The sequence below is a fragment of the Denticeps clupeoides genome, chromosome 1, assembly GCF_900700375.1.
Source record: "Denticeps clupeoides chromosome 1, fDenClu1.1, whole genome shotgun sequence".
NCBI lineage: Eukaryota > Metazoa > Chordata > Actinopteri > Clupeiformes > Denticipitidae > Denticeps > Denticeps clupeoides.
Genome location: NC_041707.1, coordinates 6,852,428 through 7,136,605, shown reverse-complemented (window position 1 = coordinate 7,136,605; position 284,178 = coordinate 6,852,428). Strand labels below are relative to the sequence as shown.

The following is a 284,178-nucleotide window of genomic DNA, read 5'->3' as shown; positions in this document are numbered from 1 at the left end:
AAATTTTGTCTAAAATAAGCTATTGCCCTTGCTACACAGCTGATTGCTAGGCTCGGAATAACAAAGAGTTGATAAATTAGCAATGCAGATTTTGTAATGGGGTGGTAGTATCCTAGTGGGTAAGACACTCGCCTTTGAACCAGAAGACCCAGGTTCAAATCCCACTTACTACCATTGTGTCCCTGAGAAAGACACTTAACCCTAAGTTGCTCCAGGGCGGGGGGACTGCCCCTGTAACTATTGATTGTAAGTCGCTCTGCTCTGGATAAGGGCATAAATGCTGTCAATGTAATGTAATAATATAGCATTAGCATATAATATAATTAGCATTAGTATATAATATAATTTCTTCTATTATACTTGGACAGGTGTCATGACATCCTGCCGAGAGGCAGTGCAATGCAATTTCACTGAAATCTCGGAATCGTGCCTTCTCTTAAAAATAAATGCTTTACATATCATCCAAAAAATGAGAGCTTCCCGACCACCAATGCAACTCATGCATTAAATTAAAAAAAATGAGAAAAAGAGTGAAACCTTGATATTGCTTGTGCAAAAGATTACATTGCATGCAGCCAAAGTCTGTATCCGGCAAGTATTATCCTGTATGATGGTATCCACGTCATTAAAATGAAGAACGTTGTGAGTTAACTACCTACGTGACTGACGTAAGAAGCATGTAACCGTCAACAGATTTTATCTTTGAAAAACCCCTTGTATCCACCACTTAAAAGATTTGCACTCAGACGTATAATCTTCTCACTATCTTAACTCTTGTAATCTACCCATTATAGGCAGTTTATCATTTGCTCAGCACCTATGATGGCTTTGATGGCCAGCATTGACTCTCAGTATTTCCCTGAATTTTTCAAGGTTGCTTTAAACCAATTTAAAACTCTCCCTGAGCCCATGTGTTTGGCTGAACTCTTGGTTAAGCTACTCTATGTCCCAAATTCAGGAGCAGCTAATCCACTCAAGTAGCTTAGATCCGTTCAACCGATATCACAGAGGCAGATGTTACAGAGCAGAAAGCAAAAGAGGACTTACAAACTCATCAAGATTATTTTTAAGAGGGCCAAAATCTGCATTTTCTCCCACAAAGTTCAACATTTTTCTTGCTCAGTCCATCACAAAACAAACAAAACAGAAGTCAGACGTGTCAACACAGATGTCACCGTGGTCCAAAGCATGGAAGATGGGGTTATATACACTGGGGAGATATAGGGCGAAAACAGGATTATATTTATACTTGGACACGTGTATTTATATATATATATATAGTTATCTTCTGAGCTAGACATAATCACACCAGATGTCAACAAATTAATTATACTGACGCTAAGTAAATTGAATTAAATTAGGATTGAATTAACAGTGTGAATCGATAATCTGATGACAGGGACACTTGCATTACAGCCCCAGATAATCAGGGCAGGCTGGGATCAGCATCCTAGTTGTAATGCTAGAGAGAGAGTGTGCACTGACACCGCATAGGGATTTATAATTAACCATCAGGCCTCATCAGAGTACAGGCGGCCTTAATTAATACAGCCATTTACCGCTTGGTGTTTTGGGAAAGCACTTCCGTTTGGAGGGGAATGATAATGTGTTACGTCCGAACACTCACACGTCCATGTTCTGGAGCTGTTCTTTCTGAAAGGCTTTCATTTTTATATTCGATGTTGTATGGAGGGGAGGCGGCCATTGTTTCTCCTTCCTGGTGCTTGACACGTGCCAGTCAAGATGGAGAACAGACACCCACTCGCCATACTGGAATAAATACAACTCTGTGTGGGCATGTATGTGCGTTTAAATGTCAAGGTGTCCAGAACTCCATCTTGAGCAGATCCGAGAATAATTCAGAGCTGTGATCTCATCTGATGCTTCTCACCCGTTAAAAATGACCACTCAAACACAGCAGTAAAATGGAGGACGAGATTGATTTTATATGACCACCATCTCCCCCGACATGCACTGACCCGACTGTTTAATCTGCTGAGACTGAAACCATTAGGCCAAGGCAGATTAGCAGCCCTGACTGCTGTGGTTTTTATCATCCAAATTAACCGCATCGGTTAAAAATAGGAAACAATCGTATCTGTGTTCTTGTGAAAGAGCAATGAGAATCAGAAATTGCCAATTAGAGCACTAATTAGAATTACCAAGTAGATCTTCAATCACTAAATTGGATCTCATTTATTTACTTGTTAATTATTTGGCTAGGAATGCAATTTACCTCAACAACCAATGGTCCTCCAACTATAAGAAAAGGCTCATCGCAAATGAAAGAAAGTACTACATATGAAAAAAGTGACTTCAGGATCTCATGGATTTGACCTTTCCTCCAGCCACTGGACCAATGAAGAGGTCGTGAGCGAACAGGTCCAGATTTCCGAAGAAATAACCACAAATCCTCACAAGACTCGCAAGGACTGTACAACAATATTTTATATGGCATTGTGCAAATTACGAAAACAGAAGAAAACAAATATGTTATACTACAGTACATGGAGGAATAGTTTTAAACTTTACTGTAGCAAGCTATTCTTCTTTAATTTACAGTATATACATGAATGTTGCGGTGTAAAACAATATCTTAATCATTTCAGGCCAATGCTAAATAAATTGTTCTAATTTCCGTGTGTTGTCATGGCAATGAACTTTGTCCAGAACTTTAGGACTTGGTCATCAGTGATTTGTTCATGTGCGAACACGCTATAAACTAAGTAGCTTGTAAGAAATGTTTACAGGATTGTGACGTTGGCGAAGACACGCTCTCCAGAACCGAGAGTCTTTTAAAATAGAAATTTCTTTGAGCAGGTTAACGCCGCTGGTCGCGATGATGGCAAGTGAAAGATCGGCTGGGGGAAATGAACGGAGAGGCGTGGGCTCAGTCCTCGGTTTTGGGGGGGCGGCCCCTACGGGCTTTGCTCCTCCTCCCTGGGGTCTAGATGCTCGCCGGGCTTCTCCTCTGTCGCCTTCGGCTCCGTCTTTTTGCTCTCGAGTCTGTCACAGGAAAGTGTCCCCAGCACTTTGGCGCTGTGCTCCTGCGCCTTCGCCCTGAGGGCTGCGATGCTGTTCTCTCTCAGTTCCTCTTTGGAAATGGGCGACTTGCTCTCCACCCTCTCCTCTTCCATCTCCGCCTCGTCCACCTTCTGACCGGATGGGGGTGGAGCGCCGTCGGGCTTGCCGTTTGAGGGGGCCACGCCTGCCTCCAATGACTTTTTGTGCATCCCTGCAAGGAATTGTGGGTATTTGGATTTAGAAAAGCAGCTGGTGATTGGAAAGCCATCTTGAACTGAAAACAGCAAGCACAGAAAGCAGTTTAGACACAGCTGTTATTATTACTGGCTTCATTTTTTTACATTTTCGATGAATCGTTATATATTTTAGGAGATATCACAACGTTAAAGCTACAGTAAGTAAAGCCACCCGTCCCCATGTGTCCCTACTGCTTCAGTGGATGTCCTCTTAACGCCGGATTTAATAGCGGACAAACCTGAAGGACATGCATACATGCATTACAGAACAATCCATACTCTGAGTAGTCACAACACCCTACAAATGCATGGAAAGAAGATTCCAGAGGCTAACATTAGTGGATTTAGCGCGTCCATTGTTTCGGTGAAAGTTCAGTTTGCGTAGTACGCGAAACTGCCAAAGTGAGCTGCGGTTGGATTGGAAAGTTCTGGCAGGTCTTGCAGAGCACACTAACAATTCAAATCACATACCCAGAAGCCACGGGGCACATGACTCCATGATGCCGTCCTTGGCGGACTTCAGGATGGATTCTGGCAGGGGTATGGAATGGCGGACCATGGCACCGTAGAGCCCGTACTCTGCCATCACACTGCTGCGGCCCCAGCATTTCTCCCTCTTCCTCCACTTGGCCCTTCGGTTCTGGAACCAAACCTGGAAAAAGGCCCGAATATGAGTTTTAAATGCATAACTGGACTGTTTAATGGGTATGGGGTTTAAAATGTGACATGGACCAACCACCCCAGTGTGCGGAACTGTAAAAACAGCAGGACTCTTGCAGACATTGGACTCTTTGCCTCTGTCTGGGCCCAGATTTTGGAATTGTTCTTTTTCCAAATAAATGTACTCATACTTATCGTTCCTTACAGAACCCACAATCATGTCAAAGCATCGTATAGATCATTACATAACAGCACTGGGAACCCAAATTTGCATCACCACCAAACCCTACAGACCCTGGCATACCATGACCAGCCTCCAATATTAAAAAGTGGTTGAAATAATGATGGTTTTACCACAGAAATAATGTTAGAACAACGTTAAATACCATTGGCTGTAAACAAAAGTACTACGAAATTAACGGTCAGGTGTTGGTCTTATTTTGAACATACATGTTGATGTATGATTATCATGAATTAAATATTCGATATTTATGTGAAATCACCCATGTTCAATTTCATTATTACAACTTTGATCAGGTTACTCAGTCTAGATCATGATGTTGATTCAGTGCTGAATAAATGGGGTGGTGGCCTAGCAGGTAAGGAAGAGGCCCCAAAATCAGAAGGTTGCCGGTTCGAATCCCGAATCCTGCTCCACCAAGGTGCCACCGAACAAAGCATCGTCCCCCCACACTGCTACCCGGGCACCTGTCATAGCTGCCCATTGCTCACCTAGGGTGATGGTTTAAAGCAGAGGGCACATTTCGATGTGTCACCATGTGCTGTGCTGCAGTGTTTCACAATGACATTCACTTCACTTTCATGTTAAATTCGAACAGGTTGCTTAAATCCTTCTATTTAAGCATGCATTTCAACATGTTGGTTGTAGTGTACTAGTCATTTAGTTGTTAACCCACCATTTTATAACGTGACTATTACATATAAGGTAATCTTATGAAATTAAATAAATAATTATCATTATATTACCCTTTGAATCTCTATATTTTACCTTTTAATTATTAATTGTTGTTAATTTCACGAAACAACCATTTTGACCAAATACGAAATGTCTTGCTCCTTGACTCGGGGTGGCGTAGGTGGGGTGTTTAACCCGCGCCCTGGCACCAGGCGTTTAGGCCCCCGCTTGGCCTCCTGTGGTGTGGTGTGGTGGGAGTAAAGGTGTGTGTGTGTGTGTGTGTGTGTGTGTGTGTGTGTGAGACATCAGAAACGTTCAACACCATTTTCATCCCCTGCTTGGTAATTCTGCCGACGATCCTTATTTCATACATGCCGCTTTTCATGAGCAATTGTTTTTTCTATGAGAAATGGAAGTGGGTGGGGTGTGTGGATGGGAGGGGGGGCAGTAGCGACCCCTGGGGCGCACAGGCTGATTGAAAAATAAGTTAATTTCAGGCCCAATCGATGGTGGACAGGCGGGCAAATATCACGGGAAATTAAAGGAGTGGGCCCGGGGGGGAGAGCCGCTATTGACCCACGCTAATCAATTCAGTGCCCCCCCCTCTTCCCACTCTCCCGTCCCGCTCCCCTCTCCAGCAGGGCAACAGGCTCCACTGATTTAACTAATTACACCCGATGAGAAAATTGGATGTTAATTTTGCATCAGGATTGGAGCGCGCCGTTATTTATTTCTTTATTTCTCCCATTTATTAATTATTCTGGAGGGAGGGGGGGTTGAAAGGATGGATGGATGGATGATTAGGTCGTTAGCGCCTCGCTCGCCTCGAATTGTCCCACGTCCGAGCGCTGAAACGGCCGCCCAGGGTCCCCAAGCGGGACACAGTGACGGTCCCACAGACGCGACCCACGGTCACGGACAGGATAAAGATTCCTTCAGTGGCGGAGCCGAGACTTTTATTTCTGTAATTATATCATTACATCGTTACCGCCGCGCATTTTACTGCGTTTGAGTTTATTCCACTTCATGTTAAAATCCATTTTCATGCGCGCATGTCCTGTCGTGTGTGCTGAACGTGGTCGTTTTTGTTATCGTGACACACACGGTGACAGGGTGACCGTCACCCTGGGGGAGCAGTGGCATCGAGGGGACATCGGAGGTTCGAACCCGAAGTCACTGCAACACCAGATTGGTGGTGGAGCGGACGTCGGTCTGTTGATAGCGACCATTTTTACTGGATTCAATTTTATAATTTACAGTGAATCTGTGGACTTGATGCGTGTTTGTCACGAATTAAAAAAGTTATTAGTTATTATTATTTGCTCCATTAGGTTTGACCATTAATCGTAAATCCTTACTAAGAGCTGGTAAAGGTATAGTAATGGTTTGCACTGTTTCAGTAGACTGTACTGTACAAGATGGACCAAGATGGGCAAAATATGGCCGTTAAAATAATGGTCGCCATAAGTATAATTCGGACGTGTTTTATATTTCCATTCCATGAAATCACCTGTATCCTGTCCTCCGGAAGCTCCGTCTTCATCGCCAGCATCTCTCTGGCGTACACGTCGGGGTAATGCGCCTCGTTGAAGGCCTTCTCCAGCTCCTCCAGCTGGTAGGAGGTGAAGATGGTCCTGGAGCAGAGAGAGAGAGAGAGAGAGAAATCCACAATTGTTTATACAATCATATAATAATTTGAAATGATCTTTATCAGAATAAAACGCTACTAGATCGAAAGTAAGAATGAATGATCTCTTAGACCGGCTAACATTGCATCACGGACACTTCATTTTTACACGCGGCCATGTAAATAAATGCGTTTTTTTTCTATTTAATAAACACCGTAAAATGGCAGCAACGACAGAAAAAAAAATTATATTCGTTCTCGGTTTACCTGTGCCGTCTCTTCTTTCGTTTCTTGCTCTGGCTCAGGGAAGACTTGGATAATTTTCTTTCGCTAGAGGACATGTCTTCAGAATCTAAATCCCAGATTTAAAGCGAGAAGAAATAATAATTGCATTTTTCTGCTTTTTCGCCACGACTAAAATATGAATCATTTGCAGCCAAATACATTTGAACAAAAAAGGCTAATTCGTTAGCTCGGAACGAAAAAGAATGTGATCTGAAATACCTGAGCTGGCCGACTGGCCGCCCTCCAGCGGCCCCGCCGCCCTGCTGAGCGGCTGCAGGGTGCCGCCCTGCCGCTCCGCCAGCACCTCCAGGAACGCCGGCTGGCCGTAGAACGGCGGCCCGATGAAGCCCATCCCCACCCCGACGGAGCGGGCGGCCAGCAGGTGCGCCCCGGCGGGCAGGGGCTCCAGCGGGCTCCGCGGGGCGGACGGCGGCTCCTTGTTCAGCCCCAGGATCTCCTGGATCCCGAAGCCCGTGCAGCGGGGCGGGTTCGCCCGCTCGTCCGCGGCGCGGGCGGCTTTGGGCTTGTTCGTCAGCGGGGAGCCGCCTTTCCCCGTCATGGTGCCCCGGGAGGAGGATATTCCGGCTGGTCCCTGCGCGGTCCGCTCCCCTGTGCGCCACAATCCACAGCGCAGTAGCCGCGATCCCCCTAGAAATTCGCCTTTTATCCAACAGGTCCGCGGCGAGCGGGGTCCGAACTCAGCAGCCAATCAGAGCCTCGCAGGCATGACGGGATTCCTGAGCCTTCATTCCGTTTAATCCAGCATCCGGCAAGGAGACCGGGACGTAAGGACGTATTTTACGCATTATAAGATTTGAGACAGATATTGATATTAATAATAATAGTAATCTTGAGATCGAATTAGATTTTTTTTTTCAGTAGATCGAGATCGTGGACGTGGCGAGATGATCGTCTCTAACTGATCTCCAAAAAAAACAAAAAAAAAACAAGACGTAGAAATTTCTATTCTTCTTAAATAAATTATACTTAAATGACCGCGTTGGATACCGAGCCGAGACGAGATAATTATATCCTTGTAATCACGAGATTCCGTCATATTTAATAGATTTTAATTGATGAGAACACTGTAGCGGTCGGACAATGATAAAAAAGCTAAAACATAATTTTATATCCTCTTTATATTAAAAAATCTGTGGAACTGCTGCTTTTTATGCCCGAAAGTCGTTTTTTTTTTTTATTGTAACACGCTGCACGCCGCTTCGTCATCATCATTTAGCATAAGAACTGTCCTGAAGAAAAAAAGCCGAGCGTCCACGGGTGACCGTTAGACCTCAGTAAAAGCGACGTGGCGAGCGCCAACTTGGGGGGGGGGGGGGGGTCGAACCCGCTTCTGACACAGTGACGCTCGTTTCGGCGGATGAAGCCAATCAGATTCATTTAGGACCATTTGCAAGAAGACCTGGACGAATATCAGAGCGACAGGGAATTAATAACGCTTGATGCAAATTTATTGGATGTGCAATAGAATGTATCGTGAATTGTTATTATATGGCTAATTCATTAATTAACTCAACGAAAACCGAAAATGAACACCAAAATCCGAAGCCTGTTTAATATATAGATATAGCTCATTTAAATAATAAATGGAGCTTCAGTTATCACCACTGAGTTTTTTTATTTAATCAGCACTCCCGAAGATATTTCGCAAGAACTTACTTTCATGACAGCATATTCTACAAAACGCCGGCTTGTTTTTTCAAAACAAATGCATGATGGGATATGCTTCTTATCCAGGTTTAAACCCTGGAGGTTAAAATATTTAAATTTTGTTTATTGAAACTGGAGTCTGTTCTATCCTACATTTCTATAAAATTATATAATGATATTTTACAGTGAATCGTTTAAGAAAGCCTTACTGAGAATTTGTAATTTGGCTTCTGGTAGGTGTTCCATCAGTGATCCCACTGTTCCTCAGCAATGTCATTCCGGCTGCAGGTTCTTAAATTTGCTGCTTTTTTTTTTATAACATATGCTGTAGGATTTATGGCATAATGGCTAATATTCAGATACTGGAACGCAGACGGTTCGGTTTACCAGCATAATATTACAATAGCCATTATATTAAAGATAATGATGTATTTTAACTACGCTGGACGAACCATATATGATGTTCTGTTGACCAGGCATTATTTTATACACTAACACAAATATAACGGAATACAAATATATTCGGTCAAAGTTACTTTTTTAAACAATAAATATTACTTTGATTTGCATGCTGAAATGCGGGCGTAGGTCATATTAATGTTAATATTTAGTTTATGTGGATGGTGACCTGCAAAACCGTATTCAACATATTCGCCACTAGAGGAAAGCAGGACTTTCCAGAAACAAATACAGACCACGGCGTCTTGACACTAATTGAACAAATTAGTAAAAACTGTCGGACCCTCCAATATCCAACTAAAACAATAATAAATAAATAAAAAAAAAAGAAAGAAAAAGGCTGAATAAATTCTGACACATTTGGACGATATAGCTAACTTGATCTTATTTTGTGTCTAATCTTGGCTGAAGGTAGAGTCTATTTCACAGTAACGAGATGCTACGTCAGAATTCGCAATAACCAACAACAATAACGAAAATATCAAATAATAATGGCGATTGCACAGATTTAGTGGTGAATAAATTAGCCCGTGAATAGGCCCATGTCGATGAAAGCATATCGACTTTTCTGCCTTGAATCTGCACGTATTTCAATACAGTGTTGCAAATAAAATAAAATAAAAACAACTAAAAAAACTTTCAAAAAATCTCCTGCTTTTATTTCTTGACATATAAAAAATGTTCTAATCAGCTATTAGTGAGTGATGGTGGGATTTGGTTCGTTTAGAGATCGTTCGTGGCACAACTTGGACATCTGGACAGATAATTACTGGGAGATAATTTATGGAAATGAGCCGCGCGCCGGCGCGTGGCTTTTACCGACCCGCCCACGTCACAAGGCCTGGAGAGCGCTGCGAAGTTTAGAAAGAATTCTGAACCTCCTTTATGGCGACCAATGACCTTTCAAAGGTGGCACTTTCAGCTGAAGAACATGAATAAAATAAATAATACAATAATACAATTTTCAGGAGTTGATATTTAATGAGAAGAATGGCTAATCGATTCATCCTGAACATCACCACGCCTGAAGGCCTCCTCGTCGTGGCCACTGGCACCTTCTAAACGTGGCAAAGTGACATTTCACATCAAATCATTAAAAACCCAACCCCTGATTAAGAAGGAGAAAAAAAAGAAGAAGAAGAATAATAATAACAATGTTGCCGCAGCAATTACCTGAGCACCAGTTGAAACTAATTAGAAGCCCATTAAGTGGAAATTTCATTAGGGGTAATGAAGAAATCAATGTTATCAAGATATGCTAATGGCGCCTCAGCCAGCAGGGATAAAGCCATTTATTCGCGGGCAGGGAAGGGATGCTCGCGTCACGACAGCCTGTCAATTACAGACGGGTTGCTGCCCTCTTTCTGCTCGCACTTTCTGCTGCGATCTGCTTTGTTGTTCACTGGGTAGAGGAGGGTCCGCTCTCCCCTGACCGGCTTTTAATAATCCATCTGCATATGAAAATGGCCGCATCCTGATTTGCATGCGCGCAGTGGCGCACTAATAAAGCTGTAGATTAAGGGGAGACTTAGCTCAGTCATTCGTATAGATTGGGGGGGGGGTGTTGGGGCTATCAAAGACAGGGCCAATGGGTGCAGATTAAAAGACAAGCAGCTGTTGCAAAAATGTGTTTTCATTTTATTCTTTGTTTTTTTTGTTTTTTTTTTTTGCCCCCCCATCCGCCTTCCTGTTGGTTTTTACGCTCTGTCGCGTTTAGAATTTTCTTCTTTTCTTTTGGTTTCGTGCAGGCCTGCTGTATCGGGGTTAACGATTCCCTCTTGCAGGGGTTAAAAGATCACTGAAAAATAGCTACATGAATCCGGCCGATCCATTTAATTTGTTTTGCCCATCGACTACGCAATCTGAACGAGGTATCGACAGCACCATAAATTATGTAAGGGGGAATGGCCGTGCCCACCACAGAACGGCAAAGTTGCAGAGAAAAAGCATGCCGCCGCGCCCGCTGGACATCTATTTATCTTTATGAATAGGTAAGGAACTTTCACTGCCAGGGAAGGTCACTGGGTAATGAGCTTTGGGACGGCCTGCGTTACGGGCAGAGCTTTGCATTAGGCCGGCCCCCCGCACAGATTGCTTGACTTTTTTTTTTTTTTAAATACTAAGCAATCTAAATGTCTAAATGAAGGATCACTGCTGCTCCCGTAGCTGTACGTCTGTATTGCTCATGTATTAGAAGTGATGAATAGGCCTTAATGCTCAATTTTGTTTTTTCTTTCCCCTATTGGACTTGTAGTAAATGAAACTGAATGCTTAATTCAACTGATTTAAAACACGGGTAAAAGCGCGTCAGGGTCATATAAAGATCCATGACGGTAGAAGGGAATAACATTGACGGTCTTGTCACAGTGGCACAAGTCAACGGGTGGGATGCATCCTCAGTCTGTCTGGGCTGGACAAACCAAACATTCCTGCAGGTCAAGGTGTCAGTTTGCTCTGTGTGGGGTTGTGTGGCCGCAAAAGGTGCTGACCCCACCAAAAGCTCCTACAATGGGCTTTAGTAAAGTCAGAAGCAGACCATGGAGCAAAGAACGAACGTAGCCCAGTGTGATGAATCACTATTCCAGGGCAAAAATATGGTCAAGTGATACACTATGGGAAGAAGGCAGAAGAACTGAGTGTTAGTAACCTAGTGGGTAACACACTCGCCTATGAACCTGAAGACCCAGGTTCAAACCCCACTTACTACCACTGTGTCCCTGAGCAAGACACTTAACCCTAAGTTGCTCCAGGGAGACTGTCCCTGTAACTACTGATTGTAAGTCGCTCTGGATAAGGGCGTCTGATAAATGCTGTAAATGTAAACTGGGGCAGGGGTGGCCTAGTGGATAAGGAAGCGGTTCGAATCCCGAGCTGCCAAGGTGCCACTGAGCAAAGCACCGTCCCCACACACTGCTCCCCAGGCGCCTGTCACGGCCGCCCACTGCTCACTAAGGGTGACGGGTTCAAAGCAGAAGACACATGTGCTGTGTTGCAGTGTATCACAATGACAATCACTTCACTTTATTCTTCACTGTGGTACTCTGGACAATGATCCTCTACTTGGGCCCTGCATTCATGTGGACTGAAAAAAAAAAGTTATTTGTTTAATGTGTTTTTTTTTTTTTCTCATTCCAGTAGTTAAAAACTACTTTAACATAAGGCTACTGGCAGCAGGTTTGTTTGGTTTATTTACATATATTATTAATAATAATAATAATAATATTATTATATTAGGTATATATTATTAGTTGTGACAGATTTCTTTTAAAGTTGAGCCAGTGTGGATGTTGCTCTGACACCTGCCACCTAGCTAAAGATCCATGTTGTGGCCGACCTGTTAACATTATTTAAAAAAAGTAAATCAGGGCTGTCAAATTGTAGTTATTGTTATTTTTTATTTACAGCATTAAAAGAGATTAATACCGTCACACAGCTGCATTTTGTCTAGTGTACGCTCGCGTGTTAAGGACATGGACGTGACTGCTGTGCAGGGAGCACAAGGGGCGGCAACCAATGGCCAGAGCCGCCTAATCCTCAATAAACACGACCGATCGACTGTGTTCAGGAAAATTTGCATTTTGCAAGCAGAGCGAACTGACCTCCGTCAACATGCCAGCGCAACGCTACCCTCTTGTTCCCACGCTTGTCCCTGTAATAGCACCAAGTGCAGCCAATTGGTTCAATATGAACTAGTTGGTTAAAGTTGAACTTATCCACTGTGAAAAGCGTGTTGCTTGTTGAGACACAGAGATTAAGGCGCTCATCTTGTGCTGAGTCGGAGGGGAACTAAAACAGCCAGCGCAGAGTTTTTCCCCCCGTGAGCACTGCCAAGGGCGTGATGACCCCCCTGATGTAAAGTGAGTTTGCTAGTTCCAGTTTTCTCATGGTGCCTTCACAATGGCCTGTTTGGGAGCTGCCTGCCAGCATTGCTTAATTAGGCGAGGAGTTGATTAATTTGCGCTAATTGACAGCTAATTAAAGGCCTGAGGGCACATCGGATTGACGTTTGTCAGGGCGGCCAGGCTTGGTGGGGTCAGGGCAACGGGTTGTTGACGGCCGAGGACGCTTTTTTCCCCTGGAGGGGAGGCGACCCCCACCTTGAGGAGCACGTCTAGACAGGGCAGGGGTCCCGCTTGACGGGCAGCCACCAGTGCTTTCTCCGTAATGTGGCCATCAGGCCACTTTCTGTGACAGCAGTCAGCTGACCAGTCACCCTCAACGCGTAAGAGCAGTCAAGCAGTCATAGCTTCCATTAGCAACATATGTGGCCCGTCACAGCAGCTCGGCCCCGGATGGGGAACAGGCTCCGGCTTCTGTTGTAGAAAGTCTACAAGTTGAGAACCTGTTGCCCTTATCTTCACACATTAACGGATGAACAACACAAACCTCTTGTTGCATCGAGATGGCAGGGGACAACGTCCCAGACAAGCATTCCAACCATTATGAACCAATACAACCCTTCCCCACCGCCTGATGCCAATTCCGGGATGCTATCTAGGAGGGAGCAACGCTAAAAAAAATAAATAAATAAAAAATCTGCATCTACATCTTGTTGGATGGGTCAAGACCCGTGAAACTGGGGACAAGGGGGCTCCTGTGGTGTGGCTTCAGTGGGTCGGTGGCAGCAGCCTCTTCCATCCGTGTGAATCGTAAAGACAATAAGGGGCTTATTAGGGGGCATCGGAGGGGGAAGCATACCTCTGAGCGGAGGGGAGCAGGAGCAGACGCTCGCCAAGCAGAGGCGAAGCCCCTACGACATCTCCAGCCGAGAACAGTCCTGGCCATTGTCTCACCTAATTACACTGGCCAAAGTTGTCTTTGTTTCCAGTTCAGTGTGCCTGTCTGATTCCCTTTTCCCCCGGAACGCTCTCTCCAATGTCGCTGGAAGTGTGCTAATTAGAAAAGAAATGGTCTTAGCAATTATGTCAGCTCTCATTAACGGGGATGACAATGAGCAATATTATTTTTATGCAATGTTTTGTGTAGGGGGCCTCTCAACTTCCAATACTCATTAAATGGGAAAAATGTCTCTGCAGCGGTGTGGAAGCACTTTCATGTCAGGGACCTTTGCGTGTCCGGATCTAAAGAGGGGGCTACGATGGGAGGCAGTCTATGCAGTGGCACCGGCATGAAGTTATTGCCCTAATTAAAAGTTTGGGACGTTACCTCATCAAAGCTGCCGCTGGAACATTACTCTTCTTGTCTAAGAGGAGCCACGCCCTGGCCACTCATCCAAGTGTCAGTTATGCTCATTGTCTGAGCTCATGCTAAGCTAATTAGGTGAACAATGGACAATGGTGTTTTCAGGAGAGACACGCTGTTGTGGCTGTACTCACAGCATCAGAAAACACGGTTTCCAAAGTTCAACGGTATTCACGTTTGAAAAGTCTTTATTTTTTACAATCTGAAACAGCATAAGAATTAAATATAGAAATTATGCTTCATACAAAGTAAAGTAGCTACTCGATCTTCTTTTACACCAGAGATATTTACACTTACATTCAGACATAAAGACAAAATGTGTCTGTGGTAATGGTTATGTTACATGCTCATATGCAAACAAGCTTATTAATGCATAAAGGATAAGTCACTAGTCTGCTGGCACACAGGATATTTGAGCTGTTGCTCCACTGGACTTCATTTTTTGGGTCTTTCCAAGATGTTCAGGAATTTGCCTCTTGTCATTTCTCTGGCTGGAAAACATAAAAAGATGAAAGACACAAAACCGGGTTTGAAATGGATTATATAGTCAGATTGTACGAGACTTTAACACATAATATCTACATGGAAGTTATGGCTTTGACCTTGGATGAGCATAGAAGAACTGGCAATGGTGGAGCTGATCATCAATGCACGGCGTGCAGTTAACTTGCAAGATGTCAAAGCGGGAAGTAATTTATACAAACATCTGCTCCTTTTTTAATGACCGTAACATCACACATCACAGCAAAGGCTGCAAACGAGAACAACAAATGCTCCTGTTGCAGACGCCTGTCAAAGTTGGAATGCACAAAGAGACACAAATCTGCCTACAGACAATAAAAAAATAACAATATATTCACAACAATATTCTATTTTGGAATGAAAAATATTAAAAACCAATGAACATTGATTAGGGCTGTGCTTTTTTAAAATGATTAAGACACCATTGTACATTTCCGGTATTTATAAAAATTTCCTTTCATGCACGGTTTGGAAAAAAAATTGTGTACAAAAACCTCCCAGCACCTTTTCAAGCATCCAACGTTAAGGTCAGTGCACTTGAAACACCCTTGACAACAACCAAACCAAAAGCAAAAGTTCAAGCCTTTGTGGCTTATTGACTAGTTTCTACAGACTAAACATGATTGAAGTTACATTAGTTTTAAAATTTCGCTTTTTATTGTAACAAATATATAATTTATTTGTTTTGGGGGGAAAAAAAAATCTAAAAATTCACGTCTGGCCCACCATAGTGTATATGTAGAGTAAATTGCTTATTTAAAATACTTTAGCAAATCTTAAAAATGTTTCTAGTCTAATTTTGAGACATCAAGGTCTAGATGTCTAAAATGTCTAATCCAATGGATAAAATTTAAGTTTTTTCAGTTTATTCAGCATTGTTTAAAATCTCTCTGCATTCATTAAATCCCATCAGTTGAAGGTATCAGGTGGTTCTATTTCTGCGCTGCATCAGGAACAGATTCATCAGCAAAATGTCTGCTGTAGTGACTACGGGCCCTTACGGGTACAGTAGCTGCGCTTTGTTTTCTGTAAGAAGATAACGCGCTTGGTCTCCCTGTGCTCATCTGCTAATTTATTTCTGTGTGCTGGTGGCATCAAACCAACAAAAGGAGAGGCTGTTGCTAAAAAAAAAAAAAAAAAAAAAAAAAAAAAAAAAAAAAAACACACACACACACACACACACATCTCTGGGGCAGAATTCCTATTTTGCCTACAAAGAAAGGGGAAAATTCCAACTTTATATGAGACACAAAAACCCCTTCCACTCACATGATAAAGCCACCCTTCCATAATTGTTACTTGAAAAACATCAACTTGACATCAAGCATCAATCCCATTCAACAACTGTCATCAACAGAGGCAGAGCTAGATGTCCTGCTACAGTTTAAACTCCAGTGACAGCGGTACTGTGTGTGTGTGTGTGTGTGTGTGTGTGTGTGTGTGTTTGGGCAGAGTGTGAGGAGGGCAGTTAAGCGGTGAAAGGGTTAGTCGGCTCCTCTGGCCGCGGCTAATGAAAAAGCGGGGCGGATTGTAATTTAGATGAGCCGCCCCGAGCGGAATGATAATGCGGGCCGCCAACAGCACCGGCTTCACCTTGAGGTGTCCATCATCGGGTTAAACATGATGCTAATTGGATTCAGATTGATTAATTTTGCTCTGCGCTGTCTCTTCAAATAACACCAAACAAAATAATCACTCGGCCAAGGCTAGCCCAGCAGAGGCCCGAAAATGGAATGAAACCTTAGGAAAAAATCGCACCGACAGTCAGGGGGGCAACCAAATGAGTTAGAATGACCCGTAATTACTTCTGCACAGATTGCGTTTTCATACCTGCACAAATTACTGATGGGCATCCAAAGGTGCCACAATTGTTAATATGTAGGGTACACCTCAATCTGGGGATGGTGGGAGGACATGAATGAGGAATTTTTACTTGCCTGCTGCTACACAATATCAAAACCACAGTGTAAGAACACTGCACGCCGCAGTTTAAATACATCTTAAAACACATCACAAACAAAGCCCGTGAAATTTTGATCTTTCCAAATTTCGTTACAGGGAATCACTGGAGACACTGCAAGGTCGTGTTGGGTTATCTAAGAGTAATGTAACAACATTAATAGATGTGTAGGTTTATGTACGAGTTTATGAAGGAGTTTCATCATAATAACAACCCATTGCCTTGATCACAGACTCACTGCACCATTTCCACCAAATCTTTGGAAATAAATTGTTTAAAAAAAACCTCCCAGCACCCAACCACGAGAAATGCACTTGACAAGTCTTCAACAATCACAAGTTCAAGCCTTTGTGGTTAATTGACTAGTTTCTACAGACTAAAAATTATTGATTTTTAAATTATTTTTTTTTAAAAATTGCTTTTTATTGTGATAAAAATGTTTGTGGAAAAAAAAACTCAAAATTCACTTCTGGCCCAACATAATATATATGTAGAGTAAATTGCTTATTTAAAATATTAACATGTCATTTTGAGACATTGTCGTTCTTTCAATATAGTCTACTGGACCCTCTGTTTCATTCATTACATTATTTGACGTAATATATTATTAATTATGGATTTATTTCTGAATTAAACGTTTTTAAATGGTTTTAATTAAAAAAGGACAGAGGGATGGTTTTGTTAATACAAATAATGTTAATAACGAGATAATAGGTGGTTATAATGCAGCTGTTTATAGGACACAGATTTTCTCAAGAAAACCTCATTATTTCTTGTGTGAAAGGAGGCATGATCTGCATGTGGCTGCAACACAGAGCACGTCCGAGTCAAGCCAGGACTTCCTAATCCGTCCTCCGCCTTGTGATACGCCTGCTAACAGCTTGTTAAACGGCCCAGTGCTTTCTGGAGGAGCCTACAAACAGAAGGCGGCCCTTATCCCAGATGATTTCCTCTCTCTCACTCGCTCTCTCTCTCTCTTAAATAAAATAAAAAAAGAAAAAGAAAACAGTATGTGGGCCGGGCCAGGCCTGGCTCGGTGGCCTCCCCTGAGAGGTCTGCGCTGGGGAGAACCCCTCTGATCCGCTCATTAATTAGATTTCAATTTATCCTCCATTTCTGTCAGAGCATGAGTGGAATGAATTGCACTGAGGATGTGAGATTAAAAAACGGGGCACCAATGCGCAGCTCCTGCTGCAGCTGGTCCAGCCACCTTCTGCCCACTTTCCACGTGCGCGCACACCCACCCACACACACAAACAGATGGACTGGCAGACTCAAAAACACTCCAACATGCGCACACACACACACACACACACACTTTCCCTCTCCACAGCTCTCGTCCTGCCACAGGCCAAGCAGGATCAATACTGATTAGCGGGAGTTAGAGATTTGTTTAGTTGATTAGAAAGGTCAATTACTAATTCTGCACTTAGTTAATCAGCAACTCACAGCAGCTGACATCCATACTGAACGGCACCTCATGGATCCGTCTTTTCCCTGCGTTTGTTTTATGAGGCGCTCATTAGAAGCGGGTACAGTAGCACGAGGGACGCGACGGGCAGATGGGACCCGACGTGGGCATCCTCATTAATCTCAGCCGGACAATGACGCGGCCCTCGGTCGGGAGAAGCAACCTGTTTTGTTTGTGGTGCTGCGTTTTTGTGTTTGTTTGTGTGTAGAATCTTTGTGGGACGGTGGCTCGGAGCAGGTGCCGGGGCAGCCGTGGCTTTCGTGCTGCCCGTTGCGCGATTCCAGACCAGTAGGCTAATCCGTGACCCGACAGACGTCAGTGCTCTCCCTCTCCCGTCTCTGCGCCGCACTCGGAGCTGATTGCTGCCGCGCTGGATTATTATTCAAACGGATTATCCGCCCGTCCCGCTCCCCCCCCCCCCGTACGGTCCTGTTCAGTGATTTTTGTTTTCTCAAAAACCGAACCACATCATTTATTACGTTGTTTATCAGATTAAAAGAAAATGAAAGGCCACTGAGGGCAAACAAGAGGACCTTAGTGTGGTTTTGGAGGGTGGCTTTGAGGGGTGCGGTCATCCCTCTCTTCATACCGAGGAAGGACCGCGGCTCGCCCCGAGACAAGATGGATCCCTCTTAACCCTCGAGAGAAAATGAGACTCCGGGTTAACCGGGATGCCATCCCCTCGCACTGACGGCGGCGATTCGCTTTCATTAAGAGTCAAGCGCGCTAATCGCACCCCTGTTGCACATCTCAAACGGCCATCCTGCTATTACAGCGAGTAATCTTTATTTAATGGATTTAACATCCATTCTCGCTGCCAAGGCCCCGTGGGAGCGCGTGCGCGCGAACACTTAGCGGACAGGCACGCGTGCGGACGCACACACGCCCCAGACCCACGCCGCCCAGCCCCCTTCTGGCTCCCCGCCCCATCAACTCTTTCACTTCCCCATCAGCACCACCCCCCCCCTCCCCACGCCGGAACACACTCACCTGACACTCATGTTTGTGTTCAAAATTCAATTACCCACTTATTGATACTTCAGAGGGATATTTAAGATGCAGACACCGCGCGTGATTTCCCCAGGGAGCCACTGGTTCCTCTTTATGTCCCAGCCGAGAGCTCCCCCCCCCCATCGAATCATCACTCTCTCTCTCTCACATACACACGCGCACACACACCTGCCACAGCCTATCCCTGTTCAAGAGGTGTCCTTATTAATAGGCAATCAGTCAAAATTCATTCATTAAAAACCCTAAAAGGTTTCACACCAGCACTATGATTAGCTGGGAAAGAAAATCCAATGAATTCCTAATGTATTTATGGAAATTAGGTGTCCTTTCCGATCTGTTCACAGAGCGCTGGCTAGAACACAGGCAGCAGAATGTGTCGGATTCGCTCTCCCGGCTCCTCCGGCTCCTGCTTCACAGTAAACAGCTCACGGTAAACATGTAGATTTCCTACATTTACATTTCCTAACAACTGAGCACACTAACAAGTACATACTAACAGACACTAAAGATGAATCCTACGAATTTACATTAACACTGCTGGCCAATATGCTTTATACATCATGCAATTTCAAAACATTAGATATTTATCACAATATTGTATTGAATATGAATGACACCCCCCCCCCCCAAATATGAAAGACCAAGTCTGATCAAATAATAATTAGGTATAATGATCAATTATGTCAGCGCCTATCTCATGTGTTTATAGGACTGTCATAAGATGTACAAAATAAATGTATTAAATGTAATAAATGCAAAAATATAAATATTTGCATCCCGATAACCATATTTTATCATTATAATGGATGGTTGCGTTTCACATGAAGAGAGTGGCGCTTCTGAATGCTCCACAGGCAGCTTGTGAGCGGAGCTGAGAGGCTCTAATGGAACTCAAACGGCACTGCGTGGTGCATTTAGAGAAGGGGCCTAATCCATCATGATGGCCCCCACCACCACCAAATAATCCTTCGAAAAAGCAGGCTTGGTAGCTCATCAAATTAAAATCTAAGGTTTGCACTAAAAAACAAGCCATGCATTTGTTGCAGCGAATTTCAACACTCAGGTTCAATTTAGGTTATGTTCGGGGTGTGTTATATCTATCATTTCTTATTTTATTTATTTATTTATTTATAACGAAGTTAAAATTATTGGACAGTCAAAAACGTTAAACTAGCATAGCTGCATAAAAAGAAGTCATTAACTAACGCCAGGGGATAAAACACCCTCTCATTGAAAATTGTTAGACATAACTGACGTTGGTGTTAACAAATCAATGGATGTTGTGTCAGACTGTGCAATATGACGCACTTCATTTAACTTGGCTAAATATCGGGTCAATAAAACAATAAGCCAATGTGGGCTGGCACAATTCAGACCGCATGAAATGCAACGACAATGAAAATGTCTGCGAATACCTCATAGGCAGAAATTACTGTCACTTATACTACTATGATGACATTTACACAGGAACACAGTTTTCAGTAACTAAATAACGCCTGATTTTCCATAATTGTTGTTTCCATGAATTACATTAGTAAGATACAATTAACAAGACTGAGGTCGTTTAAAAACACTGTTACAGGATGGAAAAATCATCTTCATTCTTAAAGTACCAAACATTTTTGCCAATTTTGCACATTGGTTAGCTACACTGCAATTACTTGATTTTCGATGTCCACTTACAGAGAAATTATCAATGTATAATTTCAATGGTTGCTATATTTGAAGACAGGGGAAAAAAAAAAAAAAAAAAGCACTTTGAAAACGTTCAAAATTAATTTGCATTTGACCCCCAAACAAATCAGCAAGATTTCAAGATTTCTGGCTCCAAGTTGTGTTTTTAAGAGCTCCTCAACTCGTTATCTGTATAAAAGTCCATAGAAGCAATTAATCAATCCAGATTCCAAACTCTGCACCATGGCCAAGACCGAGGAGCTTTCCAAGGATTTCATGGACAAGATTGTGGACCTACAAAAGTCTGGAATCGGCTACAAGACCATCGCCAAGCAGCTGGGTGAGAAGGTGATAACATTTGGTGCGATTATTTGCAAATGGAAAAACCCTCGATCGGGAGCTCCACGCAAGATCCCACCACGTGGAGTTTCAATGATAATAATACAAGAAACGTCTGACCTCTCTGATTGTGGAAAAAGGGTTTTCCACAAAGTACTAAACATGTGTTTCAAAAGGGAGCAAGTAGAAATTACATTGATGAAGACGCTAATTTATTTAATTTATTTTGAAAAAAAATTCTGGATTTCTTTGTTCTTGCTCGGTCTCTCACTGTTCAAATGAAACTACCGTTGAAATTATAGACTGATCATTTCTTTAAAAGTGAGCAAAATTATTTCCTCCGCTATATGCTCATCCATTTTATTTGTGAACTTCTAGGACTCTTGATAGGCTGCCCTCACGGCATGTGTACAACCTATAAAGAAAGGACGTGTGAAATCAAACGAGAGGGCAGAGAGGTGGAGAGGAGACAGAGGACAGAGGAGGAGAGCAGAGGTGAGACGAGCGAGGAAGAGGAAGTCATTTCCCTCCGTTTGCTCTCTCTCATGATTCCTGCCGCCTCGGAGCTGCACTTCATAACTGCTCTGCCCCGCGGTCAGGGCAGGCTGATGGATTGATGACAGCACATTAGTTCTGGCGAGGAAGCATCAATGCAATCATATTCAGCCGCACAGTGCTCTTAATAGAGCTCAGATTGATCAAGGGAGGGAGTGGCGTTCGGCGAGGATATTAGCGGGTGACCTTCAGACTACGGTCATGATGGCCTGTACCCCACACCCTGCCTCGTTCAGGCCTCTGGATGGTTGTCCAGAGTTTATATATATATATATATTTCTGGATGTTGCTATAACCACCAAAGGGCAAGCAGATTCCACAAAAATAATCATACAGCATACTTGCTTCAATTCAGATATCAGATGTATAATCATGAACGGTGCAGCCAGAAATAGTTAATAGGTTTGGCTTTAATGCGCTACGCCTACAATGAACACATATCTGTAGCATTACACAGAAACTGTATTTTATGCCATGGCACAGAGAAAATCATTATTGAAAAATGATTGCACTCGTCAACAATGTCCCCTGATCTGACACCAGAACAATGCTGTATGTCCCAGGTTGCTCAGAAATGTCGAATATTCATTTCTTATTTCTTCAGATCGACACAGAAATATTTATTCATTCCTATTTTCTTTTTGTTAAATATTTAGCGCACTATTATAATGCCATCTTGTAAAACACCAAAAGGAGTTATTTCACACACTCAGTCTAACAAAAAAAGAAACATATAAATAATCATCAATTCCATAAAATCCTAAGCAACTAATTTGGAAGCGTTTGTGATTATGCATTACAGCACATGAAGCTCGCTAATGAATTCTGATTACGAGGCGACGCCGCTCTTTATCACTTGTAATTTCCTTAACATGTATAGGGCAATTAGGGAGATATATTGGTATTGATAAGGCAACGGATAACGGCCACTGCTTCGAAGTGTCTGACTGAATGTTTTTAAATGTGCCGCACTCTGTCAATCTAATCTCCTTGTTCGCTGATCAACTCTTAATAGCGTGTAATGAGTAATGTTGACAGCACGGGCTGATCTGAAGGTTGACTGTGCACACAGCAGAACAGGGGTGTCAAGCGATTGAATGCAACAGAAGGATTTGCTCAGTAAAATATAGGGTAGAAATGAGTGAATGAACTTCATGTTTTGATGCTTCTGCTTATGGTTAGAAATGGCAAAAATCACCGAGATTATTAGCAGCTATTTTATATAATAGTATATTTACCAACAAAAAAAATGGATGTTAATTGTTTTTGCTTTTAGTGATGCTGATAATAACAAAGGAACCTGTGGAGAGGACAAGTCTAAACCCACAAGTGCTGTTAGACCCGCATGAGCGTGGATGGTATCATCATCTGCGCCCCAGGCCCGTCTCCCAGGACCACTCTCCATTCAATTACCTTCAATAACAGCACTTCTCAGTGTAGCCACTGCTCCCTGGGGACCAGAGGGCCCTGATGACCGCGCTCTGCAGCCCACGACAGGAGTATTCATCATGGGCAGGAGCAGCTGGGTACTGGGGGAGTGGAGGCAGGCACGCGTCAACCCTCCCGGGATAGGACTGATCACTGCGTCATGCAGCTAAAGGAGGTGGGGAGGTGGGGGACCCATGGGGGAAAGGCCTGACAAACGCTTTATCCTAAGACACACCACCCACGGATGTGGGGCAGAAGCCACCATACAGGAAGGGCCTGGTTTAGTGATGCTGCCAAAGAGCAAAACAGCAAATATAAACATTATAAACCCCCAGAGTACTGTGGTAATAATGACTTAATGGGTTTTGATTATGAGTGGGTCCAGCTAATGTGTGTGAAATCCAAGATTTTCCGAAACATTCACGATTAAATATAATATTGTTTTAAAAAGGTTACACAAAAAAATTATGGTTGGTCTTATTAAAAACTGTAAAAAAAAAAAAAAAAAAAAAAAAAAAAAAAAAAAAACTGTGATACTAATTCTTCTTGGTTACCATTGCCCATCAAAATCTGGATATTTATGCAAGTGTGCAGCTTACAAGACACTAAGCTAGAGGCAGCAATTAATTTTCAGTACAACTCTAATAAACCAAGCTAAAAAAATCTCGGATATGCTTCAGCACTGAACATCGCTAATAAACAAACCAAAAAGGATATTTCACAATCCGGGCACATATGCTGAAAGGAAAAATGAGAAGACATCAACAAGCAAAATAACCCCACTTCCACAGGGCCATTTAACCTGCGGAGCGCTCAGAGCCCGGCTAAAGATGGTGGAGGACAACCTTCCCAACGGGGTGAGATTTCACTGCTTGATTGTGATCTTCCCATTAACCAGCTCGGGACTTTAATGGGCGACATGTCTGCAGGCGGGGGAGGGCGGTAAATCTGCGCCGCCTCCGCCGCCGCTAACCCACCCCTCCCTCTACCGCTCCCTGTTGCCAGCTCATTTTAAAGGCGGTGAGGAGTGAAAGAAACATGATGAAAAAGTAACCAAGATTTACAGGGCTCATCCTGACAGGCAGGAAAAGGGGGAAAATTAAACCATGGTGCATTAAAAAGGCACCATTAAGGCCCGGCTCTGAGACGAATAATAATCATCATTTTGCATCACCACGCCATAGAGGGGACAACTCAATGGCATTCTATTGCAGAGGGCATTCAGACAAATCAGGCATTCCTTTCTGTTACAGAGCATGATGTTTGGAGGAAAAAAAAAAAACCGAATTATTATCCTAATGAGTGGATTTAGGGCAATAGTATTAATCAAAATACGGCAAGTTTCTATGAATAAGCTGCTGACCGCCGGCTCTCCTCTTTAATAACTGTTATTCCTTCTGTCTGCAGGAATTTGTTCAACATTTGCAAAAGAATTAATTCACTCTGGTGAAACGCTACTAATTAAAAGGCGAAACTCAAACAAGTGGGAAAAGCAATTGGATTGGACGGCAATGCATTTGTCACAATTCATCGATAGTCACTAGACTGGCACGTATCCTTCATGCCTAAATAGCTGCAGAGAGGCCTGATCCTGTTCTGTAAATACTAGCAGGCTGAGATAAGCAGTATTTTTGGAGCAGCGGTAATCTGCAGCGCTCATAATTCCATAATGTGGGCCATCGGATGCAGGAGCATCGTACACAGAAACGTTGCCACAGCTGCCCCGCTGTCCCCTCCTAAAGTAAGTGGTCAAGTCTATACTGCTGGAAACGGTGAATTTCCTTCTGGGATGAATTAAGTTTCTATCTATCTAAATCAAGAAGACTGAAATAGTTCGCCAGGAGTAGTGTTATGCGAGAGCATAAGTGATGATTGATCATTTAATTTGCTCCTTCCCTGAGCGTGCACACTTATATCATGCTCTCCAGGTAGAATTTTACAAATCTGGGTTTCCTCTGCAATGTCACCAATGGTCTGAGGAACATAATGGCCTTAACATGCTTGTGGGCCACTGTTTCAATAATGGGAACAAGGGAGGCGTCAATTCTGCCCATTTTCTTGAAAATTGTCAGTAGGAAGCCTCTAAATTATCTGCAGACCCTCGACATTAACACATGCTGCTCATCAGAGACTGCTCACCATAAAAGGCCACTCAAAAACAGCACAAGCGTGGGTGGTGGGGGGTGGTAGTGGGAAAAGGGACAATCAACTGAATTACAAGGCACCAGAGAGCATCCAAATATATCCGCATGTCCGATGACCAATTTTTGTTTGGTCTAAAGCCAGCAAATGAAAGGAGAGGCGTACAACAATTTACGGCCAGTTGCACTCAATGGTTTTCCGGCCATGGCTTTTGTGCAGCACAAGCTTTGTTTGTTTGATCACCAGCTAAATACCCATCTTCCTCATGTGAAAAAAATTGGAGCACTTAGCAATGTGAGCTTAATCCACACTCGGAGGATTATGGCAACGGACGCCACAGAGCACACACACACACACACACACACACACACAATAAAAACACGGCCCATGTGCTCTATCGTGATGAGATTTGTATAGTAATTACAGTTAATTAAATACACCATGTATATATATTTATGACAAAAGATTAGCTGCGGGCAAAAATACCTGCACATTTCCAAAGATGAGTTTAGCATTTGATCAGGACAGTTACAGTTTATCTGCTAATGCAATCTACTAAACACACTGCATTACAGGTTAAGTGCCAAGGATCGCATGGGTCAGCACAGAGAGAGTCCTTGAGTAATGGAACCTGTCGATCAAAGACTGTTAAAAAAAAAAAAAAATAAATAAAAAAAAAATCACAGCGTGGACTGGGTTAGAAAGCACGCTTTTAGGCCAGCAGCACCATCTACCGGCCAAAATGTACAATTGCAGCCTAACAGTTTTTGCCTTTGGGTCTGTTGAAGTGTGAACACTTTTTTTCCCTCGTCAGGCAGAACAAATGCAACAAAACGAAGCTGTTCAATCAGTTACGATTAATTTTGATGATCTTAATCATAATTGCTTAAGCAAGAACAAACCTTAAAAATATCATGATTTTTGACACTGGTGTCCTACAGTCATTGACCAAAAGCAGACTAGTAGCCACTGCATGCCATTATGTCACAACTTACAAATGCGAACATTTATTCATGGATTCTGTGACCACAAAAAAAACACGATGATGGTTCTTTAGAAACATAGCAGAATGAGCTCTGAGGAGAGGAACCATTATTTGAAATGTTCATTCTCAGCCAGCCAATCTGAAATTCGAGGTTGGAACTGAATACGGTATAATTAATTTTTTTACTATGAGGAAAAAGGTGCCAAGGCAAACGATGAATAAACTCACACTCCTCCAGGCCTAGTTGGTAGGCCAAGTTTTGCAGCCCCTTCACTTTTTCCATGAGATTAGCTGTGGTCAGACTTCCAAGCTCTGGAACAAAGACAGAGCAGAGTGACTGACTTGTCCGAATTGAGGTGAAACCAGGCCAGAGAACAAGTCAGTCATGTGAAGCCACGACAAACACCTTACCCTTCAGCATTTCGACATCTTCTGACTCCAGTTCTGCCATCCACTTCGGTGGAGAGTTTGTGATCGGCTGAAATGACGAACAGCAAACATATGCTGTTAAGGCGTGTAAACCTATACGCCACCTTTACACACAGCTGTCCTGGTCACTTACATTTTTAAACGATGCTGCAAACTCTGCAACTCCTGGCACTGTTGGCAACATATAAAAAAAATAAATTAAATGAATTAATAAGGTATTTATTTTACTTTTGTATCGAACGGGAAAATGGAAAAGTAGTTGCTTTCAGTAAAGTTGAGGCCCATCTAGCTGTGAAGAAACTTACACTGCTCTGGCCACAGATCTGGCGAAGCCCTGTCCAGCTTCTCAAAACTCAGCAGCGAGGACTCGAAATCATCCGCTTGAAGGAAATGAAGGAAAAAAACGATCAAACAGCAGCAGAAAAAACACCAGGATAATCATGGATCGCTGACAGAAGCGTGAGGTTAGCGTGCATGCTAACCGTAGTTAATCTGACACGTCAACCGGCATTGCGGTACACTTATGCCGGGCATAAATATGACTCCCAAAGAACTAATTAAAAACAATTAACAAATGAGTGGAGGGGGGACATTGCCGGGCATAAATATGACTCCCAAAGAACTAATTAAAAACAATTAACAAATGAGTGGAGGGGGGACATTTTATTTCGGCTACCAGAACTACCAAGTTGGCTAACTAACTAGCTGGGACGAGAGGACACTTGGTGATAAAAGCAGAAAATAACACCATTTGTATATATGAGTACGGGCGACAAGCTTCACAAATCCACAACGTGAAATGGAAAAATAAAATTAACAACAATTCACGCTTTTTTCACGTCGCGTGAACATCGCATTAAACCGCGCTCGTGAATACGTTTTCTTAAAACGAGCTGGTGTCAAATGTCAGAATAAAGCCACAACACAACGTAACACAGAATTAAAATTTACCTCCATTCGGAGACGCCATCTTAACACCTCACCACGTGACGCTCTCCAGCCAATGGCTGGCGGCTGCCGCCCCGCCGGGACTTGGCGCCAGCAGGTGGCGCCATGCTGCGTCATGCACAAAACCCCAATATCATCACAATATTTCACGTTAAAACAAGGCTTTACGAGTAATGCTTTATGAGTAACTTATGTTCACTTATCCCTAACATATTATATAAAATGTCCGTTGTATTTTATCCAAAAGGTTAATTAAAATAACTGTAATTACACTTTCAGTATGTGAAAACACATTTTAGATCATTTTGTAAGCACTAGTAAGCACAAAGGGCTGAGAATATATGCATATACAGTACAGGTCAAATGTTTGGACACACCTTCTCATTCAATGTGTTTTCCTTATTTTCATGATCATTTACATTGGTAGATTTTCACTGAAGGCCTCAAAACTATATATAAACACATGTGGAGTTATGTACTTGACAACAAAAATTAAATAACTGAAAACATGTTTTATATTCTAGTATCTTTAAATTAGCTGCCCTTTGCTCTGATTACTGCTTTGCACACTCTTGGCATTATCTCGACGAGCTTCAAGAGGTCGTCACATGAAATGGTTCTCCAACAGTCTTGAAGGAGTTCCCAGAGGTGTTTAGCACTTGTTGGCCTCTTTGCCTTCACTCTGCGGTCCAGCTCACCCCAAACCATCTGGATTGGGTTCAGGTCCGGTGACTGTGGAGGCCAGGTCTCCACTTTTCGTTAAGAACATAACTCGACATGCCTTCAGTGAGAATCTACCAATGTAAATGGTCATGAAAGTAAAGAAAACACATTTGGCCTGTACTGTATATTTTTAGAAAACATAGATGAGGCACATACATTTTTAAAAAAAATGTATGGCTAGAAATGTATTATAACATAAAACATGTCTAGGTGAGGGGGACACCAAGATATTACAATCAGCAACATTCTAGAAACAAATTTTAATATAAATACTATAAATACATATGATTCACAAATAGTGTTTTATACACTGTTGCAAGGCACTTAGCATTATTGCTTTTTAAAAATCTTTTCACTGAACAGAAAACTCACACACACCACAGTTACGTTTTGACACTAGCATTATCAAACATACCACACAAATAATTTTATCTATTTTTAAGTTTCAAGTTTCTGCTAAAAAGAAAATCTTTCTTTTACCATTTGACCGGTACCCTCTGTTGAAGTCAATTTCATACATTCAATAACACAGACCAAATGAATGCAGGGAATCTATGTTAAGGAAATGTTAGAATATTCTTACAAAAATATCCCATTTACATCTGTACCATGACAAACACTATGAAAACAAGGATTTTCTGAGCTACATTTACAAAAAATATTCAACAGCAAGAGATCTGTAGCTTAGTCTGTAAGCAGCATAGTTGAGGCTAGTGAGCCAGCAAGTAACCATTCAAATTATACTGAAAACATCACATTTACTACTCTGTTCAAAACTCCCAGGAGTCCATCCACCTGAGGTTGGCCATGGAGCTGGACGGGTCATGTGCCAGTGGTCCCCTCATGCCATATGAAAGTGGATGGAAAAGGTAGAAACTGGAAAAAAGCACAAAGAAGAAAAAAAAGCATAACCACGATGTAGGCAAACAAGACCATCTAACAGTTAAATTTTTTTTTACTCTAGTACATCCTTTACCTATAGAGAAAAGCAATCGAAAGCAGGGCACGCCCTCCCCATTTTAAATTTTGAGCTGTGGCCGGGTTGAACAGTAGATCAGAATTCTGCAAGAATGTGTCCAATGTGATGCCTGCAAAGAATCCGCAGTCAATTCAAATTGCATGCTCACACACACACAGCTAACCTACACACACACAGAGCATCATAAACATACTGGTCAGCATGCTGCTGAAGAGCATGGCAGGGAAATAGTGGTGGTAGTACAGGATGCGGCCCATGCTGTAGAAGGGCAGGTAGTGCAGCAGCCAGCCCAGGAACAGCATCCCACCTCCTTGCATTAACACACGGCAGTGTTCTAAGGAGAAAAAAGCTTCTTTGCATGGTGTCCAAGTCATTGTAAACATTTTCAGTTGTGGCCCTAAAACATGATTTCTAAATCTAATGCATTTTAATGCATTTGTGATTTTTTCAGGATTCTTACTGAATGCAATTCTGAAATAGTATACATTTAAAGGCAGAAATATAGGTTGCTCAGTGGCAACCTTCTGATTATGGGGCCGCTTCCTTAACCACTCGGCCACCACTGCCCCTCGGACACAAGTATGGCAGCACAAATGTTAACAACGCAACTGCATATGGCTATACATACATATCTTACAGCAAGTATATTTCTGTCTTTCAACCACATAAAAGAAATGCACGATACTTTTTTTGTTGCATTTGATGTTGTACATTCTTAACATTATACAAAAGTCACCACAAACCTCTTCTCTTCTCATCCAGTTGGAGTCCTCTCTGAAGTGAGACAGATGCAGTGGCTACCATCACAACGTAAAGGCCCAGGCAGACCAGGTTCAGCCACCAAATGACCTACGTAAGTCAGGTTCAAATTTCTTTTGTCTATAAAGTGCTTTGGTAAGAGCTCAGATTAATGGAATAAGCAAGGACTTACAGGATTCCCCAGGAGGTACACCCTGTACTCTGTTTCATTTACTCCAGAAAACCTTAATCCCTAAGGTGACAGAAGTAGCAGTCAGGTGACGTCTACAGACACGTATTTTTCTAAAAAATCCACTATACACACACCTGGTAGTTGATAGGCCAGTGCCAGGGTTTAGAGTTCATTTCGTTGTCTTTGGGCTTCAAGCCGCTATTTCCCTAGGATTTGTATAAAATCCAGATCAAACATTCCCCCCATGCAATTATGCCGAAACAAGACTGGTGAAGAACGTGCACCTTACCCTGATCATGACAATGTGGGACTCCAACAGGATCTCCAAGAAAGAGGGTTTCAGCACAGACAAACTGATGTTGGCCACTAAGGGGTCAAACAAACATTATAAGCAAAAAAAAAAAAAAAACAGTCTTCATATTCATACAAAGATTAGGCTTACATTTTGGATTGATGTGATCCTCTATGTTCCACTGTGAGTTGGGGGTGTCCTTCAAATACGGACTACATGTAACTTCCACCTGCTCCCAGCCCCTACAGCGATAAATATATCAAATGTCCAATGTACTACGGTAGTCTTTTTTTTGAACAGAGGACCTTTGGTGGCACGGTCAAGGTGTTTGGGACATTCCAGTTAATGGTAAAGAGTGGTCCATAATCCCAAAACAACCAGAAAAAGACTACTGAGTAAGAGGCAGCAGATGTTACCATTTTGGCAAAGTCTTGCCAGAAGAATGGAGCACACAATGGCTGGAGAGATGCAGGAAGCGAATCTTACTGCGGAGCACCTTCACCAGATCTCCCTTTCGACCACCACACACCTCCACCTGCCACAGGTCATTGGGGTCTCCTGTGCCATTCTTAAAAGCCAAAAAAAAACAAATCAATGAAACAAGAAATATTAAACATCTATGATTACGGAAATCTAGTTTACTCACAATGCCATATCCAGTGACCTGGAAGTGTTTCTTGGTGAGAGGTGCCTCGTGAAAATGACTGTGGAGGTTGCGCGTGGTCCTGATGGACAACAGAACATAACCGATCATCATAGTCATCTTTGGCTACTGATCTTCGCTGACATACCGCAAGAAACAGTCGGCTCACTCTTTATGCTCCAGTCGAATAATGTCACCATGCCGGACCAGATCAGGGGCTCCAGAATCTAGACAAATTTAGGACAAGGTCAGTTCCACAGATTGGGTACAGTTCCAGCCCCGGGATTTAATTCGCATTCTGCCTCACCTTCGCCGTCGCCCTGTCTTCTTACCACCCACAGGTTGTTGTAGTCCTTGTGATGGTAGGCTGTAACCTGAAAAGAAGGAGAGTGGAGCAGGTTTGCGCTTTGAGCTCCTGCATTCAGGAACACGTTGAAAGTGACACTGACCTGCTGCTGCCGAGCTCCTACGCCCTCTGGGTACAGGTGCCAGTGAGAGTGGAGGTAGCCTCCAGCGATGCGCAGGTTTTTCACAGTTATGACTGAGCCATACGCCAGGTCTGCAGCAGGATCAGAAAGAGCTTCAAAAAGGGGAAATGCTGGGAATATTTACCCTATGATGGCTGCTGAAAATGTATGGGAAGAGTGCTCACATTCTGGCATTGAGGCGTTGTGCAGGTTGTTTCCAATCAAGCGAGACTGGAAAGAGGAACTAAAAAATCCATCTCCTGGCCCGCTGGGTGGACAAAGATTCAGACAATTATCAATCCATATCTCCAACAGAAGAAATCCAATGTATCTCATGGTCTATAATTTGCAGTAGTCGTGGCCTGATAGACTAGAAATCAGGTTCAAATCCTGCCAACTACGTTCTTTGAGGGGCAGTGGTGGCCTAGCGGTTAAGGGAGTAATGTTCATGCCCCAGTAGACAAGAGACTTACCTTCTGTTCAGGACGACAAAGTGGACAGCAAATATTGTAGTGTACAAGAACATGGGCAGCACGATCAAGCCAAAAATCCTGGCCAACAAGTGCCTCCCAAAGTCCACCTAGATGTGTAGCAGAACCACAAGGAAATAAAAAGGAAAAGGCAGGAGGAAAAAAAAAGATATAAGGAAGTAAGCAGAAAGGTACACATGAAAAACAGAGCTAGAATGCATATAAGAGATTATAGAGCAAGCCTTAAATCATACCAGAGAGAGCTGCAGGTCTCCGAGAATTATCCAAAGGTCCCGTGCCGTGTTAAGTCCGATCAGAAGGATAACAAAGAGCCCGACAAACTTCACACCAAGAGCACAAGATAGATTCACCCCTGTTAGAATCAGCCAAAGCCACCAAGATGGGCTGAAGGGACTAGGCATAAAGAAAATTATAAAATGAACATAAGATGATATAACATTTCACAGAACAATCTGATTTATGGGGGCCATGCGGAGGAAAACACACACACCTGCTTATCTGCCTGTTAAACTTGACCATGCTCAGCACGGCAGCCATAATAAAGAACATGAGGATGGGGTCCAGAAGGATGTACTGCGAAATGGTGATGCAGCCGGTGTCTGCAGGATACGATCCAATTCATTCACACAACTGACCATGATTGGGCCAATAAATACACAAAGAGACAGAATTTGTGGAAACAGACAGAAGCTACTGGCAGACATTCTGGTGGATAATGTGACCGCCGCTCCACTCACCGAAGATGATGAGGGCCGCAGAGATGAGTGCCGCTGCTGGAGAGTGCGACAGCTCCAGCACGGTCAGGAAGGCAAAGGGAGGCAGACAGGAACCAAGGGCAGCACACAGCTGCATACAGACAGGGGGGGGGGGTCGAGCACAAGGGTGAGGAATAAACGGACAATGAATAAAATAAGAAAACAGTAAAGGCCGGTGTAGTCTACCCCGCGCATTCCCAGATAATTGTGATGCTCGTATTTGTCTCCAGGCTTGATGAAAGGGAACGTTCCGTCGTAGCCGGTCAGGTAACCAGCCAAGCCGATCAGCATCTGAAAAGACAGAAGGGGTGTTGGAATCACACCGAGAACATGCTTTTGTGAACCAATCAACAAGCAGAAACGAGGTCTTACTTTGCCAAGTGGAGGGTGCACATCAAAAAAGAATGTCCTGTTGATGTAATAGCTGCCCATTTTCCCAAAGTGTGTCTCATCCCAACTAGACAGAAAAAAAATGAATAAATAAAATGAACAGGAAACGCAGTAAGTATCTGCATGTCCAACCATCCAACTCAAGATTCGATACTCAAGAGAGGTTTACTGTCAAGTACAACAGTATACAGTATATTGAAATACTGTTTCACACAGAGCCCCTATAGTGTGATAGTGGAGTAGTGGATGGACTAGCGGTTAAGAAATCAGCCCGTAATCAGAATGTTGCCGGTTCGTATCACTGCCCCCACACTGCTCCCCACACAGCCTGTCATGGCTGCCCACTGCTCACCAAGGGTGATGACTAAAAGCAGAGGACACATTTCGTTGTGTCACCGTGTGCTGTGCTTCAGTGTATCACAATGACAAACACTTCACTTTCCTTAAAAAAAAAAAAAAAGAAAAGAAATAAATGCACACACAACTCACCATATGTGTGGCGGTTCCATGACTTTAAAAAAGCGAGTGGAAAAGGACAATATGACCACGAACATGAGGGCATACGTCTGATTGTGTCGGCCAGTAGACACGCTCGGATTGGAGGGCTTTTTGGCTGGGTTGACAGGGGCGTCTGTATATCCGTTGTCCATGTAAGCTTTACGATTTCGGACCACTGTCCCCCCTCGCCCCCGGACGCTTTGAGCTTTATGCATGTCGCTTCTACGTCGGTTATTTATTTATTTATTTGGTTATTATCGATTAGTGTCATGTTAAACGATGACGCTTTTACGTAAATTAGCCCGCGTAATAGCTGACCTGCCCCCGTCCAGCCTCGCTGCAGATATTCGCGTGAAGCATCGGAAATGGACGGCGTGCGGCGCAAAAAGCACCGACAGGAGGCCTCCTGTCGTGCACTGCAGACTCGAGAAAAAACCCACGACATTCAAGAGCCTTAAAAAAAAACTACACTGCGTCCGATACTACAACGCGTCCCAACATCTTTTCTTCTGCGGGGATGGAAGCCCTAAACTTGAAATGCGCCACCGCCACCTACAGGCGCAGAGGGCACACTGAACTAAAACGCCTTCAGATTCAATGTTCAAGACTGGTTTATTGAAATAATGTTTCACACAGAACCCCCGTAGTGCAATCATAAAAGAAAAATATACATGTATATACACACCAAGCTAAACTACACTGACTAAAACTAAGCTTAAACACTGTACAGGTCTCTATAGGAGAAAAGTACAACTTTTCTGTAAAATACCTGGACGGCATCATGTAGGATGCTTGTAAGTGGACCTGTTGGATATTTCAAACAGGACACACAAGACAGGACAAACATGTGCAAAATGTGTAGGAATGTGCAAAAAGAGCAGAGATGTGCAAAAATCAAGTGCATGAGGCTGGAAGTGTATTTTGGTTGAGTTTAAGAGTGCTCTTGTGATGGCGGTGCATTGACAGCTCTTGCAGTATCTGGCAGTTACAGTCAAGCACATAGTTGGGGTTCTAGTGAACCTGAACTGATTAAGGGCATCTGCCAAACGTAGTGTAATGTAATGCAAAATCAGCTGAGGGGCTCGTACCCAACAAAGGCACATAAAACACCCACCAAAACCATAATTTCCATACTTTTTTGTATTGTGACAGGTTGTTTTCACTGTGTATTACCCTCGTGTAAAGGGTGGTAGTAGCCTAATGGGTAACACATTAGTCTATGAACCAGAAGACCCAGGTTCAAATCCCACTTACTACCATTGTATCTACTCCTGTAACTACTCCTTGAAAATCGCTCTGGATAAGGGTGTCTGAAAAATGCTGTAAATGTAAAGAAATTCTTGAGGGTTTTTTTTCAAATGATCTGAAAATGTAAGTGATTGAGAAAAGTAACTAATAAAAACTGCATTTACAGTGAAATGAAGACAAACACATTAGTAGAAATATTATTTTATTCAAAACGTAGACAATAGACGTCACTTCCACATGAAGAGTTAACGCGCGTCACTTTTGGAGTCCTGGCTTCACAGTCGTATCAAACGTATGTGTTTAAATCGACATAAACACAGAGTGTGATTATATTTTGGAGTAAAAATGCATTCGAGACTGCAGCTGTCTTCATTACACCATAAGAGAAAAATGTTTGCCATTTGTATCTTCAATATGACACGTCAGAGCATAGTTTTGTTCAGATGCAGGTTTCCTGTAAAATGTGATTATCAGCCGTTCATGAACACATCCACAAACACAGCTTTAAGTATTGCATTAACTATTGCTCATATTGGATATAAGCCAGTGGGTGAGTGGGGCAAAAACAAACACACATTTCATGAGGCCGTCAAAGCTGGTGGCTTTTGTTTCAGCGGCATTGTCTGTGAGGATCCAGTGATGCGTGGTTGCGGAGTCGAGTAAAAACCGAGCCACTGTACATCGATGCGGTGGCGCCAGACTCCTGGATTTGAGCTCAGTGCATTTTGCCTTTAGCAACTTTCCAGAAGTGTTCGCCAGGCAGCCGCGACAGCAAGAAGGGTTTTCAAATGCAGCCGGTGTTCTTGGTGTTTTCAAGGATCTCCTCGTAAAGCCAGCTCTGGGTGAACTCCTCAGACTGCTCCATCAACCCGAACAACTGCTTGTACTCCTCTGGGTACACCTGTCCGGTCAGGACGTCCTCAAAAAGCCCCATCTGTCCCAGGACCTTCGTCCCGCTGCCAGGACTCCAGGAGCTGAGGAACGTGCAGCCAAAGCAAATAAGTACACCGGGACAAAGAGAATTTTTAAAACACACGTGTATCCATGAAATAATATTGTCTTGGTGGCTACAATGACAATGAAAGTAAAAAGATATTTTTTAAATTTAAAAACAATTAAAATGTTTAATCGGTGCCAAGCAGTAAAATCTGGATACTTATCCTTCAGTCTACATTCAAGAATGTCACGTGAACACACAGTGAAACGCATACATGCATATGCGCATGGATTATGCAGGACCTTGTCCCAGGACAAAGTTTGAGACATATTTGCATAACGCTGCATTCACCACGGTGCCGTAAAATGCGGTACTCTTCAGATGAAAGGAAGTCAACTCACTCCAGTCGTTCAACCAGCCGGCCTTTCCTCTTAGCAAGACACTGCTTCACCATCATCACCAACGTGCCGGCGTTGCCGGGCGTGATGGTGGAGGTGAAGAAATCCTCACGTGGGGTCATCCGCACCAAGCACAGGTGATCGTTGGGCAGCTGGCAGAAGAACAGATGCCTATTAGGAGTGTTGCATGGAGGCATTAAAATGAACACACACCTCTAGTGGTGTTTACGTCAACAAAATTAATGACGAAATATTAACAGACTTACCGTACTCCTTGGAATGGCCATTCCGCCATGCTTTGAAGTCGTTACAAAGGAGCTCCAAGGTTCCTGCCAAGCACATGAATGCAAAACAAAATGTCAATTTATAGAGCTTGGGTGGAAGCACATTTCAAATCAATTATTTGTTCGTCTGCTCCTTCCTTACCTTGTGCAGCAGCTGGATCTCACAAGCCATCTGCCAAAGAGCGCTGAGGGCCTGGTAGCTCCTATTGTCTCCTGGCCTGGCGACTAGTTTCTGTGGGAAAAGATTCATCATACGACTGTGCGTGAACCGAAAACACCACCTGGCGTTCTGCACAGGGAGCAACTTACAGTGAACTCCTTCTCACTCAGGAACATGATCAGTTCAACGCGGCCGTATCGGAAGATGGAGATCCGCTCGAACAGGGCGTAGACCAGCTTCCAGAGCATGTTCCTCTCATTCCGCTGCGAGAACATCCCTATTACTTTTACAGGAATGCCTGACAAAACAAAAAGTCACCCACTTACTTACAGTCACATACAAAAATATATTTACTCACATCGGCAAAAACAAATAACCTTAAATTTACATATGAGCGAAGACACATTTTGTAAGCTTGAGGACCAATTCGCTCTAACCGTACTCACCTGCTGTCCAAGGAACCTCCGAAATCCCGAGATCGGTGAAGAGCTTCTCGGAGTACATGGCTGGAGGCTTCATGCTGCCATGCCCAATGGGGTCCAGCTTGAAGAAATCGCAGTGCACCACCTCCAACTGGCCCTCAAGCCTGCTCTCCAGAGCCTAGAGCCATAAAGGTGAATTTGGTTCACTGATAATACAACTACTAGATATATTGGAGAATATATACAGGGGCAGCACTCACCTGAAGGTCAGGAAGAAACGCCTTATCGCTCTCCAGAGCAACAACCCTTTGTGCTCCACAGTTCAAGAGTGACCGTGTCAACACGCCAGGGCCTAGAGTGCAACCAAAGGTACATTTTTTTTTTAAAGGCCCCCGGACATTAATTTTTTTTTTTTTATTTTTATTCATGGTGTCAAGATCTCCCCAGGATGCACCGTTTCGGTGTCCGTAGCTTTATCTGCTAATGAGGAGGAGAGAGGTGGGACGAGGAGGAGAGCGGCCTATAGAAGTTCAGGGGGAATTTGAGTAAATGACATCATCATCACCATTCACCAACCACATTGTTTGGCACAGACAGGAAGTCGTCTTGGAGTTTTTCCAGAAAAAAAAAAAAAATTATCCCACTGGTACTTCGTGATCTCATATGGTGGAACTAAAAAAAAACCCAAAAAAACATTTGTGCTAATTTTTACGTCCAATCACTGAGCAACTGCAATGCTATGACAGTCATGGAGTTACTTTTTTAGGGGAAGGGGTGAGAAATGCATGGCAAAAGGGGAGGTAACCTTACTTCTTATGACGAAATAAGAGGACGAATTCCAGATCAGACCTGAACGGCGAAGCAGAATGGCCAAAGCACTCTTTACACCTATCGCCATTTCTAGCCAATGCAGGACCATAGACAGGCTAGGGGAACTCGCATTAATGTTAAATATTCATGTAAGGGGACCTTTAGTACAAGTGAAGCAGTGTGTGGGGATGGTGCTTTGCTCAGTGGCACCTTGGCCGCTCAGGATTCGAACCCACAACCTTCTGATTACGGGTCGGCTTCCTTATCCGCTAGGCCACCACTGCCTCTTTAATATCTGACCAAAATGATTTAACACTGAACACAAAGAAACATGAACTTCACATTTGTACCTGGATTGCACTCAAAAATCACGGCTTTTCCGTCATCAATGTCCCCCGCCAGATGGTCTGTCACTACTCTGGCAAGCGACGGCTCCACGATGAAACGCCTCAGGCCCTTGCAGCTCAGGGCCTTCTGCATGTTCTCCTCCACCTCGCCCAGGTCCAGGAAGTCGTACCGGCAGTGAGGCCGATACTGCGCGGTCAAGGACACCGCCACCGCAGACAGGTTCCGCTGAGCCAGACCCGACGACGGCGAGATCAGCTCCCCTTTCCCCGGCTGGCCCTGAGCTTTCCGGGACCCTGCCGAGAGCGGCTCCAGGGAGGAAGAGCTCGGGGAAGTGACTATCGTCCTGCTGCGAGATGCAGGCTGAAGTCGAGGTGGCCTGGTCCGTGCTGGTCCACACACGGTCCTTAAGGCCACCAGAAAGAACCTACATCCCCCACAGTGTGCCATTTCTCAGTGATTTAATCCACCTTATAAAAAAAAACATACAAAATCAGCAATCCAAAACCACCAGAGTCTATATAATCTAGGTCTGTACATCGCATGTCTATATATCACACGTCTATGTCTGGATATCAATCCAGATGCAGCAGATGTGGGGTTAGAATAAATTTCATAACAACTAAACACAGACACAAACACATATAGAATTATAAGTAAATAAAAGCCACACGAAAACATTTGGGAACTAAGGTTTGCTAAGGTTCCGAGGAGACAATGAACGTCGAGCTGCAGCATGACAGTAGCTAACATTAACATTAGCATTAGCGCGTCCGCTACGCGCCGGGCGCAGGCCGCCGTGACTTAACCCGCGGCGACAATCCGGACGAGCAGAAGGAGGCTGGACGTACCGAACTGTACCGAACCGGCGCCTTGGTGAACGGCGAGGCTGTTCAGGGCATCTTCCTCCCGGGGCGGGCGTGACATTGACCAAGCGTGCTTGTCCTCCGCGTTGTGCAAGTTCCTTTTTGTCCCTCCTACGTCACTTCTCGGCGACAGAACCTGCTGCGCGGAAGGGAGGTAAAGACCGTGAAGTAGCAAGACGGTACACTTGAGCGGTTAGGGTGAACAGGCTGCATTAAAGGCAGACTAAAATAATTACTGTTTTTTTATTAATAGTACGTATATTGTCATGTTTTTCCTTAAAGGCCACATTGAGTTTATTTCCGTGGCTTCTGTGTGGCAAGCTGTAATAACTTTCCCCACACACTGCTCATGGCTGCCCACTGCTCACCAAGGGTGATGGTTAAAAGCAGAGGACACATTTCGTTGTGTTTGTGTTTCACAATGACAGTCACCTCACTTTCCCTTTCTACCACAAGAAACAACTTGCCATTACTGAATAAAAATATAATTCTACTAGTAAACATAAACCACTGTTGCCATCATTCATTTCTTTCCCTCTCTTTATAAACTGCCTATCCAAAAAAGACGCAAAAGACGTCACAGACGCAAATATGTTGTTAGCCTTGATTACGCCATGCATTGGTTGTGGCATTGTTTCAATTAAAAAGTAAAAATGATTGTGAAACACTGCAGCACAGCACATGGTGACATGGTGAAATGTGTCCTCTGTATTTAACCATCACCCTTGGTGAGCAGTGGGCGGCCGTAACAGGCGCCTGGGGAGAAGTGTGTGGGGACGGTGCTTTGCTCAGTAGTACCTTGGCGGATCGGGATTCGAACAACCCTCCATTTCCTGGTGAATCATGTTTACCTGCCAATAACTGGGTGGTAGTATCCTAGTGGGTAACACACTTGCCTATGAACCAGAAGATCCAGGTTCGAATCCCACTTACTACCATTGTGTCCCTGAGCAAGACACTTAACCCTAAATTGCTCCAGGGGGGGACTGTCCCTGTAACTACTGATTGTAAGTCGCTCTGGATAAGGGCTGTAAATGTAAATGTAAACTATACATGAAAGATGTGAGCGAACACACACAAGGGTTTTGATTCCGGTCGATGGTGTCGCGACAGCAATATACAATATATTCTAATATTATACAGAAATATACAAGGATTACAGGAATAATACCTCAACGGGGACATAAAGTGCAGTTGAAATGTGTGTGACAGTTCGGCAGTTTAGGAGGGTTGACAGCAATGGGAAAGAAATTGTTCCCGTGTTGACTGGTCCAAACAAGAAACAAGAAAATAATTAATTCAGATGTTTGACTCCTTCTGTCTTTTTAATTACAAGGGTTGTGGTGATTTGTACTGTCCCCACACACTGCAGCCCAGGCGCCTAAGGGTGATGGCTTAAATGCAGAGGACACAATTTCTGTGCTATGCGCTGCACCATACGCTCTGCTATGCATCACAATGACAAAAACGATCACTCCTACCATTTTCGTTGTGCGATCGTCGGCTTGCCGTAGATAAAGAGTTGACTGTCTTGAATGCCGACAGTCTTGGTGGGTGTCCAGTGCGCATGCGCACAGTTTGCCCGCGCCTGTCACGATGGCGCTGAGAGTCGAGCGCTTTATCGCCCGCGGTAAGGGGAACGGCTTGCGGGCTGTGGGCAGCGCGGCCACCGGGGAGCTCCTGTACACGGGCAGCCCGCTAGCCTGCTGCGTGTCCAAGAACTGTTTGTCATCTGCGTGTCACAATTGTTTCGCAAGGTAGGATAACTCGACAACTGTACTTCTACACACACGTCTGTTGTGCTAATTATCTTAGCGCTTTTCAGTCTCGTTATAACGAATACCGGTACTGAAAACAGTAGGCTCGTCACCAGGGGACGGTTGCTCGTTTTTTAACCCCCCGTTTTGTAGATAACAACATCTCGGTTTCACTTTCGCGTTAACTCGAACCACTCAAAGAGTCCCGAATCCCGCCGGTAGGGGCGTTTCCAAATCACGTCACGGCGTAAACAAACCCACGTGCACCCAGCTACGTCAGTGCGACACGATCGCATCATTTATTGTGTGAAAATATTTCCACCCGTCCGTCTACAGCGTCGTCGTGGGGAGCGATTAAAAGTGAAGCGCAAAGTGCAGGTAGTAGCCTAGTGGTTAACACACTCGCCTGTGAACCAGAAGACCCGGGTTCAAATCCCACTTACTACCATTGTGTCCCTGAGCAGGACACTTAACCCTGAGTGTCTCCATCGGGGGACTGTCCCTAGTAACTACTGACTGTAAGTCGCTCTGGATAAATGCTGTAAATGTAAATGTTCTTTTTTGTCATTGTGAGACACTGCAGCACAGCACACAGTGAAATGTGTCCTCTGCTTTTAACCATCAACCTTGGTGAACAGTGGGCAGCCATGACAGGCACCCGGGTGGCAGTGTGTGGGGACGGTGCCTTGATCAAGGTCCCAAGCAGTGGCACCCAAAGTGGCACCTTGGCAGTTCGGGATTTGAACGACCCTCCATTTCCCGATGAATCCTCAAACACAACGTTATTTAACATGAATTTGCACCTTTATTTCATTTATTAAAACCTGCCCTGCTGTGCATGCCTGTTTATTCGTGTTTTTTTTCCCTAATGAGAACACTAGGTGGCGCACTTCGACTGGTCCCTTCTTTCCAGATTCTCAAATTATTTCAGCATTTTGTGGTTATCAGGTATACCTGTACACTGCGAAGTCATTTGGAAATTAGCATAATTTAGGTTTAAATCACACTTACACGGTTATTTACATTTACAGCGTTTATCAGACCCTGTTACCCAGAGTCAGTAGTTACGGGGACAGTCCCCCTGGACACACTCAGGGTTAAGTTGGGGAACGTGGCGGCCTAGGAAGCGGCCCCGTAATCAGAAGGTTGCCGGTTCGAATCCCGATCCGCCAAGGTGCCACTGATCAACACACTGCTCCCCGGGCACCTGCCATGGCTGCCCACTGCTTACAAAGGGTGATAGTTAAATGCAGAGGACACATTTCACCGTGTCACCGTGTGCTGGGCTGCACTTCTACATAGTGTATTGTTCAGGGACAGTAAGTGGGATTTGGTTCCTATTGTGAACCACTAGGCTAACATCACCCCTTGTCTGAAGGGAAGCATGAAACTTCTAACATTTAGACAGCCACATTTTTAAAAATATAATATAAAAAAAAGATCTTCAGACATACATTGCATATGTGTTTGTTGTATTTTTTTTGGTGCTTTGTTTTGTTCTGTAGCTGCTGCTTTTCAGTCGAGACCGACCTCTATCTGGAGGTGTTATCTGGCGAATGTAGCTGAAATCTCTGGGTCAGCTCAGTAAATCTCCTGGAACTGAAGAGCGTCTGCACTCTGCAGCCTCGGACGGAGAGCATCTGGTTAGAGGGATCCGCTCTCTGCAGGTGTTGCCGGTTTATAAGGGTGTGTGTGTGTGTGTGTGTGTTGGGGCAGTCAGTTAAATCTTATTAGACACGCAGAGCTCTGCAGGTAAAAAAAAAAAGCGCATTCATGATGATTCTAATTTGCTTTTGACATGTAATGTTTGGAATTTGGAGGTGTCTCCTTTATTTTTCTCGGACGTGAATGAAATGTAGGCCGCTGCTCGCGGTGTCGCTGCTCGCCGTGTCGCTCCTCCGTCCCTGCTGAGGTCCGCCACACCACCTGGTTTACGTCTTTTAGCAGGTGGAGTGGGGCGGTTCATCGTGCTTCAGGTATTTCACTTCCCCTCCTTCCTCCTCTCACACACACACACACACACACACACACGCTGGTGGCCTGAGAGAGACCGGTTGCCGTCTGGGTGAGGGGCTCCAGCGGCCTGATGATGATGATGATGATGATCTGGATGCATGTCTGTATGTCTCGGCTTACCTGGGGCAAACGGCAGGGCTCAGCTGTGTGGATACGGTTCGCTCTGAAAACATCTGATTATCTGACCCCTTCCGTAAATTAGATGTAGCGCATTTGAACAAGGACTAACAGGAAATGAGCACAGTCCCCTCTATCTACCAGACATTGGTCGGAGCTGATCATAACCGATCAGTGAAAGTCAGACGTGGCAGATAAGTTTCCCGGGAACATTCTAGAACAATGATAATCTGGAAAATGACATACACTCAGATCAGCGAAAACATCAAAAAACTAACACACAGATTGTCTGATTTCGGTGACACAAGGGTTGGCGATGTTAGGCAGCAAGGGGATGGTCAGTTCTTGAAAATGGTGTGTTGGGAGCAGCAGAAAAGCAGTTCATGGTACTGACATGGCCTTCAAATGTCCAGCCTGGGTGTCTGTGGATGTGCTGGGGAAAAAAAGGCTCACAACTTACATAACAATATTTTATGAGACATACATACAACAAAATATTGTCTGACAAAAATAAAAATGTGTGTGCGTGTGTGTGTGTGTGTGTGTGTGTGTGTGTGTGTGTGTGTATATATATATATATATATATATACACACAAATTTTATTTTTTACATGTATAGGGGTGTTTTTTTTTTTTTTGTCAGACAATATTTTACATACACACATATACAATATCCATGCACACATATACAATATTCATACACGCAAAAACACGCAAACAGGCTCACAATTTACAACTAAAAATAGTTATACAAAAATAATATACAAAAGATCTGCTGCTAACATCCTGCTGTTCACAACGTGGGTGAACACAATACTAGGCTGGTTGCTTGTGCGGTTGGTGTGCACGGTGACTGAGGTATGTCTAATTTCCGACGTTCCTAAACACAGCAGGAGGATGAGTTAATAACTGTACATTTAGCCATAAATCTGGGCTGAATTGTGTGAGACAAAATAGAAATGCTTTGAAATTTTGTGTTTGGTTTCAGAGCAGCACCGGGATTTAGCTTCATTGCCTTGTGCGCTATGGAAGTTGAGCCTAAACATGTTGGTGGGTATGGAAACAGACTCATAATCGGAAGGTCGGGGGTTTGAATCCCGAACCGCCAAGGTGCCACCTTGCTCCCCTTGAGCAGAGTACCATCCCCACACACTGTTACCTAAATTCACAGTTCGTTGTGTGTTTCACAATGACAGTCACTTCAGTTTCAGGGTGTGCGAGGAGAGACGAGATGTCAGGTGACCCTGCCCCCAATTTTGCATGCAGCCTCCTCCAGGTAATGCAACAAATCCCTTAATTATTAGGTCCAATCATGTCTCTTTACGTTTAATGAATGATCTAAATATCTGAAACTTTTTGGGCAGTGGTGGCCTAGTGGTTAAGGAAGCGGCCCTGTGATTAGAAGGTTGCCGGTTCGAATCCCGATCCGCCAAGGTGCCACTGAGGTGCCACCGAGCAAAGGACCGTCCCCACACACTGCTCCCCGGGCGCCTGTCATGGCTGCCCACTGCTCACTCAGGGTGATGGGTTAAATGCAGAGGACAAATGTCACTGTGTGCTGTGCTGCTGTGTATCACATGTGACAATCACTTCACTTTAAAACAATTGCAGATATCAACAACAACAAAAAATTGGTATAACGGGAGACAGTTACTTTCTGATCCAGAAAGTACCTCAGCTTGATATCAAATGTTTTTCACCACGTTCACGACTGTGTTCAAACATGGAAATCATTGTGTAAATGTTGATGAGTAATAATTAGTTGCTTCCTGCTTTGGCAAAATGATAGACTGCAGGCCTACAATAGAAACGTGATGAGGTAATCCCACACAGCACCGCTCACCCTTGAGGGGCATTTTAAAGGAAATTAGGGTTTCATCAAAGGCCAGGGTAATTGCCCATCCCTCTTGTTCCTAATGAGAGCAAATGACTGGGCGGAAAATATCAAGGGCTGGATGGGAGCACCTCCCCATCACAGTGTGGGCCAGATAGCCACAGCTTAACAAGCAAGCAAACAAACCAACAAATAAACACACAATTATGGCAGATCTGCGAAGAGGTTGCTGACGTGGAGCCCCGGGTCTGTCTGATTAGTGGGACTTAAGGGAGGCGCGCGCTGGGGAGAGAGTATTGATTTCCGGATTTAATGATGGGGCTGTAGATGTGCATGCTGAGACTATCACATGCGCACACACACACACACACGGCCAAACAATGGCCCTTTTATATGGCCAATATCACCATGCTGACAAAACAAACCAAAAAGCATCAGTGAATTGATACAGGAAATCAATTTCCAGCATGGAGGCGGTGGTGTGTACTCTTGCATGATGGGGAGGAGAAAGATGAAGAGAAACTGAGCAAAGTGATTAATTGTTGCTGCTCAGAATGGTGACCGACGTCGATCGAGAGTGACGTGGAAGTTGTGTGATTTCCCCACACTGCAGAAAATCAGATCTGAATCCCATTTCTGGCCCCGGACTGAAGAAACGCGATTCCATGTGACCTGTGCTGTTCACACTCATGTTTGCTGACAGGTGTGCCTCTGAGGTGGGGTTGAGGATGGCGGATTCGGGGGTGCGCACACAGGGCACAAGGCAGGCAGGGGAGCTTCAGGGAAAAAAGGTTGGGAACCACTGGTCTAGACCTGCTTTGTACTTTTTGGATGATGGGCTTCGGAAATGGTCCCCTCGAGACCCCAGCATCATACATGAGATCGTGTTACTGGTGGAGTACCGGCAAACTGTAATGAACATTACTGTTGAACAATGAACACTGTTTGGTGCAACCAGGAAGTCGTGTCGGCGTTTTTCCAGAACAAAACAAAAATAACCCACTGTTTCTACAGTTTTAAAGGTCCCCTAAATCACATCAAAGGTCCCCTATTCTAAAAATGTGACTTTGTGAGATGATCTAACATTAATAACTGTTCCCCTAGCCTGTCTATGTGGTTAGAAATGGCGATATGTATAAAGAGGGCTTTGGCCATTTTGCTCCGCCATTCAGAGAGCAGCAGCTCAGACAGTCAGATCTGGAATTTGGCCCCTTATGTTGTCATAAGGGGAGAAGTTACCTCCCACTTCTCATGCTTTCCCACCCCGCCCCTAATTTCTTCCACTGATCATCATGACCTGAAAACGTGTGAAGCATTGCAGTTGCTCGGTGATTGGATGTAAAAATGAGCATGAATGTTTTTTTTTTTTTTTAGTTACGTCATGCGAGACTGAATAACAAGTGGGTTAATAGATGTTTTTTTCTGGATGTGTTGATGCCGTAATTTCTGTGAATGTCCGCTCAACTTATACAGGCCACTCTCCTCCTCGTCCCGCCTCTTTTCTCCTCATTAGCACTTAAACCTGCAGACACAGAGACGGCACGTCCTGGGAAATCTCAATGTGGGACTGGCTGAAAGTGGCTGGAATTCTTCGCCATGGCTGAATTTCAGAAAGAGACCTATGGTCCAGTATTAGGGGATAAGGAGAGAGATATAAAAGCAAAACAACATTTCATAATAGGGAACATTTAAGCTCCAGCAGGCTGTAATTGTTGCTGTATTTGTAGGTTTTTTTTTTTTTTTTTTTTGGACTGGACTGATTGGAATGAAGTCCTCCTCCATTTCCTCCTTCCCTCAGGCGCTCTTGTTGTTTCCGCTCCCCCGGCGCCTGATGCTCTCCTCGGTTTGCCGTTAACACTGATTTGCTGCTGAGGTGGTTTTAATGTAAGACTGTACAGTAAACACGTCTGCCCCCGATTCTTGACAACGGCATTATGCAAAGACAGCTCTGTACAGATCAGAGGGAAATTATTCATACTCTTCCTACTGGCGGACCAATAAACCGTCAGATAGGGAAAGGATGAAAGACTCTGCACTCGCCAAAAAACGAGCGTAGTGAAGCGGAGAAGCAGCGAGGCTGGTCAGGACCTTCATACGTCTCCTTTTATCTCGCTGTGTTGAAAACACGCGATTGTTCGACTGTGTGGCTCCAGCTGATGCTCGCAGTGTTAACGGGTTTTGTTAATGAATGTGGGTTGCAGTTGTTCTGTCTTCTATTCTAATGTTCGGTGACATATCACTTTAATCTGTTATCCCCTTCAAAAGTAAAAAGTTCCAGTGTAACTATATATTACTTTTACTTTCCAGTAATCCATAGATCGCAGAGGGATATAGTACATACCGTACATACTGGGCAGTGGTGGCCTAGCAGTTAAGGAAGCGGCCCCGTAATCAGAAGGTTGCCGGTTCGAATCCCGGCACACCGCTCCCCGTCTGCCTGTCGTGGCGGCCCACTGCTCACCAAGAGTGATGGTTAAAAGCAGATGGCACATTTCGTTGTGTCACAGTGTGCTGTGCTGCAGTGTGTGACAATGACAATCACTTCACTTTCACTTTTTTTTTTTTTTTAATGAAAACTGTGGCCAGTATGTGTAACATTAATACGAGTTCCCCTAGCCTGTCTGTGGTCCTGCATTGGCTAGAAATGGCAAATATGTATAAAGAGTGCTTTGGCCATTCTGCTTCGCCGTTCAGAGAGCGGCAGCTCAGATGGTCGGATCTGGAATTTGGCCCTTTATGTCGTCACAAGGGGAACGGTTACTTCCCGTTTCTCATGCTCTGTCCACCCAGACGATGTAGCCTCCAGACCAGGACCAGCCGACACAGGAGCAGTTCCCGTCCTTCTCCTAAACAGCTTAACTGTTGCATGTATTGCAGCTGCACTTTACGACACTTGTGGTATTATTTCTGTAATCTTTCAATTTTTCTTTATATTATATTTAGCCTATATGGTATACTGTTGTGCTTGAGAGACACCATGTACCAGAATCAAATTCCTTGTTTGTGTTTGCTCACATACTAGGTCAGTAAATGCGATTGCGATTCTGGTTATGAGTCCGCTTCTTTAGCCACTAGGGCACCACTGACAAGGTATTGGTGTTGCAGCTCTTGCATAATTAGTTAATTATAGAAAATATTGATATTTGCTGCACTGATCCATGAATGGATATGCATTGACAGACGTAGCTGTGGTCAGAAGAAGACTTTTGATCTGCAAGCATAACACACTTGCTTGCCAAATTTCAATTGTTCAAACAGCGTTTTTTTTTTTTTTTCTCGTCTGAATCAACTGGTTTGGTGAGGACTTGAGGACAGTAGCATTTCCATTTCCCCCTTGTATGAAATTTTCCATTCCCAAAGCCGTGAAATATGAGTGACGTGCTGCTGGGACAGGGAGGCGGTCTTATTGGATATTCCTTGGCCTGATTTTTGCTAAGTGAAAATGTGGCGTAATGAATCCTCCTCTCCCCCAGGTTAACAGTCAATGTCAGAAACATGTAGCACCTTTAGGGTAAAATGTTTACTTGACCTTAATAAACCTCTTTTTGTTCTTTATGGGACTAAATGGCTGCCAGCAGTGATATGGATTGGATTCATCTTTTGTTTATTTACTTGATAATGACAAAATATAACTCCCACTGTCTGTGTAATAATGTAATTTTTTTTTTTTTTTTTGCTTCGAAAGGTCATGTTTTTTTGTCATTACATTAAAAGCAGAACAGACGCAGACGCGTGGGCAATTTGTGGGTTTCATGCCAGAAATTAAGATAATTCCTGACAGACATGCTCCCTCCTTACTGTGACCTGGCAAACAAAACAACAAAGACAGACGTAAATTACAATTCATGTGAAAAATGATTGAAATGTTCCTGGGGGCTGTAGCTCTGCTCACATAACCAGTTGCATGCAAATGATCCATGTTGCAGTTGAAGAGTTTTATTTGGAAATCACCGCTAGCCAGCACGTCGCAAATACTGTATATTTTTCATCTTTCAACTAGAAGTACACTGATATGCAGTGACAGGAATGCACTACGTCATAGTACCTTATATAGGCTCTTATAGCACAACTGAAGGACCTTTGCATAAGGTCCTGTGCTTGTTCTTTGTGTGTCTGTGTGTGTTGCTGGAGGTAGGAAGGTGGTCCTTTTTTTTTCGGCTAATTAATTCTTGCTGTAAGCCATACCACCAGTAGCACCGCCAGCAGCCCGTTGATAATTACTGGGCTGTATTTTTTTTTGCCGAGCTTCGTCTTGCACGAGTTGGTTTCTCATTTCCAGGATTAGTGGGTAGGGGGACTTGGGACCTCCTCCCTCGCTTTATTTTGTCCTGACAGGTTTGATTTGGTTTAGTGCATGCTTTAATCCCTGATCCTTGGCTAATTTGATCTGTAGTACAGGGAGGGCTGAAAAAGCACACGTTTGAACTTATTCGCCCCCTTCACTTTAATGTATTAAAACATAAAAAAGCTGTCTGGGGGTATCTGCTTTAAGGGTATTGTTATATTTTCTAAATGCTCATTCTCAAACTGTAAAAATGTGTCTTTAATGCAACAGGTTTTCTGTTCTTTTCTTTTTGTGCAAGTCATTAATTTAACAATCAAGTGTGCAAACACGTGTACCGTTGTCTGAATCTCCGTACAAATGGGTGGTGCTGCAGATGTGCAGATCTGTACCCAGATGTTTTCTGACACCTGGTACCTTGTCTCTACCCGGAAATAATGGAGCAGCAGCCCTACCATCAAGCATTCATCATGTCCCACGCACGGCGTGGGAAACTGCAGCCTTCACAGATGATTTTTGCAGGACTGCTTGTAAATTTCAAAATTCCGGCTCAAAGTACAGTACAACTGAAGCTGTGTTGTAGTTGATATGCATTAGATTTATGTTGCATGAAAAGTGCACGTTTGACGATTAAAATTAACCCGTTGTATCAGTGTCCTCTGCAAAGTGCATGAGGCAGAGTCATGACAGAACAGGAAGTTGTATGTATGTTAGTCGGCGCGCTGTATGGTTTGCTCACAAGCAGAAGTTTGTTTTAACGCGCTGCGGGAACATTACGGCTCTTCCCCACACTGATGTAGGATGCCGATTTCACACCGGCTCGGGTAATTATAGCCTCTGCTGCAGCGAGCGGAGGGATAAGTGGGAATTTTGAGCAGGATGAGACGAGAGTTCCAGTAAGAACCTCTGACTCAGGAGCAGGAGGATTGCGGAATGCTGGCTTTGATGAAAATCAGAAAGTTGGGTCTCGTTAGGATTGTCAAAGGAGTTCATGAAATTTCAGTTTGTAACAATAGTGTGTTGTTTTAGGTATGAGTTTCATAATTTCTGTTTGGTGTGTTTATGGGGAAGTATCTGGATTTTGGGAGGTTTTCTTGGCCACTGGAGTGCAGTATTTCCACATGGTAGAACAGACCTGTTTCTGTACTGATGCACCAGAGAGCTTTTATGCAGCATAATGTCCCAGTTTAAAAAATGGAACCATGTATCCAAGGGGGATTCAGTGGGGGAAAAATTTACTGTCTAATAATAATCATAATAATAATGGCAGTCCACCTTTCAAACAAATTATTAGTTGTCTTGTTAGTTGTATAGGTTAAAATATACAAGTCTGCTAATACCAGATAATTCCAGAACATGTGCATGAAAAAAAGCATTATCACAAACAAATCATCTAGTGCTTGATCAGTGACTAATTGACAATTCTGACAATAATTTCTTCAATTACTCAGAGGCTCTTTTATTCGACTGAAAAAAAAAGTCAGACGATGAATTCATATTTGTGAAAGACACACACAATATGGATGGAGTGGATATGTGGCTGTTCGCTTTTGCCTTTTTGTCTATTTGTTCTTTGTTGCATCTCCAAACACCACAGGCTGCTTTCTTGAGGGTGGAAAACATGCAACGGCATCACCAGCTAAACCACAGTCAAATTAATTGTCTACTAATTCGTTTGTTAATTTCCATCCATCATAGGGATAAATGGTCTAGCAGCAAAATAGACAATCAAGTGACCAACTGGCCAAAGTAATTAATTGGCCTCATTGATTGAGGTGTTCGCAGACAAATTGCAGATGCAGAACCTGCAACTGGTCAAACTGTAAGCTTTGTTGGGAAAAAATCTTTTTAAAGACAAAATACAGATCGAAATGGTGTGTGGAAAAAAGGGGCATTAAAGTCAAGACTGTCACATAAGCCGTTATTTCAGCCAGGCAGAACTGGCCGGTCTGTCTGAGGGCTGCCATTGATCACTTGGGCTCTTCAGAAGAGGTGCCACGTAATTCAGGCTGCTGCTCTCCTCAGGGACCGTTGGCTAGAGTGCATCAGCTCCGGTGGGCTCTGACGGGCAGGAGCCGTGATGATTTACTGCAGGAGGCCTGAGAGCCCAGGCCCAGCTGGAATATGTGGAATATGTCCACTATGGGCACTCTGTAGTGACACCTGTAAGCCGTGGGATGGGTTTTATTTATGGAATGTGTGTACAGAAATTGCAGTGAGACTGCATTCACAGAGAAAAAAAAAAATATATATATATATATATACACACACACACACACACACACACACACACACACACACACACACATTTTTTTATACCACATTACACTAAAGAAAGTTCTGCAAGAAAGCATATTTAATGTTCTTATGCCTGGTTATATGAACAATGACCTGTACTATTAATAGTGGGTTATTCATGGGTGGTTGTAGCCTAGTGGGTAACACACTCGCCTATGAACCAGAAGACCCGGGTTCGAATCCTGCTTAAGTCGCTCTGGATAAGGGCGTCTGATAAATGCTGTAAATGTAATAGCATTAATAGCATAGATATTAATATTAAATATTGATACAGCAATATATATTGAGATATTTTACATGGTTATAGTTTATCGATACAGGGACATCAAATATCAATATTTTTCATATACAAATTTGGTCCAATATTCAGTTCTGAGTTATGTTGTTATGGCTGAATTATTAATGTAATGTGATCCAGTTGTATCTTGTATATCATCTCTATTTTTTACATTTTCAGTGAACTGTAGAATATTGCAATATGTACAGTATCACAAAAAATACCCGTATCATGACCCATATGTCATATCATGAGATCCTTGCCATTAAACAACCCTAATTCATAGTATAGCTAACATTTCCACATAGTTGTTGAAAATTAAAGTCGTGAACCCCCGTTCACTGTGTATGTATGCGTTTTGTGTATTAAATGTTGACTTGACTTGTTAGCTCTTTCTTTTGAACTGTGAATGGATTTTGTACTATTACCTTTAGCTCCATTAATGAGAGGTGTTTCATTATCAAATTCATTTCCTGCTAGATGTCAGATGGGTTTCAAATGTATGACTATAATCAATCATACTTTAAATCACATTTCCACAGCAACTGGCGTGTTACATTTACATTTACTCCATTTAAATTTTGTAAATTATTAATTGTGTATGGTTTTGTCCATGTGTGTACTCGTCCCCACTCACTCCAAGCCCTCCTTTACTGGATCACCTGCTTTTTAAAATTTATTAATCATTGTGGTTTCATAATAATATTAGAAGCATATTCACAAAATGACGATTATGCTGCACAGTGAGAACGTTTTATGTGTTTATGGGCCATGGGATTAAAAGGACTAAGGGGACAGTGGGTGGCCTAGCGGCTAAGGAAACGGACCCGTAATCAGAAGGTTGCCACTGAGGTGCCCCTGAGCAAAGCACCGTCCCCACACACTGCTCCCCGGGTGCCTGTCATGGCCGCCCCCTGCTCACTAAGGGTGATGGTTAAAAGCAGAGGACACGTTTTGTTGTCAACGTGCGCTGTGCTGCAGTGTTTCACAGTGACAACCACTTCAATTTAACAAGCTCTGTAATTAATCCTTAATGAATAAAAAGATATAATGAGGCACTATGATCATAGAAATTTCTAGATCATTTGCTGGCTGGGCCAGGTTCTTGTTTTCATTTCTGGGATTTACATTCCTCTGGCTTTGATCTTTAACTGGGTGAAATTTTAAACACCCTGAGATTGTGTATATTCCTATGCAAGTGATTTCTAGATAAATAGGCTTAAGGCAATCTAAATTCTGAATAATTAGGATCAAATATGAATATTAAATATAACAAAGGCAATCAGTGTACCATTATTGCGGACCAACCGCTGATCTGTTTAACTTTAATCAGGTCTCATTTGTCTTGCGGGTCGGTGTAATAGCCGTAGAAATGTTTAATGGGCTTGTTCAGGGACTTTTAACTTTTTCCAATGAATGCAATGAATTGCTCCATGATTAACCGATGGTAATTATCCCGTGGCATATTTTATTCATGTCCTTATCACCGTCTGATATTTTTCTGTTGCCTGTTTAGTAAAATCTTTATTAATCTCGTTCAAAAAAAAAAGTTTGTTTGTAGCTTGTTGTTCACATCGCTTGGTAGTCAGTAGCATTCGTCTGGAATGAAACTGTTCGATTGTTGATATGGGTCATGCTTTTTAATCAAACTGTTTTTTTTAATGGTTGAGCTGTAATGTGAATGTTTAATTTCATTTCACCACACAGTTCCTTAGTGGAGAGTCAGAAAGGAAAGTTGTAGGATTCAAAATTATTTCAAAGATAATTGGAATCTTTGTCCGCTAATGTTTTCTGGCAGTACTAATTGGAGTTTATAACTGAACCATCTTTTTATTTCGTGTGTTTTTTGGTATCTGAATAATAAATATGAATCATAATACTTGCTTGAGTTATGAGTTACCATCACTGCTGCCTTACTTGGCACGTGTGGCAAGGTCCCGCTATAGAAGGCTTCCTTTAACTTTCTGCAAAAATGTGGTGACCCTAGCGGCATGGGGTGACAAATGTTTTTTTTTATGGCCGGAGAACATTGGTCATAACTGATGAGAAGCCAGACTGGTATAAATCACCGCCTCTGCCATCATAAGAGAAGAAGGTAACAGTGAAAATGCTGTAACTGTGCAAAATGCTGGGTCGTGCATTTAAAAGATATTTTATTTCCCAAGTTTTGCATCAATTAAACCATTTCTTATGTGGAGACGGCAGACCCTTCTGATTGTTTTGCTAGGGATGTCCCAGCCTTGCTCACACCCCAGGATAGATTAGATGGTAAAATTAATTAGGATTATATTAATTAGGAATTCATGTGAATTATACATTGCAAGGGATGTATTTTTCTTTTCTCATCTGTCTCAAACATGGCAGGAAAACAGCTGCAATTATTATATTAAAAAGGCGATCTTTGAAGATCTTTAAAGATAAGGTAGTAATCTTGTCAGGACTTGTTAATGGCAAGCTGTTGAAAGCTTGGCTCAAAGTGAACGGACTTTTCATTAGGATGAAGTTCACTCATGACTTTGTTACTCTAATTCTTCATGTCTACCGAAAATAAACACACTGGATGCCTTGAAATCTGCCATCTCTCCAGTGTAAATAAATGAACATTTCCCTGCGTTGGACGTAGCTGAGGGACTGGGATGCGGCGGGGAATTTTTTACTGATCAGAGACTGAATGCCAATCGAATTGGCAGGAGAGAAGGAAACATTTGACTCTTAAATGTTGAATGCTAACTGACAGCTTTGTGTGTGTGTGTGTGTGTGTGTGTGTGAGAGAGAGAGAGAGAGGTTTGGTACAGAGGTTTTGAATATCTATTGAAATATGTTTTCATTGTCAGGACTGAATAGTCTTATTAACTATGAATCTAAAGTTTCTCCAGGCATCAGGCATCTTCAGTAGTTATATAATATATAGACTGTGGTAAACGTGCACTTATACCACTGTTACCTCTGACCTTGCATTTTGACTGGCTAAAAGAAATTTGTGTGATAGTGACTAATTTTGTATATTTCTAACACTTTTTTTTTACAGTTACAATGTCCTGAAATATTGAAGGTAAACTATGGTAGTTTGGTACCATACATGGTCTTAACATGGTGTGAGATATTTCCTTGTTGTCTCAGTGAGTGTTATCAAAAGAATAACACCAAAATGATAAAGTGCTTGCTGACGTATACTCACGATCGTCGGAATGAGAACTTTGTAGATTCATAAACACATTAGAGAGAAATTAAGGGTTAGATTATGGATAACATCATGTTAAATGCTTCAATGCTTCTATTAACGTCTATGCAATTCAACCAATGTGCAATACTGAAGTGTTGTAAATCATAAATCACATGGAAAAAAAAAACATGTGAACTGTCACATCTCCTCTCCTCCATCCTGAAACCACAGGCCTGCAGACCATCACCGTGTTTATCTCCACTCAGCCTGGGGTTAAGAACTGTGTGGTCCTAAAATGATTCATCACGCTCGGCTGACCATTTCCCAGATAACGTGGCAGCAGCACGATCGATGGCGTGATCACTCTCTGCCACACGGGATGGCGGGTGATTCCGTTGGCCCGAGTGATGGAGAGTAGAACGAACACGTTTGGCCTGACGTGACTCAGCAGTTTATTTGACTTCCGTCTGGTCCCTCTTACGACCACAAACTTTGATAAGCACAGACGTGTTGAGAGACTAGGTGAAGAATGTCCAGATGACCGACAACGTAAAAGCCACAATTGGGTGGCCCAGGAGAAAATTAGCACTATTTCTGTCTGCGTGGATCATTAATGTTGTGACAATGATGCCGGAGCGCCTTTTATAGACCCAACAGGTGACTAACAGTCCATCCTACGTGACTTGCGATGACTGCCAATGGCCAGCTGTGTGGCTTCATATGAGTGAGGGAGACGGGCCACATCCGATGTTAATCAGTCTGCTGGCACAACTCGGGCCGTCTGCCCATAAATCTGCCTTTGTTAGAGTTTTCCTTCACAGCTGGGAAATGGCTGAAAATAATACGAAAAAACACCAGACCGCAGGGATCCATCATTAAGCACCTGGACCGTACGTGGCTCATGGTCAGTCTGCAGTGTTAAAGAGATTGTTTTATTCTTATACATAAAATGGAGATGCTGTGAAAACTGTCATGAACTTATGTAACTGGAATCACTTTTCATCTGAGCTTTGTTGGGCAAATGTTTGAACTTATTCACCCTATTCGCATTTTAACGTCTCTAGGATGGATTATAGGCCTTTAATTTGTTTTAAGTACACCTATGGAAGATTAATTGCTTCAGTTCAGTTCAGAAGCCTAATGGACTCTATATCTGACAGTGATTAACCTAGCCTGCACTGAAGCCGTTTACAAGCGGCCCAAGAGGAATAAGTAAAATTCAGGATCCCAGTTACACTGATGTGACCACAGCTTTTTCTTTCTCCAAATTTGAACCTTTAGCTATAAGAGATCTAATTTGACATGAATCGTGTAAATTAGATAGCATTTCAGCTCAGAAGACCTGCAAATCTCCATTGAATTGCATCAGTGGATGAGTTTATGTTTTCAACCAAATAGTCCTTATCAGATAATCTATGCTTCATGTAATAGGATTAAAATGTATAACAGTGAGATTGTTGACTTTTATTGAGATGTAACTGATGGTTCTTAGCTAATCATTAATTTTCAGTAACTGGCACAAAACTGTTCTTTTAAAAATAATGACAGGACTAGATAACACAAATTGTGTAAAAAAAAAAAAAAGTAGTTTATTCAACATAAGTATACCTATTTTATACTAAAACTGAGGAAGTATACTTGTTTACTTGTAAAAATGTAAACTGTGTTTACAGTATATAAAAGGTTAGCTTTTTATATACTGTATTTTATATACTTAAGAAGAAAAGTCTAAGAGTCTAAGTTTTGTTATTTTAGTTTATTTCAATTTGGGTTGGAGATTATCAGTGGTCTAGTTTTTTACTTAAATACATTTTTATTTTAATAGGTAGGGGAATGATCTGGGTGTGATGGCCCATGGTGTGGCTGGCCCAGTAACTTTCCCATCTTTTGTTCTTTTTGGCTGGGATCTCCACCTCCTTTTGTTTTTTTTCTTTACCCTCAAAGTGTGGTTAAGGGGTTGAAAAAAAAGGTTAAACCAGAGGTGATTGGTTGTCCTTATAAAGCATACTTAAAGAATACTTTTATAAACTTAAATATGTTGCAAACAATTCAGTCCAAAGAATTATTAAATTAGTATACTTTCTAGTAAACTAAAAATACATGGTCCGTAGTATACTTGCTATACTTATACTCAAGCATACTTAATAAAATTAACCAAGTATACTGCTTTTTGCTAAGTGATGTTATGCAAATTAGTGGCTGTCTAGTACTACCAGTCAGTCCTGTAAACACATTTCTGATTTGCAATGTGAGATTGTGATTAAAACATTATTACACAGCTGCCAGATCTTGTGGGTCTTCAGCAAATGCCGAACTGAAAAACAGGAAACCATTCTGACGTCCTTGAGACAGACTGAAAAGGACCCTTCATCTAAAACACCACTGGAGAAGTCTGGGGGAAATTTACTTGTGTTGGTGGTGGTGGTGTTTTTTTTCTTCTTTTTTTTTAAATTATTTTTCATGACATTTCATGACTTTTATGACATTTATGTTATTTATTTTGTAAACTGGCCACATACACAAAAATTACAATTCAAAAAAACTGCAAGTAAAATAGCATTTCATAACAAAAAAATTAATTACAAATATTCAAAAAAGGATTGACATGGGGCTGTGGTTAACAAAAAGGACTTTTGCCTCAACCGATTTTAATCCACTTTTATGTAGAACATAACACGAACATCTTTCTAAATTCACAACGGCTTTGTTATTTTCTGATTTATTATCTTGTAGGTGTGTGGTGTCCTCCTGCTCTGTGGTATTACGGTTCTATGCTGTTAGTGCGCTGTTTCTACCAGACTGTCATTCTTATCTCTTCCATTTCCTTATTCTTTTCGCTCCCCCCAGGTCTGACAGCCTGCAGAGATGCTCTCAGTGCAAGATTGCTCGGTACTGTAATGTGCGCTGCCAGGTAAGGACACCCCTTTTTTTTTTTTTTCACAGAATGCCACTGGCAGTGTGATGCCTGTCTCAGAGCCTGTATGATCATAGTATTGAGCTGAAGGACCTAAATTATTATTTTTTTATTAGATCAAATATTCTTACAATGCTACAAAATTGACGCCTGTTCGGATTACAAAAAAAACAAATTTTCATAAAATACAGATTTTTTTTTGGGTTAGGTTAAATGAAGGGTTTCAGGGAGGGTCCAGACACACATATCCAAATTTGTTTAGGTTTGTTCCCAATGCACATGTCTTTGTACATTGTTTGGTCCCTAGATCTCTGTTCTCCTGGGATGTGGTAAATGTCTTGAGCCTCTGCACAGCCTGTTGACTCAACGACTTCCCCTCATCATTCCTGTGCTTCAGTCGAGATGTAGTATCAGCCTTCCAAGCTGCTCGCTGCCTGATAGCACATCAAACTGTGTGTGTGTGTGTGTGTGTATATATATTTTGTTAGTTTCTTTCTGTCGTAGGCATCTTGTGTGTGTGTGTTTACCTTATTCTTATATCGTAGTCCTAATGAAGGATCCCACAATGTTTCAGTTTAACTATGAACATATCTGCGTTTTGTTGATTGTGTGTGTGTGTGTGTGTGTGTGTGAAGGTGAGGGCAGGAGAGAATGAGACACTGATTTGAGGATCAGCAGGGAGGTATGGTAATACTCACATCTGTGGGTGTCCATGTGGAACAGACTGGTGACATGGTTGCTGTTTGGGAGCGCATGACTACTTGAATATATGTGTGTGTGTGCTACTGTGTTGGAGGGTCACAAGATTTCTTGCAAGATTACAAATGACAGGCAGCATCTGTGTTGCGCTGACAACTTGTCACAGGGCTGCACAATTAATCGAATTTTAATCCCGATCACAATTTTGGCTGCCATGATGAAATTAATATGATCGTCAGCGATATTTAAATTTATATTGCCAACCACCAGGGTGCGAACGAAAGCCCAGACGGCCTATAAACACTAGATGTCGAATTTAGCCTCCTAGCATGCGGTAATCCTGTCGTCATATTTGGTCGTGGTTCCAAACTCATTCAACCATGCATCTCTGACTGTACGAGCGAAAATGCCGGACATTTGTGCCGTGTGTGGAACCGGCAACCTTTCAATTGTGTGTCCGCTTCCTTACCTGCTATGCCAGGTGAGGAAGCCTTGTTCACTTGGGGCAGTGGTGGCCTAGCAATTAAGGAAGCGCCCCCAAATTCAGAGGTGCCACTGAACAAAGCACCGTCCCCGCACACTGCTCCCCGGGCGCCTGTCATGGTTGCCCACTGCTCACCAAGGTTGATGGTTAAAAGCAGAGGACACATTCCGTTGTGTCACCATGTGCTGTGCTGCAGTGTATCACAATGACAATCACTTCACTTTCACTTTCTGTTTGTTTAAAATAGAAATAATACATGCTTAATCGTGATTAATTGTGATTACAATATTGATTAAAAAAAAAAAACGTGATTATCATTTTGGCCATAATCATGCAGCCCTAATTTGTCAGCACATCTAGTACAAATGACAGGCAATCAAAATATATTGAATTATTGATTTGTTATTTTATCAAAATATTTACTTATATAAAATACTATTTACAGATTATGACGTGCCATTTGCAGGTGTTTGCATGTGTGTTTATTTACACCAGGAGTACGGTGTGTGATGACACACTTTGGTGGAGCTCTCATTGGACATGGTGTGGAGTCGTGATTTCTCCACTCCCCCTCTGCCACAGTTGAGTGGCCGCTGCCTCCAGCGTGCTATGTGTCTTGACCTTGCCATTCAGACAGCACCCCCTCTTAATCTGACCAGGCGTCAAATCTCAGATGGACATGTGAGGACACAGGTTGCTGTAATGCATTACAGCACTACTTTTCTGTCTTTTTTTTTTTTTATATAGTTCTGCAAATGTCCAATAGCATCCATGTGATATGGGCATGTTTTTCTCATTAGATTACAATAAGTAGGCATAAATAAAACCTTATTGTAACCTTATAAAACCAGTATTCATTATTGTATTAGAAAGCACCTCTAGCTGGAGCTGAATGATTATGTTTTGTGCAAAAAGAGGTTTGAGTTGGTTTACTTATTATACAAGACCTGTAGATATTTGTATTGCCCCCTTTTGCTCTCCAAAGGTCCACAATACATTAAATGGAGGGCAAGCTACATCCATCTTTAGCTTGATCAGACTGTGTTTTTCTATAAAACGTTACTGCTGTGTGTGTATTCTGACCTCTTTATCTTGAAAGTAAACACTACGCTGATAGCGGAAATGATTTAAAACAGCATGGAAATGATGGGCATTCTCAGTGGATACTCCGTTACAGCTGTTCTTTAGGCGTTTTGTCTGTATTTTGTCCTCAATTTAATTGACTCATCCAAAGTGTGCTTGAAAGCGGTTCTTGGCTGCTTTGGAGCTGTTCTCTCATGCGTTATTTCATCCAGAAACAGGCATGGCTGGAGCACAAGAGAGAATGCAAATACTTCAAGAGTCTCCAGCCACGGGTCCCTCCTGACTCCGTCCGTCTAGCTGCTAGAATCATTTTCACGTTGGTAAGTTGCTCTGAAGATCTTGGAAGAATATCAAGTGTTTGTAGCTGCTAGCAGACAAACTGTGTCATCTCAGCATACATTTAAAGCAACAAAGACGGTTCCATTTACGAATCTTTCCTCCTTCTCTTCCTCCTCTGGCAGCTTGGTGGTTCCCATGGTGGAGCGCAGGACCTGTACTCAATAATGCAGCACGAGTCACGTAAGTCCCAGGTCACCGTGTCAAGAGAGATATGTGTGAATGAGCAAGTTGCCCTGAAACTACACATGGTATTTTATCAAGAATCAATATAAAAAAATTCCACTATACATATATACCTATACATACTAAAGTCTATAAACATGCTTCCATAACCTAAAGTCCTCAAGGATCAAGTGGCACTGCTTCTTCATGGTGTTTTTCTACTTTTTCCTCATCTTCTAACCTTTGAAGCCAGTTAGAATCATTATTGATCCAGTGGCACCCATACAATTTATTTGCATTAACATTTACTAATATTGAAGACACCAAATAATTAAAATTGTGGTTCTGATTCCTGAGGTTTTATGGGGTTAAACTTGTTCTGGATTTGACTTTAATGTTAACCCAGCTTGGCCCAGTTTATTTGCTGACTGGCCCAGTTTGAGTGTTGAAATTCAAGTTTAATGAGAAGTGGGTTTGTGCTTTTTTTTTTTTTTTTTTTTGTTATCGATCATGCATCTTGTCATTTTGTAAAATGTTTTTTTTTTTTTTTTTAAATCACTCGACATAATTATAGGGGCTCTTTGAAAAGCTGCCCCTTCTTTTTATTTAAATGACTTACCTTTAAAAATACATCAAACATATTTTGAACACAGCAGCCTTGGCACAAAACCTGATACTTCACCATTAGAGTGGCTGTTGAAATGCCAGTTGCCATTAAGACTACTGTTCTTCCACTTCAATGCAATTTCACATGGAAGAGAAGCATCTTTTAATCTAAGGGCCTGTTTGTAATCATCCATGGCTACATTCAGCACATCCTCGTTTCTTTTCACTTCATTGTTTCTCAGTCACGTTTCTCATGGTTTTCAAATGTACCTATATGTGGAAGAAGGAATACTGCACCCAGGTTTGTGTTTATAAACACTGGTTTCTGGACCAACAGAATGAATAGGGGAGTAACAGTTCATGCTCTGTTTTAATAAAATTGTTGGTGATGTATACAGCAGTAAAATTAATATTAAGAGGGTTTCTTTGGTACATTTCCTGTCCATAAATGCAGGTGCTTGTTTAATTTAATTTCACACTCTATAATCTCTACATTAATCAATTATTGGCCTTCAGATTGAATGATTGCATGTTAACACGTTTCCCTTATTACCTCAGTAACCAAAAGTGAATGTGATTGATTTTGTCATTGTCATACACAGCATAGACACACAGATACATAGATACACAGCACATTTTGTCCTCTGCGTTTAAACCATCACCTTTTGTGAATAACAATTCTGACTCTCTCACATTTCAAACTCTCTACACTCACTATCTAAGAGTATGTGCACACAGCGTGTGCCGGATACACCTATTTAGAGGAAAGACAGTTCAGTGTACTGTGGGACTTGCTTACTGGAAGTGAACCGATGCCGACTCATAAGGACAAGTCACACCCTCCTCTCATCAAACTTCCTCCAATGTGCTGCACTTTGGGTAGTAAACAAATGGCCACAGCGTTCTGGACCATATTTCTCTTTAAACGGAACAAGACGCTGTCAAGCAGGCTGCTCTTGAATGTAGGGAGAGGGAAACACTGATTTATATCTGCCTGCAGCAAGAGGAGATTGATGTGACAGATGAAGTTAGGATATGAAGACAAAGATTCTTTGTTTATTGAATTTGCATGTTGGGCCAGAGGAAGATTGTGTGTGTTTCAGTTCTTATGTACTTACTCTTCTGTCGATCAGCATTTTTATTGTTTAGATGCAGTGTAACTTAATGAAAATATGTTGTTTCTCCTCTCTGATACATCGTCTTAGTTATATAACACTTGCCTTTTTATTCGTATACAGGAATCCAAGTTATAAAATAACTGCTGACTTAGCAATAGGACCAACAGCTTGATCATAGACAAACCTTTTTTTTTGTATTGCAGGTTAGGCTCATCAGAAACTTGAGCCTTTTGAAATAAAGAAACTTTAATCTTTCATGATGTAGATGTTGATAGGTAACAGAACACTATTTTGTTACCTATCACACAGCTTACTTTATCAGACTGTTTTGGCCAGACTGTTAAATGACGTATTCTTGTAAGAACAGTCTAAAAATGGATAATGATTTTTATCAACTCAATTGTCTCTGTCTGACTAGAGGTCTGGTTTGTTCATATTAGTTTTTAAAGTAAATGTTGAATAAACCATTCCTCATTATCAGTGCATTGGCAGAGATTTAAAAGCATTTTTTACTCCCTACGTTCAACCAGTCATGTTGTTTATAGGCATTACATGGTAGGTTGTGTGGTAAATTTCTCTATATGGTTCGCAGGTTAAAAAACACTCATTACCTGAGTAAATCAGAACTGTTATTCAGTGAAATCTGCTTAAAAAAAAGTCATGATTATAGTGATCACCACATAAATGGATTAAAACCTGGAGAGGTGGAATCTGCCCTATACACAATTTGCTTAAATTTAATCTGGAATTCCATGATGGTTCCAACATTTATAGTATTCGGGATATTTTCATTAAAAGTCATTTTTTTAAAAAACTAACAATGTTGCCCTTGTTATGTCAGGGAGTTTGAGGTGTTATGTGGTAAATTGGATGTTTCGCAATACGATGTGCAGGTTAATTAGAAAGCACTCCCACCGCCTCACTCACCTAGCGGAGGTTAATGGCGTTCTGTGCCCTGTGTTCTGCAGACTTGGAGGACATGAGCAAGGAGAAAACTGAAGGCCTGGCCCAGCTCGCCTCCATCCTGCAGCTGTGTGTGGCAGAGGAGGCACGTGATTGGTCCCTGCTGCCACCTGGCCTGGACCCCATCGGCCTCATCGCGCGGGTAGGCCTCATCCCGCCATCCATCCATCCATGCTGAGGGTGATGGGGTGTCTCCTCTGGTCAGTGGGGGTGTCAGAATGAATCTAGGCGCGGTGACTTGTTCGTGTCCCTCAGAGCTCTTGTCCGCGGGCCGAAGCTCCTTAAGCACACACTTGTTTTTCTCTTCCCCCCGTAACTGTCTCCTGACTGTCCCTAGAGGTCAACCAAGGTCGCCAGACCAGCCAGCTGTGCTCCTGATTCTGATTTTTCTATTTGTTGCATGCAGTTATTGGTTTACTGCAGTCTCTGTTCACGTGAAAACAGCTGCTCGCCATTCGCTTGTATACTTTCTCATTTTTCTCCTTTGTAATCATCACCGTCACGAAAGCATACGAGCGTTCGGAACCCGAAGGCACATGTTTATCGCCCCATTCTTCCCATGGCGTAGGTGATCGTGCCCGTGTGAATCGTTTATTTACAGATGTACCCGTCAGATGGTTTGTTAGGATCCCATCGCACCGTGGTTTCTGTTCGTTCATTACTGACCGTCATGCCACTCTTAAGCGGAGGTGTAATTGCTTGCACATTGCCTGAGCTCAGAAATAAATATGTTGCCGTTCTGGGCGCAGCGTGTAAACACCGCGGGGTCTGCACATCTGGGCTGTGCTGCATAAACAACTGTTGCGTGTGAGCAGTGCCACCTGTTACACATAATAAAACAGGGTCCTTAGCCATCTCCCTGGCACGACTTTAATTCCATAACTCATTTAAATAGCTCCGCTCTGGTTGTGGGGACTGGCTGGAAGTGGACGAAAGCACATGCCAGAGAGTTCTGTTTCAAGTACCAGATTCCTGAAGCTGTCGCAATAATAGCGATCACACAGTTACATGGAATGAAAACCTGGAGACAGAATCTGACATAAACAAAAAATGTCTTGAATCAAACACTCATACTGTCAGGAGTTCTGTGGCGGTATAATAAACATAGTGCCTGTGTAGTGTTTGCTAATGGCACATCAGCCCCGTCTTTAGGATTTACAGATGTTTTTCTAGGTATTTCTGTCTCAGAGAGGAGTTGGTGAACTCTGATTGGTGAACTGGTGCATCTGACATTGCACCTCCCGCATATAGTGTTCATTTGGAGTCTTAAATATGACAACATTTGAAAGGAGAAACTATGAAATTTTCTCTTTATGACGTAGACTCATCAGAGGTTATAACAAACTTAAACATCAGCAAATTGCTGTCTTAAATTACTTTATTCATGTAATGCATTTGCAAATGTTAGTGAGATGCTGATCTGCCTCAGAAATAAAGGCAGTGTAAAAAATATCATTATGTTCATCCGTAAGGTGGACACCAGCTTCCATTGTCCTCTCTGTGTCCATTAACACTAGAATAAAAACTTATATGCTCCAGTGCAACAAATCTCAGAATTAGTCCACATTCAGGCCTTTTGGCATCCCAGTAGTTTTCGAGGCTTGTGGAAGCTCTATGGAAGGCTTTTGGTTTAAAACTTTGTGTTTTATAGTCTGGACACACAAAAGGCTGAGTTTAATTAGACGTGTATTCAGTGGACCGGGTGTCTGTGGCAACAGCTGTGAATAGCTCAGATTTTCATTTTCTTTCTCTTCTTCCAAAATCAGAATAAAAAAAATTGCCCAATTTCTTTGATATGTCAATCCGATGCGTTAAATCTCACGAAAATATCACCATTGCCTCTCTGAATTAAAGCTTGTCTACAATAAAGAGTGGAATTGCTTTAACATTGGTGATCTGAAAGTGAAGTGATTGTCATTGTGAAACACTGCAGCACAGCAAAATCTGTCCTCTGCATTTTTACCCATCACCCCTGGTGGGAACATTTACAGCATTTATCAGACGCCCTCATCCAGAGCGACTTACAATCAGTATTTACAGGGACAGTCTCCCTGGAGCAACTTAAGGTTAAGTGTCTTGCTCAGGGACACAATGGTAGTAAGAGGGATTTGAACCCAGGTCTTCTGGTTCACAGGCGAGTGTCTTACCCACTAGGCTACTACACTGCTCTCCATGACACCCGGAGAGCAGTGTGTGGGGACGGTGATTTGCTCACTGGCACCTCGGAATTTGAACCGGCAACTAGGCCACAACTGGCTATAGAGAAGACAGCTGGTGCCACTACAGGCATGGCGGCACTTCAGGCAAGAGTTTCAAGATTGTACAGCCTGCCCTGATTGCAGTTGAGCAGCATCGTCTCGCATTACCTCCTTCAGGGTTATGTTAGGATGAGACTTCTGTCTCGGGCTATGAGATGCTGAGCATGACTCTATTCATGACTCTAGACTGGAGTCAAGGGTCATTAGCGGCCTAACACGTAACGTTGGAGGTTTGAAATGCAAATGCAGCCTTTGGGTTCCTGAGTGACTCATTTAACACTTTTATGTGGGGGCCGGGGTTAGAGTATCATTGTAATCACGCATTTATAGTTATCCATTCATCAAGGTTAAGGAAACAGACCCGTAATTGGAGGGTTGTCGGTTTAAAAGCCAAAGCACCAAGGTGCCACTGAGCAAAATACCATCCCCACACACAGGCCAAGACACACATACATGCAGAAACCACATTTCACTATGTGCATGGTGTGCTGTGCTGTGGTGTGTCTTATGTGACAACCAATCACTTTCAAGTTGTTTCCTTTTATCTTTATTTTATGTTAGCACTCATGATTTCTGACAGATCCAGCATGGATTACTAGTTAGGATATCTGTTAAGACTGAGCAGAAGATGAGATGGAGTGAGTCATGGCACACCTCAATGCGGCATGGGGAGTCTGAAGTGGTCTTCGTTGTGCAATTATTTCCTCTCCAACTCACAGCGCTCCTCTCGCTGTGGCTTAAGTCATCCAGGCCTCGGGGCCGTGCATCAGGAGTAGATTAGGCCTGACCCAGATAGCACCGCAGCGGTTGCTGGCTTGTATCATTAAGATACACTCCTACACGCTCTCTCAGATCGGCAAACGAAAGGAGACTAAAAATTCCTTCTTCACGGGGTCTCCGATTCCAATCATGTCTGTTCTCCGTTGTTGTCCCTGGCTGGTGGAACAACCTACCCTCCTCCACACGACTAGCCGAGACTATCACCACTTTTAAGAAGAAGGTGAAAACCCTCTTATTCCAAAAATATTACAGACAAATTTAACACATACACATGCATACACATTTAACAAACAAATACAAAATGTATAAATACATTATAATTTTTCTTAGTCTAGCACCCAACACTCTCCGAGCATGTTCTTCAATGACAAGTCTAAGCCTTATCAGGGCTCTTAGTTTGTATACTTGATATTCTATAGAAATCGAACGAGAATTGCTGGTGTCTTCCCATTGTAAGTCGCTTTGGATAAAAGCGTCTGCCAAATAAAGTAAAGTAAAGATTAAGGCAGCTGTGAGAACAACGTAGGGATACACAAAATTGGATCAGAATGCATTGTTCTAATGTAGAGATTAATTGAATTTCCTTTTAGCTAGTAGCACCATTGGATGGATGAACGAATGTGTGGTACCTAACAACAACCTTTATTTCTTATATAGCCCATAATCACATACAGTATGTCTCAATGGGCTTTGACAGGCCCTACAGTTGACACCCTTTGCACACAAGGAAAAAAACTCCAGGAAAGAGAAAAAAGAAAGGACGAAACCTTGGGAACGAGTTATACAGAGAGGGACCTCTTTCCATGGTAGAGTGAGCCTGCAATTGGTGTCAGTGCAAGGTTTGTGCAGGGTTGTTGGCAGAGTAGGTTTTAGTCCAGTGTCATGGTGTACATTGCATGTCCATTACAATGCTACTGGTCCATTTGAATATCCCTGAAGCTTTAGTTGTTACCGTGGTGGTGGTGGTGGTTGTGGTGACCCTATGGTACATTTCATTCTGAGTCGACTCATCAGCAGTTCATTGCTAGGGACTAGGATCCCTCTGGCGGTCTCTTCTTATGTGCTGAGTTCTAGCAGTTTGGTTCCAGTTCCATGGAGAGATTCCAACTGATTTCACTCGAATTGATAAAAGTCTGAAATCAGTACTTTAATTGAAAAACTGTCTGTTCAACATGATTGTTAAATTCTTTTGGTTCAGGATGGACACCATGGTTGGCCGCTTGCTTTGCTGCTGTTTATTTTAATAAAAGCAATAAAACACTTTCTGTATTCAAGACCCCAAGTTTTATTGGTTATGAGATTATTTTAAATCTATTTCACTCTTATCCGAATTCTATTTTGTAATTTTGAATTTAAGCAATAAATATGCATTGGAATGTTAAGAAATGTATGTTTTTATATTCAGACTTGTACATTTAATTGTATATATATTACTCAATTCATGTAGAAATAATCAAGAATCAAACCAAATAAAATTTAATCGCTAGATTAATCGTTTAAAAAATAATAGTTTTGTACAGCTCTAGTTCATAGTTGATGTTGTTTCGTGTTTAATGGAGAGTGTGTTTAATGAGGACATTTGTCCTAAACTGCTCTTTGGCTCAGCATGGTACAGAACATTATGTTGAACTTTCTGTTGGACTGTCTGGTATGGCAGTCTGTTGTGTTGGTTTCTGTCTGCTAACCGTCTGTCTGCATAATCTTCTTACCAACGTCCAGATCTGGGTTCATCGAGGAAAAGTGCTTGACTCCTCTGTCTCGTACAGAGACGTGGTGTATTAGAGTAAAATGCATAACGTCATTTCAGGATGCTCTGCTTTACTGCGTTTCATTTATTTCCCTTTTTCTTGGAGAGAGGGCAAGAATTAGTTCTGTTCTCTTTGTAAAGGCGATTCTAACCAACCACAGCTGAGTTCTTGTAAAGCACCTCTAGGTTTATTCTAAGACCTCTTCGTCTGTCAAAATGCGAGGTATTAAATCTCTTTCTCACTCCCTCGTCAGCTCGTCCTGCTCCACCTTTCCTCTGTGTGTCTGCTGTCTAGCACTGTTGGTGGCCAGGAATATGGGCTTTTGCCAAACCAATTTCTGCCCATCAGAAGAGAGGGTCTCTCGAGTGGGTGGTACCGTCTGTCTGCATGATCATTCTGTCACTCACTGCTCTTTTTTTTTTTTTTTTTTTCCCCCCAATGTCTGCCCGCTTTCCCCGGCCCTCGCACAGCAAATTCCCTTATTATGGAGACAAGCAGCCTGGCCCTGAATGCAATGTTGACCTTGCCTCCTAATGAATTCCCACGACTGTTTGTGAGGGCTGCTTGACACTTGTAGGAACCTCCTTGACAATTAGCATTACAAGGGAGCTAAATGGACACTGTGCTCTCTCTGCAAATGACTGGATTAGGTAGAGGAAATATTCATGTGCGGCATCTCCTCTGCACATTAAACGCAGCGAGGTTTTAAAAAGTCCTTTCTTTGGGAAATTTCATCCTGCCCTGTGCATAATGGGCTGTGTTTCTTCAGGGACAGGGAGGAATGATTTCGGGCGTAATGCTATTTATTTATTCGTATAAGGTAAGAATTATCCAGGAGCAGATCTGGAGAAGACATGGAGACGCCAATTAGAGCATGGGGGTCGCAGAATGGGAGGTTTGATTAAAACACCGATCCGGAGGGACTTCCATTCACATTCCTCAGCAGCTGTAATTAGGAAGGTGGTATCCAGGGCTTTCACAGGGTCTCACACAGTGCCGGGTGCTCATGACACAATGTGCATTGCAACGTAGAAAGTTGCATTGTTATGCATAGTAACACATGTGTATATGTTAGTAGTTTATCATGTTTCTTAAATGCATAAATTCAAAACCAAAGCCTTTATAACATCCTTGTTTTTTTATTATATAATGACAGCTAATCTTCTAAGATTAAAAATCAATTTATAAAAGTAAATTATTTAAGAAACCATGGAAAACACCACTGACTTCATGTCACTTGAATGCTATATTATTATAAGTTAAAATAATCTTTTCTTTATTAGTCCCACCCATTAACTCGATTATTATCGACTATTAACATAATATTAATTATATTACTATTAACATTTCCAAAATATTCATATGAACAAATGGAAACTATCTAGAAGGTATCATATATCCTCACATCTCAGTGTTGATGCTGGATGATATTCTGTTTCAGGGCTTCCTTCTCAGCTGCACGCTGCACGCTGGCTGGATGTTTGAGAGGAAAATTGCCTCATGAACCTTAATTCAATCAGACAGTTTTATGAACTCTTTTCATTACCAGTGTTGTATTTCCCCCAGTAACTGTAAAAAATATAAACAGCAGAACTCTACTTTTGAGCCAGTTGATTTGTGACACTCGATGAAGCAAAGGACCCATAGCAAAATGGTGGTAATAATAATAATAAATGTATGGGTACAGAAAAGTGATCATCTATTGTTCATTTAAAGTCTATTGTATTTTTATGCATGTTCCTCCTGTGGCCATATTTAACTTTAGCTGGTGAGATTTTCTGTGGCATTTGTGCCCTGTCACAGCCTCTGCAATTTGGCTGATTCCCTTGTGACACAGATATTATTTTTAGTTTTAATGCTCTCGCTTTTATTTTGTCTCCCATGGCAACTCATTTTCTCGTGCCTGATGCTCAGACCCTGAGCATTTGGTAAATGGCCCATTGATAAACTGGCAAACTGAGGTCCATCTGCAAGTGACAGATTACTCAGGGTGTCCCATATTGATTTAAAATGGGCACATTGTCTGGGAACATCTCTCCCTCGCTCATCCTCTCAGAGGGAGTCGGCAGGATAAACATGAAATAAGCCATCATTCTATAAAAATAAATGTTAGCGGTGGTGTTCAGCAGACAATATGTGTATAAGGACACTAAATGCCCAGTGTTCTGTTGGGAAAACAGGAAGTAGTTCCATGAAATGTGAATGATTAGCACTGTATTGAAATACGTGTATATAAACACTAAACTATGCTAAACTTTAATACTGTATAAGCTCATGCTTATAAGTGGTGCTGTTCACTTGCACTGTACTATTTTCTGCACATCTGAGAAGATGCATTTTATTGTCTATGTTGTTGTACAGTAAGTGGATGTTAACCTTGCGATCAAAAGTCACCAAAAGCAATGCACCAGAGATGGCACCAGGACAGCACAGATGGTGCATTGTATATTGTTCTGTCACCCGTCTAACTGGGCAGTCTTATGGGCAGTCACCAGTGCCCCAGGTTTAGGCCTGGGGCAGTTGAAAGGTCATGAGGTCATGTTAATGTGTTCCGTCAGCCTGCCCTGGCTCGCTGCAGACCCTGTGTTCTGAGCGGATGGCAGATATAGAATCGCCCTGTCATCTCCCTGTCCATCGTCTCCTTGTGGTTTCAGGAACCAGTGGTGACCTTTGTGACCTTGCATTCATTCTTGTACGTATATTTTTTTTTCTCTCCTTGCTTTGGCCACGAGCAGCCGCCTGCTGCTTTATCTGGGAATCCCATTATTGGAAAAGAGACCTGACACTTGATGAAAGCCTTGGGTGAGTGTCTTCTCAATTGGATGAAGGGAATTGCATTGCGTCTTGCCATCGCCATTCACCAAGCAATATCCCTAGACGCTGCTAGGTAGCAAACTCATATCCTGTTATTAGGCCTACTGGTGCTACTTCTCTTTTTCTAGACGTCTCCCTCAGTACGGAGTACCTCTGATGGATTGTACATTAGTAGAGCAGCTCTGTTTTGTTCATACCCAGCAGTGCCAAAATTCGGCTCTGCGGGAGTATGACATGTTCCATGAGCAGTTCCTGTTCTCTGGGAAAAGATTTTGATTTTGGGACAAACACTGTGGTGTCATGGCCATTCTGTTCCATACCAGAGACCTTTAAGACAATGAATATGGTCAATGGCAGTATGCATCATAAATATGAAATGGCATGGAAATATCAGGCCTTTATCCAAAATAAGTAAATGCCATTGACTGTACGATGTCGATGTGTGTGTGTAGAATTCCACATGCACAAACACACCTATAATAACCTATAATAAATATGTACCATGAGTATTTTAAATGTGAATCTACCTTTCCTAAGCCTAAACTAAACTTAATGCTTTCATTACTATAAATGTTTAATTATATGTTTTAATTACTATAAATGTTATTAAAATGTTGAAATATTTTCATGAGAATCTGAGGACATAAGGTCTGTTTAAGTTATAAATACAAAACATTAGTGTATAGAAATGCACACACACAAACACACACTACAACTCATTGACATGAACACACACACACACACACACACACACACACACACACGTCACTACTCCCAAGGGGTGTCTATTATATATATTTCATGACACCAACAGGGGGCAGTGTGTTCTAAGACATTACTAGGCTTTTGTCCACGTCACACCACTAAATGAATTTTACCGCACACATATATCATAATGAATGAGTCGGACTGGGGGTTGTGTTGGAGGGGATGGAGTTGGAGGTATTGTGCATGTAATTGTGAATTACACATTTGAGCTGTCTGTTTTATCCCCCTAACCCCGACTGGGCAGCTGTGGAGCGTCTCTATTGGATGGTGTTTTTCTCCCAGTGCAGGTCCGCTGCAGAGGTTGTGCACAGGCAGGCATACACAGTACCTATTGCCTGTGTGTGTGTGTGTGTGTGTGTGTGTGTGTGTGTGTGTGTGTGTGTGTGTGTGCGCACAATAGGCATGTGGGATTGTACCGTGCATGTTTGGTTGCACTTTTTAGAAAATGTCTTGCATTTAGTTCTCCTGGAGAAACACTAGAGGGTTAATTGTCTTGCTCAGGGACACAATTATAATAAGTGGGATTGCAACCTGTAGTTCAGCTGGTTGATGTTTGAATTTGCTAGCTGTTTATTTGTAGATATGTGCATGGATTATGTGCGTGCACGTGGTAACAACTTTGTATAAAAGTCAGTACACACTCGCTGAGCTGCAGATGTTCTGTGGGCTGGCGCTGTGGTGAGAGGGCGAGGCAGTAAAATGGCCCATTAAGATTCTGAGTGCAGTCTGTAAGAAGCAGCGTGAAGAGCAGAAGAGCCCTGCACGCTGTGCCTCAGGTAAACGTGCGCTGGCTGTCAGAGCAGCCCCGCCCCATCACGATTAAAAATACTCATCATTTATTAATAGTGCTGTCTGCAGATGCTGCCACAATGCGGTATCTGGCCGCGATAGTGAGCTCTACACATCTTTCATACTAAGAAGCTTCATTGTAAACTACACAATGCTATTTAAATAAAACCTCATGCGGCATGCATGTTTCCTCCATGCATTTCATGCATTGTTCCTCCAATTGTTTGTATGCATAGAACATTCATGTAGACAACACATCTCCCTGTGGTTTCCATCTTCTATGCAATATTTTTTTATTCTAATTCAAATAATTTATGTCTGACCTAAACAAAATGTTGGCACATCATGTTTTTAGTTTAATGCTCTATAATTTTAATGTTCTATATTTTAATGGGTTCCTATCATTATTTTCCTTTCATAATCTGTTGTAGGATAACTGATCTGCTGGTTACTAACATTTCTCTTTCTTATTGTTATATTTTCTGTGTTATTTATAGATTTGGTTGGGTTGGGTTTTGCTTGACATAATGTAGTAAGCAGTCACAGTTTGGCTGTGATGTGTCCCCATTACCTGCTGCCACACCACCATGTCGGGCTGCTGGATCACCGCACCACCACTGCAGATGCCACCATTTTTCATTTGTGCGCCGACCGGCTTGTTACCCTGCAATACAAACGGCGGCAGCGCTGTCTGCAACAATAAAAGTCCCCCACCCCCTTGCAGAGAGAGTGTGTGAGCTTTATCTGGTTAGAAATGTAGACTGGTAGGAATATATTGACCAAATCATTCAGGCTATTTTTGCTTTTGCCTTCTGGCTGCAGATTCTGGCCACAGGGGACCCGTTATCAGAAGGTTCCCAGTTCGAATCCCGATTCGCCAAGGTGCCACTGAGCAAAGCACCGTCCCCACACACTGCTTCCCGGGCACCTGTCATGGCTGCCCACTGCTTACCAAGGGTGATGGTTAAATGCAGAGGACACATTTCGTTGTGTCACCGTGCGCTGTGCAGCAGTGTTTCAGAATGACAATCACTTCACTTTCATCTTTCATTCATGTTGATTCAAGACACTTGTGCAAGGGTCACATTAAGATGCTATAGTCATGACTAGAGGTGTGAACCTTCACTGGTCTCCTGATTCGATTGGATTATGATTATCATTGCCTCTAATACCAATGCATACCATAATTATTTTACATTGTCACATGATGTTTTCAAATTCAAGAGTTATGGTCTTGTTCACCGGTGTGGACGCTTTGATTTGCTGTCGGCGTTCAGTCTGCACTCACCAGACACCACAGATGGCAGAAAAGGGCCTGGTTCAGACATCTGTTCAGACCAGTAACAAAGCCGCTTTCAGTCCACCGCACCTGCCTCAGGGCTCAGTGCAAAAATAGGCGTGGTTTTCAAAACTCCCGGTTACATGATAATGTTGTGTTCTCTCAGATATCTGGACACTCAGAGACTAATAAGATCAGCTTTTTTTTTTCTTTTTTCGATTCCCTCTTTTGATTCGATTGGTCATGCTTAAATGTGTCACGTCGCGCAAAGGTCAGAGTTCAACAAATTTCAGCTTTGACCATTGTACATAACATTTACAGCATTTATCAGACACCCTTATCTAGAATGACTTACAATTGGTAGTTACAGGGACAGTCCCCCCCAGAGCAATTGAGGGTTAAGTGTCACTATCGGCAGTACTTTTTGTCGCCGCTAGAAAATCACCAAGCAACATCGTTATGATATAATCCCATTATGTTATGCACTGCATCAGTGCTGAATCATCCTGTATTTAGTATTCTGTATCTAGTATTTGGTGTCATATTAGAAGGCACCACTAGATGGATTGTGAGTGTACGTGATTGTGACAGTGAGTGTGTATACATTTTATATACCCCCATGTTGTGTCTCTAAACATAAAGGAAACTGGTGACTGATCCAGGGTCATGTGGTTCAGTGTCTGAGGTCAATGTAATGCACTGATGTTTTTTTGGTTATTTTAATGTTGGACATGCTGCCCAGTGTTTATTGATTACCTCATGTATGTCTGTTTGTTAGGATGTCAGCTAAAAGCCAAACTGAAACCCTGACCTGAATGTGTGTGATAAATGTGGTAGTCAGCATTTGAGAAATCTAAATGGATGTTGGACCAAAGGGACACCACTTACCTCCAGCGCAAAACCTGGTCCTGAAACCTGCGGCCATAGCGTCCTCTGTCCTCCTTAACTCCACCAGTTCACGTAGGGGGAATCCCCACAAACAAAAGTAAATCAAAAAGGTAAATCCATCCAGACGGCACAAACTAACTGGGAGGAAAAAGTTACATCCAGAGGCCAAACTGGGGAAGATCCACAACCAATGCTTCACCATAAACCAGCCAGCCCCATTAGTTTCCAGCATTTTTTATTGCCCAGCTTGCAGACCTGAAGACCTGGAAGCAAGCTGGTGCCCCCTTGTGGATGGGATGTGATTATGAGCTAATAATGCAGAGCACTTCATCTAGCACTACATTTTCTTCTATCTCACTCTTCATTCTGTCTCACCGGGGCCATGGTGGCCCAGCGGTTAAGGAAGCGGTCCAGTAATCAGAAGGTTGCCTGTTCGAATCCCGAACCTCCAAGGTGCCACTGAGCAAAGCTCCGTCCCCACACACTGCTCCCCGGTCATGGCTGCCCACTGCTCACTAAGGGTGATGGTTAAAAGCAGAGGACACATTTCATTGTGCCACCATGTGCTGTGCTGTGTATCACAATGACAATCACTTCACTTTCAGTTACTCATAGTCCACGCACACATGAAGTTTTATTGCTGCTGATCGCTGCGGTGAACTTCTGCTTTCAGCCTGGAACACAAGCCATCTTTGTTATACTTCCTTCTAAGTGCCTAAATTTGTGTCACATCTGTCGCACTGCACCTCCAGCCAGAGAGGCAGCGATGTTCAGGCTGTCACAGTGATGTCACTTTCAACTAGATTCCCAATCATTTTACCCCCAGCATCTGTCCATCGGGAGACGTAAATGGACACAGAGATGATCAAGGAAGCCATTTAGTTTTTTTCTTTATTTGTAATGTCTTGTATTAAACCCGCAGCCTTGCATTACCTCCTGGGTGCGTTGTTCAATGACGATGTCCCAGAATCCTTCAGCATTATTTAGCAGGTTTACTCATTGGGATGATTCCTGTTTATATGTTACGCAGTTTGCTGTTACATAGGTGTAAAAAATGCATCTTGCTTCACCATCCCCCTAACACCACACTTTTACAGTTACACACTGATGCAGTGTATGCCCAGTTCCATTATTACTCCCCCCCATCCCCCAGTGTGTGTTTGGCTGCACAGTCGCATTTCCTCTCGATGGCAGAGCCCAGCTCACTTCCAACATCCAGCGGTAATAAGATAATTACTGATTTATAGTTGCCTTGGTTTGTTTATGAGGAAGCTGCACTCAGGGCTGGGGGAGTTGAGAATTTTTTGGCAGCGACTGTGGTGTGTAATTCATTATTTTATTCTCTACCAACAGGATAGTATATTCTCAGATATTCATTGTGTATCAAATGTACAGGAACTAACTTACAAATCTGTCTCGTCTACTCATAATATAGAATATGGGGTGGGGTTATGTATTTATTTTAAGTATGATCAGCAGGTATTTCCTATTTTGTATTTGTATGTGAAAACCAGTACCTCAATAGAAGAAGAGAGAGAGAGAGAGAGAGAGAGAGAGAGAGAGAGAGAGAGAGAGATAGCAGTGCTAGGCTCTGATGGTAAGATTTTGTACAGTAATCAAGACCATTGTTGTTTTATTACTTTCAAAGGAGCAATCCTGCAAATCATATAGCAACAGCAGTTACCATTACATCAGGGACATTACATGTTCCACTGCCCTGCTGTTCTATTATTATTTTTATTCCCTCTTTATGGATCAGAACATACCCACACAGTAAGCCCTTCATATAAGACTCAGCGCTAGAAGGGATTGGACTGAGTCTCAATATACTGTTTTCACACATTGCAAACAATGACACAGTGCACAATTCTGTCATTTCCTACTCTATTTTGCATCCCCTCTTTTGTATTTTAGTGAATGTGTCTTTGTTGTTGTACCACTCTGTCCCTTTGCCATCTGTAATTGTGCAATTTCCTTCAGGATCAGTAATGGTTGTATCTGTCTCTGAAAGGAAAAGTGGTGGCGGAATTGAATTGTGCTCTGCTTTCACAGTGAAATTCTAAGTCATATAAAACCAGGGTTCTTAAACTCACAGCCCTCAAGTTCCAGGTAGGAGCCTTCCTCTACCTCTGAGTTGGGTATGAAGCCTGCATGGACAGGCAGAGTCAGGAAGTACCCGGGGGAACAGAAAACAAGGCCTGGACTTGGCCATCACAGAGAATCCTGCAATATTGGAATTACCATGTTACACCACTATTAATCAGTTTTCGGTTAACTGTTTCATTACTACATGAGCGTTTTTGTAGTTTTTTGTAGTTTCATTTTCATGGGTATGGATATTGATCTTATTGTAGAAATCACTTGACTCTGCAATAGCTATCTAAGTAACATTTGTGCTCATGTTGTGAAGTTTGTTCTGGTAGCCGTGGCCATTTGTCTCCAAAGGGCACGGGTGTGAGAGGGTCAGCTCATCCCTCAGCATGTTGAGATAAATTGGCTCAAGTTCAGCATAGAAAGGCCTGACTTTAAGTGCTGATGCAGCAGATGGGAGGAGCTATTGACACTGTCCTTGAGAAAAGTCACCCGGGGATCCTATTTTTACCCCCACCCCCTCGACCCCCAACACCTTTTCACTGCACACGGCAATCACCGTGTCATAAGTAATAGAAATTTTATGGTTTCCTGAGCAAATCATGAATAGTGAAGGATGGGCCCAATCAGATGAATTAAATTATGTGAGACAAAATGTGAGGTAAAAAAAATTGTTCATTACCCTGCCACCATTTCTCGCTGTCGAAAGAAAAGGGCAAGATCGTGCTGCAGAAAACTATAATTGTGTGTGTTATGGCTACTGAAGTAATTGGTACCATAAAAAACAGATTCTGGAGGTTCTCTCGAGGTAACGTCTGAAATGTGATTTTGATTGATTGTATTTTTAGTGTATATTTAGAATGAATTCTGGCTATAATCATGTAAGATGAGTCTTGGGTCTAATATGTATATTTTTAATTTTACTTATGAAGCTATGTGTGTAGCTTTGTTTCTCACCCTTACCTGGCTCTGATTCTGAGTTTTATTACCCCAAAACCAGGACCGGATGGCACAGCAAGGCCATTATGGCAGCCAGGTTTACTGCAGGGTAAACCTCACTGGGCCCATCTAACCTAATACTTTTAATTTGGACAATTACCCGACAAATCACCAGAGAACCTTTTTAGGTTATCGTCTGAGGAATTGTATTTTCCACTACGTCATGTTGGGGTCATTAGCAGGCTGCAAACCCTGACCAATGGTTAACCTTTTCCTGATTTTTCAAAACATTTAGTGATTTATGATTAATGTATTTTATATGTTGTACGTGCAGGATATTGTTACAGACAACTGTCATTGTTGCATGTGGACATTCCTAATCCATACCTTGCAAACAAACAAACAAACAAACAAACAAATAAATAGATAAAATAAAATAGTGCAGCACAGTGCACACAGCAAAATGTGTCCTCTGCATTTAGCCCATCTTAGTGAGCAGTGGGCAGTCATGAAAGGTGCCCGGGGTGCAGTGTGTGGGGACGGTACCTTGCTCAGTGGTACATTGGTGGTTCTGGATTTGAACCGGCAACCTTCCGTTTATGGCTCCAATGCCCAGACCATTTAGCATCTGTACTTTTGGGAAAGTTCCTCCAGAGATCCTGTCTGACTTTGGACCAAGCAACTGCTCCAGTATACAATATACCTTATATTATACAGAGGTCAGCGACTTGTATCAACATATTGAGCATAGAACCTGAGCATGCAGCACACTTCATTAACTTTTATGTGTGTGTTTATTTATTTATTTTAACTATTTCTTTTTCAGTAAATTAAATCAGATGTTTCACTATCCCTCTTCCTGGAGGATCCCTGGCTGGTTCTTTTTATTCCAGCGTTTAGTTCCTGACACATGCATTATGAGTTAATGGATGGTCACCTAATCCTTATTAAGCAACGGTTGGAAGGAAATTATTCAGTCAAGGAGTGGAACCCCTGTCTGAAACGATACTCTAATTACGTTTTCCCTCTCCTGTGCATGCTTTGTGGTGTGACAGTTTAACTGGCCTTTTCTCATCTGACATCTTGTTATGGGGGTTAGGAATGGGATGTACAAGGCTCAGCTCTGATGAAGACACACTGGGAAAAATAGGTCGCTTGTTGCACAGGTCAGGGTGCTCGGGCAAATAAACTGGAAATGCCGAGACACGCAGAGCATACATGACAGCATGCAGATACCATTTACCTCTCTGCTTTATGGTCCTGGATGTTGCTTTTTCCACAGTGCAATTTACTTGCTGCGTGAGATGCAGCCATTTAATTGCGTGCATTTTGTGACATTAAACTCAGTTAACACCCGCCACAGAAGGCGCCGTGTAAAAGCAGCGTTTATCTTGTAGTGCCATGGGGCCTGGGCATTGGCAGGCTTCTTTGTTATCCGTCTTCATGGCACATTTTCTGCATTAATCTTCCCGTCTTAACAGGCAGCATAAAGTCGGGTCTGAAGTCATAAATGGTCATGCAGTCAGTAAAATGCACTTCAGGCACTAAAATGGCCTTAAAGCGATTATTTTCATTAATTATTTACAGACCTTTCTAGGTCTTATTTTACCTAATTATGAGCCTGGAATATAGTGTAGAATTGCCATTATATGTAAGGACATTAAGCATTTGAGTTTGACATCTGAGAGTATATGAGAATTAATTTGAAAAATATAAAAAAATGAAATGTTCAGGGCTTTTTGCTCTAATGGGAATATTTTATCAAATTACAATGTGCATATATTGTCTTTTTTGGTGCACTGAAATAGGAAAAATGTTTCTAGGGTCAGTGGGAACAAGGGTGTCGGAGAAGAAGATGCTGATGGTGCTGTGAGTAAACCAGGGGAGCCAAGATAGTGCAAAAAGGTGTTGTTAATGGCTACCAAATACTTGGGTCTAACAGAGACCAACCTATGGGTGAAGTGTACGTGCACGTACTACCCTTTTCCCACACACTGATTTCACACAGGTAGTGGAATGCTGGGGTGTTCACCAGCCCACACACACCAGAAACTACTAGGGTGCAACTAACATGTATAATGATGACACTTTTAATCGTGCGATTAAAAGAAAAGTGGTTCTTGGAACAAACGCATGTTAGGAACACAACGTATTTCCGTGAAGGGCAGGGCCTGCCTTGGCCATGTTCCAGATCTCCCTGTAAATTTGAAATCACTCATGCTGCAGTCAAACAGAAAGAGTGGTGGTGGTGGTAGTAGTAGCCTAGTGGGTAACACACTCGCCTATGAACCAGAAGACCCAGGTTCAAATACCACTTACTACCATTGTGTCCCTGAGCAAGACACTTAACCCTAAGTTGCTCCAGGGGTTACTGTCCCTGTAACTACCGATTGTAAGTCGCTCTGGGTAGGGGCATCTGATAAATGCTGTAAATGTAAATGTAAGAGGTGAGTAGCCTGGACCGGTCAGATAGACAGAGTGGATGTAAACACTGATTACAGCTTTAATTAAGCCTTAAAAGTTAGACCCGAACTCGACAAGTACAGCTTTTTAAAAGCCAGAACCTGACATTATTGTATCAGCGGATGTCGGACAACATGAATGTAATTACATGCTTTGTGTTTTTCCCACACCTCAGATTTTGCTCTCATAATCTGCAGAAGCTAACCTTAATTTTATCGCCTCAGCTTTCAATTTAGTGCTAATCGAAACACATCACGAGTAAAATGCTGAGTGAAATGCTGAAAAAGCACAATGTATAAAACACATTACATGCAGTGATAAATGTACTGGCCAAGACTTTTTTTTATTAGAAATTAGCAAGATGTCCCCAATAAAGGCGTGGTCCTCCAGGTGGTGACCATAGACCACTTCTCAGTTCCTATGCTTTCTGGCAGATGTTTTGGTCACTTTTGAATGCTGGCGGTGCTTCCACTCTAGTGGTAGCATGAGACGGAGTATACAACCCACACAAGTGGCTCAGGTAGTGCAGCTCAACCAGGATGGCGTGTCTGTCAGTATAGTGTCCAAAGCATGGAGGTGCTACCAGGAGACAGGCAAGTACATCAGGAGATTGTGTGATCTTGTCAACTATGTAAATCTCATCTAGACTCTTCTCCGTCTTGGCCCCTCGGTGGTGGAATGAACTTCCCCTCGAGGTCAGAACAGCTCAGTCAATGAGCACCTTCAAACGACAGCTCAAGACCTCCCTCTTTAAAGAATTTTTAGATTAAATTGTAATTTTCTTGTTGTCGAACTTTGTGTACAGAATCTACAACAGAGTGAATAAAATAGATGTATTCATAGTTGGGGTCCTAGTGAACCGGAATTGATCTCTTCATCGATGGTAACTTGAAAGCACGTTGTAAGTCGCTCTGGATAAGGGCGTCTGCCAAATGCCGTAAATGTAAACTATGTAAAGAACAAAGTATTTATATTTCATTAATTCAGATCTAGGATGTCTTTTTTGTGTAAAACTCAAATAATAATGATTAAAAAGTGAGAGATGCGCTAGAAGATCTTGGGGTGGGTCTCGCTGTAATGAATGTAATGAACCAATGAATGGTCTCCTACAAGCAAAAGTCTACAGATGGATAACAATAATTTATTGCAGCTCAGAGAACAATACAAACATTGTTTCATGAAAATAAGGAAATTCTGCAATAAACAGTTCAGGTAAATCAATATTTGATCAATGTTCTTTGCTACGGTAACACAATTACTTGCAGCTGAGATTAACAGTGGTTTTGTTTCCTCTGGTTTGCACAGTACTGTACCTACCAGAAAAATTTGTTTTTATGTAATGCGATTGAAAATAAAATGCATCACAGTAGGAAGACTGAATAAAAAAAAAAAACACTACATTAGTTCACTGACTATGTGTGCAAAGCTCCGTGAGGCGATCTTGCAGGAGGTCCGGTACTGCAGCTCTGTAACTGATGTGTGATTGTGAAAGTGCAGTGCCTTTAATGGAAATAATAATTGGAGGTGTGGGCGTGTCCATCTGTATAGCAGCACTGAAGGAGCAGTACTCCTGGGTTGGAGGGACACCTGGGTTGTAACTGTAATTGGAGAGCAGAGAGCATAACGGCAGCCTCTTACTCAGGAGTGTGAGCTGTAACAGCTGAATTTATTAGTCTGGCGTCGTAAAAAGGATACAGAATAAATTAAACCAAGTGTGATATTTATTTTTTTATTCACATTTCTTTATTAAAGGAATGTGAATAACTGAAAATAGATAGTGTGAAGATTTGTTGTTATATGGCTATAAAATGTTTTTTGTTCACAACATTGATCATTATGACTGGTTATTTCTGCTGATCTCTGCTTTGAATATGAAATTACAAATGCTGCAGGCTGTTCTAAGAAACCATTTTGGTCCTATTTTCACTGTGAGGTGTAGTGCGACAATGTATACTTTCAGAAGTGTGATAACGGGTCTAAATTTTGCAATTAAAATACTGTGCAGTACTGTGTATACTGTACAATATCTTTATTCTCACTGTCAAGCACCCACTACACTATGAATACTTTTTCAAAAATAATATGCAATAATCTGACGTGCAATAATGTGTAATCCACACACTGTATATAAAACCTTACTAAGTTAGTTATTCTTCCCATAAGTGTATAGTGCTGTTATTTTATAATTTCTGACACATTTGGTTTATTTTGTACTGTCTGCACTGAAGGATCTGCTTTTAATCTCATTGTACATGCGTATAAATCTATTCTATTCTAATATATTCTATACCAACCTGTACTGCACTGCTGCTCCTGTAGATTTTTTTTTTTTTGTATTTCTTCTGTTGGGCTAGACCTGCAACCTTCATGTTCTATTTAATTTCTAAAGCCAAAAAAAAACCAACTAAATACAACAATTACCTACACAGTGAGAAAAAGTACTAACCATAAGAAAGGGTGGGTGGGTGGGTATCAACTCTGCCTACTTTCATGGTTAAATTTTACATGGCAGTACAGATTGTACTGCATGACATCCAATAGTGAAAAGGGCTAGAGTTCCTGTTTCTTCTTCGAACAACCTGTCCCTATACACCCCCAGCCTGAGTTAACCGTTACCAAGGAGACATTAATTAAGATCTAAATGGCTGTTTCTCTCAGTTTTACTGTAGAATTTTAATTATGTAATTGCCATATTGAATACAATAATGAGTTACATTTCAGCTTTACATTTCAGTAGCTGTAACATACAAAACTAAAATGGAATCTTTCTCTAGATTTTCACAATCTAAACATTGATTGATTAAATACAATTTAGCCTCTGCATGGAACCCATAATGAACTTGTAGTGAAATTATTTTGTATTAGAAAAATTCTCGGGGTCAGACAGAGGCAGTGGCGTCATGCAGAACTTTTTTTTTTCTTTTTCATGAAACCAAATCGAAATGACAGTGCTTGTATTATAATTAGCTTAACGACAGCTTAGCTTAATGACTTTAACACCATTGTCGAGCCAGTGTTGCAGACATTTTAACAGACACATAGAGGAAGCCAGTTGTTTAATTAACTTAGTGTTTGTGTGGGCGATGGTGGAAGGCAAACGTACTGAAGGGATTTTAATCCCTTTCGACTGTTTTTTCCCCTCCATCTGCTGTCATGTATTTATTGCAGTGTGTAAAATTTACAATGAAGGAAACCAAAATGGAAATTGGTCACAGCTGTGCCGTTTGGGCTTTTTCTGTATATTTTTCTGTTATTACCAGCCAGTGTATATAATGCACAGTTACACAATTCAGTCACATCATTAATATCACGTGACTCACACTTGTCAATGAGTCCGGTATATTAAGCAGCTGGGCAAGGGACCAGTCTGTTGGATGTGTTGGAAGTACTTGGGTCAGAGCATCTTCACAGGGTTAAGTATGTAGTCCAAGGATGGGAACAACCAGTAGGGGCCCAATGTCTGGTGATGCACATAGTACATACTATCCCATCTGGTCTTATCAAGCAAAAGAGGAGCTATTACAGCACAAAGTCGTAAAAAAAATCTGACATTATTAAAAATATTTGTATAGGGAGCTGTGTAACTACAGAGATCCATGCTCAATAATCTATCACAGGGCTCTTGACTAACTTTTTGCATTGGTGGCACTGGTCCTCCTAAGGTGCACCAAAACCAAAACTTTATAAATCACTGTCCATATAGGCAATATTGTAAATGATCTGATGAACATAAAGTTCTTTATTTGAAGCACAATTCTACAAGAAAGATAACTTACTGAAAATGTGTTGGTGCTTAAAGTGCTTCACTGAGCTGAAAGGAAAAAAATGGATGAAATAAATAACAAGAAAATCTAAATTAAAAGTTCAAGGGCTTGAGCTTGATTATTATCTCGGCCTGATTATCTGTTTGCTGCTGTCTGTTGCTGAAAGGGACACTGGGGCAGTACATGTATCACTGCATATATTGTGTTTTATAGATGCATTGTGATTTTTTTAAGCCTTTAATTTCTATAATTTTTCCAGGGTTCGGGCTCACGTGGTAAATGAGTGGTCAGGTGAGCGTTTTGATTGTGGGGAAAAATGACCACCGCCACAATAATGTCAGGTTCTAATCAGTGTCTGAAGATCTCTGATTGGTTTATAATACGACATGGATGTATAATATGTGTCTGTTGCATGAATAACACCTCCGAACCCCTGAACCCCTGGTCACACCAGTGCGACTCTGATTTCTTTTAGTTATTCCATTAAAAAGTTAGGGCGGCACGTGCGACAATTGTCACTCTCAGACCGGGACGATGGAGTATTGGAAGAAGATGTTTTGGTCCTATGTAACAATTGTTGTGGACCATGCTTACCCATCATTGGTAATAATGTGTCCTAAAGTTCAAGGTGTTGACTTGACCCCCAAATCCCCCTGATTTATATAGTTTAAAAATTATACCTTAATTTTTTTGTGATTTTGACTCATAGGACATTTTTCACACTATATATTATATTTCATTAGTCTGTATTTAACTGACAGTTTTCGAAATTTCAAATATTGTAAAAATGGGAATATTGTTATTTCCTGAGTTGTACTTTTTTATAAACAGATCTCTGGAACGTTGTAATTAAAATGTGTAGATATTATAGAGCAAAATAAAAAAAGGGCCCTGATAAGGTTCCGTAACCGGTCACAAACAGTGCACTAAATATAAAATGGGACTTTGAATACAAAGCCTGTTGTTTGGTAATTTGCCATTATTATTTCGTCTGCACAGTACAAAACTGCAAATCTGTTCCAGCCATTATGTCCACAGCACACCACAGGGGCTTTAAATTCCTGGGCTCCTTGTAAACATACGAAGGCGTGTTTTTGTAGGGGTATTTCTATTATGGAGATGATTAACAATACTTATCTGTCATTTAACAAGCAAAAACCCATGTTTATTATCAGACCTCGTCATGGTTACAGACCTGCCCTTAAGATTTGTGGAACAATGCAAATGGAATATGGCTTCCTTTGGGTCGTCTGATTTCGGTAACAGTATGCATGGTCTTAATGACAAGAGCTTAGCAATGCAAAAATGTGAAAACAATTTATTCTCAAATCACAGCCACAGTTTGCATAGCAGAAGGCGAGTTGCACAATGACTGCATGGCTGTGGCTGGAACTTCTACAGCATCTTTTCTGTATAATTGATGACACGGCTCAGGGATGATTTTCTGTTATTTCTTGCGATGTTGTCACTGTAGATTGGTTTGTTCAGATGCATTTCATTTTTGAAAATTTTTATTAACTATTTACACACTCTGGCTTAGAGGCCCATACCAGTGCTAATATCTGTAAAATGGTGTAACACAACCATCAGTTTGTTACACCATGTTGTGATTATAGTCAATATAATATGGTTGAATGGTAGATGTCAGTCATTTTCACAGCCTGTAATTAATAATGTGTTTGAGCTGCTATCTGAGGATCATTTGCTTTAAAAAGGATCAAGAAGAACTAAGAATGTAAAGCAAAACAAAATGTCAACAAAAGAATCTCTCTTCCATTTGGCACCATCCATTCCTGAATAGAAGTCTAGTTAAATTAAGAATGACCGGCTTTCAAACAAATTTTCTGCTGAAGACAAAGCCCTGTTCTCAGTATAATGACCCAATAATTCCACTCTAATAAAGAGAACATCAAGGTATGAACATTGCCAATTTCTTTTCTTTTTTTTACACTTTTAAACAATTGAATGATGTGATTAATTACTTCTCTGTGATCAGCATGTGCATATGTTCACTGCTAACCTTAATTATAATTTTACCACATTCCAGATTTTCCATCTGGCAGAAGTTTGACAAGTTAAAAACGTATTGAACCGGGAAACGTTTCTTTAAAACAGCACATCAGATGCTACTATTTGCCTAAAGGGAAGACACGGTCAGTTGTAATATGGGTCTGTGATGATGCTGTCCATGAAGAAGATCTACAGTGTGAACACAAATAGCTCATATTGTATGGTATCTTCTGAAATGAATAGTCTATGCATTGCCTTATTTGGGGAAAACTCAGACAGTACTTTAGCGTCTCGAGATCTAATATCCACTCGTTCTCTCCTCAAGGGCCGGAAATTTGATTAAAGCTGAAAGCTGCGGTCTCTGAGGAGATAAGAATAATCAATACTGTATAAATATTTTCACGGTGCAGTTTTCCCGGACCATAGTAATTATTTTGCAGTGTAGGGCAGCATTTCGGCACTGTTTGAGGAAATTCAGCTGTGCTCTGCTGGACAAGCTTGTTAATTCCCACCTCTCCGGGATGTTCACCTGATCCAAAACCACTATCTGCCTGCTGCACCCAGCAACCGCTGTAATGTTCAGCCTCAAGCAGCCTCCATTACATTTGACCTTAATTTTAATTCTCTGCAAGTCATTTGGCACTGGGGTTAAAATTGGGAATATGATATTAAGGATGGCAAAAATCATCACAATTTGAATGCGTGTTCATTTTTTTTTTTTTTTTGAACACATGTTCCCTGAATTGCATACGCCAGTTTGTCACAAAAATTTAAAACCGCCTTTGGTAGCAAAACAGTGGTTTGCTGCATGACTTCAGAAAGGGTTCTGTTGTATCAGGTACCAAGGCCATTGTGAAGGGGCTCCTCCATGGATTGGGCTTGACAGAGAGTTGAGATTGAAAAATCAGCACAGTGAGCTCTTTGTTGAGTTTCTCAAACCATTCTTGAACAATTTTTTGGCCATTTTTGTCCGGTGCAATATTGTGCTGAGGACATTACTGCTTTGTCAGCAACAATCTTTAGGTTGATGGTGAGTAACATCCGCATGAATGTTGGACCCAATTTTTCCCAGGTCCTGCCCTTGTAATTTATTCTTTGAGTCTGAATTAATGTACATTTTTTCGTTGTTGCCTGCTTGCTCCAGCTTCTTCTTTTGGCCCATATGCTTTTGGCAGATATCGATCCACCCCATCTGTTCAGCCCTTTCATGCCAATCCACCTTAACTGGCAAACATATGTTTTCAAGCATGAATCATTTAGTTCAGGGGTTAGGTGGGAGGCTGCACTATTTTGAGTGTCTGCTTTCTGACCCTGTCTGATGTTTCCATGGCGGTTAGTTATTCAATAGATGTCATGCGACAGTTCTCTCTGTAAAGTTCACTTCACTAGCACCAGTTCCATTGTGGTTTCGGAACTGTGCTACCAAATACAGTGAAGATCTTTTGATTAGTTGCGTTGAACTCTAGGTCGTATCTTATGGGCCAGTGGTGGTCTAGCGGTTAAGGAAGTGGCCGGTAATCAGGAGGTTGCCGTTTCGAATCCCGATCCGCCAAGGTGCCACTGAGGTGCCACTGAGCAAAGCACCGTCCCCACACACTGCTCCCCGGGCACCTGTCATGGCTGCCCACTGCTCACTCAGGGTGATGGGTTAAATGCAGAGAACAAATTTCACTGTGTGCACTGTGTGCTGTGCACTTCGCTTTAGATAGGTCTTTATCTATTTTTATTCAAATTTTCAGCAATTCGTTCATTTAGTCATCATAACTTGCTGCCTGAAAGACGTTTACCTGTGACTCCCATTCATTTTGAAAATGTAGCATATCAGAAGATACAGAAAGCCGTTGAACTTCAGTATAATGCTGAGACACATTAAATCTTACTATATGTTACAGATAATGTTTGCTGATGAAGCTGTGCTTAAAATTTTAGATTGCACTGAATCCTCTGCTAGACTTTTGGTTGTTATAAGACCAGCAAATGAGCCCTTGAATTTCTTCCAACAAGGTAGATTTGCTGTCTGCTCATGAGTTACGGTTTATGTTATTTTTTTCCACAACTGCTCACTGTGGATCAGCATCTTACTTTTTACTCAGGAAGTGGACGCATGGAGTCTGAGCACTGAGGTGAAGTCCATGTCCCCCTGCTGATTTACTGTGGTCGACAGAATGAAGACCTCTTATCCAGGTGTTTTCATCATAAAATCCAAATGTCTGAGATCAGGATATGCACTCATGCAGAGAGAGCGGTATGTGTTGCGTAGACAGGGACATGTTGTATGTCTGGCAGGAATATCTTCCTTCCCGGTAAATAATGCTAATGATGCGTTTTAATGGGCTGAGCGGGAAATATAGCGGAGAGCCATGCAAATAGCCCAGATGATGGGACCTCGCAGGAAAAAAGGGAGACTGTGGTTGAAAGAACAAAGACCATAAAGCCTTATTATTTATTTGTGCAGTCCAGAGGAAGGTCCTTCGGGCAGGGCATAAACCTTATTTAAAGCCATAGCTTCCCTTTCATCTTGGCCTACATGGCCAGTGACCTCAGAATGCCTTCGAATGGCGTATTTTGGTCCGGTATGTGTGGAAATGCCAGCATGAGGCACTGTGATTTCAGGATTCTGCCTCCTGAAGGGTTTGGGCATGTGAAAATGTGTCCTTAAACATGGATTTTAAAGCAGCACACAGGATGGCTATAAATCCACAAATCTTTATGGGGTTTATTAAGTCTTATTTTCACTAGCTATCTGTTGATATTATCTCCATTGCAGATATAATGCATCAATAAGAGGATTTTCCAGGCTGGTCTGCTGCAGTGTCTTTGCAGATGTGAGAAACCCCAGAGTCTCAGATGGGAAACCCAGGTGGTGGAAAAAATTAGATGGCATACTGTGTATATGAAAAAGGCTAAAATGTGAAGTACAGACAGAGCACTGCTATATATGACAGATGAAAAATAGCTGGCATTTATGAGGAGTGGCTTGATTTCTTTAAAAATTTAAATGTATAACAATGCATATAATAATAATAAATGCAACAAATGTGTTTATATATGTTGCTATCATTCTCATTTGAACAGAAAAATTAGGAACAATAAAGGTGGTTAGTAGAACTTTTACTGCAGTAGTAGTAGTGGCTTAGTTGGTAACACGCTCGCCAGAAGACTACAAAGTCACAGATTCAAACCCCACTTACTACCATTGTGTTCCTGAGCAAGACACTTAACCCTGTCCCTGTAACTACTGGTTGTAAGTCGCTCTGGATAAGGGCGTCTGATAAATGCCATAATTGTAAATGTAAATGCAGAATCCTATCCTATCCAGTCACAACATTAGCATTGACCATCGTTATTGTCCATGAAACTACATACTGCTAAGACGGTCAACTGAAAACTAGTATGCAGGATCTTTATCAAACATCTCCATCTAGCAGTGCATCCTGGGTCTTCTGGTTCATAGGCAAGTTTCTTACCCTCTAGGCGACCCCATAGTCAGTAGCAGCAGTGGGATGACTGCTACAGTGCAACTCTAAAGTTGCTGGAACCAGGAGTTCTTTTTTTTTTTTGTCTATGACTTCTGTGTATCGTTGTTTAATTCTAAAATTGAGTATGATCAGCATTATGTACATTCCATGCCTGGGATTTTAGGCAAATGCATCTATGTTCCATAGCACACCCAGTAGGCATAGTTTACTGGCTCTCTATGTGTCCACTGGTTGCAATGTTCCCGTTTTCAGGAAACAGGCCAATTACTCTCCTGAAGGTTCACAGCCAGAGATGGCCCAGCTGTATGGCTGTGGAAGCTGTATCCTCTGCTGTCAAAAAAAGGACTCCTGACAACACCAGTTTCCAAAAAACACTTGAAGAGAAGCAGAGAGCAATGCTTTCTTGTCAGAGAGCTTTCAGTTGTGCTCTTCTTAGGGGCAATATGGGGGCTAATTTTGGAGCCTCCTTCATCCTGAGATGATGCCTTGAAATGGGATGCTCCCCTCCGTTCCCATCCTGTTTTTTTTCCGGCGTTCCTGCTGTGCACTCGTGAGATGAGGTGAAACCCTGCTGCAATGGAGGCTCCTCCAGGCCAGCCGCACAAACCCCTCCCCTCTGCCGGAGAGGAAAACAACCCAGCCAGATACTAATTAGTGCCTTTCACTCCGCGACCATGCACACCAACACCCACCTTTCAGAACATGAAAGATTTGGATTGCAGAGCTGTATGAATACATTACGCCCATTTTGCCATTCACACATTTAATGGCAATTTTTTTTACCCCCCACACCCACAATTAAAAATTTTCGTTAAAGCATCACCCGAGTCAAAAGAAGTAGCATTGTGAAATGCTGTTGCAGAGGTTGGGAGGTAGGAGCCACCCTATCTGGTAACACACTTGCCTATGAACCAGAAGACAGGGGTTCAAACCCCACTTACTACCATTGTGTCCCTGAGCGAGACCCTTAACTCTGAGTGTCTCCAGGGCGACTGTCCCTGTAACTACTGATCGCTCTGTATAAGGGCGTCTGATAAAGGCCATAAATGTAAATGTAAATGAGGTTGAAGTTCAGAAATGAGTGTTACAATGTCCAGTTTGAGTGCTACGCTACACTGTGGTAAGGGTAGTTATGAAAAATGGAAAGGTTGCTGCAAGGGTTCCCAAACCTTTTCAGGCAACTAGGATGTTGTTTTTGATTAAAGGTCCCCTGACATGAAAATCTTTTTGCTTTTATATTTGTCTTAGTGAACCCCTAATACTGTACCTGAAGTCTCTTTTGAGAATTCAGTCTTGGTGCAGAATTGCGGCCAATTTCAGCCAGCTCCATAATGGGATTTCGCCAGGACGCGCTGTTTCTGTGTCTGTAGAAATGACGTGTCGTGGAAATGACGTCATCATCACCATTGATGTCAACAACCTCAATGTTTGACGTTGTGTAACCTTGCCCCTTATGAGGCGATAAGGGGAGAATTTTCTGATCTGACCGGCTGAGCTGCTGCTCTTTGAACAGCGAAGCAGAATGTCCAAAGCACATATCGTCATTTCATGCTAGGGGAACTTATTTATTAATGTTAAATAATCTTACAAAGTAAAATTTTCATGTCAGGGGACCTTTAAGCCACAGTCATAAACACAGTTAGCAACAGAATAAGAACTTTATGGTCAAGAAATTCTTAGTATTTTGGATTAACTGAATGTGCCCATTGCAGTTGTTGCCAATATTAATGTTTTTAATCAGATTTGTGGTAAAAATTTCGGAATGGTTGAGTAAGTATCTCTAGATTTCTCTGTGTTTGCGTGGAAGCACAACGTCCCTGCTGGCTTTTGGAGCAGCATCCTTAGCTCAGGGTGGACAGGATGCCAGACCTCAGTTTGGGCAGATGAGAGAGGGAGAGCCTGGCAAGGAGGGATCTTGAGAGAATGAGCAGTGCCACGCGATCTGGGGTATTAGGCGAGGCCAGCATTTATGTCTGATCGATTGGCGCCTGTGACAATGGTCCAACTGGCAAAGGTCCCCCTGGTAAAAATGTCATTTATTAAGTGAAAACTGATGCCCTGCTGCACAGTGAGGAAGAAGAGATTTCTTCCCAAATTTTCCAATTCTCCTTTTCAACCCCCCCCTGTTATTGCTTTCAACATCTGCAAATGAAGTGCATTTTAAAAAGGGCTGAGGAAAAGTCTTCAACGTCATCAAAATTGATTTTCATTTGCCCCGGAGGGATGGAGTTGGTCAGTAAATTAAAAATGCAACGCTACCCCACCCGCTATTATTTTTGTTTTGCGCTCTCTTGCTCCCGCTCGCTCGCTCCGTCTCCCCTTTCTCGCCTGTACCCAGACACACACCGCCGCCTCCACAGCACGCTTGCTTGTAAAATCTGCACACGTTCACAGTTCTCTGTGGCGTCAGACAATTTGTCATCCTGAGTGGCCAATATCTCTCTGCCTCTATTCTCCAATCGCCAAGGCAACAGGACATTCGCCCTCATTCACTTCCTGGTGCTGGTAGGCTCCGCTGCAACTATGCATGATGTCTGTGTAAATACACTGAGGAACTGACCATACTGTACCTCTGAAGGGAAAACAGGTTTGGAATCATAGAAATAGAGTAGAAGTAGTTCAGCGGTCTCAACAGTATGTCAATATATTCTGATATTTACTCTAATTTTAGACTATTAGTAGGCTGATATCCCCTTAGTGATGTATGGAGGAAAAGTAAAGGAAGTGGAGGAAACCAAGCTAAAAACATTATATTTATATTAATATATCATATTTATTTTTCAGTCACACAGGTAATTGCCATATTATTCATAGCAGCACATATTATCATGGTCATCATATTGAGATCATGGGACACCATCCATTCCAACCATCCATTTTGTTTAAATGATCTTTTAAAATATCAGAGCATATTAGATCTGTGTGAGAAGAATTTTCCAGTAGCATTCTTCCCAAAATGGTCTCTATTTTGAGACTATTTGGATAAAAATAAAACATATAAAAATGTATTAGTCATATATAAAGACAATTTTATCCTCTGGCTCTGGACATGAATAGAGCCAAACCATTCTGTCGATGATTCATCACTCTTCCTCTGTCGGTCACTGTTTCCATAGTGATTGGCCTGATAAAGAGAAAGATAATGAGGACGTGAGGGTCTTTTGAAAGAAAAGTATGAAAGTAATTTAGCAATGCTGCCTGCTAGGCAAAGCTATTGTGGCCTGATTAAAATGAATACGTACTGTCCTTACATTTAAACAATGGAATGGAGGAATAAATAATTCAATTAAAAGTGAAAGAAATTGTCCAGCAGTGATGTTAATTGACGCTGGTAAAGCTACTGAAAGCTACTTTGTTAAAAGGGCTGCTTTAGTAATATAATTAACCACTTTACCCATTGGTCATGCTTTGATCATTAGAACAAAAACTGTGCGTGTGTGCGTGCGTGTGTGTGCATGCGCGTGTGTGTGTGTATGTGATAAAAACATATCACAGTTTCTGCACAAATTTTTATTTTTGTGACATTTTCCTTTTGATACTAAAAAACTAAATTATTCCACTATTGTTATGTCAAATGCTATTGACTCCCATCTCTCTGCACATATATTTGGGGGGGACTGCTCCACCATGCAGTCGATACAGCAAAATATCTGAATCTGTCCAGAAGAAGATCCTGCTGAGCTGAAACTTGTACCATATTCCTTCACCCATGTTATAAGTGATATGCAGTCAGTTCAAATACTGTTATATTCAATATTGTTATTGTTATATTCAATAACAATACATTCAAGTCAGTGCCTTTTCGGGCTTTTGCTCGCAGCACTATTTTAAATACAGCAGTGATTGTGTGTGGCTTTGGCCAGCAAGTAGTTCATTCACTGGAACAGGCTTTGCATTGATTCGAATAGTGAGCTCTCTGCTGTTCCATGCTTGCACGTTGGTGTAGGAAGGAGTGTGTGGACTCACAGGACCCTCACAATGAAGAATTGCCGTGCCCCCGCCCTGACTGGCGCACACTCAGTATTGATCCATTCGCTGCCCCGGGCCATGTGTGACTTGCTAGCGCATGTCAGCACTTTTTCATCAATATTAAGGGCGGTCGGAAATGAAGAGAGGGCTTCTCCACCAAAAAAAAAAAAAAGAAAGAAAATTAAGTAAAACATAAAGTAGGGAAAAATCCGCTGGGAGGGGAGCTACCGACAGCACATAATTACACTTGGAAGTATGAAAATTTAATAGACCCCGTTGACTGCTGGTGGATGGGGTTGCCGCAGTGGTTGCGGCTTTGGTGCTGAGGTTATCCCAGCGCTGACTTGCACTGCTCTAATGATGCCACAGGGATCCCTCTCTCTCCCCCGAACAAACTCGCCTCCGAAACAAATTAGGCGAGCAGGGCTGGTGAGGGTCTAATGGTGCAGTCACTGTTACACCCTCCCCAGAGCCTGGGCCAGACGTGGAAATCTCTCTAAGGAGAAGCGGGGCTTTTGCTACAGGAAGCGCTCTCGCTGTTCCGCAGCATCGTGACTCCGAGTCCCTAATTAGTCCCGTATTGATCACCTTGAAGTGTCCTTCAGTTTGTGCATCTGTGCGTCGGCCTGATTAATTCACATTTCAGTCCAGACTCGCTGCTGAATGACTAAACAGGTCCCATTATGCCAGCGTGAGTGTGTTCTGGCAGGACCAGAATGTTCCAGATGTTCTAATAATGCATAATGCATAAACCACAGACTCTTATGCAGACTAAGTTTTAGTGTGAACAGGACACTACAGGCCATTTGTACTGCACACACTGACCATTATTTGTTTGTTTTCTGCATGTGTGTGTGTGTGTGTGTGTGTGTGTGTGTGTGTGTGTCGTGTCTGGGTCTGGCATATCCCTTACATCCCTTCATTGCTTGTGTTCCACCCTTGACATCTTGATGAGCGAGGGACGAGCGCTGGCTGCAGGCCGTATGTAATCAGATCAGCGAACACAGAGCAAAACAGCCTTATGATGTTGGTAATGAAGACACTGATTGATCACAGCATCTCTGCAGCTATTGTTGTGGGTTTTTTTTTTTTTTTTGTGCCTGACCACAGTGGATGTGTTTTCTTCAACTTCCCTTTTGAAGACTTCTAGTCCTACACAAACTAATCGATCAGGTGGATTATTCAACCACTGAGACCCCCTTCAAGCTGACCAGTCGCTTTTTCAGATAAGATAAAAGCAGGTACCTGCTGAGCCAATAATGTAAAGGCTCAGCACAAATGTGCTAAGTGTGATGTTTTTCGATTTTAATTCAGACTGAATTAAGAATGTAGGAGTGCAAGAGCCGTCAGTACTCCCCCGTTTGCTACAACTTTTTATAAGGTTCAGGATTAGGTTCATGTTCATTTTTAAGACAAGTAAGTGAGTAAATTCATAGCGTCTGTTCCATATATAGTAGTAGAAAAAGCATAAACTGTGAATGAGAAAGTTAGCGATAGTTTGGATAATGTGAGTGATATTTTCCACACGTACATACATACACAGTCTCTATCAAGGACCCACTGAAATGCGCTAAAGATGTCTTTAATCTGACAGAAGTTGCTGAAGGAGTGCAGGTAGAGTTGGGCAGATTGCATCTCCCTGCCGTATCCCCCCTGCGGTTTGGAGGGGGGCCGAGCAGCTGAGCATGTACGCCAGAATTCCTCGCTCATTACGGACCTGATGGAGGAAATGGAACTTAATGGTGGTGTTTATTAGCCAGGTTTGCTCTACCGTCAAGTCCCTCCTCCCTTTTTTGTGCACAGGTCTGTGGCTCTTGAAAGGGAAACAGACAATGTCTTCTTTTCCTTTGGGGGTGGAGAAGAGGGACTTCATCTGGGGAGCAGACACAGCTTTCCCTGCTGCCATGTGTGTGATCTGCTGGGAATTAAATGAACGTGGTCCTTTCTCTCGGTTGGACAACACTGTACAATATAGGCTAATTAATATATTAGTGTTTCCGTACCCATGAGATGATTTCCTCTCATTCAACCATTTGTTTGAGAGTCAGTCCAACAGTTAATCATATCAAAACATAAAAAAAATTCACATGATTTAAATTTTAAGAATGCTAATGATTTTGCATCATTTGTACATGTGCAAGCCTTGCGGACAGGCTTTATTACTGTGACCTGTGGCCCCAGTACTGCCAAGCTGCCACTAAGGTGACCCTGATCAAAGTTCAGCAAAAAAAAAAAAAAAATTACTGCTTAATTACTGCTATTCATTACTGTTTAATTAACCAAGGGTGATGGTTAAATGCAGAGGACACGTTTCGTTGTGTCACCGTGTGCTGTGCTTGCTGTGTTTCACAATGACAATCTCTTTCACTTCACAGACGACACAAAAAACTGCCCTGTGACACCCCAGGAGGCGCAAAAGACAATGACATTGGTCAACAGTTACTGCAGAGCCAAACAAACAGAAGTTGCAAAAGCAGATGGTCTTTACAATAAAGGTTCAGTTAGGTTAATATAGGTTTATAGGCCATTGTTAGATAAAGAGCTGTCTTTCTTTGTAGGTCAAGGTCAAATTGTGTAGTTTATACTTCCGGCAGTTAGAAGTAACGTTACATTGTGCTGTATCCTAATGAAGCCAAAAATTACTCCACCGGGTCAACACCCAGCAGACCCAAGGTACTACATACTTCTACACCCTATAAACATGCCTTCTTCTGATTTAAATTATCATAACATAATGCTATATCAGCAAAGGGAACCCAACTGTTTGGACAAGAGCTAGAAAATATTCTGCAGCTAGAGCAGACATAATCATTGTTTCATATTGTGATATTCTGTCAGAATCGTGCAACGCTATGAACCGTAATGAATAGCTATTCTTAACGGAGGTCCATAGTGCAGAATGTGCTGATGTCATACATGCATTGTGTTTACATGGTGTATGCATGTTCAGCTACGGTGTCTTAGATTTCCTCTGGGACATTCTTGTACTCTCCAGTGCTCTGAAACTGCAGACTGTAAAATTGCTGATGGTGAACAGGGATTTGGAGGACATGCGGGGTATTGGCTAATGACCGTGGCCATTGTTTTCCAATACAGCTTAACTTTGTACAAAGGAAACTTATTATTACGCACTATTACCATGTAGTGCTCCTCATGAAGAACGGTTTCAGATGCTGTATCCTGGAAACACACACGTTTTTCGGTTCGGAAAGCCTTGACTATCCTGTAAATGATAATTAAAATACACACAGCAAGGATAACAGTGTTTTCAGCCACAGTGGAAAGTTTAAAGACAATGTATTAGATTTGGACTCTCCTTTACAGCTTCATGGAGGAACAGTTCTTATTCTGTGACAGTTTTATGCCCAAGTCTGCTATGTTATATCCATTTCCATTCTGGGAAATCAGTAATTACCACAGATAATGATTAAAGTATGAACTTCTTTACTCTACCAAGTAACAGGAAATTGAATGGATCAGCTACAGTAAATAACCATCTGCCTCATAGTGTGTAGGCTAGGGCTGAACGATATATCGAAATCAAACTGAAATCACTTTTTGAAGAAATGTCATTTTATAAATCTCAACAACTGCGATTTTGGATGCATTGGATAATGTCAGGGCTGCTGAGGGAAGACACATGCACAAACATGCTGGGTTGGCTGGATAGTCAGTGAGCAAGAGAATGGAGCCTCTGTGACCTCCTGGGGCGTTGGGAAGGCAGGCAGAACAGAGGCAGCTGCAGCGACGCCGTGGTGGTGAGAGTGGGACCGGTCGCATGCAGCCAAACCGGCAAGGCAGCAGAGTAAACAAAATCCAGACAGTAAAACGAAATTCACAGAAATGTTGCGTATCTGTACAATCTGTGTGTGATAGACAGTCATGCTCGCCAATCAGATGTGTCCCAAGCCACACTCACTCAAACGCAAGCAAAGACGCTCGCTCTCACTTGTGGTATGTGGGTTGAGATGTTCATATTTTGATGTACGTGACTAAAACTGAGTCTGTTCATATTTTGATGTACGGTTATGCTACAGATTTTAATACACATTAATTCAATTAATTGCGATATTTGTCAAATAAATCATGATTCTTTTTTTTTCAGTCCTAGTTGAGGACCATTGAGATGTGGACTCAAGACATCTGAACATGTCTTGTTGCAGAGCCACTCACATGAACTTTCTACGTGTTCACCAGTTTCCCTTTTCATAGTCTGATAATGTTTGGCCTTGGTTATGTAACTTCAGAGAATGCACAGGCTCATAACATATATATCCTCCCGACAGATAGAAAATAAACTGCACGCGGTTCACAAGGCTGTGTAGATGGTTCACAAGGTGGACATTCCCAGAATATCTGATGCTGCAGAAAGACCTTGCAAACTAAACGGCTTATTGTGTATCTCTCTGTGTGTATGTGTGGTTTTTGTATGTCAGCACATTATATATTGTTTGATGTAGATCATTTCAAATGGTTCTAAACGATTTAACATTTAGAGACAGTAAAACAATCACACATGTAAAATGGATTAACACAGGCTAATGGATTGCTAGCTGGCAAAATAAAATTGTCAGTTATAAAAAAACAAAAAAAAAAAACAAAAAAAAAAAGCAGTGGCTGCGTTAGCTGTTTCGTTTGGATGCTTGTTGCTGAGAGCCTTCAGATTGCTCGTGAGACTGCAGCGTGTAATTAGCTCACTGGCTTAATGATTTCATTTTCGAGTCACTGCTCCAGAATTGTTAAATGTGTTTAACCACATTACGTTGTTAAGCAAGGAAGCAATTCACTGTTCGCTCAGGAAACATTTTTGCATGTGCATATTTATTTTTAAAGAAAAGTTTTAAAGATGCTACACATGACATCCTAAAATTCTCTGTAGTTGTACCATGCCGTGGAAAGGATGTTATGGTGTTGGATATTCATTTTACATTTTAGACCGGTTGCCGCGGCATCCCAGGGATGTCTTTGAAAAGCCACCCACTGTGACTGTATTGACTGTGAAGTCAATCGTTATGAGTTTAAGTGAAGGATTAATGTTTTGTCTGTCTTCCAAGGTCAACAACCAATCTTACAGTAGCTGTCATTATACTCACTGACACCAGGCAATCACTCCCACTCAAACGGGTACAACATTCCTCAACAGCATACGTGACTAAGTCCAGTTTTTTATTTTGCCTTCTGCATATGTAAATGTAGATAGTTAGCTACCATGCAATCATAATGATTAACAGTAGATGACTATATTAATCATTTATAAGTGAATGGTTTCAGTAATATGGCTTAAAGTGTTTGTAAAACACTGGGTCTGCTTGGAGCGCTGCGGTTGTTTTTGGTTCCACGTATACAGTTCTTATTCTTTCTTATTGAGATTTAAGATGACAGTGCAATAGAGTGAACCCTGTTATGGAAGTGAAATATTAAAATGTAAGTAGAGCACAAAGAGGCTCTGTTCAGATCTTGTTTTAGCTCAAGTATAAATTGCTTTCTCTCTATCATTTAATAGGAAATAATGAAAAAAATCCTATCGGCTCCTTGCCAGGCCTTGGCTCCAGTCAGATGAATGAATTATTCACAGTAATTTCATAGGTGTTAATCTTAACTAATTGGCCCATTAGAGAGGCTCGTTTAGAAATGATGCAGTTTATACAAACCAGATTCAGAGGCACGCAGTGATCAAAGGCTGTACAGCTGCTAATGGCTTAAAGTACCTGAGCGAAACCGCACATTGCCGTCCCAAACTCCTATTAACTTTTATGTTTCTGTTTAGATGCAACTCTTAAGATAGAGAGAAAAACATGGATGCTGTTGCTCCATTTTTGTATATTCTACTGAAAAGACAAAAGTAAAACCTCCACCATGTAGTCAAATTTGAAACTCTATATCTGGTGCCTGTCCTTCTTGTATAGTCCTCCTCTGCAGTTCAGGTGGTACAGCTGTCAATCACATCAAGAGGGGCAGTGTAAAAATCTGCGGGGGTGCTAGAACTTCACTTTTTATGTAGTATGAAGTGTCCATGTTTCATTTATTTATTTTGGATCGATTCACTGGAGCTAAATTATTCCCACCAATTAGCTAGTGCTTCACTGCATGTTTATTTTAGAGTAGAGTGAGTTAGTATTTATTTTATCAGTATTTAAATTTTACATTTTATTTTCCAAACTTAATCGTTTAGATTGTAGGTCTGAAACCCTTACATTTAAATTAGTGCTGCACGATTAATCTAATCGCAATCGTATTTGCGATTTCAGTCTGTGCGATTACATGAACGCAAAAAGCTGCGATTTAAATGATTAGTACATGGATTGGATCGGATATGTTGCCGATCCATTCTCTCATTCTCTTAAAGTTTGTGAGCTGACTGAAGTCTCACATCTCACGTCTCACATCTCAGTCGGATGTGACGTGTTTGGTCTTTGGACTTTCGATTCGGAGACATATGGTTAGATGGCGCATGACGCGCTGCATCGTACGTCAGAGTCGCCGCCATATTGTGATAGGCTCTGCTGTGGCGTGAAGCATATACATGTCTATGGAGAGAAGTGCATAAAAATGCCTCACTCTTGTGCTGCTTGGGGCTGTACAAACCGCTGTACGCTCCAAACCAGATCCCGGGGGATTACATTTCATAGGTAAGGCTGGACAATTGTTTTGAATATATTTGGCCATTATAAAATCCCGTTTTATAAGTCTTAACCTTAGCTAAGCTAGGCTAAGCTAGCGAAGCTATGCATTCCTGTGTTCAAGTCAGCCTCCAAACAACGTTTTGGCTAAACATAGGCATTAACTATTTAGACTGTTCTTAGCTGTTTAGTTAACTTTTCTCAAACTTTGAAGGTTTCCTAAAGAAATTCACCTCAGTTTACAAATCTAGCAAAGCTATGCATCCCTGTGTTCAAGTCAGCCTCCAAACAACGTTTTGGTTAAAACGTAAGAACTATAATACGGGATTTTATAATGGCCAAATATAATCAAAACAGTTGTTTAGCCTTACCAGGATTTGTCGTTCGACAGTAATGTAAAAGATTTTTTTGTGATTTATTTAATTTTGTAGAATATTGTATTTTGAAAGCACTGGGCATTTCAGGTTGTTATAAGTAGTTTGGATGTTTCACTTTGAAATTAAACATTTCACTATTAGTATGCAACTTTTCATTGATATACAAGCAAGTGTCCTTTATCACATCGCAATCACATATTGCAATATTGATCTCAATAATCGCAATATGTCTTTTTCCCCAAATCGTGTAGCCCAAATTTAAATGTTACAACATTTACAAGTGCTTGGAAAGGATCCACCTCTACCTCACGTAGACTCTCCACTGGTGTCCCTCAAGGCTCGGTGCTAGGTCCTCTCCTTTTCTCCCTCTACATGAGATCACTTGGTGAGGTCATTTCCTCACATGGATTATCCTACCACTGCTATGCTGACGACACACAACTCCTCTTCTCCTTTCCTCCCTCTACATGCTTCTTCCAAAATCTCTGCATGTCTAACCGACATCTTGTCTTGGATGGCAGCCCATCACCTCCAACTCAATCCCACCAAAACTGAACTAATATTCATTCCAGCAGATTCTTCACCACATCAGGATCTTGCTATTTACCTGGACAACTCGCAGCTCTCTCCTTCTACAACAGCCCGCATCCTTGGCGTAACAATAGACAACCAACTCTCCTTCTCGACTCACATCAGCAACCTTTCCCGCTCATGTAGATTCCTTCTCTACAATATCAGACGAATCCGCCCTTATCTGTCAACCCAGGCCACCCAACTACTGGTTCAGTCCTTAGTAATCTCAAGACTGGACTACTGCAACTCCCTTCTAGCTGGTCTACCACTATGTACCATCCGACCTCTACAACTCATACAAAATGCAGCAGCACGACTGATCTTCAGCCTTCAAAGTTCTCCCACACCACCCCTCTGCTACATTCCCTCCACTGGCTCCCAGTAGCTGCATGCATCAGATTCAAAATACTGATGCTGGCCTACAAAGCCAAACATGGAGTAGCCCCATCCTACCTCACAGCCCTTATTACACCTCGCACTGCACCCCGTATACTCTGAGCCTCCAGTACTGCTCGCCTGGTCCCTCCATCGCTAAAGGTAAAAAGAAAACATTCATCTAGACTCTTCTCCATCTTGGCCCCTTGGTGGTGGAATGAACTTCCCCTCGAGGTCAGAACAGCTCAGTCACTGAGCACCTTCAAACGACAGCTCTTCTTCTTTAAAGAATATTTAGATTAACTTGTAACTTTTTTCTTATTGTCGAACTTGTGTACAGAATCTACAACAGAGTGAATAAAAAGATTGTATTCATAGTTGGGGTCCTAGTGAACCGGAATTGATCTCTTCATCGATGGTAACTTGAAAGCACGTTGTAAGTCGCTCTGGATAAGGGCGTCTGCCAAATGCCGTAATTGTAAATGTTGTAGCCCAAATCTGATCTTCATACCTGTATAGATAGCACTATTAAAGTTCAAGCCCTGTTAATGTTTTTACATTTAAAAACCAAAAGCTACAGTCAGGATTTTTTTTCTTGGTAATGAAGTTATGTCTATTAAGTCCCTTTTAGATGAACATGTAAAGCATATTTCTTCCCATTCCCTTCTTGCTGCACTACCAAATCACCACAAGTTTATGTGGTGTAGTAAACACAACTGCACTCTTGAGGAGGACTATCTTGTTGCTTTCTGTGTGCTTATCTAATTTCTCTCTGTTCACTGTTTGTGGGGCTTAAATATTTAAGGCCAGCCTGCAAATACGTTTAACTAGAGCAAACATTCGCCTGAAATGAAGTAGGGGTGCACCTTTATGAAACAAGTCTGCAGTGTATGTGTAGAGTGTGTTCTTTTTGGATATTCTATATGCTGGATGGGCATTCATGAGTGTGTTTTAATCATTTACTGTAATTACTGAAATGAAGTAGCACTGGGTTCAATGTCATATAAGGAAGTACCACTAGATGGAGCTGTATGATTGTGAACATATCTGGTAACTTAGTTGGCAATGATGTTGATGCCTCTAAAACATATTGATATGATAAAATACTTTTTTTTATTTATGCATTATCTTTTGAAGTAGTTCCTTCTTTAGGACAGTTTGCTCAGAATCAGATAGGCTTGAAATATTCTTAGTGACCTTTTTATTTTACATTCTGCTGGTACTTAATATATTATTGATTATATTAATATAATTAATCAGCATTAGAACATAATCAGCCTTTGCTCTGTAGTTTTTCTGCATTGTTAAAGGAAATGAACTCTAATCACTGCAGTTTAATATTGCCAGACCCCTCCTTTCTTGCTTTTCAAAATGTCTTGATGTAATAGTACCTGAACAGTCAAAACAGTAATTAGTCCAAACTGGACTAATTTCCCAAAATCTTAATGGGGACAAATGTTCCCAGTTCTGTCCCATGCTACGAGTTCACTAATATTATAACTGAGCTCATCTGGACTTATTGGACTAAAAGTCTCCTATTATGAAGAATTCACTTTGTGAGAAAAGAGACTTCAGAAACAGTATTAGGGGACCAATAAGACCTGTGTAAAAGCTAAAAAAAAAAATGGTCAGGGAACGTTTTAAGAAAGTTTAATACTAATGAAGCAAAACATGACAAACAATGAATTAAAATGAATTAGTTCTACATGCCTGTCAGCAGGACCCAATTCTTATTCCATGTATTTATTCCACGTATATTAATAACATGCCATTCCTGAAGACGAATTGATGCAGATTTCTCGAGTTCTAACACACAATGTTTAAAATGATGACTAAACAGTTCATAAGCTCGGCATCAAAATGCATCTGCATTTCAAAATACTGGATCATTTCCAGCGTCTATACCACACCATTAATTATTAATTACTTGTGGAACACTTTAAGCTGGTTGTAGTTGTGTAGCAGCTTCTTCTTTCAGGAGTTGGGGACATAACTGGCCTCTTTCACGCTGGGAAATGCTGGAGCCATGAGCTTGATCCCTCGAGACACGAAGGGCAACATTAATATACAGACCACGGTATGGATCTATGAATCAATAGCCCCAGGTGGGAAGTTGCGTCTCTTCATCTGAGTTTTTGCTCCACATTGAAATTTAATTCCGCTAAGATATTGGAGAGATTGCATCAATTGAACTTTTTTCCCCCCTCGCCTCGCACCTTAAGGACCTGGCAGGGCACCTTGAGAGGAATTACTGTCTTGGTTGAGGCCTACAATATATAAACGGGTGGAAAACATTGATTTCAGAAGCTTGAGTCTTAATAGGAAAATAGAGGAGTTCTGCTCTTATACATGAAACCAATATTTGTGATGAATAAAACTTCAATTGGCAATTTTAAATATGTGTAGATCTGTGGTCTTGATTTGCTGTAGAAGTTATAATTTCTTTTTACTTTGATCATGCATCTGCATATTTCTTCTTAAAAGTAGTGAATTAGTGATTAGTAACCTTGTCTTACCCCCCTTTCCCCTTGATTTACCCCACCTGCTGACTACTGCTGACTAAATTTAATACAGGCTGCCCTGTTTCCTGGTGGGCCAGTGACGTGAGACGACCTGTCTCCCCAGGCAGTCTGTCCTCAGTTCATGGTGGCTGGATGGCCGTGACGCATGCCGGTACTTGTCCACACCGTGGGTCAGAATGTCAGCTGACTGTAGCTGTCGCTTTTGTCGGTCATCTCAGCTGACCATGTGAAATACTGTCCCCTTCACATGTGTAGTTTCTCTTTAATTACCCAAGTAATGAAGGGACTCGTTACTTTTAATGGGAAACTTCCTACAGACCTTGAGTTCTTATTATTCTTCTATTTATCAAAGAAATAACCTTTCCCTCCTTGCAGGTTTGACCATTAAAGGATCCTTTTTTATTTTTGTGAAATGCTTTTGTAGAGGCGCAGAACTCGACCCGCTGTATAGATTCCCTTTGCGTTTCTGCCGGTGGCCTTTTGGGTCAAGGCAATTTTCCAGTGTATGCTCCCGGCACCATCCAGCTGAGATGTGTCCTCTGTGCCTCTGTTCTTCCCATGCAGGTGGGAGTGACTGTGGACCCCCCATCACTCCCCACAGTCTTGCAGCTGTTAGCGGCCAGATGTTTTGCGTTTCTGACGTTTTCATAGCTTCCTACCAGGTGCTCATGTCTGACGCCGTTGGTATCACAGCAGATACTGCTACATCTAACATTTTGACAAAGATCACTAGATAATGTTGAATATTGATCCCACCAATATTTTTTTAAAGAGTTAGTGGCACTATTTACCTTTTTATAGCTGGCGTTGTGTACGCTTCTACATCTCTTTACATTCTTCAGTAAACAATGCATAGTCCTACAGCTACTGCATACCCCCATCGGAGGATTAAAACCACTGACAGGGGAAGTGGAGAACATGATATAAAGGCTTTAGAGTGCACGGTGCAGCACAGCTTGCTGTATATGGGACTTTAACAGACCAACAGAACCACCCAAGATGCTAAAATACCAGACTGTGAACCTCAGGTTAGGAATTGCTGTTCTAGACTTTTTTTCTGATAGACTTACCCGTTAATTAAGTCGAGTCAACACAGAAACATGACGTCATATACACATTCACAATATAATAAAAAAATAATACTGTAGCGCACACACTGGCAGTAGGTTGACTGTGTGTCAATTTTATTAGCAAGTTCATATACACACACAGAACTGAAACCTCACAACTGGGTAAATCCAAGACAGGGAAAACTCCCAAACACTTCCCGGTCCACCGTCCCTTCACCCCAGGAGACCAACCCCCAAAGGACAATTGTGCTTTGTGAAACACATTATTTCCTTTGTTTAGTCTGCTTTGGGGCAAAATATTCCATGCTGGCCAGGTGGAATATTGGTTTACACCACCTTACCGCATCATCCACCGCTTCCCCCTCCCCGAGCACATCACCTTCAGTATTTTAAATCTCCTTCACTGGGTATACTTGTATGCTTACATGCATCCTTCCAGAAGGGATCTGGCAATTTACTTCAATAAATAAGTGGAAAATAATAATTCAGTCAATGGGAACATGGTGGGTGGGTATATACATTTATATAAAAAAAATTTCTGCTAAAGAGTAGAACTTATTTTTTTCTCAGCTGGCCTATAGGTAGTACAATGAATCATTAAAAACTAATTTAAACCTGCATTTCAGTGCATTACACAATAATTTAAACTTGACTGCTTCAGAAAATGAAATGAAGCTTTCTAATGAAGCTGAGAACACATGGCAGTGTTGATTATCTCCACTGAGGGGATAATTGTGAACTTGATTTTGAAAGCTAATCAATAGCAACATTGTGTAGCTCGCTTGGTGTCAAGTAGATGTCAGCAACCTCATTTGTGGTGCTCCTCATTAGCCAATTGGAGTAATTAGCTGTTAAAGTGGTGGGTCTCTGACATTTGAGTAGCTCTTTGACACCAACACCCTGGAAGAAATGCTTCTTGATCTTTACGAACTGCCCGCGTTGAGCCTATAGAGATGTTACGGTGTTTTTGTTTTTTGTTTTTTTGTAGCTGGTTTTGGGGGAGGGGCAGTTTGTAATCTCTTCTGGAGTCTGTTGTAAAGGTCAGAGTTGAGACGGATGGATTATAGGCCTGGCCGACCTGCCAGGTTTAAGCATCATGTGAGATCCTTGCAACAAGCATCTCTGAAAAAGATACACAGAGCTGAGGAAACTCGCCTTCAAAAGAGAAATCCAATTCATTTTAAAGTGTATAAATTCCAATGACAGTGATGAAGATGATATTTATAACCGGATGGAGTGTAGACAAAAAAAAAAAATTTAGTTTAAAAAAGTAGTTCTAAGGTTATTCAATTAGTTAACTATTGATATTAGGGATAGAGAAACAGAGTTTCAAAGTTGAGTAACATTTTAGATACATCAGTGTAAATCAAATTAAAGTTCTTAATTTCAGAGCACATAATATTTTTAAAAGCATCCAAATAAATCAATCAAGTTACCGTTATTAAAATAGGCTCATTCAAATTAATCCCTTATATAAATAGCAATTTTTACACCAATGAATTACCAATGAATTACAATTTCTGAGAAAAGGCCATTTAATTTTTATGAAATATCTTCTGCAGCCCAACTGCAATTGATCTGAAGCAGCCCATAAAAACGAGGGGGTATCTAAGCTCCTTTAAACTTTTTAGTCCTTTCTTCATCATTACCAGCAGCATCTCTTTCTAGACTCCAGTAAATCACACCATTCTGTACCCCAGCCCGATCGCACCTGGTTTGGACCAGGATACCAGAAATTCTAGAGATTACCCCCTCTGGGCCACACAAAAACCTATCTGCTCTTAGAAGCAAGCATAAAAGGGGAAGAAAGAAAATGTAAATTTAAATAAGATTTTTATATTTGCCAAAAACACGTCTTTTTGAATATATTCATGTATTCTGCCAGGTTTTTGTAGAACGCAGATGGAAGAGTAGCAAAGGAGGATGAGATGCAGAAGTCAGAGAAATATGGCGTTTGATGTTCAGCAAGTCAGCAAGGTGGCAGAGGTGAAATATTCTTTGATGGCTGTTGCCGAGCAACGCAGCCTGATTTGCTTAGGGCTCAGGTCTTGAAAGGGCAGATCGTTCATTTTATGTTTTATGCCAGATTTCCTATGTTACAGGTTGTGGTTCTTGTTCTGCCAGATATTGTGTGCCACCTGCCAATGAAACTGCTCTCAAGACTATGGACTCCACAAGAAACACTCAGAAAGTGTCCTGTAGTAAGTGGTATACCACATAAAAATGACCAGATTACGTCCTATAAGTCGTGAGTTAGGTGCACTTTTTACACAGCAAATGCCAAAGGTCCCTGACAGATTTGTGATCTTTAGAATTTGGATGCCAAACACATTGAACACCTTATTTTCCTCAAAAAACTAAAACAGTTTAGACCAATCAAAGCATCATGCTATCATCTCACACCTGCTGAATGAAGGTGGTCTGGCACAGTGATGTTTATTTACAAAGCTGCTCCATCATATTTGGTGGATTGTGCTACAAAATGAGTTTGCCTTGAACATGACAGGGAAACATGTGAGAATAATTTCCATCATTAATTTTATGATTTTACTTTTTGAATGTTGATTTTAATCAAATGTTAAGCTGAATCAGGGAAAAAGTTATTAATTTCTTCATGGAATTAATGCACGAGCATGCAAAATGAGCTTATGTTTTATTCATTTGTGATATAAGCTAACGCTATGGACCATAGCTGCTTGGGTATTTACAAATAGCCCTTATGAATTATTTATTATTTGCAAATCATTTCTGGGTGGGTGTTTGTATAAGCACTGTGGCTCCCACGCCTCATTAAAACAAGCCTGAGGACTGTGACTTGTCCCGTAGCGGGGATCAAATATGGCTCTTATTAGAATTTAACATACTAAATACCATGTACAAGTAGAAACATCTGCCCTGGGCAGCGTTTCCATGTTCTACTGGCCGGTTGCTTTTATTTTATTCCTGTGCTGGACCGATAAAGCAGAATCGGTTAAACTACCAGGCTGTTCCACTGACGTCAGAAGTTATTTTCATCTAACTGTGCTGATTGTTTGGGTCTGTGTGTTCAGAGTGTCTTTGTGAACATCGAAAGTTTTCCTAGGTACCTGTTGCAAAATATCTGGAACATATTCGCTCATGTATCCAAAGTGAAAAAGTCATGTACACAGATGTGGTTGGAATATATTTTTTTGAACATGCATGAAAATACCAGCTGTCCTCCCCGTTGTAAAGGAAATCACTGTAAATCCTGTAATAATTGAAGTATATTACATTCAAATGAGTATATAACAAAAAACACCAAATAATTCACCCAATTCAATGTTTATTGTTCAATGTACACTGAATTCCACAAATCTGTTCACAGATCATAATAATTTAGAAGTATTTCCACATAAGTTGTTTTCCCATCTGTATGTTGGCGAGGAGTGAATGTAATTAGTGAATGTAATTTTTTGTGTGTAATGCATCTCATCTTTTTACTCCATATGCCCCTTTTAAATAGTGGAAATTCGAGTCCAGCCTGGCTTGAAAAGTTAGCTTTTAATAGCAGGGGGAAGCAGTTGACCTTGAACACTGCTCGTAACACTGGACATCTGGGTCAGAGAACAGATCTCTGGGGCCGATATGGCCCTGGACTGCTATAAATTGAGGAACAGATTTTCTCCACCACGTTTCATGAAGGCCTCTGTAGTCGGGTTTGTGGCTCATGTGATGAGGGTGCAGATGTGCTATAGTACCCGGGACCTATATAACTGCCATTTTCCTTGAAAGAACAATTAAGATGTCCTGTAATCACTTTGCTTTTAGGAAAACAAATAATCAAAGAAAGCCTTTAAATATAATTATTCAACGCAATCCAACACATTTGTATATGGAATTTAAATAAAATAAAATAAAAAAAGACCTGGATGTTCCCTCCTGTAAACCCATCACAGCATATAATAATTTAAGTAAAAAAAATACTATTTAATTGGCTAAACTTTAATTGGCTAAACTTCTAATAATTGGATTCACAGTGAATTCCACTTAGCCTATAATAAATACATAATTATTAATAATAGATCTGTGTCCTATGGGCTACAGAATGAAAGGGGAACAGTCGTGAGGGTAATGAGGTCAGTTTTGGCTAACACCCACGGGCCTTTCCGTCGTCACCTCATAATGCTGACTGAGGGCCAGAGTAGTGGTGTCCCTCCTCAGTGGCGCAACGGTGTAATTACGCTTGGTGCGATATTTCACGCGGCCCGGGCTGTTTGTCACTGACAGTGGCTGTTGCCACTTGTCACTGACATTCACAGGCGTTGCTGTGAATTATTTACGCCATGTAATACTGTATGACCACGTGCCCTAAGCACCAGCTTTTTTTTTTTGTGAAAATTGTAGCTAGTACCTATGCCTTATGTGAAAAAGCTGTTGATTTCAGTTTAATTGCAGTCATTTATACGTATTTAGACCGACCCCACAGCAACCTGACAATATGTCCCTGTCAGTGTAATCTGTCTTGTGGATGGTTTGGCCAGGTCAGCTTGTGTTCATGTCCGCCAGTGTGCACAGGAACAGACAGAGGTCTCTCAAGGCCCCTGATGTTAACAGTGCATTGTAAATGGCTAAAGGAATAGAATCTATATTTAATACAGATACAGGTACGCCATTTTACAGCGCGCCTTGGCACTACCGCGCTGCAAGATGGATGGGGGTAATTTCCATGGCTTCAAGCGGCAGTTTATCACCAGGAAACAAACAGAAGGCTTTAAATCATAGGGCATTATAAAACACTGGCGCTCACCCATGCACACGTCACATCACCCGAACAGACAGGACGGGGAATGTGTGTGGAAATTTGTTATTTTGGATGCACACTGTGCATGAACACACTATATGTGAACTCTGACGTCTATCGTTCAGCCATGGCTTTTCTTGGTAATACGCACGTTGCCATACTGAGAGGGATTTTTGAATAATCTTTCATATCAGTAAAGGGCTTTTTTTGTGCTGCAGAAAGCACATTTAGATCAAATCTGGAAAGCTTGAGCTCACTTCTGCTGTTTTGCTCAACCTCAGCTTGTGCCGTCACTGTCATTAAATGTCATAATGGTCTTTCAAGGGTCAGTGGGTGTTTTCATCTAGTGTGTGGCACAGTCACATTAGGTTCCTGACCAGAAATATGTACTGTGCTAAGTTTAGTACATTAGATAGCAGCACACAAGTATAAGTATTTTATGGAGAAACAGCATCACATGTTACTCTGATTATATGACATCACATTATAGTAAATATGGTCACTCTTAGCCAATCAAAAATCCAAATAAAATTTCCATTAATCATAAGTGATGGAAACATTGTGATTAGGTGGTTATTACAGTCTATATACACAAATTCACTATGAGTGCTGTGCTAATATAGCAAGTGTCCTTAGATTATTAATAATTAGATTTTATTTTTGCATACAGGCCAGACATGAGCCGGCCAGTACTGCTGTACTGAACTTAAGTCAAGCTGGTCACTACAGATGAATTCTGTGTGAGCTGCATGGAATATCTATACACAAACAATATCAAAAACACACACACACATACACACTTCTTTAAAGCTTATCCTTCTCTCAGTGATTGGCACACTGGTTAATGTAAGCATCTGTCCGAAAGGGAGACTCTATTAAAATTCCTTTGCTCGCCCTTATCAAATCAGAGTGCTTTGTACATGCCAGTTTAAAAGTGCAAAATTGAAGAAAGAGCTTCAAAAGAGGAAGCGATTGGGAGCAAATGACTCTCTGGTCTCATACACAAGCTTAAATAAGACAATAAAGGATAAAAGGAAACACAAAAATAAACAGTATTACTCTGACCTTCACTCAATTCAATCACCCATTTGAACAGCTCAGTTCATATCCTCACTAATTAATGCTTGGGGGATTTCACCTTGTGGGCAAAGGCTAGAGGTGGGATTCCTCTCTGAAATATGCAATGTGTGCAAATACAATCTTGAATAATAAAGTCATATTTCATTAATAATTTTTTACTTTTTAAATTAAAAATATTTCACCTCTTTAATGTTTTATGTTTGCCAATTACTTCACTTTTATAAGCACATCAGTTTGTTAAATTGGGACACAAGACAACACAATCTTTAATGATGTTTGTGCATGGGACAAATTGATGTTTGCATGATTAATTCATTCAGAATGAGATAAAGTGTGTGAGAGATGTCAGTCATCAGGCTCCTCCCAGTTTTTTTTAATAAAAAGTAAAACAAATATTTATGTATATATAAAAAAAGATGACAGTAATAATTACACACCAACTTGCTTAATCTGTTTATGTAAATCCAGAGGACCCTGTATCTTTCTCTAGCGAAAAAGCCCCATACTTGAAAATACTGGCTTCAATGTTAAATCATTATAAGAATAGAATAGACTTTATATAGAGTATATTCATTGTAGGTTTATTCATCTTTCCTCAAAGGTTTGCTCATGGCAGGATGGGGATAGTTATGACATTTAGGTATACTTGCTTACTTGTCAAATTTTCAGATGATTACTATACTACTCGGAGATCCTTCTGGCCTCGCAACTTTTCCTTGACCTCGAAACCGAATCCTTTCAGAATTAGTTGGGATGAAAGTCAGCCTCACATCCAACCTGACATGTGCTGAAGAAGGTTTTATATCTAATCCAATCAGTTCATGATAAAGGCCTGGTGTTTAGCATTCAGACTGTGAACGGTAAAACTTTTGATCTCTGTAGCAATTGTAGATGGGGTGTAAACCTGGGCATCTTTCTTTCCATCCTTTCTCCTACCCTATTTTCATACCCTAACTGATACAAAGAATGTTTTATATACTTCCTGCATCAAGCCAATAGCGTCATCACAACTGCAGGATATTGGTGTGACCAGGTCACTATGCCAGTGATTAACATTAGAATTGATCACATAACATGAAATTACCTTATTTCAGATCTCAGTGAGACATATAGTGTTGCAAATAGGGGTGTTTAAATTAATCGTATAATCGATTCATGCATAAGTGGACGATTCTGTATCAATGCAGTGCAGAACATAATTGATTATACCATTGACATTGCTTGGTGAATTTCTGGCGGCCGCATAAAAATTGCTAAAAAGTAGTGCCGGTAGAGACTGTGGCGGCCTGATCAGAGTACAGCGTCACTCTGGGTAGGAGTTGAACTTTGACCCCTGCGGGCCAAGACGTATTTTTGCACAACCAATAGAATCAAAGCGGGCGAGTGTTATTTCTGCCACTTCGAATCACACAGATGAAGTGGGAATGGGGGAAAAGCTAATCTCTGAATGTCCAAAAGCCCCATGGAAAGGAGAAATCTGTAGATTCCTCAGCATGATCACTCCTGCGAGCACAGTGCTGCAGTGTTTTTCACGGTTACACCAATTTAGCCTGAAAAATAGCAATAGTCTGAAAGTGGCTTTAGATAAAAAGTGGCATAAAAAGATTAACAGAAGAAAGGTGTTCAGTTCTTTTTTTTTTTGCTTCAGGTTGTAACAGGTTTGGGTCGTTGTGTAGTGGAGGAAACTCTGGTGAAGCATGCAGCGATAGGAGGCCAACTGGGATGAAAGAGAATCACATGCCGCTCCTGGGGTTTCCATCACGCTCTCCTATTTATTATGCTTACCTTGCACCACAGTTCCACCACACCCAGGTAAAAGTCAGTAACCGCTTGTACAGACGGGGAGACAGGGACATTACACGGTGCAAACATTACTGCTTTTATGTAATGCAAAATGAAATAATAAAGGGACCACAGGAGATTGGACCAGTCTACTCAGTTCCTCTGTTTGGAGGAGAGTCGATCTGCATCAGGACCGGGATTTAAAGGAGTACTACCAGTATATACGACTGTTACAAGATGAGCATGGACTGAACAGTGACAGTTTTTCTGCTCATTGTAGCAAATAAAAGCGTCCACACGGGTGTTCGAGACCTAAAACATCATGTGACCATGTTGAAACTGTATGAGATGCATCACAATGCATCAATATCAAGGCACTGATAATCGTAAACGAGTTTTGTCATAATAATGGAGGTCACCCCATTTGCCCTCATTGTTGACATCTGTTCATCATTTCCTTTGTCTCTCTTGTTTTCCGTTGTCTTCGTTCATGGGCCGCCTGTGTGAAGGCACAGGCCTGGTTACATTCAGTAAATTCTATCATCCCATGCGGAGAGACCAGCTTTTAAACAATGAGCCACACTGTCTCATTAAGGGCAGATGGTACATTCTCAAACGTGTGCATTTTAAGGGAATAATTTGGGTTTGCTCTGTGCCTCACTGCTTCTTCCAAGATCTGCAGGGTTTTCCTGCATCTTTGGAAGCCTCTTTACATAATCATTTGATTCCAAGCATGGACAAGTACTATTTAAATAACATATTGCACTGTCATTGAGATGGACATACATGTAAGGGCTTATTAATCCAACAAAATTCTAAAATGACCCTCTCATGCCTTCCCTCCCTACTATTATTATTATCTTGGATTCCGGGCTCAGTGTGCAGGAGTGTGGAGAATATATTGAAACTGAAAAGGCCTGTACCTTTCTATATAACAACCCCATAATGAAGCTGTGAGGCATAGCATGGTGCAGAAATTCTGACAATTAATAGTCCATGAGGCTGTACCCCCTGCAATTAACCTGCTCCCAAGGCGTCCCCATATCACAGGCCAAGTGCTTCATGCAGCTGTCCAGGGTGAAGGAAGAAAAGGTAGCCGTGTCTCAAGATTTTTCAATTCAGTCACCCGCCTGTGGTACATACACACAAGCTAAATTTCCATGACAGTGTCCTGACCTTTTCCAGATCCCAATAATAACACTTGTTATTGCTCACCATTTCATGCACTGGCCCATCTGTTCCCTGCTTTTCTATCATTTGCTTAATACCAATTTATTGTGTTATTCCTACGATATTTTATCACTTTTAGAGTACAAGATTTTCAACTTGATGGATTTCAGCTTGTGAAATGTTTATTTTAAAACCTTGTTTCAATAATTTTATGAAAAGTGAGAGCAGAGAATTTAGACATGTGTCTCACAACCATTGCTTTTAATGGTTGCACAGGTGAGAGTGTTCAAAATGGTCTCAGTATCTCCTAACCAATCTTTAAATTTCCTGCGGAGAGTTATCAACCAAACTAGCAATCACCCAAACGTTAACCTCCTTGTTCAGTAGGGTGGGCACATGTAAATCAGCCTGCCCTATGATCCTTTTTTCCATTCCATGTGACAGAATGTAGTATATTCAACATTCTTGATAATCAACAAAAAAGTACTTGATTAAATCATGTCTACAAAAGAAACATATATTAATTGTGTTACATTTACTAAATTCATAAATTTAAACACCTCAGTTTCCATTTTTTCAGTGTACATTGTTATTACCAGATTCTTTAAACAGAAGGTGCCACTGAGGTGCCACACTGAGCACAAACTGCTCTCTGGGCGGATGTGACAAACTGCATTTTGGCCATGGATGTGCTTGTTATATTGTCTTCTGACTGCTCACTAAGGGTGATGGTTAAAAGCAGAGGACACATTTCGTTGTGTCACCATGTGCTGTGTATCACAATGACAATCACTTCACTTTCACTTTTTCCACTTTTAATGTTATTGCTATTGTCCATATTATTAAACATATAATATACACTAATTAAATGACACATATTTAGAACTATTCTGTATTGTGTATGGTACCAAGACCGTTGATGTATTCCCTGCCAAAATTGATAGCCCTGGATTGACTATGGATGTACAAATGATGTTCCCAAACTACTAACTTCTACGCCCTTTACTTTATTGTAATGAGGAAGCAAGAGTGACTTAAATCCAATATAATTGGTATTGGGTGTGAAGGTTTTGAAAGCTCACCATCACCTATTGTGGCTTATAACATTAGTCAGTGTAGCATTTTTAGAATTTTCAAATGTTATTTGGCAGAAGGCAGAATAAAACATTACAGATCTTGAAATGGCAGATGTTTGAAGAGGTTACCAAATGGTTCCTTTAACCTATGACACCCATGCTTGTGGTTGGTATTGCTGCTCAGTGGCCTGGCGACAGGCTCATAATATGGGCCATAACCTGTTGTGCTGTAATGATAGTGGTTGCCAGGCCCAGCATTGAGTAAAGCATGTTTTCCAACCCGTGGATTAACCGCACACTGTGGCCATTTCTTCACAATTGGCTTCTATTGAAATCCAATCGCTCTCGTACAGCCACTTACATCAGCATGAGTAAGTGGATTTGAAAAGCCCTAACCTAACACTATTTCAGCTGAGCATTAGAAATCCATCTGGTTTTCCATCGAAAGTGCCAGTCATTTTAAAGATTAGGTGGGGGTGGGCGACTGGGTTGACCATATGGGAAGCAGAGGGCGCTGAAGGTTCCACGACGAAGAGCAGGGATGGGAGGGGTCTGGTTGTTATGGCAGCAGTAAAAGTGATGGACAGGGCTGCTCTGTGGGATGATGATGTGCTGTGGAGGAAGGGCTTTAGCGTGGGCTTTGCGGTTAAGTGCTCAGGTGCCCTCCACGTTAACACCAATACATGCCCATAAGAGCGCGTGCCAAACACTCATCACTGTGGAAGGCAGCAGGATTCTTGCTGTACAGCTTTTCATGAATAAAGTATGAGGATTGCTTCCAGTGTTTTAAATGGTCATCAGTGTTATTGGATTCATGCAAGGGATGTAGGGGTCTTGATTAAAGGGGTCGTAAATATTTTAAAGCGCAATAATTAATGAACAGTTGCTGTACTACAATGGTGAATTTCTGCCATTTAAACACATTTCAGCCATATTTAACAAGTGATAACTCGCAAGTGAATGTTTTATTTATCTAGATTTTAGAAAGAAGGGACCTTTTTGTTGGGATTACAAAAGGGAGAACCTGAAGGCACTGTAATACCTATTTTCCACAAACGTGATCTTTGCTATAGAGATCTCGTCTTCCAGTGGCACTACCAGGACATATAGTACCTTATAGTACAGTTTTGCACAGTAATGCGTTGAAGTAAAACTTAGTAGTTTTTTTTTTTTTTTTTTATCTTTCCAGTGTTAACTCTGAAAGGGTTACCTTTTGTGTAGTAAAACTCTACAGATGGAAAACAATATTGTAGTGCTTCTCAGAGAACAGTAGGATAAAAGAGACTCTTTCTATGTATTCATGATGAAAATCATGAAATTCTGCAATATTCATCTAAGGTATATAAATCTAAATTGGTTTAGATTTGTTAAAAATCTATTTTGTTTTTATTGGTCCCTAAGACCGGGCTTGGGCAAAGCTCTATTGCCCTTTTAAATTCCATGAGTGGTCAGTTTTGCTCTTCATGATGTTTGTAGGATTCTTGCAGTAATAAAAAAAAACTTTTAATCAACCCATATACCAACAAGCCTAATCAAATCACCGGCTAGAAGGCAGAATTATTGATTCAGGCGGGAGTGTTCGATCAGTTTTTATGACAGTTGAATTTATTAAGTGTGCAATCTATTGATTACCCTATACCACTGAATGGGGAAAATCAGTAGTACTTATCTTTTGAAGACCTTGGTCAACAGTATAGACTGCTAGTCTACTTTATGGATGAGCCACAGACATCAACAAATTTTTTTTTCATATATATACTAGAATGAAACATTACTAAAAATAGGAAACTGATTTTACTGAATTGTACAGAGGTTTACTCACAAACTTATTACATGTGGATCTTTTATAGATTTCCTTGTGCATTACAGGCATAGGATAATTAATCATGTCAAGTTGCAGTTAAACATTTCTTCTGTACATTAAATGAATTTGTGTTTAAGAGTATGATGGACAAGCTACAGCTGTGTGCCACTTTACTGTGTCAAGCTCTTTGTCATTCGCTTATTTTAAATTACGCCACCATTTACTTGACCACCACCAGAGCAGATCTGCTTTAAATTCAGGCTCTAAGTGTTACAGGACACTCCCAGCCTCTTCAGGAGTGAGCATGCTGTGAAATCTATAGATTTCTCCTTTCCACAGGAATAATTTTGGCCATGGATGTGCTTGTTATATTGTCTCCTGTTGGACTCGTTTGCTATTTTTCAGGCTAAATTGGTGTTACTGTGAAAATGCAACACTTGGTGTATTAGGCGGCCTCTAATTGAAAAAAAAAAAAAATTTAAACATTCAATGTATCTTAGGTGCTTCATCTGCACTCTCACCAGCCATTTTATTAAGGCGTATAATTATTAACATAAGAATACAGTGACTGGCTGTAGACCATCTGTTGGCCATATCTGATCTGCAAATGTAAGCGCAACTCTGATGTTTGTGTTGGAGTATTTCCCAGATTCCGTGTTGATGATGATAGAAGGAGTACCTGTAGGGTAGATACCTTTTAATAATATCAGCATTTTTTTACTTGCAATTATACACACACAGGTCTCTTTTATCTGTAAAAGAGGAACGATTAGGCATCTATCGGGCAGCTTTTAATTGGGATTTGATTGTTGTGTTTGGATTTGGTCCTTTTTACTGCTAACATTCAGCCTGGAGATAGTTTAACCGCAACCCGCATTAACCACAAAACGTAAAAAAAATGTCACTTTACATATTTCATTAATAACTAATTCAGCGTTCTCATTTTGCAAGGAGAACCCTCGAGCATTTGATCATCAGCTACAGTGTCACCATTAACCTCAGCCATGCCGTTTGATCTTTTTTTCTCTGCTTCTGACATATTCGGGAGACCATAACCTGCTCTGAACATTAAAGGTCTATTTAATTCCTGAGATAATTTCCAGCTGTCTCCATCAATCGAGATAATGCCCCACAGCCATTAGCTTTTTGAGATAGCGAGACTACTGATTGATCTTAACTACTGTACCTCATACTATCATATCTTTTAAACAGACCATGAACTCTTTCTACATGACTATATGTCAGTCACCAGGGTCCTCAACACAAGAATATGATGGGGCTGACATGACATGTCAAAAAAATCTAGGACCAGACAATATATCTGTGAAATAGATAGTGTCTTAAATACAAGCTGTCTCGCAACCTCATAATATTCATAATGTTTTTTTTGTTTTTTTTTTTACCACAACCAATGCTCGTTGTCATAACATTATAACATGATTGGCCTTTGTTGGCCCTGGAGTGCCAAAGAGTCCCATTTCAGACTTAAAATGTGTCAACACAATAACACAAGACTGTGTACAAATGGGGGCTGGAATCACAGAGAATCCCACATCACAATACTGCAGATTTGTTCTGTGATAGTACTTTGCAGGACAGCTGTCTACGATAGGGTCATGATGAAGAACATAGTAAAACAGAATCTGATAATAAATTACTGCATTTTGTTTGTGTCAAACTATAGAAAAGAAAATGGACTTAAACTCAACTTAAACCGCAAGACATCAATACTGAGTCCCAGAAGAAGGTTAAAGTGAAAAAGTTTTAAGTGTGGAGGCAGGTGGGCCATGGTTGCTAACGTCACACCTCGTTCGTGTCTTGATTGTAGGAAGTATACACGGGCAATAAAAGGTTGCATGCTTTTTAGACCTTTAAGTCTTAGATAACAGCTAGATATCGTCTGTATACTAACATTTAAACACAATGGGGATTAGGAGGTCAAACAGTTTTTGCTCAACTGTATCCTTAGACAGGATATGTGAAGCGATGCAGAGCACATAGATTACATGTAATAAAAATTTAAAGTTTTGAATTCCTAAACAAATTTTGAACATTTCAAACATATTTACACTGATTACTGAGAAGATATATGTTATCTCTCATTACATACAGATTACATCGTACATTATCTCTCATTTTAACATAAATCTGATCAAATAAATGTTTTGTTTGTTTTGCTAAGGGTTCTAGTATTTATTTATAGTGGTAGTAGTGGGTAACACACTCGCTTTTGAACCAGAACACCACCAAGTTCAAACCCCACTAGCATTGTGTCCCCGAGCAGGACACTTGAGTCGCTCTGGATAAGGGTGTCAGCCACAAGCCGTATTTGCTGAAGACCTTCATACTATTACGAAACTGAGCCTGTTGAGTTGATTTCTGTTGGAGAACATGTGTTCCACATTGTTTAAAAAACCGTCCTTGTTTCCAACAGTGTTTTCAATGCACATTTCAGTCTTCTCATCAGAGACGTCAGGCAAGTGTAGTCACTGTGTGAAATCCACAACTCTACCACAAGTTAACACTGCTTGCACAGCGGCCGGGGCCTTTTTTTTTTTTTTTTTAACGAATGGCAGGTCAATATTAGTTCCAATTCCAATAATGAGGATTGGCTGGTGCATGTTTTCCCCAAGACCAAGCAGTTATTTTTAATACAGAAATAATTATTGACAGTAGCATTAGCATATTTCCCTAGAGGTGCTTTGCCATTTTAGAATACTGTTTTATAACATATTTTACACATCATATTAGACATCATATAAAAAGTCCAGAGTAGTATAAAGGGGGTAAGTTGATTATTCAGTTCAGAATGAAATTAGAATTCTGAGCTGCCGCTTCTTCTTTAAAGACACAGAAAGAGATTTCCATTTCCCAGCCATCGCATTGCACCATCAGAAATACATAAACGGCATTATGAAAGGTTAAAGAAGGGTTAATCCTCTGCACTAAAGCAGGTTTTGTCATGTAAAATTCACACGGTAGCTTGTCTTCAGTAAGGTCAAAAAGAATTGTCTCTGGTTGGATGGCAGCGGAAATCAAGATTCATTCGCCCTTCCACTTCAGAACATTCAGTAGCTGCGCTTCTTTAAATTGAATGAGTTACTGGGCCAGATGAGAGCCTGTTAGGTGCAGATGGTTGCATCAGTGAGGTGGTTGTGGGGGATAGTCGCCTTATCTGGGGTTAGGGCTGCTTTTTTAGGGCAGCATTCTGATGCCATAATAACCTCCTATAACACTAAGGGCCATAATTTTCCAATGCTAAATAAGATGTGTGGGCTTCTGGGTTTACAGAAATAATGAAATAAATCTATCTTCGAGAGAAACTAACTGACTTTAACTGACAAACATTTTATAGACGGAGGAGACAAATTGATGTGATTCTCGGGGATGTAAACCCACAGGTGTAGAGCTCCATCTAAAATCCCTGCTTTGGGCTCTGTTTCTCTATTTTCTTTATGCTTCTTTTACTCCTTGTTGAAGGTGAGTCTAATGCAATATCCACTTTTGTGGAATTTTGTGACCATAATGAGCCAAACATGCACTTTACTGGTTGTAGTAGACTAGTGGGTAAGACACTTACCTATGAACCAAGATTCAAGATTGGTTTATTGTCAGTACAACAGTATACACAGTATACAGTGTATTGAAAAAATGTTTCACACAGAACCCCCCATAGTGCACTCATAAAATAAAAATATATATGTATATACACACTAAACTAAACTATTCTAACTAAAACTAAAGTTTAACTACTGAAGACCATAAGATAAAACCAGAAGACCCAAGTTCAAATCCCAGGGACTACCATTGTGTCCCTGAGCAAGACCTCCAGATTGCAAGTCTCTCTGGATAAGGGTGTCAGATGATTGCAAATCAAACAAACATTATTACTGCATTTAGATGTCTGATGAAGGTGTTGTTGGTATTATTAATTGCAGTTTCCTTTTGTTTTCTGATTCTTGGGAGAGACTTGTTTTATTGGGGACTCATCCATTACTATAAGTTAAGCCATTTCCTTCAACAGTTCTTCCGACGTTTCCACCCCATGGCACACTGCATGTGACTCATCCATCTTTTGACATGATTTGAACGCCGCCGAGAGCCATTTGCCTTTATCTGTCTGAGAACGGCCTCAGCATTTTGTTCTTTCTGATTTCCTTCGCGGAGCTCTGGTGTCTGAACCAGCTCTGCTTTTGTGGCCCAGTGGACAGAAGCTCCAGCTGACTGTGGTCCAGGAGGATCTGGACTCTGCAAACACCAGAGCTCGAGATTTACCTTCCATTTCAGAGACAGACCAAGTTTTCTTTGCTTCATTTTATTGACTTTTGCTTAATATTTCATGCTGTTAGTATTTATCTAAATCAGTGAAAGCTCACCTACGTGAAACTGTCTCAGTTACACCAGACCTCATCTGAGGTTCCTACTCACTCTGTATGCGGCGTGTATTTCCTCACTCTTCAACTATTGATGCACGAAGCGTCCATACCCACCGTGTACTTCATCATCCAGGTCAGGCCGGGTCACACGCTCAACCAGTCTCACCGGTCACAGGAAGTCGTCGGATGTGACACCTGTTCTGGTTGTTTTTTTTTCCCCATTTCTGCTGGGGCGGCGAAAGGTCAGGCCCAAGTTTGTTAAGCAATCGCACCGGGAGATCACATATTGTCCATTCAGATTGAATGAGATCAGTGGAGAGGGTTTAGAAAGAGTAGCATGTTTGCCTTAAAGGTATTTCTGGGGATAACAGCCATGCTTTGATGGACAGAGTTCTGTCACATCCTGAGTGTCTGAATGCATTCATTAAAAAACCGTCAGTCCTGATCAGAGTCCCTGTGTTCTTTTGTTTGGCCTGTCCCCGCGTGGCTTTTAATCAAGTTTAATCATAATTGGTAGTGAGTGGTACATTTTTTCCACGGTCTTCTCTTTAGGCAGGTTACCTTTTTTATTGAGAACTCACACGGGCCGGAGGCCGGGCTCTGTGGACATTAAAGCCCAGGCAGCATTGATGGGGCTCAGGGATAATATTTGGCAATGTGTGACTGAAGAGCACACAGAGGCCGTCTTCACATCACCCCCCCAAGCCCCCCCTGCTCCACTGTTCTGGTGCTCTATGAAGGTCACCTTTTATCTGCATTTCCCCAGCAACCTATTCCACCACCATAGTCCTTGCATGTTATACTGTTTTGGTGTCTGTGTGTGATATTAGTTATGCTTCAGTGTTGTGTACGCTGATTTCAATTTGCTTTTTGCCACTGACCCATTACAGGTGACATTTTCCCTTTTTGTGAAGTATCCTTTCGTCAGAATGACAGATAAAGCAATTCTGTCACTATTCTTTTTAGAAAACAAATCTTGGTTTCATCTAAAATGTTTGCAGGTTCCCACTAACATTAAACGAACAGAAACGTCAGAGACAGATTCGGGACAGTTAAGAAACAGTTATGCAACAGCCTCTATATACTAACTCACAAATATAAAGGAATGACAGATTTCCCATAATGATTTGGAGTAAAAAGGAAGATATTTCACTTTGAAATGTAGTGAAGATTTTCATAATACATGTCTTTTTTTGGGGCAATGGTGGCCTAGCAGTTAAGGAAGTGGCCCCGTAATCAGAAGGTTGTCGGTTCGAATCCCGAACCGCTAAGGTGCCATTGAGCAAAGCACCGTCCCCACACACTGCTCCCTGGCTGCCCACTGCTCACCAAGGGTGATGGGTCAAAATCAGAGGACACATTTCGTGTATCACAATGCTGTGTATCACAATGACAATCACTTCACTTTTACCTTTTGATTGTTGACTGGTGTATGAATGTTTAATTTTTCTAAACAAAAAACATTGCACATTTTCACATTTCAAACACATTTTCATATGTCAGATTGCTTTTGGTGAGTCTTGTATTTTCCAATTTGGACCAGTTCTGTCAATTCTCTGATTCGTCAGGCAATTACTACACCTTCACAGGGAAGCGTGTTAGAGGAGCTGACCTGGGGACATCCTTTTACATTCTCACACGCCACGCCTATAAGCATGCTTTAGCATGAATGAGGAGCAGAAGCGAGGCCCGGTGTGAAACTCTACACATTCATCATACTACCTGTGAGCAACGTACAAACCTGGAGTCACACTTTTATGTGCAACCACTGCTGCTGGAGGAGCAGAACACACACCTTTGCTTTCATCTCAGCAGACCTGGATTATGTGTATGTGTGTGTATGTGAGAAATATTTTAAACAGAGAGACAGTTTTATGTGCCCTCTGCCCTTAGTTGTTTATCATGTTTCAGTAATTGCCAGTGGTTCTATTTTATGTATAACTTCAGTACATAGAGACACAGCATCTAAAACTTGAATTTAAACAGCAGCATTAAGTTTCGCCACTACATAACAAAAAAAGAAAAACAGAAAAAGTTATGCTTGAATCAGTATATTATATTTGGTTAATCGATGATCTTTTGTTTGTGGATGTTTTCTGCAGAACATTTTTTCCCTCATGTAACATATGTAAATGTTACAATGTTCACAAGCACGAATGGAAGTGAACAGGCATGTAGGATGAGTATGACATGATGAATCAGCTCAAAAAGCTGGACAATTCTAAAAATCCGGCGCGATTTCCAGGACGTCTGCTCACCCTAAGAAAATGCACTCAGCAGATTTATCGTATGTAGTGTACTGAATGAGCGTTTATTTGCCTCAAGTCCATTATGTACATGAAGGTAGTTGACATGACATTTTTGGCAATTCAAGATTACATCTATGCAAAGATTTATCCCACTTAAGTACAGATTTGGCCGGAGTAACAGGGACACCCACACATTGCAGAATGCTGTAATTGTGTTGTTGCTGCTGATAAAATCTAAACCCCCAAATCAGCATCACAGATCCTTTATATCATCCTATTGTACATTTTGTTAATGCAGTAACTACATGTCTGCAGCGGTCCTTGAAGTGTTAAAGCAATAATCCACAGGAGACTTTGTGTTGCAGTGATTTTATCAAAATTAAGTTTAAATCACTCTGGGGCCTTAGTGGCTGACAAGCAATTTAAAGGAATTTTTTTTTTTTATTTAGAATGTGAATCTCCCCTGAGACGTGTTTACATGCAATCCAGTGTTATAAATTATTATGTTATGAAAAGTATTGTTGCAGTATATTGATGTTGTTTGAGTGTTCAGATTGAATTCTTCAGTCTCATAACATCTTATGATTCCAGTTTCCAGAAGATTACCAGAAACAACTCTAGGTTTGTAGGGGAATCATTTTTACTGGTGTTATCCATTCTATGAGAACAACTTAATATTAAAGTAGCGGTGAAAACAGGCCTTTCATTTTGTGTGGGAATGGTGAAGAAGAGTGGGCTGTATGGCTTGAAAAACCAGATGGGTTTTTCAATGCCCAAACACGGTCCTGTCTTGCTGCCCACTTAGAATAAATCAAAGCTGCCAAGTTGGCCAAACACTGTGCACTCTACCTCGTCTGGACACGTCACACTCTTACACAGCGGGCACTTTGTTTGAAAGGGAAGCATCTGCACTCAGTTCGCTGAGTATCAACATCTGCGCCCTAGTTAAAGTCCTGCTCCAAAACAGACTGAAATGTGTTTGGATGGACCGGCCCGTTCGGGTGTAAACAGAAATATTCCACCTCCTTGTGGTCTGCTGCTCTGATGCCGAACTAGGTCAAGATAAAGGGCCATCGGATACACACAAACACAGAATGAATGCTTAGTTCTCTATCTTCTTTCCTGGACCACCTCCAATTTTCACCTCATCACCATGGACAGTGGTGTCCTCCTGACAGCCCGGGCTTGGCTCTCTGGCCGTGAACATCCCCTCAGTCTAAGCAGATGTATTCCCTCATCTTTTGCAGTCAGGCTGTTCTAGATCTTTATTAACACCACACTGCACGACCTGTCGCCAGGGTTCTCAGCACGACCTCAGCAGGGCTCTCGCTTTTAATAATCAGCTCTGAACTCTGTGTCATGTCCAGAAACAGACACAGGGATCTGATATGCTGTCCCACTTTCCCTTTTGTAGGGGCCCCTTTTCCTGCAGTCCACACCTTCTTAAGCATCCGGGTCCACGCTGAGGTCTTTGCACAGGAATTTGGATTCTTTTTTTCCCCCACTGTGAGAAGTGAGGAGTGAAAGGTCCTGTTCGGGGCTGACATGTGCAGATGGAATGAGAACTGTGCAGCTGTGAGTAGTGTGAAAGGGTGGATGGGGGCTATAGATGGGGGCACTGGAGTTGCTGCTTCTCTGCCCCTAAAGGAAGAATTTGACCCTTTTTGTCACTTACAAAATGTATACTGGGATTTGCAGGTCTCTCTATGCCATCTCACCAGTGAAACAGGGCCATATTGTTCAGGGTTGGCATCAACATGTTCAAACATGGACTGTAAATGTATGAGTGTAATCCTATGCTGCTATATGATGCATCTCTTAAAATATAATTCCTAATAAACAAAATTTTAAAATTAAAGTCACATGACAAGGTGCTCCCTTACTGGAACTGTCAAAGAAACTCTGTTTCAGTTTTTTATCTTATTGCAATAAATAAATATTAGTGGGTAACATATATCCATACATACATGCATGATCATGCAGTACATTACAGTAAATTATAGATCTGTACGCATTATTATAGCCTCAACTATATATTTTAATTAATTATAAATATGCCAAAATTGTTTGTACCAGTATCTCTGATATCTCAAATTAGATTTTTTTAGGTCCCGTAATATCTTAATTTAATGTAGTTACTGAAATAAATAAATAAAAATAAGTACATAATAAATATTATATACATAATAAGTACATAATAAAGGGAGTTTTATTTATTTTTTTGCTTATAAAACTCATGCATAAAGCATAATCATCAAATCACATCATGAATAACCCAAAGAATATCTTTTGATGTGCACCATGGTAGGATGTGATGCAGGAGAAATGCGATAATGTGGGTGGTCTGGGGGCGTTAATCTCAGCTAGACAAAAACAAAAAGATGATGCCCTTATGTTTGGAAAAAAAAAAAAAAAACGCTTAGCATGATAATTACCATGTGTAATTTGATCACGTTTGTTAATATATTTCACATGACGAGTCATCCTGGTGTTTAGTTGCCTGTACTTAACATGTTATAAACATCTGCACTAAAACTGTCTGACTGAATGGTTTTGGTGATGGGGACAGGAGTTGATCTTATTTTTCTCCCATGGCTTTCCAACCGCACCGAGAGCCAACGGACGTAAGGCCTACAGCAGAGTTTCTAAACCCCCATCGGCTGTGGTTTACATCCAGCAGCTCATCCGTCTCCGAACATAAGGTGGGCCGAATGCACTGTCTGGCACACGGCCCCCGCCTCTGCGAGCGTGCAGGTTTAAACACACTGACAGAGAGATTACACCGGCCACCGCCTCCAAAGGCTGACTTACCGCTGGGCCCGCGTTGCGTCGCCCGCGGCTTTCGGTGACTCACGGCCCTGTGTTTTCATAAGTGTTTAAAACAGGACCGAGTTCACACTGCTCGCCACTGCTCGGCCAGCTGTTAATGTTGCCGATGCTGCTGATGCAACGCCGAGGCCTGGGCATAGATTCACCGGCTGCTCTGCTTTAAAAAAACGTTCACCTTTGCCCTTCTGTTTTTTTTATTTTTTTTATTTTATGTTTTATAGTTTTATGTTGTGCTGCAGTTCCAGAGGACTCATTTCAGCACCTCTGAACCACCGCGTCGATGATGAATGTAGATAACAGCCTGAAGCCGCAGGTGATGTGACATCACAGTAAAGGTGTGAACTCAGTTCTATTGTCACAGAGCACAGAATACTGTTCAATACTATCACCAGCGAAGCAGGATTCACGGCATTTACATGTTATCCAGAGCAACTTTCGATCAGCAGCATACAATCTAACAATAATTCTCCCTGGACAGTGCTCAGGGACACAATGGCATTAAGTGGGGTTTCAACCTGTGACACTGTGGACTTCTGGTGCATAGGCGAGTTTGTTACACACTAGGCACAGCTTGTACTACCACAGCTCGTGGAACTCCCTATACTCCAATTATAGATGTGTGTTGATTACATTAACTGTGTATAAGAACGTTTACCTTGCTGTAGCACTAGCATTAGCTCATTTGAAATTTTGCTTTCTGTACAAATAGATAACAGAGTCCACTATGCATCCTTGGATCCTTGCAACAAATTGATTCCAGGCTTCATTATCTTAGAGAGCTCCTATGAAGTTTTCAGTACCTGTATGTTATTAACACTGTAATTACATAGAATAAATTAATTGATCTGGAGTCTGGGTACACCGGTTGGACCAAGGTTAAGGAATAGCTAACAGTTGAAATTTGATTGCTTGTACCAAATTCAATATTTTGAATTTGTGACTTTTTGTTTTTGTTTTGTCATTTAACCAGCTCAACCAACAGTGTCCGCTGTTTCAGAATTGTTCATTTACTTGCTGAAGTTTGATCAGTTGTACACAGTTTTCTTGTACACAGGATACACGGAGAAACATTTATTAGGTTTGTAAGAGCTTCTATAAATAATAAATGAAGAATCCATCATTTATTGTCTTTCTGGGCAATCCTCAAATCACACACTCACCCCTTTATGATTCACTAGTGCATGAAGGACTCAGAGTGGCACTCATACACACTGAAATATTAAAAAGCCATCACATCTGATGATGTGAACCAAAGTGTTCACTTTAGAGTCGTGTATGTATTTATAAGCAGATAGCTCTGGAGTCAGGCAGCTCTTGTTTTTTTTATGTTGTAGGTAGAAACAGTAGATGGGCCCTCATACTTTCAGACATTCAGACAGCAACTTTGTACTTCTGTCTCAAAAATGCACACATGCTGTAGATGCACGTGAACACACTTACACACATAGCCAATGCAGACCAGCATCAGCCCGTCTGAAGATAGTAGGAACCCCGTCAGCCCTATTCCACTGAAATCAGCTCATCCACTGCATCAGATGCAGCCAGGCTGCCCTTATCTGCTTGGACTGTGCCTCGCTTCTGATTTAATCAAGCACTCGCCCCCACCATTCTTCCACTAAATCCCCTCCCCAACCCACAAGTCTCTGATCCCTTTTCCCAACCCTCCAGTCTCACCTTCTCTCCTTCTTTTCATGTGTGCATAAAGCCTTTCCCTGTATTGAGAGCTGGGATGACCAATTACTGCGGCGCTTTGGGTTTGTGGTGAGGAAATGGGCCTTTTTCTCTTTGCTAATTTACACATTAGCACATTATATGATACAGGGGGCTTTACAGCTCTATTCACAGAAGGATGAGTTGACACAGAAGGATGAGTTGTCTCCCTGCCTGGACAGAAAAAAATGTTTGCTGCCAAAACACACTGTACTGCTTGTCTATGAGTAGTGATATTAAATAAATAAGAATTTTCTCAGTTCTTATTAGTGATGAAACGAGACATATGAACCATAATTATATTGATTTTTGATCAACACAATATATTTTGTTATTTATTTTTGTGTCCGTTCTATTTAATGTCCTAAGCAATAATAGCTTTTGGTGAGGACAAGGGGATGATATAAAATCTATGCCTTGATCAACTAATGAAATATAATTTTTTCGCAACAACTCCGTGGCATCCTGAGAAACGTGAAGTTAATGTAATTAGAAATCAACTACTTAGAAGCTAATCATAACTGTTATGTTGATGCTATATACTATTATACTATATACAGTCCAGGCCAAAAGTTTGGACACCTTCTCATTCAATGTGTTTTCTTTATTTTTATGACCATTTACATTTGTAGATTCTCACTGAAGTTCATTCATAGTTTTGATGCCTTCAGTGAGAATCTACCAATGTAAATGGTCATGAAAATAAAGAAAACACATTGAATGAGAAGGTGTGTCCAAACTTTTGGCCTGTACTGTACTATTACTATTAATGTGCTCATCATTGCCTCTGTAGAAAAATCTAAAATAAAAAAAAAAGAATAAAAACACAATCCTAGACACTGTGTTAAAGTTATGTTATTTTATGTTTTGTCCCTCATAAATTAATCTGGAGTTTACAATTTTGTCTCAAACACAAAAATGAGGTCTGCGTGCCCCAGAGGCAGAGTTGGGTATTGGTATTTTAGACGACACTGCGTCGGTGCGGAGACTGTATGTTGTTACTGTGTGAGCAGCGTTCATTCAGGCTGGCATTGCTATTCTCGGCACGTCTGGATGAGGGGAGAGAGGGCGGTGAGGGTGTGTGGAGGGTTGCTCAGGCTCTCCCCCACAGCCACAAGGTAATGGCCATCTGTTATGGGGTTAGTGGTGTGGGCGTGGAGTGTGTGTGTGTGTGTATATACGCTGGTGACGGACTGAGCGAAGCGTGTGTGTGTGTGGGTGGTTGTAGGTGTGCGCCTGAAAATACAGAATTTCTCACCCTTTGGCGACTGGAGGTCAGGTGTCAAGTTTTGCACTGTCCGTGAGAAATTACTCCTCCGCCTGCCGGTTGCCTTGAGGTGAAACGGCAAGAGCAGCATTACTCATGTAACTTTCTGTCCAGAGGCAGCCAGTAATCTAGAAACCAAAACCATCCAAAGCCTCGCTTGCCTTATTAAAAGGTTCCATATTTCATCAAAGTAACAAGGTAGACTTTAAATCACAGCATAAATTCTGACATTATTTGGTTTTTAGGTGTATTTTTATATGGAGAAAATTCATCTAAATTCGTCACTTTGCTCTGTCTCCAACTTTAGGGGAATAGTGATGGGCTGTGAGAGGTGTGCTAAATGGGCCTGGGGGGCCTAGATGTTCCACCACGGAAAAAGGAGAGACATGACTTCTCCACACATCTCCTCAAGCCTGGCCTGCTTGCCAGAGCTGTAAATGTGCAGAGTATTACAGACCTGAGAGAACCCGAGTTTCCTCAAAGCCTCCATTACCATCTGATCAGTCCAAAACGTAATGTAGTGACCATCACTGGATCTCATCACCAGCCTGACCAATCAAAAGGAAGGAAGCGAGATGATCCCACTCACCCGTCACCCCAGCTGTCTGATAGCACCGGTGCAATCTGTTAAAGAAGCAGTTTCTTGACCGAAGGTCACTGGTTTGGATCCACCAACCTGCAATATGTGTCTGTCCTCAAACATAGTACCTCTTATGGCAGCCCACATCCTTCTCGGGATGGGTTCTGTTGTCTGTTAGACGAGCTTTGCATTTACGTAAGCTGCTTGTCTGGGATGCTCTGTGTAGGTCTGCCCGCCATGTTGACATATGCGAATCTGACTGCGGTGTTCCGCTTCAAGTGGGTTATTACAGAAAGGAAATTGCAGGATGTTTCCGGCAGGCCTGCCTCCACCAACACGGTGCTGCGATTCCTTTATTCCGAGAGTATTAATCTCATTTTTAATGTGTGAAATGAAACGGACAGCTCTTCTCCAAAGGTGCTGATAAGGGTGTATCAAATCGTACGGACAGGCTCCGATATCACTAATGACATTTATATCGTAACGCCTCTGAAATGATGGAGTTAATTAGATACATCCGGACTGTCTGGAAGTCCAAAGAATTGCATGGAGAAATGCTGGAGAAAATTCTATTCATATTTCATAAATTTCAGACTTCCCTGGATATTGTAATCTAAGCCTTATGAACATAAAAAGACAACATCTTCTGCTTTAAACTTGACCTTCATGTAAAGTGGTATGTATGACTGAAAAATAAACCCCTGAAGATAAAGAGGGTCCATGGAGGAAATAAGTTCTTTGCCTATAAACAGTGAGGAGTTTTGCAAACTGTCCTCGGGCTGTATCATATTTAGCTTTAGTGTAGGGGCCATGAGCATTCTGTCCATGTCCATGAAGTACAAGGGCTCCGTGGACATATTTCTCCCGGCGCCAAGATACCCTATAGTGCAGCCTCTTTTTATCCACGCCATCTGCGCACTGTGGAATATTCCAGAACACTTCATTTCATTCTATATGTAAAAAAAAATGGATTGCTTAATAACACCGTCCGGCTCTTGTGGATGAGGAGCAGCTGAAAGAGATTCGATGTTGGAGAGCACAGTGACTCTGGGAGAGATCTTACTATGCAAGACACGCTACACACGCAAACACACACACTCGGTTTGATTGAAGTTGTCTATCATTGTGTCGGTTTGCACCATCGCACCTTGGATCTTCTGTTCTTGGTCCAAGCAACAACATGTAAGTGGGCGCATGGAAACTGAATCTTTTTTGGGTCAGTTTCCTGGCTTCCAGTTTCTTTTTTCTCTCAAGGTGCTGCGGTCCGAGTTTATATCCACTTCATCGCAATTACGATTTCCGACAAGGGAAATTATACTGACTTCTTTATTTAATGCCGATCTAGTAGAATGTATGTTCATGAGCAGACCATGCATGTGCATGCAAGTTCCCCTCAATCTCATACACACACACATCACATTACAGTAAAGGAAATGTGCGTGCTGGCCTTCTTTCCTATGTTTAGTGCACACTCAGGGTGCTAATGGTGCTCTGAGAGGCAGGAGGTCTGAAGGTCACGGTACTCTGGGACTGCACCCAAGCCCTGGCATGCCGGCCCTCTGACTCTGACCCACCGACCTGGGCTCCACGGCACCCCAGCTCCCCTTCATTACTCTTCCGGCTACGTCTCAGCCACAGTAGAAACAGTGACCTCTCTGCCACTGCAGTGGGAATCCAGCTTCCCTGCTTAGAGAGATGAAACACAGAGGGAATGGGAGGAGGAAGAGGAAATGGGAAATGACCCCCCTCTGCTGCTTCAGTAGTCTGGAATCATTTACTGCTCTGGGGTAGCTGTCTATTTTATATATATATTGCTAAGGTAAACTTCAGCCATAATACCATTGTTCAGTACCTTAAACCTGTCTGATTGTACAACTGTTTAATGTTTAATATGTATGAGCAAGAATCTTTACAATTCCAATACAGGTTCTATAATGAAAACTGCATAGCTGTTGGTATTGTTGCTAGGCAACATCACTCCATCAGCAGTGAAGCTGTCAGTAAACAAGGTAAATGTATGAGATCCTGGAATTGCTCCCAGCCAATCACAATGCAAGGCTAGACCTTACATACTTTGTATTCCCTGAACAGAACAGCCACAAAAGACATTTAATAAATTATATGTGTGATCTTGCAGTGTTTACAAGTTATGTGAGTGACTGATTATGTAAATTGAAGTTCTTCAGTACACAATGGCCTATAATGCTATGCAATTTGTGAACAGAACAGTTTGCCGACTTTCTGATGTTGAAATTGCACATATTTTATTTGTCTCCCTCCTATATAACAACACTCTAATGTATTTGTAGCTAATGGATTCTAGATGTCTGGATACTGGATGTGGTCTGCGATCATGTGTCTGTTTTTATTGGTGCCGCGCCAGATAGAAATCTCTCAGTTCCAGCCGCAGCACTTGAGCGTTGTGCACAATATCAGCATCCATAAGATCACTCTTTCTCTGTGCTCGCCCGTGTATTTGTTTTATTATGGCTCTGATATGATTGTGTGGTCGCGGATCAGCTGCGCACACTAGACTGAGCGGTGATAGGGCACTATCAGGTGTGGCACAGACATACCTGAGCTGCCTCAGACCGGAGCGATAACGCCGCTCTGCTGGGAAAGCGGAGCACGGGTCACGTACGGCCTAGTGCTCATGGTCTGGTTGGTTCTCGGGGGGTCACGGTTTTCCAGTTACACTTGTGTGAAAGGTTACGTAGGTTTTTGTTTTGTTGGAATTTAAAAGGGACCGTGTACTGATAATAACAGCGCCTGATTGCTGCTGTGTCCCCTCAGGCTGTTTTCCACATCTCCGCCATGCTGTGTTCCACCATGCTGTTCCTCAGATGCCAAGAGGAACCAGGTGGCGACTCTGACACGTGAAAACAAACCTGCAGAGGAGCTGCCGGCACCTTCTATCTCCACATACACCAAAATATGCTGCTTACAATGCCTCCTAGGAATCCATATAAAGCAGTGATAAACACAATTATACAGGGTGTATACTTTCTAGCCACTTTATTAGGCACATTATATATACCTTATATAACCTTTATTCAAAGTTATTTTCCATCTTTTCTGTGGTTAAAACCAAAATGAAGATCATGAATGAACCCCTGAAGAAACCAGGGTTTCTGTCTTGGTCTTTATTGAAAGTTAGTAATCAGGATTTAAGGCCTTGAAATATCTCTATTTTACTTATTACGTCTCACGTTCAAATGTTTTGTTTTCAAATGTTTTTTTTACAAATAAACAAGAGCCGTGTGGGCTATGAAACCTACTGCACATTGTGAATGAAAATGCTGATGTTGTGCAGGCTTGATACCAAAAAAGTGTAAAATTGCAACTAAAAGTTCCCAGAAAATGTGTAACTCTGCCCAATATCCACACACTGCCACCAACTCCACCAACGACTTGCACCTTGCACCAACTTACATATCCTCTCTACTTCCATACCACTGAGGTGAAATTGCTCATAAGTTCCATTCAGAATGGTATCAAAAGCCAGCGGTGTCATTATAGTGTAGAATGCATCAGTCCTTAGATACATAGATGTGATTAGCAGTAAAATTGTAATGCAGTTGTAGGCATTATAGCAAATACTGCTCATTTCTATGGATTCATTACTTTACACTGGGCCGGTTCCTCCAAGTTCTGTAATGAACACATCACTCTTGGGGCGCATTGCTTTTATTAAAGATGGGCTCGTAGCCTCATGTCAGTGGTTTTGTGCTCATTCCTGTCTGTGATGCAGATGTGGATGTTGTGCTTGCCATGGCTTGTTAAGAAAAGAGGGGGGCAAAAAAAATGCTTTAAACATACTGCACTGTTCTGCCCTTGTTTGTTAAATTGGATTAGATTTTTTTTCGCTTCCCACTTTCTGCAGTCGGTATGAAGTGTTGCTCTGACTAATGATGTGCAACCTGCCATGGTCACTGAAAGACCTTCAGCCAAATGTTGCGTTGTGCCCTTTGCTATAGTTTTGTAAAAAAAGACGTTCTAAAGACCTGGCAATTCATTTTTTAATGTCCAGGGAATGAGATTTTGGGAGAAAATGATGTGTGAACTCAAATGGGTGCTAGAAGTTGTATTGTGTAGCAAATACATTTTTTCCATGTTGTACCATTGACTTAATGCATGTTTGCAGAGCTCCACAAAATATTAATTACTTATAGTAAGATGCATACAGAACAGTTAGGCCTCCAAAACGGTTTTTATTATTGAATTCTGAATTGAAGTTTGGTTCAATATTTGTTTCATAAGATTTTGTTTCTGTCTTTGACTAGATTCAGCATTTTGTTCAATTGTACATTTTTTTCAATTCATAACTCCAGCTTTCTAAAACGGGATCTGCAGAAGAAGAATGATTTAAAGTACGAAATCCTGATCTAAATACAGTACTGTCTTACCACACCCCTGAGACCTGGTGAAGACAGTCTCTGATTAAAGACAACCGGGCGGTGGAGTGGTCTTCCAGGCTGTAGCTCAGATCTAAGAGATGGCAGAGCTGAAAACCTGTTTATTATTTTGAGTGCTGTAGTCCACAGTGCCTTCATCAGAGACCCTAAGACAGGCTCTACATTCTCCCTGCTGCCCTCTTAGTTCTGATGTACCAGCTTTGATCCCCAAGGAAAGGACATGTAAAATGAATGAGAAGAGTCAGTGCGAAAAGAGGAAAATGTCTCCACAATAGAATGAACGATCTGATCGTTTCAAATGAAACAGATTGTGCGATTGAGGATTATGCATTAACAAGATTTCACAGTGCATTTTATGAAATTAAATCCAATGAACAATAACATGCTGCTGTGTATTTATTTACTCCTCTTTAAGCTAAAACTGTCTGCTAGCAAACTACAGCTAACTGTCAACTAAAAATAATGTTGACTAGCAAGGAAACTACAACTCACTAGCAAATAACAAGATACAGATTAACAGCAAGCCTAGTAGTAACGAGCAAGCTAACTAGAAACTAAATCAAAGTAGTTTGCCTATAAGTATAGCTATAGTATAGCTAACTAACAGCTAGAAAGATACTGTTATCTAACAATTAACTACAAAGGAAAAGACATCTTGTTAGCTATTAGCATGATACATATAACTAACAAGCTAATTAGTAACATGCAAGTTATAGCTAAGTCGCGTATTTCCAAAATATGATGTATGCAGCATCATCTCGTCCAAATTTTTTTAAATGCTTTTGCATGGTTTTGAAATTATTTGTTGGGGTCTAACGGAAATGTTTTTCATTCGGTTTGTTATGTCCATTGATAACAAAGTGCTTAATATTTTAAGTATGAATCGTAATAATTTCTTGAGACCTTTAGTTTTCTGCATAAAATGTGGCAACGTGGAGAAAGTACCGATCAGTGCAAGGTTTTCATGCTTTACACCGGGCATTTTAAGTTTTATAACTCTCCTTTTCGTAACTCTCCTACACATAAAACCAGCGTGTGAATTACAGGGACTATGGCATCCCTGCTCTTGAAATGAAGCATTGGCGCTTTCGACAGTTTTATCTGAACCAGTCATTATGTTTGTTTTGTATTCCTGCCGAGACGCACGTGTGCCCAAAAAAAGTCCATCCTTGTGAAAGCCGTGTTGACTGTTTGCGTGCGTCCGTGCCGTTCTGGGCTCAGATGTCTTTGATTCATTTCTGCATCTGCCGTGGCCCGAGTCTGTCGCCACTGTGACTCTAGCAGCCCAAATCCCTCTTTGTTATTAGAGGGAAACTCTACAGCCTACGCGGTTTGTTCTGGATTATGAGGTTTGGTGACTCTCCAGTGCAGATGTCTGTGGGTGAACTTGTCCAGGGCACTATCAGCTCCTTTAAACCAAATATATTCTGCGTAAAAAGGCGAGTCTCTGAATTTCCATAACTGTGGCTGTGAGTGTCTCGGATCTAATTAGCGTTGAAAGCTACATTAATTTGAACCAGCTTTTTATGGGTTATTTATACAGTGTGTAAGCCTACTGCTGCGTCCCAAGTTTGGCAAACAAATACACTCAGCTTCTGGTGTTTAAATATTTAATCGGAAAGTACAGTATGTGGCAAGATTTTTAGTCTCACTAAAAGCACTCTAGGGAAGTATCCGATATTTACTTAGGATTTTGGAGGTGGTTATGGATGGTTGTTATATAGTGACAGCTTGCTGTTGCCGCACTTCCAGAATCAAGGTCAATCTAAACTTCCCATGTTGTGTGCGTTTACGCAACGGTAATGAACCACTCCTCCTTAGGTTGATGGCTTGAAGAGAAAGAAAACCCAGATGGGATGGCTCTTTTTTTTTTTTTCCCGGCAGCAGCTGGTTTGTCATGTTTAGCATTTTGCCCCATCGTATCAAACCATCTTGCTTTGAGAAGATTTCAATGATTTAATCATAATTTAATCATAAAGTGCTGAGCAAGGAAGGGGGTGCTATGTTGTTCAGTTTTCTAATCTCGATTTGGTCATGCTGTTTGTAACAGTCTTCATTAGAAATGGGATCTAAAATATTACAGGCTGAGCCCACCCAGCTGTGGATTTGTGCTGGCATATAAACTTTCATGATATTTCTGCTACGATGTTGGCCAACATTACTTGTTGCCATCATAAAGCGTATTTTCAGTAATCCTATATTATTGAAAATTAATTTTCATTTGTTGTATAACAATTAACATTTTATTCATTTACAGCATTTATCACATAGTCTGTCTGTGCTAAATATTCTTCTAAAAGCTTTATTACTCAAAGCTTTAATTCAGTAACCTCAGACCCATGACAGCAAATCGACTTTTTATTTTTATTCTCCAATACGTTGCAATGCAACAGTAAGCTTTTAATGAGTAATGTCTTTTGTTCTGAAAATGGTTCTTAAAAAATTGAATTGTTTTGCTTTGTGTTGTAGCAAACAACATGCCCTAACCATGATAAATTGACCGTATTACACCCTCGCTAGGCTTATTGCTTGAATATACAATACTTTTATTATGTATCTTTACTTTAGCCACTTAGGTCCATATTTTAAAGCTGTGTCCAGCGAAGGCAAGAAGGCTGTAGGTTTTGGATCTTTCACATAAGGACAGTCTCTAGGGAAACTATAACATGTTTTTGTGGGATGTGAAATACAGCAGTGGAAAGCTTGTTGAACATTTCCAGACGGCACTTCATCTCTAAGAAGGCCTCGTATTTGGCGTGTGTATATAAGCTGCGTAGTCTTTGAACAAACAGCAGAGAATTTATTACACCCAGACTGCATCCTCTTCAAGTATAATTTTGTCCCTTTTGTTCATAATTTGTGTGGTTGTGTCGGAGTGTTTTTTTATTTCGGGATTTGGAGCGTTTTCTTTGACTCGGTTGTGAGGATGTTTTCTGCATGGTAAAGAGAGATTTAATTTGCCTTATCTTCATTCCTAACAGGCAGCTTGCTCCCCCGCTGCCACAGTGGCCAATCTAAGGAGACTTGAGCTGAATAATGTGCGACACAAAAAAAATCATATCAAACTCTTCCTCCTATTTTTCTCAAAGGAGCCCAGTTCTGTTGTATGTCAACATGAAAGAGCTGAGCTGTCATCACTGACTGGAACGCTAGCTTTGAACCATTAGTTTCTCGCTCTTCTCTCACTTGTCCATCACATAGCGTTTTTTTAACAAGGTGTGTGTGTGTGTGTGTGTATGTGTGTGTGTGTTTGAGAGAGCAGAACAAAGAAACAAATAAAAAAAATACATAGGCAGTGTCTGAAGTGGTTTACAGACAAAAAAAACTATATGATTATTATAAGAACACTAAGGGCCATTTTTCCTGCTTCTAAAGATCGTGGGCCACGTTCACATGAAGTACGTCTTCTGGATCTGCAAAATTCACCAGTATGGATAAGACTGGTCATCGATATCTACTTCAATTGTGTTTCATAGGCAATGTTTAAAATGGGAGGAGGCAATAGGAATAATTGAAAACTCTCATGCGTCATGGTTGTGCATGGTTCATTTGTGCTGCACACAGGACCTGTGACACTGAGGGTGTCAAAGGCCACTAGGCAGTTACTACCCATCATACCCCATCTTACATTTAGTTTACCAGGATAGTTGAATCATTCTGAAACAAGTGAGTTGGCTAGAGTGCCAAAGGCATCATACCACAAATGCCCATATTGAAACTTCAGAAACACATGGTATAACATGGTTTTTCCTGCTTTGGTATTAGATTGTATTGGGGTAACATGGTAGCAAAAAGCATATTTGCCCACAGCTTTCCTCAGGCTTAGAGTGACAGTGAATGTGTGTTAAAAAGCCAGATGAGCTCTTCATTTGACATTATAGCTTCGTCTCAAGCAGAGCGTTACACTGAAAAGCTGACAGGATGTCAGACAAAAGATGGCAAATGTGAGCATGTTACAATCTCCCATCATTACCGTGGCAGGCATCTCTCAGGCTCTCTATAGAGTGGGTATGATGAAGCATGTCAGGAAGCTGTGGCAGGGCGGAGCCTTCAGCCTCTACCAACCTCCAAAGGTCAAAGTGTAACGTCTTCATGTATGCTTTTGTGTCCTTTAACCCTGTCCTTTTGCACTCTCTCTCTCTCGCTAGCTCTTTATTTTTTAGTTCCCCCTCTGATGTCTGTTCTGCCTTTTGTGGACTGTTCACTAGATTTAGGCTGCTGCACCAGCTGTTGGTCTGCCTTCCTCCTCATTCACACTCTGTTTTTCATTATTTTCCCCTCAGGCCTTTCTCTCGCATCACGCCTGAAATCATATTGATTTGCCAAGCTGGCTGAAAATAACTCTCTGTCCCTATCTCTCTTTCACTTTTACTTCCTTTACTTCTCTTTCTCTCTCATACACACACACACACACACACACACATCTCCTATATCGCTGAAATCTTTTTCCTCCATCATCCCCAGCATACATGCAGACATTTTGCCTCCATCCATCCAGATTTCCCTGGAATGTTGGAGAGTGAAGACTTCTTGAATGTAGTTTTTTTTTAATAATTGAACAATTCATGCAAGAAAATTAGCAATTTACAATGGGGTCTAGGGACAGAGATGCAACAGAGATGGAGAGGAGCCACGCCAAAGACAAAGAGTGTTTTAAAGAATTTATTATAAATTAAACAAAACAAAAACAGAGCATGTGTAGACATGACAGTCCTTATCCTGTCCCGTCCCCCGTCCCCCAATGTAAACTACAGGCATTTTAAATCTTCTGTCATGTTTCAGGCCACCAATCACAACCTGGAATGGGAGTCAACCATGCTCAGACCACCTGCAATCCTGCACAGAACATACAGAGGGAGGGAGAGGGAGAGAGACAGTAACAACCACAACTCTATACCCACATACCCACTCTATAGAGAACCTGAGAGGTGCCTGCCACGGTAATGTGGAGGAATGTCAGGATGTGAGAAATCCAGGAGTAACAATATCCCACAACCCTGCATGTTTTAACCACACATCTGAGCTCCTTGGTCATTCACATCCATCTGTCAGTGTCATTTATTTGTGATGTAAAGGCCTTTGTGCATCCTTTGGTCTTCTTATTTGTAAGTGAAAGTGCAGTGATTGTCATTGTGATGCACGGCAGCACATCACACAGTGCACATCAAAATGTGTCTTCTACATTTAACTCATCATCCTTAGTGATCAGGCACCAAGTGACCCAGGTGGTGTCACTTACTCATTAGGCCACCACTGCCCCATTATGGTTTAGTAAGTATGTATTAGTACATATGACTGTTGCATTATGCTATATAGTGGGGAAAATAAGTATTTGATACACTGCCAATCTTTTCAAGTTTCAAAGAGATCTGTTATTTTCATTATAGGACATTATAGAGACAGGATCCAGAAATAAATTATTATTTTCCATTTAATTGCATTTATAAGTATTTCAAATAACAAGAATCATAGCCCTCACAGACTGTTTTTTTTTTTACATTTGAGGTGTACCTCACCATTCTTTGTAAGTGAGAAATTGAAAACTTGTCAGTGTATCAAATGCTAATTTTCTCTACATTTAACTACTGAAAAAAATGCCTCAGACAGTAGAGTTAGAGAAAACTGCAGCCTTTGTGAAATGGGATCCCTCTGCCTTGGAGCAGCAGCACACACACACCATCACAGCATGTAGCACTTCAGATGTTGAAATGCAGTGATCTCGAGGTCTGCGTCCCATCAGTGCATCCTGATGGGTTTCCTGAGGCCGTGGACTGGGGACATGTCTGTGTTTTTGTGGGGATGTTGATACACTCACACTGCTTTGTTGGCTTCAGTGTTCACATACACACATACACTCCGACCTGTCAGCAGTCAGACCTCAGCCAGGCAGCTGGATTAACCACATGCCCCCACACTTTAAAGAAGCAGGCAGTGGCGCCACATTAAGATCTGCCTTTAATACCTTTCTGCTCATATATTAGGTGTTAATTTCCTGGTCGGCAGGCAAAACTGTATTCAAATCTTCCCTTATCTGACTAATTAACCATCAGTCCAGTACACCATCTTTTTTGTGGGGCCTTTAGAAATTGTTCTTTCCTGGATTATTTTATCCACTGGAAATGACTGTTAATGAGTGGAATATCTTCATTAATGTAGAGAGGCCCATTGTCAGCAACTTTAATCCACTAATGCAGTTCACTAATGCAACTGATTTCATTTAAAACAGTTGTTTATTTTCCTCAATAAATTGACATGCAGTCTGCAATGGTGTGCCAAGCGTTAATTACTGTAAATTACTTTGATTTAAGTAAATTTAGGAAGAAAAACAATCCTTATTTCAAATAATTCTTTAAAATTTATTTCTGACTTGATCAATGACCACTGTGAGAGAAGGGACGCTGGTTGATCCATAATTGGAAGGTTGCCATAAAGTAGACCTTTCATGGCTGCCCGCTGCTCACCAAAGTGATGCGGAGTTAAAGTTAAATGCAGAGGACATATTTCGTTGTGTGCACTGTGTGCTGTGCTTGCTGTGCATCATAATCTCTTCACTTTCTCTTTAACTTGTATCTGGAAGTGGTTTGGGTCGGATGTGGCGTTTTATGAGAATGTTGTGGCTGTTTGTGATCTCAACCATCACTCAGGCCGAACAGTGCTATCCTATTTCAGTGAAATTAAAGATGACCGCATCCCACAGAATCAGACTATATCATAACAGATAGAGCTTGGTATAAAACCACGTACATAAACCACATTAACCACAACCACGTGGAACAGAAAGGCATACGTCCCTTATTCATTCTGGTCCATCAAGGACAATGAAGTTTGGTCAAGTTCTAGGTATACTCAACATTCAGGGCTGATCATTGTAGTAAGAAGAAAAAAGTATATGAGTCAAGTTTCTGAACTGTGCATTTGTTGTGGGTTTTCAGTTTCGTTTTTTTCGTGTTTCCCCTGCCTGTCACAGACCACATTGTGTCTTCTGGTGCCAGGATTATTAATATGCTCTAATCAATGCAAATCCAATGCAAGTGCAGACGCTGTACAGCGTAGCCAACAGGCTTTTAATCTGCACTGCCGCCATATTTCATAACATGGTTAATATGAGCTCTTGCTAGATGTGGCCTCATCTTAGAGATGTCTGGAGGACGTTCTGACTGATGGACCCTGTGTGTTTATGATGAACTGCTCAGATAAGCAGCTCTGGTGCTGGCACGCATTCCCAGGCCTGCTGTCGCAGTTTCGATCCTGCTGCAACATCTGCCCGTTAAATGCTGTAGCTTGACTCTTTGTGCGTCGGGACTCTCTATGTGATGAGGTGCAAATAATATATTACTCGCTAGAAGCGGTGAGGACACACACTTTCTCACTCTCTTCTGATTAATCCCTTCATGCACTCTGCGAACCGTCCTTGCAAAGTGCACGTTTGTTTCATTAGTGAACCTGCAATACTCTGACCTGAGGAAAAAGCAGAGGGTGAACAGAGCCGTTTATTTCACGGTTGTCACTGAAATGTGCCCAGTGCTGGTGATGCATTATTGGGCGCTGAGCACCATGCCAGGCCGGTCCCTCCTGGCCTCTCGTAATTAAAAAGTCATGAATGCTTTACCGCTGACATGCATTCATTACACTGACCTGCGTATACAAGAAGGCAGGGAAACTAATTCGACTTAATATCAATCCTGTCTGGTTCCTTGTGTTCATTATTGTCCCCATTTGTCTTTTGTTCCCCCCTCAAGGTCACCTGTAACTGCTTCACCATCAGTGACGGCGAGCTGCAGGAGATCGGTGTGGGTCTATACCCAAGGTACATCTGTCTACAACATTTATTGCTTACACAGCCCAAAATCACAAACAGTAAGTCTTAATTAGATTTGACAGACCCTTACAGATGACACACCAAAACTTAGATCTATGAACACAAGAGAAAACTGGGCAAAAAGAGCTGGGTTGACTGAAAGACTCCCTTCTGGGGCAGAGTAATGACATGGTACCACTTCCACTCCTTACGCCACATGAGACAGTACATTGTCATTGCCAACATTTCCACACATATCGATTGTAAATGTATCAATATGTATTAAAATGTAACATTGGTGACATAACAAAACCAAACCGATACACAGTAGATATTTCTCGTTTTTTGGGATATAAAGAACTAGACCACAATAAATAATTTTGTAACATTATCCACATTAAATGAAGCACTTAACCCATACAATTAAATGGAAAAACAAAGGTGAGCACATTTGTATATGAATACAAAGGTGAGCACATTTGTATATGAATACAAAGGTGAGCACATTTGTATATGAATACAGTTTTCCTGTGTAGGAAGCATCTATCACATCTTGACTTGATTTTTTTATTTTTATTTTTTAAAACCTGTACAGGGAACAATTTTTATAAATACGCAGAACATTTTACAATTACAGCATTTTTGCAGACGCTATTATCCAGAGCACCTTACAATCAGTAGTTACCGGAACAGTCCCCCTGGAAACACTCAGGGTTAGGTGTTTTGCTCAGGGACACAATGGTAGTAAGTGGAATTTGAACCTGTGACTTTGTGGTCTCCTGTTTCATAGTTAAGAATGTTACATACTAGGCTACCACATCAAGTTTGATACTGAAGTACGTGAAAGTGAAGTGATTGTCATTGTGATACACTGCAGCACAGCACAGCACCATTGGTGAGCAGTGGGCAGCCATGACAGGCGGGGAGCAGTGTGTGGGGATGGTGCTTTGTTCAGTGGCACCTCAGTGGCGGATCGGGATTCGAACTGGCAACATCTGATTACCGGGACGCTTCCTTAACCACTAAGATGATCTGGATAAGGGAGTCTGATAAATGCCGTAAAAATAAATCCACCAATCAGTAGCTTGTTTTCACCCCAGCTCAACTGGGACATTTACAGATGTTAAAACCCATAAAAAGTACATGTTGCCAGGCACCATTTTCAACCAGAGGAGAAACAGAAAAGTTGGTAAATAAGGAACAAGAGCCTTTATGTACACTTTTACACTTACTTAAGCCCTGTTTCTGGAGCTTTTAGTTCATAACCGATATTAGTTTATTGTTGAATAAATACGTACAGTATATCAGAGCGACTCTGTAAACCCATGTTAACTGTAAACCCATGAGTGCTCGATGTAGCACATCGGGCGTTGGTGTTTCAACGCGTTGTTTGCAGAAACGCTGACAGTTGTGACAGCTGCCGCTTCTCGAAATTGTGCTATGTGTGTTTATTGGTTTATACCGATGGGACTTTCTGACGTTTGATTTCTTTAGAAAATCACATTTCCTGCCAGAGTAATGCCAATTATTTATTAGCATGTCATGAAGGTTTATGCTCTTCTGCTTTTTTTTTCTCTTCTTCTTGATTTCCTTTATAATGTCAGAGTAGACTTCATGGCTAATGGGTGAATCCAGTGACGCGCTGGGGAAGAGTTTGATTTTTCCACAAAGATCTTCCATGAGGAATGTTGATGTATTTAATTCTTTAAACAATTTTATAATTATTTTGGTACAGAATGATATTTGGAGGAAATAGCAGTTCCATTTCTAGACTTTTTTATTCAGTGTTAATGGTATTTTTTTCTCTGATGGGAATGCTTAAAACTAAGCCATTGCCAATGTTTTTTCACTTATATTTTATATGTTGAAGGTGTCAAAGGTCCCACAGTGACCTTATTTAAGTCAATTGAATAAGGACCACTGAATTTGTCTTGGTTAAAGGTTGATACTGTGTGTTGTTGTGACACAAATCCAGTATCCAATAAATCTTTTAATTGATTAACAGTAATATTCAGTATAAGCGTTGCATAAATCACTTTTTGTTGCATTTATACATAATTTTTTTTTTAATATAGATTTATTTATTAAGGTCTCAAGATCAGATTTTTGTGAATTCTAAGTTACCTCCCTTATCTTAACAGTTTAAAGTCTTATACAATCACATTTTAAGAACAGAAATGTAACATTTGATAAAGTTTATAATCAGCTAGAGAACCTTAACTTTGCAGAGCGAATCCCAGTCAGCTGTCATGATGATGAAATGTTTGAGGTTATTTTAATTTTGTGTATAGATTAATTGAACCTTCAGTGAGGCTTAATGAAGTGCAGACACACAGTATGTTGGGTGCTATGGTCGACAATAAGAGCAGTCAGGCGAGGCGCTGTGAGATGGGGATTCACACACTGATCTGTGGCCCAGAATTTCCCTCAGGCAACAGTACACACACTCTCACAGTAAAAAAAAAAAAAAAAAAAAATATATATATATATACACACACACACACACACACACACACACACAGTTATTACACTCAAACTGTTTTTGAGGTTTATTGTCAGTAAATTACAAGTTGCTGAGACATACTGAAAGCTGCAAGATGAAGGGGATTTCCTCTTCAAAAGGGAAAAGTGTTTTCATTACCCGGAGCGTCTGCACTCGCCGTCTTTGAGACTCTGTCCGGTGTCGGAGAGCCGCTACCCTGAGTGACACTGGAGCACTTACACGTCCCTCAAGACACTACCCAAGATGTCAAAGCATTCATGGAATTCCTCAGAAAGTCCACACGTAAATGAACACGATTGGTGATGATAGGAATATTAATTCTATGTTTGTTTTAAATCCTCCCTGGGTGGTCAGACAGTTGGTGGGTGTGCCAGGCTCTTTGCTGTTTTCATTGTTGATTGTCTGCCCAACAACAGAGTTTTCAGGGCGTGGCCAGAAATCCGTGTTCACACGGCCACAGAGACCAACTTTAGATGTGTTCGAGGCTTACGGTTGGTTTAATTCACCGCAACATATGCCGCCTCACGTCAAGTGACTCGGAGCACCACATCACCTTCCTGCCATGTGAGCTTAAGTGAAGCTGGCGCTGAACTTGTTGAGGACAAGTAGCCGAATGCTTTCCACCACCGGTCATGAAGCAGCGAAGCATGGACAGTTGCCAAAAGCCGCTTCTGTTTCTGCTACAGGTTCTGTTCGTGTAAATTTGCATCCGGAGCGTGTAGGGAAATCATCATGAAAGCAAAGCGCTCAGGCAAATGGTGCAAGATCTTGGGACATTCAAACAATGTCTCAAGAGCATCATAACAGACCGCCGAATAGCCGCTCTGTAACCTGGTATCACCTACAGCAATTTCTGCAAATGGGATGCACGGGGACACGATTTGCTAGAAACCAGACAGTGCCTGAGAGAGTGGCTATTTTTTATTAGCCTTTTATTATTTCCACTAACCAGAAGTGTAAAATAAAAAAAAAGAACTAGAGTAACGCCCCCTTTTTGACTGCTGGTGTCTCTCCTCGTCCCTCCCTCTCTTCATTTGATTCTCATGGTCACCTGTTTACAGTATCAGGTACCAAGTAGCTCGCCATGATTACGCCTGGCTATCTCTTTGAGGACGTGAATGAGCGAAGGGAAATGAATGGCTCCTATATTACAGTTTTATCAATGCTGACATCTCTTATAATTACTCCGCTCGTCTGCCATCGCCGCTGAGTGATGCTCCCTTGCTGGCAAGGTGGCTACCTCGGCACTGGGAGCAGCGGCACGCCGGCATCCCGCTGTTCAATACCACTCGTTCTTACAAATAGCTATTTGGTCGTTTAATCCGCAGCGGAATAGAATTAAAGGTCTTAACATGTTTATGGCAGCTCTGTGGTCTTTTTTTTTTTTTTTCTTCTCATGGAGTGTGAAGGTGTGTGAAATTCCTCTGCCCTCGCTCTGAATAATCCTGCTGGCTTTAGTATGTTGGACACAGCGGGATTTGAGATGTCAGGGGCTCTGAGCTTTAACTGCCACCACCCAGACCTCAGCTGGCAGAGAAAGTATGTCGAGGGCAGCGCTGCTAAGCCCCCCCCCCCCCCCCCCTAAAACCCTAACAGGCGCGTTGTTCTGAGACCCCGCAAATCCAGCCATCTCCAGGAAGCCTGCTGAGATGCTCTGTGCTTGTTTGTGAACAGCAGTTTCGCTCGATGTTAAAAGCCAGCACGCACGGGGATGTGTTCGTTCATGGACAACGGCAGCTTTTTTGCCGCTTCAGCCCCCAGATTTGTGGGCAGGGATTCAGGTGAAGTCAGGTGTGCTCTCGGTTTGTCTGCTCAGCAGATCACGACGACTATCAACGAGTCAATAAATATGTAACTGAAAACTGTGAGAAAATAAAAGACAAATTCCATTCTGAAAAAGACAGAAAATACATGAAAAAATCTCTTTTTAAGAAATTGATGCCTCGTTGTGTTGTTCCTATCAAAAATAAATCTATTATATTATGTGGCATCCCCACGGTTCATGATATATAATTTATTAGGTTTACCATGATCAGTATGTCTAAATCAGAATCATATTAATCAGAATCAAATTTTTTGCCCAAATACTCACACAAAGAATTCTATCTCAAGCAACACAACGCGATGCATAATATGTAATGTCTAACAGTATCATTCTACATGCATTACAGTCTAAATAACAATACAATAACCAAGACACTGTACAGTTAAGATTGTATTTACAGAGGACATCAAATATACTGATTACGAGATGTATAAATAACCATACAGCCATACTGACAGAAAATAAATCCACAGCACCATTTGACGTGATATTTAAATTTAATGGGCAAATGATATGTTTGCAAATCGAATAAAGATTAAAAAACAAAGGGTTGAGAACAGTGAGTGTATTTAAACTATTCAGAATATCATGCTACATTATGTATGCGGTTTGACCGGGTAGTTAAACCTTCCTCTCAGGAAATTTGAATTGGTCTGTTAATATCACTTCTAATGCAATTAGTATGCAAATGTGGTATTATCATTTGAGACCAAGAGATGTCTAATTAATTTTAAGGCTGCACTTTTCACTTTTGTGAAGAACAATGCCAAGTGATAAATGAGATATTGTAGGAATAACGCAATTCCCACAGTACACTGCTCCACCCTTTTAACCACCAAAGTGCTTTTTAATCTTTTGACACTGACGTGCAATCTTTCTCGCAATTAAAAATTCTTTGTCTTGTACCATTGATAGCTGATGTGACCTAATAGGTTTTGCCAGAGATTGCCTGCGGAGACGTACCTGCGTAATTGATGTTTGCTGTGTCCCTTCACGTTTTGTGTGGGTGCTTCCTGGTTCAACATCCTCTGGGAAGTCTGAGATGAGTTTTCGGATTACAGCGTTACTGTGGCAGTTGCTGAAGCTCGCGCTAAGATTTAGCCCATGATTACAGGGATAATAACAGTAATATAAAAGGGTTTGTTACGGTGCTCTGAAAGCGATTAATGTCACTTTCCCATGAGAAGACGGCCACCACTGTTTACCAAGACAAGGGGGGGCTGAGCAGCAGACAAACTTTAAGCTCCAGTTCGTTTGTAAGGCCTTCAGTCTTCAGCAGGCCGTGACTAACACAAATCATTTGTCGGCTGTTTGAATAACTTCCGACACATTAAAGCCAAAACATGAATCAGTTTCGCTTCTGTGCAGGCATGCATGTGTTTGTGTACATATATATGAGTAAGTGCGTGTGTGTGTGTGTGTGTGTGTCGGAGACATCCTGCAGACTGTAAACACCAGAGCACCACAGCAGAACTCTTTATGTATGCTGCAATTTTAAACTGTAATTACAACCACAAAACTGTATCACTGCATCACTGTAAATTTCCTTGGAAATGCTAGATGTGGGCTGCAACTCTTTTACTATTTTAATGTGATGTCTCTGCTGTCCCGGTGCCCATTAGTTGCTGTTGACCAGTCTTCAACATTAGCATGTAGGCCAACATGCCTCCCAGTGACAGAAGAAATGGATGCCTGGCTTTTTCCATCATAACCTGTCACCCATGGCACATCATTGTCACCCTGCGATCACTTTTACATTGTCACTTCCTATCAGTTCTATCAGTGCTGCCAGAATAGAAGTTGTTACCTTAAAAAAACGCATTCTACTTTTTGTATGTGTGAAAATATCCCTTCGGCAAGAATCTCCCAATAAACCCTCCTATGTCTGCATTTTTATCTGTTATGATTTTAAGGTGATGTGATCCATGATTATCACAGATAGAAACATAATTTCAGTTAAGTTTGATTGTTCATTTATAAGAAAACTAAAGAGCTGAAAACATTTGGTTACTGAGGATTAAGGTTGTGGACAATGAATGTACATTTATGCATATGTAAAAGAACCTCATAAGCAATATATATATATATGTAATTACACATAACAGTTATTCCATAGTTTTATTTGTTCATGAAATCAATATAATATTGTGTTAATATTGCAGTAGAGACCTGTTTGAATTGTTGCATTAAATGCCCTAATATAGATTGTGACTATTCCTGTATGTCATTTCATTGAATCTGCATGCATTGTCACATGTTCTGCTGCACTGCTTATGGTGGGCTTTAACAGTGAAGCCTGGTTGGGTTACATATATCATAAGGAAAAGCAGTGGCAATATGAGAGCATATGAGAGTTATGTTCCACGGTGTCTCCCTATCTCTCACAGCATGTCCCTGCTCAACCACAACTGCAGGCCCAACTGTGTGATGCTTTTTGAAGGGAAGACTATCTACCTGCGGGCCATCAGGGACATACAGGCACAGGAAGAGGTAATCTCCTTCTGAATTAAGGACGCCGAAATTTGGACAAATGCAGACTAGTGTCTAGATTTACATTTATATTTACAGCATTTATCTGACGCCCTTATCCAGAGCGACTTACAATCAGTAGTTACAGGGTTCAGAGTCACCCTGGAGCAACTTAGGGTTAAGTGTCTTGCTCAGGAACACAATGGTAGTAAGTGGGATTTGAACCTGGGTCTTCTGGTTTATAGGCGAGTGTGTTAACCACTAGGCTACTACCACGCTGCGTTTATGCTAAATGACACGTGCCGAGGATCCACATTATATCATTAAATCATTAATAGTTGTGGACAGGCTATCAAGATCCATTGTGAATCTGAGAATACGGCCTGCAGTAGATATGGAATGATATATGATCCATCCTTGTGCTGGAGTAAATTTTCTTTTCTTTGGTATAGATCTCAGGTAATTTTTTTGCTTTGTTAAAAAAAATCCACTCATGCTCAGATGGATCCGATAAACGTTCAGGTTGATAAGCGCGTGGGCTGCCTGCAGGAAGACCGTGTGAAACAGACGCTTTTCCAATATTTCTGGGGATTCAGCTGATCAGACTTCTCAGGAAACACCCCGTTCTGCTCATGTGCTGTTTATTTAACCTGAAGAGCGTAAAGCCTGCCATCTGCTCTGCCTAATTTCCCAGTGACAGCCTGGGGATGAGGGTGCAGGAAAGCACACATTCCATATGCAGAAGGTAATGAAAAGGAGCTGCAGGTGAATAGCATTGCTGGAGGAGCACTCATCCACCCACGCTTAACAACACACACACACAGAAATCAGACTGTACTTTACACAGACACCATTGTCCATTGTGTGTTTCTGTGGGAGGTACAGAACAAAATTTTATACTTTTGTAAAGTTTTATAATCCATTTTTATAAAAAAAAGTTTATATGAAGTCTTGTATTTCAGCTTCAGTTCTCAAAAAGGTTTCTTTTGATTGGTTGTGTTAAAGTACATCATAACCTCCCTCAACCCCCATAACCTGACTGGAAATCACTTTCATTGTGAATCACAATTATGCATTCATGCACCAAAAGATTTTATGTTGATTTTGATGTTCCTAGGCAACCACAGCCTACGTTATGAACAATAAATTAAGAAGTAATTATGAGTATGAATTATTCTTATTAGTGGTCATTACAGTTATGGTTTGATTTTTGTGTATTTAGTTGTGTGACTATCAGAAAGCCCTACAAATAATTAATTGACAACACATGGACCGACAATGATGTGCATTCATCCAAAATTGACGCAAATAATACCTACTATATTCCTGAAGCATGGGTCCAGGGTTTGGTTTGTTTGTTATACTGTGTGTGTGGATCCGTAACTTTTGATTTCTTTCCTCTTTGAATCCCTGGACCCTCAGCTGACCATCAGCTACACAGATGCCCTTTTCCCCCGGGCTGAGCGGTGCAGGAGGCTGCAGGAGCAGTACCACTTCCTGTGTGTGTGTCAGCACTGCAGCACAGCTGAACAGGTGAGTGCCTGTGTAAGCATAAGTGATACAATATCACTTATGTGTTATTACTGTCGTACAGATTTTTCTGAAAACTAAGCCCAACCTTGTGTTCTTTTCTTTTTGATGACGTGTGTTCTTCAGTAGAGGACAAAAACACACGTAATACTTGTACCCATTTACGTACATAATTTCATAAAATACACATCACAATCACATGCATACAGTTCTTTAAACTGGCATGTGCAATGGCACTCATCCTTCACACACACACAGATACGCAAATGGTTAATTAAACGCAGACACCCCCACATGCACACACATTTATACAACAACTTCTGTGCACTCACACTCTTTCTCTTCACTGTCTTTTCATGTGTTATCCCTCATCACGCCCCTCCATCGGCACAATCGCTCATCCTTTATCACCCCGCCCTCCCGTCAAAATTTCTGCCTCATTGTCCTGTGGCTCTGTCTCCATCCATCACACTTTTCCCTCCCTCTCTCCCTCGCTCTCCCTCATCTGCTGCTTGTGTCCCGTGCTCCCATCTGTCAGTCTGTCAGTCCGGCGTGTCCTGTCCCGCACATCCTGTGCTATGAACCACCCATCATCTCTCATCATCGCCACGGCAACGTAGCCCCAGCATGACTGCTGCCTCGTGAATGCTGTTAGAAATAGCATTATTTTGTCAGAACCGTTATAAAATTGAAAACCTGGATTGGACTCTTATGTTTCGCTAGATGACCCACAATCAAATTAATACATCAAAACAAAATTTGTACCTGACAAAACGTGTCTCACTGCTGTCTGGTGTTCTTCCGCTGGTCTGATCGATGCCTCGGGAAGCTTTTAACTTGATGATCACTCAAAAAACGGGCCCTGGAGAGTTTTTGATATTTTTGAGAACACTTTCATTGAGCTGTTTGGAGTCAGTTGCATCTGTCTTTTAGCTGCTCTATGACTATCCATGACCATGTCATGTTGCAAATCCTGGCGAAAAATGTCTCCTCACTGAAGAGAATTTGATGTGAAAGCAAAATGAGGAATACAATTCTGGTTGAGCTCCTTGAGCAGCCTGACTGGCATTACAATGTTACCCATGTCCCAAAACATCTTGCATTTTTAACCACGCCCTAGAGGTGCAATTCTCAAAAACTTTGTTGCATCGCTCACAGGCACAACGCCTACACAGCTGCTGGAAGTGACCTCTCTTCGAGTCACTGCACTGATCCATGTGCACGAAAGACAAAGAAGTTGAGTCGGTTCTACCCTCCTCCAGCTCCCCGTGAAGAGCGGGGGGGCAAGTCTTCTGTGTCTGTATCTCTCATTGCTCGTGAGACGGGCAGAGGTGTGAGTCTGTGTGCAGGGACCTCCATTTAAATGTTTCCCTTCGAGCATTCAGGGCAATCTGTGGGATGCCCTGAGCCCTGAGATGTGAAAAGTGCAACGCTTCCTCGGGTTTCTAGATGGCAGCGGATGAGACGATGCCAGGGACTGATCAATAAAATGGCAGGTGTGGGGAGGCAGTTGGAGATCAGTCATCGAATCACCAAATGAAAGGGAGCTCAGCTGCGGGGAGCGTGATTCAGCCTCCTGCTGCTTTAGACATAGGCCCTTGCCTTTTTTTCTTCATCATGTCGATCATCTCCTCAACAGTGTCCTCACAGTCAAATAGAAAAATTAGTTTTAAAATACCTTCCAACAGTGGCAAAATCGCACTGTATAGAAAAAGCTGTTGTGTATTATTATGTGTTAAGATGCATGTAAGTGAAGTAAAAAGGGAAAGTGAAGTGATTGTCATTGTGAAACACTACAGCACAACATACAGTGCACACAACATAATGTGTCCTCTGCATTTAACCCATCACTCTTAATTTATACTTGATACTATACTTTTCGATACTACAGGGGGAGAAAGATCAAACACAGGAAAAAAAATATATTTTTGGAATACCAAGAAAAGCCAGAACACCATACATGCACACAAATGCACACACACACCAAATAAAGAAATGTATTAATTGTACAAACGAATAAATAAATACAGAAATAAACAAACAAATAAATGAAAGAAATTGTTTTCATGTTTTTGAGCCAAACTTAAAAATGCACTTCTTGCATCTGATGCCACAGAAGTGAAAAATACAGGGAGTGCAGAATTATTAGGCAAGTTGTATTTTTGAGGAATAATTTTATTATTGAACAACAACTATGTTATCAAAGCTGAATGTTTTTGGAAGAAGTTTTTAGTTTGTTTTTATTTTTAGCTATTTTAGGGGGATATCTGTGTGTTCAGGTGACTATTACTGTGCATAATTATTAGGCAACTTAACAAAAAACAAATATATACCCATTTCAATTATTTATTTTTACCAGTGAAACCAATATAACATCTCCACATTCACAAATATACATTTCTGACATTCAAAAACAAAACAAAAACAAATCAGCGACCAATATAGCACCCTTTCTTTGCAAAGACACTCAAAAGCCTGCCATCCATGGATTCTGTCAGTGTTTTGATCTGTTCACCATCAACATTGCGTGCAGCAGCAACCATAGCCTCCCAGACACTGTTCAGAGAGGTGTACTGTTTTCCCTCCTTGTAAATCTCACATTTGATGATGGACCACAATGGGGTTCTCAATGGGGTTCAGATCAGGTGAACAAGGAGGCCATGTCATTAGTTTTTCTTCTTTTATACCCTTTCTTGCCAGCCACGCTGTGGAGTACTTGGACGTGTGTGATGGAGCATTGTCCTGCATGAAAATCATGTTTTTCTTGAAGGATGCAGACCACTGCTTGAAGAAGGTGTCTTCCAGAAACTGGCAGTAGGACTGGGAGTTGAGCTTGACTCCATCCTCAACCCGAAAAGGCCCCACAAGCTCACCTTTGATGATACCAGCCCAAACCAGTACTCCACCTCCACCTTGCTGGCGTCTGAGTCGGACTGGAGCTCTCTGCCCTTTACCAATCCAGCCACGGGCCCATCCATCTGGCCCATCGAGACTCACTCTCATTTCATCAGTCCATAAAACCGTAGAAAAATCAGTCTTGAGATGTTTCTTGGCCCAGTCTTGACGTTTCAGCTTGTGTGTCTTGTTCAGTGGTGGTCGTCTTTCAGCCTTTCTTACCTTGGCCATGTCTCTGAGTATTGTGCTTTTGGGCACTCCAGTGATGTTGCAGCTCTGAAATATGGCCAAACTGGTGGCAAGTGGCATCTTGGCAGCTGCACGCTTGACTTTTCTCAGTTCATGGGCAGTTATTTTGCGCCTTGGTTTTTCCACACGCTTCTTGCGACCCTGTTGACTATTTTGAATGAAACGCTTGATTGTTCGATGATCACGCTTCATAAGCTTTGCAATTTTTGCAGAGCATCCCTCTGCAAGATATCTCACTATTTTTGACTTTTCTGAGCCTGTCAAGTCCTTCTTTTGACCCATTTTGCCAAAGGAAAGGAAGTTGCCTAATAATTATGCACACCTGATATAGGGTGTTGATGTCATTACAGAGATGCACATCACCTAATATGCTTAATTGGTAGTAGGCTTTCAAGCCTATACAGCTTGGAGTAAGACAACATGCATGAAGAGGATGATGTGGACAAAATACTCATTTGCCTAATAATTCTGCACTCCCTGTATATGTGCATTGAGCAGTTAGAGCTGTAATTGGGCCTGAAAGTTAGAACTGACCCGGCCCGAGCCCGAAATTATCCGACCTGACAACTACAGCCTAGTGTAGCCTAGTGGGTACACACTCGCTTATGAACCAGAAGACCCAGGTTCAAATCCCACTTATTACCATTGTTTCCCTGAGCAAGACACTTAACCCTATGTAGCTCCAGGGGGGTACTACATGGTACAAGCGCTAGACTCCGAAGTAAATTTTTATGCATTCGCCTGATACATGGAAACCCAGTTTGGGGTTCACTGGATACCTGTGGATGGTATCACTGCACCGCAACCTCATCCTCCAGCACAACGACCTGCATTGTACGTTCCTCAGCTGCAGCCGAGTCTGTTCACAGACACATCATGACACAGGGATAATTAGAAGAGAGATGCGCAGGGACCTGCGCGGCGAAGGGCGTGAGGAGGGTGAAGATAATCGGCACGCCGATGATAACAAGCCCATGACTCATGGCTGTTCAGCTGTGTGAATGACAGTCTGGGTGGCTCTGGCTCTCGACACCTGTTTACACCAGGTGAAGAGGGCAAAGGCAAGAAAGAATCCTCTTACACAAAGAGAGGAGGGCAAGGCCAGGGGTTTATGGGAAGGTTTTACAGGCTCAGGATGTGCTCCGTCTCCATGACAGGCAGCAGTTAAGCTGGGGGAAAAGGGGAGGGCCGCCAGCCTTTTCCAGGAAACACGATAAATCCAAGATAGCATGACGTGATGAAGCATGAATGCAGTTTGGTGTGTAGGAAGTGTGTCAACTGCGCCGAGCAGTCACCTTTGACCCTGAAATGGCCATAATAAGAAATCAGGTCGCGTATACCATCCTGTACCTTCATTGCCACGGTGAGAAGTGATGTTGGCTGACTGCTGTTGTACACCTGGGCGGAAGCTGCTTTTGGGCTGGTGTCCTGCTGCTGCTGCTGGTGGAGAGTGAATTTGTGAGAAGCCTCCATTAGCCCTGGCACAGCTGAAGCTCAGGTGCTGCTCCCTGCAGGCTGTGGGCCTCGTGGCCACAATTTCACCTCCGTTGTCAGGCCTGGCGGGGTCGCTCATTAGAGCACCGCGGGTTCACGCTGGTTGAAGAAAAATATCACATTCGCAGCACTTAAGCTGTTCCCCTCTGAGAGGATTCAGAGCCACTTCCTCTCGCTGTGTATATATTACACCATGACCAACCGGGTGTAAAGTGCCAAGATATTGACTTGTTCAACCTAATTTAACCCCTAAAGTCCAGTCCCATTTTGAACTTTTTGGTGGAATCATTGTGGACATTGCAAAATGAACTGGAAGGCTCATCACCATTTCTCAACAATTGGGTTTTCTGTGCCCTTTTTAAGGTTAAAGGCTTGATGTGTCTATTAATTTATATATTTAGTCAAAACAGGTTGAATGAGAATGTTTAGCTGGGTGGAAAGAATTAGTACCACTCAGCAGTCACCTTTGACCTTTTTGGGACACAGAGATTTTTTGAAATGATGTCATGGGAATACCAATATCACATGACTGCACCAGAAAGTGTCACCTTTGTGACACCTATGTCACTGCAGGGTCTTAAGGGATAAATATGCATCTGTACAGTATGCACTGGCAATGTTATTTATTTTAACATCTGTATCAGTCTACAATTTCACAACCTGTGAACTCCTACGACCTTTAGATATTTATAGTAAAAGTAAAATTGTGCAAATACTGCTGTGCAAAATGGAACAATAATAGATAAAATTACTCAATATAACAGAGGTTTAACAGGAAGTCCAATATCCAGGTGCACAGGGAGATGTTAAGGCCCAGCAGGCTCAGTTTCTCAACCAGGTGCTGGGGAATGTTGGTGTTGAATGCTGAAATGAAGTCTATGAACAGCATTCGTATCATACATATGTGTCTTTATTGTCCATGTGGGTGAGGGTCAGATGCAGGATGGTGGCGAGGTTTGGACAGGCAAATTGCAGTGCGTCCAGGGTGGAGGGCAGCAGGGTTTTCATATGTTTCATGACCAGCCCCTTGAAGCACTTCATCATGATGGGTGTAAGTGCAATTGGATGGTAGTCGTTGAGATACGACACTGTAGACTTCTTTGGCACAGGCACGATGGTGGTGGGCTTGAGACACGTTTGAACAAGGGCAGTGCTCAGTGAGATGTTGAAGATGTTTGTGAGAACATCTGCCAGCAGGTCTGCACATTCTTGGAGCATCTTCCAGGGATGTTGTCTGGTCCAGCAGACCTTCATGAGTTAACTGTGAAGAGTTTTCCTCACGTCCGCCGTGGTTAAACACAACGTCTGTTCACTGGGAGGAGGGTCACATTCATGTTGTTCTGTGTGTCCAATTTTGCATAGAAGTCATTCAGCACATCTGTAAGGGAGTGGTTTTAGTCCTGTAGTTTGGGACGGCCTGGATACCCTGCCACATGCTCAATGTGTCACTGCTGTCCTGGAAGTGGCTGTGGCTTTTCCGCCCAATGTGCACGCTTTGCTGCTTTAATGAGTCTTTCTGAATCTCAAGCTTTGAGCTGGTTCCGTACCTCTGCAGTCATCCAGAGCTTCTTGTTGGATCATATGGTGATGGACTTGAAGACTGAAACGTCATTGGTGCTTTTGCTGATGTAGCTGATGACTGATGTCGTGTAACCCTTCAAGGGTGGTAGTAACCACAGTAATGCGGTCTGATTGGCCGAGATAGGGGCGGGGCCCTGCCCAGTATGCGCCGGAAATGTTTGTGTAAACGAGATCCAGAGCATTTTCCCCCTTTTGTCGGAAAGTCCACGTGTTGATGGAATTTGGGGGGAGAACTGACTTGAGCATGGTTGAAATCAGCAGTCAAGTCATGGTGTGCATTCTGCAGATCGCTAATAGCTCCGTGCAGTACACAGAGCACCTCCTTCGCATTAGCGCTGGATGGAATGTGCACTTCGATAATGAAAACTAAGGTGAATTCCCATGGTAGATTAAAAGGCCTGCGTCTCACAGTCACAAACTCCACCAGCGATGAACAATAGCTAGAGACTAGCACTGAGTTCTTGCACCATTCCGCGCTGATGTAAACACACAGGCCGATGCTGAGGGCCTTACCGCACGGCTCTGCATTCCTGTCGACAAGTAAGCCCGTCCAGCTGAATGGGGGTGTCCGGAATTCTGTCGCTGAGCCACATCAAAACCAAGACACAGCTACATTCCCGCTGGGTAGTCCACTGAAGTTTAATGTAGATCCTAGATCCACTTTTTTTCCTCTTTCCATTTAATCTTTAGAGCCTGAACTGTCTTTTAGAATTACAGTTCCTTCATTTCCAACAAAACCATTCATTAGTTCATTATTTGATTACCACAAAATAGTCACCGCAAGCCTGTTGACAGCCATAATTAATGCATTAGTTTGTGTTGCCTGTCCTATAATTAAACCTTTTTTTCTGCTGGTTTAACAGCATGCCGCTCACAGAAACGTTACTCTTCCTTGTGCATGAGGTCCAATCAGTGGGATAATTTCATGCTTCAGGGCTGTTTCATGGACACACAGATCAACGCTGCATTTCAAACAAGTCGGGATGAAATTTAAAGCGAACCTGTAATTTTTCACACACTTTGTACAGGGAAGCTGCGACCTGGCCTTGGTTGTGCCTTTCATTGGTTTTTAAGAGTATGAATAATGTACACCATGTTAATTAGAGCGCTCGATACCGTTTTATCTTTTTTCGTTAAGCGCCTGTCGTTTGATGGGCTTTGGCAGGCAGTGAAAGAAGGCAAGCGGGAGGCTGGAGCGCGTTGACAGATGGGCCACAATAAGCACCTCGTCTTTTTCTGCCACGCAGAGAAAGAGGAAAACAGTCACATGTAGGAGTGTCATGTCTCCACACACCAATGCGCAGGAAGTACAATACCTGAAGGGCTTTGTGTAGAATAAAGCAGGGCTAGCAGTGGTTGTGTCAAACTCAGATTCTTTAATATTTTATGAGTTGTTCTTCAGCTCGCTGTTGAAACCCTTGTTAGAATTCCAGGGTCTCATAAGAAAAAAACGACAGCGACTTTTTTTTTTTTTTTTTTTTTTTTTTTACAAAACAAAGATAACCTAATACACCCTTTGTTTTTGTTTTCATGGCTTGCAAATCCATTTTCTTTTTATAGCATTCATGCATTTATTTATTGAAATACACAGAGCCACTGTGTGACTGTAAACTTTTTGTATATATATTTAATATTTCTTCTTCTGCAAAGGATTCGGTATGGAAAAATATGGAAATGCAATTGAAACATCTACATGTAACTCAATTTAAAAAATAATGTAAAAAGCATTTTAGATTATGCTACTTAAAAACAGTAAACAGGGATAAACAAGTGGTCTATGAGGTGTACAGTTTCAATATTCATGTCGTTTTTCTGTATATTTAATTCGTAGAATAAGAAAAGCCTGTCTGATGCATCATGAAATATCAGGTTAGGAAGATTTAGCTTTTTCTCTCACAACTCTGTCCTGTATATTCCAGTCTGATTATTCCATCAGATATGGGGTATGTGATGCCATACACTGAAACACCATTTAAATTCAGAAGGTCTGTCAGGGAGGATCTTGTCCCATTCTCACCCTGCTCAGGAGCAGGCAGTGTTCCTGTTGACCAGCAGGTGTCAGTCTTGCCAGAACCAGATGGCACACTCTCTCCACCGCCGCCCTGCCTTGTTTATTAATGGATGTAACGGGACGTAGTGTGTGTGTGTGTGTGTGTGTGGTGATTTATGGCTTCTCCTCGTGTATAAAAGCAGAGCGAGACCCAGTCTCTCTATGGCTGGATACAACGGTGGCTTAGTGCACTGATTTATTCTGTGTGGAGCATTTCAGAATGCAGTTATCTCTCAGAGTTCATGTTACATTACAGCAAGACACATAACAGCATAGTTTTTGTCCTCTGCTGTCTTATGCATGTGGGAAATGGTCTTACTATTGCGCTTAGATAAAGGGCGTGCCATGAGGCAGGTTTTTAATGCGCCTTTCAGCGGCTTGCTGCATTTTTAGTTGTCCATTGTGGTGATGTGTTCCTGGTGTAGGCATGCACATGTGAATAACACCAAAATAAATGCTTGGTAAGTCATCAGTTTTAAATCTTGACAGGAGTGCCACCAAAAGCGCTTGAGAAAATGTAATCACTATTTCTGTCTCTTTTGAGTCGCCACCGGATGGAAAATTGTCATCTGTAATCTGTGTCAGTTTTACTCCGGTGGAGATCTGTGTGCACCGCTCTTCCGTTCCATTCTGCTTCTCTCTGCTGTCATAGGCTGCAGCCTTACACATTCATAAATGAAAGTTCAGGTCAAATATAGAAAGAAATGCTGAAGAAGCCTGTTGATGGCTGGGTCACCTTAAAGGAAAGGGTCACAGAAAGTGACTGTGAGTGATCACCTTTATCCTACGCAGTTATAGAATGCCCCTGTCCATACAAGTATGACCAGATCCGAACCCCTAGAGAATATTTTGGAGTGATGAGCATGTCCACCACAAACATAAAAGCACTAAATGATGGAACATCTTTTGAAACAATGGTGCTCATCCTTCAAGTAGAGGAGCAAAGCCTGGGAATCGGGAATAAGAGCCTTCAACCATTTTATTAACACACTTTACACCCAAGGTCATCTCATTCTGACCACCAAAAAACCTACATTGTCAAAGTGCTCCTTACAAGGTTCAATGCTGTAGTTTTTTGGGGAGAGTTACACCCCTCCAGCACCCTCTCTAACAACAATCATCAGCCAACTAAATAAAACCATCAGAAAATGTATTGATGATTGATTAGACCTAAACTACATTTCGTTGCCCTGTACTTGTACATGTGTAATGACAATAAAGTTGAATCTAATCTAATCTAATTTTAAAACCTGGCAAACATTTTGTTTGTTCCACCTTCTAGCACCATTACTGAGATGATGATTCCCTCTGAGCCGCTGGAGCCGCTTTGGAAGCTCTGGGTTGACCATTCTTACACGTATCTGTGAAATGTCCAACACAAGTCTTTAATATTCGTTATAAATCATACTGGGCTGATATGAGCCATTGCCAGAAGAACGTCCAGGGAGCCGAATGGAGATCATGGGTTCTCGTGCTTCATTAGAAGACTCTTTATGGAGGCATTCCGCCATTTTCCTTTCCACGTTCTGTTTGTGATTTATCCAGGCTCGTTTGGGAATGATTAACTTTTGCTGCTTTGCTCTCGGCCTGAACGGTTGCCAGGGCGAGCTTGGGACTTGATCTATGGGATGCCGGTGCTGTTTGGGAGTGAAAGAGGTGTTTCATTCTCGTGATGTCTTTCTCTGTCAGCGCTCCGTAACTGATTGCTTTTCCACTCCACTTGCACATAATATCAGCACTGTGTGTGAAGACAAACTTATGGAATCGGTTAACAAAGTTCATTGAATATTTCTCCCATTTTGTTACAACATAATCAGTAGAGGTTCACAAAGCGGTATATTGGCCTAATGATTATATATATAGATGTGTGTGTGTGTGTGTGTGTGTGTGTGTGTGTGTGTAGGGGGCAAGATTTTGGTTGATTAGCTGTGGGACTGAGATCAGCAAGGTTTTTCTTTCTTATAATACCAGGAAAATATTGTTGACTGACAGGATGGTAGGAGCCTGGTGGGTAACACACTCGCCTGTGAACCAGAAGACACAGGTTTACACAGGACACACTTTCTACCCTGATTCCCACTTACTGTCCTTGAGCAAGACACTTAAACCTGAGAATCTAATGGGATTCTCTCTTTCTGTACAGGATGCAGATATGCTGGCTGGGGACGAAGAAGCATGGATCAGCCTAAAGGACGCCGTCCCACGGCTGGAGAGTCTTCAGTTGGAGCAGAGTATCCGTAAACCAGCGTGTCGTTTCGGTGTTTCTTTCATTTCTTACGAAGTCATACTGGCTGCTGGCAAGGACCCTGGAATAGCCGGGGAGGATTTTGACTGCTGAGACAGTTTTAATGCGTCTTTCTCTGTGTGTGTCTGCCTCACCTAGTGTATTGTTGTTGTTCACCCCAGGGCATAGTTCACTAAGAAACCATTTATATAACATTTCTCCCCCTAATAACTCCCTACTGTTTTTTTTTTTTTTAAACATGCGTCCTTAACTGCTCTTAATAACAGAGTGGGATCAGATCTTGACTGAGTGCCAGGCTCTTGTCGGCAGACATGGAGGCGCTGTCCCAGACAGGAACGTCTACCTGCTCAGACTTCTGGACCTGGCCCTGGATGCCTGCATCAGCTTGGGCCAGTTTGAGAGAGCCCTGCTGTGGGGCCGCAGAACCTTGGAGCCTTACGAGTGAGTGGGTGCCATCAGACCCGCAGATTCCTGTCAATGGTTGTCGCTGTTCTGATGTGTGTGTCTATGTGTGTAAGATTGCAATACCTACAATAAATGAGGCTTGACAAAAAAAATGTTGCAATCAAAGATGCTTTAGGGGTCTAAAAATAATTTCTGAGACATTAATCAAACTCCTGATAATCTGTAACCACTAATTTACTTCCTTATATGACACTGAAAGCCTTTAAGCCTCAGCAATTTAGAGTTACTATTTTTTTTATCTGTTTGTTTGTTTATTTAATCTGTTTACGTGAATGCTGAATTATGCATTGCTCTGCACAAGAGCATCTGCTAAACGCCATGAACCTAAACCATACGTGTGAGTAATGCTACTTCTTTGGCCTCTTTCATCAGTCGGATGATTTGAAATGGCCCCAGTGTTACCAGTAGCGCAATGGTTCAGGTGTGAAATGCAGTCTGGCACTCCAACTAATTCACCAGTTTGGCATCTAATCGTGTCCTCAGAGAGCCTTGCTCAGCACAGGAAGAGAAATGTGTTGTGAGAGCTGATTTGCCTGCACTGTCTTATTCATTTTTCATCTGGCTTTTTTCGGTCGAGTTTAGGAAAGGCGATCCTAAATGTGTTTTCTCTCCCGAGCTGTGGTTTTCGTAAACAGCGACCACCCTGAGAGCTTTAAATTATAGATCACTTCTGACCACCGTATGTATGCATTTTAGCCTCTTTCTGTAGAGCAGAAAATAAATATCTGGCCAATGCTGATAAAACCCAGAAAGTGAGAGTGACAGTGTTGGGTTCATGGCAGGATAAATGCTGTCTCATTAAAACCAAATCAGGTGTTGCCAGAATGGAAAAAAAATTCTACATTTACAGGGAAAATTCACATTATTATATTACGTTACATGGTATGTTTAATGGTTAGTTATTAAATCCTGTTTTTAAAATGCTTTAACTCCCAGAATCTCCAATTTCCAGTCATTTAGCACTGAATTTTGAGAGGAGTAAAAGTTGAATGGGAAAACAGCATTGGTCAGACTGTACGGTTAAATTAAATGCATTTTTAAATGTTCAAAGCAAACTTGGTCCTGGCCACCTTGGAGAACTTGGCTGTTGCTAAAAGAGATGTTGATGCTGCCAGATGAAGGTCTCAACCTGGGTGGATCCCAGTGATGAGGAATCATGGTCTTCACTTTCAGTTGTACTAAAGTTTAGTTATATATATTATTGAGTCCATTAGGCTCTTTTTTGTGTGTGTTGTGCATGTGTGTGTGTGTGTGTGTGTGTGTGATATAAATGTTGGTATTCAATTTGCAACCAGATGGAAAAGCCATTTCTAAAAAGGCTGCTTTCCATTGCCCCAAGAATAATACGTACCTTCAGGCTAAACACAAAGAGATTATTGACTTCAAGCTCCTGCAGATGTCAATTTGAAGCAGTGTTAAAGCTCCACTGGCTCTGCATACCAAAGCAGAACGGTGGGGGACGGACAGGGGAATTTACACGTTCTGCTCTGGAAATAAAGCTACGTCTCACAGAATGACTTTCGGTGAAATACTATTGCATTTTCTATTTCTATTTTTCAGCTTTCTCTTTTAGGTGCCATTTCTAAAGAAGCATAAATGGGCTTTTAGCTGTAGTGTACCACGCCACCATTTACTGAAGGGCTTAGCTTCTTTTTCCTGCACGTTTATGACAGAATAATGTCTGAATGGCAGCCGGGTGTCAGCTGAAACGACAAAACCCACATTACTATTTTTGACACCGTGCTAGAGTCATCTCGATACTCGTAGATGCTCCCAGCATTGGCATGAGTAAAACGTGCTCATATACACACACACAGCTTTCATATGCGATAGTTGCACCGCTAAACTCTCCAGTCCCTGCGGACACGGCCTCTCGCCTCCAAATTCCCAACCCGCCTCCTCTCATTGCTCTGACCTGTCAAGTGATGGACCAGATGTAAACAGTAAAGCGCCTCTGCTGCATCTCCCGGTTCCTGTTCAGTTTGTGAAATAAGAAGCAGACGAGATTGTATGAAGCCCACCCCACCCCCCCTGCTTCCTCTGCCACGCCCACTGTGCCCTGTTAACCCCTGCATTTTGTCAATTATGCTGGTTTTTGGATGACTAGACATTCTGTCTGGCTGCAGGGTCTGTAATTGGATGGTGAACGCGCGTTCAGGTGTCCGTCACATGGGCAGGTTCCCTAAACAATGCTGTGCGGCCTTCCTGTTACCACGCTGTCCTCCGCCGCCAGGTTCTTCTTCCCAGCATGCCTGTGTGGAGGGGCTTAGTGAGGTCCACATCGCCCAATTATTTTCTGTTCAGGCTTGAGGTGCGCTGGTTTCTGAGGAAGCATCATAACAAGCCGTTATGTTTCTGACTGCTCAAGGGCTCTTCAAGGCTTTTGAAAAGGATTAGTGTGATCTATGAACCAATCAATCAATCGTTATTTATATGCGGCTTTTTTCAATGTACATTGTCACAGAACGCCTAACAAATAAAACAGTGATCAAAGCCCCAGGCGAGCAAGCCAGAGGCAACAGTGGCAAGTAAAAAACTGACTCGAACAGGAAGAAAACCTGGAGAAGGAACCAAGACTCAGCGAGGGGAACCAATCCTCCTCTGGTCAGCGCTGGACTAAAATGAAATGCATCCAAAAAATGATGGCATATGAAGTTTATTGCAGTCCACGTGTGTATAATGGATGGATGGTGAAGGATAGAAAAAAACAGCAGGGCGAGTTAGTGATGAGTGAGCAACAAATGACAGTAACTGACTTAACCTGAACTTAACCTGAAGCCAATGCAAAGAAGACCATACAGGCGTAATGTGATCATACCTTCTAGTGCGTGTAAGAACCCTGGCTGCAGAGTTTTGGACGAGCTGAAGTTTATTCAACGAAGCAGCAGAGCAACCAGAAAACAGAGAATTGTTGTAACCCGGTCTAAAAAAAAAAAAAAAAAGGAGGTGTTATGAATGTGTGAACTAATTTCCCTGCATCCGAGATGGAGAGAAACTTCCTAACTCTAGCAGTGCTTCTTAGGTGGGCGTACGTCGTCCTGGAAATATTTGGAATGTGACAATCAAATGACAGCATCAAATGTCACACCCAAATTCATTACAGATCAGCACACTCCAATCTATATTCTGTCAATCCACATCTCGCCCCTTTGGGACCGATCATTAACACTTCAGTCTTATCTGTGTTGAGCATGAAACTATAGTTTGAGTTTTTAATTATTTTATTATTGTCATAAAAAATAGCTTTTAATTATTTTAATTGTCATTGTGATAATCAGCAGCACAGAAGACGGTGCACACAGTGAAATTTGTCCCTTGCATTTAAGTCATCACCCTGAGTGAGCAGTGTGCAGCCATGACAGGTGCCCGGGGAGCAGTGTGTGGGGATGGTGCTTTGATCATTAGCACCTCAGTAGCACATTGGCAGATCGGGATTCGAACCAGCAACCTTCTAATTACGGGGCCACTTCCTTAACCGCTATTTATTATATTATATAACTGCTAGTTATTATATTTAATACTATTTATTCGTTTTTGCAGGTACGTGTATAATTGACTTCCATTTGACGCTGTAAAGAAGTTTTTTATGGTTAAAACCGGACAACATGTAGTCCAGCCACGTTCTCCATGTGCATCCAGTGGTTTCTCCAAGAAATGCAACGCAGAGTGACTTTACAAAGCATGACATAAAAAGGCCTTAATCTCTCTGTAATCCAGGAGATTAAGAAATGTAAAAAAAACAATAGAGTGCTTTTATCCCCATGAGATGAACGGTGAGGCTTTAAAGCCAAGTTGTGATAAAATGACTGCCCATGTAGAGACCTTTCAGCAGTTCTGGGGCCATAAAGCTCTCCTAAAATCTAGGGCAGTTAGCAAATTTCATGTTTCATAATAGACAGTGATAAGATTACTGTAACATGTGGCTCACTGCTTTTGTTTTTTGAGAAGCCTTTTGTCAAATTTTATTTTTTTTAATCATCATTTTTAATAGCAATAAATGGCTGTTATTGAACAAACAAGAACTAATTATCAGTTGCAAAGTCTAACTGTGTATATACAAACAAGTATGATCAAAGTATTTATTCTACATTAGTTCTGCTGAAGGCTGACTTAGTGAGTCAGTGCATCAGTGTCTGAAAAACATAGTTAATAAAAAGCATGCTCGTCAAACAGCAACATGAATTGAAAATCTATGACACGCTTAGTTGGCATGCATGGACATATAAACCACTTTGAGATCCTTACAAGTTCAATGTGACAAAAAAAAACAATGTGTCAGTAAAACTAAGCCATCCCTATATCACTTAATCATATTAATGTTCATTTTATGATCAGATTTTGTAATGAAGTGAATTATTAAATATGACTTTTTTTTCCCTCATTGCCCATGGTCATTAGATGTTAACTGCACAGTGACATATATTTATGTACAACATAGAAATCTGATTAAACGGTTGGGTTTAATCTGTGAAATCGTTTTAATTTGGTTAGTTCCCAATTTGTGCAACAACATTAATTAGGCCATGATGCTTTTAGATCACAACTAATAATTATTCATCTTACAATTAAATCAATATTGTTCCTCATTATTCATCTATGGCTTGGCATTATACTTTGATCTTTCGTTTTAATCACACAATTTAAATTAAAACTAGGAGAACCCACACTGTCATACTAATTGCCACAAGAATGACATTAAATATATGTGCCTTTGTTAATTAATTGGTTAGTAATCATGTTCTAATATGCTGTTATTTAAATCTATAATTGTTTTACTGAATGTTCTCGAGTTCGAATGTGATGTTGCTATAGATTAGTGTTTTTACAACCAAATGAGGATAAGCTTTGTTACAGCTTATTTAAACAAGTACAAATATATTTATTTCCATACATCACACCTAGGATGTGTCTATTTGGTTGTATGTTTTGTATATCTGAGCCTCACCAGACATTTTTTCATATAACAAAATCAAAGCTTATATTATTAACTGCCACTTTAATTATTTACTGTAACTGCCGCTACACCTATACAGTAATGTAAAATGCACAGTTCCGTATGCATTAATACTATACATAATATATCTTGAATTCACTTCAAATTAATAAGTGTGAGAACAATAATACATGGGTTCAAGATGCATAGTCCTGTTGTATACCTGAGCCAGGCAGGTAATTAAAATTTGCCTCGTAATGTGACCCACCAGCTTCCCCCGTAAGTGTGGCTCCGTCCGGAGGGCGGTGGCGTTAGCATTCCCTGATCCGGGTGACAGCGCCTTCATTAGCAGCCGCACGCTTACCGTACTGTAGCGAGGGTTGTTAACGATATGTTAAGGCGCTGGTTTGTTCTCACTGCGTGCAGTCACTGCACCGCCCATTGCTGCTGCTTTCTTTGCAAGAGTAGGGGTCTCGTTTTAACATAGTCATTTTCAGTAATTAGCGGTGGTGACCTTTTTTAATGGTCCCAAAAAAACGTAATTTGCATTAGATATTGAGGCTAGGCTCAATTATTCATAGACTACTTTTTGATCATCAGTTGATCATCAAACACAGAAGATGCGCTGTGTCTTTTGCCTGGGTATTTTCAGCAGGGTTAAAGGTCAGCCTGACTGAAGGTCACCCTGCAGGAGATCTTTCCTGCCCGGCCACGGGGCAATTGGCCTGCGCTCCATTAAAGCGAAACGGGCTGCCATGTAATTAATATGTAAATGGGTGTCATTAGGCAGTTAATCCAGTGATGTGGAAAGAAGAGGGACATTCCTGCGTACGGAGAGATGAGTGGCTGTGGGTTTCTTGGCTCCTGTTGGCACCGCGGGTCTCCTGTCCCGGTCACCTTTTTATAGTGACCAGACGGGGAGTTGTGGCACAGTTTAAACATGTATTTATGTAACGGAGTATGAAAGCCACACCCCATGCATCTGATTTTGATTCTTAAACTTTTCACGACCTCATGAGGAGTTGGGGTGACTGTCTGCACAAGGCTCGTCCAGATTCAAGAGCCGTTCTTTAATCTTGTGTCTTGTGGTTGTCTGTTTCATGGGGGCCGCAGGGTCCAGGTGTGAAGTGACGCATCTGGGAAAAGCATGACCTGCTGGCTGTTTAGGAATGAGACAGTACAGTGTGGTGTGTATAGATACCAAACACAACTCACTTATTCACAAACCAGTATGTCAGTATGGCATTTTATATTGCACAGTATCTAATTACCCGTGTAAGAAATTGAATAAAATATTTGGGGTCGCCCTTTGTGTTTAAACACTAGATGACTTTTGGCTTGGAAAGCAGTAAAAGAAAGTGTTAAGAGATGAAAGGAAGAAAGGTTGAAGGGAAAGAGTGGAATTATTGTTAAATTAGTTAATTTCGTGAAATGGTTGAAATTATAAAAAGATGAGAGATGAGAAAAAGAAAGACTGAAGGAATCATTGATAAATTAGTTTATTTCATAGCATACTAGCACGCTACCGTGGGGCATGGCCATGATCAATTGTCATAAACAACAACAACAACATTTATTTCTTATATAGCCCAAAATCACATACAGTATGTCTCAATGGGCTTTGACAGACCCTACAGTTGACAACCCCCACACTTGACCCTTCTGCACACAAGGAAAAACTCCACACAAAAAACTGAGTGATACAGAGAGGGATGCCCTTCCAGGGTAGAGTGATCCTGCAAGTGGTGTCAGTGCAGGGCTGGAGATGGTTTGTCCAGTAATAGAAAAAGTCCTACAGTTGTAGAGGTGGAGAAGTCCAAACTGTAGTCCAGTGTCATTATGATGCTACTGGTCCATTTGAAGATCCCTGAAGCTGTAGTTGTTACGGTGGTGGTGGCTGTGGTGACCCTCTGGTCCATTTCATGCTAAAACTTGGTGACAATTATTTTTTTTTATTAGCATGTTAGCATTAGTGGATTTCCAAGCCAAAATAATTATAATATTTCTGTTCCAAAGAGAAGTAAAATTAAAATAAAATTAACAAAGTTTTTTTTTTTTTAAATTACACATAATACAGTGTGTTATTTTGGGAAATATAAAAGAAGAATATGATCACTTTGTACAGCAAAATAACCAGTCGTCAACGTAGAGAATTAAATTTGGGGCTTTTGACTCCTACCATCTTTAAAAAAATATATTGGTAATATGCGCATATTAAATATTAAATTAAAACGTACAAACTTTGAACTAACATAAATAAAAATGAGTAAAAAGCCTTTTTGTCTGTCCAAGTCTGTGCATAAATGTACATGAATATTTTATATAAAATGTAAATTACTACATTACATAAATCTTTAAATTAAAAGTCGTTATATAAACGCCTATGTAAAAATGATGAATATGAATGTTTAGAATGTACCACATAAACATAAAACCCTTTTTGAAGACACTGTGCAACCCGCCAGGTCCCTACACCACTAATGGGTCCGGATGTAGTGACACTCTGACAGTGATATTATGGGAAATTAGCTCAGTCTCAGACAGAGCGTCCTGAGGCGCTTCAGATGTCTCACACCTTGCGACATCTGTCAGCGCCTGTCTGTAGCCGGGCTTCGCTGGCATGGTGGACTCTCTTTTTTTTTTACCTGACCATGCTGACTCAAGATGCCATGCGCCGCTAAGAATGCCCGGTAGCATCTGGAGCCGCCTGTCTCGCCGGGCCAGCGCCGTGTCTGCTGAGCTTGTCAAGGGCTACGACTGACCATGCGCCTTCCAGCATCTGAGTGATTTTGACAAGGGACGAATTGTGGTGCTGAATGAATTAAACATATGCAGTATATTCCCAACACTAACTCTGAAATAGTGTAAAACACAAATCATAATGATTAAAAAATGGTGGCCTAGCGGTTAAGGAAGCGGCCCCTGTAGTCAGATGGGTGCTCACATTTCATTGTGTGCACTTTGTTCATGTTGATATATAGAGATGTTTTAGAAGAACTGGGTGTTGGTCTCCCCCAACTCTGTAAAGTAATGAATGATCTCCTTATTGTATTGCTGCTCAGAGAACAATAGGAGAACAGGATAGTCTCTTTTCTCTGAAGACATCATGTTCTTGTTTCATGAAAATAAAGACATTCTGCAATAAACTGTTAAATGAATATTTACAATGTTGCCATTGGGATTTCTGTTAAGTTAGCAAAATATCTTGGATATTTTTTTTTCTTCTCTTTGGTTTGTATTGGTGCCTTCTGCTCAGTTCTGTTTTCGCTGAAGAATTCCATACGCGGAATAGCCGTTCATTGTGTTATTGAGTTATACTGTGACAAATCTTTGTGGGAATGTTTTCCTCCTTGAGCTCTTACAGGCCTGGGAAATACATGTTCCGTGTCAGATGCGTAGGGTATAGGTGACATATCGAGGAGTTGTGATTGCACCGCCTCGCCGTTCCTGTGTGAGTCTCCAGCCCGCTCTGACAGATCCCTCCAAGCTGCCAGTGTGAGGCAGAAGTCATTACTTCGTCCTTTCCGCCTTTGTTATGATTCATGCCATGAAGCGGGGCCTGAACTCCGGATGAATCCGGTTCCGACCTCTGGGTGAGCCGGGACGTGCCGCCCACAGCCGGTGCAAACACCCAGCTGCACCTTCTGAAGTTTTGAGGGGTCAGAGGAAAAGCGGGGGCTGAAGGAGACTGAGCGTGGGCAGTTTATTACGGGGCTCATCCAGTCCACGGCACAGCTGAGAGATCAAACCCGGCTGGGTTCGCAGTCAGCTCGCAGAAAAAGGGGGCAGGGAAGCAGTGGGCGTGCGGAACACAGAACTCCGGAGGCCGTGCCCATGCAAATGCGGCGTTATTACAGAGGCCCGCTGCACTGGAGGTGAAATTGAGGGCGAGGTGACTGGCGGGGGGGGGCGGTAGCGGAGGTCAGGACGCTAACACCGTGACTCACAGCGCCGCTCTGTCTCCAGGGCCCAGCCGGGGCAACGGCAAGGTCCCGCCGTCGTTGGAGAAACAGCGGCGCGGCGAGGAGATGCCAGTTTCCTATTGGAAAAAGAATCATCTGGGTGTCGGCTCCTCTCCCTCGTGCGGCATTCGCCAGTTCGCTGCATTACAGAAGGCATTGACCACTGCGCAGCTCTGATGGTGCTGATGCGAGAAATCGGCCCGCAGTCAGCTTGCAGCCTCTTCCGAGTGCAGAGCGTCCGGTGTCCTGCTGTGCCGGGGCGGGCGGAGGAATACCAGTTTTAATATTCCCCTCAAGTGGTCCCAGTGGAGCCTTGGGCTCTTTGTTCTTTGTAATGATCCAGTGCGGAGATTAATAGAAAGGCATCTTGGCAGTAATGAAAGCCCTAACAGGACTCACCCGCGCCCTGCTCCTCCTCAAGCGGTTGCCAGAGCAACGCGGAGTAATAGCCCACCACCACCAACACCACCACCACCACCGTCCATATTACAACTTGCTAGGCCGGCCAGGCCCTACAGCCCCGCTCTGCTGCGTCGGCTTTTTTTTTTGGTCTGACCAGCAATTACTCACAGTTCATTAGCACCTAGCGTTCATTAACACTCCTCGCATTCTTCTTTTCTTCTGTTATCAGTAAGGGCTTGATGACCAGGCCTGTTCCACCAGGGGGGGAAGCAGCGCTGGTGATCTATCGATTTATCTCGCCTCCCTAAGTGGAAGCACCCCTTCGCCGCGGGCTGTAATGGGATTGATTACATGATTATTATGATCAGGCAACGCGAGCAAACGTTGTCTGTCAGCCTGGGTTGTTTGGTACTGCATGAAAAGGAAAGTCTTTCCTTGTGCCTTTTGGATTTTTCCATGGGCTGTAATGGTTTCGTGGTTAGGCTATAACTTGTGCCTGCCTCTTTATTATATGATAACCGCAGTAGTAAGAAAAAGTTGGTTAATTTGTTTATTTGTTTGGTCATATATTATTTCATATAAATACAATACATTTTCATGTATAGTATCATGTATATAGACGTGACGTGAAATAGACCTATACCCTTATTTCGGTGTCCGCTTTCTGCCCCACCCTAGTGTGCTTTTAAGATGACAATTTGTAACATTTGAGTTAAGTCGTGGTAGGACCCTTCAGCTGAGTGGCTGATGTCTTAATCACATTATGAGACAAAGCCACTAGAACACAAAAGAAATACTTGAGTGTGAGGACCCACTCTAGAAAATATGAGGAGTTCTTGTGTTTTTTTGCGACGGCCTATTGTTGCACTCGATTGTGCAACATTTGTGTGTTCACATTGCTGTCTAATGATATTAAACGATGATGTTGATGAATACATATCTCTGCCTCTTAGGGAACACAAAACTGAAAATTAATTAAAATCCGATCTTTCATTTGCACTTCTGCATACAATGAGCTTGTCATTCATTTTGAGAGTCAACATCAAGTGTAACTTATAGTACCTAATTAAAGCATTTATGGAATATTGCACTCTAGGAGTAAACAAGAGAATATTGTGAAAAATGATTACAGCTGGTGGAATAAATCTTTAATATATTTTGTCACAGATTGGAGATTTATTACCATTCTTGCAAATTCCATTCTTCTCAGCTGAAGGAATTGAATCTGGTCTGATAACTTTTTCAAAATATAAATTACGAACAAGATACTTTAACCCTTCAGCCCCAGCCAAGTACTGACTGTATAAAAGAATATACTTTTCTGAATTGGATGTTTTTTTTGATGATTGTAGATTGTATTCCAATATTCAGAATTGTTCTAATATTCTAAAGACTTTTTTCATCAGCCACAATCTGCATGTATCTTACAATATTAAATGTAATAACTTTATATTAAATATAGCATATGTGAAGCTTCTTTTTTTATGCACTAATATATGTTGCCATTTATGTTGTATCCGAAAGAAAGACCATATCACTAAAAAATGGCAGCAACCTGCACAAAATAGCAGTAGGTTCACCTCACTTGCCCTTATCTACAGTATGCAGCGCTGCAGAACAAGAACAAATGTGCTGTCATTTGTGGTTGATGAGACAAATGGAAGACTGCATTGTTGTTTTTACTGTCTTGACCTTTTCAGACAGTCAATATATCAATATGCGCTATATCAATCTTTTTTTTCTTCATTTAGGGCCAGTGTATTGTGTTGTGAATATCCTAATCAATTCGGTGTAACGTGAGAAACCGAACAAAGCTCTTTTATGCATTTTTATTTTATCTGGTTTTGGCATGAATGCAAAATATATTGATACTTCCCAAGACTACAGATATTAATGGTGTTGGTGATCATCTTTATAAGCATCTTCATATGCATCTGTTATCGGCTTTGATTTCACGTTTATTATGTTTATGTTCTTTCTGAAGCTAATATGCCTGTTTGGTGTATTGCTTCTGTAACATTGGCAGTTGTAACGTGGATCTGCAGTATCAACAGTATCCCAACATTGCCTGCATTTCCTGTATTCACTAAGTGACAGGAAGGGGCATCTTAATATGAACAGTCTGCTGGCAAGAAGAACTCATTCTTGAACCCCAAAAGAGAAGGCAGCCCAAAACCTGCCAGTTTTCTCAGACCGATTTGCTGTAGAATTATCAGAGAATGTTATGCAAATCAAATGTAAAGCAGCTGCATAATTTACCTCCGGATATGAATATGCATCACATCTGTCAGTGGGACGACTCTTTTCCTCTTGACTCCTTTTGAAAATTTTCCAAATAAACAAAAACAATTCAAGCAGTTACGGCCCCAGAACAGTTGGCGCCCAACACAAGCCTCCACCCGGCATCAGTCCACTCGCCAGTTCATCAGCATGATGAACATATTACAACATATTACAACTAAAGTAATATGTACACGTTGGATGCAAATTCAATTAAAGTTACAGAAAAACCTAAAATAATTACATTTGTTAATTACACAGTAATATAGTATGATGTTTTACAGGGACAAGCGGAACATTATGTGCTATTGACGCTCTTCTCCTCTTGCCACCACCACTACCCCACTACATCAGGCCGAATGTGGAGTGGACATTAGTGTTGATCGCAGTGTTCAACGTGGGATTTAAAAGCTCTGGAAATGGCCACCCTCCCCTTCATGGCATCCGAGGCTACAGCTCATGTCACTGATAGCAGCTTTTAAAAAAAATGAAGTGTGAAAGGAGCCTTTCTGGAGATTATTGTTTGCTCAGTGGTCCTGAAGCAGCGCGCTTGACCTGGAGCTACACCACAAGTGCAGTTTTAATCTGGAGGCACTATGGTTTACATATGAAGGCATTTCATAAATCGCCCCTAAACACACACACACACACACACACACACACACACACACATACACACAGACACCTCCTCCTATGGTCAGGACGGTACAATAAGAGGCTTTTCACTGCCGTTGACAGGAAGTATTACCTCGCAGTCCTTCTCTCTCCGAAAGTGCTGACATGGCCATCGTCCCCTCCAGGGCTTAGGCTATTATTGTTATGTGTTTCAGCACTCTTCATTGCTCTTCAGCAGAGAAGAAATGATAATGGCGCGAGACATGGAGCGGTGGGTTTGAACAAAACCCGTCTCTCTTGTCGCGTTGTACAGAAACAGGCTTGCTGTATGTACGCTGGGGGGTTTCTCAGAGCAGCTTATGTGCAGGTCCCTCCCGGGTCTACTGCAGGGTTCCTGCACCCTTTTATCTGCAGAACATGACCGTCACAGCAAGGTGCCTCGGCTCAAAGTACTCGTTTCACACCGATGCGTCGTCTGCACTGAGTGAAGTGAGCTCAGCACCATTAATAATGTGGGAGGAAAGCTTTGAAGGCTCTTCTCTGATAAGACACTGATGTTCAGGCAAGCTGCTGCGGAAGAAACATAACCAAAATATATTGAAACATTTTGATAATTAAGCAAGAAATAAGGAACTTGCATTTTCAAATTTCAAGTTCATCGCCCCTGGAGCTACACGGCGTTAAGTTTGTTGATCCGGTGTGCATTGTTTCAGGAAACGTAGGCATTGTGTGGGGGGAAACAAATGTTCTCTAATGAACACCCAATCCACAGAAATTTACTGGTAGTTGCCACATTTGTTCATGTGACGTCTAGCAGAGATCAGAGGTCGCCTCACCTGTGTTCTTTGTGAGAGCTACAGGCTGTAGGATCCTCCCCCTTCACATAGGTTCCTTTACAAACTTTTCTCAAAGATATAGATAACAATCAAGCCGTTTGCTGTCTCCTTAGAATTTTTTTTTTAAATATACTAAATATCATGTGCAGGATGAAGTATCGTGGTGCTTTCAGATTTACCACAAAATGTCTACAGATGAGTTTTATTAATTAAGGTGGGATAAGCATGACTGAACATGATCAAATGACAAAACACACCTTTACAGTGCAAGGACTGAACTGAATTCCGTTCCTCTTGCAGGCTCTACTACTCAGATCCTCACCCGGCCAGAGCCGTGCAACTGATGAGGGTTGGAAAGCTGCAGCGCTGTCTGGGCCGAGTGGACGAGGCCTTGGAGACCTTCAGACAGGTGGATTATCACCTCCTCTCGCCCCTGTCTGCTCTTGGGCTGACGGCCCTAATGAGGCTGTGTGCTGTGATGACTTGTTTTTTTTTTGTTTGTTTTTATCCAGTCATGTCTAAAGGGTCCAATGGATATTGACTTCCATGTTGTGTCTTTTTTTTTTGTTAAGCTCTTTCTGTGTGTGGAGTCTTTACAATGGCTTCCCGTATTTGGCCACTACTCAAATCTTCAGGCCTTCATTCTTTCAGTGGATCAAATTTACCCTGCCCGGGTTCGCGCAGGTGTCACCTGGGTTTCCTCTCACCGTCCAAATGCATGTACACTAGGTGAATTGGCGACTCTTTATTGTCCGTAGGTTTGTGTTTGTGTGTGTGTGCCCTATTCTGCGTCTCTGAATGGCCACATCCCTGAGTAGGAAGAAGCAGTAAAAAATAACAAGTGATTGAGAAATGTCAGTGTATGGTGTTTTTTTTTTACTTTGAATGACTTTGTCCTTCATCATTAATGAGCAAGAATAATATGTGAATGTAAATTGAATTTATGACCACTCAGCTTTGGGGTTGATTTCATGGTTCGTTTTGTGCCTTGAGATCGATGATTGAACGAGTTATCATAGTTCTGTTTCATGTTTACAGTGGAGTCATCTCAATTTTTTTATTGTGGTTTGCAGAAAAGGCTCGAGTCGCTTTGTCATTTGCATTTGAAATCAATGTTTTTAAGGATTATTTGGCACCATTTCAAAAAGCAAATGCCATAAATTGTCCACATTCAGAATTCTCTTCTTGTTCTATAGGCCTATGATATAATGAAGGTGACCCACGGGAGCGATCACACGCTGACTAACGAATTGAGGGGGAGTCTGGAGGAGTTCCGGGCGGAGCTGAACTGCACGGCAGCAAGAAAGAGACGATGAGAGCCACGTGTCATGTGTCTTTGTAGGGCAGAAAAAACAGTGCCTTCTACCATAATGCACTGGGCATCTGAATGGTTCTTTCATTCTTTTTTTTTTTCTTTTTTTCACCAGCGAGTCTTAATAATGTTGTATAGCCATAAATTGCCTCATTAACCTTGAATATATCTATTAATTCTCATTAAAATCATTGGCTGAAGTAAATGTTTATTTTACCCAATTTGATGTTTATTTTACCCATGGGTATTTTACCCATGTTAATCCAGCGTATTCTTTCTCATTGCCTCCTAATAACTAATCAGAATAATCACATTACAGCTCTGTTTCTTGGTTTGACGTTTCACATTGACACACTCGCTGACGGTGTGTTTTCCTCACATTGGATATTGAAATGTCAGGAAGGCCAGCTCTGTACGTTTGTTGTCTCTGCCTCACCACTCAATGCTTTTTCTAGCGCTGAGGTCAGCACAGCCGAGCTTTCGGTCCATCGTTCGTGGGCTTTCTCTGGACGAGCTTCCTAGAACATGTTTTCCTAGTTAAGTCTATTTAAACCTTATGACTGGAAGGCTAGAGAAAGACGGGGATTACCAATCTCATTCGGCACTCTCCAAGCCCACCGACTCTGCATTTAGGAAAGAAAACAGCACTCAAACATATCTACATCCCCGGTGTCAGGAAAGCTGCCTTTGGAAAGACGTAATTTGTTTTAAGGCCGATCCTTCGTCGACTTGTTCGGGCCCCCCTACATCCTGATATCAGCTCGGATGCTCTGCATGATCCCGTTCCTGGAAATGAGCTACAACCACTGACAGCCTGCTGACCTGCCCTCAGGTGCTCTCACATCTTAAAGGGATATGGTCAGTGCTAATAACAGAAGCCTGATGCTGGAGGAGTGAAGCAACAGGTAATAGTGGTTGTAACAGGCAACTCACTGGATACTGAAACGTTATGAAGTGATTGACATTTTTAAACTGGTAAAGTGCATCTCATATACTGCCATTTACCATTGTAGGTAATGCAATGTGCACAAGAAACGCTTTGCATCACCATACCCATGGTGCAGCATGGTAGTGACAGTATCATGCTTTGGGATTGCTTTTCTTCCAAATACCAGTCGCTTTTGACCCAAAACCTTCAGGGTTTGCTATAGATAAAGAGGAATTTCATAATTCAACGTGACTATGATCCCAAGCACATATCCCAAGCAAAACAATGGCTTCATTAGAAGAATAAATTGAAAGTATGGGAATGGCCCAGCCCATACCTGAATAGGACCATGTACAAGATATGCCCTCATAATCTGCAAGGAAGAGTGGGCATATATTACCAAGTTGAGATGTACCATGTTGATTAATTCCTTCAACAAAGGATTTGTGTGTGTGTGTGTGTGTATACTATTAGTTTTATGTATCAGTTTTTGCTGGGGGCCATAATAATTTCATTGTCATAATCTGATAATTCACATAACCTATTTATACTGAAATAACATTCATATTACTAAAATATATACATTTTTACATAAAATATATGAATAGTTTATATGTGACATAAGTTTTCATATCAGCATAATCCACAGTGCACTGTCTATTATGTGCTGCTGCCTTTGCAGATAAAGAGCATAAGAAGTGAAGTGATTGTCACTGTGATACAGCACAGCATAATGTGATATTTTGATACTTAATATACCAGGAAAAAGGTCATATTCAGACTTTTTTAGAATTCCTCTCTTGACAACATGGCTTGAAAAAATTCAAACTACGATGCCACTTTCAAACATACTTTATTTACATCAGTCCTGTTGTCATTTTTCTTTCTCATTCCAATGAAAAGAGGAATACACGTCAATCAACATAGCCTGACCAAGCCTCTGCAACATGAAATTCAATGCCACTTTACCATTTTCATCCAGAACTTTTTTCCAACTGTGATTATCATGAGAAACCGCAATAGGTTTTAATACATAAAATGAGAACAAGAAGACGGGTAGACTCACTTTGACGCTGGAGGGACAACCCGCGCATTTGTTTCGCAACTATTTGTAAACAAATAGACGCAAGGGCCGCAAAATAACTAATTTTACTCCTCTGTGAACAGCACACAGCATAAATTTTCATCAAAGCAGTCCGAGTATGCATGAAGATGCAGGGTCATGACAGAAAAATGGGTTTTTCGTGGAACAGCAGTTCAGCATCGCAAGCCTCCTGTTGCTCTGTGACTGGTGATTTATTAAGAGACGTCGAAGAGTAGGAAAACAAGTAACATTTATAAAATGAAACAAATGCGCCATGTATATACGCATATCTATATATATTTATATATGAAATGGGATCAGCTACTGTACAAAATTTTAATGCATAGTATCTTGCAGACCACTGTGTGTAAATAAATTATAGAATATAAGCATCTGTCTTACAGGCCTCCTGAGTTCAAAAATAAATAATATCCTTCCTTCATTACGCTGTGAAAAGCTGGGGACATGGGGGGACATGGGTGTGTTATGACGAGGCATGTGGAGTCTGGCGTTAGGATCAGAAACAGACTATACACTGTATATTCATTTATGTATAAACATTTAGAGCTGAAACTGTCTCAAGCACCATATATATGTGTGTGTATATATATTTTGTTGTATTTAAACAAAGTGTTTGCACCATGACATCGAGACCACGTAGAGTGAATGGACACAGCACCAATATCAGAGAAGCATTTTCACGAGGATGCTGCCCGACAGTAAAAACAGAAAGGCTTCATTACCATGAAAGTGACTGAGAATGTTTTTTTTTTCCCAGTGCATTAATTTGCTGAAAGCGTCGGGAAATTTCACAAATCATCATACGTAGCCAACAACAAGGGGTAAAGAAAAAAAAAATCCATGGCAGAAATGTTGGCAGTAACGCATCTCAGACAGCCCCTGTGGCTCCAGCAGTTGAATTTGTTTAGTACCCTTCTGTCTGCCTCTCCTCTCCATGGCAGCACACATGGGTGGATTGGCCTGAGGCTGATCGTTGCTAGAGATGCCAGCATATCCATGGGGGATTTGGAAATCAATAAGCCAGGCACAGGCCTTTTTACAGCAAAAAAAAAAAAAAAAAACCTGTCCTGTGCCATTCACTGTTGGTGGTCCCACTGTCTCTTAGAATAGAAAATTAATAATAGAAAACGTACACATAACAGCTCAAATGTTCCATTAAACTAGTGTATAACAATACAGGTACAAATAGTCGAGAGACGATAAAGTCAAAATGTTAACACACCAAGTAAAACAAGCTGTTTTTTTTTTTACTTATCTAATTAAGCTAGCACCATCTGTACACAATACGGAAAAGGTTTGCTATTTTAAGTGTTTTGCAAGGCACTTAACCTTAAAACTTTCTTTTTTTCCACTTACAATAGTTTTTACCCAACTGTCAGGCTTTGTTCAATGCAAGCAAGCAAACCGTATATACATACAATGACCCCAAGAGTTTGTTTAATATAAAAGTGCATATCCTGGTTTGGGGGGCATTGCCCTTCTTTTGATAAACTTTCTTCTCTATTTTCACACAATCCTCCCATTATCCTCCTTTTATAAAAAATAAGTCTTATTTCCCCATCCAGCTTTGTCACCATTTTCAGTGGCCTGCTCTGCCCACATATACAATCCGACAGCTGCGCTGTTCCACTTCCCATAGTCCTCTGCCTGCTCGCAACGTCTGATCCCGTTTCATCTACCGACGTCTGCAGGTGACATCAAAGCAGGTAATCATCATCAGGTGGGCTTTGCAGAAGTTGACCCGATTCTCAAGTCGTTCTGTGACAAACTCCAAGGCCTCGAGGTACTCCAGAGAATCCACTTCAAATGTCTGCTGAAGGTCAACTGCAAATATCATAAGGTATGTAAGGTGAAAATACATTCGTTAATATTGACCAATGAATGTAGGATGAAACCTACAAGCCATAACATCTTTAAGACTTCAGCTGGTTAAGGTTCATCACGTCCAGTTGTTTCATTATGAATGAAGTCTGAATGCAATACACAGTTAATTGTCTTAAATTATCTGAAGAAAGGCACTCACATTCACTCGTCCACTTCTCTGGCTCTAGCATTAGATGCTGCTTGGTCTGCTCCAGCTCTTTCTTCAACCAGTCATACTTGGCCCGCACCTCAGTTATTCTCTGCTGCCGGTGCTCCAGGATCTTCAGTTTGGCACTAAAATAGACCACCTCCTGAAGGCAAAAGAAACATGGGAAACATGGTGTGAGATGAAATCTCTAGTCTAGGGGTCACCAACCCTTGTCCTGCTCCAACACCTGATTCATCTCAAGAACTTGGTGGTAAGAGGAGAGAGGTTGAATCAAGTATGTTAAAACATGCAGCATGAGTTCCCTCCAGGTCCACCGTTGGTAAGGGAACCGTTTCCTCATGGATCTTTCTGGAATTTTTGGATAACCTTGCTTTGTCATGCTCACCTTGTTGCCCGAGGTCCTTCTTCGCTGCAAGCGCTCCACATCATCAATCTCATAAACCTTTATTTCAAAGGGTTCAGTCATTCCTCTCTGAGGTGGGCGGAGTGGGCCATCCACCCAACGCACCCCAGGACTGGTGATGGGCTTTCTGACTGGAGATGACGTGTCCAGGCTCAGGTTGGGGATTAAACGCCGCCTTTGTGTCCCTGGAGAGCACATGGGTTTGAAGAGCATCAATATTCTGATATGGTACACATTTAAGAATCAACGCTGCCAGTTCAGCTGTCTGCATAATAATATGCAAACTTTGAGGACAAGAAAGACATGAAAATGTATCTCTTTATGGGTGATGAAGCAAATAATTGGAATGAGAAAAATGAAAATACTTTTTTGGCAACATTTTTGGCAGGGTTGGTTTCTGCCAGTGCTCTGGTGGGTGATAGCAGGCTACTCGTGGGATATGAACAGACACCAGCGATAATATCTGCAGGTCAGGGGCTTATCTGACCAGAGTGCAGAAATGAGCCCTGCGGTCTGCTCTGTGCCAGGCCTGGCTCTTCATTTGCATAGAAGCTGCAGCTGCTCTGTGCGGACTATCTGATATGTAGCAGGGGGACATGGGTAATTCTAATGGGTTTCTGTGTGTCGCTTTGTCTGAAATGGCATAGAAAGGTTAACTGTACCAATATTTCTCAATCTATCTGATAATTCATTTGTGGAGATTTTTTAGTTTTTTTGCTTTTGCTTGGAAACTGAAGGAGCATTTTGGATTTTTGCTAATTTTAATAACACACATATAAAGCAGAAGATAACAGAGATGGGCCATTTGAATGCAAACAACGCACACTGAATCCAAATATTTTTTTCCCATGAATGTCCTTGCTTTCTGTTTAACTCCCTGAGGCCTTACCTACTTGGCCTGTTTCCAGCAGGAATGAGTACTGCACTGCTTCTCTCTGAATTTCAGTGCTAAAAATGCAGCAGTTTTGAAGCCAAAGGAGAGAGTTCAATGTCACTGTTGTTTCAGCGAACTGTGCAGGAGATTTAAATTCAGGTTGCTGAAGGAACACGTCCCCTGTGGCAGGGGTCTGGACAGAAGTGAAATTAAGTATTAGATTTTGAGATTGTGAACAAAGAGCGGGTGATGTATGCATGGCCACCCATGGAGCACTTACAACAGCAGTTTGTCGGGAAAAAAGGTCACCTTATGAAACATGGGTAGAACAAAAGAACACATTTTCTATGGACTTCAAAACTTGATTTACTGGACCTTTTTCTGTCCAATATTCATTGTGCATTCATTTTCATTCTGATATGTATTACTTTATAGGCATCAAAGGAAATCAAACCTGTAATGTTTCTTTTCTTTGAGTTCTTCAGGCTCCTGCGCCCACTGACAGAACTGCTGTTCTCGCTCATGGAGTCCTGGGCTGAAGAGGTGCTGCCCGTGGCCTCACTGTCTCGAATCATGCTCTCATACCCACTGCTGCCCCCACTGTGATAGAAAAGGGCAGTCTTGCCCATGGCCGGTGGAAGTTCGCCACTCAGGACGCTGCTGTTGTCACTTGCATGGCCACTGCTGCAGCGATGTGGCTTTCGTGGGGCTGTGATCTTACTGTAAGGTGAAGGGAGAGTGTTGACCACTGGTCTCTCCTCCCCAGTGATCCCACCAGTTCGTTCATCTGCGTCGGAAGCTCCCCGGGTGGGGCCAGCACGGGATCCTCCACTTCCCTGCAGCAGCTCGGAGATTCGTCCATTGACTGCCCTTAGGGGCAGCTTGGAAGCTAATCCAGACCCCCGGCTACGGCTGAGAGATTGAGTGGACCATGAGCTCTGGTTCTGGTTCTTACCATTAGGAGGCAGACTGGAGCTCCTGCTGACAGACTGTGGAAGGGACTTGGTGGAGAAACTCAGGGTCTTTGTGCTGGAAGTTGAAAGACTCCGGGCTTTAGGGCTTGCCATGAGTAGTTTGCTAACAGCTGAAATTTTGGACTGACTGGCTTTGGGTGATGGTGGGATGTTGTTGTTTCCATTGGGTCCATTGGTAGTCGATGACACAGAACTACGTGTTAAGCTTCTGCCAGTCCGGGGCATGGTGCTGTCCTTCACCACACCTCCTTTAGAGCCAACAGAGGTCAGGCTTTCAGTCCTTTCCAGGGAATGGCAGTCATAATGTCCCATGTGAGTTCTTCCTAAGGAATTGGTCCTGTTGGCTAACTGTTCCAGTTTGGCACTAAACAGGCGACTGCTCTCCACATTTGGTCCTTTCTGTTTCCCATTACCACCAAGGTCATCCAGAGTGCTTCCCAGAAAAGACAATGCCTGTATGCTACCAAATGAATGCTGGGGACTGGCCCTGTTTTTCTGGTCCAGGCTTGACTTACGCACTGGTGGCAAAGGAGGTATTCCTTTCTGCCTGGCAAAAAGGCCCTGCTTTGATGATGAGCCTCTCCTTTCGAGTGTGGCTCTGGGACTACATGGTGTAGATGTAGTAACCCCAAGGCCTTTATATTCGCCACTTGTGTAGCGAAGGGTAGAATCGTCCAGGTCGTCGTGCTTGTTCAGACGATGCCATCCTCGTGGGAGGCTACCAGTTCTCAGGATGTCCGCCGAATACACGGGGGTAATGCTCTCTGAGGCATTCAAAACCATTTCACACCCATCAACCACCCTCTTAAAGGTATCAGGAGAGTAGGTAGTTTCCCCGCTGCTTGAGCTGTGTCTGTCGGCCAGGCTCTTGGCCTTAAAAGAATCGGCCAGTAACTTCTCTTGTTTCACCTCACATATAATTTCCTTAGACTTGGGGTCCTCGTTGTCTCTTTTCATCCAGGGATCATCAAAATTTATTTCGCTGGACAGAGGAGCAGGTGGACTTTTTGAGTCTTTTTGATTCTTAGTAGAGGAGGAAGATACGTCATGCACAACTATGGGCTTGACAGCAGCACAAGGTTGCATTGTGCCATTAGTTTTAAAGGGCACAAACCCACTTTGCACACCCGTCTTTTTCCCAATTGTGGGTGACATCTTATTCAGTTTTTCCTTGGCAGAGATAGCGTTCTCATTGTATTTATCAGCTTTGGCCAAAACAACCCCAGACTCTGGAGTCTTGCACCCACTCAGGCACCGAGTTATGTCATTCTGACTGTCCTCCAAAAGGTCATTTTGCAGGAGCTCAGCCAGGCCTTCCCCTTGACCATAGCACTGCTGAGCTACAAAACTATGGCAGGATTGCTCCCCTTCACTACCATTGCTCATTTCACTGAGCCAAGAGCTGATGGATGAGCGTCGGCTGTATTGAGTCTGCGACTCCCCCTCTATCTGGCTGATGGGCTGGAATTTTGTAATGTTGATTTCAGAGAAAGTGGCAGTAGTAGTGGAGACAGCACTGGTGAAGCATTCAAGGTCTTCACTTATGCTACTTATAATGCTGACTGGTCGTGATCCTGAAGCCAGGGCCTGCACCGAGCAGTCACTGTTAAAACTTACGATACTTGTAGGTCTGCAGTTCTCCATGATCCCAGTGACTGTAAGCTCTTCAACCAGGGTAAACACCAACTCATCCTCCCCGTTAGGTTCAAGGGGCTGCTGCAGCATGACTGTAGCCATGTTCTTTACATTCTCATTAGTGTCCAGAGGAAATGGAGGCACATCGTCGCACAAAGTCTCAGCAGAGTCCAGGCTGTTGGAAGAGTGCTTCAGCACATTGGGACTCATTCCGACAGGTGATGTCCTGGACTCAGACTGGAGCAGAGACTCTGTGGAGGATCTTCCACTGTCTCTGCTCAGATTTTGTGAAGACGGAGGAGCCGTTCCAGGTATCACACCCTTTTGTGTGTAAACTTTGCAGCGCTGTGACGGAGAGGAGGGCGGTTTGTACTCAGAAGTCTTTGTTAGGCTGGCAATACCCAATCTGGGTGAACCCATGGGCCTCGGCTTGGTGTCACCGCTGATGGACTCCCTGCTATCATTAAGACTTGAGCTCTTGGCTCTCTGGAGAGGAATGATCTGCCCAACCCCACTACTGCCAGTTACACTTCTACTGGTGGTGAGAATACAGCTGCTTAATGAGGACTGATTAAGGCTCTCAATCATAGACTGCGCAATCTCTGCCTCTTCCACAACTTCACGGATCTCCTCCAGCTGCTGGTCATTGGAAATCCTCTTGGGCGCACATGGTTCAAGACTTTTCATGTCCTGGTCCTGGGCTTGAACTCTGCTTCCTGGAACTTCTTCAAAAGGAAAGGCAGTTACTTCTTCACTGCCATCAATGCACTCCAGCCTTTCCTGAAGTTCAGCAAAGGTGTTGCACTTCAGACAGTCCTGTTTTTCAGTTTCTGCCCCTTCCTCAGGAACTGGTGGAAGTTGGGCATTCAGTTGGTGCACTGGTTGCACAGTAGGTGGGGGTTGCAAGGGTTGTGACTGCTGCGGCACTGAATTAAGTTGTAGAGATTGGTGTGTCTGCTCCGTTTTGTTTTTATGCAGAGATGGTATTATGGGCACAAATTCTGGTGGGCCCTCATTGTCTGTGAGCTCTTTGTCAGACAAGGCAGAGCCATTGGGACCCACATAGATGACAGTGTCACAGGACTGTTCACTGCTTGAGTAGTCATCAGGGTCACTGGAGAGATGTAGCAGGGGCATCTCTGGATCAACCACATTTCGCGAGTGGAAGGTCTTCAGCTGTGTAGGACGCCGCATTCTCCCCTCTTCGCAAGAACTCTCTCCTCCAGAGGAGCTAGAGGTGTATTGCTAAAGCACAAGGCAAAATATGTGAGTAAACCGAAAGCTACTAAAGTAATTGAGTAAATCTAGTCACTAAAAGACAGTTAGTAAAAGTTTTGGTCGTACCACGCTTACTTTAGCCTTCTTCTTCTTCATTCGAAGCACCCGAGAGGCAATTTGTAAGGTAGATAGAGTCTCTGAGAAGTTGCTTGGAGATGCAGAAATATGTGCAATCATGGTGGTCCGACAGTTCATGTTGCCCAGGGACTCCCTTAGTAGCATCGTTAATTTACTGTCCCTATGGTCAGAATCACAGAAGGATTAAGTCAAAGGATTGCTTTAAACTTTCATTTAATTTCATTTCACTTCGATTCTAATAACTGCAGGGCTTTAAATAGCAAAGTGTATCTGATTCAAGAAAAAATGTAAAATGTCATGAGAACGACCATGAAACCATTTGTAAATGTTTAAGTCCTATTTCGTAGCCTAGGTTTTAGTAACGATACTTCACAAAATGTGTTTGAGGCCCTGAGGGGCATGGTGCTCATTTGTTGCAACTCCATGCTGCTGTCCTAATTTTTTTAAACCATAGCTCTCAGGCAATTGCACTGAGTTTATAAGATAAGTAAATGGGTAATATGTTCCCCAGATTCTCCATGGCAACCATAGGAGTAAGGAAAGTGGAGACAAACTGATGGTTTACAATGTTGTAACAATGAGTTTAAGGTCACCCTCACGAATCTCATGTCTCTTTGTTTATAAGTGAAGTGATTGTCATTGTGATACACTGCAGCACTGCACACGGTTCACAAAACAAAATGGGTCCTCTGCTTTTAACCATCACCCTTAGTGAGCAGTGGGCAGCCATGACAGGCACAAAGGGAGCAGTGTGTGGGGTCAGTGCTCTGCTCAGTGGCACCTTGGTAAAATCGTCCAATTACGAGTCCATTTCCTTACCCATCCACTAATTTGATGTATTATTACTTTTTTTGTAAATGTAACTTAGTAGTTAGAACAGTTCAGTCACATCATTACATCATTACATTTATATAAATGAATTGACCTTCTCAGGAAATGGACTTCATGGTCTCCAATATAATTGAACTCCATGTGGAGTTTTTGTAATGTAAATACAATGTCATGTTTCCAAGATTATATTAAGAAAATATGAAGAAAATGTGTCATTTTCATATGCGCTAGGAGAAATTTTGATACAAGTGAACAATGCTGCAGCGCCATTTTCAAGGTACAGGAGTTCAGTTGTGAATATTGAAGAGCACCTGCCCCTCGTATTCTCACTGAACATGCAGAACATGCACTTAAGAGATTTCCCATGAGTGACGAAAAAGGTGCGTTCCTATTCTTAGTGCTGACTTAATGGTCTCGGGTCAAATGTTTGTGACTGTATGTAACTCAGCTGATTGTCTCGCTATACAGGTATGATGATCAGACTTCGACTACAAAGTACTGATCTATGTCGCTCTGGTCTACTAAAACACATGTATATGTATATAAATGTTGTCCATATTGCCACACCTGTGTGTAATATTATTATTAAAGAGCCTCTGCATAGGATGCACTTGTTAAAAAAAAAAAAAAAGAGTGACAACTGGGTCAGTCCAACATACTTGTAAGGGATATGCTTGCTTCCATTGACCAGGGCCAGTATAACGTTTCCCAGTGCCGAGAGTGAGAGGCAGAGTCCAGTGGTGCTGTCGCGGGTCTTGCTCAGCACCTTCACGCAGCTTCCCAGGTCCAGGAGGTGCAACCTGCTCCTGCCTCCTGACACTGCAGCGTAAAAGTAAAGTGAAGTGATTGTCACATGTGATACACAGCAGCACAGCACACGGTGCACACAGTGAAAGTTGTCCTCTGCATTTAACCCATCACCCTGAGTGAGCAGTGGGCAGCCATGACAGGCGCCCGGGGAGCAGTGTGTGGGGACGGTGCTTTGCTCAGTGGCACCTCAGTGGCACCTTGGCAGATCAGGATTCGAACCAGCAACCTTCTGATTACGGGGCCGCTCCCTTAACCGCTAGGCCACCACTGCCCCATAAGGCAGTGGGAAGGGATAATCTTAGAGCCACTGTTGTTAGGGGGGTAAAAATGAAATTGACACTGATGCATGTTCAAATGCAAATTAATCTATAGGGCCAACAGACATGAGGCTGTATTAGATACGCTAACATTAAGATTTCATTTTGGCTGTGTCGAGACTGTGCATGTTTCTGTGCAACTACCTTCTGCATGTTTTAGGTTTCTGTCTAATTTAAATACCGCACTGAGCTATGAATTCCCATCTGGTTTAACTTTGCCTCCTCGGCCTTTGTTGGTACGAGGCAGCTGCCATCACCAATTTGAGACATCCTATGATAAGGGAAATTAGTTGTGCTCTCCGGAAACAGCCATCATTAGCATGACAGCTCCTAAGATTAGAACCTCTGTCTCTCGAAGCGGCACTTTTTTTTTTTCTCCCTTCAATGAAGTTATCACTTTCTGCCAGAGATCATCATGGGCGGCCTATTTACGTACAAAGGCTGGCAGCATTTCAACGCATCATCAGAACGGAAAGTTTTACCTTCTGCTTGGATGAATCGAAAACGGGGAGCTTATCCAGACTGGAGCAGCTCATTTAATAGATGAGGTTCGGCCACACTTAATTGCCCTGGATGGCAATTATTTCACTATTACAAAAATCACTAATGATGTTGCTCCAAGCACATGGCCAGCAAGTTAAAGTAAAGGAGCTTCTGGTAAAAAGTCTGGCTAAAGGTCACATGCTTGGGAGCAATATATGTCCATATAAAACATGCCCAGGAGTGGTCGATGTGGGCTTATGAAGACACTCACTCCCACCCTTCCCCGTCTTCTCCATGCGGTACTGGTAGATGTGCAGTGTGAAGAGCATGTGCGAGTTCCTGTGCTCCTCTTCATCGTAGTCTGGCTTGCTGCTGTAGCGTGAAGCGATGGCGGCGTCCAGGAAGAACGCCGCCTTCTCCGCTGTGGGCGCCCGAAGCTCACTCTGGTTCTGGAGCTTGAATGGGACAGATTGATTCGATTAGTAATTGACCTACCAAATCCACATACAATTTGTGAAAAGCAATCTTTTTCCTCTTTGGTGTAAACACAGGATACGCTAATGCAAAAAGAAAATGAATCATGTCGTAACACTATACTTGTGCGTGAACTGCAGCTTTTTTTAATTATTACTTAATCTAAATAATTATTTGCTGCCAGAGTAATAAGAGGCAGGCTGATGATCAGCCTGTGAACATGGCAGGGAAACTGGAAGCCCAGTCGCTCCAAGCTATTATTTCCGAACAAGATTAAAGATGTAGTGGGGATTACAGCGATATGCTTGTCTCCAGAACCTAATCCATTCAACATGTTGCACCATTTAATGTAACAATGATGGGTTTATTTTGAGCTGATTGTTGCGTTTGTTGTCCCGTTTTTTGGGGGGCAGGAGGAAATTAGCCAAGGATAATCCTTAAATGAGCATGGCAAAAGGTACTCAGGAACTACTATTAATCCACCATCGTGCAATCCACCATAATAACTCAAATTAATTCATTTGAATATTCACCATATCGCTGGAGATGCATAGGAAACCAGTGATTCATTTATACCTGCATTCCGCAGATCGGGTCCTCGCAGAGGTAGACGCCAGGTGACTGGCCGTCCTGCAGGCTGCCTGTTGCGACTTCGGAGAGCAGGTCTTTCAGGTTTTCATCCTTGCCCCAGACCTCCACAGCCGACACGCGCACCGAGAAACGCGCCCCAGTCTTCTCTTTCCTCTCGTTGATGAGCTTGAAGAGCCAGGAGATGGCACAAGGAATGATGCCCAGGTTCTGCATGGAGTCGTCCTTCCCAATCATGGTGTAGGACTTCCCTGTCAGGAAATTCATGATGGATGGGCGTGAGCGGTGAAGTGATCAGGAAGCCCTGTACCACGGTAATGGCTGTCAATACGCGTTTGTGCTCATCATGCTTTTCGAACTCTCATGTGTTTTGGTTCTGGCCTGCGGTCATTCCCAGTCTCATTTTGTGAAATGATCTGAGGTGACGAATGTCATCCATTTGCATGGAGAAAAGCTTGGAAAGCATCTGGATTATAATAATCACCAATGGGAACATATTTTGATATTCTTTCCAGTATAATTTTGAGATGTCCTCCCCTCCACTCTCAGACAACCACCATATGTTCCTGTGGTTCAGCAAACACGGAATGCATTAAAAGTCAACAGAACCGAAACCACGGCATCTGCCATTCGACTGGGTTGGTCCCCGAGTTCAAATCTGCCGCTGTGAGACTCCCCCTGTTCACATGCTCTGCTGAATGTGTGTATGTGTGTGTGTGTGTGTGTGTGCGTGAGGGATTAATTCTGTTATTAAGCTCTGTTATTAATACCATTTATTACAGCAACCAGTGCTTCTAAATCAATTCTGTTAACTGGGGCATTTTTACCTGGAAAACGCATTTCATGAATTACCCGTTTGTTAAGTATGTAGGAATTACGTACCGTATTTTATCCTATATTTGGTTTTCAGCATCCACCATTTTATAATAAAAGGGGCACACAAGTTTGCACACTGCTGTTTATTGTATTATTCTGCAGGGATTTAGTGCCATGGATATAATTTGCCTCATAAATGCAATAAAAGTTGCTGGGCTCTAATGACTGCTGGGCTCTAACAGGGCCGCACACACCAATGATCTGTATGGGTCAATAATAATACATTAAACATTTTTAATTTATAGTTTAATTTAAGGTTAGTTTTTACACATAACTTGCAATTATTAATATTTTTCCTGAAATCTTGCAGAGGTTTTAAAGCCATTATTTTTTCATTCTGTTTGTGATTTATTGCTGACATGCAACACCATGACTGGTGTTATTAATAAAGACATCATTCCTTCAAATAAATCAATTCCATGCGACACATCAGTCACTTTCTGGACAGAATGCAGATTTTACAGTCAATTGCTAGACAATTCAAAATATGGAGAACTGAAATGGCCAAGTAGAGACATTCTACTGCATGGTGTCTCATGATGATTACTTTGTGTCAAACACATTATAAGCTCAATCTCCCAGACCTTTGAAAGGCTCCATTCCCTTTCAACCATAAACTGTCACTTTAAAGGGCTCCACATTGACGGCAGAGGACCCTTACATCAATTAAACCCTGGCCAAGCCCAAAATAAGATTGATGCTGCTTAACGGATGACCAAGCCGAAAGCAAGTAATTTGATCAGTTGGGCCATGGATGACGTGATCTAGAGCTAGCAACCACACTACTCCATTATCCTGACGTTCCTCTCTCAGAGCCTGCCCAGGCATCCATTACCAGGATCAACATGTCTTCATCGTTTATTGTCTTTTATGTATTTGTCCACTCTGAAGTGTACCATAATAAATTAAGATTGCTTTAATTGCTCCCATGAATCATATTCCTTTGCTTAGAAGAATATAATTTATTTGCTTGATTTGGAAGAAGAAGGAGAACCAGGACCAGACAACAAGAACCAGGACAATATTTCAGTAGGTTAAGTGTGAGTTGCACATAAGGGTGAAAGAGTTCTGAAAATGAGAGTGAAACATGTGTTGTGGTTCAGTTTTACTGTAATTATTGCATTTGTGCATGTGCAACTGTAGTGTTCAAATAGAACTGGAGAGCATGTGACTACTGGTCTGTTTAAATGGGGACATGTGATGTGTTCAAATTTAGACCATGTCATTACCAGGACATTATAGTATGTTGGACGTAACGCCTGAATACATGACTTTTAGACTTTTTACTATTTACTTTTTACAAGACTTTTCACTATTTACTGTCAACAGTTGATGCTTCTTATCTTTTGAAACAATCTCTGTGTTTAACCTTTATTTACTGGTGGGTCCACTAGACATAATTATATATAAACCACTAGCACCACAGTGTTTGGGCTCCTACAGGTATGTTAATTAACTACAGTGTGAGTTATGGTTGCACTTTACAGGCGTCATTTGATACTGCCTGTGGTCTCAGGCCCGGGGGTAATTGCAACTGTGGCAGCCAAAAAATTGCGCATTGTCATCTGATCACAGGCCAGTAACCACATCAGTGCCATTTTTTGATTGTTTTCAGAGCAAATTACCACTTAATTTTTTTACGCCCGTCCGTTAGAAGCACCAGCGAAAACTGACATTGGGCTTCAGTCCGTGTTTGACCATGCATGCCAGGCTAAATCCAATCCAGCAGACAGAAAGTGACACTATCTGTGCTGCCACGGCTTTTCCTGAATATAAAACATGGGCTCTGGGAGATGGGAGACGGGGACACTGCAATGTATGGATTAAGGTCTTGACATTCATTTCCAACAGCAAGAAAAATTGCCTTCTGGAAAAAAAAGCTCTTATGGGCCCATTCTTTAAAGCAAGTTACTGTGGCACTGGAGTGGCTTTGAAGTGACAGTAATCCCACGGCTCACGCTGCAGCTCATCTTGACATTTGGCCAGCGTGCTTCAATGAGTAGAATGGCTGTGGCACAATCAGACAGCCATACATCCTCGCAATTCACATAAACAGGACAATGGGGTGAAAAAAAATAACAATTTCGCTGGACACAATACTACAACTGGGCAGTGTTCCCAAGAGCATTTCACTGTACATCTCGCATGGCAGATACTGAATCATATTTCCACCCAGTTCTGAATGCTGAACGAGTACATCAGTTGATGACGTGTGGTAGTGTGCGCGGAGAGGGACATTTTACAGTCCTTATGAATGAGATAATGCAAAATGCTTAAACAGGCATTTTCATTGTGCATATGAGAATGTGCATCCACTGTGAAATATTGATATTCATTCTACAGACGACCCTAGGCCCTGTTCCAATTAATTGCAAATATAGCAGGTCATGGCCCTTTAATGGGTTTTCGAAAGTAATATGTTTCTGCAATTCTAAAATACCTCTAAAGTACACATTCTGTACGCTGTAACTTTGGACATCCGTAGGTTATATAGCAGATTTCTAAAACATGACGTCAGATGCCTCTTTCAGAAAGACTCAGACAGTCTCCCTACCCAGTTTGGAGTGTCCGAAGCAGAAGACGCAGCCGTCCGCTCCATTAACCACAGACTGGATGACCTCAGCCACTGTGCCCGCGCATACCTCCGCCTGGCCAGGAGCAACGAGTTAGTTAGAGACGTCTCTTACAGTGGACAACGTTATTATATTCACCATGTTGTATAACTTGGGGAACAACAAGGTTACACAACGACACCATACCTGAGAAGCGTCGTGGGAGAAGGCAGCGTCGAAGGCAAACATCTTTGGCGGGACCTGATTGGAGCCGCCCCGTTTCTGGGCGGGGTTCTGCTGAGTGTTGGCGGCCGGGTCCATAATGCTGACTTGTTTCTTGCGAGGGTCCACTTTCAGGAAGGAGCTGGACTCGGCCGTCTCGTTGGGTGACACTGGGCACACGCGGAGCATGACTTTGACCTGAAATGACGGGTTTCAGAGTGAGCCCGATTCTACAGCAGTGCACCCAACATAGCAAATATATACACTGCATGGGACAGGAAAACGCTTCTTTGCTTTAAGCATACACATATTTCTGCTCCAGTATATATAAAACAGAGCTGTTTTTCCTAATCCCCTTATTCTTGGAGGGCTTTAGCCTTTAAGATGACAGAAAATATGATAGCTGCTGGCTGCTGCGCAGAGATGAACACCAAGCGTTCCCATTTTCTAGACTTTCTCGACTTAAAAAGCGCATTGTGCATGCGACCAGAGACGTGAAAGTGAAGCGATTGTCATTGTGAAACACTGCAGCACAGCACACAGTGACACAATGAAATGTGTTCTCTGCATTTAACATCACACCATCACAGGGCAGCCATGAAAAGCTGAAAGCTGCCTGGACAAACAGATGTCTCTGTCCTGCCTTTCTAGGCTGCTTTGGTGATTTAGTGGAACCCAAAAATGTCTGGATTCCATTAAAAATTGCTTAGTGGGGAAAATAAATAAAGGAAATGAAAGATCCAAGAGTGAAGCAAAGTTTGAGAGCACTTGCGAACATGTGTTTCTCGCAAAGGCACGAAGGCACTATGCTAGTTTGGCATCATTATGAACACGATTGGCTTGGCAAAAGAAGACTCAGGTAAGCTCCCTAAACTCAGAACAGCATCTTCTGTTATCAGTGTGGGGCCTACAAAGTGAACCAGATGAACATGACATTGGACATACAGAAGAAAAATCACAAGCTCACAATCAGCATACAAAATAGTATATTAAATACAATATGGCAGGATTTGGTGCAATGAGCACCTTATAAAAATGTGCTTAACATAGAAAATTATTTTTAATGTGGTTGATGTTGTGCTCACTCCCGATTAAAGTGGACTTGCCATTCTGTTCAAAAATCATGCTTAAAAAAGAAGAGAAATTCACATGGGATCATATAAAAATAAATGCCAACTGGCCAGTCTAATTCTTGCTCAAGTGCAGACTGAGGTACACAACTCTGTATAGTGTATTCAACCACAACACCAAAAAGGTTGCCTTTAAGAAGCTTATTTCCTGATCCGGTGCTCTCTCTATTACTGTAGTATTAACACAATTTGTCGGGTTCCTGCTATTCACTGTAAATCCATTAGATGATAAGAGCATTTTCTGACATTATTATTAGTATTACTTTTCACTGAGCTGTCATGTACACCATGACTTATCTGCTTCAGTGTGGTACCACCACCTGATAATACATTTTTATTAGAGGGTTTCCTTACAATAAAAAAAATTATATCGCAGTTTTCCTGATGTTATCCCCTCTTCTTGAAACAGAAGCCTAATATTTACTGTTTAAATAATGAATCAGCTCGAGAGAGTGCTGAATGCTCCGGGTGACTGAGAAGAAACACGCTTTCTTTCAATTGCATCACTTTGTTTTCAAATGACCATCGCACAACATTGAACGTGCCACCACTGCAGTGTACTGACCGCACACTGACTGTTTAACAGACTCGGAGTATCGTATTAATGATAGAGTATCGATAGCGTATCATATTAAGTATTCCACCCTGCAGTATTCCATGAAACAATACGGCTTTGTGTCCATGTAAAATTTTACTCAGATTCAGCGATATTGATTATCGTCCCAGCCCTACTATACAAATTCATTTATGCAAAGATCACCACACCACAGGGTCTATTGTCACACACTGACCTTTTAAAAGCACTTCCATGTTAATAAATGTGCCTAAGAAAGATCTGATCTCTTTTTATAGAGCTCTTCAGGCAACGCATCCATTCCTTCATCCTGACATCTCTATGCCTGGTTGGCCCCAGTACATTAGGGTTATATGTTAAATATAATTAATTTCAGAAATTGATTTTTTTAGAACAGAAGTGGGATTGTGCAAAGTTAATTTAAAAACCTCAGATTTGATGGTTTTGCACAAGGCATAATTAAATTGTTCTTGTAATTCTGATTAATCCAAAATCATTATATGAATGACAATGACATGTCATATTTACAAAGCTTTGTCTGCATGAGGCCTTATTGTTTAATATGTTTATTGCATATGCTAGGCCATAATGCAGAGGCATATAGTGTTTACACTATATGTTTCAATGTATTGAAACATATAGGCGCACTGCACCTCGTATTCTCCGAGCCTCCAGTACTGCTCGCCTGGTCCATCGCTAAAGGTAAAAGAAAACATTCATCTAGACTCTTCTCCATCTTGGCCCCTCGGTGGTGGAATGAACTTCCCCTCGAGGTCAGAACAGCTCAGTCACTGAGTATTTTCAAACGACAGCTCAAGACCTTCCTCTTTAAAGAATATTTAGATTAACTTGTAACTTTTCTTATTGTCGAACTTATGTACAGAATCTACAACAAGAGTGAATAAAAAGATTGTATTCATAGTTGGGGGTCCTAGTGTACCGGAATTGATCTCTTCATCGATGGTAACTTGAAAGCACGTTGTAAGCCAAATGCCGTAAATGTAAATGTATTGGTGTTCATTTTAAGATGCTAAAACCCCGGATCTTGGATTTCTTTCTCAGTGTGGATAACATTCAGCACATACTGACAGTACAATGACTTGTTTTCTGCCAATGTCAATCAATAGTTGGAATCAAATAGCTAAGCCTTGCACTAGGTTACGTAGTAAATGCCAAGAAAGATCAACCAAAAAGCAACTGGCTGTAGTTTGGAATTAAAGCCGAATGAGATCTGTAACTTGCTAAAGCAGCACCAAAATAGAAACATGCAATAGAATACATTTATAGTAGAGCGCTAATGGATGGTAAGCAAACAAGTGACAGCCTTGTCATGAAGCAGTTAATGTTTTATGAGAATGGCATTCAACAAACCGACACATCATTAGCTCCTGGACTGGTTTTAGACGTGAAGTGAATACTTTACAACGCTTTTGGTCAGCAGGGTTTTGTTGATTCTCGAACGGAATCCATGGCATTCTGTGCATTTTCAGTCGAAACTTCATTTCAGAGTCTTGCTCTTCGCATTAGACGGGTAATATGATTTTGTCCATTAGTGCTGGAATGTTCAGCATTTCAACACCCTAATTTAGTCACAGTGGGCAATTCTCTGTCAATGGATGTCAAAAAAAATCAATAATGTGTTTTCACTTTAAAATGAGCCCACACGGCATTTGCCGTTTGCCTTTATATGAATTTCAAAAGAAGTGCAATCCAGTAGGATGCAATAAATATGTCTCTGAGTCGACCCGTCGGTGCTGAGGAGGATGATCACAGACAAACCTAATTACACACGTGTCTCCGGCAGGCTGGAGAAGGAATTTGTCCCATAACGATGGTGAGTGCCATGGACAGGAGAAAGCAGTCACAAGCAGGTCAGGTCCATTAATTAGAGCCTCCTTTTCCTCATTCAGCCGCCACAGACAGGCAATTACTGGTCCCCGTGGACCCAGGGCCACGTGCCATACCCAGGACATTAAAGACACTAAGCAGTCGCTGTCTGATTCACTTTCATTACCTGATTGGGGAATCCGGGGGGCACCCAGACCCAGTTTATCCAACAGCAGAATACCACTAAGCTCCTAAACGGCGCGATGGAATTTAGCCCGTAGCTTGGTAGCTTAGAGGGAATTAGCTCTCAGGCAGGGCAATGGTGTCCAGAGATGATGTTTCATCTGCATTCTGAAATTGAATCCTGATATTTACCAAAGAAGAGACAAAATGCCAAGTCAAAATGTCAGTGGTCTCCCGCAAACACTCTAAACACATGGATTAATTCCCAAATGAATGGATTAATTCCCAAATACTAGACGTTTGATGATGTTATCATATAAAAATATATCGGTATATAATAGGATAAGGTATACTGCATGGATTTTTATATTCTTACTCAAACACAAGCCCAAATCATTGTGTTAAATTTACCAAACTCTCTTTGAAACCTGCAAATTGTCATTCACAAGCTTCATTTTACAGAAAGAAACCATACAAAAAATTCTATTTAGTGTATTTTTTTCATGGTCACTGCTTGGATTTGTCAGATAATCAATTTAGCCAACAGACACCTTACCGTCATGAGCAGTGATTGAAAAGGAAGGTTGTCGTGTCGACAGAAATTCAGCATTAAAACAGAGAAGGCAGATCAGTTTAATATATTCATACACTGTCTTCCCCTGAGGCATGATTCATAAAAATAACATTATTAGATTATGTGTCTGCACAGCCTGGAAAAAAACTACACACCACAATTTCATAGATGTAGACAGGGCCTAATAATGCATGAGTCTGTTTCAAGTAATAACTGATCCATATTGTTTTATGTTATTTAGAAGTGAATGCATTATAACTCTGACTTTTTTTTATATAGAAATATCCAATGACCAAAATGGGTGCAGTTTTTGCTAAATTAATATTTCTATTATAGTATGCCAATAAGTAACACCATAATTAAACACCAATATTAAATAATGCTAGTTTTATACTTCATAGAAGAACACATGAGTGACAAACCATTTGACAAACCTTTCAGTGTCACCGTCAGAATTCACCACTAGATGGCCCTGCCTGATGGTGTACTGCTGCATTTTCATCCCATTAACTATTTCCAATGTAATTAATCACTGTGACCAATAATCAATATGTTGATATTTAATGGCATATATAGATTTTTTGGCAGTTTGTACCGTGTGTTCATGACTTTTCAATTCAGTGAGCGCAACATTATTAAAATGCAGTATAACACAAGGAATCATTAATGATGCCAGGCAAATTTGCACGATCAATAATATGGAATTGCATATTTTCCGGGTGAAAATGGCAATACAGACCCCACTTCTGACTGTTTGAGCAGGCATGTATCTACCAGCACTCATAATCTGAGACACCATCTAAGACAAGATACCTGCAGATCTGGCTGGTGCTGAGGGATTATTTAATTTCCTCCTATTCGTGAACCAAAGGACACTGCAGCCACCGAATCCCCACGGAGCCCTGACATTTTAACTCTGGAAATGCCACCATTTCCATTTCACATTGCATATGGCAGGAAGAGGGGGAGCGAGTGCCTTGTGTGTGATTAGACGCTTCTGCATTCTGCAGCTAATGAGACGCCCTGGTGGCTTCCTTCAGCCAAAGCCCCAGGGCGATCACATGGTGAACGGTTGATTCAGAGAGCTGCCAACATCAACTATTGGGAATCTGAATTTGGAGCAACAAAAATAAAAGCATTTAGATTCCAGGAAGAACCCCAACTACTGTTTGGTCCAGCTCCCCTGTGTTTAACCCGCTTCACTCAGGGCTCAGACACTGCAGGAATGTCAGACAGCCTGATGATGTACTGAGGTCAGGGATGAGCTTTCACCACGTGGGGCGTCTCCTCGCTCAGCACCGGCCCTCAGACAGGGTTCACCTGGGGGTCTCTCTCAGTGAGAGCATTTACTGGATCACTTAAAGAAAAAAAAGCCATCACTGAAACTGATGGAGAAAGCAGTGGTGCGTCAAAGTCATGACCAGGCATGCAAATTGATATGAGTAAGTGACCGTGAACAAGCGGAGAAGGTGAGAAGCTGAGTGACAGGGGCCTGACACTTTTAATGGTACATTATTCAGCATATTAAAGGGTGATGAATTCGTAAGAAGGGAATTTAATGAACATGCAAAGTCTGTGTAAAGCATTGTAAGAAACAATGGTAATATGATGACCCATCAGACATCAAAGTAGTTCTCTTGATTTACTCACCAATGTATTACTTAATTAAAAATTCATTAGAAGTAATAGTTTTATTCATGTTAGTTTTAGACTAATTTCTTCATGCAATTAAACTATTTATTCTCTCTTAGACTCACTATCCACTGAATCCAGATCTGGGTCAGGGCTTCTGGAGCCTGTCTCAGGACCTTGGGTGGTGGGAGGAAACCGGAGAACCCGCAGGAAACCTGCCCCAACATGCAATGCAAACTCTGCACACAAAGCCAGAGCCAGCCAGCGTGCCACCATGCAATCTTTAATTATTCATCAATAATTAGGAAAAGAAAATGTATTACGGTACGGTGTGTGACTGATTGCTTAGGACTCCCTCTGCAGCCCACTTTATAGAACAATTTAGATAACAAGTCAAAGTCTGGTGGTGGATTCTGGTGGTAAATGCCACGAATGTCTTTCTCTGATGCATGTTTGATTTTTCCACCTTTTGCCATTTATTCTCAGTCAATGAGCTCAACTCAGAGGCTTCAAAAGGGACTACAGAAACCAAAACTGATTACACACTCGATCAATAGAGCCGTCACAGCTCTGCCTGGCCTATCCGCATTAGCGTGTGTCCATTCCATCGCACTCTGCTTGGATAATGGTGGAGGTGACAAATGACATCTCTGGGACTCTGAACCGACCTGACCCCTGAGGTACCAGCACAGGCCCATTACGGAGAGGGTCAGGGTGGCCGGTGCAAAAGGGAAAGAAAGAGAGACGAGTCCCACTCCGGTGACATTGATGTTACACCATGTAACGCTATTGTCACCACACAAGAGAAAAGCCATCAGAGCGCCGTGGTGCTTGAGCATGCTAGTGTCAGAGATACGCTGTTTGTTTAGGGTTGTTCTAATTAACATGTTAATACATTTTAAGCATTTAATTTGTGTTTAATACAAAAATAAATAAACCTGATTGGCTCTGCTAGGTTATTTGCATAAATGTGAATTAACCTCTTACACACACTTGTCTCTATAATACTTTAATTATAAAATTATAATTTGCATTATAGAAAGCTCTAGTTTTAAGAATCTCGATTAATCTATTGAAAAATGTGTGATTAAATCTTTAAAAAATTACGATTAATGATTAAAATTATTCTCTTTACATTCATTCAGAACACATTGTTATTATTTACATTTACGGCATTTGTCAGACGCCTTCATCCAGAGCGACTTAAAACGTGCTTTCATGTTACCATCAATGAAGTAATCATTATTATTATAATTTAATTATTTTGACTGTACACATTGATCAATTAGACTTATATTAGATGTGTATGTAGAAGTATTCATGAAAACACAGACATAAGACAGCGCCCGGCCTGTGGATCTACCCCGTGTGCTCAAGCTGATAAATCTTCCCCACTGATTCCTAAATGACGTGTCCATTCCTGGTGGGCCTGCTTCAAATATTCAAACGTTGCTGCATGATGAATACCTGAGCCGTTTTTATAATTACAAATGTAATCAGGAATATTTCTGTGTTTTGAAGCAGCGACCCCCAGACAGCGGCCGGCCTAATTCCAGGCGGACTGACCGGCGGCCTCAGGGGCGACCGTAATCCCTTCATCCTGCGCTGCTACGCGACCGGGGAGCAACGTGGAGAGACCGGGCCGCGGTGAACTCCGTACGGTGAAGACACAGCTCGCGCCTCCTCACCTTGCCCAGCCCGGGGTTGTCTTTGACCTTGTTGACGGCGCGGAGCAGACACGGCGGGGCTGGGGGCGGGGACATCTGCAGGATGCCGCTGAAGTTGGTGGGGAAAAGGGGCGGGTCGCATGCCACAAGGGGTGCTGGCCGCTGCTTCTTCTTCTTGGAGGACAGGTTGAGCTTCTGGGCGGCTCTGTAACGGAACACAAGGTAAGAGATAAGTCACCGACTGCCACACGGTACACCACACGGCACCGGGAATCTGAACAATCAAGCCACAGGACGTGACGTGCCGAGTCGCAACCTTCCCGGACGAGGCGACAACGTGTGACCAGAATATGCAGCGCGAACGAACGCTCTGCCAGTTCTCCGCTCTCGGCGCCCCGAAGCTGCCTGTGATCGAGCGGACCTCGGTTCCTACGCAGCCGCACCGACGGATCTGACGTCCTGTTGATGCGTACTTATGCGTTGCAAATTCTCATGCTGGCGACGAGCGTTCGGTCAAACGGCGAAAGCGGCCTCGCGCAGGCGGGATTTGGGCTGTTCCTAATGTAATGAGACACTTTGACGTCCGTGACAAAGGCACGAGCAAACGAGGCTCAATAGATCCTGACCGCCGCTTCAGAGGCGCCATTAGTGGCCCCTCGGAGTGGCTTTTAGAGGAGTATTGATTGGGTTTTCGCTGGCTCACCTGCGCCAACGTATCTCATTAAAGACTCAATTCTGGACGCGTCCCAAACAGAGACGACAAGACAAACGCCGGCGGAGATCGACCATGGCAGAACACAGCCAGTTGGCCAGAGGAGACGCCCGCCCTGTTTACACAAATGGCTAAAGAGGGAGAAGGCGCAGTTGTTCAATGTTCAAAAGAATGGAACCCACAGGGATGAATGACATTTCCCAGATGACCTGGACCCACTCCTGTAACACTTACACTTTGCCGTCATTCTTCTCATCAGTGAAGGACATGAAAATGGACAAACAGAGACAACGTCCCTCGCCGCACCGCGGAAATCGTCTTTGACGAAGTGAAGAAAAGAACAACATCAAAAAAAAAACAAGACGTTCAAAAAGAGAAGTGACAATTCCGATGCGATGAGAGTTGTCTTGTGTATTTCTGGGTGTGGTTTTGACAGTGATGCTCCAACAACCCGCCTCGGCGGAGAGGCGTCGCGCATCGCGGGCTTGACGGCGGCGAAAAATAGGTTTGTTCCTTCTTGCGTGCTGGACCGGATTTACACAAATTGTCTGAGGAGGACATTTTTCACTCCGCCAGTCTACATGTCTGGATCCATTTTTTTTCCTGATCCATCGCCGGCGATATTGACCTTCCGAGAAGCTTCTGTTGCACTTGCAGGACAAGCAGCTGCCCAGAGGCGAACGCACAAGGGTTCAGAATCTGGCAAGTGTCCCTCCGGCTCCTGCAAACAGATCTCTCGCATTTACAAGCTGGGTGGAGAGGAGTCTTCTCCTTGTTCTCGCTCTCTGGGGAGGCCTTCACGGTGTGTGGCCCGAAGACCCCGCCCACTCTTCCCGGCGCTGTAATTAAACAAGGTGGAGAGGCGGCGGGGCCCGCGTCCAGGAACGCATGTGAGGTGATCATAGCGCCACTCGTTACGTTTTTTTCCCGTTTTTTTTTGTGATATTTTTGGCCGCAGGATGTGCGGATTCTGGCCGGGCCGGCTCGCACGAGGCCCAGTTGCGGCGAGCGGGCCGGCGAGCTGCGCTCCACGCATTAATGCAAGCGCTGTCAGAGGCGAGCAGGAGGAAGATGACGGAGGTATTTCGGGGATGTTCTCCTCGCGCGGCACTTTCGGTTGTTGCCGAGAGGCGTTAATGAGATCTCTGCCTTCGCCATTCCAACAATTCTTCAGACATCGTTCTCAAGCAGAGGGGAATAGATAAGCCACTGCGTTTAGAAACAGATAAGTAGCGTATACCAATACGGAACACTTCCACACAGACACGCGCAGTTATGTGCACGGTGACTTCTCCCAACGATACGAACTCGGAACTTTTTCTGCTTAATAAAGACAAGGTAAGTGTGCGATACTCACTCCATCTCTGTCCTGGACCCTCCACACCAAATATCACCCTTCCATCAAAACAAGAGGCGCCACTTTGCACGGGTGGTCCTCCTCTGGCGGGCATCGCCTCCCCGACCCTCGGCGTGGAGATGCGCTCTGTTCTCGGTTCAGTGATAGCATGGCTTAATCCACACCTGAGCACCACGTCAGGCGGCGCCTTCTCTCTTTCCCCGTCTCGCCTCTCGTCCGGCCGCCCCCCTTCTCTTTCTCTCTATATAACTCTCTCTCTCTCGCTCTCTCTCGGACTACATCACTACAGATGGGAGGGAGGGACGGAGAGCTGAGACAGTCTGGAGTACAGGAATGTGGATGAGGCGAAGGAAGGAGCTGAGTGGGAGAGGGACGGTGGAACAGCGATGCAGCACTGTTTCGTCCATCTCAGATCAGGAGATACGCGGCTACGAAGGCGCGCCACAAGAATATTAACATAACCTCTTTCTTACAAGCAGAAAAAAGACACACAGTCACACAAATACTGGCAAGATGCACAGATAGAACTAAGTGTTGTAGAATTTCAGCTCCAATTATCTGTAAGGGCCCGTCAGCCACAATGGACATGCACACAGTGAACCTGCTGTAACCCCCCTCTGCTGATAGGCTGTCAGGGAGACAGCAGAGTTGGAGCCAAGGAGCCATACATTAAGAGGGGACACTCAACTGGATGTTATATAGGCTCTTTCACACTCTAAAGGAATGCAGGCGAAATTTAAAAAACACACACACACACACACACAAAGCCCTTGGCACCAAAATCCCGCCAACGAGCCGGGAAAGGGGAACACTGTGAAGCGATAACGCATCCAAACGTATTTAAATGTATAACCCACTGGCTCCTACAACACCACTAACTGCTAGCATATTTGAGGCTGTGAACTTGTGAAGAGTGATATATGTATTAAAAGCCTAGACTATGGAACTGTGCAGAATTCCGAGTCACCAGTTGCCCCAGTGTCCACGCCTTTGGACATCGATGGGAAAGAGAGAAGCCATGAGGAGACTAGAGTCATTTTGGTCATTTATTGTATCGGAAAAATTATCTTAAATGTACATAAAAACATGATTTTTTTTTTTAAATGCATAATGGTGCTTTTTTATGCAACTGAACCCACTCTATCCAGCTAGTAACAGATTCTCTAGTCCAAGACCGACCTTTGTGTCCCAGGATAAGTAGGACTGAGTTTAATTTTCTTGTCACTTCTAATGTACTACTGTGGTCAGAATGTGGCATCTGTATTCACGCCTTATAATGAGACGGAGATGGCCAAGCACGATGTACTCAGATCACAGAGACTCCATCCTTTCCAGTTAGTCTGCAGTGGAGGGACTGGGATTTATCTAGTTCAGAAGATTTAACGCACGCAAACAAGGACTGACACACCGCTGCAGTCTTCATAAATACTGATGCGGTGCAACCTGCAGCAAGTGCATGTCCAAAAAATGTGGCTCTCGTTCGGCCATTTTTACATTTCCATTTCATCAGGAGATCCTTACATCCTCTAATTGTGGAGTTCAGCTCCTCTGGAAGAAATTTCAGCTCCAAGTCACATGAAACTGCCCCAAATTGCCATCTTCAACGTGATAAGCATCCAGATCTCACGAGATCCTATCGTCAGCAATGGCTTTTTTATGGGTTGTCATTAAATCAGTCATAAGAATACAGATTAATTAAACGTAGTATAAATATAGTGTCTTGAATGTTTTATGGAATTTTTGGTTCAGCTTCAGCCAGTTTTGAATCTTGATGGGAGGTGATACCAGACCTTTTTGGTTCTCAGTGAACTGATTACTTCATTGATTTTAACATGAAAGCACGTTGTAAAGTGGCTCTGGATAAGGCCGCTTGTCAAATGGCATAAATGTAAATGTAAATTGGACTTTTTTTCCCCAGCAGGATCGGTTCCACCCCCCGACACATGCTGGTCATTGCTGCTTTATGTAATGCTGATATACATCAATGTTGTCATCTCAGGTCAAATCAATCGCCCTCGATCCACCCCGCTGAGGACGGTCAGGTCACGCTGTAGCCGGACTGTCTGATCCGGTTCCTCGCCCGGCTAAAGGCTTTTTTTTGGTCTTGGGGTCTAAAAACAGCAGCATAATGAGGGAATCTCAGAAGCGCCGCTGAAGCTGACAGTTCTGATGCTCATCCTGATGTGTTTTTTTGGTTGTGCACCGGTGCTAAAACGGCCTAAAAAGTCCCATTGCGAGAGGAAAACCCACATTCCCACCCGCTCGGAGTCAGTCTTTGAGGAACAAAATGTTCCTGCGCTTAGAGCATACGTTTTAATAACCTACGTACAGGGTAGACAGACAGGCTTTTTCATTCTGGCTTTTTATTCCTTGAAATGCCTCTCTGTATCGTATGAGTTCACTTTGGTCTTGTTTGTTAATTCTTCAGAAAGACTTTATACCTGTCTGTGTGTGCACTTGAGTTAGTGCGCAGCCCCTCAGCTCTAACCTGCAGAAGTGTGACGAACTCCACGGGTTGTTTCTCTAGATAAGCCGCGCTCAGACTGGGGAGGTGCTACAAGAAGACCGGGGCTCCACTGAAGCACCAAGCCCATCCTCAGAAGCACCACAACCCAGGCCAAATTTCCATTTCTGCGTCAGAGGAGCAAAAATCCACAGTGAGGAGAGCCAAGCCCTCAGTTCTCCCATGGAGATAAAGCACAGTCCAATATTCCGCATGCGAAGACAGACTGGCGCGTGTCATCTGCACTGGGTCTTCTACATACAGACCAACAGCTGCTTTAGGAAAGGCGACCTGCCCAAAACACGTCAGGTTTTTACAGCTATTAACTATGGAGACTATATATATATATATATAAAAAAAAAATCATAGGCGAAATCCGGGGGGGGCAGAGGGGACATGGTAGTTGCCTAGTGGGTAACACACTCGCCTATGAATCTGAAGACCCAGGTTCAAATCCCACTTACTACCATTGTGTCCCTGACACTTAACCCTGAGTGTCTCCAGCGGGGGACTGTCCCTGTAACTACTGATTGTAAGTCGCTCTGGATAAGGGCGTCTGATAAATGCTGTAAATGTAAGTTATAACAAGTGAAAGATTGAAGAGTTGAGTTTTAATGTCATTTCAGCTATATACGTGTTAGACAGTACATAGTGAAACTAAATAACGTTTCTCTGGAACCTGGTGCTACATGTAACATTTGAACGATTAGACGACGTTACATTCTGACATAAAGTGCACGTGTGTGACACTAACTAACTGGGATAGATAAAGTGCAAGAGTAACATTTAACAAAAAACATGTAGACAACAATGAGACAAACAGGTCAAATGAATAATACATTTGCAAAGTAAAATAGTGCAAATCTTGCTGTGAAAAACAAACAAAACAAAAAAAAACCACCATTGTGGAACCCGGAGAGGCCGCTGCGATGGCATGAAAGAGTCGGCAGGTATTGGCTCCGCATGGAAAGCAAGGCGCTGAGGCCTCTTATTTGTAACGAATCCATTAGCTGTGAAAGCAGTGGCAAAAATAAGCGCTGAGGTTTTCGCGTTGTGGGGTTCTTGCTCAAAGAAAATGCATTTTCTCTCTCTCTCTCTCTGTTAACCGAGATGATACAAAGCAGGACACGAAAACGTAAAAATCTGGGAATAATGATGCAAGAAATGGCGGTTGTAAGGCTGTATCCTGTCCCTTAATAGCAGCCAGACTGGGAACATAATTAGCCAACCGTGGTGTTGCACTGTGTCTGTAGACAGTTGTGAGCAGTAGAATCAGGGGTATTGCTCTGGATGGGTATGGACTTATTTTAATCAAACATTTTAAAACGCATTTTTAATTTTTTTTTTAAATATTGTTATATAATATGTTTTTTTCATATTTTATTTTGAAAACCTTTTTGTCACTCGACTTTTTATTTACAATAATTAATGATGAGTCAAATTATTTAAAGATATTTAAAGTCTATATATTTCATTTTCTATGACACCTGGGGAACTAACACATTTTTTTAGGGGTTTTTATTTGATCAGATTTGGCTGGGGGATACGATACATACAGTTTTTATGTGTTATGACTCTCAACTCTCATTCATTCAGAATGCAAAATGACTGCCTGGGGGCGTTACCAAGATGGCCGCTGAGTGGCAAAGAGAGGAGCGGAGAACTGCTGGAACCCTGAGATGCACACATCGCTCCTTCAATCTGGGCAAGCGGGTGGGCCGAGACCGGATCTCCCGGGGTTAAGTGTTCGCCCATCGCATCAGACCGCACTGGCCTGCCAAATTCCCAGTCCGCTGACATTCAATTAACTCGTGTGGGAGGAGGGTGCCGGCCTGGGTGCGGTGCGGTGACCCACGTAGTGAGAGGCGGCTTTCACCAACCCACCGGGAGTGGGGGCTCCAGCTGCCATGATAAGAGCCTTGACGCTGCGTCTGCGCTGACCAGACCTTGTGGTGGAATAAATGGCCTCATTAGCGATTCACACCCATTAAATGCACCGATAATTTACTGCTGAGGAGTGACCTCCAGTCCAAAGTCACGGGCCTGTGTGAGTTCAGCTTCGGTGATGTCTGTTAAGTCATATGCTTTGAATTAGCTACGCCGATGACCTGTGCTCTTTCCTTGATCTGTAAGTGGTGCTTCACCGTTCACGGAAAAATCAAACCATGATGCCGCCGTGATCAAAAGGAGTCGCTTGGAAATCCACTCAGGGGTTAAATTCCAATCAAACACTTGAAGAGCATCAACATATAAGCCCCTCCCCCATTTTTCTGTTCCTCAATCCCTCTATCTACACACACACACACACACACACACACATAATTTACTGGGAATCATTACACAGCCTGATGTCCCACTTGTCACCGCTTTGTGACACGCGTCCAATGAATCGCTATGGCTTCCACAGGCAGAATAGATGAGATCATAAGTTAATTGGCATGAATTTTAAGTGCCCTGCCTTGTCACAGGCTGGAGGGATGCGAGTCAAACACGCTTAATGTTTCAATCCCGCCATCCCCTTTCGAGCAAATCATCCCATTTGGCAAAGAGGCTTTTTTTAAAAAATGCCGTTTGTGGCTTCGCACAACCCGATCTGATTTTGCGGAGGACCCCCCCACATCACGCGCCACGGATGTGGGTAATAAGTTCGGAGGGTGACGCGAGGGGTGTGGATGTGGCACACCACCGTGCACATGCGGCTGTGGAGCCCAGTGAAGCTCCGCCCGACCCCCGCAACAACACTGCAGTGGTAACACACATTCACAGTTCCCACAGTCTCCTCCTTACACACACACACACACACACACACACAGATCTTCCCTCTATTTCCCCTGGGGGGACTCCTTGCAGCATAAATCTGGCTTCGCTCCTTTGGCAGTGACATATTCCGAGCGAGAGCGGCCCTAATGAAAGATCTCAGTCTCGCGACACACAGCGGCGCGGCGCGATGCATCATGTTGGGAAGCGCGGCGGAGATGAGAGGGTGTTCGCGTGGGGTGTGGGAATTTACGGAAAGGCACGGGGAGTCGGGGTTCCGGGCGGAGCTGCATGCAGGTGGAGGACACAAGCTCCACCATCAGCTACGTGTGACCGCCTCCATCATCCCTGCACACACGCACAGGGCAAAAAGAAGAGGACAGGAACAAAAACTCAGCGTGGGAATGATTAAGACCTCCCCACCCCAGGGAGGATGTTTAACACGACAGGAAAGAAGAGAACAGGGCAATCTGGGAAAATATTCCAAACCAGTAGCTGCGGCGTTCAGTTTGGTCAAAAGGAAATGAATCCGCGACAAATTTCTGTCAGTCTCTGCCGTATTTTTTTTCCCTTCTTGCTTCCCCCGTTATGCTCTTTTTCTCCGGCAAAGTTAATTAGCTTGTAGTGTTTACGCCCCCCTCCATCTCCCCCAGACAGACCCTCCCCCACCCCCGCCTTTCGTATCAGGACACGCACAAGGCTGTTGTGTATTCCCCACGCAGGGCAGCCGGTGTCCCTTCACTCTAATGGCTTCTTGGGTAGAGTAATGTGATGTGAGGGAACGGACCTCCAGCAGGACCGGGCGTCTGGGTGTGTGTGTGTGGGGGGGGGGGGGGGGGCTGCTGGGTATTGTGCTTACCTAACCAACCAGGCACAAATAATCCTGGTTGCATCTGCAAGCCGCCTGTGACCCTCGGGAGGAGTGCAGTGTGAAGGGGGCGGGGCCTCCACACGCCTGCTGCTCTGGAGCCCCGTGGAGCCCGCAGAAGCCCCTACGCCCCAACTGGATCCCCTGAATTTTGAACAGGGACCTTCTTATCTACTCTACTATAACACCACCAGTAACATTTATACCCTTACAATAGAGCATCAATGACTTCGAGTTTTCTCAGATTGACTTATACATCAATGAATTCCAAGTTGATGATCTTCACATGTGCAATCCCAGCCATCAACTTTGCATTTTGCTCTAGCTGTCCTACCGCCCCAGATTGATGGAGGCCGGCACATGACAGGTTCAGTACCGCGCAAGGCAGGGTCACTCACTCCGCTACGTCTTTAGGTGTTCTGTATTGGAGTGATTAGCAGGGGCAGTGGTGGCCTGGCGGTTAAGGAAGCGGCCCCGTAATCTGAAGGTTGCCGGTTCGAATCCTGCAAAAAAAGTTACGCACACTGAGAGAGAGAAAACACGTGGTTTGTCTCAAGGGGCGTTGACTTGTGCCTCTGATGTTGACACATTGACAAAAAATGGCTTTTCTGTTAATGGCACAATCATTTTACATTTACATTTACGCCCTTATCCAGAGCGACTTACAATCAGTAGTTACAGGGACAGTCCCCCCCTGGAGACACTCAGGGTTAAGTGTCTTGCTGAGGGACACGATGGTAGTAAGTGGGGTTTGAACCTGGGTCGTCTGGTTCATAGGCGAGTGTGTTACCCACTAGGCTACTACCTCCCATAACAACAAATGATGCAAGAACGTTCATTTGTGTGCAGTGTCACTATGCAGAATTGTGTTAATTAGACTGTTGATTGAAAAAGGGAATCTGATTATTGAAAAAACACATCATTTGTTTTTTCAGGAAACGCACCCACTTTCCATAACCACTTATTCCTAACCAGTGTCGTGGCTGCTGGAGGTTCTCTGGGGAGTCTTTCAGGAAAGCTTGTGTCTTTTTCAAGGGAGCCGGGCTACGGTAGCTCCTCCGTAATTTTAACTACATCCATCCTAGTGCTGAACCCTGGATCTTGGAATGATGTCAAACACCAACGTTGAAGACAGTTTTGTATCACCTTGTACTCTGTTGTAAGATGAACGGTGAAAGGTGCTGTGTTCCTCACTGACTAAACCTTCCGGAACAACAGCAGTACACACTCTCGATGCAGATGGAAAGAGCAAGACCACCTTTCCTCTCCACCAACATGCTCCATCAGTGTAACTGGGGTAAAAACAGAGCAACTATAATAATGCAAAAAGGCAGTGTTATGTGTTGATTTGGTGTGAAATGTAAGAGCATCCCACCTGATGTGCTACATGAAAAATAAAATATCCATCATATCCTGCTAGGATAAAGTAATAATAATAAAGCCACAGATAAGACCCTTCGGGAAATGGCGGCTTATATGAACAGCAGAGAGACAAAGAGTCAGAGCGGTCGGCGAGATAAGCAGCCACAGCCATGACCAAGGTCTTCAGATATAGCGATGCACTGTGGGACTGTCACTCAAAAGCCAAACGCTTTAGAGAAAAGAGGCTCATTCTGTATGTAGTATACATTCTTTTTTTGTTCGTTCGTTCGTTTTCTCAGTATTACATTATTTTGCCTCTGCTGTGGGCTTGGGTTCATTTTCATGCTCGGTTCCCTTTTTCTGACACCCGTGGATTAGCTAGAAAGTGTCGTAACAGAACGTCGAGAAAAAAACCTGCAAATGGGCAGAACTTGCTTCACATTTTTGTCCAGCGGCGTGGGGGAGTTGAGGACGATCCCAGCGAATCACCGGTAGGCCGTCCATCACAGGGCCAACAAACCTGCATGTCTTTGTGTTGTGGGAGGAAACTAGACCATTTAGCAGTCGTGGAGGTTTGAATATATGGCGATTGGCGGCACTGGGGCCAAAAATGAAGGGATACAGCTGGAAAGAAGCATCAATCACGGAGGCAGAACATCGGCCCGACACCTACGCTCTCGCGTTCTCAGCCAAACACATCCGGACAACCGGGTCACGACACCTGCACCATAAAACACTTGCGCTTGCTTAAAGGCGGCTACAGTAAATCAACCTGGGTGGATTGGATGGGCAGTCGGACGGAGGAATGTGAACCAGGTGTTCGTACGCCGGCTGGAGGCGGACGTTTTACCTGCCAGCGCCGAACACACACACGAACACACACACACACACACACGTGAAATTTACAGCCCTTTCGCCTCGGATTTTACTGCCAGACTATGGATGACATTGTTCGCTACACAAGGGTGTGACGCTCATAAATCACAACGTGGCGCACTCTCCCGTCTGGCCGCTGGGGAGAGACGTCTGAGCGATGCGCTCGTATGGAAATATCCGGAATCAATACCATCCCAGACAGAGAGGGAGTGCTGCAGGATTATCCGTGCATAAGTTATGTACTGTACCGCCTCACCGAGAACACGCACTCCGTCCGGCATTTACGACGGAGGCGGGTCTGATTTCTCGTAAATTACACGCTGGGGCAGTTAACCTCCCCATGATCTGAACATCACAGCAATATTTACAGAACCTGAAACATTTCCCTCCCAAACGCACACGCTGAGTGTTTCCAGAGGAACACCTCGGACGTATCACTGGCGGTGTGGGCAACATACCAATCAATCAAAGTCTTTTTCTGGCCGCAGCCAACTACAGTGCACTGCGCACACACATAATCCTTCACTCACACACTCAATTTAGAGTCACCGATTTACTTAGTGTTCATGACTTACTTAGTGTTACTTAGTGTACATTGTTGGGGCAGTGGTGGCCTAGTGGTTAAGGAAGCGGCCCCGTAATCAGAAGGTTGCTGGTTCGAATCCCGATCTGCCGAGGTACCACTGAGGTGCCACTGAGCAAAGCACCGTCCCCACACACTGCTCCCCGGGCGCCTGTCATGGCTGCCCACTGCTCACTCAGGGTGATGGGTTAAATGCAGAGGACAAATTTCACTGTGTGCTGTGCTGCTGTGTATCACGTGTGACAATCACTTCACATTCATGACTTTGGACAGCAGCTCCAACATGGGGAGAGCCTGCAAACACATACACACACACAGATAGATGGACAGACAGACAGAGAGATGTCAACCATGGAAATCTGCCAATGGGCTGCCAGTGTCACACACGCCAGGCTGTGTGTAATACATAATACATATCACATTTATGCATTTTTTGGCTCTCTGAGTTAACATCTGACACAACTTGTATCGCTCTAGTGATTATTTATGTTTTTTTGTTCCTTTACAGTGAGTTACAGCTTCAGTCCTCACATCTGTTACATCTCCCGGCCCTGCGAGATGAGCTATATGGGTTTTAGACGGTAAAGCAGCACAGCAATAGCACCATATCTAATGCTTGTTATAAATAAAACATTGTGCAACACGTCTCCTGGGGAAGGGCTGATTTATAAGTTGCTGGACTATGAGTTTTCACTGGGGGGCGTTCTCATTCGGTTCTGTCCCGATTCTCCAGCAATTTCCAACAATTCACCAGACCAGATAATGCTCTGTGATCTATGACCTCCTCAGGTCCCAGAAGCTCACTGAGTGGCAGGAATATAAGAGAAGGAGCTTTCACTGGAAACTTAGAACAGGTAGGTCCTGAATTTAGTTCAACACATCGTGTGGAATCCGTATTGCTTTAGCACATACATGCATTTCATTAAGCAACTGGGAAATGGAACCCCATGGAGAACACATCATCGTGGACTTGGTGCAATGGCAGCAGCTAGTTAGAACCACATCAGCTACCTCCTCTCATAACAGTTCGTAATGCGCTGTAGCTCGTTGTTCAAGAACAGGAACACGACTAATGACACAGCGGCACTCATTTGACGCTCATTTGGAGACACACGATTTCAATTTGATCTCACACATCTGCCTTCACCCACTGTGACCGGCAGTGCGCCATTATGTTGTCTGAAGATGAAGAAAATCTGAGCTATGATGATGGTAGAGAACAGGAAGAACACTTCTCTACACTTCTCCAAATGCACGTGCCACATCGCTTTGTTATATTTTATTTTATACATTATTTTATATGCTCTTATAGTGCAGGTGACATTATGCACCCTCTTCTGTTTTATTGTCTGCTGTTCCCCTGAAGCAGGGCTTTGTTTTTTTTATGCCAACATAACGGGCGAGCATACAGAGATTTTCTCTGAGGCAATGCGCTGAATCACGAGTAACACGTGATGTAATTACACGAGCTTATGCTCCTGCGCATTTCTGAGCATAATGCATGGATTCATGTGAACATGAGCACATACGCGGCATGGGAAGAATCACATGCAAATGAGCTCGACTCGCAACTGGAGCTGCGGCAGCATGAGCCACGAACTCCGGAGTCCTACCTGGCGAAGAAGGAGGCAGCAGCCGAAGTGCCACTGGAAGGGGCCGTGGCGGGGGGTGCAGGCGGTGCCGGGCAGCCGTGAGTCGTCGGCCGGTCGGCGTTGTACCGATTTAGGGCGGCTTCAGTCAGATCTTCCCTGCTGCCTTCCGGAACCATCTGTGAAATCTGTAAGTACAGGTGAATAGAGGAAAGTGTCAAATGGACCACTGGCTCAGCACATTTTTGGTATTTTTTCACTGATGCACACACACACTGGCCAATTTTACACTCCTCTAGAGTGGAATGCAATAGTAACTGGGCCAGAGCAGGGGTGAACTCATCTATGAACAAAATAGTCACAATATTTAAACAGTGGCATTCAAACATGGTTTTTATGAGTTTTTAAGGCCATCTCTCATTGCTAAACAGTGAAAAAATTGCAAAAGATAAATGACATCCTGCTCAGCTTAATACACGTGTCAGTAGACACAGCATCTGACACTGGAGATGTAAAAGGTGTGATCGTTTGGCTGGACTCCTGTAGGTATGCATCGTGGGAGCGGGTCACAAATTCAGTATGAGCAACTTTGGACAGTCTTGGACAGAAAGTCCAACAGACGTGAGTCACGGGAAACGCTGCAGATAAGGCAGAGCGCCGGGGATAATTGCCTGAGCTCCCAGAGCTGGCAACTTTTTTCCCTTGTTTTTTTTTTCTCATCAAGCATGAAACATTTTTGGAAATAATGTCCGCAGTTATGCCTAGCGCCCCTCCGCAGCCCCCTCCCAGCTCTGTAAATAGACAGCATGCTGCCATGCCTGCCCACCACTCATCCCAAATAAGGACATGGCACCCGGACGCCATGCGAGCAGATGGCCGTGCAGTGGGGCCGGAGTCGGCTCTGTGTTTACCAGAAGTGGTTCTGAAGTGTGGGCCAGCCAAGAGAAGATAAGTCTCTGAGAAAAAACAGGTATGCTGGAGGGGGTGCTATGATTTACACTTGGCTATTTTTAGGCCCTTTGTTGTTTTAGTTTGGGCCTACACACAGGAGGTTCCTCCATTAAAGTCCATTTAAATCATAAATTACTGCCTGGGTGCCCGCAGAGTGACCACATGAGATGGCAAATTCCCCCCAACGTCTCGAACAAAAGGTCCTTCAGGCCAGGTTCCAGCCCAAATATAGATGCTTTCATCATGTGTGTTCTGAGACACACACATAAAACACACTCCTGCCTAAGTGGGTCATTTAGATTTTCATAGAGCAGAGCTGTCCTCTATAGACTTGACTAAAAGCCCCTTTCAGGATCAGCTGATAAGTGTTTTACTGGCTGGTCAAAGCCGGGGTCATCAGGGAAGATGTGGCTTCTCGGGCTAAAAAGAATTTGATCCTGAAGACAAGTCAGACACTCTGACCAACAACCTAATCCCCCCTCTCTTTTGCTTAATCTGGCCATCGAGGCCTGGCCTAATAATAGTCATTCAAGCCCACACAGTCACCAAGATGTAGGGCACAGGAGGGATGGAGGCAGCAGGCGTGTGTACATGTTCTTTCATGACTTTCTATTCCAGTACATCCCGTCTCCGGCCTGTTCAGAGTGGGACATGTAAGAATGGAAATTATGTGAAAGAGACAGCCATGAGTCTTCAGATGGGACTGGCTGCCATGCATGACTTTTTTTTTTGTTTTTTTTTAGAAGTTTATACACACCTGCTAGGAGTTCAAATGCAGCCCATACCCAAGCCCATCAAATATGCCACGTATAAGTTCTGTTGTTTTGTCTTGATAAGACATCTTTAAACAAGTCAGGCTCTCTGAAATGCTAGTAACATTGACCTAAATTATGACCAGCGGGCTTGTATAATCGTCACTGGGGAATTCATTTGTGCTCAAAACAGGACCAACCACATTTGAAACCTAAAAATAAGTTTAGCTTTTTTTCGAAATGACCTCAACCTCAGAACAGAGTAGTTTAGTATACTTAATCCTAGGGACAGGTATGGACTGAGTATCACATTACCACAGTTAAGGCCTGGCAACTGTATTTAAATACATTTCAGATCTGCATTGGCTGGCTGACCAGAACCTATGGAATGGGGGAGTGGCATGAATCACAAGTTACAGTACGGATGCCTTTGTTAAAAATGAAGGCGCAAAATGATGACACAATACTGGAAATAACACTCATTGCTGCCTCCAACAAAAGAGAGGCCGTTGTCTGTTTGTCTGACTCATTGTCTGTCTATGTGAAACTTTGCAGACCAAAACATGGGATCCACGTCACAGGGCAGATCCCGAAATGTAGTTTCAATTTATTAGAACACAGCATTCTGTCCATGACCTTGGCCTTGGTGGAGGTCAGCACTCAGTGGCTCTTCTAGTTTAAATCTGAAAAGGACGTTCAAGTCAAAATCATGACACAAAATGTCCACTGACATGGTTAAGGAGATCGCAACCCGGTTCCATATGTAAACTAGCATCCGTGAACTCATCTGGCATGCTGTGCTACTGCGTACTCAATATCGGGAGATAAGAGAATTGACATTTCAATGGATGCTCGGGAATGCTATTAAGGATGAATAATGCATGAGAGGGTAGGTCCTGGATGTCTTAGGATCCCGTGCTTCTGTGAACATGTCACATGAGCCCATTGGAAACAAGCACGAGCTTCAATAAATTCATCGCAGAAGTACAATCTCCATGCAAATTCCCCATCAAGTCCTCAGTGTGGCTTCATGTCTTCATCTAGCGGCTTCACCTTGCTAACATGGCTGGACCATTGTTTATCCAAAGGAGAGGTGCAAAAGGAAATGTCACCTGAGACTAAAAAAGGACACAGAAGCAGCTACCTCTCCATGTATCAGATGCAACAGCAACGCTCTCGTTTCATGGTGCCAGGGAACCCGCCCTGTCCTGCCACGCTGCCAATTAGATCGCTTGGGAGCCGGCAGCTCATTTGCCATCTGTTGTGCAGGAATGAAGATAGCGCAGCATTAAATACAGCTAGTGCCAATAGCACAGATTGCACCCCTCACTTGTCGTCCCCTGCCCCCATCCTCCCCTCAACCCTCCCCGTCTTTCACCCTCACTCCCTCCCTCCGTCCGGTTCTCTGTCCAGACAGGTGAGAAGAAAGGGACGATTGTTCCCCCTGATTACGCCCATGCCTCAGATCTTGACCTGTGCTCTGAGAACTCACTTCAGCTTTGACCTTCACCGTGCCGCGATCGGCCCAGATGGTCCCTTCAAGGGACAGGGTCAAGATAAGGGTTTTTCAAAGATATTCAGACAACACTGACATCGAAACGCTGAGCAGCCTGGGGTCCATTTTGCACCTATAATCCAGACAGAAAGGCTTTATCCTTTTAAACTGCAATAGCCTCCTATTCATTGCTTTTATCAGCTCATAAAACAGGGTTTCTAAGAGCATGGGTCTATATCTTCTGGTTTCATTCACCTGATTTCAAGCCATCTGCAACACTGGACCTCTCGAATTCAAGATTCTTGTGTCATCTTCAAAGATTCTTTGCACAGCCCTTGCACATACCTTGCTCAAATCTTATTTCAGGACAGTTTAAAGCCTGTGTCTCCCTTGATAGAAATCCAATAGGAGCTCAGCCGTCTTGGCCACACAGCAGACTACCACCAGACCGCAGACAGACTTTATTAACTTAGATCCAATGACTTAAGATCATGGGGTGTTTTTCTCCCAGGCATTTTGTTTTAGGGCAATGCCTATTTATTGCTTGTCGATGCAAGACTATGAAAATGGCACTCAGAGCTGTAAAAATGAAAGTGTTATCGATTACGGAGCAGTGTAGTAAAAAGAACTGAATTACATCCTGGCCATGTTCAACCAAATCAAAATATTGCTCTTGGGTCATTAGGGTGGTCGTAACCTGATGGCCAATGATCCCTGAAGTCGTAAAGTACGAACTGCACTCTTACAAATACTGTTAGTACCATTGTGGCCATGTCCTCGTATGCTATAACTGAAAGCATGTAAATAATTTCTATATGGCTATCTGAATAATCTTACGTATATAAAAAAAAAGCTATGTGGAGTCAGATATTTAAAACTGTCCAATGTGGGAGCTTTTCTGAAAGTGGAGTCCCATGGTGTCGTGGGGCTTCCCTGGAGAGTTCAAGAGGTTATAGAATGAACCGCTGAGCAAGGTTTTTTTTTCCTCCCTCAACCTGCTTCTGCTTCTGCATTTTGCCGTTGGTAGCCCCCTCATCCATCTTCATTACGGTGAGAAGACTCTTTCAAGGAGCAGGCCCTCCCCCTAAATCTCGCACAGGAAATGTTGACTACTCATCCATCCAGTCGACTCTTCTGTGCTGGTAGACCCTCCTCTCTACTGGAAATAAATATGGCTGGGACTGGGGCAGCAAGCAGTAGTCAGTGGACTCCACAATGTCAAACGCAGACTCCCTGCATCTGTTGGAACCATTCTCACAAATGTCTCAAGAAATGTCAGAATCTTACCTAAAAATGAGATACGTGGGTTTTTTTTATAATCTACGTATCAGCAGGTGATTCTCACCCTCACTCCGTAATTCATGTTGGGGCACGTTGGTTTTTGCTGTATGTATTTTAATCTGGGCTACTCTATGCCCCAATTAAATTTTTTTTTGAGTGTGCCGTCATGTTAGTGTCCCATTATTAAACAGGAGGAGCGAAAGGTTAACCACCAAATGATTCTTCTGTTTCCTACACTGGTTGGAACAAACTGTGGATGTTAGAAATAAAAATTAACGAAAAAAAAAAAGAATCCCGTGTGTGCTGACCTGGAAGTCCAGTGATGGACATCCATCACGGTGCACCAAAGCCAATTGTCATGGCTTATTTGCATGCGCTTTGCCTTTCGCTCAATTTCCAAAGCTAATAGTCCCTCTCGGTGTGTCCCCTTTACTGTCCCCAACAGAACAAGCGGGACCCTCTCGAGCGTGCATGCAGATGTTCCGTTCGCCCCATGAACTCCATCCGAGCGCCGTGAATCAGCTCTAATGAGAAGGCCGCAGATGATAATCGCTACAAGGCTTTGGCGGTTTGCTGGGAAGTGTGCTGTGACCAACACGCCTCATTATGGCCTTAAAACCACTCCGAAACAAATTCCTCATCCGCCAGGGAGGGATGTGGTTTCACAGCACAGAAGAAGGTGGGGGGAGCTGGCGTCCAACAAGAACGTCCAAACTCTCTGTGTGTGGCTTCTCCGGCTGTTTCCATAACATGATCTTGCCCCGTAGATAATTGTCACTATCTGAGAGGCTCTCCAGCGCAATGCTTAACAGCTTCCTGTGCTCGACGACCACCCCCCTCTAGGCACGACAACAGAGGCGGGAGAACATGGAGAAACAGAGACGAGCCAAGGTAAACAACAATGAAAAGCGGAGAAGACACAGAGGACTCATTGAGATGGGCGAGCAGATAGGGACATGGCCGCTGCCTGGAGGAGGAGAGAAGCGAGCGATTGAGTGCGCCAGGAGGGGGGTAAGATCCGAGGAAACTACAGAGGACAGATGGAGAGATGTTATCTCAGCCTCCTCTTGGGTGTGCCCCAACAACGAAAGAACCCGAAAAGATCTTGGTCAGCGGGCAAATAAAGAGCGTCCTCGGGGACGAAGCCCCCCACACAAGCTGTTATTTAAATGACACAGTCTTTGGAGTAGGTGATATAAAAAGTGTGTGTGATTCCAATGTGTGGGAGTGAGAACAAGGCAAACAAAGGTGACGATCATCACCAAACTATTCTAGGAAGCCGCTAATTGCTGCTGAGGTAGAGGAAGTGGATAAATTTAATGAGATACTGACGACTCCAAGAATCTGCATCATAGAGGGTAATTGCGCTGTGTTAATGCAGTAACTTGGGTCGGTATGTGACTTTAAATGCAACTTCTCCCGATCCCCAGGTGAAAAGTAACTACTCCACCCAATGCACTTCGCAACACTTCGAGCGGCTCTATTCCTGTCGGCTCGGAGCCCAATTAAAATATATTGTAACTGTCACACTGCTGGGCCCGATTTAGATGCCTTTGCATAAGAGGCTGTCACATGCAGGCCCGGGAGGGTACATGAATGCATGAAAGAGTGTGTGTGGGGGGGAGTGTGTGTGTCCATGAACACGTCCAAATTGTATTTTTTTTTCCAGCGGGGCTTTGCAAGCAATAATGTCCAATGTTGATTAAGCAAGTGGCAGAGCTTTCATTTTTTATATGCTTGAATTATTAATATATTATGCACTGTAATATATTATTTATATATTACACAACGTTTCATTATTGATTAGAAAAGGACAAAAAAAAGCGTTCTCATGGTTATGGAAAAGCATAAAACATGGACTTTCTCTTCAGTACTTTCAGTACAACATGCAGTAAGAAGGTATGTTGCACAAAGTCGTTTCTGGTGAAGAACACACACACATGAAAGTGAAGTGCTCTATCCATTACAAACATGTATCATCAATGTCCATTAACCGTAACAAGGAATAATACTGATGAAAATAAAGTTAAGTCAGTTTGTTGTCCCTTCAAAACACTGGCTGATAAACGACCTTGATGCAGGAGCGGAAGGGAAGCTGGGAAAGCGGCAGCCCAGAGGTCTTAATTAAAACCATCTGAATGGTGGACTTCATAAGTCGCCATCACAATGTTCCATTCAAATGCTCTCTCGCTCCTTCATCATCAGCTTTTGTACTTTCCATTTTGTCATTTAATGCCCAGTGGTCACCGACTATGAGAGAAGTTCTATCCAGAGGGCCGTCCTTCAGATTTGCCCTCAGCTTTATTGTTGATAGGATTATTGTATAAAATGTGTAGAATATTCTCACTATGACATCATGAACTAGACATTTGTTTTTATAACATCAAGCCGAGTTAAGGTTGATATAATTTCTTTAATCGTAAGCAAGGCAGGGAGGACACAGGAAAGGGTCAGTATGGCCAACTGTCAAATTCAGATTTTTTTAAATCCCTGGAGTGCAAAATAACATTTCCAATGCATTCAATAATACAATATTTTTTCCCCATGTGCACGCCATCCTCCCGAAAGCAATTCTGTCCAGGTTTCCCTTGGGGTCTATTGGCTGCAGTGTGCTGTTTTCTATTTTGAGGACATCCAATGAAAAACCAGGTGCTGAGGGTTAACTTGGACTTTCCACACAGCACCATGCAGTAGGTTTAAAAGTTTTACTTACCTGTTAACAGCATGTATTCCTGTCTAATTGTAATGATTTGATTATGACATGGAACTAATAAGTTTGGAGTAAAAGTAAAATGGGAGGCAAGCAAAGGGATGGACAAACCAAAACCTTAGTGCATCATTTTTTCCAACATGCTGTCTGCTATCTGCTGACAGTTTTATTAACTAAAACTATTATTACTTGTATTAAGAGGCATGGAAACTCAATGACATGGTGGCACATGCTAGCTATATTTACATGCACTGTATTATAATTGAGGTCAATATGTTTAAAAGTGTGAATTGTAATAAAACTGCAGATTTGTATTTGAATACTTCCAGTATTTTAAAAAAAGTCATATAACGTGACTTTAGCGTCATATGCAGAATACTGTCATAGTTTTGTATAAAAGTCAAATTATTGTTTGCGTAGGAGTATTTTAGCGCATGTAAATATAGCCATTGTGAATGGTGAAGTCATGGCTGAGGATGGCACGTACCTGGTAAGGGTAGAGAGCGACCCCGTTGGCATGGGGCATGGACCATGTGCCCTCTAGGTACTGGTGGGCTTGCAGAATGTTACCACTGCCGCTGCTGGGGCTGCTGGGTAGGTGTGTCTGAGTGCTGTGTTTGCCTACGTGAGTCAGACAGACATTCCTCTTTTCCAGCCCACTACTCACCCCAAGGCTGTTGGGCTTCGGTCCATGTTTGGGGTACCTTGTGTGGTAGAAACCTGTGCTGCTGGTGGTGTTGTTGCTGGTTGAGTTAATGGAGCTGGTGGTGGAGGGTGGGAGAGGAGTCGAGGTGGAGGAGCTGGAGGAATGGTATGCTGCTGGCGGGTATGACCAGTCCCGGCCTGGGGGACCCTGAAGGACACCCCTCGAGCCCACCAGAGAGGACAAGTTGGTGAGGGAGGTGGGTGAGCCAGGGGACATGTCACACTGGTCAAGGGTCAGGACCATGTGGACAGCCTCTTGCTTGAGCTGGTTCAGGTGAGTGGCGCATACATCACAGCGGCTGTCCCGCTCGTTCCATGCCTTGCGTGTGCTGTTGGGGACCTGGAGCTTGTCATGGAGCAGGAGGGAGAATGAAGGGTCCTAAAGTGAACAAAAGGAGACATTTAGGTTACTATCAGATGTTTTTTATGTGTGTGTGTGTGTAATGACAATTATGACGTCATTCACCTACTTGCTAAATAGGTCAAATACCAAATGGCATTTTTGCGCGAGTGTGAATATCATAAACAATTATGCGTGACAATTATGCTTAAGAGTCCTCTATGTAATAGCTGAATGTGAAAGTGATTGTTTTTGCCATTGTGATACAAAGCGCATCCCAGGAATATCAAATTCTACCATAAATAGAGCCAGAACCATTAAAGGGTTTCACATCTGAGATCTCATAATTACAGTTCAAATGAAACACCCACATAGTGTCACCTACAATTAGGTGAAGTCCAGTTATGTACAATTAACCGTTCGGGCCATATTTGTCTGTTTTCAATGCACTTAATTAAAATGCCACATGCAGGATTGTCTAATTACAGTCGGCGAAGTAAAATCAACTTTCTCTTTGTTCCTTTCTTATACTGTGTTTTCGGTCATTCCTCCCAATTCCTCTGCAGGCTGGCCACGGGGTGGGAATTTGTAGGGATTGTAGCTGGCAAAGAGGAAAATTAAGGTGTGAATTTCAATTGGCCTCGCACAACAATGGACCCTAAGCTTGCAGATCAGAGAGATTACTTATGAGGCTTCGCTAAAGCGCCTATAGAGGCTTAATGCGTAGGGGGTTATTCTTTAACCCTCACTCAGACTTACACTCTCCGCCAGTGCTCTCCACAACGGCGAAATTGGAAATGACAATCAAAGCCTATTGTCTGAGGCGCTGTAAACTGCGAATGCAGCAGATCACTTTTCTTAAACCCTGACATTAGCCGGTTTAACTTTCAAAGAAAGAAAGGTAGAAGAATGGTTCATTAACCCTAAAGGTAAGGTATGAATACCTGGATATTGTGAGTGTTAGAAATGGAAACATCCTGCTTCTTCCCAATTAAAGGTCAACACATGCGCTCTGGACGCATGAACAGTCAGGTGGCACTGCATGCTCCAGCGCCACTCAGTGTGCCCACGGTGGGGCAGGGCAGAGGCTTGGCATTGTCCAGCTGGCGTGGGATTACCCCCCGAGACACCCCCTCCCACCCCTCAGGGCACAGGTCCAGCTAATCAATCCCACCCTACCTACCTCGCCCCCATTACTTTTCCACAGACGCTGAGGCCACTCATGCAGAGCGAAGGGGGCGAAAGGGAAGAGAGAGAAGGGTTTGTTCTGATTGAAACCACACATTCCTCCTGTCAGTGTAAATCTGCTGCCGGACCCTCGCCTCACATGGACACTGAGTGGCCCGGCTCTCCGGGCCGCTCGAGTGGACTCTGTGACCTCCAGAGGTTGCCTGGGATACCTCGCCCTGCTGGTGGAAGAGGCAAGATCGCCGTTGGACGGTATTCAGAGTTTGCGTTAATGTCTGAAATTGTACGGGCATTTGCGCGATTGTAAGTGATGGCCAAGGACTTGCCGCTGAATACAGCCATTGAAGCTGATTCCACTGGTATTTCACAACTCTTTCATAATGCGCATATTTTTCAGCTCTTTCAAACACTTTTTTTCTTGATTATATCAGCCTGTTGGGTTGAAAAAGCAAACATGTCCTTGACTTTCCTCACTTGACACCATGCAAGGGCAGGGTAGATGGGAAATCAAGAGACCTGCAGATCATTGAATAAAAAAGGAAGCCAGCACTTTATCTATCATCTGTAATGGCAATTCCAGTTCACATGGATCCAGAATGCAGAGATTCTGCCCATGCATTAAAAATAGCACAGCCACGGAGGAAATCCATCCAAACTAAGCACAATTTATGTCTTTGGGAGTAAAACGTCAATGTAAATATTTGCTGAAGGCCACGGGAATAATCGTATCCTTAAGAGGAGCGGCACTGAGAGGTGGCCTGGAAAATGTCTGAGGGTGAAGCGAGAGATTGACCTGTGCCTCCCCTGTTACCTCGCTACCCACAATCCCCTAACAGGAAACATGAATTTATACCGGAGCTGTGACGTGATGGATGGAGAGCTGATCTATATACAGGTACCGTTCATTTCATCAGCCTTTTAATTCTTATTAACAGCAAATGGGTTCAAAGTTTAAACATATCGATGATAAGGTTATGTATACCAGCACGATACACCATGGGCAATGTGGAGCGACATCTAATAGTGCGGCTAAAAGCGGTTGGCCTCAGATTTATACTACACGTGCTGGAAGCCCTTGTGTCCAACTGAGAATGTCCAGATGTTTTGTCTGGAAACGCGTCCTGCACAATGTTGATCCATCGCCTGCTGTATATTAACGCTGGGATGTGCTTTACAAGGTCAATGCTTTTATGTGTGAAAACAGCCCCTGGTAGATTATTATATGTTTATTACTGCACATATTTGATTAATGAAACACATTTTTAGGCAATGCTGGCCACGTTGGCAAAGAAAAGCCATTAGTCTACATCTTATTAAATGTAAATTGAGTACCTAAGCAGTTTAATTTAGTAAAAAAAAGTATGAACCCTTGTGGCTACGTCTGCTATGTTCTTTTACACAGTCATTGGTTTTTAAAGATCATGACAGTTAATGATGAATGATGGGCTTTGGAAAGGGTTGGAGGAGAGCTAGTTTGAAGTGCACTCACCTGAACCCACTCTCAGTGATATAGCCTACTGTGAAATGGTGATACGGATAACGTAAAACACTGTTTATCGGATATGTGGGTCTATACAATAAATTTTGTGAATCCTGGACGATTTCATTTTATACAGATCATTTCACTAGAATCAACAAAAGGGCCAAGTTTCTGCCAGTGCCAAATTTACACATCCTATACAAGCTGATTTTCTCCAAAATTTCAATTAATGGAGCTCATATAGGCAACTTGCCCAACAAAAAGTTCACAAGCACAGCGTTAATCCTCTACAGAAAGCCTGAATCACACTTTTACAGACAGCATGACATCTGAGATCTTGTGAAGTTCTTTGGAATGATGCTAATGGAATTTTGCCTTGTATCTTTTACTTCAGACGGTGAAATGGCATACATAGCTAATGACTCATTCTACATTAGAATTTGAACCCATTCTAATGCATTTACACGTTTTAATGCAGCTTTCAATCCAAATAAACTATTTTTAAATTAGCCTGTTCCATACGCCCACTGCCAGGCCCACAGGGGGCGTGCATTCAAACCCGAGACCGTCCACCTGGAAGCAGACGGAGCTGGGGCATCCGGCGGGCGGTTGTTGTAAGCCATACATTGTGACACTGCTCCAAGACGACCGTCTGATTCTGGCCGGCATCGTGCCACAGCGCACTTCCACTCCCCGTCCGGCTCTCCCTCACCTGCTGTCTCCATCCCACCCCACAAGAGCCGCTTCCCCAAGGCCTCCCTCATTCACTCAGTTCTGACACTAAATTAATTGTACACAAATTTATGAATTATAAAAGGAGTTTGAAGAGTCAGATTGCAAGGAAGGAAAACAATGACTTCTGCCTGATTAAATGTGACAAAACACTTTTTTATGGGGAACCCATTGGCCGTATGATGAACCTCTGGTCTAGATGAACCAAAGTCATGCTAATGGACTGAGGCAGCCATTTTGAAGCAGGAGAGATGGCGAGAGAAGAGAAGAACCATCCGAGGACAAAACAATAAACCGCAGGATCTCTTGGGGTGTTCGACAAGCTGCTAGATGAGGTGGGGGGGACTTCAATTAAAGCCCTTCAAACGTGAACTTCAAAGAAAAGCACATCAGATGATTTTTTTTCCTGTCGTAAACCTAATCAGAAATCTGAATGAGCCGCATTGGGGAACAGTCTGTTTCTCTTTTGGTGATTGTTCTTTGTTTCGCTCTTGGAATAATAAGGCCGTGGCACTATTTATTCATGCCTGCCAGCATTCAAAACACTGTGCCATTTCAAATCTCCTGCCATGATTCCCAGTTCTTCAGAATCAGAGCAAATAAACAAAGTGGAGTCTGACTGAAGGGCCTGTGGACCAACTACCCAAGGAAGTCAGTTTAGCTTGAATAACTATATTCCGAGGGGAAAGTGAGCCATTATCGTGCTGGTTATGAAAACATTTTAGTTATTAATACTGCTTGCAGCCCCCTTGGCTGAATCAATTAACCGTCTGCTGCATGGGGCGTCCCACTGGGCCAAACATTGAGGACGAGGTCATAGGTCAAAAGCAACAAAGCAGCAACTAAAAAAATAAATGCCCTGACATGTTATAGAGGTTTCAGCGAAAGATTTAAAATGTCTTGCCTTTGAGCCTAATTGATACCACCAGAGGCTGTTAATAGAAAGAGTGAATAATGACCCTCACGTTAAATTAGACAAGGCTTAATGATACATAATGATGAGGAACAGTTTATATTATATCCAATGCAATAAAATTAATATATACAATAAAATTACAAAAATTTTAATGATGAAAGGGTGAGTTATAAGCTCACGGATAAAAATGTATCTATGATAATCTATATGTCGATCAATAATGACGTAGCAATCCATTCTTCTCTTGCTACATATGAATAGAATAATAAGATTGCTTATTTGCTGGGTGTCGTTATTTGAATTCAATTGCTATGCAGATGCACAAAACTCCACTCACACTTGTGAGCTCCAGCTGGTGCTTGAATGTTTGCATCAATTAGTTTGGGAAAAGTTGCACGTCTCCGCGGCCAGCATCACCATTTTCTGTACAATGACACTCTCTTCTCTGTATACATTGGGCAGAAGCTCTGGACAGACTGGGAGCATCGCGCTGGAGCAGAGCTCCTCTTTGTTTGGAGACGTGTGGCTCTTCTTCTCTCTGCCAGGGCTTAATGAAAGCAGAAGAGTGGCCCAGGGGTCTGCACGTTTCCTTGTTCAATAAAAAAAAAAAAGAGAGAGCGAGGCTAATTAAAACCAGGCCAATCACTGAAAACCTGAAGGGCGACAGGTTATGTGGGGTGACACCAGAACATGTGGGGGCATAATTGTTACATCCTCGAGACTACTCTTTCTCCCTTGCTTTGGAAAAGGCGTTTTTGACTAACTGGGGATCATGACTTCGGGGTCTCTCGGCCAGTCCATGTTTCATTCTATTCCCGATCCCAGCAGATCATAGGTCCACAACACTTTTCACTTTTATAAAGTGAAGTGATTGCCATTGTGATACACAGCAGCACAGCACACGGTGCACACAGTGAAATGTGTCCTCTGCGTTTAACCCATCACCGTTAGTGAGCAGTGGGGAGCAGTGTGTGGGGACGAAAGGAAGATCCATTCCTTTCATTAATTAACTTGATTAAAACAATATATTTATACACTATATTTATACCATTGAATAAATTCCAGTATTTCCAGTCCTTCCAACAGGCAGCCCATCTAAAGGCAGCATTCAAGAACAAACACACATCAGGGATAACTTAGCATTATCAGTTGGATTATGGACTATGGGAGGAAATCAGAGCACCCATCCAAAATCTGAACGTTTTTCCAAATTCCTCAAATGTATCGTTTCAAGACACTTGGCATTAAAACACACGTTGCAAGCCTCAGTCCAAAAACCGCCACATCCAGGCAGTTCTAAATTACCTGGCAACTGTCCTGTGTAAATGACAATCAAGCCACAATCGCTCTTAACCCAGATAGTTCAGGACGCATCAACAGGACCTCCACAAAGACACTGTTCATATTTGGAGTGCATCCTGCTCCCCCTCCGCTTTGATTATCGTCCTATATCAACAAGCCCGAGCTTCACCTCAGACCACCCAACTCCCGGTGGCTGCTCTGCTGGCAGGCTGTGGGTCCCTCTTAGCAGGGCTGCGGGCCATGTGAAAAGGCAGCAGGACAGGAGCTTCCATTGACTGGGCCGCACAGAGGTCCTTCAGTGTAACCGGAGACTGCTCTGACATTTATTTGACTTTAAAACACCCCATCCAGCCCAGGACAGAGCGAGACTGGCAGGAACGAGCGCCGGCGTGTCAATCACGGTCCGAACGAAAAAAGCGTGCACACAGTGGCTCTGTTAGGAGCCTACTTCAGCGAGTCCCGCAAGCTTATTCCGAGTGATAGCCTCTCAGAGGCATTCCAGTGTGCCCACCTGCCCTCAAGCTGGAGCCGAGGAGCCAAGTTGAAGCTAAGCCACATCATAAAGAGAACCTTGTTGCACAGAATATGAACGCAAACAAGCGTGACCAATTCCACGTGCGGCACACCATGAGCCAAAGGTCCAAGTTCGGAAAAAGATGTTTCGAATTCTGTGGGGTACACGAACGTAGATCCGGTGGAATATTCTTAAAAGGAATTTGAACAGAAAAATGCATCCAGAAATAATAAACAGGTCCTCGCTCACAAATAACATGCGAGTTAATTTAGATTATTTTTTTAAATGGACTAACTGAAAAACTGCCTTTGATAAGATCCAAAGCCTTATTACAAATGCAACAACACTGTTCCAAGATGTAATAAAGCACGTCTGTTTTCCTATGTTCCCTTCCAGCCAAGAGAGTAATAAAATCAACATGGTGCCCACTTCTAAATGGAGGACCCCGTTGTTTGAAAATTAGCTGAGGACGGCTGAAAGCCAAAAGGAGAAAAAAAACAAAGGCACACTCAGATATTCCCGATAAGACATTTCTCTTTTTTTACTAGAGGAACTAATAAAACACTGTCCTTGATTATTTATTTTAAATTGCGTTTGGTAACTGCAAGAAGTAACTGCAGCCCACTGTGTTTCCATTCCAGGAGCTTTTTATCCTACATTTAATAAGAGCTTTGCATCCCAAAGGTCCTAAATTAAGGTTGGCTTGTACACACAACTCTTAGTAAAGTCTATAAAAACAGGGTTTTATGTCTTCTTCTCTTGATCTCATGGTTGGGAGATGGCCTCTATAAAAAGCCTGAGTGCAGGTCATGCACAGCCCATGAGTAAGGAATGAAGCCTGGCAATGCACTTTGCCTATAAAAATCCATTTTCTACTGCACATAAACAGAATATGAATGAATTTGATGCATCACACCCCCGTTGCTTGCAATGCTTCTGTTTGGTAAAAGGCCATGACATGAGCTGCGAGTCGACGAGATCACACTGGGACAATTTGCTCATTACTTCATTTTCCAATTAGGGGTGTGGGCCTGCAAAGCACAGTAATTAAGATAATGTCATTGAATGTGTCTCCAATTAGGTTACCAACAGTCAGGCCTGGCATGAAAGGGGTGGCATTCACTGCGTGTTTACTAGACCCTCAATCTGTTAGGGGGTCTACTATCGCTGTATGCTCTGATCAGACAACAGCCAGACATCTCCCACATGCCCATTGATAAACTTGGGTTAAGGTAAATAGGAGACGGCGTCTCTAAAGACATCAAAAAAGTCTCTGACATGCCCCCCAGAAGTTTTAACGTGTCCCTCAAAGGCTCAAAGATACATTTTGGACTCCATTTAGCATCCCGAACACATCTTCCGTCTGCTGCCGTGGCAACCATCAATCAGCATTCTGGCATGATGCTATCTTCCCTTCATGCTCAGTGAGTGACAGGAAGAAGGCATCCAGTGGCGTTGTGCAAATCCTTTCTCAACCTGGACAGGTGCTGCCAGGCCTGCATTATCGTCTGGATATTTATCTCCTTTGACAGCAGATATATCTCAGGGAGGCCGAACCAACACAACCACCACAGAATGTTCTCATACCGCCCCTTATATGCTAACTTAATAAAAAGCTGATTGTGTTGGGGTGTGTGGTTTTCTTCAAAATACCTGATTTATTCAGCAAATTTTGACATAGTGATTGTCGTTGTGATACACTGCAGGACAGCACATGGTGACACAACAAAAAGTGTCCTCTGCTTTTAACCATCACCCTTAGTGAGCAGTAGGCAGCTGTGAGAGGCGCGTGTGGGGACGGTACTTTGCTTAGTGGCACCTCAGTGGCACCTTGGCGGATCGGGATTCGAACCGGCAACATTCCGCTGGGCCACCACTGCCTCAATAAGATACATAAAAGAAACATTAAGACAGTCAGATGCATATAAAGAAAACATCTCAGAGTTTTTTGGCAAGAAAATCTAAGCAAAATGTCTGACCATTCATGTTCTTTCCCAAAGGAGTGATTCTCATGAAAAATGGTCCGGGTTTGTTGTTATTTGCCAATTTCAGCATCCCAATACCATGCCAAATTGAAGACAAGAGGTCACAGCAGCTCGCATTGCTCACAGTAATGCTGGGGGTGTGTGGTGAATGATGGGAATTGGGTGTCGTTTAAACATTTTTCCCTGATGGCAGTGCCCTCTATCAGCAGGATTATTGCACTGAGCCACATGGCTTAATTGTGGTTTTAAGAACAAGGATTGAAGGCATTGATTCAGCCTTCAAATTCCCCAGACCTCAGTCCAATAAAGAATATGGGGAATGGCCTGTAACAACATGTCCAACATCAGGAGGATGTAACCTCTCACATTGGTCAACAACAGGGCTCCTTTAGGGGTCTTGTGGTGTCCATGTCCCTGAGCTGTTTTGGTGGCACAAGGGGGACCAACTCAACATTAGGTTGATGGTCTAGATCACTGCTCCATGGAGCATTGAAATACATGAAACACCCTTACATAAAAGCTTATAAGCAAAGGGAATATCTGAGAAGAATAAAAAGTTAATAAATGTTGAGTTAAGCTCAATTTTGCCTTAAAGGCAACGCAGCTCAGTCAAAACAGCGTTGTTTGAAGAAGCAACAATCATTCATCAGAGTTAAAGCCCAAGCTCTTGAGTGTCTGATTGTTGACTCAGGGGTCTTGTGAAAGCCATCGGGCCCTCAAGCGTACACAAAGAGACCCATTATTAGTACTCATTTTCTGAAATCCGTCTAAGAAAGGGAATCATTGACCTCAGGGGCAAAAAAAACACACACACACAAAGTATAACACAGTTATTTAAAGTCTTGGCTCGCCCATACTTGACCAATTTAGTTGACAAGTTTAAGACAATCCCAGTTTTCAAGAAATGACAGTTGTGTCTTTGATATGGGGCTCTTCATCTGGCATCTCTTTATCTTAATTTCCCCCACCGACACTGGAAATGTATGTATCTTATGTTAAAATAGCTCGGTGCACAGAGCTTTGTCTATGCATTTGTTGCTCTGCATCAATGCAACAGCCTCTGCGGGTCCATATGCACAGGGGAGTGTGTGATTGCCATGCAGCAGGAGACAGTGGAGGCCATTAGCATGACATGATGAGACAGGACGTCCTTCTGCTGTTTCAAAAATACACGGATATGCAATAATCACCTTCTTGCGTTTTTTTTTTTTTTAACATACTGCTTATGAGAAGACGGAAAAAAAACAAAAACAACCGAATTGGCTCCTTTACGCCAAAAAATATCTCCTTGCATCTCCTTGCCAGAAAAACGCCACAAAGCCATGCTTGGCCAGCACTGCTATTTGCCCCACACCCAACCACTCCCTCCCCACACGACTCGTTGTACAAGGAGAAAATAGGAAATTAGAGCTCTGGGTAGTGGGGGGGTGAAAACACAGGAAATGGAGCCGGTCTCACAGAACGCTGCGAGTTCTGCTTTTATCGTCCTGTAATAAGCTCCAGCTGGCTGCACACGGAAGGTGCGCTCTATCTGGCTCAGCGCTGAGGGAGGGAGGAGGATTTGGAGCAGTCTGGAGAAAAAGGCAAAATTTACCGTCACTGGAGTGCAGTAGAGACTGGGTTCTTACCTGGAGAAACCCAGTGTCCCCGTTGTGCCTCCGCATCATCAGAAAGGCATTCTGGGTGCCTGACTAAGTTACCAAACGTTCTAGAAATAAAATAGCTACAAAAACAATATCGAGAATACTTCTCTTTCATTATTCAAACGATTTTGGACTCTCGCTTGTGAATTGTAAGAACATACCAAAACAGAAGAAAAATGACTATTTATGGATGTTTTATTAAACAGACAAAAAAACAAATAAGATAGATACAGATACGGATAATTAGCAAGCGGATCTTCCTTTAAAGTGAAGTGATTGTCACATGATACACAGCAGCACAGCACATTGAAATTTGTCCTCTGCATTTAAGTCATCACCCTGAGTGAACAGTGGGCGGCCATGACAGGCGCCGGGGAGCAGTGTGTGGCGACGGTGCTTTGCTCAGTGGCACCTCAGTGGCACCTCGGCGGATCAGGATTCGAACTTGATTATGGGGCCGCTACTTTAAGCGCTGGGCCACCACACACAGATTCTTGTTTTATATACTTGTGTAAGTATAGTTCTGCACTTAGTGCCAGTTCGAAAATAGTGCCCATAAAAATGTCTGCTTTGCCTGTTGTTGTTTACATTTATGTTTACTCAGAACATCTCGGACCTTCAGGAGCAACTTATCTCTAGATTGTGTCTTCCTGCAGTTCCTTGGTTGGTGGGGTACCCGGCTCACTCAGCCCACAGGGACGTTTGCTTTCAGACAGACACGGGGCTGTTCAGAGCCCTCACTGTTGGCACCACAGTGTAAGCTCCACTGTCTGGCTCCGCGAACACTCGCACGCAGGTGCCTCGCTGTCGGATGTGTCGGGTGGATGAGTTCAGGCCAGCGATGCAGAAGAGAACGCCTGCCCGAGAACCTCCACACAGAACCAGAGCACCTGTTCAGCCCCGCGCTTCCTGTTTTACCTCCACGTGCAGCATCACGTTTTCCGGACGGTGAGGAAAATGCCCACTTTGCCAAAGATACAGCAGTGCTGGTCTATAGCAAGTGTCTCAATGACATTGGGAGAGCGGAGATAAATAACTGAATTGTGCTGAAATAGCCATCATAGGCCAATTAGGCAGATTTTTGCCCTGCAAAATGTCACCGTGTCAAATCCAGTTGAAGCTGCCAGTTGGGTGCAGTGTAGTTCATCAGCGCTTCATTTTCATTACTCGAGCTGGACTGCGGCATGAATGATTAGCCGAGTGTTGACTAGAAGTGCAGACACGGGTTCCTTACCAAGCTGGTGACCACCGTGAGAATCTCTTTTAATCAATAATAAATAAGACTCAGGGAGAGAAGCTCTGACACGAAGTAATTGATTATAGGACGCCCAGCCGAACGCTGCGTCTCCCATGGTGAGTGGCGAGCAGGCATGGAGACTCAGATCAGCTGAGATGAATGAGATGCCAGGAGCCAGCACTGGCTTGTAAATACCACCACAGCGGGGTGCGCGGTGGTCCAGTAGGGCACTGGTGGGAATGACAATGAGGTGCAGGACGTCTGTTGTCGAAAGGCAAATTGGGATGGGGGGTGTCTTCCTCATCCATCAACGCTGATCCGGGCGCAGAGTGTCAATACCACCGCGGGGCTGGGGTGACAAACGACATCTCACCACACACCCTTTAATGATCACTAATGCACGACCATCACTCACTTCACACGGTTACTATTAGCAGGTAGTGCACAGCAATTCGGCACGAAGACGTGATTACGTGATTTAAAAAAAATAAATGCATGGACAGGAGGACAAATGTCTTTGAGTGCGAAAGATCTCTCTATCCCAGCCTTGTTTTTGGCCATGGCAACAGCATCTTGGCTGTAGCACCAGGTTGCCTGGCGAACCTTATGGGAGGGAGATGGGATGTAGTGGAGGGGAGGGGGCTACAAAACACACACACACACACACACACACAGAGACAAACTAATGCACACTAACCACTTGTCCCAACGAGCCTGTAAGCCTGTAAAAGAGGCCCTGTCTGAAGCACTAGAGCCCTTCATAGCTCACGAGAGCATGTTCGCCAGTTTCCTGCTCTCTGTGCGGCTAATTATGGAACAAAACTCGCCTCTATTTCAGCCTCCTAATGATTGACGCTGCCATTCTTTCGGCGGGCTTGTTTGGATTCGGCGCGTTCTCCGGCATTTAGCCCAAAACCGCCTAATTACAACATAAATAAATGAAACACAATTGTCAATCTCAGCAATTGGAACAAAAGAGCCTGTTTTTTTTTTTTTTTTTAATTGCATGCGGGCGCCTTCTACGCCTCTCCTTTCCCCTCATGCATAGGGTGGTTAATGAAGCAGTTCTACAATCCACCATGCTGTGCCACTCATACACACACAGCATATTCATTACCCAAGACTAGTGTTGAGATTATATTCCTGGTCACCAGTGCAGAATATATAATCGATCTTGCTGCAGATGGAGTAAGTGCTGAAAGAACCCTCCACATTAACCACTGGGATGTATATATATGATTATTTATGCAAAAAAGTGATTTATATATTCATTAACTATTGTGATGACAGCATTCATAAAGTGGGCAGTCTAAACATATTTACATTAAGCTTCAAAAGTATTTCATTAGGAATGCCATAAAAAAGGCGATATATTCATTGTTAATGATGTCATTCTGTTTGATCAATACCTTTCTGAGGCATTAATATATTAAAATTACTCACAATTGCTTTTTATTTACACCTGAAAAGTGCTTATATGTATATAATCTATACAAATATCAAAGAACAGCTCACATTTTTGCATTTTTACGATTCAAAAGCAGGTCGTATTTTTTGTTGAAGGTTTTGTTGAAGGATGAAGGTGAACTGGGGGCTTGGCTGCTCCCAAAAGAAGGTAAGGAATCATTCTACCATTTGGACACTATCTGTGATGGGGACTTGTACCAAGCCCTGGGTGACCGTGCCAAACTCAACAGTGGGCACTTTAACATGCTGGGAAAACTGCCATCTGTGATTTTCCTACAGCAGTTTTTGGATCAGGAGCCCCAGCCAACACTAATATCTTGTCTACGTCGTTTCGCTCATTAGCTAAAATGTCACTGATGAGAAAACAATGGCTGTGAGCTACGGACTTCGTAAACCATCTACCTCTTTGGGGACGCAGCACCAGCTGCCCCTCCACACAAACCGAAGACGCGTGTTTTAGAATAGAGGTCGGAGACTCCCAGCAGAAGACCGACCGTCTCTGAAACTAAACATGCCTGAGGCCTCCCAGCTCCCCGCTGAACCACACAAATGGCTGCCATTCAGACACTCAGGCGGGACTGGAGGTTTCACCCCCCTTTTACATGACCAGCAATGGTGCAGAGGCATTGTAATAAAATCCATACGCTGTGTAGGTCTGAGAATGCTACACGTCCAACTGCAGATTGGCACACACACACACTTAAAACTACAGAGCCCGCTTCCTCAGGCTCTGACCCCGGCTCACTATTGCGCAGCACTATATGCGTGTGTATATATATGAAAATGAGAAAGTGAAATAATTGTCATTGTGATACACAGCACAGCAAACGATGACACAACGAAATGTGTCCTCTGTATTTAACCATCACCCTTGGTGAGCAGTGTGCAGCTAGGCCACTATATGCCCCCATATAGCATATTGGATACGACCACTCACAAACCGGTGCGGCACCATGCATCATAATCCCTGGCCTGCTTCCACTGCTAATTAATGCACCCGGTTGCCTTGGTAACCAGGGGTGTCTTAATGGCTTTTTCATTCACATTATGGCGATGCTGAAATGGCAGTATCAACAAGGAGCTGCTGGATACTTACTCCTCATGTTTGCTCACATTATTTTTGGCCACTTCACCTTATTCACAGATAAAAGCCACGCAAATTAAGTGGACATATGCCGCACTGACACATCAAGCTCACTCTCGAAAAGGCTCGTCTGACAACGTTTCTGTCCCTGCTCAGGACAGCATGCACAAAGCAGCCACATTGTTCTTAAAATAACAGTCCTATGTGAACAACGGCCAGCAAGTGTTTTCGGGGCAGAGTGGTGAGGTCATCCGCTGCTCGCTGAGCTATGAAACAAAATCAAACTCAGCAGATATAATAAGGCAGAGAGTGCAATGGATGCATTACGCCTCACTCCATTTTCCTTGTGAGGCCATGCTCTTCCAGCTTCCAAAATCTGCACAGACAATAGAATAAGACGCCCTGTTTTGTACTTATTACATGCATACGGCACACACCTTAATCTCTTTTATACTGACAGCTCATCTGACACTGCTAAGATGGATTTGTATGTTTTATGAACTGCTTCAGAATCATTCTGGTCTGTGTTCTATCCTGACGAGATGTCTGGAATGCCTATGAACTGTGTAACGGCATGATGGTATATGGGCTTGGATTGGATTTCTCAGTATGGGCCAGCGATGCATGCGGGATAATCCGATTAAGATGCGCCCATGGTCATCTACTGATTTTCGCATCATGTTTGTCAACTGTCACCTAAAGGCTGATAAAAATACCAAAAATACCCTAGAATTGGCTGGCTCTTGCAGATGCCCTGGTCTCACTGTGTGTGAAGTTTTGCGGCTGCATTCAAAATATAGCAGGGAGCTAATAATAAAAAAGAAAAATTGATCTAGCACTGCTTTAAAGGTTACTGGCTTTACCCCATCTGCTACTGACACAATATTCCACTTTCAGATCTGGTTTAGGTGCGGGACATTCTTACAACAACAGTGGCACTTTTGGTCCAACACCAAAATATGTTCAACCACAGCCTTCCTGACCAAAACTGATAAAGGGGTTGAGAAAACCTGCCTGGCAGAAGAAGAATAAACTCACTGGCCACTTTAATAGGCACACCTGTCCAACTGCTCGATGCTGCAAATTATTGATCAGCCAATCACATGGAGGCGGCTCAATGCATTTAGGCATGTTGACAGGGTCAAGACGAACTTCAAACCGAGCTTCATAATGGTTCAGGCTAGTGGTGGTGGTGTAATGGTTTGGGGGACATTTTCTTGGCACACTTCAGGCCCTTTAGTACTAATTGATCTTCGTTGCAATGCCACAGTCTACCTGAGTATTGCTTCTGACCATGTCCATCCCTTTATGACCACAGTGTACCAATCTTCTGATGGCTACTTCCAGCAGTATAATGCACCATTTCATAAAGCTTGATTTCTTGAACATGACAATGAGTTCACTGTACTCAAATGGCCTCCACAATCACCAGATCTCAATCCAATCAAGCACCTTTGGGATGTGATGAAACGGGAAATTTGCATTTGTGAGTGTATGTCCAAGTGAATGATTGTACTGAGGAGGTGGGGGGAGGACATGAGTTCCACAGAGTTGTACCACCCTGAGGTGCCTAAAATGAAATCCAGGAAATTTACACACCAGCACCCCATCTTATTTCAACAGGTTTTAATCACATAGTTCCCTGAATCAGATCACATCTCAGTTTCTGTGACCAGGACATGGCAGAATTTTCTACTTCTTAAATACACTAAATGAATAGAATATCACAGTATGCCAAGACAAAAAACCAGATGAACCTCATTATAAACCAAAAGAAGGGAATATATTGATTAGCAGAATTTGAATTAAAACCATTCCATATCTAATATTCCATATCTCCCCAGATTTGATCCATTTTTCCATGTCTCAAAAAAAGACAACATGTCCAGGAAGAAGAGGACATCTGGTCACCCTATCTAATATAGTCTGCATCATAGTCTGCATTTCACCATACTCAATTAGCATATTAGCAAATGTACGCAGGTCTTCTTCTTCTATGATGTAAAACGCCGGTTGTTAACTCGCATTACACTGCATTATCGGCACCAGCTGTTAAAGAGTGAGAACCGACAGCAAAGTCCCCCGACCCACTGAAAACGGGTTCGCGACCCACCAGTTGAGAATCTCTGTGCTAGAGAACTGACGTCTGGTATTCGACCTGTCCACCCCCGCGCCGGAGCTGAGATCACAAGCTGCATCTCAGGTCCGGTGCCTGGGATGCTGTCGGACGGGACAGCTGATGACCACTCACGTCCCGTCGGCCGCGATGGGCACCTCTCTCCCACGCAGGACACATCAGTGTCACAACACGTCACCAGTGCACGAGGCGGGCTTGGGAAGCATGCAAAACACAGGCATGCAACCCAATCCCTCCTTCGGCGATAATCTCATTACACTGCAAAGATGTAGTAGAAATAAATCTGGAAATGTCCACTTCTCATTAGCCTCGTCGTTTGAATCGTTAGTGAAGTCCTATTACTGAATTGTTTACTGACTCCATCTAATTACTATAACACGGCGCAACATTTATTACTGCTAACGTTCCATTATTTGTCTCAAATTTGTGTTTCCACCGTGTTCAATTTCCATTGTGATTTTCTCTCTCTCTCTAGTTCACTCGCTCCCTTTCTCTCTCCCTCTCGTGCTCCCTGACAGTGATAAATTGCTTCTTGCCCCGCAAGTAATCTATCATCTTAGACCCCCAGCCCAAATCCTCAGGTCTAAAAATGTCTTGTCCCTTTATTTTCTGTTCCTGTTCTCGATCCCGACCATTTCAAGGTTACCTTGTGCCACCGCAGCCCTTTAGCTAATGACCTAACTGGAGGGGTGGAGAAGAGGCAGTTCTGGTTTTACCTTTAAGATCAAACCATTTCATCTCCCTACTCATTCTTTGTTCTTTTAATGCAAAGAGCCGTGGTCAAGAATTTAGCTTTTCCTAGTACAAGACATTAGGAGACTCTATAGATGATGTCCTGAAGGAATAGACATTTTTGCTCAGTAAAATAGGTTATATTTCTGCATGTAACACTATATCATGCTGTTCTGGCTACAACAATAACTATCCGGGAATAGCAGATATAAACATAACCAAATACCAAATTTCATTAACCTTGAGAAACACCTGCTGTGACCTCTCCCTCTGTCTATGTGTGTGTGTGCATGCGTGAGTGTGTGTGTGTGCATGCGTGAGTGTGTGTGTGTGCATGCGTGAGTGTGTGTGTTAGACTGTGTGACAGTAATATCAGTCCTTGGAAAATCAGTCCTTTGTCAGTTCACTGGAACCAAGGAGCAGAAGTGTCCAAGGTGATATTTAAACCATTATAGCATTTAAGACCCCAGAATATGAAAGTGATTTAAGGTGAAATGCTGTTGAAATTGGCCAGTAAAATCAGCCCTGAAGGTGAATCGAGCCAGAAAGTCACACATCTGCAAATTAAAGTAAATATAAATTATAAATTGATATAAATTGATTTATGTCTGTGCTCAGAAGTTAAATATCCAATCTAGCAAACACATCTAGAAAACACACCCCTGTTGACTTCCTGTTTATATGATATGCACATGAATGAGCATTAAGGAATAAGGAGCTAGTTGTGTAGGTATTCCAGCAAGACAGCTCAGTAGACAGAACATGATATGGCAAAAGTGGGGCAGATTCTTGCGCTATAATAAAAACAAATGCAAATTCCTCTAAATGTCATAATTTACCACCATTTTAAAGGTCCTCCGGTCAGTTGGTCCTGTAGGCCTCCTCGTCCAAGCTTTAATTAGCTCAGCCTTTCTTCCAGGCTCACGCTGCACTGGCCTCGGTCGCCCTGTTGATTTTGTGTAGGAATGCACTTAAACATCTCGTGAAATGTGACATTTGGGAAAGAAAGAACCCATCTGTCTTTTATTTTTGTCTTTTCCTGTTAAATGTTGTGCATTTTGCCCTATTCAGTTACCTTAGCTGTTTTGTTAAGAGGGGAGCAGCTTATATGAGAACCACTGATGTAAGAACATGGTGAACTTCGCAATGAGCAAATGATCCAACGCAAGCATCCAAGAGGGACTTTTATTTATTTGATTTTTTTTATAAAAAAAGCAGCAAGAACGATTTAGAGCAAATGAGTCTCCGTATTCCTCTGAAGCAAATCATATCTTGGACACAGGCGTACATCTGTCATGACCATCTGATCTCCAGCCTTGCCCTCCACTAATCCTCTACACCTGGACTCCACCACCGCAGCTCACAATAAAACTCACCGCTGCCAAATTACAACCATACCTCTATCTAATTTTTAAACATTTTTCCTGTTAAAGAACAAGGTTTGAAATGTCATGCTATCACACTTCACACACATTCAACCACAGCAAATCTCTATACCTCGATTCTTCACGATACTTGGGGCAGTGGGGCAGTTTATATATAGAAACATATTGGAATGGTGCAGAACTTGGGGACTTATAAACTACAGACTTCTTGTGGTGATATGAATGCTAGATCTATTCTAAGCAATACAGGAAAATACATTTCTGTAATGTGGATAAAAAAAGAGAGGTGGGATTGACCATCTTAAAATGATCGGGCTGCTTCATCCTTAGACCCCTGAGGACAACACACATGCACCCATTTAGCATCTTTAAAGTTGCCATTAAATCCAAAAATACCAACAGACTGTTCACCTCCAGGCTCCACTGTTGATCACAGGTCTTGTAAGTGTAACCATGTTTGCGCCATGTAGGCCAGAGGCCTCTGCCAGCAGAACTCTTTCTAAAACTGATCCAGAAGTGTGTGGCCTTTAAATTCACATTACGAAACATTAATAGTGAAGGAATTCTGATGATCATTCAAAGTAGGTCAGAAAGTTAGTGAAGCAAAGAGAGGATTATCCAAATTCAATGGCAGCGTCTGCCAAGGGAAGGAAGGAAACAACACAGAATTGTAATTAGGGTTCTGTTGAGAACTTTTTTTATCTGGGACCACGTACATCATTTATATCATTATCATTTTGCAGAGTTCCATGCAAGAAAATACACTAAACTTTTATTAAAACCTATAACATTATCATTTTCTGATAATCTTTCATACATGTTATGTATATTTAACTTGCCGTTACATACAAATTAATAATTCAAGGTCATTTCTAAAGCCGTTGCTTGTCCAAAATAAATACTTTTCAAATGACCTCTAATTAGAAATGTTAAATCATCAGAAATCATTATTGATCATATATTGATCTTGTGACACCCATCATTTAATCAAGAGGTTCTGGCATTGGTGTTTTGTTGAGGGCTAGATCTAATGTCCCACTCATGCTAATTTTGAATAGTTTAATAGTTTTTCAAATTGAAATGCATATGTATCTGTAATATTCAGATGTCCATATCCAGAGTGAATTACAATCAGTAGTGACAGGGACTGTCCTCCTGAAGCAACTCAGGGTTAAGTGTCCTGCTCAGGGACACAATGGTAATACGGGGGGGGCTTGATCCTGTGACTTTCTGGTCTTCTGGTTCATAAGCAGGTGTGTTACCCACTAGGCTCCTCCCACCATCTCACTGACACTGTCATCCTCCTTCTGATAACTGGGGTCACCAATGGTTCAGCATTGGCCAAAGCAGCCATGCAACAGCAGCCATCACCTTATTGCTAGAAATAGCTGGGAATTTCGCAGACGCCTTGGCTTCCTGCCGAATGAAAAGGTGCATCAGCCAAGTTTACATATGAGCGCATCGTCGATTTCGAACGGATGGATTTTCTCCACATCCAGGCTCGCCCCAGTGACACCATCCCCCAACTGCCGCCCGGGGAGCAGGCAGCATTTACAGCGTAATCTGTGCTGAATTACGCCGATGTCAGCAGCCCTTCTCCCATCCATCCTGCTGCTGTGTATTGATGAGAAGACCTCTTTATATGATAATGCTGTTCTCACCTGAGAGCCATAAAGACCACATTAAATATGAAATATGTATGAAGCTCACGTCTGTTATGCATTGCTTCCGTGGCAACAGTACACTGTGAACCTGTGTGCATGAGAGCTCCAAAATCCTTCTGGCTTCCTGCATTGCAAAACAGAATCCCGGGAGCATTTTATGCAACAAAGTCTTCCACGTGTGTTGTCAGGTGCACCCCTGCCTAAATCTGTGATCTTTTCCCCAAAAAGTTATTCTTCATAGATAATGTCTCCTCTAGACAACTTTAAATCAAAACAAATGCTGCAGCATCAGTCCAAGCATGAGAACATCTCAGAACACAAAGTTCAGAACCCCTGCGTTCCCCTTCCACCACAGAATCGGTACAAGGAAACCACAATTCCGTCAGACGCCACTTCATCCGCTTCCCTTTGATCGTATCAGAATGTGGGTGGTTGATCTCACGGACACAGTCTACCAAGGTCAGCTGAAGTCCCGCGGCCTCCTGCTAACAGGCAGCTCGTGCAACTCCACCGAGGTGCACAATGAGGCGTCTTCCATTTCACTAACTACATTTCCGAGCCCTTATCAAAGGATCGTATCGCACGGCATAAAGTTATTATTACGTGTCTTTGGAAAAACTATACTACTGGAGTAATTTTGACTGAACGTACCTAAAGCAAAGATCAATTTAGTGGGTGGACGAAAAGTGGGTGGATTTTTCTTAGGAGCTCTTAGGAGCCTCATTTTGATCAAAAGCATCGTAAGGAGATCATGTCATCTCCAGTCACCGGTGCATCATACACGTATGGAGTTGGTATTTGGGGAAGGTCACCATGCATCTGTGGTGTTGAAAAAGAAGGACAAAGCAACACATTTTGCCAATGAAAGTTTGCTACCGTGTTTTAAATGTGTTCTTCCTATTGGGATGGTTTTTGTAAAAAAAAAAAAAAAAAACTAACCCTAACCCGTGAAAAAACGCGTCATTTGCATTTGTGTGTTGCGCCGGGGCGCCCCCTATGTCCGTAAAGTGGTACTGCGCCTGTCCGGCGCCCGTGACCTGCACTCACATGACCCACAGTTCTCCAGATCCAGATCCACATCTAATAGACCAGACAAAATCACGCGGGACTCAGTGCAGAGAGAGAATGCGGATCACTCCATCAAGCAACTCGACTTGAATACATTTTTTTTTTTCATTTTAGTAGCAACGTCACCGGTTAGATCCGTATTTATCACCTCTTGCTGTCTTGACCATTTCAGCATGCAAATCACGTTCCTCGCCTCCTCCACCTAGATGTTTAATCCAAGATCAAAGTCATTGAATGCGTCTCTATTTATTGAAATGAAATGGTCCGTCTTTAATTAGATTTTGGCGCGATCTCTCAATTAAAGTCAATTGCCTTGAGTGACGAGGCCATGTGAAGAGTATAAACCAGACAACACGCTACATTCAGCCACATTTTAGTTTAATTACACGATTTAATTGATTAAGATGGTCCCACCTTGCTGGAAAATGGACCCGGGATTAAGAGTTTCAGCGCCTGCCTCTTCAGCTCCACCAGCCGAGCGTTGCAGTTCTCGCACCAGACTCCTCGATCCGAACCCGGCGAACCCCCACTGCCCGAGCCGGGGGAGCCCGTGCCGAAGCCCGGGGAGCCGCCCAGAGAGCCGGGCGAGCCGGTCCCGATGCCCGGCGATATGGTGCCGGGGGAGCCCGAGAAAGAGCCCGGCGAGGACGTGCCGGACCCGGGCGACGGGGTCCCGGAGGAGCCGGGCATCGAACCTGCGCCTTCGGGCGCCGGCCGGGTTCCGGTCCGCGACTCCTCGTACGCTTTTCGGTACCAGGTCTCAGGGGAGAAAGAGGCGGACTTGGTTGGGGAGGAATCCGCCATCTGTTGAAAACAACACGAAGATCATCTACTTTGAGCAAAATCACCGTAAAGACGATAAATTACATACATTTACACCACCAATTGCATATAATACGGACATACTAGTATTTAAATAATGATTTTAAAAAATAATGTCACACAATCAAGAAAATGCATTGTTTCTTCTTTTATTAGATGGTTGGTCTGAAGTAATATTTATGTGGAATAAAATCACACACCCCGTATTTGCGGCTCCTCGTCCCAGACTTCTCTTTATTCCCCGTGAGAGAAGTCATGATGAAGGTGAGGAAAATGGGGAAAGTTTATGTGCAACGCAGGCTCCTACATCCAAGAAGGGAAAAACAATATATATATATATATATGTCTATATATGTCTATAAAATTCTGGGTTAATTCCAAAACGGTTCGGGTTTGCCCAGTCCAGTATCAAAGAACGTCATCCAGGATGGGATCCATGGCGGGGAGAACCGGCAGTAATTCCACGCGCGATCCGGGAGAAGCTGCGGTGTTCCGGGCAGCATCGCACTGCGGCGGCGGCGGCGGCGGAACTGCCCGTGAGCCACCGGTGCGCACCGAAGTCATGTAAAGCAGCGGCGCACATCTGTCTCTGGTTGGATTCCGACTGGCCCCGCCTCCCCGGCCGACCAATGGCGCGTCGGCGTTTCGTTGAGTGACAGGTGGGCGTCCATTTCTCCTCCCTGGATGCAGGAAAGTTTTTAAGAGGCAGAGTCAGAAACACGGCCAGTCAGGTGATTTATTATTTGAGAAAACAATTACTATTGCACTATTATTTAATTATATAATGTATGTTAAATTGGGGGAACACGAGTCAAAGAATTTCATTATGGGTAATGATGCTACTAACTATCTGTATGTGACAATAAAACTGAAACGTTGTTGTATTTGCATGAATATTTTATATACGTTTTTTGTGTGTGTCTCTTTCATGTCTCGCTGTTGTGTGTTTATACTAAAAACTAAAGAAATATTTTTTAGAAATAAAATATGTTACATGTGTGCACTGTGGTGATGCGGTCATAAAAATTGCCTTTTGTTCCTGATAATGCGAGCATTAAAGATTTATCCAGGTTCGTGGCGCCATCTTGTGGTAAAGTAAAGGCATACGTCATGCAGCCATAACAATGAGATCAAACATAGAGCTGCTCCCCCTTTAAAACAACGCTGACCTTTCACGTCATGGACTCCACTAGGCTTTTGGAGATATGCTGTGTTGTCTGGCACCAAGCTGGCAGTGAAATGGTGCCTCCTTGAACTGAATCGGACTGAGATGCTCGACTGGATCGAAAGCTGGATCCTTTGATGACCAAGTCTCAAAACTCATTGATGTGTTCCTCAAATAATTTTTTTTAACCATTTTGCATCCTGCTACCAAATACATACAAATATACTATGAAACAAAATGTCATTCTTCAGACTGGGCCACCGTGGTCCACTTCTACGATGTAGGCAATGTGGACACAGGTTAGAATGGCCACCCTAACCGGTCTGCTGCTGTGCAGCCCCATACACAACAAACTGTGATGCCCTTTCTGATCTTCGGGACCAGCGTGAATGTTTTCAGCTATTTGAGACACTGTAGCTCTTTTATTGGGTTAGACAGCAAGGGTCAGCCTTGACCCTGTCACCAGATCGCTGGATTTCCTTCTTTTTCCTTCCTTCCAGGGACGAGTCGCTTCCTTAACCACTAGGCCACGACTGCCCCAGCAGTGAGTTCTGTATAGCAATGTTACATAGCCTGTCTGTCATTAATAAGATGCAACAATACTGAGCGTAAGGGCTAATTAGCAGAAAATGAGCGCTGAGGTTCCACAGCTCCTGATGAAAGAAATAAGCGAGAGGAAGAGACGCCTCTCAGTTGTGCAGTAATGAGACCACGCAACACACCCATCCTCACTAATAAAGCTAATGAATGATTAATTATCACTGTACATCCTTCCTCTGTAATTTTACACTGTCCAGATTTTTTATTGGATTTCTGAAATGTACAATTCAAAGCTAGCTAAATGCCAGGGTTATGTATTCTTTTTTATGAATTTACAGTGCAGTTCTGTGCAAAATTGAAATGAAGAAACTTCTACCTTTTAATTTGCATATGTAAATGGTACATTTTTATATATTTATTACACGTTATTTATCATCAACAGTAAGCATGCTTACAAAGTCTTTATAAAAAATGACGTTCTTGTCAGGATCTGCAGCAGCCGACAGCATTTCTTCCATCTCTTCCTGTGTGAAGGGCTCTCCTGTAAATTTCACAAAAAGCTGGTCAAGACCAAATTTCAAATGTGAACAAGATAACAGAAACACAACAAAGTTGCAACTAAATTATTAAGCTTTTCTTGAGTGTTTTAAGATGAATTTTATGCCAAGTTACCGCAGTGTGTCAGACCTGGCATGACATAATGAACACTAAAATGCCCTGTTCCCAGACCGGTTCATTCTTTTCATGCAAGTTCGTTCTTAATGTTCTTAAACCTCATCTATTGCAGACTATGACAGAGAGCAAGGCAGCTATCACACAGGAAGCAATACATCCAATTACAGCTCTGCACAGGAAGTCGTTTTCATGCTCTTGTTCTAAAAAAAAAATGGTTTTGTGTTTCTGATATTTTTCTGTCATGTATAATCTCTTTACCATCTTGAGTCATGTATTTTGTGAGTTCCTCTGTTCCTAAGTGGCCTTTTTTCTCTTGATCTAAAACCTGTAAATACAAGAAAATGTGAAAAATAATAAAACAAGACAAAAATAAAGTGTTTATAAGACACAATTTCCCTCTTGCATAACCTTGTGTAACATCATGTCCTTGCATATCAATAAAACATTTTCTACCTCAAAGGCCTGGAGAAGCAAATCCTCTGGGATCGGCCGAAATCTGCAAGAGCAACAAGAACGTAAACTGCTGATGCTGCTGATACAGAAAACAAAGGAGAAAAGAAACACTCTTCTATTGTCAAAAATATGGAAAATATGAACGGCCATAATCAAATGCAGTTTAATTATGAATTGTCCTGTGCATTATGTTTCCACATCTGTAACATCTGTAATTCTCCGGGTGTGTGCCTTACTTGCGCTCCATAAGAAGTTTTGTCATTGTAGGAAGGAATCTTTCAAAGCGAATGTACCCTGTGGCCTCCTCTTCCTCAATCTGCATGTATTCAGGGTACATCACAAGGTAAAAATGAGGTGAGTAAAGATAAAAACTAGGACTTAAAAGGTTGAATATATGCCTAAAAGTTTTGTATTTCAGTCTCTGTTGCTTTTATGATGTAGCACTGACATGTAGTGGGTGATAATAATTATAATTGTTTTCAGAATGACTTAACTGTGGTCTTAAGTGGAGATATTAAATGGCATAAACCGATCAGCCATAACTTTATGACCACTGAAGATCACAGGGTGCATGTGCATGGTGACAATCTAATTTCTAGTAATTCATTCTCACCTCAGTAATAAATTCTTGCAGTTCACCTTCGGTCGGAAAGCATCCAAGGGACCGTATTATTGTACCAATCTCCCTTTGAGACAAAACATTGGCATCTTATTTAGATTTTAAACAGTTTTCTATATGTGAAAGTTCTTTTGATATGATCACATTGCCTCTCACCTGACATCAACAGTTTTATTGCGCTCGTGGTCAAATACATCAAAGGCATCACTGATCTTTTTGTGAACCTCAGAAATTATAGCCTCTACAAGACAGAACACAGGAAGACCACAGAGGATTACAACTCTTTATCAGTTTCCAGTACTTGGAAAAATATTAAATGGTCTAAACACATTTAAAGGCTTGTTTTGTTTCTGGAATCTGGGGAAAACGAAATATAATTTCATTCCTGTTACTGTAGTGTTTTGTTTGTAAAGTTTATCCAGTGATGTTCAATAAATATTCACTCTCTATTTTATTTTTTTTACGATTGCACTATGGGGGTGTCTGTGTGAAAAAGTATTTCAATACACGGCATACTGACAACAAACCAATCTTGAATCTTGACCACGTGATCTGACTTCCGCCTTTTTAAAAAATATGTATTTTTGTCTTGCGTTACAATGTACGACGGAATATTAGCCGGGAGCAGATATAACTACGTCGCATATGAAATGGCGTTTGTACTGTCAATATCATATACATTTTTAGAAAGTATAAGTAAAAATGTAGATTTTTGCGTGGGTACCTGCGTTCTCCCTGTCCTCCGCCATGTTTACCGCGTTGGTTGCTAGGAAACCGCCGGTCCCTGAACCGAGCGTGGAGTTACAGTACAGATACAGATGTCGACAGATAGCAACGAAAAATACATTTAATTATGACGGCACCAACAATAACAATGTAATAATTCTGTTTTCTCTGTATCACTTACAATCAGTAGTTACAGGGACCGTCCCCCTCTGGACCAATCCCTGTGTCTTGCTCAGGGACACAATGGTAGTAAGTAGGATTTTAACCTGGGTCTTCTGGTTCATATTGTGTTACCCACTAGGCTACTACCATACTACTGCAATCTGTCCTTATCTGTCAACGCAAGCCACCCAGCTACTGGTTCAGTCCTTAGTAATCTCAGGACTGGACTACTGTAACTTCCTTCTAGCTGGTCTACTTCTATGTACCATCCGAACTCTACAACTCATACAGAATGCAGCAGCACAACTGATCTTCAACCTTCCCAAGTTCTCCCACACCACCCCTCTGCTACGCTCCCTCCACTGGCTCCCAGTAGCTGCACGCATCAGATTCAAAATACTGATGCTGGCCTACAAAGCCAAACATGGAGTAGCACCATCCTACCTCACAGCCCTTATTACACCTCGCACTGCACCTCGTATACTCTGAGCATCCAGTACTGCTCACCTGGTCCCTCCATTGCTAAAGGTAAAAGGAAGATATTCATCTAGACTCTTCTCTGTCTTGGCCCCTCGGTGGTGGAATGAACTTCCCCTCAAGGTCAGAACACCTCAGTCACTGAGCACTTTCAAATGGCAGCTCAAGACCTTCCTCTTTAGAGAATATTTAGATTAACATATAATCTTCTTATTGTCTGACTTCTGTATAGAAACTGCAACAAAGTGAATAAAAATATTGTATTTATAGTTGGGGGGTCCTAGTGAATCAGAATTGATCACTTCATCGATGGGTAACATGGAAGCACGCTGTAAGTCACTCTGGATAAAGGGGGTCTGCCAAATGCCTTAAATGTAAATGTTCATTACCATGGGGTGGCCAGTGTCAAGTGTATATTCCAGTACATAAAATGCATTCTGTGATTTGGACCATATAAGAAGAATATACATAGAGTACAGGCCAAAAGTTTGCACACACTGATTCAATGTGTTTTCTTTATTTTCATGAATTTACACTGAAGGCACCAAAACTATGAATGAACACATGTGGAGTTATGTACTTAACAAAAACAAGGTGAAATAACTGAAAACATGTTTTATATTATAGTTTCTTTGCTCTGATTACTGCTTTGCACACTCTTGGCATTCTCTCAATGAGCTCCAAGAGGTCGTCACCTGAAATGGTTTTCCAACAGTCTTGAAGGAGTTCCCAGAGGTGTTCAGCACTTGTTGGCCCCTTTGCCTTCACTCTGCGGTCCAGCTCACCCCAACTGGGTTTAGGTCCGGTGACTGGGGAGGCCAGGTCTCCACTTTTTGTTAAGTACATAACTCCACATGTGTTCATTCATAGTTTTGATGCCTTCAGTCAGAATCTACCTACGTAAATTGTCATGAAAATAAAGAAAACACATTGAATGAGAAGGTATGTCCAAACTTTTGGCCTGTACTGTATAATGACTAGTGGTGTTAGAAAATATCGTGACATTTAAAGTGGTGACATTGTATCGATATTTCTGTATACAAATGTATTCCACCGGGTGGTGCTGTCGAGCGTTTTCTTCAGTGAGCCCGCGTCTCCTGTAGGTGGCGCTGTGCAGCTGGCTGCTTCCAATTGCCGCCTGGCATTTCAGGCCGAGTGAAACCGCGAAACGTTACATTTTTAGTGAACTGTAAAATATCGCAGCGTGTTCAGCATCACGTCGAGACCCCTAATAATTACCATTCGTTGTCATTAGGTGATAATTAGTAGTAATAGTAGTTGGTTTAATAAAAGAGAAGGTCTGGTTTGATCACTTCCGGTCCGGGCAGCAGACCGAGGCCCGCCTTCTGCCGGCGTGACGGGAGGTGAGGTCGCTCCTGTCCGTCCGAGATAATCCCGGCTCCGTCGGCGATGGCTGCGGTGGACGTGCGGAAGCTGAAGGTAAACGAGCTGAAGGACGAGCTGAAGAGGCGGCGGCTGTCGGACCGGGGGCTCAAGGCCGAGCTGATGGAGCGCCTGCAAGCCGCGCTGGACCGAGAGCTCTCGCCGGAAACCGAGGCCAACGGAGCCGAGGTCGGGGCCGAGTACACGGGCGAGGAGGCACCGGAGGGAGAGCGCATGGAGGCTGAGGAGGAGGAGGAGGAAGAAGAAGAGGAGGAGGAGGACGAGGATGGAGATGGGGGAGACGCCGATGCGGCGGATGTCGAGTGCGGCGAGCAGCAAGACGACGATGAAGATATGGGGGGAGAGGAGGAGGAGGAGGAAGAGGAAGGCGGTGTAGATATGGATAAATGCGAGGAGGATGATGACCTTTTTCTTAAAGACGACGATGAAGAGATGGATAAATTTGATGAGGACGACGCTGCAGCGGCCTCTTTATCGAGACCTGGTGAGCCCAGACGGAAATTATTATCGTTTATTCCGAATTAAAATAAGAATTATTAAACATATAACGTAATAATGCCGTGGTGATGATTTAAAGTCACGTGACCAGTCAGGTTTCAGTGGGTCACAGTAAACTTCAGAAAAATTGTTTCACTGTGTTAATTAATTTAGTTTTAATAGCTACCATTGACCATCAGTAATTGGTAGTCATTAGTAATCAGTATTCTTCTCACTCCCTCTCCTGGTCAGGTAATTAGCCTCTAATTACATGCGCACAATGACTGCTGACTATATTATTGATTTAAAATCAATAAACACTTACATTTTATGAATTAGAGCACAATTTCTTTTTAAAATGTGTCTTGCTTAGTCCTAAACTGAAAAAAATCTAAGCTGAAAATTGAAAGTCAGAAATCTGGCTGTCATCAACGCAGGATCAATTTCTTCATACCTGATGATAAAGACACACAGGCGTGCCATCACCTCTGCTATTGTTTACAAATTCAAATTTTTACTTGTCACATACATAGTCAAACACGGTATGATATGCAGTGAAATGCTTTTTGCGACTGCTACAGACCACAGTATTGAAAATGTTGCAAGTATACAATAAAGACCAATATGCAAATATTGCAAACATAACCAAATATTACACTTTTACGTCTTTAACATAAAATATGTGTAACAGGTAGGGTGAAGGTGTGCAAATGAGTGAAAGACAATGTATAAGATAAAAAAAGTAAAAGGAGCAGAGATTGTGCAAAGAGAAAAAAAGCGCAAAGATTTTGTGCAAAGAGTCCAGAGTGATTGAAAGTGAAAGTGCTGGAGTGTATTGGAGTTCTATGTACTGTTGTTGTTATTCCCGAAGGCGATGCGGACAAAGTCAAGAATGATGAACAGAAGAGTAAGAAGGGTGTTAAGAGACGCCGGGACGAGCATGGAAGGGGCTACTTTGAATTTATTGAAGAGAGCAAATACAGCCGGTAAGGATTGTGGCCTCATGTGCTCCTGAGTTTGCAGAGTGGCCGGTACCGGCGGTAACTGAGCCCCCCGTAACATGCTTCATCAGTGCAAAGAAACTCACATTTTACTTCATGTTCCGTTACTGCCATTCAGAATCGTCCCAGCTCTTCAGTCGGCATAACAAAGAAGGTGTGGTTTTTATTACAGCTTTGTGCTATGGTTTTCAGAACCTTTAATTGTCTTTTTTTCAGCTGTGTCTGCTGAACAAGGAAGGGTAGTATATTTACGTATCTTTTATGAATGAAATGGTCACATATAATGAATTATCCTACACTACAATATACTGGTATGTATCAAATGAGAAATGTATAGAATTCACCTTTAATGTCCTGGCGCCATCCGCCGTTGTGACGCGTCACTCAGAATCACTGAATCACAGGGCGTCTTTAAGGAAGAATAAAAAACTTCTTGTTATACAGAAGCAGTTACACAGTTACTTGTTGCCCCAGGTTCGTACCTGTCTTCTGACCCAGTCTTCCTTTTCTCTCAGGGCCAAGTCACCACAGCCTCCCCTCGAGGAAGAAGATGAGAAATTGGATGATACAACTGTCTGCTTGGACACTTGTGAGTATGTTGTATAGGACTGTGGAAGTCACTCAGTAAATAATTTTGTCCGTAGTGTGGGACAGGGTGGTGAGGATGCATCTCATATTCCAGAAGACAACCATCATGCCCATTTCACAAAGCCCATGGAGACTAATATGATGCACCTTGCTGTGGGGCTAAGTTTACAGCTTTAAGAAATTAATGTCCTAATACCAAGATATTTGGAGGACCCACTGCTCTCAGTCAGAAGCCTGATTTTCACAAAAAATGTCACCTTCCACAGCAGCTCAACCCAGCAATTTAAACAATGATAGCCCTGAGAGGTCCAGCCTTGACCCCAATCCTAGTGAAGTGTACCCAAATTAATAGGTTTATGAACCATATAAGCCATAAAGGAACTGGTATTGTTCCAATCGAGAATGAAGTCCCATATTTATTCCAACAGACAACAGTGACCTGCATTTCAAGGTGTCACGGGACCGCTACAGCGCCTCCTCCCTCACCATGGAGAGCTTTGCCTATCTGTGGGCCGGAGGCCGAGCCTCGTACGGCGTGGCAAAAGGAATGGCTTGCTTTGAGATGAAGGTCAGTGTTAGAATGCCATCTTGCATGAGCTCACCCACGACATTATTATGCAGCGCGTTGGACTCACGTGGGACGTGTGTGTTCTGTCAGATTATTGAGAAGATTCCAGTCAAACACATTTCCAGCAAGGGCGCTGACGTCCATGATGTTCTAGTGGGCTGGTCCCTGGCTAATGGCACACTTCTCTTAGGTAAGGAGGACCTGTCAATGTTGCAGGTGACCAAAGCAACAGATCAAAGCAACAATTTGCATTCGACAAATTCAGCTGTAAGACTTCTTTTCACTAAAGATGAGTTTTGTGGTCTCTTGCGGCAAACACTATCTGCTCTGGTTTGTCTATGAATACAATTTCCCACATTCATGGGCTTTATTGGGGAAAACAAGGTATATATTATGCTCAGGATGTTCAGTTATACGAAATGCATTTTTGTTCTTCCAGGAGAGGAGGAACACTCCTACGGGTTTTCATCCAAGGGTAAAAAAACGTCTAACTGCACAACAGAAGATTACGGAGAGAGTTTTGATGAAAATGATGTCATCGGGTGTTTGATTGTAAGTATGTGGGGTGTCTGTCAATTTGTCCAGGAGTGAACTTTGAGCCCCTGTGTTTGTGTTTGTCAGAACTTTGAGGATGCAGAGGTGGCACTTTCCTTCTTGAAGAATGGCAAGGACCTTGGTGTGGCCTTCACAATCAGCAAAGACCATCTGAACGGGGCAGCACTGTTTCCCCATATCCTCTGCCACAACTGTGCGGTAGAGTTCAACTTCGGTCAGCGGGAGACGCCATTCTTCCCCGCGCCAGACGGCTATGGCTTCCTGCAGCAGATTTCTGTGGCTGAGAGGGTTAGAGGACCCAAAGGGCCCGAGACCAAAGAAGATTGTGAGGTGTGTTTGGGAGTTTTATCAGACGGTCAATCCTGACATAATATCTTGCAATACATGGTCATATTTTTTTCCATCACTCTCACTAATGCTGGTATTAAGGCACTGATAATCTGTAGGTTTATCGCCGTAGTAGCCATGGTTCTCAGTTTTAGGAAATTCCTTGTCTCTGACATATAGATAACCTGTTTTCATTTTAGTTTTAGTCTAGTCTTTGCAGGAAGCTGTCATTTTAGTTATTATTAATCATAGTCTTAGAGTTTAGCCTTATTTAAGTCAGAATTCATCTCTTTTTTTTTTTTTTTTTTTTGCAATTCAGAACCCAGTCAATATAGTACCTAGTACCTAGACGCTCTTGATTTGTTCCATGTTTCTAGACCACACTTTCTGTTTTCTTTTCCACTTCATTATAAAGTGCATCCAAAGATCCATTTGTCATTTTCTCCCACCCATCTGTATATTGTGGAAGTGTGAACGGATGGGAGATACAAGAAACAGAAACCACAATATAATAATGTGATTAAACATGGTCTCGTATTTGTTAAAAAAAAGATACTTTTTAGTCTATAATGAATGCTTTGTGCAGGTGATCGTAATGGTTGGGCTCCCTGGAGCTGGCAAGACTACATGGGTTGCAAAACACACTCAGGAGAACCCTGGCAAATATAACATCCTGGGCACCAACACAATACAGGAGAAGATGATGGTGAGGCCTGTTTTGTAGACACTATCCCATGATGTTGTTTGAAATGTTGACCGCTGCCGCCTTTCAGATCACCAGCTTGAAACGGCAAATGAAGGATGTCACAAAGCTGACGGCCATCTCGCAACGGGCCCCTCTCTTCCTCGGAAAGTTCATAGAGATTGCAGCAAGGAAAAAGCGCAACTACATTTTAGACCAGGTACCGTCATGCACATTTCTGATTGAATGATTTAATTTGACCTTGTATAAAATGCTGTGACCAGGTTATAGGTTAAGTCTGTTTGTCATTTTTATCCAACCAGACCAATGTTTCTGCACCGGCCCAGAGAAGGAAAATGTGCCTTTTTGCTGGGTTCCAACGCAAGGCAGTAGTTGTCTGCCCCTCTGATGAAGACTACAAGCAGAGGACACAAAAAAAGGCTGAAACTGATGGCAAAGATGTGCCAGAGCATGCCATCTTAAAAATGAAAGGCGAGAGCCTCATCTGCCCCAAACCATATAATTAATCTGGTTCATTATTCAAAATGTTGCTGTTTACTTACATATTCCTGTGGACCCTGTAGGACTCTACACCCTGCCAGAAGAAGGCGATTGCTTTTGCGAAGTTACCTATGTGGAGCTCGAGAAAGAAGAATCTACCAGACTGCTGGACAAGTACAAAGAAGAGAGCAAGACATCCCTGCCACCAGAGAAGAAGCCAAACCAGGGCAGCATCCCCCCCAAGAGGGGAGGCAACAGAGGCCGGGGTGGCAAAAACCAGTTCGGCAGGGGTGGGGCCCAAGGCCAGCGAGGTGGCCGGGGTGGCTTCCAGAGTAGAGGCAACTTCAGGGGAGGTGTGTTCTTACAGTGACACACATTTAAAAAAAAAATGGCAATAACCTAATCATGATTTCCCTGACCTTGGCAGGTCCAGGGCCGCGTGGCGGATTCAACCGTCCACCCAGAGGTTTCATCCCTCCACCAGCCTTCCACGGCGGGTTCTCCAATCGAGGGGGGTTCTCTAATCGGGGTGGGGGCGTGCCCAATCGAGGAGGCGCACCGAGGGGAGGGCCTGGTAGGGGAAACATGGCCAACATGAGTAACCGTGGCGCATCCATGCATAGAAGCAACATGAACCGTGGCAGAGGCAACAACAGAGGGAACTTCAGTCCGGTAAGTATCCGTCTATGGTACAGGTGTGTATGTTTCATCTGGAAATGACCAATTATTACATGAGAGGGAGTGCTTTATTGTGGGATACTGACACCAGAGTTTTATAATACCATGATGAGATGAGCAACATCATTCAGGGTGCAGGTTGCCATGTGATATGTATTAATCTCATTCACAATGGCTTGGTTGGAACTAACTGTGCTAATGACTTGATAAAATATGAACATAAACTGGAACAATAGCCACAAATTGTCAAATTTGAGGAGGAAGAGTGTAAGAGTGGAGTTCACACTCATCACACTGTTTGCTCAACATGTTACTAAGTGTTTTGCTGACCGCTAAGTGACTACAACCAAGTGCTATAAAACACAGAACATATAGTGAACATTCAAAAAGATTAGTTGTAATAGAAAAGTGAATCTTTGCTTTACAGAGTTTCCGAGGCAGAGGCAGTAATTCCCGTGGATTCAAGAATGGCAACTTCAGCATGAACAAGGCACAGGCTTTCAACCAGAGCTGGCAACAAGGAGTAAGAATCTGTTTACATTGATAATAACCTGTTTTTTAGTGCCGATTGTTGAAGTTAATCGTATAATCGATGCAACGCGATGCAGACGAGGGCAATATTGCATCGATGCTCTTGAACACAAATCAATTACATCATATCGACGTTGCTTGTTGATCTTCTGGTGGCGGTCTGATCTGATTACAGCACCGCTCCAGGTTGGTGTTTCACACTGTGGGGTGCAGCACCCAGCGGCCTTGATAGACCAATAGAATCAAAGAGGGCGAGTTTTCTTTCTGCCTCTTCGAAACACACGAAGCTGAAAGCGCCTTTAGATTTTTCTACAGTGAGCAGAAAAACGGTCTCACCTGACGCCCTGGAGGACTGAACACATATCGTTTTTCTGGTCATTGTAGCAAATCAAAGCGTCCACACTGTACAGTTCTCACACGTGTAAAGTTCTCAGTCTGTACACAGTCTAAATATTGTGAAATATGATGTTTTGTTTAATTCAATTGATTAAAAAAAATTATTCTGTAAAGAATACTGTTTTGAACTAAGTTAACAATAATTTCAGGGTTGGGTTTTTTTACACTCGGCATTGCTGTTCACTGTTTATATTTGAATAAAGGTTTTGACATTCAACTGTTTACCAATTTTTACCCAAATTTATAATAAAAAATAATGTTAATAGAAAGGTATTAGACATTAAAATAAATTATTGTTCTATAAATAAGGTTTATAGTTACATCAAATTGTTTACAATTACAAACATTAAATGAAATAATCTTGACAATAGAGGCCTTGAATGAACCTTACAGGCAACTTTGTATTGTTCTCTGTCAAGTGATTGCCTGTAATGTTTTTCAAAAGAAAACTCATTTCTGTTCTGTGACTGAGTTGATAAAACACTGAAATACTGACATTTACTTATTCACTGTTGATTTGTATTACAGTAGAACAATAATGTCAGTTCAATTCTTTACCTTCTGTCACTGCAGTGAGATTAGACATTTTGTTGTTAAAAGTTACTAGTTGGAAGAGAACAATACAAAATTTTTCTGCTCATTGTAGCAAATCAAAGCGTCCACACAGGCGAACGAGACCTTAACTCTCGAATTTGAAAACGTGACCATGTAGAAAATTTATGGCATGCATCGTGATGCATCGATATCAAAGCACTAATAATCAGAATTGAATCGAATCGTGAGACCAGTGAAGGTTCACACCTCTGCCTCTGACCCCACCTTGTTTCCAACTGCAGTTCTGGAACCAGAAGCCCTGGAGCCAGCGATACCATCCAGGATACTGAGCACTGGGTATCACACGGACACACAACATGCTTTCCATGAAATATTCCACTGGACTGAATATTCTTTTTTTTATCTGTTTGTGTTGTTTGAATGTAAAAGAAATATAAAATTACAGGGTTCTGCTATTTATGGTTAAATGTGTGTTTTTACTAAAGATAAAAAAAAAGTTTTTTTTGCATAGGTCATTCATTTAAGAAGCATGTTCACCTTAAGGTATGTGTACCAATAGTCACATGTAATTTGGTGACAGTACTGGTTCTTAATAAGAAAATAATAAAAAAAATATATAGACTTGTGGGTAAATGTATTATAAATACCTAAATAAAAAGCAGGAGAAATGGTCACATATTAATGTTAAATTATATTATATTACTTTACTGTTTTAAATCTGATCACCACAACTGGGCCTATTAGCTGTTAGGGTGTAATGTTTATAGTGCTTTGTCTTGTTGTCATTGTAGATAACAGTAGTATATTTGTGACCTGTCTCTGTGGTTGAGTATTGTGGAGTGAGGCAACAGGCACTTCTTTTTCTGGTGTCCCCACTATAATCTGGAGCACTTACTTGTGTAGTGAAAGTGATAAGTTGTCACATGTGACACACAACAGCACAGCACCCAGTGCACACAGTGAAATTGCTCTGCATTTAACCCCTGAGTGAGCAGTGGGCAGCCCGCACATTGTTCTGATGTTTTTTTTTTTAAACTTGGCTCACTGAACAATATACTCAACATAGTGTAAAAGTAAACTTTACACATGTTAAATGTATTAGGTTGGATTTTCATTGCAATGGTGATTATGAAGTCACTTGTTAATTTCTGTTTATTTATTACTTTTGTTCTTGGGGCTCATATTTACAAAGGGTCTCATCATAAGACTGCTTATATAGAAGCAGCATGTTCACCCATCACTCATTATCAGTCAAATGGTTAAACTGATTTTAGATCAGCATGTTCTGTTTACTTGTAGGTCTGCAACATGTTTTTTTTTTTAATATTTAAAATGTTTTTTCCCTTTAAGGTTTATTTTATTGCAGATGCCAGAAAGGGTTTAGTACAGAAAAAAGCAAACAATGAAGATGTGAACATATCTGCAAATGAAGCCTGCTTGTATTTGGTATGTTGGTTCCAGGAATTGATAAAAATTTTATAAAATAGATTTAAGGGTCACTTTCACGTTCATGGATTAAGCCTAGTCCAAGACTAAAAGAGGACTTTAATGAAGTTTTCCATTCAAAAACACCTTTAGTCTAGGACTAGAATTAATTCATATATGGGGAAACTGACCCAATATGCTGTGTTTTGTATTTTGCCTTGTTTTACTGTGTTTTGTATTTTAATAAGCTGACCAAATACCTAATTTAGTTTAGTTTTCACATTCTACAGAAAGTCATTTTTTAAAATATGAAATAAAATGTGCTAAAAACTGAGATTCTTCCTCTATTTCTAAAAAAAAGAGTCTGGAATTTTTTATTCCAGACTCATATTAGAGCACTTGCTGGTTAAGCTTACTTATTCTTTATTACCCTCTTAATGAGAACAGTGCATACGATTTTTTTTTTTTAAAACTAAAATAGTCTCATAATGCCAGCGCAGACCTCAAAAGAGCTGATTCAATCTGTGCCACAAAATGAATATAATGACAAATCATCTTAAACAAGGTTGGAATTGGTCCACAGAAAGATAAATCCTAGACACATTTTGTCCACAAAAGTAAGACTTTTTGTTCGCACAAATCCAAAAGAATGATTTATTTTGTGCACCAAACTGAAATCAGCAGCTATATTTTGCAGACAGAAGGCCGTATTGTATAAAGCGGCAAAGGTTCAGTTGGCAGCGTGGTTCTTTTCACCCCAGTCCACCTGGTATTCCAGTATCTGGCCCCAACAACAGAAATCCAGACGAGCAGAGGTGATGGTGGTCCTGGTGGAATGGAAGGCAGAGGCGTACGGCCGGGCCCTGATCCATCAGGCTAAAGGATGGGCCTTGAAGGTAGACCCTGGACCCGAGGCCCAGGTGATGCTCACTGGTTGCTCACAGCAGGAGACGGGGCTCGGGCCGGAGCACCCCGATTCCTGATGAGCGTTGGCTTTAACTGGTGAGATTTTATTCGGCGGGAGGGTGGGGTACGCTGTATATTTTCATGCTGCAGAGTGATTCAGACTCCACAAACATCTCACCCTCTTCATGTTCTCCACGCTAAACCTGTGTGGAACTTAACAGATGTCTAATTTACCAGTTATTTTGGTAGTTTTAGTAAAGTCTTTTATTTTATGAAATCACATCTGTAGTTTGACATTTGCGTTTATTTTTCTTTATTACAACAGTAGCCTGCTGGGTAACACACTCGCCGATGAACCAGACCCAGACCCAGGTTCAAACCCCACTTACTACCATTGTGTCCCTGAGCAAGACACTTAACCCTGAGTGTCTCCAGGGGGGGACTGTCCCTGTAACTACTGATTGTAAGTCGCTCTGGATAAGGGCGTCTGACCAACGCTGTGCTGTATGGCTGCAGGCACGGCAGGTGCGTGTCCGTTTCTAGTTTAACGCCGACCCACATTACAGAGACGTCCACGTGGACGGTCAGAGTACTCGGCAGTAATCGGCAGCGTCCGATTACTCACGGCGCGTTTCGAGCCACGTCCCGCCGCCGCCGCCGCTCCTCCTCGCTGAATCCGCCCCTTCCGCCAACCGAGGCGTTCGGACCATGGTCGCGTCGCGTCCGGCGCCACTCGACGAGTAGAAGCGGGCTCGGGAGCAGGTCGGCTGCACGCTGACTCTGGCCACGTTGTCCGTGTTGGTTTTTTTAATAGTTGTTTTTTTTTCCCTATTGACGCGGGTAAATTATTCGGCAATGGCGGCGGAGGCGCGCCGCGGCTCCTCATTCATGAAATATGGCAGCGTCGCATCTCTCCTGGTGTTCCTGCTGGCGTACTGGTGTCGGTCGCCCGCTCCGGGCGGGAGGCTGGACGCGGTGCTGTCCTCCCTGCTGCGAGCCGAGCGGAAAGCGGGAGTGGATCACTTCACCCGACCGAAAGTTGCCATCGGTGAGTGTGTGTGTTTCGTGCGTCGCTCACCTGAATTCAGCAGCTTCCTCCTCCATTGTTCAGACCCTACGACAAACGTACGTGTACGTGTACGTGTACCTGGCGCGTTTTAGACGTTTACAACGACGCCGCGCGCCGTTTGCGTACATTACGTTACGCTGTTTACGTTCGGCCAAGTTAGCCGGTGAGTTACTAGCCCGGCGCGCCACGAACTCGGCTACCTGGAGCGTTCCACACTTCTACCGAGTCCGCTCGGGTGCTCCGCGGTAAAAGGCGTCTCACCTCCCGCTCGCCCCCGACCGAGGGCCCCCTGTCCGCAGGTGGACGGATACATGTCGGCAGCAGGCTAGTAACGTTGCTAACTCTCCAAATGCCGAGTTTGAAAGCTAATCTAATTTCGCTCGTGTTTTTTTATTTATTTATTTAGTTCTTAACAATTCAGGAACTTTTTTTGTTGTATATGATAAAATATATGATATATCGGGCAGAAAGCGTGAAAAGAAATAAAAGCGATCTGCTCGAACCCGTCCTGTCTTACGAGCAAACAGCGCACCGTGTCGGGTAGAGAATCTCGATTCCGAAGATGTCTGGACTTTAAAGGTTATTTTCTGCCACGTTGGAGCCTTAATTAGTTACTGTAAATACACTTAAAGTCATTTACATGCAGTGTGAACACATGTGGGGTGAAATGCATCATGCGAAAAGTAATCTAAAGTTCTGCATGCTTTTCTTGCATTTTGAATAAATTTCATTAAATCTATATGTGTACAGTACAGGCCAAAAAGACACACCTTCTCATTCAATGTGTTTTCTTTATTTTCATGACCATTTACATGGTTGATTCTCACTGAAGGCATCAAAACTGTGAATGAACACGTGAAGTTATGTACTTAACAAAAAAATGTTTCTTCAAAATAGCCGCCCTTTGCTCTGATTACTGCTTTGCACACTCTTGGCATTCTCTCGATGAGCTTCAAGAGGTCGTCACCTGAAATGGTTTTCCAACAGTCTTGAAGGAGTTCCCAGAGGTGTTTAGCACTTGTTGGCCCCTTTACCTTCACTCTGCGGTCCAGCTCACCACAAACCATCTCGACTGGGTTCAGGTCCGGTGACTGTGGAGGCCAGGTCTACCAATGTAAATAGTCATGAAACTAAAGAGAATATATATATGAGAAAGATAATATCGTGAGTAAGGTATCTGGGATTGAAGTTACGTTTGCGTGGCCAGTTCATAGAGCATTTCTTAACATCATCCTTCCTGTTTTGTCTTCCTTTGGGGCAAAGGGTCTGGTCAGGATAGACAGGACAAACAGGAATTGTTGGATAGTTTGGTATAAGTGCTTGTGACCAAAAGAGGTGCGGCAGACAACTGAGTTGTTGTCAGGTGACCTTTTTTTTTTCTGACCCGCATTTTGGCCCACTCGTTCTTTCCTGCTCATAGGCTTCGGTGGCTGTGTGGACATCATTGTAGATGGTGTGACTCTGCTGAACAAGATTGGCTTGCCGCCCACAGAACAGCCATTGCACCACGATATCATTGAGAATGCCGAGCAGCTGGCACAGAGCTTTGCCTACTTCTTTGCACCTGGTGCCGCCTCAGAGTAAGTGAAGCTGTGAGCAATATCTTCTCTAAACTGCCACATATTACACATACGATATACAGGTCTGTGCAAAAGCAATTTTGTTAACGTCACAAAAAAAGCACCCTATGATAAACAAATATTGATTTACTGTCTATTTTCAAAGTTCCCTTTTTTTTTTGGTGTTTACCGAGTTTGAGGAGCCCAACTCCCAGTTCTTGTAGCACGTCTGTAGATGTCAACAGTTATTCTGAAGGCAAATGAATGTAATGCCACTTTTGTTTGTAGATAGTCCCTTTGTGAACAATTTCAGAGTTAATCTTTCATTAGTTTCCTTTCTGGCCTTTTTTGCACAGTACGCTATTTCTCATGTAGTCAGATGTTCTTTTCATCAGTACCAGAGGATTCTGCTAAGAACGCTGAAACATAGGCATCTGTAGATGAACATTTAGCAAAGACCTTTCTAAAGTAGCATTATTCTTTAAAGTAGATGGATGCAAAGTATTCTGACCCACAGTGTGTGTGTGGACCTGAGTTTATGCTGAAAGGAGCTGTTTTCTCACAAGGCTATTTTCAAACACTGCGTTATATGAACCCAGATATTTTCAGAGCTGCTAAATGATCCATCATGTAAATGGAACCATATGGCTGCCACTGAAGCACGTCGTGCCCATTGAGCACATTTTCAACAAGTTACTGATTTACACGGGTTGGTTTTCATAGAAATGTAAGCCAAAAGCTTTTATGCATGAAAATAAATTAGCCCTAATTTATTTACATCCAGCTTTTTATGGAGTGCACTTACTTTGACAGAGAGAAGTAATTCATGATGTCCAAATTAAATATTATGGATTGCGTTCAAAATGACACATAATACAATGTTTTTGTAATTCATGTTATATTGACCTTATTAATTCCAATTTTAAGTAATTAATGGCACATTTTCTTAGTTAATTATTGATGTATTTATCTCGTAGCACTGTATAGCTTTTACATTTACATTAAAAGTATATCTCTGTTGCTTCTAAAATCTCTAATGGCTGAATGCCAATTTACAATGTCATCAAGGTTTCGTGTGCTTTTCCCATTTCCAATCCTGTGTAGAAGATTTGTCGTGAATGAAACCCTCTTCAGCGTCCTTGTGGAGGCATCTCGTGAACTGCCGGGCAACCGCTGGTCGGTGGGTGGCAATGCACCCGTGATGGCGGGTCGCATGGCGATGGAAGGCTGTGACGTCCTGCTAGGTGGCAGCTTCAGCTCAGAATTCAACGAAGTTCTTTCACAGCACATTACAGGTGGGCATTTCAGCCATTTTTTTCCCCCAGATTATAACACTCTGCCTCTGTCCCATTTTGCCTATGGTGAATGAGATGCACCATAATTTGAATGCAGGTAGTGCTGTTGAGTAAGCTTTGTCAGTTTTGTGTTCTGGTGAGATGCGAATAGGTGCCGTTCTTGTCCTTTGGCATTTGAAGTGAAAAATGGCAGTCTAACTGTTCTTTGCTTTCTGCTTCTGTACTTTTCTTTTTTTTACACTATAATAAATGTCTGTCCTTTCCCTTTGGCTAATTAGTGGCTGGTAACATGATTGATGAGCCAGATATTCACCTCATCCTGGAGTACCCGTCTGGTGCAACGTGGGGGCCGTATACCTCTCGAAGAGCCAACAGGTTGGCAGGAGTTTCTTTTCAGCAGTATCTTAGTTTTGTCTCTACAAATAACCATCTATTCATTTCTAATCAATATATTTTCAGGTATATTGTCCACAGTGATGATCACAATCCATACCTGGACTCTCTGGACGAGTTTGAGAAAAAGCTGAGGGACTTCAGGGCAGATCTGCTTGTTGTTGGGGGGATGCAGATGATGGACAATTTTCCTTTCAGGCAGGGTGAGGTGCCTCCGCTCTAAAGCAACCTTGATGAGAATAATGTTGCAGTCTGCATTTTTACAGCCAATTTACTGTACAGTGCCCTTGCATTAAATTGGACCACAGGCAACATCCCTTTGGAATGCTCTGTCTTAATCTTATAAGCATTAAAATATCAATGAGATTATACTATGTACATTAGCCATGGGAAATTCAGGCCTCAGTTCTTGTTGAGCAAAGGCTTACATTTTGCTGTGGCAGTTTTCTCTAATATTTGTATGTTTTATCCAGGTGAGCGTGAGGCCCTGCTTGGCCGCCTGTCTCATTTGCTCTCATCTGCGCCCCTGGAGACATCTGTCCATTTTGAGATGGCCAGCTTTGTGGATGAAGGTCTTATGGTACACTTGATGAAGCTTGTGCTGCCCCACGCAGACTCCCTGGGCATGAATGAACAAGAGCTGCCTAATCTTCTCAGCTTATTCCGAGGCAGCAATGTCACAGTCCTGTCTGACCCCAATCCACGTGTGGCTACCGTCCTGGACCAAATGAGAGAGCTGTACAGACTGGTCAACCAGCAGCACCAGCTGTCCGGATCTGGCAGGCCCCTTACTCGTCTCCACGTTCATACCCTTGCATTCCAGGCCATGATTGTGACTCGAGGCTCTCAGTGGAAAAATACAATGTCAGCCACTGCCAAGGCCTCTCTCACTGCAAACCGCCATGTTTGTGGGTCCTCAGACATTGACCCAAACAAGGCCCGGCTTATCATGGACGAGTCATTCTCAGTCAGCCGGAGAGAGGGCAGCCAGAGAATCCCCCTGCAGGAGTCCCGACCGGTGTCCTGCTGGGATGAGGACAACTACCAGATCTGTGTGGCACCAGTGCTGGTTTGCACAGAGGTCTACCAGACAGCTGGTGGGGGGGACAACATCTCAGCGGCGGGCCTTGTGTTGCAGATCTGAGGGCTCCACGATACACACAAGCCGAACTGACCTTCCGAGCATGAAGGTTTTATCCCACATTTTTTTTTTGTTTCCTGGTCTTATATTTTTAGTGCAATACAAAACATGAGGTCCATTTTTTTTTTATCTAAATCCCTTCATATCTGGATTTTAATGATGCCTGCCTTATTCATTTATCATGCTACTGTGAAGTTTTTTTATTTCCATGAAAAATGAATTGAGCGCTAACAGGCAGCTGTGTGTGTAATGGTGACCTCTTGTGTAAACCATGGGTATGGAGGGCCGTTAGAGGCGGCACCTTGCCACTTGTCTTAATTGGAGCAAATTTTGTTGCTGAGAATGATGGATGAAATTTAACATATCAACATGCCCTGTTCAGGTAGCATGTCACTTGGCCTCAGTCATTAGGGATTGTGCGAAGTGTATTTGGATCTTTCTTATCGGGGTTTGATGGAATTGTGCTCATATCTAGTCTTTTTCTTCATTTTAATTAGAACATTCCCTGTTCTCTTCATTCCAACAATATAGAGCAATTGCATCAGATTTATTGAATGGCTGTGTATTGTTGTGTTGACTTTCACATCATTAATCAGAGAATGACAGACTGCATCAGAGAATCTGGCTTGTATTTAATTTGATTAACATCAAGGAGAGTGTAAGTTTTCAGGTTTAAAGAATTATCTTACATTCAAGTTTCAAGTCATACAGGTAGACAGGAGAGTAAAGCAATTTGTTCAAGAAGAATGGTATTTTCATACATATTGAGACTGTTAATACATGATGTGTCAGGGCCAAGGATTGTTTGGTCACCTGTCAAGTTGGCGCAACCTACCTCTATTTTAACTGGAAGTGCAGCATATGTGATCTTTGAGTAATCATGTTGAAGTAAGAACAACAGTGTGTCTGAAGAGAACATCTAAACACTGTGCTGTCATACCAGCTGGATTTAAATATCTCTCAGGGATATATGTCTCAAGGACATATGGGGTCTCAGCCTGTTTGTTACCTCCAATGCTTGAAATCACTAAGAACAGCTGAGATAGTTAACTCTCTCTGAAGTCTGTTTGCATGTGTATGTGCCACAGAACAACAATATATATATTTTTTCCACACTCCACAACAATCAAATATTTCTTTTAAGACCCTGTAAATACTTCCCAGGGTCTCTTGGTCCAGATCCTCATCCTGAATAACATTGGTCATAAAATGTTGTTCTCTCATTGTAATGTCATTAAGGACTATATTGCAAGGGTTAACCTCATTTTCAAATTACCATGTTATGCTCTGTATGTCATTGTAAAAATGTTTGGAACTGGTCAGAATAGGTTTGGAAATAAAGACCTCTGTTTCTTTTTCCTAACTTATATTTCTTGTTCCCCGCCCCATGACATAAGTGAAGTGATTGTGAAACACAACGAAATGTGTCCTCTGCATTTAACCCATCATCCTTGGTGAGCAGTGGGCAGCCATCACAGGCGCCCAGGGAGCAGTGTTTGGGGACAGTACTTTGCTCATGGGCACCTTGGTGGATTCGAAATGTCAACCATCTGATTACGTATCCACTTCCTTAGCCGCTAGGCCACCACTGCCCAGTAAAAGTCCTCGTCCTCGTCTTCCTCCGCTTATCCGGGTCTGGGTTGAGGGGGCAGCATTCCAAGTAGGGAATCCCAGACAGCCACCTCCACCAGCACGACCCCAAGGCGTTCCCAGACCAGACTGGAGATATCATTTCTCCATTGTGTCCAGGGTCGACCCAGAGGCCTCCTGCCGGAAGGACATGCCCGAAAAAAACTTCCCATGGGAGGCGTCCAGGAGGCATCCTGACCAGATGCCCGAACCACCTGAACTGGCTCCTCGGTTCTACTCTGAGTCACTCCTGAATGTCCGAGCTCCTCACCCTATCTCTAAGGCTGCACCTAGCCACCCTACAGAGGAAACTCATTTTGGTCATTACGGAGGCATCTCGTTCTTTCGGCCATTACCCAAAGCTCATGACCATAGGTGAGGATTGGGACGTAGATCGACCGGTAAATCGAAAGCCTTGCTTTCTGGATCAGCTCCCTCTTCACCACGACAGATCGGTTCAGCGTCCGCATCACACGGGCAGAAAATTCAGTCACGTCCAGGATAGCAGTGACACACGGCACATGTGGTAGGGCATCCAGGCCTTCACAATCTACAGGACTACAACCTCTGCCTGTGACAGTGACTCCTCCCTACCAGTTGCGTTGACATCTACGCACCCTGAATCAGACCCTCACCCAACACCTGGTTGAAAAGCTGAGTCTGCTGGGCCTTAACACATCCCTCTGCAACTGGATCTTGGACTTCCTGACTGAGACCTCAGTCTGTCCTGGATTGGGAACAGCATCTCTAGCACCACCACACTGTGAGCCCTGGAGCTCCTCAGGGCTGTGTGCTCAGTCCAATGATGTTCAACCTTCTGAACCACGACTGTGCAGCGATGCACAGCTCCAACCACATCAAGTTCGCTGATGACACGACCGTGGTGCAACAACTGGTGTAAGGTCAACAATCTGTTTTTGAACATGGACAAAACAAAAACAATTGGTCCCTCCGTTGTCTACTGAATTCAACAATCTCCACTGAGCATCAATGGTTCTTGTGTGGAGATCATCAAGAACACAAAGTTTCTCAGTGTTCATCTAGAGGAGAACCTCTCATAGAATCTCAACACCAGCTCAATAGCCAAGAAAGCCCAGCAGTGTCTCTATCACCACAACCCATCCTCACCACCTTCTATAGAGGGAACATTGAGAACATTCTAACAAGCTGCATCACTGTCTGGTCTTGCAACTGCACTATATCAGAACGCAAAACCCTACAGTGGATAGTGAGGACAGCTGGAAAGATCATTGGAGTCTCTCTTCCCTCCATAACGGACATTTACCACACACACTGCATCAGGAAATCCACCAGCATTGTGAAGGACTCTACACACCCCTCACACCTACACACCCCTCTACTATCCGGAAAAAGGTTCCGAATCATTCAAGCCCTCACCTCCAGACCTTGATCCCACAGGCCATCAGACAACTGAACTATTAAGGACTCACCCCTCTGGACTGACACCCTCAACCCTCACACTACCTCTGTTATATTGAAATATTATCTATCTGTGATATTATCTATTAATACACTGTTCCATTTTGCACAGCAATATTTGCACTATTTTACTTTGCATATTTATTATTAATTTAACCTGTTTAGTGCTTTCTGTCTCATTGCTGTTTACATGTTTTTTGTTAAATGTTATTCTTGTAATGCCTGTGTCCCGTTTGAACTTTTTGTAGCCCAGTTTGTCTGTGTTGCACACGTGCACTTTATGCCAGAATGTTACGTTGTTTAATTGTTCGAATGTTACATGTAGCACCAGGTTCTGGAGAAACTTTATTTCTTTTCACTGTGTCACATATAACCAAGATAAACAGAGTTCCAGATTTACTCCTTTTTAAGGGCCCAACTACATCAATTCCAGAGAGAGAGAGAGAGAGAGAAAAACATTGGGAAGGAGTGAAACAGATAGGGAACCCCTTCCAGGGTAGAGTGAGCCTGCAATTGGTGTCAGTGCAGGGTTGGTAATGATTTGTCAAAAAAAAAAAAAAATAGTCCAATAGGTGTTGTGATAGGAAAGTCTGGAGTTCAGTTTGGAGCATCTGTCCATGTTTGGAGGTACTGGACAGTGCTGAGTAGGTTTTAGTCCACTGTCATGTTCTACACTGCATGTCCATAATAATAATAATGCTACTGGTCCATTTGAAGAACCCTGAAGCTTTAGCATTACGGTGGTGACCCTCTGGTGTTCTCATAATTGGACTCTGGAACCCTTCAAACGCAGGGGGCGTGGCGGACCGTAAATAACTAAAAGTTTGCTCAGCTTAGATTTGAAAGACATTTAAATACATTAAACCTAAAGAATAAGAAATGTCTAGTGGAGATATAAATATTATTCTTACAGCTGACTTACACAGAGTCACAAAGAAGTACCCATCCAACACTACCAAAGTATACTCATACTTTGAATGTTCAAAGCACGCTTTGGAATAAACAAAAATATAACTTAGCGAAACAGTCTTCTATGGCTTACATTATTTCCTCACAAAATACTTACAGGGGAAGGTTGTCACAGAAGACAAAATTCAAGAAGCTTAAATGGTGTACTGTGCACAACTTAAAGGTGAAGTTTTCAATGAAAAGTGTTGGAAATACATCCTGGAGAAGCACAATGGTCACCTTCCTATTGAGATATAAGCTGTGCCAGAAGGCAGTGTCATACCAAGAGGTAATGTGCTCTTTACGGTGGAAAACACAGATCCAGAGTGCTATTGGCTTACCAACTGGGTGGAGACCATCTTGGCTCAAATATGGTACCCAATCACTGTAGCAACATATTCACGTTTGCAAAAAAAGATTTTGGCAGAATACCTGATGAAAACATCTGGCAACCTTAAGGGGCTTAAATGAATAGTTGGTTTTGGCTACAGTAGTCCATCATCTAAGGAGTCTGCAGCTATTGGTTCCTCAGCACACTCAGTGAGCTTTAAAGGAGCATATACCATTGCTGCAATTGGCCTTATCATGGAATTTTATGAACCAAAAACTATGCACCAGGAGTATCAATTCGAGGATACAAACACAACACTATAAAGCCATAGTAGAAGAACCATGGAAATTATGCTGAATAAAACATTGCATGGGATTTTAATTATACATCAGTGTCCAATGTTAGTTACTTGGGCAAAGACCTCCAGATGTTTGAGTAGGCACAAAGTGCCAATGAATTATTGATCGTGCGAACGTAATCTACAGATCCCTTGACTACAGTATTACAAGATCTGGAAGTTTTAGGACGGATATTTTCTTCTAAGATGAACAGCAAAGGATATAAAGTCCTCAGTCACATATACAAATCATTATGGATGATGGTGTTGACATCATGTCCCTGTAAAAGATTGTAAAAGGCTTGAAGAAGCACCGATGGAGTATTGAAAACATCAGATTTGGCTCAGGAGGAGCCCTGGCACCAGCAAAAGACACCCTTAGCCCTGTCCATAAATGCAGTTATGTGGAGACTAATGAGAAAGAAATGATAAATAAACTTTTTGCGGAATCTAACGATGGGGAAAAAAAAGGTATTCTGTCATTGCATAAGACCCTAAGTAGATGTTTCATCACCTTGGAAGAAGGGAGGGGCGTATTAAGACAGTATGGGGATGACATACTTGAAACAGTCTTTAAGAATGGGAAAAGGAGTGAAACATATACATTTGACGAAATTAGGTACAATGCCTCACTGAACGATAAAGAGCTGGAACTGGGCGCATAATGTTCGTAATGAACGGGAGGTCGAGAAGTATTGTAGTCATTTTGAGAGGGTTCCCTTTATATTGAAATGGACAGCAGGTGTTTGGTCTCTTGTTACAATGTGTGCTGTCAAGTCAAGCAGAGCTCGTATTACAGTACCGTTAAAACTGTCATTTTAAATATGTTCAAACTGGTGCCTAAAACATGCTGACAAGAGTTCAGTGGACTAGAAAAACAAGTCAACTACATATTGTCACGTCCATGTCTAGGGGTCCGGAAACGTGAGAAGGAAGGGGAGGGACATGTGAGGCGGGAATACACACGTACCAGGCCGAAGTGAAATATTGTGCTTTAATTTGAACAACAAACCAAAACCTAGAGTGCTGTACATAGTAGGACAGTAGGAACAACACACCGTAAACGGAGAGACTATACACTTTACCCAACAAAAACACAACTAGTAACACTGACCACTCTGACACGCAACAAAGGATTTCGCAAATTTCTCTTCAACACTCCGAAACTCTCTTCTCTATCCTCCTCCGGGTCCACAACAAAGAAAGTTGGGCTACTGCACACTTTGACTTCAGAGAACATGGAGTGGTGTCGTTTCGTGGCCGTGTTGAAGATGACGCGGCTATTAAAATTCAGTGTGATACTGGTTCTGCACAATCTTTCATCCTGAATTCTGTTCTCTATGGAGGGGGCTTCAGTTTTTCCTGCATGTGTTGTTACTCGAGCCCAAATCCATAAGTATTGTGACGAGCCGTCGCCGCGAGGTCAGGAGAGGAGAAGTCCTGTCCATCGTGAAGGTTTCAGGAAATCGCTTTCATTTGCACACACGCCAACAACCAATACCTACTCCTCAGGCTTCCCGATAACAGGGAGGTGGCCCTTCTTCTCCTCCGACCGTGTACATCCCTGGTGTGCCGCTTATCCCCTTGAACACGCTACATGAAATCCCCAGAACAGACATACCCGAACCCCAACAGAACACATTTACACATAACATGGCTAACTATTTACAGTACCTATGCGCGCCCATGCCGTCGGTGCGTATCTCACCAACTCAAGGCCGCCTCCGCCGCCACATTACCCCGACCGACACAATGTCCACATGATAGTCCAACAGGCGGTGGGGAGGTCTGCGTGACTGCCGTGGCGTCGTGAGGTGGAGTGTTCTCAGTCCGTTCCCCGTGAGGGTGGTAGGGAGCCAGCTTTCCCGCGTCCAGGCTGACTCACCCAGTACACAACCTCTGACATCTTCGGCAACACCTGTCCAATTTTGGCGTCTGCCCCTTTTCCCGGGAGGAGCAGTAAACCCAGACCTGGTCGGCAGGTGCAAAGTCCCTGCTGCAGCTCTGCGAGTCGTATGCTCACTTCTGCTCCAACGTGGCTGCCCCCTGGTGCTGTCGTGCCATCTCGTGCACCAAACACATCCGCTGTCGCAGCTGTGACAGGTTCTCAGAACCAGCAGCACCCGCCGCCGGTGGCGACCAGAAGATTAGGTCCACTGGCCACTCGCTGCCGGTGTACAGCGAGTGGTCTTCTGCTCAGCAGACCTGTATGCCAATAACACCATGGGCAAATGTGTGTCCCAGTCCCTCTGGTGCTGTGCGGTTAGCATCTGGATAAATTGCTCCACTAGTCCATCACTTTGTGGGTGCAGCGGGGTGGTAGTAACTAGGTGGTAGTAGCCTAGTGGGTAAGACACTCGCCTGTGAACCAGAAGACCCAGGTTCAAATCCCACTTACTACCATTGTGTCCCTGAGCAAGACACTTAACCTTAAGTTGCTCCAGGGGGGGACTGTCCCTGTAACTACTGATTGTAAGTCACTCTGGATAAGGGCGTCTGATAAACACTGTAAATGTAAATAATGGGGTGGTGCGGGTCTTGACGATGCCGAGCCTCCAGCACCCCTCCGCAAACACCTGCACCTCAAAGTTCCTCCCCTGGTAACTTTCCATTTACTTTGGAATATTAAGACTGATTCCTTGTTCTAAAAGAAGTTATTTATGCAGATGACTGTTTTTTTTTTTGTATGTACTGTTGATGTGTTTTTTCATGTACTTTCATACTGAGAATTGAAGTTTATTCTGAGATGTCACATTTTCTCCCATCTTGCTTGCTAGTAGTGGTTGTGTATAATCTCTGCTTTGTGTGTTGCAAGTTGGGTAATTATTATTTGAGTTCTGACTGGACTGGTAGACTAGCTGACAGAGTTATGGATCCCGAGTCATAGCCCATGCCAAGATGGGAGCCACCCAAGCAACGTGCTGCAAGCATGGAGGACTAGGTACGGTCTGAAGCTGAACATTGCTATAAAAGTGTTTACCATGTTCCTTGAGTCTACATTAAACTGTGAGACAGAACTGCTCTGGATAATGAAACAGTGGCCCTTACCAGCCATTCATGAACAGCGTGCAACCCCTGTGAGCTCCAAAACCATGCACACGTAAACACATTGCTGACCCAACTGTAACTTTGTGCTAAACTTTGGCAGGGTGAAGATGTCTAAATTAATTAAGAAATACATACATACATTTGTTTTGGAGTCTTGGAGTCTATCATCACACGGTCCCACCAGAAGCTGTGGATGACTGCAGAAGTACGGACTTCTCAAAGCTCGATACTCCGCGTTCAGAGAGGGTTACAAGGTGGCCCAAAGAACAGTAAAAGTGAAGTGAGGGCCAAACTGTTTTGAACCATTAGAGCATCAAAAAGAAAATACAGTCACTTCCAGGACATCAGGACATCAGGCGGTCACAAACTACAGGTCTAAAACCTGTAACCTGTGCATGTAACCGTGACAGTGACCCCTCCCTACCGGACTTCTATGAATTCTATGCATGATTTGACACAAACACGAGGTCAGCGGGGTCAGCGGGACTCCAGAGTGGTCTCACACACCGCAAACCGAATAAGGGGAAGACCCTCATCCCACTCCTTTTGTGGAACCACTAGCTGATAAGGCGTGTTCCACCCCAGGTCTGAGCTATTCGGCGGCACCCACTTCCTCATCAACACCCCATTTTCCCAGTAGAACATCACGGTTTTACCATATATCCTGTCCGCAGCAGCACAAACCGTTGTGTTTCTGCTCATGTGCAATACAGGCTTTACGAATGCGAACAGGTCTACCTGCTGTTCAGTGATTTTTTAAGTGAAATATACGCTCGAATGTTATGCAGTGGGCAAGTCAATCACCTGATCTGAATCCAATTGAGCATGCATTTCACTCGCTTGGATACAAAACTGAAGGGAAAAATGCCCCAAGAGCAAGCAGGAACTAAAAACCGTTGCAGTACAGGCCTGGCATTGCATCACCAGGGGTGTAACCCAGTGGCTGTAGATGTGTATGTTTTCCAGACTGTAATTGACTTGCAAGCAAGTATTAAAAAGTGAAAGTTTTATTTATGATTACATAACCCAGACTGCTGTTGAGTTGATTCTCCTCATCAACCTCTGACACTACCACTACCTTACAAGTGTTCCATTACTTTTGGTCCTTTAAATAGTGGGAGCCACATATGCAGTTCATCTGATTTGGATGTAAATACCATCAAGTTAAAACTGAAAGTCTGCAGTTAATGTGCAGCCATTGTGGTTGTGTACAGAGCCATGAATATTGTAATTGTGTCAATGTCAAAATATTTATGGACCTGACTGTATGTGTACAAGTGCAATATGTATATGCATATATACAAAAATATTGTATTAGTGTTCGTAGTCCATTTTGCAATTTTTACATGATGCAATATTGTCTACCTTTTTATAAATAATGCCTTATTCTAGCCTTTTTCCATAGTGCAACATCTGCTTTGACCTTATCTGCACTGATTGAATGACAATCAGATTTGAGATATGAATCTAAAATTTGATTGTTGACATTGTCTATGAAAGATGTTAAAGTTAAGATTTAATCTTACATGCACATAAAATATCATTTTGAAAGTTAGGTTTGTGTGTTTACTTGAAATGTAAACTGAATCAAATGAATCTGAATCTATATCAAAATGGGATAGAGTGGCGAGGCAAAACTGGCAACAGGTGGCAGGTTTCGCCATTCTGTTACCTTCACTCCTGGACACTCTAGGTCATTTAGTATATTAGTATAAATAATATTATGTAATCGTAGTACTGTCGTTGTTGTCAGATGTCGGAATAAGTGTGATTTAAAAAAAAAATCTATTTTGTCATTTCGGTCCTCCAGCTTTCCTAATTGTCCGGCATCGATCGTGCCGCCAGGGGGCGCCAGGTGGCACAAAAATACATTTCAGTGGGAATGGGAATTTTATGATATCTCTTGTTTAACCTAGAGATTACATCGCCAAAATGTTTGAATAAATTGTACAAGAATAAGTGCAATAATTATTATTTTGTTTTATTAAACCATTGTTTAATACAGAATGTGTGCTCGATATGTTTTGTAGCCTGTCCCTTGTTTCATCCTATAATACGTATTTTTCACTCAAATTGATATAGTCTTCTATGATTCTTTATTACTGTGCAGATTTTTTCTTACAGTACTTAGGAAGCGTTCCGTTTGCATCAAACGGGAAGGCTGTGAAGGCGTTAAAAAGTGTGGTGGTCGCCATGTTCGTTCGGGATTCTGCTACTCCACAAAGTGCTGGGAATCTGGCGGACAGAGACGGTCGCTCCCGGAGCTTGGAGTTCTAAAGGGCCAGCTTGGCGTGGAGGACGCTGCGCAACTCGTCTTCTCGCGGTGTTCGCGAAGACCGGGAGTCGTCGGCTCTTTTTTTTTCCCCTCTTCGGCCGGAATGAAATTTAATTAGTAGTGGTACTTTCGGGAAGCATCCCGAGTTAGATCCAGTACGAAGTTTCCTGCTGGCCAGCGACCCAGCTAGGCTATCCGATCCAGTATAGCACTTACTTAATTTCGACGGGACGTGTTGGAGTTGTCAGCTAAACGATACATGATGTAACATGTAAGGTTTACGATCCAATTTGCAGACGGGGCGTTTTGTGCTGAAAGCTTCTGTTTAGCTGGTTTAGCTAAAATGTTGCTACCCAGCACACTGTATGCTAACAAGCTGTACATTTTTGTGCCTTGAATATGAAGTACGCCTTGTTAGTTATGTGCTCGGACAGCTACAGTAGATTTATATTCAGCAACTGTGTGGGTTATTGCGGTGCAGACTACTGAAACTGGGGCCGACAGCCACAACTCGTTCTTGCTAAGTAAAAGTTACTGCGCTCAGCCGCAGTGTCCCGGCTAGATAGCCAGCTTGCTAGCTGGCGTCCCGTACTCCAAAGCTGCGTGTTGCCAGGTCGGCGTCTTACAAGCGAAATTCGCCTTTGTCTGTAAAACCCTTCGACATTATTTGCGTATGATATTGTGGGTGTTGGTTTAGTAAATATTGCTAAATCGGCCGTGTCAGGTTTCGGCCAGCCGTCGAAAAAAAAAAAAGAAAAGGAATCCTATTTCGTTCCGCAGTGTTTTCGACGTCGGCTTGGTTCCGTCGGCGGATCTGGCAACAGTGAGTCGGGGCACTTTGAGCCTTGTGATGGCTAATGTCATTTGGCTCGAACATATTAAACAACTCCAGAGAATTACAGTAGAGGCGACAAGTGAGCAGGCGAGTTCACGATGCAGAGTTGTCCCCTGCTTAGTGTCTGTTTGAAACACGCATTCAGCCGTCCTGCGATATTAGGATGCCAAGTCTAAGCTATGCTGGCCTGGTTACGCCTAACTACAGTTAATGGGATGAGCTTTTTCCTGTAGACAACTTGAGCAACGTGGCCGCGGCTTAGTCAAGCCTTTTGGCATATAGCTGACATTTTTGCTAGAAGGCAACCTTGTTTAGATAGGGTGGGAAACGATGTCGCTGGAAGTTCGCTTGAAAACACTGGAAAACCTGATGCTGGACGGCCCTGTGAGCTCCAGCGGGCAGTGCTTCAGTGTGGAAACTCTGCTGGACATACTAATATGCCTTTATGACGAGTGCAACAACTCTCCCCTGAGGAGAGAAAAGAACGTACTGGAGTTCATTGCATGGGGTAAGTTGTCACCAACAGCTCTCTGCACACCGCTTGGCGTCACCGGTGCTGTTCTCCCTTGGCACCTCCTCTGTACACTTTTACATGCGACTGCTGTGGCGACGAGCTTAAGAGACGCAGATAAGGGCAGTCCAGCAACATTGCTGAGACACACAGGCTAAGGCGACATGACCAGCCTTGCAGCATTACAATGTGCACAGAGCAGAGCCCCGGGGGCTTGGAAACGAAATGGATCGACGTGTAAACACTGGTGGAAGCTTCATTCATACTTACCCTCAGTGTGCACGCCAAGGGAGGTTCGCATTTTGGTGAATAGACAGAAATATGCTGTCCAAAACTTCAGTGGCCCATACCCGGGACTGCTAGAACAGCCAGGTGGGAGGTGGTGTGTACAGCATGGAGGGAATTCCATGAATATCTGGAGGTTAAAATGTCACTTTGAACAATTTATTGTGACCACTCCTCTAGCTTCATCCATATTCTTACATACCTCATATTAAGTCTATAAACATTCAAATGATGTACAGGTTTTTAAAAATAAGTAAGTAAAATGAATTGCCCATATTGATATCAGAATCTACTGAGAGACTGACTGACTTTAAATCCTGTGGAGTTGTGCCATGTTTTGTTAGCTCAACATTACTTAAAATAATAATCATAATAAGTGGTTTTCTGATGAGTCCTAATCCACCCGACATTAGAGACTGAGGAACAGAGTCTAATACATTTTTATTTATTTGTTTTTTTTTTTGTGATTGTCATTGTGATACAAAGCAAGCACAGCACATGGTGACACAACAAAATGTGTCCTCTGCTTTTAACCCATCACCCTTGGTGAGCAGTGGGCAGCCATGAAAGGCGCCCGGGGAGCAGCGTGTGGGTACGGTGGCACCTAATGAGCATGACCACAACCTCTAAGCAAGAGGATGGAGCCGTTTGATTTGACTGTAGGGGCCGGCGGGTGGATGAATGGCTGAATAGTTGAATTTACAGCGCCGAAGCTGTAAATTCCTGGGACTGACACATGCCCGGGTCGCGTTACTGCTGTCACGAAGAGGGCCCACCAGCATTGGCTCTGCTCTCTCCAACGTCCCGATTATTGCTCATCAGGTTGTACTGATGCACAGCTGAGTCCATTCTAACTGGTTGCTTAACAATCTGGCATGGCAGCTGCTCAGCACAAGTCCATATATAGACTCTACAAAGCACTGCTTCAGCAGAGGAGGCAGTAAGGCAGGAACAGCCCACCTTCTCCACCCCCCCCATTCCTCTCACGGGAAACGTCCGGTTAAGCATGGTGCTCAGTACATTTTATTGCCAGTTAAAGTGTCACTTTATTTACACTCAGACTTAAATTCGAACAAATGATGTTTTGCTAGCTATGAACTGTGTATGTATGTGCATATGTGCTTTTTGTTCGTAGTCTGTTACTTCATTATTAGCATTTGAATGATGCTGATGTGCAAATGAAGTGTTATTTATAATATGTTGAAAACTGACAAGCTCTGGGAGTATTTAATAAGTGAAGCAAAAGCCAGATTTATTCGGTCAAGGGGAGCAGTGCACGCTTCATGTGGAGAAGTCGTATTGGTGACATTGCTTGTTTATTAACTCTGTACTTACACTCCCTCAGCGAAGCCATTCACGTCTAAAGTGAAACAGATGCGATTGCACAAGGAAGACTTTGAGATCCTGAAGGTTATTGGCCGCGGAGCGTTTGGGGAGGTAAGCACCTTGATGAAAGTTGATGTGAGATGCTCCTAATCGCTTGTTAAGGCCCTCCCATGATTTATGTACTGCAGGCAGTCTTCCAGCCAGGGCTTTGAGACGATATGCAGTGGCGGGTCTTTGTGTTTTCTGGGTGGTTTTGCATTTTCAATAGTCTGCAGATGCAGACGGAAGTGGCTCATAATCTTTTTTTTTTTTTTTTTTTTTTTTTTTTTTAGGTGGCAGTGGTGAAGGTAAAGAATGTGGATAAGGTGTTCGCTATGAAGATCCTCAACAAGTGGGAGATGCTGAAGAGAGCTGAGGTAAGAAACAGCCAAACCAATCACTTCTGTATATGCACGGAACGAATCGTATACGAATGTTTCAAACCCGGACATTCTCCCAACATATGAAATTAGACTACATAATTAGGACTAATCAATATGTGGGAATATTGTATGGTATTAATCACAGTGTGTTGTTGATTTTGGTGTGGCGTGCAGACGGCATGTTTTCGGGAAGAGCGTGATGTGCTGGTTAACGGGGACAGCCAGTGGATCACTACACTACACTATGCCTTCCAGGACGACAACTTCCTGGTGAGTGGAGTGGTGTGCAATAGCTTCATGATGATAAAACAATATTATTTCCCATGCCCTTCCTTCATTTGCACATTCATGCACAGAATATACCGAATTCATTTGAGATTTGATATATTTGAAACCTTGCATTAGTGGCGCTTTATTTATTTATTGATGCTGACAAATTGTGTGCTTTATTGTGTGCTTGTTTTACTGTAGTTAGTGTGCTAATGCACAGCCATTAATGTTATGAAGCGTAATTGTTTAAAACGTAACTGCTTATCACCTGCAGTATCTGGTGATGGATTACTATGTTGGCGGTGACCTTCTGACCCTACTGAGCAAGTTTGAGGACCGCTTACCAGAGGACATGGCACGCTTCTACCTTGCTGAGATGGTGTTGGCCATTGACTCGGTCCATCAGCTGCACTACGTTCACCGGTAAGGCAGGGCTGGCAGATGCAGTTCATGCAAAACCGTTTCTTCTCGCTTTTGTGGATGCTTACCTCCTGTTGCATTGTGTGTGCGCTTGCTCACTATACCTCATTTCGTGCTACAGGATCTAGTGTCCAAATTTTTACATTTAATTTTATTTCTTCGGACCTTTATTCAACCCTAGTTACCATCATTTTCTAGCTGCTTTTAGACAGCATATGCTAGCTAATTCATAGTCTTGACAAGCAACCATGCGACTTGCAGTGGTCACCATCATGGATTAACCTCTACAGGAATTTGTAGATAAGAACCCACGCCTCTTTTGTCCATCCCACAGCTCATGAAAATGCCTATTTTAGACACGTCATGTTGATGCTGCAGCATTTTTGTTTGTTCCAATTCTTCCAGTTTCTTCGAGTTCTCATAAGCAGACAGTTTGGTGCTGAGTAGGCAACTGTAGGATGGGAGGGTCCTCCATTGTTGTTGTTGGGAGCCATACAGGAAGAGGCTTGTGTGTTTGCCAGCCCATGAGCTTCCTGTGGTCTTTCCCCTCGTGTGCTCAATAGAACAGGCCCACTTTAGGGACACATGTTATCCCACCCATGTCCCCGGACACCTGGCATGAGGCGACTTTGCACCGCCCAGAAGGGTTTGACCTTACATGACCCAACTGAAAGATGCAGTGCTTGAACATGGAACTTTATGTATTCTTCATAACTGAGTGAAGCAGTAATACAATCATATGTATTTTTTTAAGTAGATTGGAGTCTAAAATATGATTACAATAAAATGCCATTCTTTAGATAAAGGCTTTCTTTGAGAATGGGTGACTGGTGTGGCACCCTCACAGTTGTTTTGGGATGCCAGCACTGCCTCATCGCTTTGCTCATCCCTCACCCAGATGCTGCCATAGTTAGGTCTGAAAATTCCTAAGAGCTGGGCAGATGTCAAAGGGCAATGTGGGGAATTTTGGTTTTCTAATGGCACTTTGACCCCTTCGGGGCCGGCATGCCCTCTGCTGCAACAAAGCAGCCCCCAGAGGCCACTGAAATATTTTAATTGTAGTACGGTGTTTGTTCGCTAACAGCTGATAACCACAGCACTGTCTATGCTACAGTGGATTTTTTGGTCTTTGATTTAATCACTATAGGACATCTTTCCCAGGTCATTTAACCCTTTTTTCCATTTGAAAGTCTGCTGTGTCACATTTGTTTATCACCGGCACGCACCGCTTCTCTGTGAAATCACTTATTGAAGATGCATGCATTTCGTGGACTTTTGAACGTCATAAAATCCTTCATCCAGGATGTGGCCCATTACTCAGACACAGGAAGTGGCAAACCACCAGTCTGTCACTGGCCACCTCCTCCAGTTACCAGCATATCCAGGTGCTACAATGTGGTTCTCTTGACATGTACATGCCTGTACATTACTTACTTATTTATTTATTTATTTTTTGCCTTTCCTCAGTCTTTCACACACTGGTGGCTCTTTGTGCTAGAAGTATTGCGCTTGCGCGCGTATGTGTGTTTTGTAGGCGCAGCTGCTGATAAAACAGTGGTCTGGCGTCTGTCTTTGGCTCTACCTTAATAGGAAATGTTGGATGTGGGCTGCCCCGTGCCGCTCTCTACCTGTGTTTTCTCCTGAGCTGGTATCTTTTTTTTTTTTTTTTTTCTTTTTTCTTCTGTCTCTCTCTCTCTTCCCCGCTTTCTTCCTTGACACTGTCGCTTTGTGACCGGTTCAGCCCCCACATTGCATCTGTCTTTTGTCAGGAGACACAAGCTCCACATCCCATTGGTTATGCTCTTCCCCTGAGCTGAGGTGGCAATGCCAATAAAACCCTGTCCTGCGCTCCAGGTGTCACCCTTCCCCACCAGCCGTTCCCTCAGCTGGCAACTGTTGCTAACCAAACATTGCCAAATTTAGGGAAAATGCTCACCAGCACAGGCTGTGAACAGTCCAACGGCGGACTCATTGCTGGCTGTGTGTGTGGGCTTGGAAGTTGCAGCACACTCCAGGATTGCAGAAGTTGACGTCATCGCGTTTTGTCTGGTCCGGTTATTCTGCTGTGTTTTAGTTTTTTTTTTTTTTTCTTCTTTATGCTTGGGCCATTATGTGTTTCTTCATGAGCACTTTTAAATACAAATGTAAAAATATATTTAAGCGTGTTTGGTCCAAATGTCCTCTGTGCTTGAAAGTGTGGCCGTTTTTGCTGAGATTACTGCAGATGGGTGTGGCACTGCTGCAGCTACAGGCCTTTTCTCCATGTTTAGCAGGTGCGAGCGTTCAGAAGCAGGTTTGGGTAAGAGGAGTGGGCTGCTTGTTCCTATAAAAATAACCACAGCATTTAAGACCGGTCACTGGCTTGTTGCTATTTGAATTATTTCTCCGCTTGGTGTCCTGGTGGTTTTCCTTTACTCGAATTTAGGAGAAGCTATGTGGGACTGGGATCCCTCCAACACAAGCTTCTTCCTCTCAGACTGAACCAACTAGTCTCTTTGAAGCCGAATATCTTCTACTATTTATTTCTTGAGTCTTTTTTTTTTTTTTTTTTTTTTTAAAATACACACAATTGTGTTACTCAACACTCACACACACACTGCAGAAGACATGGAATAATGGCAAAAACGATACGCCCAAGTGGAGAGCAGAGGCGATTGTGTTACGGTCAGGCAGCCTCTCCTCCCTGCGCTCTTCTGCCAGAGTACCACAGTAGCGCTGGGCTCCCGCTGGTCTTCCAAAGAAAGTCCAAACAGGCCAAGCTGCCGATGAAGGGTGAAGTGAGGGGAGTCCCAGAGCCTTCTCACCTCTCGTCCTCAGTCAGCACCCTCGGCTCCCCTGACTATCAAGAGTCCCGGAGCCCCCAGGCAGACATTTCCCACCCTCTGATCTCCACAACTGATAGTGTTGGTTGGCTCTTCTATCCTGTTTCCCTCAGCCTGTGCAGATGTCATTTCTAATGCCATAATAAGCTTTTCTCTGTTTGCATTCTTCATGGTAAGTTATGATTTATTGCTTTTCCCCCACAATTTTTATGAACTCACATTAATCCATCATAATTATTATTATTTTTTTTTGCTGTGATCAACACATGAGACTGAATGGGCGTTGACTAAAAGTTGAATATCTCATTTACGTGGCTTAACTTTTGGGAAACTTTAGGTTAAGCCAGATTCCTTGACTTGTACGTCGTCTTGTACGTGTATTTATTTATTTATTTTTAATAAAAGTGCATTTTTTGTTTATTTTAATAAAAGCAATAAATCTGTGGAAGTAATCAGACCACCATAGTGTCCTTCCTGAACGGATTAATTTTTTTTATGAATAATGATGTTTTATTCATTATTATACAAATGAGCACACCCTACACCACACAATGTAAACATGCAAAACTAAACAAAAACCGAAAAATAATTAAAGTGACCCGATACAGTGCATATAAGACATAGATAATGAAATTTTCACCATGTTCACCAAACATAAGTTTCCAAAACATTGGGTTCCACAAATGGACAAAAGATCTTTTTAATCATATAAGTTAATTTCTCCAGAGTAAGATAAGCTGACCACTGAACAGTTGAACAGATTCATTCTTCTCCATAGTAGAGCAATTGGCCTCCCGGCTTGCAAAAGTAACTACTTGTATACTTCTGCCCTACCAAAAATGTACGCCAGTGAACTGGAGTACAACAAAAAGCTTTTTACAACACTGTGATTTTAAAAGTTTTCTCATCTCTTCACTAGGGACATCAAACCAGACAACATCCTGTTGGACATGAACGGTCACATCCGTCTGGCGGACTTCGGGTCTTGTCTGAAGCTCATGGAGGATGGAACAGTGAGTACAGCAAACATTCATGCCTTTTCAGGCCTGCATGCCGTCACTCTTGTTATGAAATGGGCACAAACCATTTCATAACATCCTTTCCTCCATTTTAACCGAGCCGTCCAGCTTCCCAGGTGCGAAACGTGATGGAGAAAGACCTGGTCTGGCCGCCAGCATCCAGTGTTGGGGGGTTTCCCCACTTTACTGTTACAGTTTAGCGGCCACGCCATGTGTGAAATCGATATGCTTGTGTTTTCCATACAATGCAAAGATTCTACCGAAAGAGCCTCTCATGATCTCACACCCCCCAGCTATCAAATGCAACTCCGGATTCATTCTTTGGAAATTGTAATCACATGACCTATGCGAACAGACGTAATGACCTAGCACCTTGTATTTAAAGACCCAGTGGTATTGGCGCGATGGCTCCATGCTTCTTCAGCATGAACTGAAAAAGCGGAATTTCTTTCCAGCATGAACTGAAAAATTTCTTTTCCAGCACCTCATAAACATGGATTGGCAGGAAATCCTTATTCCTTCAGCCAAGCAAGGCAAGACCGTGCACGTTTGTGTATGCCTGTGTCCCTACAGGAGAAGGAGGGGGGGGGGACCCAAAAGATTTATGGTCCCGACTTCCACAAATTTATCCAAATGCACACATCTGCACCAAGGTTTTTTGGGCCAGCTTCCGGCCGCTCAACTTTCATAGCTTCTGAGCTTCCGCCAGAGACCCACATTCATTCCATATTCCCTGTTCCCCAGAAAAAAAGTATGCCTTATTACACCCGAGCAGTTTAATTCATAAGATTTGATTTTTACATGCCTAAATTCATATTTTTTTTAAAAATGCATGTTTCCAGGATTTCCTGGAAATAGATGTACTTGTGCACGTGGACAGAATAGTCTGGCAACTTTGTCCAGGTGCATCAAGTACATCAGGGGATAAAATCGTCCCTGTCCTTGTGTGTTTTGATGGGCCGTTTGCTAGTGCCCACCTTTGAATGGCAAGAGTCTTCCCGCACCCAGCATGCTGATTCCTGATGCAGAATTCCGTCAAAAGACCAGGTGCCAAGTTTATAAGAAAGGCACCATCTAGAAGGGGGGGAAAAACCCCAGCTTGGCTCGATCATACACTCGCATACCTGACAGCCGCACAGGTACCGGCCTGCTGCTGGCATTTGCTGTAATTGAGAAGCGTGCTAGCTCACGTAATTGTCCTGCAGATAGACATGTACCTAAATTCCATCTGTAGGACTAATTGTTGACTCTGTGCCTCTTGATGTATAATTTGTAGACTTGTAGAAGTTTTAATGCATTTCTTTTGATGTGCTCCGTGTTTTTCCCCCTCCTTTTGGGGTTTTAACTATTCCAGTCGTTTCTGTCCCCAGACATTATTAAAGGGGGCGTTTACATATCTGATGAGATATTCTAACTATTCCCCAAAAGGGGAAAAGTCCTGCCAAAAGGGAACTTTTTTGCAGTCTAAGCATTATATGGCAGTATGTTAAGTCATCTAGTGGTCAAACATGGTACAACATTTTTGGCAAAAGTGATGCTACAAAATGAGTTGAATATGTAACTAGCAACTGATATAATCTAAATTTCAAATAAATAAATAACCATAAAATTTGTCTATGGTAATTAAGCTATTTCATGTCTGTTAAGGGGGAGTTGTGGCAGGTAAGGAAGCAAAACCGTAATTGAACCGAACCATCAAAGGGCTAGTGAGGTTCCACTGTTCACAGTAATTCCCCCACACTGCTCCCCAGGTGCCTTTAATGCCTGTCCACTGCTCACTAAGGTCATGGGTTAAATGCAGAGTACACATTACATTGTCTCACTGTGTGTTGGGCTGCAGTTACAATGACTTCACCAACCTTTTGATTTCAGATTGTATATTTGTATGTAATTTCTCATTATTACCGTATCAGTTAAACTTGCTTACAGTTTTGTACCCTGTTCTTTGTTATGACAGGTTCAGTCATCAGTAGCGGTCGGAACCCCGGACTATATCTCCCCTGAGATCCTCCAGGCTATGGAGGATGGGAAGGGAAGGTATGGCACAGAGTGTGATTGGTGGTCCTTGGGGGTGTGCATGTATGAGATGCTGTATGGAGAAACCCCTTTCTATGCGGAGTCCCTGGTCGAAACGTATGGCAAGATCATGAATCATAAGGTGAGACTATTCAGATCTGACCTTTTGGGCTAGTTTTCCTTAATTTTAAGCCCATATACAAAACCAACTTATTATATTTATTTTTTTGCTCTAGGAGCGCTTCCAGTTCCCATCTAATGTAACCGAGGTCTCTGATGAAGCAAAGGACCTGATTCGGCGACTCATCTGCAGTCGTGAGCATCGCCTGGGCCAGAATGGCATCGAGGACTTCAAGCAGCACCCCTTCTTCAGCAACATTGACTGGGACAACATCCGCAACTGTGATGCGCCCTACATTCCGGAAGTGAGCAGTCCCTCAGACACCTCCAACTTTGACGTGGATGATGACTGCCTAAAGAACACGGTAATCCTACAAAAAAATGTATTTGTATCACTTTCTTATTGGTTCTTTTTAAGTTGTATGTTGAGTTGTTTGTACATGTACAGTTCAAACTCAGGGTCCGGAGTGATAAACAAGCCTTTGCTGAAAAATCCTATATTAAAAACATTTTTTGAATCAAGGTCTTCTCTTTTAATGTAGGAGTAAAGTTAATGGGAAACTGTGAGAGTTATGGTGCAGTGGTGGCCTAGTGGTTAAGTAAGTGGACACGTGACCAGAAGGTTGCCGGTTCGAATCCCGAACACACTGCTGCCCACTGCTTACCATGGGTGATGGTTAAAAGCAGAGGACACATTTCGTGTGTCACCGTGTGCTGTGCTGTCGATCACAATGACTTCACTTTCCCTTCACCTGACTTCAAACTAACCATTGCATTGATCATAATGTGAAATGTCCATTGTGTTTTGTTTTTTTTATGATGCAGGAGACTATGCCTCCTCCCTCTCATACGGCCTTTTCTGGGCACCACCTTCCCTTTGTGGGATTTACTTACACAAGCAACTGGTAAATTCTTTATAGTCATATCTTGTCAATGAGGTGCTTTTATTAATTGAATGTGTTTTTAAATTCTGTTAATCCTTGTGGGTTCTGAGTGAACAGGCTGAAGAGCTTTTTGAAATGTTTGTCTGCTTGAGTTAAATTTGTTTATTGCTGTCTGCGTTGTAAAATTACAATCTCTAATTGCCACAGCCTTGTGTCTAATAGTGAGCACTGAATTCTTGCCGTTTGACTGTTGATCTCCAGTACGCTGTCAGACCGTGGCTGCCTGCACGAGTCTGTGGGACCTGTGCATGTCGATGTGTGTGTGCAGCGCAGCCTTGAGGAGAGTCTGACTGTGGAGGCTTATGAGCGCCGTCTTCAACGTCTAGATCAGGAAAAACGTGAGCTCAGTCGCAAGCTGCAAGGTACATCACCCATGCCTATAATAGGATGCCTTGCGAAATGTATGCCATAGTGTGTGTGAGTTTTTTTTATGCAATTCTGCATGTCCAGCTACTTAATAGCTGCAAAAAGCTGCAGTCGTAAAGATAACATCTGCTTGCCTGTTGCTTGACTTCCCACTTTAAATGTTTGTCCATAGAATCCACTAACACCGTGCAGGCTCTCCAGCACTCAAGTGGAGATGGGCCTGTCAGCGCAAACAAAGACCGTGAGATCCGAGGCCTGAAGGAGGAGATTGAGTTGCTGAGGAAGCAGATA

The 284,178-nt window shown here is 42.6% G+C and overlaps 10 protein-coding genes, 1 long non-coding RNA gene and 1 pseudogene across 20 annotated transcripts in view; 5 read left to right on the top strand and 7 right to left on the bottom strand.

Annotated features, from left to right (window-relative positions):
* Positions 1 to 2,430: 2,430 nt before the first annotated feature.
* vsx2 (visual system homeobox 2) lies at positions 2,431 to 7,369 on the bottom strand. 2 transcript variants are annotated; one of them, XM_028982592.1, is made up of 5 exons: positions 6,968 to 7,369; positions 6,731 to 6,815; positions 6,347 to 6,470; positions 3,732 to 3,912; positions 2,431 to 3,298 (listed from the first exon to the last, which is right to left on the bottom strand). In XM_028982592.1, exons 1-5 carry the CDS (start codon positions 7,305 to 7,307, stop codon positions 2,919 to 2,921), a joined length of 1,110 nt encoding a protein of 369 aa, XP_028838425.1. In that variant the 5' UTR covers positions 7,308 to 7,369; the 3' UTR covers positions 2,431 to 2,918. The 2 variants fall into 2 exon arrangements, with proteins under 2 accessions (XP_028838425.1, XP_028838433.1); XM_028982600.1 differs by having other exon boundaries at positions 2,431 to 3,235.
* A 6,878-nt stretch (positions 7,370 to 14,247) lies between these two features.
* lin52 (lin-52 DREAM MuvB core complex component) lies at positions 14,248 to 27,605 on the bottom strand. The gene is made up of 6 exons (XM_028987959.1): positions 27,545 to 27,605; positions 26,899 to 26,973; positions 26,727 to 26,764; positions 26,576 to 26,642; positions 26,393 to 26,476; positions 14,248 to 14,568 (listed from the first exon to the last, which is right to left on the bottom strand). Exons 1-6 carry the CDS (start codon positions 27,561 to 27,563, stop codon positions 14,513 to 14,515), a joined length of 339 nt encoding a protein of 112 aa, XP_028843792.1. The 5' UTR covers positions 27,564 to 27,605; the 3' UTR covers positions 14,248 to 14,512.
* A 900-nt stretch (positions 27,606 to 28,505) lies between these two features.
* On the bottom strand, positions 28,506 to 34,223 carry pomt2 (protein-O-mannosyltransferase 2). Its single transcript, XM_028981887.1, has 21 exons — positions 33,702 to 34,223; positions 33,195 to 33,279; positions 33,009 to 33,113; positions 32,805 to 32,913; positions 32,558 to 32,666; positions 32,301 to 32,460; positions 32,050 to 32,156; positions 31,762 to 31,844; positions 31,559 to 31,668; positions 31,417 to 31,483; positions 31,279 to 31,336; positions 31,113 to 31,191; positions 30,883 to 31,034; positions 30,617 to 30,708; positions 30,464 to 30,540; positions 30,309 to 30,380; positions 30,175 to 30,234; positions 29,987 to 30,092; positions 29,437 to 29,577; positions 29,241 to 29,352; positions 28,506 to 29,140 (listed from the first exon to the last, which is right to left on the bottom strand). Exons 1-21 carry the CDS (start codon positions 33,923 to 33,925, stop codon positions 29,035 to 29,037), a joined length of 2,214 nt encoding a protein of 737 aa, XP_028837720.1. The 5' UTR covers positions 33,926 to 34,223; the 3' UTR covers positions 28,506 to 29,034.
* Positions 34,224 to 35,143: 920 nt separating this feature from the next.
* tfb2m (transcription factor B2, mitochondrial) lies at positions 35,144 to 39,305 on the bottom strand. The gene is made up of 9 exons (XM_028989513.1): positions 39,166 to 39,305; positions 38,320 to 38,784; positions 37,420 to 37,511; positions 37,184 to 37,337; positions 36,887 to 37,035; positions 36,720 to 36,809; positions 36,560 to 36,622; positions 36,297 to 36,445; positions 35,144 to 35,932 (listed from the first exon to the last, which is right to left on the bottom strand). Exons 2-9 carry the CDS (start codon positions 38,762 to 38,764, stop codon positions 35,743 to 35,745), a joined length of 1,332 nt encoding a protein of 443 aa, XP_028845346.1. The 5' UTR covers positions 38,765 to 38,784; positions 39,166 to 39,305; the 3' UTR covers positions 35,144 to 35,742.
* Positions 39,306 to 40,769: 1,464 nt separating this feature from the next.
* Positions 40,770 to 177,653, top strand: smyd3 (SET and MYND domain containing 3). Its single transcript, XM_028967921.1, has 12 exons — positions 40,770 to 40,937; positions 57,771 to 57,834; positions 60,316 to 60,423; positions 60,565 to 60,622; positions 63,297 to 63,433; positions 141,707 to 141,774; positions 148,481 to 148,583; positions 149,985 to 150,095; positions 160,505 to 160,592; positions 160,873 to 161,047; positions 174,400 to 174,508; positions 175,296 to 177,653. The coding sequence occupies exons 1-12, from the start codon at positions 40,777 to 40,779 to the stop codon at positions 175,413 to 175,415; spliced, it is 1,302 nt and encodes a 433-aa protein (XP_028823754.1). The 5' UTR covers positions 40,770 to 40,776; the 3' UTR covers positions 175,416 to 177,653.
* Positions 177,578 to 242,199, bottom strand: kif26ba (kinesin family member 26Ba). Of its 5 annotated transcripts, none has more exons than XM_028967780.1 (15): positions 241,856 to 242,199; positions 241,248 to 241,637; positions 219,742 to 220,338; positions 212,090 to 212,253; positions 199,480 to 199,663; positions 191,857 to 192,069; positions 191,652 to 191,745; positions 188,210 to 188,472; positions 187,431 to 187,614; positions 186,209 to 186,368; positions 184,707 to 184,878; positions 181,208 to 184,607; positions 179,862 to 180,064; positions 179,468 to 179,618; positions 177,578 to 179,268 (listed from the first exon to the last, which is right to left on the bottom strand). In XM_028967780.1, the coding sequence occupies exons 1-15, from the start codon at positions 241,910 to 241,912 to the stop codon at positions 179,120 to 179,122; spliced, it is 6,381 nt and encodes a 2,126-aa protein (XP_028823613.1). In that variant the 5' UTR covers positions 241,913 to 242,199; the 3' UTR covers positions 177,578 to 179,119. The 5 variants fall into 5 exon arrangements, with proteins under 5 accessions (XP_028823613.1, XP_028823622.1, XP_028823631.1 ...); XM_028967789.1 differs by having other exon boundaries at positions 184,716 to 184,878; XM_028967798.1 differs by having other exon boundaries at positions 219,922 to 220,338.
* Positions 242,200 to 243,743: 1,544 nt separating this feature from the next.
* On the bottom strand, positions 243,744 to 246,038 carry drc8 (dynein regulatory complex subunit 8). Its single transcript, XM_028994661.1, has 8 exons — positions 246,015 to 246,038; positions 245,832 to 245,891; positions 245,264 to 245,348; positions 245,102 to 245,174; positions 244,725 to 244,804; positions 244,489 to 244,531; positions 244,294 to 244,360; positions 243,744 to 243,901 (listed from the first exon to the last, which is right to left on the bottom strand). Exons 2-8 carry the CDS (start codon positions 245,854 to 245,856, stop codon positions 243,786 to 243,788), a joined length of 489 nt encoding a protein of 162 aa, XP_028850494.1. The 5' UTR covers positions 245,857 to 245,891; positions 246,015 to 246,038; the 3' UTR covers positions 243,744 to 243,785.
* A 1,591-nt stretch (positions 246,039 to 247,629) lies between these two features.
* Positions 247,630 to 256,483, top strand: hnrnpua (heterogeneous nuclear ribonucleoprotein Ua). The gene is made up of 14 exons (XM_028999040.1): positions 247,630 to 248,360; positions 249,225 to 249,339; positions 249,870 to 249,943; positions 250,371 to 250,510; positions 250,601 to 250,700; positions 250,950 to 251,062; positions 251,132 to 251,395; positions 251,979 to 252,098; positions 252,166 to 252,294; positions 252,398 to 252,566; positions 252,659 to 252,928; positions 253,003 to 253,247; positions 253,681 to 253,776; positions 255,017 to 256,483. Exons 1-14 carry the CDS (start codon positions 247,883 to 247,885, stop codon positions 255,062 to 255,064), a joined length of 2,361 nt encoding a protein of 786 aa, XP_028854873.1. The 5' UTR covers positions 247,630 to 247,882; the 3' UTR covers positions 255,065 to 256,483.
* A 1,176-nt stretch (positions 256,484 to 257,659) lies between these two features.
* On the top strand, positions 257,660 to 263,886 carry adpgk2 (ADP-dependent glucokinase 2). 2 transcript variants are annotated; one of them, XM_028981291.1, is made up of 6 exons: positions 257,660 to 258,114; positions 259,556 to 259,715; positions 260,799 to 260,989; positions 261,268 to 261,364; positions 261,449 to 261,585; positions 261,856 to 263,886. In XM_028981291.1, exons 1-6 carry the CDS (start codon positions 257,922 to 257,924, stop codon positions 262,524 to 262,526), a joined length of 1,449 nt encoding a protein of 482 aa, XP_028837124.1. In that variant the 5' UTR covers positions 257,660 to 257,921; the 3' UTR covers positions 262,527 to 263,886. The 2 variants fall into 2 exon arrangements, with proteins under 2 accessions (XP_028837124.1, XP_028837131.1); XM_028981298.1 differs by having other exon boundaries at positions 258,043 to 258,459.
* Positions 263,887 to 266,471: 2,585 nt separating this feature from the next.
* On the top strand, positions 266,472 to 267,873 carry LOC114794735 (nicotinamide phosphoribosyltransferase pseudogene; annotated as a pseudogene).
* A 315-nt stretch (positions 267,874 to 268,188) lies between these two features.
* Positions 268,189 to 269,242, bottom strand: LOC114795580 (uncharacterized). Its single transcript, XR_003750533.1, has 2 exons — positions 268,917 to 269,242; positions 268,189 to 268,801 (listed from the first exon to the last, which is right to left on the bottom strand). It is a non-coding gene; the product is annotated as an uncharacterized LOC114795580 (long non-coding RNA).
* Positions 269,243 to 272,442: 3,200 nt separating this feature from the next.
* Positions 272,443 to 284,178, top strand: part of LOC114797960 (serine/threonine-protein kinase MRCK alpha-like) — a 29,052-nt gene continuing 17,316 nt past the window's right edge. For 2 of the 4 annotated variants that reach the window (XM_028993301.1, XM_028993310.1), the window contains exons 1-11: positions 272,444 to 273,874; positions 275,508 to 275,599; positions 275,821 to 275,904; positions 276,085 to 276,180; positions 276,455 to 276,603; positions 280,342 to 280,435; positions 282,399 to 282,599; positions 282,694 to 282,942; positions 283,403 to 283,482; positions 283,723 to 283,883; positions 284,060 to 284,178. The exon at positions 284,060 to 284,178 is cut by the window's right edge and continues 4 nt beyond it. In XM_028993301.1, the coding sequence (XP_028849134.1) occupies positions 273,697 to 273,874; positions 275,508 to 275,599; positions 275,821 to 275,904; positions 276,085 to 276,180; positions 276,455 to 276,603; positions 280,342 to 280,435; positions 282,399 to 282,599; positions 282,694 to 282,942; positions 283,403 to 283,482; positions 283,723 to 283,883; positions 284,060 to 284,178 (1,503 nt within the window). In that variant the 5' untranslated portion in view covers positions 272,444 to 273,696. Of the gene's footprint in view, positions 273,875 to 275,507; positions 275,600 to 275,820; positions 275,905 to 276,084; positions 276,181 to 276,454; positions 276,604 to 280,341; positions 280,436 to 282,398; positions 282,600 to 282,693; positions 282,943 to 283,402; positions 283,483 to 283,722; positions 283,884 to 284,059 lie in introns of all 4 variants that reach the window. The other 2 variants (XM_028993326.1, XM_028993318.1) reach the window with 2 other exon arrangements.

Bases quoted from the DNA above. Each gene is read 5' to 3' on its own strand.
- kif26ba (XM_028967780.1), bottom strand. From the start codon at position 241,912: ATGACTTCTCTCACGGGGAATAAAGAGAAGTCTGGGACGAGGAGCCGC. The intron at 241,638-241,855 runs GTGTGTGATTTT...TGTTTTCAACAG, and splicing joins CGAGGAGCCGCAAATACGGG to ATGGCGGATTCCTCCCCAAC. The intron at 199,664-212,089 runs GTAGGACTCCGG...GTTCCGTTACAG, and splicing joins GCTGCCTCCTTCTTCGCCAG to AGCCGCCCAGAAGCTCAACC.
- hnrnpua (XM_028999040.1), top strand. From the start codon at position 247,883: ATGGCTGCGGTGGACGTGCGGAAGCTGAAGGTAAACGAGCTGAAGGAC. The intron at 250,701-250,949 runs GTAAGGAGGACC...TTGTTCTTCCAG, and splicing joins TAATGGCACACTTCTCTTAG to GAGAGGAGGAACACTCCTAC. The intron at 253,777-255,016 runs GTAAGAATCTGT...TTCCAACTGCAG, and splicing joins ACCAGAGCTGGCAACAAGGA to TTCTGGAACCAGAAGCCCTG.
- adpgk2 (XM_028981291.1), top strand. From the start codon at position 257,922: ATGGCGGCGGAGGCGCGCCGCGGCTCCTCATTCATGAAATATGGCAGC. The intron at 258,115-259,555 runs GTGAGTGTGTGT...TCCTGCTCATAG, and splicing joins CCGACCGAAAGTTGCCATCG to GCTTCGGTGGCTGTGTGGAC. The intron at 259,716-260,798 runs GTAAGTGAAGCT...AATCCTGTGTAG, and splicing joins GCACCTGGTGCCGCCTCAGA to AAGATTTGTCGTGAATGAAA.
- tfb2m (XM_028989513.1), bottom strand. From the start codon at position 38,764: ATGGCACACTGTGGGGGATGTAGGTTCTTTCTGGTGGCCTTAAGGACC. The intron at 37,036-37,183 runs GTGAGTACGGTT...TTGTTTTGTCAG, and splicing joins GGAGGTTCCTTGGACAGCAG to GCATTCCTGTAAAAGTAATA. The intron at 35,933-36,296 runs GTGAGTTGACTT...CACGTTCCTCAG, and splicing joins CGGCTGGTTGAACGACTGGA to CTCCTGGAGTCCTGGCAGCG.
- lin52 (XM_028987959.1), bottom strand. The intron at 26,477-26,575 runs GTAAGGTGTTTG...TCTTTGTTCCAG, and splicing joins AGATGTCGAAATGCTGAAGG to AGCTTGGAAGTCTGACCACA. The intron at 14,569-26,392 runs GTGAGTTTATTC...TATGTTTTCCAG, and splicing joins CCAACTAGGCCTGGAGGAGT to CCAGAGAAATGACAAGAGGC.
- vsx2 (XM_028982592.1), bottom strand. From the start codon at position 7,307: ATGACGGGGAAAGGCGGCTCCCCGCTGACGAACAAGCCCAAAGCCGCC. The intron at 6,471-6,730 runs GTAAACCGAGAA...TCTCTGCTCCAG, and splicing joins CGAAAGAAGAGACGGCACAG to GACCATCTTCACCTCCTACC. The intron at 3,299-3,731 runs GTATGTGATTTG...TGCTGTTTTCAG, and splicing joins ATGTGCCCCGTGGCTTCTGG to TTCAAGATGGCTTTCCAATC.
- pomt2 (XM_028981887.1), bottom strand. From the start codon at position 33,925: ATGCATAAAGCTCAAAGCGTCCGGGGGCGAGGGGGGACAGTGGTCCGA. The intron at 32,461-32,557 runs GTGTGTGTGTTT...CTTTATGCCTAG, and splicing joins TTTAACAGGCAGATAAGCAG to TCCCTTCAGCCCATCTTGGT. The intron at 30,709-30,882 runs GTAACATCTGCT...TTATCGCTGTAG, and splicing joins GGCAAGACTTTGCCAAAATG to GGGCTGGGAGCAGGTGGAAG.
- drc8 (XM_028994661.1), bottom strand. From the start codon at position 245,856: ATGGCGGAGGACAGGGAGAACGCAG. The intron at 245,349-245,831 runs GTACCCACGCAA...TCTGTCTTGTAG, and splicing joins GGAGGACAGGGAGAACGCAG to AGGCTATAATTTCTGAGGTT. The intron at 244,361-244,488 runs GTAGAAAATGTT...TTGTATTTACAG, and splicing joins TGCTTCTCCAGGCCTTTGAG to GTTTTAGATCAAGAGAAAAA.
- smyd3 (XM_028967921.1), top strand. From the start codon at position 40,777: ATGGCGCTGAGAGTCGAGCGCTTTATCGCCCGCGGTAAGGGGAACGGC. The intron at 63,434-141,706 runs GTAGGCCTCATC...TCCCCCCTCAAG, and splicing joins CCATCGGCCTCATCGCGCGG to GTCACCTGTAACTGCTTCAC. The intron at 148,584-149,984 runs GTAATCTCCTTC...CTGGACCCTCAG, and splicing joins ACATACAGGCACAGGAAGAG to CTGACCATCAGCTACACAGA.